This window comes from Entelurus aequoreus, linkage group LG02 (assembly GCF_033978785.1).
Source record: "Entelurus aequoreus isolate RoL-2023_Sb linkage group LG02, RoL_Eaeq_v1.1, whole genome shotgun sequence".
NCBI classification, from domain to species: domain Eukaryota; kingdom Metazoa; phylum Chordata; class Actinopteri; order Syngnathiformes; family Syngnathidae; genus Entelurus; species Entelurus aequoreus.
The window spans coordinates 61,811,190-62,099,547 of record NC_084732.1 but is presented as its reverse complement, the minus strand read 5'-3'; the positions used below and the strand labels follow the sequence as shown (position 1 = coordinate 62,099,547).

Sequence of the window (288,358 nt, the reverse complement as noted above, 5' to 3'; positions counted from 1 at the left end):
CAGGTCAGCTGATCAGTTGATCCTGGAGGTACCCAAATCCAAGCGTAAGCTCAGGGGGGACAGAGCCTTCTCTGTTGCGGGCCCCAAACTCTGGAATGATCTTCCACTCCATGTGAGACAGGCCCCTTCTTTGGCTATTTTTAAGACCCTTCTTAAAACCCATTTTTATTCACTGGCTTTTAACCCAGCATAAGACTTTAAACTGTTTTTAACTTTTAACTTTTTTAACTGCTTTTTATCTAACAAAATTGTTCTTAGGGTAATTTTGTATTTGCTTTTTTAATGTGTATTTTAGTTCTGTTTTAAATTTTATTTTTTAGTCTGTCCTTTGCCTTTATTTCTTTGTGGTGTACAGCCCTTTGTTTTTCAACTGTGGTTGTTTTTAAAGGGCTTTATAAATAAAGTTGGTATGGTATGGTATGGTGTCCTCAAACCGCCGCATTGGTAAAATCCGCATACTGCCACAACACATTCATTTATTAAAGATTAAAGATTAAAGTACCAATGATTGTCACACACACACTAGATGTGGTGAAATTTGTCCTCTGCATTTGACCCATCCCCTTGGGGAGCAGTGGGCAGCATCATTCAAATATCACAATTACAATATAAACAAAGTAATTATCAAAATGACCATAGCCGAAATTAAGGTAACATAACTACAAACTTAACCAATGTGAACATGGTAGATTTAAGCATGAAATAAAATAAAACAAATACAACAAATGAAGAAACACACATTTTTACAATGGAGTTTAGGATGCGCATCGTGTATTACACCAATTGCAAGCGCTTCATGGAACTCTTAACTCAAAAGATGGTCAAATTGACTTCGGTCTTTGCATCTTACCATTTTGTTATTTTACCCGTTGAGTGGATAATTTACAATTAAAAAAGGTATTGTGCGTCGATACTGCCACCATCTGCCGCCAGCCACAACAGGAGCAGCAGATTGTTTGCACCTCTGCTGATTGGAGTAGTGATCCAATGATGATGTTTAAATACGTGTTCTTTAAACAATGTCATGTGTGACGTGGGTTACACTTGAATAGCTATTGCGACATCCGGTGGACACATTGAGAACAGCAGTTACTTTTGTTTAAAAAATGTAGCTCATTTTTATATTGAGCAAACTGATCTTGCGGGCTGCAGGCCGGATTAAACCTGTTCACAGACACATGAGGACTCTGAGGGTAAAAAACAAATAATTTCAATGAGTAAAAAATAGTAGCTTGAGCCTTTGTTTAGTTATTAAGTACTATTGACTTGGTTTTGCTGGAAATCAGAGGCATAAAACCCTCCTCGGAACATAACTCTATGTTTAACACATAATGTTTTTTATAAGACATTTTCAAAACTAAAGTGAATATTTTGTGGAATTGTAATCCTGTGGAAAGAAAGGATTGATATTTGAAGTGTTCTGGCGCAAAAACAGTAATCTCCATTTTCCTTGTTTTGAGTAAATCAATGTTTTTTTTCTGTGGAACTTTTTATGAAACAGCCATCCTTCTGATTTGGGTTGCAATTAAATGGTTTCCAAAATGATGGTCTCAATTTAAAAAATGCACATTTATTACAAAAATGCAATTTGTTAATTTTGTATTAATTTTGTTGCAAAAACAGTATAACTCCAAACAACGTTTCTTTGCAAAAACAGACTAATCCTGTATGGGGCCAGCCTGAGTAAAAACAGATCATTTTCTTTCAGAGGAACGCTTATTCCATCGCTTTAATGAATGCATTTTATCCAAACAAACACCTTTTTTGGGAGATACCGGGACAGCGTTTACAGTGCATCATGACATCATTACATTGATGGCTGCATCACAAGACAACAACAGAGTAAACACAAGGTTCAGGTCGTCATTCGAGAAAGTAGTGACTACACACGTATCCTGTACATTATGTAAACAGGCAATAAACAGCATTTTCCCCACCGCACTGTCAACCTTTCTTGCTCACGTATCGCTCAGTTGGCGAGGGCATCCCACACTCACTGATTTCATCAAAGTTACTTATTATTGATACTTTATTTATTTACAATCATGATAAAACAGACACGAAGCAAGCAAGCGATGTTGGATGACGTCACCAAATTTTGACGTACTGATTGGTCCTGATGGATTTGTCTGTTCGTGCTGCAAAGATAGCAGGGTGCTTGTTGCTTCCTGAAGTAAAACGAAATATTCAACAGTGAAATGCCAAAGGGCAGCGCGGTGCTAAAAAAGGGTTAGTGGTCGTGCCCCACAATAACAAGGGTTCTGGGTTCGATTCCCGTGCTCGGGGTCTGTCTGTGTGGAGTTTGCATGTTCTCCTCCCACCTCCAAAGACATGCACCTGTTGATTGGCAACACTACACTGGCCAAGTGTGTGAATGTGAGTGTGAATGTTGTCTATCTGTGTTGGCCCTGCGATGAAGTGGTGACTTGTCCAGGGTGTACCTCGCCTTTCGCCTGAGCGCAGCTGGGTCAGGCTCAAGCACCCCCCGAGATCCCGAGAGGGACCAGCAGTAGAAAAAGGATGGATGAATTGAAATGCCAAAGATAAGTCGCTTTTGCGGGATATTTGATTTTACCTCCTGTGGAGAATGAAACATTTTGTGGTACTCGCAGCTCAAAATATTGTGTATTGCTTTTTGCACCTAAACCCTTCATCAGTGTTGGGTTAGTTACTGAAAACTAGTAACTAGTTACAGTTACTAGTTACTTTATTTCAAAAGTAACTAAGTTACTTACACCAAAAAGTAATGCGCTACTGTGAAAAGTAACTATTTAGTTACTTTTCTTTTTCTTTTCTATATTTTAAAAGCTCCCATTAATGCCCTTTTAGCCTTCATTTCAGTACTGTTATTGCACTGGAGAATAATACAATGTGTTGATCAACTTGACCTGCATTTGCATCACTGAACTCTGCTAAGCCATGTGGTCTACATACAACACACAAAGAAAAAAGATATGTTTCAAAGGGCCAATTTATTTCAGGCCAGAACAAATTGACAAAACTGTTTTAAATAGCTGCAACATAAAATACATAAGTAACAAACAGCATAATAACAACATAGCTGTAAACCTGGTTTCACCTAAGGAAACACAAAGCCTAACCAGGCAGATTTGAATTGTTGTTTTGGGCAGTAGACGGGATCTTTGATCCAAGACACAACTTACTTTTAACTAAAATGTTCTTTTTTTTGTGCTCGACAAAAGAAAAGAAGTGAGAATATCTCATACTTGCCAACCCTCCCGAATTTCAGTGCCTCTCCCCGGGACAACCATTCTCCCGAATTTCTCCCGAATTTCTCCCGATTTCCAGCCGGACTTAAGGCACCGTGCGGAGCTGAGTGAGGACAGCCTGTCTTCACGTCCGCTTGGCCAACCAAAAAGTAACCACAGAACATTAGTGTTCTGTGGTTACTTTTTGGTTGACCAACGGTTTACGTTGTATTGCGCTGCCCCCCTCCCCTCCTATCTCCCTCCCCTCCCCACACCCACACCCACAGCCAGACACACACAGAGCGCGCCTCCGGCTTGTGACACAAGAGATTCTGTTACGGCGCACAAGCGTTCCGTGCTTCCCTCTTCTGCAGCAGCGCTCAGAAGCTCCGCTGAGAGCACCAGACACGCCCCCGCGCTCATCACGCGGACCGCGCCCACACTACGCTGCAGCCGGCGGCAATCTACACCCAACGCACCTGGATTTGATGAGGGACGACAGTATAAGAACCTTCGACGCTGACTCATCATCGTCGGAACGTCGCTCTGCTCGCAGTAAGCCTTACGTATCTGACATCCCTCCAGCTCTTGCTCGTTTGCCTTTTTTCCTTGTGCCTCAGTTCCTGATCCCAGTGTTGTCTTTCGTTCTTCCCCACAGTTCCCGTGTCCCAGCCTCGCTGTATACCTCCACTGCTATATTTCAACAAACAACAACAAACCTTACGGTATCTATATGGTGAAATTCACACACATAGTTTCTCATGCAAACACATAGTAGCATACACACCCCATTCACTCATCAAGCACACAATAAACCCTATTGAGCTTGATTTCCTGTTGTCGTGCCGTCTCCTTCCCCAGTACTACGTAACAGTAGGTTCCGACCACAATGGAACCAGACGGCACTCCTAAGTCTTCGCACGGACCTCTGGCTAGGACTTCCCCCAGTGCAGACTTGTCCTCACTCCAGTCTGCCATCCAACAACACCAGATCCGTTTTCCCACCCTGGAGGACAAATTGGACGTTGCTTTCGCCAGCCTGTTGTCCAAGATCGACAACCTCAGCACTGGTCAGGTGACACCCCCCACACCTGTCATTAGCCCACCCAATACACTCGCCACCGGGGGAGCTACACCCCTCCGGGAACCTAAGATAGCTAGCCCAAAAAATTTTGAGGGTAGTTTTGAAGACTGTCGCGGCTTCTTGGCTCAATGCGAGTTCATTTTTCTACACCAACCTTCACGTTATGCTAATGACGGGGCTAAGATTGCCTTTGTATTTTCCCTACTATCAGGACCAGCGCTGAAGTGGGCCACGTCTGCTCTCAGTACAAATTTAGGAATAAACACCAATTTTGCGGCTTTTCGCAAATAATTTTTGGCAGTATTCGACCATCCTGCTAATGGCGGAGACACCGCTTCCAGACTACATTCCATGCGACAGGGCCCCCGATCGGTGGCAACTTATACCTTGGAGTTTAGAACCCTGGCGGCAGAGAGTGGATGGGACGACAAGGCACTGCAAAGCGCTTATTGTAGAGGACTTAATGAGTCTATTAAGGACGTTTTTTTGCGAGACAGACCTGCTAACTGTCAGGATCTCATTGAGTTAGCCCTTCTATTCGACCAAAGACTTATGGAACGTGAGGCAGAGAGGGAGAGCAGTTTTGGCAACACTGCTTCTGCTAGAGCCTATGGGTCTACTAACCGTTCCTTCACCCGAAGTCCTGTCCCCATAAGACCGGTTCTTACCTCACCTCAAGAACCCATGCAGATTGGCAGGTCTCAACTATCCTTTGAGGAACGAGAACGGAGGTTCCAACTCCGACTCTGTCTTTACTGTGGTCGGGCAGATCATATGATACGTGACTGCCCTCTTCGGCCAAAAGGATCGGCCTCACCAGTCAAGGGGATCCTGGTGAGCCAAACTACAATTCCCTTGACTCCCTCTAGGAGGAACCCCAGTATTTTGTTCCCCGCAAGCTTGACCTGGGAAGCTAGGACGGTATTTATGGACGCATACCTGGACTCCGGAGCCGATGAAAGTTTCATGGACTTAAGGTACGCCAAAGAAAAGTTTATTCCATTAGTACCTTTAGAAATTTTTGTCTCTGCCCAGGCTCTTGATGGTCACCCTTTGGGCCCTATCAAATACCGCACTAGACCCTTGTCCCTTACTCTTTCTGGCAACCACACAGAGACCATCAGCTTCTGGGTTTTGGACGCTCCAGTAGCCCCCCTCGTCCTAGGCCGATCTTGGCTAGTTCAACATGATCCTCACATCTCCTGGTCTACTGGCTTGGAGTAATCACTGCCATGCTCATTGTCTCAAATCTGCAGTAGTTCATTCCGAAAGCCCTAGACCAGCGTCACCACCGGTGGACCTCTCCCGAGTCCCCAAAGTTTACCACGATTTAGCCACTGTATTCAGTACGGAACAAGCCTTGTCTCTTCCACCTCACAGACCTTACGACTGCACTATCGACCTCATCCCTAATGCAGCCCTCCCTAGCAGTCGTTTGTATAACTTGTCCCTCCCTGAAAAACAAGCTATGAAGGATTACATCTCTGAGTCCCTTGCTTCTGGAATCATCAGACCATCTAAGTCACCTGTCGCTGCTGGATTTTTCTTTGTGAGCAAGAAGGATGGGTCACTTCGTCCTTGCATCGACTACCGTCAACTTAACGGTATCACCATTAAGAACAAGTATCCTCCACCCCTGCTTAATTCATCCTTTGAACCTCTCACCCCTGCCACCATCTTCTCCAAGTTAGATCTTCGCAATGCGTATCATCTTGTCCGCATCAGGGAGGGAGACGAGTGGAAGACAGCATTTAATACTCACCTGGGTCATTTTGAATATAAGGTTATGCCTTTTGGACTGACCAATGCTCCCGCTGTTTTTCAGGCCCTTGTCAATGACATTCTTAGAGATATGATTGATCGATTTGTTGTGGTCTACCTGGATGACGTACTAATTTTTTCCAAGAACCCTCAGGAACACCAGCACCACGTCCGTCTCGTCGTTCAACGATTACTGGAGAACCGCCTATTTGTCAAGGCTGAAAAATGTGAGTTTCATTCCTCGTCAGTTGATTTTCTCGGCTTTGTCATTGAAAAGGGACACATCAAGGCTGACCCAAAAAAAGTGACTGCGGTGGTGGAATGGCCTCAACCCTCTACTCGTACCAAATTACGTCGTTTTCTGGGATTCGCTGGATTTTACAGACGATTTATCAAGGATTTCAGTAAGTTGGCCGCACCCCTTCATGCACTTACATCAACCAACAGACCTTTTCAGTGGAACCGTGAAGCGGGTATGGCATTCTGGTGCCTGAAGAGGAGCTTCGTCTCTGCACCCATCCTTGTGTATCCGGATCAAGACTGCCCCTTCATTGTTGAGGTTGATGCATCTGAGTCAGGAGTTGGGGCAGTTCTTTCACAACGCTCCAAACTGGACAGTATGATCCACCCTTGTGCATTTTTTTCTAGACGTTTATCCCCTGCTGAGCGTAATTATGATGCTGGTAACCGGGAGTTACTTGCGGTCTACGAGGCATTAAAGGAGTGGAGACATTGGTTGGAAGGTGCTAAACATCAATTTCAAGTTCTCACTGATCACCGAAACCTTCATGTCCAATCAGCCAAGAGACTTAATGATCGGCAGGCCCGGTGGTCTCAATTTTTTGGTCGCTTCAATTATGTTCTCTCTTTCAGACCAGGATCCTGTAATACCAAAGCTGACGCACTCTCTCACCAGTTCTCGGAAGAAATCACCGACAAGACCCCAGAAGAAACCATCCTTCCACCCTCCAGGATTATCGGCATGGTCATTTGGAAAGTGGAGGGTCTTGTCAAAGACTCCTTGAAAGAGAGACCGGGACCAGGTGGCGGACCTCCCAACAAATTATTTGTTCATCGGGAACTTCGTCCTCAAGTTTTGGAGTGGGGGCATTCCAGTGTCTTCTCATGTCATCCGGGATTTCAACGCACTCTTTCCTTCATCCGCCGGCGGCTTTGGTGGCCATCCATGGCAAAGGATACCCGTGAGTTTATCGCCGCATGCAGTACTTGTGCACGTAATAAACCATCTCACAGACTGCCGGCAGGACTGCTGTGTCCTCTCCCCGTCCCCAGTCGCCCATGGTCTCACATTTCTATGGATTTCATTACTGGTTTTCCCCTATCCCAAGGTAATACCACCATACTCACCTTCATTGACCGATTTTCTAAAGCCGCACATTTTGTTCCCCTTCCTAAACTCCCATCTTCCTCTGAAACTGCTGACCTGCTTACCACTCATATTGTTAAACAACATGGCATCCCGATGGACATTGTCTCGGACCGTGGTCCCCAGTTCACATCCAGAGTGTGGCAGGCCTTCTGCAAGGGAATTGGGGCCACGGTCAGTCTCACTTCTGGTTATCATCCACAGAGTAATGGTCAGGCTGAAAGAGCTAACCAGAGTGTGGAGATCATGTTGCGCTGCATTTCCGCCCGACAACCATCCTCCTGGAGCAAGTTTCTACCATGGGTCGAATTTGCTTATAACTCCATGAAGAGTTCAGCTACGGGATTATCACCATTTGAGTGCTCCCTTGGTTACCAACCCCCTATGTTTCCCCAACAGGAGATGGAAGCATCTGTGTCTTCATCTCGCAAACATATCAAGAAATGCCATCAGGTATGGAAGGCAGCCCGTGCTTCGCTACTGAAATCTTCGGAGAGAATGTGCAACAGTGCCAACCGGCGACGCATTCCGGCCCACATTTACTCTCCTGGCCAACAAGTACTGCTACGTTCCAAAGACCTTCACCTTCAGGTACCTTCCCGTAAACTCGCACCACGTTTTGTAGGCCCTTTCACTATTGAGAAGATCATCAACCCTGTTGCAGTCAGGTTAGCTATGCCATCTTCAGTTAAAAGACACCCTGTAGTCCATATTTCCCAGATAAAACCGGTTGCTAGTTCCCCTCTCTTTCCCCCCGACCCCATCCCTTCCCCTCCTAGAATTTTGGACACTGGTGATCCTGTTTGGACAGTCAAAGAGATCCTTGGGGTCCGTCGACAGGGGAGGGGGTTGGTTTATTTGGTAGATTGGGAGGGTTATGGACCTGAGGACAGGTCTTGGGTTCCTGCTTCATACCTTGCTGACCCCGAACTTCTTAAAGAATTCTATCAGGCCAACCCTGGAGCTCTTCGGCGCTCGTCGGGGGCCTCGCATAAGGGAGGGGGCACTGTTACGGCGCACAAGCGTTCCGTGCTTCCCTCTTCTGCAGCAGCGCTCAGAAGCTCCGCTGAGAGCACCAGACACGCCCCCGCGCTCATCACGCGGACCGCGCCCACACTACGCCGCAGCCGGCGGCAATCTACACCCAACGCACCTGGATTTGATGAGGAACGACAGTATAAGAACCTTCGACGCTGACTCATCATCGTCGGAATGTCGCTCTGCTCGCAGTAAGCCTTACGTATCTGACTTCCCTCCAGCTCTCGCTCGTTTGCCTTTTTTCCTTGTGCCTCATTTCCTGATCCCAGTGTTGTCTTTCGTTCTTCCCCACAGTTCCTGTGTCCCAGCCTCGCTGTATACCTCCACTGCCATATTTCCCTCCTGGACACTGCTTGCTCTCCCCGATCCTTGACTCGTTTTGGACTTCCGGATTTCGCTCTCCTGCCACGACCCCGCTTGGACCTTGGACCCCCCTCTTGGATCATCCCCTTTGGATTTGGACCTTTTGCATTCAACACACACCCCAACAAACCTTACGGTATCTATATGGTGAAATTCACACACATAGTTTCTCATGCAAACACATAGTAGCATACACACCCCATTCACTCATCAAGCACACAATAAACCCTATTGAGCTTGATTTCCTGTTGTCGTGCCGTCTCCTTCCCCAGTACTACGTAACAGATTCAGAAGGACGACACTGCAGCGCTCCAATAAAACACACTCAGATCTTCTGTTTCTAGCCAATACTACATAAAAAATAACGTAAAATAACGCAGTAACGCATCATGTAGTAACGGTAACTGAGTTACTGAATATAAAAAAAGAAAACGTTAGAAACTAACGGCGTTACAAAGTAACGCGTCAGTCCCAACACTGCCCTTCATTTACACACCGGTTGAAAACAACCCTTTGAGAAGTGTATAGTGCATTTTGACCCTGCTTCTTGAAAAAATGAAGCAGGGTTGGGAAGCTGAATCAAAACGAGGAACCGGAATCGTAACCGCAATAGTTCAAATTTAAACAATGCCCAACCCTGAAACTGAAATAGGCTAAATTTAAATTGGTAGAATGACTGCGAAACGTCTGCGTTCTTAAATGTGCTGCACTGTTTGTGTTTGTGTGTGAGCGTGTGTGTGTGTGTGAGTACTTGTTGTGTTATTTCTAAATGGCTGTTCTGCCAAGTGCTGTCCAGTGCTCATATATTGTTCATTCCAATTCAAGATTCATTGTCACTTTTACATTTGGATGCAGGTCCGTAGTGTAATGGGTTTTGTTCCCTTGGTCAGTTTGGATTTCATTCTGTAGTCGTCGTTAATGTCACACGCTGCTGTTTCTCTGTCAGTATATTCCTGTCTTTAAGCCGTTTTGTTATATTTACCAGAGGTGTGGACTCGAGTCACATGACTTGGACTCGAGTCAAACTCGAGTCATGAATTTGATGACTTTAGACTCGACTTGACAAAATGTAAAGAGACTTGCAACTCGACTTAGACTTTAACATCAATGACTTGTGACTTCACTTGGACTTGAGCCTTTTGACTTGACATGACTTGCTACTTTCCCCAAAACCCAAAGCTTAAAAAGTTATTTGGGAGCGCTCCGTATTTTTCATTTTCTTCGTCTGTGTCTATCAGCGTGTTGTTCCTGTCAGCGTGTGTGCTCTCAGTACAACAGCCAATCAGATTAGATCTACGTTGTTTTCATCACACAGCATTCATCCAATCAAATTGCAGGACAACCAATGAAGAAGAGTTGTCAAACAACGCAGCAGTGAGAAACAATTATGCCAAAGTTGGTTTTCCTTCGGGTATAAAAACTACGACTTGGTCAACAAAAAACGAATTGCCGTATGCAAATCACGCAGGTGGAATATTACAGACGGAGATGCAACAACTTCCAACTTCGTTCGACATTTGAAGTTGCACAAAGAAGGGTACGTTTTGATTGTAAGATAACGTTTATTGGCTAAGTAACGTGACTTTTATTTTCTGTGTAGTTAAATCAGTGAGGCTGTAAACTCACTGCTAACGTTATAACCATAGACATCTTATAAGTAGACGCAGCATCGAGGGCTACTGCCTACTGGCGCAGACGAGACGCGGGGCCGCCATCTTGGAGTGGTGATCCGCTCCACTCAGTGCAATTCATTTGGCAGGAGCAATGAACTGTCAGCGCATTTAATTCATTTTACCTCACTGAATACCACTGATTTTCACATGCTTTTTTGTCATACGTGTAGCTATGATAACGGACACATGTTTTGGCGTGTTTTATTATTCATAGTTTGCTTAACATTAATAGAATATTCTTATATGCTATAAGTGACCAGACGTCCGAGATCAAAACTGGGAATATAATCCCAGAGAAGGGGAAAAAAACGGTCAGCTATTTTTAAGTTGAAGAAACAATATGATTAGGTTATATATACATGCTACATAAACAATGTATGAATACATTAGATATCTATATATCTTATAGACCGTATCTCTGTTGCTGCAGCAGCAGATAGTTTATTCTGTCTTGACACTTTGTATTGATATTTTGTATTACATTCTTCCCTTAAATTATCATGTTTACAGTGATTGTTATATATGTATTTTTTATGTATGTCGCTTTGGATAAAAGCGTCTGCCAAATACTTAAACATAGACATACCGGTATATAAACACCTGAAAGTCTTTATATCAGCTAAAACCACCAATCTGTTTAATTGGATTCAGAATAAAACCAAATTCTGTTTCACCCAGCAATGTTAGTCTTTGAATATTGTTACTTGAAGACTTATTCCTGGTTACAATTATACTGTTAAGAAAGTATTGTCTTATATTTTGCCTAAAATGAGAATGCATCATCATCAGTGGCGGCTGGTGAATTTAGTTTTAGGTGGGGCTGAAAGTTTGTAAACCAAACCCCTGTAGGGGGTCATCCTCCCCCAGAAGATTTCTTTGTGATTTTCACATACAAATATTGAAGATCTTTGCTCCTTCTCAACTCTGTGGTAATATTCTTTTCATAAAATACAACCAATAGTATGTTAATGTTAAATCTTACTTGTGAAAAGTAATCCCCCGATTCCTATTTTCAACAGTCCGCTCATTTGAGTAGAAAAATGCTGAACACCAGCTCGGCATCTTTGTTTCCTACCTGTCAACTGTTAGTTTAGGCTGCTCGCCGGCTCCTCATCACCACTTCAAGATGGCAGACGAATTTCTCGCATCACAGCAGCCAATGCTGCGTCTACTTATAAGATGTCTGTGGTTATAACGTCATTGCAAACACGGCAATCTGTTGCGTCCACTGCAGTTTGCTACCTTATTCATACTTTTTGTCAAGTGATTTGTTTTAAGCAGGGTTGCATGAGGTACCTATTCATAACGTTACGTTAGTCAATGTATCACACACAGTAACTTAACGTTAGACAGCGGTCAGCAGCACCGCGTATTTTAGCCACCTACCAAAAGACAAACATAGTCAAATAAAGGTCAGTTAAAATGTATACTATATTAAGAATATGTGTACATAATGCATATGGCCCTGACATCTAAAAAGTACAACTCTGTTCATTGTTTTGTTCATGTATTTGTTATGTTTTTCATGTGTACGCACACAATATGTGTAAATATATTGGTCTGTGGTTAAAAGGACTTGAAAGGACTCGAAACTCAAAATGCAGGACTTGGGACTTGACTTGAGACTTTCCGGTCTTGACTTTGGACTTGACTCGGGACTTGCCTGTCTTGACTCGGGACTTGACTCGAGACTTGAGGGCAAAGACTTGAGACTTACTTGTGACTTGCAAAGCAATGACTTGGTCCCACCTCTGATATTTACTGCCTTGTTTAGTGTCTTCTAGTTTCCTGCACGGAAATTGAGCGGCGTAGCGAGACGTGCTTCAGGTGTCTCCATTTAGTTCCCTACTTAGCTTCCTTTGCTGCAGCTGAAGGGCACTTGGTAATTGTTCAGGCTGGAGCTTCGACACCACTCTTTGGTTTGTTCAAGGGAAACTGCACTTTTTTTTTAAAATTTTGCCTATAATCCACAATCCTTATGTGAGACAAACACACATACATGTTTTTCTTTTATTACTGCATTCTAACTCGTAAATGACCGCTGGTAATAGTCTGTTAACAATGGAGCCAATGAGATTTGCTCCATTCCGCCTTTCAAACGCTCTAAAACAGTGGTCCCCAACCTTTTTGTAGCTGCGGACCGGTCAACGCTTGAAGATTTGTCCCACGGACCGGGGGTGGGGGGTGGGGGGTGGGGGGGTTATGGTATTTTTTTTTTTTTTTTTTTTGGTTATAAAGAAATACAATCATGTGTGCTTACGCGGACTGTATCCCTGCAGACTGTATTGATCTATATCGATATATAATGTATATATTGTGTTTTTTATGTGATTTAATAAAAAAATAAAAAAAATAAAAAAGTATTATTATTATTATTTTTTTACATTTCTTGTGCACGGACCGGTACCGGGCCGCGGCCCGGTGGTTGGGGACCACAGCTCTAAAAAACCTTAATCAACGTTTTATATACACGTTGAAAATATATATGTAATGTAATAACATGTAATATTTACATATTTTGGTCATTTTAGGCATACGGCGGTGCATTAATTTAACAGACGCATCACAACATTTGCTATTTCCTTCAACAACAACAACAACTACTACTAATCATGGCAGACATCATGAGAGACAACAACTTATTTGGGACAAATGATGATGCAGAACCTTATCTTTTCTGGGAGGAATAGTGTACTTCCATTAGCTGCATTGTTAACCACCCCGTACTTGCCGTATATTACAAATTACAGTGCGTAAAAAAATGAAAAACAAAGTGTTTTTCTGCTTTGGAAACCACCGTTCTAACAGCTGTCCGATCAGTGAATATTGGTCTTAGGGCCATCAGGCTATAAAGATAATTGGTATATTTTACCAAAACAATTAAAAATCAAAATTACATATAAACTTGCCAGTTGTTATTTGAAGAGCAGGCTGCCTCTGGGAGCCATGGCAACAAGATATGTATTGTCAAGTGTGTCTGCTTAAAGCATCTACTTACGCGGTCTATGTGTGCATGTACTGTATATGCAATTTGCCTGTTATTCTTGTGTAAACAAAATATACCTCGGCATATACAGAATTAATCTTTTGATTGATCTAAATGTTGAGTCTGTCTGTCAGCCACATTTCATTCACTCTTGCCAAGTCCGTATGTGTATTTTAATTTTCACACTAAATGCAACACCTCTTGAGCTGACTGAACCTGGCAATGAAGAGGAGAAGCTTGTGGAAATGTGGTTTTAAAAAATAAAACACTCGTCATCTCAGATTGATTGAGTGATCATCAGTGATGGGTTAAAGACTGGTTCGGAAGAATCAGTGACGGGCTAAAGACTGGTTCGGAAGCCACCCAGACCCACTGGAGCAAGCAACGTAAGGATCTGGTGCTGTGTGGTTTGTGTCTCAAATTGAGAGACTGGGTGCAACGTGAGACGGACTGACTGGCTTCCAACGGGCGCACACCAGTGAGGCCATGTGTCCCACCGTGTCTTCTGCATGTGACTTATCTGCAGATAACGTGATATTGTGTTGTCCTGCTGTAAACTGTTTTAGACCGGGCAACCCCACAAAACCAACTGAACCCTGAACAAGGTTATAGGAAATGTTCTGTAATTCCTAATCCTTGAGGTATTTTGACCAAGACCTGGACAATTTGTGTAATGTTTCATAATAATACCCTATATTTAGTACATGTGTACGTGTTTTACTGTTTCTAATACTTTACATCAGGGGTGCTCATTACGTTGATCGCGTTCTACCGGTCGATCACGGAGGGTGTGTGAGACGATCCCCAGCCAGGCATTAAAAAAATAGTCCTAAAAATGAGCGATCATAAATCTTCACTATGACGTCACTTTCGTCACTTGATTGACATTCACGGCACCCGAGGGTCTTCTGAGATGACGCTGGCTGCTGCCAGCTCATTATTAAGAAAAAAATACCGACACGATGAAGGCGAGAAACACTTTTTATTTCAACAGACTCTGGCGCCGTACCTGTCGTCAAAACTCCAAAGACCGACTGCACAGTTCCTGCCTTCACAATAAAAGCTCTGCTTCATCCTGCCTGCGCTAAGAGTCTCAGAAAGCTGGCGTGCACAAGCTAGCAAGTTACGGAGTTTGCCGCCAATGTATTTCTTGTAAAGTGTGCACTGTATACAAAGGAGTACGGAAGCTGGACAAATAAGATGCCAAAAACCAACCACTTTCATGTGGTATTGGACAGAAAGGATGACTTTTTTTCTCCTCCATTTGAAAATGCGGACGTTATTAGAACTACTGTCTGATTCCTATCAAAGCAAGTCATCAGAATCAGGTAATACACCAACTTATATTCTTGTTTTCATGAAAGAAAGGAATCTATATGTGTTAAACATGCTTGCATTATCTTTAAACACCTTTAACTTGTTAACAATATTAACTATATGTGTTAACCATGCTTGCATTATCTTTAAACACCTTTAATTTATTACAATTATTAACTATATGTGTTAAACATGCTTGCATTATCATTAAACACCTTTGACTTGTTAACAAAAACATATATTTCATAAATAAGTAAATATAAATTATATATATATGAATGAGGTAGATCCCCGCGACTTGATCAATTGAAAAGTAGCTCGCCTGCAGAAAAAGTGTGAGCACCCCTGCTTTACATTGTCCACACCTTCCTGTAGGGTGTTTCCCAATTAAAAACAATTTATCATTTAAATAGCTATGCCCAATCCTAATTCTGCTTGTTATTACTTGGTGTTTCCTTACAGTCCCTCTCCATCTTGGAACTCGGACCTGGTTCTGAACAGAAAATAAACGCCTTCCTTTTTCATCAGTTTCCCCAAATTATTTTCCACTGCTGACTAGCACTCTGTCCAATTATACTTTTGCCTTCCCTCTTAAATAACTTAATGTTGACACCAATCTCATCTTTCTTGGTTGCTGTTTTTGTGAGCCTCTCTGCTCTTTCATTTCCCAGTATTCCCACATGAGCATGCAGGTACCCATACAAATACAACTTCTATTCCTTCGCTCATCATTCTGGAGTGGATAAATACGATCTCATACAATATTCCCTAATGACACTTACCATTTCCTGAGTCAATAGTTGTAAGAGTTGAAACAGAATCACTAGCTATTAATACATTCCTGCATCCACTTTCTTCAGCCCATTCTAATGCCATTAATATCGAAAACATTTAAGATGCATACACACTAATATAATCTGATGTTCTCTTGCAACACCCAAATTGGTTATCCGGTACCAATATTGCTGACCCGGTCTTATTCTCTGAGTCCTTGGATCCATGATTATATTTGGTTTCAACCAGGTTATAAATCTCACCAACCATATCTGCATTCCTCTTTCTTTGTTTAACTGTCAGTAATTCAAGGTCCACTATTCATTTTCCAAATAGCCATAGAGGATGAGTTGGCCACAGTACAGTCTCCTCAAACTCTATATCCAACGCAGCCATACTCTGAGCTATCTGATTTCCTTTCCGGCCAAAACAGTTTATTTCAACACTTTGCCTTTCCCAGCAACTTTTCCCGGATGAGACTCCCATGTCCTTTCAAATGAATCCAATAAGGAGCTAAAAGTCGGTCTCTTCTCACTTGTAAAGGCATGTTTGTCCTGCTTCTACTTGGAAAGCAAACACCGGTGATGTTCTCACTGCACACAAGCATATTCTTAAAGCCTGAGATTGAATCACATCAAGTTTTGAGAGGCTAGATATAGCAGCAGATCTGTAAACCATGCATCCATAGTCAATTCGGGATCTTATCAAAGCTATAGAAATACATTTCAATGACTTAAAATCAGCACCACACCTTGTGCCTGTAAAGCATCTCATCAAATTAAGAACAGCTTTACATATATTAATCATACATTTAATATGTACTCGCCAGGTCAATCTTTGGTCAAAATTCACTCAAAACAAAATGCTTCCACAGTTTCAAGACTAGTACCATATAGCTTTAGATCCAAATTCCTAATTTTCTTTCAAGTAAAATACATAACTTTAGACTTTTCAATAGAAAACCTAAAACCCCATTTCCTTCCCCACTCTTAAGGCAAATACGTTCTTGCATTTTTTTGGTTAATATACTCAACAGTGCGTCCCCTTTTCCATAAGGCTGCGTCATCTGCAAACAATGATTTTCCGACTCCAGTTGGAATATTCACAAATATGTCATTGATCATGACAGAGAACAAAGTCGGGCTCACAACACTTCCTTGAGGTGTTCCATTTTCTACAGCATAACATTTAGACACTTTAGCTCCAACCAAAACTTGAATGGATCGATCTTTAAAAAAATCTCTGACCCAATTAAAAATGTTCCCCCCCAATACCCATAGCATGTAACTTAATCATCAGACTGTCTCTCCAAAGCATATCATATGCTTTCTCCACATCACAGAATACTGCACATACTGATTCTTTACTCACCCGAGCTCTTCTAACATCATCTTCTAGACCAGGGGTCACCAACCTTTTTGTTTATTAATAATTAATTATATTTATCTTCGTGGAAACACTGATCATCTTAATAATTTCTCACAATAAATATATATAGAAACAGATAAATATCAATATGCAACACTTTATTTTTATATTTTCTCTAAGTGCACCTTTTTCAAATTGAACATTTTCAAATGATCACTTCTAAGACAGTCTTGTGAAATCACAATATCCCATTTTAACTAGCTAGCCACTAACATTGTTTTAACAAATCATGAATTACTTTGCAACATGTTTGTACAAATAATAGCTCATGTAAAATACAAAAGTCAACTCTCAAATTTTTAAATAAATCATGTCACACTTTGAACTGGACACCAAATCTGTTATCTGTTTCTTTGTCAGTTAGTGGGAAGCCTGGCATTGCATGCTGTTAACTTTGATTGATTGAGACTTTTATTAGTAGGTTGCACAGTGAAGTACATATTCCGTACAATTGACCACTAAATGGTAACACCCGAATAAGTTTTTCAACTTGTTTAAGTCGGGGTCCACTTAAATTGATTCATGATACAGATATATATTATCAGATATATACTATCATCATTATACAGTCATCACACAAGATAATCACATTTAATTATTTACATTATTTACAATCAGGGGTGTGGAGGGGGTTGGGGGGGAGGATATGGACAGCAAGTAGTGGACATAAAGAGAGAGAGAGAGAGAGAGAGAGAGAGAGAGAGAGAGAGAGAGAGAGAGAGAGAGAGAGAGAGAGAGAGAGAGAGATCAGAAGGCATAAGAAAAAGTATCTGCATTTGATTGCTTACATTTAATTATTAGCAATCCGGGGAGGGTGTTAGTTTAGGGTTGTAGCTGCCTGGAGGTGAACTTTTATTGCGGTTTTGAAGGAGGATAGAGATGCCCTTTCTTTTATACCTGTTGGGAGCACATTCCACATTGATGTGGCATAGAAAGAGAATGAGTTAAGACCTTTGTTAGTTCGGAATCTGGGTTTAACGTGGTTAGTGGAGCTCCCCCTGGTGTTGTGGTTATGGCGGTCATTTACCTTAAGGAAGTAGTTTGACATGTACTTCGGTATCAGAGAGGTGTAGTGGATTTTATAGACTAGGCTCAGTGCAAGTTGTTTTACTCTGTCCTCCACCTTGAGCCAGCCCACTTTGGAGAAGTGGGTAGGAGTGAGGTGGGATCTGGGGTGGAGGTCTAGAAGTAACCTGACTAGCTTGTTCTGGGATGTTTGGAGTTTAGATTTGAGGGTTTTGGAGGTGCTAGGGTACCGGGAGGTGCATGCGTAATCGAAAAAGGGTTGAACGAGAGTTCCCGCCAGAATCCTCATGGTGCTTTTGTTGACCGGAGAGGAGATTCTGCAGAGAAATCTCGTTCATTGGTTAACCTTTTTGATTACCTTGGTTGCCATTTTATCACAGGAAAGGTTAGCCTCTAGAATGGAACCTAGGTAGGTGACCTCATCTTTCCTGGTGATAACAATGTCACCCACTTTTATAGTGAAGTCATTGACTTTCTTAAGGTTGATGTGGGACCCAAAAAGGATGGATTCCGTTTTACCCAAGTGTATGGATAGCTTGTTGTCAGCAAGCCAGGTGCAAGTTCTACAGAGCTCAGCACTGAGGATTTTCTCCACCTGTGACTTGTCCTTGCCGGATACCAGCAGGGCAGAGTCATCCGCAAACAAAAACAATTCACAGTCGCATGCCGATGACAAGTCGTTTATGTATATTAGGAACAGTAAAGGTCCCAATATACTGCCTTGGGGGACTCCACAACTCACCGAGAGAGGGGGGCGGGGGGGGGGGGGGGGGGGTGGGGGGGCGACGACACGGTGACGTTTACCTCTACCACCTGCTCCCTCCCCTCCAAGTAAGATTACATCCAGCTCCATGAGGTTTTGTTAAATCCGATTGCTCTAGTTTATCCAACAGTATAGTGTGGTTAACGGTGTCAAAGGCCTTCTGAAGGTCCAGCATGACCATGCCGCAGTATTTGCCCGCGTCCACCTCAAGTTTGATGTGGTCGCTCAGATAGAGAAGGCATGTGTCAGTGGAGTGGTTAGTTCTGAAGCCGGATTGGAATTTGTACATGAGTTTATTAGTGGCAAGGTAACTATCGACCTGTTCATAAACTATTTTCTCCATTACTTCCGAAATGGAACTGAGAATAGAAACAGGTCGGTAGTTGCCAGGTTCCAATTTGCTTCCTTTTTTAAAGAGGGGAGTTACTCTTGCTATCTTAAAATCTTTTGGTACTTGGCCTTGTGTAATTGATAGGTTTATTATGTGCGTGATGAACGGGGCAATGATGGAGGCAGAGTCCCTGAGGAATCTGGAGGGAATATTATCAAGGCCGGTAGCCTTGTTTGGGTGGAGCGTGCTCAATTTTTTAAACACCTCATCAGCTGTGACCATTTCTAATTTGAAATCATCGTTGGATACTCCTAGCTTTCTGTAGAAGGCTTTAATGTGTTCTACACCAAAGCGACCAGAGTGGTGGGACAGCTTGTTGACAAGAGTTGCGGCTATGCTGGTGAAAAAGGTGTTAAGTCTGCTAGCTACCTCCATTTTGTCTGTAATGAGGGAGTCACCCTCCTTGATGCTGATGTTGGTGACTAGTGTGTTGTACTCTGGTGTGTAACTTGACACTGCAACTCTGAGTGAGTCTTGCAGATGTGCATCAGTGAGGCGTGTTCTGTGTTTGTTCTTGATTAAGTTCATGTCAGAAGAGGCTGATTCACAAAGATAAGTTGAACCAAACAGGCTTGCAACCTTCATAGCTGCTGCGCATACACCACTGTACTTTTCTGTGTCAATAAGGCACCAAAAGTTTGGTGCAGCCTGGTGGGCTTTGAGGTGGACGTCATTTTGCAGTGTTACAATTTCAATCTCCACCTGTTCAGCATCCAGACTGAATGTTGCACTTAACTGTCCAAGTTCATGAAAGGATTAGAAATGAACGACATACATGGCTCAAGCTGATCCAGGTCACAAAACCTGTTCTCAAACTCTTGCCCAACTCTGTTTATGACCTGAGAGTACTTTTCTGCAACTTTGGCAAAAGCCTCATATTCTACAGATTTTCTAGATTTGCCAGAATAATTTTTTTGAATTTTAATCATAATAAGTTTGAAGAAATATTTCACAAATATTCTTTGTCGAAAAAACAGAAGCTAAAATGAAGAATTCAGGCAGCATAGCTCGGTTGGTAGAGGGGCCGTGCCAGCAACTTGAGGGTTCCAGGTTCGATTCCCGCTCCCGCCATCCTAGTTACTGCCGTTGTGTCCTTGGGCAAGACACTTTACCCACCTGCTCCCAGTGCCACCCACACTGGTTTAAATGTAACTTAAATATTGGGTTTCACTATATAAAGCGCTTTGAGTCACTAGAGAAAAGCGCTATATAAATATAACTCACTTCACAATTCAATTAAATTGTATTTATTATCCTTTACAATAAAAAAAAAAAATTACTTGAACATTGATTGAAATTGTCAGGAAAGAAGAGGAAGGAATTTAAAAGGTAAAAAGGTATATGTGTTTAAAAATCCTAAAATCATTTTTAAGGTTGTATTTTTTCTCTAAAATTGTCTTTCTGAAAGTTATAAGAAGCAAAGTAAAAAAATAAATGAATTTATTCAAACAAGTGAAGACCAAGTCTTTAAAATATTTTCTTGGATTTTCAAATTCTATTTGAGTTTTGTCTCTCTTAGAATTAAAAATGTCGAGCAAAGCGAGACCAGCTTGCTAGTTGTGGCGTGGACGAGCGAGCGGCAAGGTGGGGCGAGCTGGGAGCGACGCCGCAATCAGCATAAGGTGCGTGGAGCGCGCAGCTGTGGACAGTGCAATCACCCTCTCGGGCCGTATAAAAGGGCGAGAGACGTGAACATCAAGGGAGGAGGCGGAGAAAGACGGCGGACAGGAGGAAACCATCCCCTGCTACCACGCAAACGACGGCGACCTGCTGCTGAAAAGCAGACGGCGGACAGAGAGAAACCATTCACGTGCTCACGTGAGAAAAATTAATCAATTAATGTCTGATTGAAATAATAAAGAAGTCTAAACCGTCTCACGACAATGTCTTCCCTGGATGGTCCTGAGAACCCTGCACGACAGTTAGGACTGTCACACTAGTAAATAAATAAAATTTAAAAAATAGAGGCAGCTCACTGATAAGTGCTGCTATTTTTAGAACAGGCCAGTGGGCGACTCATCTGGTCCTTACGGGCGACCTGGTGCCCGCGGGCACCGCGTTGGTGACTCCTGTTCTAGACACACAGTTGGATGCATTGTTTGTCTGCCTTTTCAAAACCCGCTTTGATAAGGAGCAAACATACCCCTTTTTCTAATTTGTACAGAAGTCTCTTATCAACCATACACTCCATAATCTTACAAATGTTTGAGGTCAGGGCTATGGGTCTATAACTGCCTGGTTTACTGGCATCTTTTCCTGGTTTATATATAGGAACTATGAGTACTTCTTTCCTACTCCTGGGCAAAGATCCTATATCCCATACCTTATTAGTAAGATACAAAAGCTTTTTGAGGCACGCATTGTTCAGATGTTTCATCATGCTATATGTTACTTAATTCCTGGGGCAGTTTGTTTGGTCTTGTTCAGGGAATATTTCAATTCCTCTAGTGTAAAAGAAACATTCTCGGTTCCATCAAAATCAGATTTCACACCAAATGCTTCGCTATTTCCCAATTTAGTTTTCCATTGGCCTTGTTTTTCTTGCTCAATCAAATTCTCAGAACTGTGAACCTTAACAAAAGTCTCAGTCAATAATTCAGCCTTCTCTTTATCATTCACTGCAGTCACTCTTCCATCACTGAGAACAGGGAGGGTCAAACTTCTTCTATTCCCACCCATCTTTCTAACCACACCCCATACTTGTGTAATACTCATTTTGCTCCCAGTAGAATCACAAAATCCTTTCCAATATTCCCTATTGGTCCTCCTTTCTTCTTCTACGGTGTTTCACAATACAGTAAAACTGCTTCCGGATAAACTTGTTATAAACTACACCCAAAGGCACCCACCCCTCATACTAAACCAGGGGTCGGCAACCTTTACCACTCAAAGAGCCATTTTGGCAAGTTTCACAAATTAAAGAAAGTAATGGGAGCCACAAAAAAAAATTTTAAATTTAAAATGAAAAACACTGCATACAAAGCTTAAATGCTTTGTGCTATGTTAACCAGGGGTCTCCGACACACGCACCGGCACACACTTTAATGTGGAAATTTGATGTTAGTGCAGCCCGCGAGTTTTGAATGAATGGCGCTTGATAGCGTCATGCTTGCCAACCCTCTCATTTTTCCCGGGAGACTCCCGAATATCAGAGCGTGATGACACTGCATTTGGCGCCCTCTACAGTCTGCCCTAACAGTGTACCTGCTCAACCACACGTAAAATGCAATTTCAGCTTGCTCACGTAAGTGACAGCAAGGCGTATTAACTCAGCAGCCACACATCTTACACTGACGGTACCAATACCCAGAATCCCATGCAGCCCTAACTCTTCCGCTCAACCAACGCACGGAGAGGGGGGGGGGGGTTGATGTGTGGGGGGATTTGGTGGTAGCGGGGTGTATAATGTAGACCGGAAGAGTTAGGGCTGCATGGGATTCTGGGTAATGGTTGTGTTGTGTTTATGTTGTGTTACGGTGGGATGTTCTCCAGAAATGTGTTTTTCATTCTTTTTTGGTGTGGGTTCACAGTGTGGCGCATATTTGTAACGTAACAATGTTAAAGTTGTTTGATACGGCTACAGTCAGTGTAAGCTGTGTGGCTGATGAGTAAGTATGCTTTGCTGTCTCCTGTGTGTGCAAGTAATAACAACATGCAACATGTGGCTGGACTGGCACGCTGTATGTAAATGCTATAGAGGGCAATTACTGCAGTGCAATTACGGCACGCCCTTTATTTTGTAATTAGAGTGTAAATAGGATTATTCTTTCCCTGGGCGTAATCTATGAGAGACACTGAGATCCATAAATCTCCTGGGAAAATCGGGGGGGTCGGCATGTATGTAGCTGAGCCGCATCAGAGTGGTCAAGGAGCCGCATGCGGCTCCGGAGCCGCGGGTTGCCGACCCCTGTACTAAACCAATGCCTTTAGTTTGAAACCGTAAAAAAAAGAAGCGAAACAAAAAAAACAAAAAAACATCCATCCATCCATTTCTGCCACTTGTCCCGTTCGGGGTCCAAACCGTAAAAAAGAGAAGCGATCATAAAAACCTTTGAAACACAAAAACAGTAAGTGTACAAAAATATGAATATTGGCATCGAAGACATCCACCAAAAACATTGTATTTTTTCAATGCTTGTATTTATTTGTGTCAGGCTTGGTCAAAAGGATAGGACTCAGATGCAGAGTAGGGAATATATCAGCAGGCTTTTATTTTGAAAGCTTCCTTTCACCTCCAGAGTCAGGGCAATTCAAATTCTACAATAACTTAACTAGTCGGCGAAAAAGGTTCCAAAAAAAAGGAACAACCGAAAATCACTCCGACAGGAGGAAAAACACAAAAAACAATGATGAACTATAATTGGCGACGTATATTCTATGAAAATTATATAAACACAAAACGCTCCAACAGGAGGAAGAAACAATGGCTATGAAAATTCTACACTTTCTCTAATCCAATAAATGTTAACAAAAAATGCCACTCCAAAATTTGAAGAAAGAAAGAACTATAATAAAAACTGAAATCTAACCACTTCGGCTGTAAAACTAAATAACACAAAATCATAGCATAGCAACAAAGGAATTCAAGATCAAGGTATACAAACGTGAGACGAGGCAAGGTATGGACAGGACATGGACGCTATAGAAGCACGAATACTCGAGACAATCTGGCACAGAACAAAGGGAGGCGTGGGCTTATAAGACACATGAGGGTATTAGGGAACAGGTGGTCACAATCAGGGAACAGGGATGACATCAGACTGATGACACAAAAGGAAGGGCAAGTTACCTGAAACGAGAGGAGAGTTATTTTTCAAACTTAAACATGCAAATCACAAGACAGAAAAAATCAAGACAAGACATCTCTCACCGGGGTGTGACAATTTGTTGTCAAAACTTGTTTTGATGCCAATACAAATTTTTTTGCGATGTTAATTTTTTTTTTGATGCCAAAATCAATAATACATAATGTTGGATATGGAGAACATACAAACCCCTTTATTTATTAAATCACAAATATTGAAATTCAACGATTTGGTGCATTTGCAAACAGCTACAATTATGTACAAAGTAAACTATAACTTGCTACCCAAGAATGTACAACAATTCTTCTCAACAAAAGAGGAGAAATATAACCTTATAGGATAATCAAATTTAAAATATTTGTATATCTTTAGCATATCCGTATGTGGAATTAAATTATGGAATAGATTAACCAAAACAATCAAATAAAGCATCAATATGATTCAGTTTAAGAGACTGTTCAAACTACAAGTGTTCACAAAGTACACAGAACAAGAATTATGATGAACATCTTGAACGTTTTCTTTTTTTTTATTGAGACAAAGATTATTTATGTATTTAATATTTGTTTGCTTACTATGGTATATTATTTATTTATTATTTATTTGTTCACTGTTCTGTTACAGAGAAAAAGAAAATTGGATAAAATTGCTATGTATGAAAAGGGGTAGGATTAAATAAGCTCTGCTTCTTCCTACTCCTTTTTGGACGTGCTGTAATGAAACAACTGGAAATATGTGATGCATTACATTGTATCGTATACATGTTCGAACTGAACTGAACTGAACTGAAATCTTACTGGCAGTGTTCTGGCTCCATAATGTAGCAGCAGAGTGCATCAAATACGACCGCAAAATTATAGTTTCACGAAATGAAAGCATGTTTTATTGTAAGTTTATGAGCTGGAGTATGTTCGAGAACTACATATAGACGTATTATTTTGGTTTATCCCGTCAGAAAAACTACCGTCAAAACAACAGCAATTGCATGCCTCTGGCCACATGTTTAGTTGACCATACTTTCTTTACTCAACTCTGCACCAACACACACACTCGTGGCACTTAGCCACTGATGCGTTTATGGCCACAAAAAAAGTCGGACAACTCCAACACCACACAAAGTGTAAATGCCAGGTCGTTTTACTATGACTCTCCAACCAGATGTGTGCTTGTTCTACTGTCATTTCTCAAGCATGTTAATTTATGGATATTAATCATGAAATGTTTTTACTAGATTAAATATATGCTTATAAAAAGATATGTTTTACAGACAGAAAATTACAGAAATGTACACGTTGTCCTATGCTTACATCTCATTGTGCAACATGAGAATGTTTTAAGGGGAACTAAATATAATCTCTGAAAAGGGTACAAATGATTTCCAAAGTAGGACCCCAACCCAGACATACAATAGTAGTACATAGCTCATGAAAAACTTTTGTTGTTGTTGTAAGTAGAACAAATCACTTATATTAAAAATTATCTCATGAAAATGACTGCTAAACAATATAAATTGTTTAACTTAGAACAAAACAAAACAAAATATCAAAATCAGATTACAGTTTCATGTGAAAATTATGTGATAGTTGGTTTGTCCATTCCATTCATTTTCTACTGTTTTTCGAGGTCACGGGGGGTGCTGCAGCCTATCTCAGCTGCATTCGGGCAGTAGGCAGGGTACACCCTGGACAAGTCGCCACCTCATCACAGGGCCAACACAGATAGACAGACAACATTTACACTCACATTCATACACTGGGGCCAATTTAGTGTTGCCAATCAACCTATCCCCAGCTTAGTCACAGATGACCATGCTTATTTACGCTCCTGTGTCAGACACTTATTTCGATTTGATGTTTAATTTTTTTATTTAATTTATTTTAAAAATATTTAATAATTTAAATCGTTTTGTCATCCTAATTTAGTCAATTATTAGTAATATCTTTTCAGTTTTAATGAGTGTTGTAATTATACAATGCACATATTTAATTATAATTTTCACATTTTAACTTGATGTTTTGTTCATGTTTGTTGACAACGCCTAGCATGGCTGTACAAGCCAATTCTTGAGTGACAGTCCTTGTTGCACTTAGTGCAAACATGTGTAGAGACTTCATCCCGCTCCTGCTGTGCGATGGTATTTGCAGTACGTTTCCTCCTATCTCTCTTCTCCTCTGCGAGCTGGCCTCTCCTCAAATCAGCCTCTGCAAAACCCCGTCTAACCGCTTGACGCCAGACATTTCGGTTCTCCGCCTGTATCTCCCAGCTGTCTAAGGGAATATTACACGCCTTCAGATCTCTCTTGCATGCGTCCTTGAACCGGAGGGAGGGACGACCAACAAGTCTGGAACCAGCAGCCAGTTGTCCATACATAATGTCCTTGGGAAGCCGTCCGTCCTCCATCCGCCGAACATGTCCCAGCCATCGAAGACGGCGCTGGCTAAGAGAGTTCATGCTATGGATATTAGCCCGCTGAAGAATGACACTGTGTGGAATATAGTCCTGCCAACTAATACCAAGGATACGTTTGATGCACCGCATGTGGAAAGCAGTAAGTCGACGCTCTTGTCTCATGTAAGTAGTCCAGGTCTCGCTTCCGTAGAGTAAAGTGCTGAGAATGCAGGCCTGATAAACTCTGATCTTTGTATGTTGAGTAAGAGCGTTGTTTTCCCGTACTTGCTTTGCTAGTTTAGCCATGATGGTATTTGCCTTTCCAAGCCTCCTGTCAAGTTCAACATCAAGCGAGAGTTTATTGCTGATTGTCGAGCCTAGGTATATAAAATTATCTACTACTTCTAAAGTGACACCATTCATCTTGATAGCAGGATTTGCAGCACCTTGAACACTGACATTGGTTTTCTGCAGGCTAACTGTAAGTCGCAAAACAGTCACTTAGACGTTGTAAGGCTTCTTTGGTGTTGGTAACAAGAGCAGCATCGTCTGCAAAAAGCATCTCTCGGATTAACACTGACCTCCTTTTGGTTTTCGCACGTAATCTTGCCAGATTGAACAATTTGCCGTCAGACCGTGTGTGTAGATAGACACCCTCAATGGATGTGTCAAAAGCGTAGGACAGGAGTATAGAGAAGAATATTCCAAAAAGAGTTGGTGCTAAGACACAGCCCTGTTTAACACCACTGTTGATAGAGAAGGAGTCAGAACAAGATCCATCATACAAGATTGTTCCCTTCATGTTGGAATGGAAAGAGATCAACATGCTGAGTAGTTTTGGAGGACATCCAATCTTATGTAGTAGCTTGAATAGGCCCTTCCTGCTGACAAGATCGAAAGCCTTAGTTAGATCTATGAACATCATGTAAAGAGGTTGACCTTGTTCTCTACTCTTCTCTTGAATCTGCCTGACTGAAAATATCATGTCGGTCGTTGATCTTCCAGCCCTGAAACCACATTGGGATTCAGGATAGATACGATCTGCAAGTATCTGTAGCCTGTTTAGGATTATGCGTGCATAAACCTTTCCAACGATGTTCAAGAGAGAAATTCCTCTATAGCTATTGCAGTCACTGCGGTCCCCTTTGTTCTTATAAAGTGACCCAATAGTGGCATCACGCATGTCCTGAGGTACTCCTTCTTCCTCCCAGCAAAGACACAGTAATTCGTACAGTGGTTTAAGTAGGGCAGGCTTCCCTTGCTTGATAGCGTCAGGTGGAATGTTATCGTTACCTGGTGCTTTGTCAGATGGAAGTGAATCAATAGCTTTTTCAAGCTCTACCATTGTAGGCACTTCGTCGAGTTCACTCATGATTGGTAGCTCCTTCGTATAATTTAGAGCAGCATCAGAGACCGTTGTTTCACGGCTGTATAGTTCTGAGTAGTGCTCCACCCATCTGACCATCTGTTCTTCTCGATTGGTAATCTTCTCCCCTATCCGAGATTTAATTGGAGTAGTCCGTTTTACAGCAGGTCCCACTGCTTTCTTTATACCGTTGTACATGCCACGGATGTTACCAGATTCAGCACTCATCTGGATATCTTCGCAGAGCTGCTGCCAATAGTTGTTTGCACACTGTCTGGCAATGCGCTGTGTGGAACAACGAGTACTCTTGAGTGTTGCAAGTGACTGAGCGTTTGGACATCTCTTGTATGCCAAAAATGCTTTGCGTTTGGCCTCAATTGCTGGTTCCATGATTGGTAGATAGGCATTAAACCAGTCGTGACTAGTTCTTTCCCTCTTCCCAAAAGTAGAAATAGCTGTATTGTAAATTGCTTCTTTCATGGCGTTCCATTTTGCTGTAGCATTATGCTCCGGCAGGTTTTGAAGAGCTTGGTCCAGGGTTGATACATAATCATCCACCTTGCATGAAATTGACATCTTTGATGTGTCAATGCGGGCACGACTCTTTGCTTTGGAGCGATGAATTTTACGGGGCTGAAGGCGCACTTTGGCGCTCACAAGGGCATGGTCCGTATTGCAATCTGCACTATGATAGCTTCTAGTAATAAGAATGTTATTTAGTGACGACCGCCAAGTGATTATCAGATCAAGCTGATGCCATCGATGAGACCTGGGATGTTTCCATGATACTTTGTGCGATGGTTTGCTCTTAAAAAAGGTGTTTGTAATGCAGAGGTTGTGATAGGCGCATAGCTCCAGCAGCCTCTGGCCATTTATGTTCATCTTTCCGATGTCATGGTGCCCCAAGCAAGATGGCCATGATGCATGGTCTGCGCCTACTCTGGCATTAAAATCGCCAAGGACGATTAAGCACTTATCTTTAGGAAAACCCTTGAACTGCTCATCAAGTTGCTCATAGAATCTATCCTTAATCTCCTCAGTTGAAGAAAGAGTAGGAGCATAGACACTGAGAATGTTCACTGGACCTGTAGCAGTGCTGAGACGGATAGACAGCAATCGCTCAGTACCTCCTGATGGAGGTTCCACTGATGCCAAAAGTGTGTTTCTGACTGCAAAACCAACTCCTTGCTGACGAGGCTCCTCAGGTTCTCTACCTTTCCAAAAGAATGTATAGTTAGCCTCTCTGAGAGACCCACTGGAGGCCAGCCTAGTTTCTTGAAGAGCAGCTATGCTGACATCAAGCCTGGCAAGCTCCTTATCTATGATGGTCGTCTTTCTGGCGTCGTCCACTTCACGAATGTCATCAGAGATTCCTGTACACATTGTTCGCACATTCCAGCTTGCTAATCGAAGAGCTGGAGTCTTCTTTCTTTTCTTGTTTTGTTTGTCTGGTACATAAAATTAACCGTCTGCTTTTCATGCCTTTGCAGTACACTAAGCTCCAGGCACCCACTGAAGCAGGCAAACGTTGGCGGGACGACACCTTTTTGACCAGGAGCTGCCTGGCTTAAGGCAGACGGTAGTCGACCGATGAGACACGATGATCCCTTCCACCGTCGAAACTGACCCGTGGCGCTCCTTTCCTACGCCAATTGGATGGGGGCTTATAACCCGTAACTGTCAAAATCCGTGTTGTTTCCACACTTGGTTAAAGTGAAGCTGGAGTGTCCTCTCCAGAGCGTAAGCCTGGGCATTACATACGGAGATCCTGGGTTGCCCAGTCGTCAGGATCCCCCTCTCGGCCTTGCTGATAAAATCCAAAGGAATACTGATCATGACGTTTGGCATCAGGTTGGCTGCAGGAGCTGCCGAAACAGTGTTTGCAAGGCACCAATCCGCCTTCGGGGCTCCACTCCTGATTTTGGAAGGTTTACTCCTTTACACATGGTCGTTGAGTCTATATATATGTATAGACCTCCTCCGCCCTGGCCGTTTGCTGGTTTGTTCAGCTCATCCGCCCAACGGTGCAGTGTAAACACCAAGTCTACGGGTATTACATACCCAGGTTTGTAGTCAGAGTTGTCCTTCTCCTAGGAAGACGTCCGGCCAAGGATGTTGAGCTCTTCCTACCCTGCTAGATGGCCGGTGGGCGAGTGCCCTTTGGCCTTTGGCGAATCTTGTTTTTGCTTCCACCAGGGTGTCTAGCCACCCACCTCAACAGCCCCAGTTGGGCACTGATGGGAGTGCCAGTTGAGTCGCCGGCAGCCCGACCCTGAAACAGGTTGTACTGGATTACAGGTTACCAGTAGCAGATCCAACCGACCTGACCTGACATAAATCTATGTACACTGTTAAATATAGTATATCTTTAGACAAACATCACAGCTTTTTTTTTTTCAGTCACGGCCGAAAATGAACTTCATGAGCAATATAATGTATAGATTCCAGCACAGGTCACTACACCAATTTTCAGCTTCATTTAAAAAAAGATGTGCCAGGACAGCACGACTCACAAGGATTAGTGACCTTCCGCGGTCCGATGGCTTATATACAAATGACATACCCAAAACTACTTGTAATCGCAGAAAAAGTTTCCAAACTTTATGGCAGCGGTGGATACAATGAAGCGGTAAGTCCAATACTCGTAGCTGTGTGACAAATTGTGATGACACGTTAGCATGTAGCATCCTCCTGACCAATATGATATTAGCAAGTAGCAAGTAGGACACTGGCACATGTAAAGAGTTAGGGTTTAACCTACATTGTTTCTTAGCGTTTTGTATTACACTTAAACAGTCTTTTTGTCAACGCTGTGCTATATAGCTATTATTAGATAATTTAATTGAAAAATGTAATGATACGTTGGCAATGTAACATTAGCATAACTGGTCTACATGTAGATGAGATATAAACAGGCTATTTATAAAGCTCTATTCTTGCATAGATGTACATACTCGTTTAAGATCGGGAGATAGAAATTATTATTATATATCTTATATTATATATTAACACTGTATCATTACTTATAACTTAGCACTGAAATACGTTGAAAAACAAAGCTAATAAAAGTTGCAAGCCGCATTGAAAGGGCCTTCGCCACACCCGTTGCACCGTGCACAAGTCGGCAGGCATGCATTACACATGCAGTCACGTCCTGCCCAGTGCCGAACCCACCTTTGGAAAGTTAAGAAAGACTGGAGCATATGGAAGGAAGTTATGACTGTTATAATTTGCTACCACAAGGGGGCGATATTGGTGTGGCTATCAATGTGTAGTCATGATCAGATCCCAACCTAAAAGCCTCATATTAGTTTGGGAGGAGATCTGATCATCACAGTGCAGTAATGACAGCTTGATGATTGATTGAGCAGTTTTCGCCGCCAGGCTCCGCCCACAATGGATGGGTACAAATAGGAACTGATAGATGCAGCACTTCAGAGTGTCATCATCATCATTTGTACCAATTATTTTGGTATAAATTATTTTCATATGCGTCCTGTCATGATAGACTTTTCCAGCGATACATGAATCTGGTTGCAAGTAGAGATGTCGGATAATGGCTTTTTTGCCCATATCCGATATTCCGATGTTGTCCAACTCTTAATTACCGATTCCGATATCAACCGATACCGATATACAAACGCCGTTTCCATATGAGTTGGGAAATTGTGTTAGATGTAAATATAAACGGAATACAATGATTTGCAAATCATTTTCAACCCATATTCAGTTGAATATGCTACGAAGACAACATATTTGATGTTCAAACTGATAAACTTTTTTTTTTTGCAAATAATCATTAACTTTCGAATTTGATGCCAGCAACACGTGACAAAGAAGTTGGGACAGGTGGCAATAAATACTGATAAAGTTGAGGAATGCTCATCAAACACTTATTTGGAACATCTCACAGGTGAACAGGCAAATTGGGAACAGGTGGGTGCCATGGTTGGGTATAAAAGTAGATTCCATGAAATGCTCAGTCATTCACAAACAAGGATGGGGCGAGGGTCACCACTTTGTCAACAAATGCGTGAGAAAATTGTTGAACAGTTTAAGAAAAACATTTCTCAACCAGCTATTGCAAGGAATTTAGGGATTTCACCATCTACGCACTGTAATATCATCAAAGGGTTCAGAGAATCTGGAGAAATCACTGCACGTAAGCAGCTAAGCCCGTGACCTTCGATCCCTCAGGCTGTACTGCATCAACAAGCGACATCAGTGTGCAAAGGATATCACCACATGGGCTCAGGAACACTTCAGAAACCCACTGTCAGTAACTACAGTTGGTCGCTACATCTGTAAGTGCAAGTTAAAACTCTCCTATGCAAGGCGAAAACTGTTTATCAACAACACCCAGAAACGCCGTCGGCTTTGCTGGGCCTGAGCTCATCTAAGATGGACTGATACAAAGTGGAAAAGTGTTCTGTGGTCTGACGAGTCCACATTTCAAATTGTTTTTGGAAACTGTGGACGTCGTGTCCTCCAGACCAAAGAGGAAAAGAACCATCCGGATTGTTTTCGGCGCAAAGTTGAAAAGCCAGCATCTGTGATGGTATGGGGGGTGTATTAGTGCCCAAGACATGGGTAACTTACACATCTGTGAAGGCGCCATTAATGCTGAAAGGTACATACAGGTTTTGGAGCAACATATGTTGCCATCCAAGCAACGTTACCATGGACGCCCCTGCTTATTTCAGCAAGACAATGCCAAGCCACGTGTTACATCAACGTGGCTTCATAGTAAAAGAGTGCGGGTACTAGACTGGCCTGCCTGTAGTCCAGACCTGTCTCCCATTGAAAATGTGTGGCGCATTATGAAGCCTAAAATACCACAACGGAGACCCCCGGACTGTTGAACAACTTAAGCTGTACATCAAGCAAGAATGGGAAAGAATTCCACCTGAGAAGCTTAAAAATGTGTCTCCTCAGTTCCCAAACGTTTACTGAGTGTTGTTAAAAGGAAAGGCCATGTAACACAGTGGTGAACATGCCCTTTCCCAACTACTTTGGCACGTGTTAAAGCCATGAAACTCTAAGTTAATTATTATTTGCAAAAAAAAAAAAAAAAGTTTATGAGTTTGAACATTAAATATCTTGTCTTTGTAGTGCATTCCATTGAATATGGGTTGAAAAGGATTTGCAAATCATTGTATTTCGTTTATATTTACATCTAACACAATTTCCCAACGTTTCCCAATGGAAACGGGGTTTGTATACAGTCGTGGAATTAACACATTATTATGCCTAATTTTGTTGTGATGCCCCGCTGGATGCATTAAAAAGTGTAACAAGGTTTTTCGAAATAAGAGAACAACTTCAACTCAAGTTATGGAAAAAAGTCCCAACATGGCACTGCCATATTTATTATTGAAGTCACAAAGTGCATTATTTTTTTTAACATGCCTCAAAACAACAGCTTGGAATTTGGGACATGCTCTCCCTGAGATAATCCTGATACCCACTACAACTATAGGAAATACTCTACTTTGACTTTCACAAAGCGCATTGTAGAGGTCGTTCCCTACCCGTTCCCCTGATATCACGTCAGGAGTCAGTTGTGCCGTTTCACCAAGCCTTTAATCACCATGTGATTCAATGTATATTTTACAGTACAATCTTTTCAGATCTGTCTCTCCCCTTTCTCCTCCGCTGGCCGCTCACTGTTAAAGACAACAGATGATCAGATTAACACGTACCACCTGCGAAATCTAATCACCTGCCAGCTGCGTCTCGCCGTCCCGCACATGTCTAGTCGATGGCGCTCCGCCCTCAACACCATCGACTGAGGCGGTGACCTTTTGCTCCTGCAGTACGCTAATCACAACCTCCCCCCACATACCTCCACCGCCAGACTTAGGCCGGGACATCGTCCGGCCGGGCCAACTCCCACCCCACCCCCGCCTGAGAGCGGGAGAGGAAGTCTGCCACGGCCATCTGCGCCCCTGGCCTATGGATCACTCTGAAATTGTAGGGTTGTAAAGCGAGATACCACCGGGTGATCCGCGCGTTGGCATCCTTCATGCGCTGGAACCACTGGAGGGGCCTGTGGTCCGAGCAGAGGCTGAACGGGCGTCCCAGCAGATAGTACCGGAGGGCACCGACCGCCCACCGGATGGCGAGGCACTCCCTTTCCACAGTGCTGTATCTGGCCTCCCTTTCCGATAACTTTCTGCTGATGTACAGGACCGGGTGGTCGGTGCCCCCCCACTGCTGGGATAAAACGGCTCCCAGTCCTCTGCCCGACGCGTCTGCCTGCAAACAAAATGGGAAAGAAAAATCGGGCATGCAAAGCACCGGCTCCTCGCAAAGTGCTTTCCTCACCTTCTCGAATGCCTGCTGGCACTGCCCCGTCCACTGGACCAGATCTGGAGCACCTTTTCGGGTGAGGTCAGTTAGTGGGCTGGTCAGGTCCGCAAACCGGGGAATGAACCGCCGGTAGTAGCCCACCAACCCTAAAAACTGCCTCACCTCCTTTTTCGTCTTCGTGGTCGGGCAGGCCGCAACTGCTGCGGTTTTATCTACCTGAGGCCGCACCTGACCTTCCCCCAAGTGGTACCCCAGATACTGTATCTCCCTCCGGCCAACCGCGCACTTCGCCGGGTTGGCGGTGAGCCCCGCCCGCCTCAGGGACTCGAGCACCGCCCCCACCCTGTGCACATGCTCCGCCCAGCTGTTCCCCTGGATGATGACATCATCCAGATAGGCGGCAGCATATGCAGCGTGGGGCCGCAGCACTCGGTCCATGAGTCTCTGAAATGTGGCGGGCGCACCGAACAAGCCGAACGGAAGGGTCACGAATTGGTATAAACCTTCCGGAGTGGAGAATGCCGTTTTTTCCTTAAACTCTGGAGACAAGGGAATCTGCCAGTAGCCCTTAGTCAAATCCAGTGTCGTAAAAAACCGAGCAGTGCCCAACCGGTCCAGGAGCTCGTCGACCCGGGGCATTGGATAGACATCAAAACGTGACACATCATTTACCTTGCGGTAGTCCACACAGAACCGCACAGACCCATCTTTCTTCCCCACCAGAACTATGGGGCTGCACCACGCACTGTGTGACTCTTCTATCACTCCCAATTCCAGCATGGCTTTTAATTCTTCCCGAACTACTTTGCGCTTGTGTTCGGGCAGCCTATAGGGCAAAGACCTCACCGTCACGCCTGGGCTGGTCTCTATGTGATGCTGAGTGAGAGTCGTGCAGCCTGGCAGGGGGGAGAACACGTCAGCAAAATGCTGCTGCAATTTGGCCACGTCTGCTTTCTGTGATGGCGTCAGATGAATATCACAGCGGAGAGGAAAGGGCCGGGGGGAGGGGGGAACCTCCGGCCCTAGCTCCTTGCCCTCCGCTATCGCCATCACCATGGAGATAGGCGCCGCTTCCCTCCAACCTTTTAGTAGGTTGAGGTGGTATATTTGTGTTGCCCCACCCCGGTCAGACCGCCTGACCTCGTAATCCACGTCACCTACTCGTTGTGTGACCACAAAGGGTCCCTGCCACTTGGCGAGTAATTTGGAGCTGGATGTTGGGAGTAATACAAGTACTTTCTCTCCCGGTGAAAATTGTCTGAGTTTCGTCCCCTTGTTATACAGTCGCTGCTGACGTTCTTGGGCTTGGAGCAAATTCTCACGTGACAAGTGCCCCAAAGTGTGGAGTTTTGCTCTCAAGTCCATGACGCACTGAATTTCATTTTTACTGGGGCTTGGACCTTCCTCCCAGCTTTCTTTAACTAGGTCCAGTACCCTGCGCGGCTTCCTGCCGAACAACAGTTCAAATGGAGAAAATCCTGTTGAGGCCTGAGGAACATCCCGCACTGCAAATAACAGGGGATCCAACCATTTATGCCAATTTGGTTTGTCCTCGTGTACGAACTTCCGGATCATGGATTTCAAGGTTCTATTCATCCGCTCTACCAGCCCATCCGTCTGCGGGTGGTAAACGCTGGTCCGAATAGATTTGATCCCCAATAATCCGCCCAGCTCCTTTAACGTGCGTGACATAAAGGACGTGCCCTGGTCAGTTAGAATCTCTTTCGGGATTCCAACTCGGGAGATAACTTGAAACAGAGCCTGCGCGACACTCTTTGCAGAGATGGAGCGCAGCGGTACTGCTTTGGGATAGCGCGTTGCATAATCCACCAGGACTAGTGCAAAGCGATATCCCTGGGTGCTCGGGTGAAATGGTCCGACGAGGTCCATGCAAATTCGCTCAAACGGGACCTCTATGAGTGGTAATGGCCGCAAAGGTGCTCTAGGGGTGGCCGCGGGGTTGACTAGTTGACAGTCCGGGCTGGCCGCGCACCAGCGGCGCACGTCTGCCCGAATGCCTGGCCAATAGAACCGGACCATTATCCGATTGAGTGTTTTATCATAACCCATGTGACCGGCCATCGGGTTAAAATGCGCCGCCTGGAAAATCATTTCCCGACGGCTTTTTGGCACCAACAATTGGGTGATTTCCTCCCCTGTCTGAGTGTCACGGCTCACTCTGTATAATCTGTCCCTAATCAATGCAAAGTGAGGGAAATCCCGCGCTATCCCCGTATCCACGTATTTGTATGAGTAACACAAATGTGCTGCAAGCTAGTGGTAACACTGGTGAGTGCTTGAAGTGACCTACCAGTCAGTCAGAGCTTCTGAAATGCTGCGTTGAGACAGGGCAGCTCCGCTCACTGCAAGCTGCAAAGTGTGCACCATGCAGGGCAGACTATCCACACCAAACTCCACCACAGCTTTTGCCATATTGCGTGGGCTTTCGCCTTGGGGTGGTTTTTGTTGTATTTTAGTTTTTTCTCTGCAGTCTTTATGTGACAACTGTGTGGTACTACTTTTTTTCGCTGTTTGCTTTTCTTCCATCTTCCGCTTGTATTCATCGTGTATCTCCTTATGATTCTTGAAGAGGTGGGAGATCAAATTGCTCGTATTAAAGGAAGACGTCTTGGTTCCTCCTCGCATAACCAACTTTTTGCAGTCATTGCGAATTGCCAGTTTTTTATCTGTCAGACACACTTTAAAATAATCCCAAACCATAGACATGGTGTCATTAGTCAGTCACCGAGCGAGCTCGCTTCTTAGCCACGGCTACAGCACCGGCAACAACACACTCTTGTTGTTGTTATGCTGTGCTCGCAGCGGTTTAATGAGGTCATCAAGCGTCGCCAGTAAACCTCTCATGCTGCAGTCGTCAACTCCTGTGTTGTGTGTGGGAGAGGGGAAAGGGGAGAGGAGAGAGGGGAGAGGGGAGAGGGGAGAGGGGAGAGGGGAGAGGGGAGAGGGGAGAGGGGAGGGGCTGCTGACTGAGAGACGCAACTGCTCTGTACCTCTCCCTATGGCTGTGCTCTGTACCTCTCCCTACGTCCGTGATTTACCGGATATGTACCGCTCTGTACAGCGGCATTTTAAAGTCATTAATTTTACTTTTTGAAACCGATACCGATAATTTCCGATATTACATTTTAAAGCATTTATCGACATCTCTAGTTGCAAGGGCTAATTTTTTTTATTTTTAAGGGGGCGCTGGTGAGACAATTCTCAAAGTTTCGTATTCGGTAGCCACAAAATATAACATTTCTTGCTGGATCGGACGCGCTTGCAAAAATTGGTGAGTTTTCGTGGATGTTAGTAGCGTCAAAAATGCAATTGAAGTGGTAGAAAAATAATGCACACAGCAATTACAATAGGGTTCTCGCAGCCTTTGCTGCTCGGACCTTAATAAACAAACCTTTCCCCTCGGTTTTGAAGTTTGCCCTTCTTTGCTTTCCTTTCGCTGCGGGACAGACTCATAAATGTACAGTTAGATGCAAAAATCCTCACCTGTTGCAATTTATAATAAAAAGTAGCGCACAACTCAAACTTACAGTATATTACTTGGCGGTACGGAAGCATACCGATAAAACTACAGAAATGGGTAAAGGGGGCGGAAACGCATTTGCACCCAGATGGAGGTGGTGACGTGTGGAAGTCTTTTACATGTAAATAAGAGCGCCCACAAAACAGCCCGTCTGTAAGAAGAAGGTCTATAAAGCAAAATGTATACAAAATATATGCAAAAAATGTGACCAAAGCACCACCATTACAGGTTAAGTGGACCATGAAGAAGTGTTTTTAATGTAGATTAAAGCAAATAATATAGATTCTTTAAAACTTGGGGGACTGTTTTGCACTTTCTGCCACTGTTGCAAGTTTTTGCTAAAAGCTGGCATTATTGTTAAAAATGAAAACAAAAAGAACCATCTTCCATGAATCCATCAACTATGACTTTAGTCATTTGTCCTCTTCTTGAAGAGGAGAGACCCCAATTCCACCCCAGTGCGTCTCCCTGCCTGTCTGTCACATACTGTAATCACAGCTCCAATGATTGGGTTTACCGCCAAACCTGTGAAAATTAAACGTTTGGGTTCAGGCGACTGAAACCTATCCAGAAAATGTAAGAGACCCGTCAATCCATCTCAAAACACCCACAGAGAGACACGCTTAGTGGACCAGCAGGTTTAATTTGCCAACAGCAAATGCTGATCAGTGTCAGTTGTGCTGTAATTGTAGCATATCATATTGCAATACTTTTTCCTTTTATGGTTACTTCCTTTTTCTCTGGGACATTTGGTGGTGGCTAATTGGACCCCACACACAGTTGCCACAACGGTAAGTTAATCATATCGGTTAGGAGCACGTAGGGAGTTTTAAGAGTAAAAATGTCGCCATCAAAAAGCAGTGCAAGAAGCAGCTGATAAAAAGAGTGACTCTCTCGTTGACTGTACATATAGAATATTCATGCAGAGCAATGCAGAAGAAACTACAGTGGTATCTCGGGAAAGGAGTTTCCCTGCTTACATCCAGGTCATTGTAATCTAAGGGCATTCAATCGATCGCAACTGGACTTAGACCAATCTAAGTCTATGAGCATGAACTGATGAAGCCTACTGAGGTATTGGCACCAGCTGCTAGACTAGATCTGACCAATCTAAATAATTAACTTTGGGTCACAGTCATAACAGCCAAAGATCAAGAAATGCTGGAAGTTCTACAAGACCGAGCAAAATTGTGTGGCAATAAGGATAGACTGAGGTTGCTAATCAAAGCTTGCTTGAGGTATTCATGAGAAGGGCAGAGAATGAGAGAGACCAGACTTCTTCTTGCTGACTAACTGATTGGTTTGTTTGATGAGATTGTCTTCATCCCGGGATGTACTATCTTCTTCTTCAGTCACATAGTAAAATAAATTTTAGGCCGTGAATCTGAAAATTTACTTAGTGAGTTTTATTAGAGACTAAACGAACAGATGTAGGATACAAAGTTCTCCTCCCTTCAGAGTCTCCTCACTGCTAGTTACCGTAGCTAATTTCACAGTGAACTCTTTAAGATTCGGCCTAAACATTCGCTCTTACAGGGGTCCCCAAACGGATCCGGCCCGCCAGCATCCAAAATCCGGCCCACGGGAATTCCCAAATTTAAAATTATTATTTTTTTTTTAATCTGTCCTTTCTAATCCATTTTCTACCGCTTGTTACTCTCGGTGTCTCCTAGCCCCGAGTCAAAAAGTTTGGGGAACCCTGCTATAGAACTAGCTTATAGCTAGAGAAATACATAACTTTTTTTTTTCCAAATATGGGTAGAAAAAGTTGAGGAAAGGAGAGTGCAGAGGAGACGAAGAAGATAATATTCATTGAATTAAAAAATAAATAATCAAAAAACATAACTTAGTGAAGCAGCTAGAGCAGTGATCGGCAACCTTTACCACTCAAAGAGCCATTTTGACCCGTTTCACAAATTCAAGAAAACAATGGGAGCCACAAAACTCTTTTGAAATTTAAAATTAAATAACACTGCATACAAAGTTTTTTTTTTGCTTTGTGCCATGTATAAACCAGACACGCGGGCCGCGAGACGTTATTTTGCGACCTGCACCTTAATATGAAAATGTAATGTTAGTGCGGCCCGCAAGTTTTATATGAATGTCACTCTATCTGTTTTCTCTGTAATCTTGTACCCCGGGACATTAATTAGAACGAAAGGTGTTGTGGGTTTTAACCATGTCTCTGATAGACAAGGTATCCCAGATTAGAGTCTGACAGTAACTGCTGGATTTGTTCAGTATGTTTCCTGTTGTAGAAAGTTTAATGATGCGGACACTTCTGTCTCTCTGCGACTTTGTGTATGTAATAAACAACTATAAATATTTGATATGCTTACATTTGTTATTTTAGCTCAGCTGTTGTGTAGCTGCTAGCTCCTTGTAGCCTATAGCAGGAGTGTCCAAATTGCAGCCCATAGGTATGTTTTTACCAGACAACCGAAATAATTGAAAATGTGGTATTTGCGTATCGTTCCAATCAGCGGCAGCTACGCCCTGTTTTAATCATTCGACCTAAATCTTTGGTTTCGTAGGCAGGACAGAGGACAAGGGAACAATGTGGGACAGCAATTGTCCATCTTATACCATGCGAATTGTTGTAAGGATAGTTCACATGAGCGGCCATACCTTGAGTCCCACCATATATAAGAGTCAAAGGGCTCCTATTATGAGTCGTCTAATTGGTGATCATACACTTTGGCGGTTTGGGTGGCAGGGCACACGGACGCACCTCAGTCAGCCAGTGCTAGGACAGTTGGAGCAGTCCCCGTCCTCCATTCGTTCCTGGGAGGCGTCCCCAGTAGTTGTCAGCTGATGTCGTGCTGTCAGGCAACATCAGGAAGTTCCTTCTGTGCGGTATTGGATTGTCATGGCTCAGTTCGTAAAGCAGGTCTTTACAAGGTGTGTGCAGGTTGACCACAAAGGAATGCTTGTACCATTGTCAATCATGAACTGATAACATTGTCCGTTGACACTTATGTCCAGCAGGGGTCTGTTTGTATCTCCTGCTGTTCGTCCTGCTGTGGGCGTCCTCTGTCACACCTGTATGATGTTCTGGCTGCAATTTTGGAGCTTGTCTTGTTTAGAGAAGTTGGCAGTCCCCCGGCTGCATAACAGTTTCCACCCTAGTTTGACCTAGGACAACCGCGACTACCACCCAAGTCCGTCTGTCTGGTTTTACGTTTTGTTGAGGTTTCTTCCCTCCAGAATTTGGAACTCAAAACCTGTACACCCATTGTTTTCATCTCCTCTCGGTTAGTTCAATTTTGCATATCACGTTTTAAAATCACAGTCTTAACTATCCCATTAAATGTTAATCAATAACCCTAATTCAAAGATTATACGTACTACTTCATGTGTATTTAAGTACCCTTTTAATTCACTTAAAGATTATCTATAAGTTAATTTAAACTATCATTTGTCTATCAGTAGGTTCGAGCAAGCTGTCATGCTTGCACTCTGACCTCCCGGTGTGCGTGATATTCTCCAAAACAAAATAATGTTTTTATTCTCGTTTCTCCTTAGCTTTGAGCTAAATCTTTTAATCTTTTACCTTATTAACGTCCGCACTGTTTTTATTTTTATTGTCTGCATTTTAATTTTGCTTTTATTTTCTTTCACTTCACTTTGTTGTCTGTGAAGCACTTTGAGTCTGCCTTGTGTATGAAAAGCGCTATACAAATAAAGTTGCCTTGCCTTGCCTTGCCTTTCTCCGTCTGGTTATCCAACCTAGTCACAACAAACACACAAGGCCATGCTCTAAGCGCCAGGCCGAATCACACTTGTCCTCTTTTTAACACTTTACATATCGGCTCTTATTCTAATTATTAATGTAGGCTGTTATTTGTAATTATTATTCAACACTATTCACAGCAAACGGTTGTAAAGTTATAGTTATTCGCATTATACTCCAAAATCTATAGCTAACTGAAAGCTGTTGAGATTTGGTGTGCCTCCTTCATTTATTCTATGTTATGCCATTATCCTCTTTTAGCTCACCATCCAGAAGTATGGTGTACTGCAATGTCTAAATACAAATAAAATACTCCAACCTAAAATTGTCAGACTACACTTTAAAGTAAACCGCCTTAAAACTTACTTCTTATTATATTCATTTCCAAAAACTCACCTCCACCACAGCAGACATCTTCCTCAATCCTATCCCAATACTCCCATAAATTAGAAAGGTGTTTCACAATAGTGGTTAAGTAGTTATTTTAAGTAATAGAACTCAATATGTGGAAATTAATAAGACTAAATTGGCCCTAGTGTGTGAATGTTGTCTGTTTATCTATCTGTGTTGGCCCTGTGATGAGGTGACGACCTGTCCAGGGTGCACCCCAGATGGGACCTAAACTATTTATACTTAATCTAAATGATATTTGTTCAGTATCTTAATAAATTAAATGTATCACGTTTGCAGATAATACAAATGTATATTGTTCCGGAGAAGACTTGAAGAAAGTGTTGAGGAAAATCGAGGTCGCGTTGATTCACCTAAAAAATTATTTAATATAAATAAGTAATCATTGAATGATAACAAAACTAAATTTGTGGTGTTCAGTGATGCAAAGTCAAATTGTTAAACAAAAATTTAAGTTGAATCAAGTGGAAATTGACAGAGTATATGAACTACATTCTTGAGAATAATAATTGATCATTAATATGTTGGAAGCCGCATATTGAACATATTAAAGAAAAATATCCAAATCCATTGCTATTCTGTATAAAGTAAAACACATGCTAAATAAGAAATGTCTACATATTTTATATTATTCCTTTATTTTTCCATATGTAACATTGTTTTGAAGTTCAGATAATTTATTTTTAAAACAATGGCAATTATGTTTTTGAGTAAAGAACAACAGTCTCCCTGCTTGTATTCTCAGCTTATTTACATTATAAAGAGAAAACTATAATTTATGGGGGATATTGATTTTTGAAATAGGTCAAGTAAGATAAAAAAAAATACAAATGTATATCAGTTTTAGGAGTTACATGGTGGACCATCCTCAGTGATGAGCTGAACACATGTAGTTTTTTGTTATGGTTTAAGAGACCCTTGAAAAGTGAAGTTTTTTTAACATTATAAAATATAGCAACAATTACTTTCATCTTTTAACGTTGATGTTCCAGGTAATCTAATGTATAGGATAGGCAAATATAAGCTTTGGCTTGCAGTCTATTCTTTTTACGGTCATTCTTTTATTTTCTTTCTGTGTGTAAATGTGTATTATTGTTAATATGTTTAATCTCTACTGTTAAACTGCTCACACAAACTGGTTGATGGTTGATTATATGACCAAAATAAACCTATTTCATCTATTCATTCATTATCTATCGCACTCATAGCTTTATTCCATTTTGCATCTAATTATTCCTATTGATTTCTTCCCATTTCACTCAAACAACTAAACAAACAAATAAACAAACTTGCATCTAACCACAACCAACAGCATACCATTTACGAGTACCTTCATTTGTCACTTTCTCATCTTTTCTTCACTTTCGTTTTCCTTTACAAACAACATCCTGTATCCATCTCTTCCTTACACTTCACGCAATGTTTCTATTTTCTGTTCTCCTAGAAACCATTCCCGTAACGTAAGGTTATAAACATCATTTTCCCATATTTTCTCAAACCATTCCCTTCACCCTCAATCTTCCTTCACCTGCTCTCTCTTCACCTCTCTCTCTCTCTCTCTCTCCCAATACAAACACAATAGTCCAAAATAATCAGTCTTATAAAATACAACAGGGTCAGCAGCAATCTAAAACCATGTCATGCATCATTATTTATCTCTTAACAATTTTTCCTCCTTCATAACCTGCATTTTATAATTTTAGCTTTAGATATGATTTAGGGCAGTGGTTTTCAACCTTTTTTCCCAGTAAAATAAAGAAATAAAATACAGCATAATGTCATCAATTTCTGATTTATTAAATTGTATAACAGTGCAACATATTGCTCATTTGTTGTGGTCTTACTTGAACTATTTGGACACAAAAAAATATAAAAATAACTAAAACGTTTTAAAAATTAAACAACTTATTAAATTATACTAAAGATTTCTATACATATAATCAATCATCAACCTTCTTTGGATATTGTAATAGTGATCCATCTGGACTCGGGAACTTAATTCTAAATATTTATTTTGTTGAAGTGTTATTCTATAATTATATTTATAAAGGATTTTTGAATTGTTGCTATTTTTAGAATATTAAAAAATCTCACGTACCCCTTGGCATACCTTCAAGTACCCCCCCCCCCCCCCCCTTTTTGTCCGGGCGGAAACACCATACCCTCCTTTGAGAACTACTGATTTAGACTATAAAAAATCCTTTGTCCCACACGCCATTAAACTGTACAACTCCTCTCTGGGGGCTAGAATGACAGGGGATGCAAAACATTATCAGCGCAATACTTTTTTATAACATTGTCGCTAATGACTAGTTTCTCTTGTTATATTCTTATTTTACTGTTATATTTTTATTCTCATTGTAATATTTTTCTATTTTGTTTCCATTTATACCCCTATTAGTTACTTTTTACTTCTTAAATTCGATCTCACTTTTGTACACTGCTGCTGGTATTTTGATTTTCCTGAGGGAGCTCACCGGACGGAAACACCAGAGGGGGGGCTCTCCTGAAGGAATCAAATAACGTGCTATCTATCTATCTATCTATTGTTAATCCGAGCACAATTCATGACGTCTCGTCCTCGTAACACTGGACATATTTCTTATCTTGCAGACATTTATTTCCATTTAGTTTTATTCTCTACATGTAATTCTACATGCACCTTCATTCATCACTTTGAAATTTGCTTTCTTTTGTTATTTATTTCAATTATTGTTTATGCTGATAACTTACGTTCTCATTCTTTGTCTGTCTTCTGATTAGAATTTGTTTAACGCTTCTCCACGTTTTGTTTTGACTATGGCGCTGAGTGTTGGCGACTATTATCTGTACTTCTCCCTCGCCTGCGATTTAGACTCCATGACTCACACAGGTTGACAATATATATTTAATACCAGTTGCACAGATAAAAGTAAAAAATGTTTTAGAATATAAATTTAAATTTTATTTTATTGTGTGTTTATTCTTAAAAAAATTAAAATGTCAATGTATTTAAATAATCAATTTATCTTTATCAAATTTAAATTCAATATTATTAATTTATTTGTTGTATAACTATTAATTCAAAGTTACAATGTGTCCTACTCTATGATGTGTGTGCGTGGGTGTGTTTGTCTCAACTTCCACACAGGAACTGGATGGATCAGATAATGCAACAAGGCTGTTCAATACAGTATATTACACACATAATTAATGACTAATGAATTTAACAATGCTTCAATGTCCCAGTCCAAATGTATGTATTGATATTTAAATCTTTATTTATTCATATACAGTATATTTTATTTTTCCTATTATCAAAACCAACCTGTCAGCCCTCTCTTCAGATTGAGTACAGCTGTCCACTATATATATATTTATATATATATATATATATATATTTTTTTTTTTTAAACTAGCTCAATGCTAATCTAATCCAATGCTACCCTAGCTCAATGCTATGCTAACTCAATGCTAACCTAGCTCAATGCTATGCTAACAGTGTCACACCTCTTCGGCCCACTTCTCACGTGCAGCTGTCACTCACACAGCCTCGTCACACGCTCACATCCCTTATCTTAAAATGTCTCCCAGCAGGGCCTCCTTTTTTATTTTCTTACTGAGTCACACGCGCACACACACACAGCAATTTCACCAGAGAGCGAGAGCCTTTTTCTGTACTCAAAATCTCAGTGCCTTCTTACAAACTATAATATCGCACAGTCACAATCACCAGCACAGTTAAAAACAAATTCAAATGACTGGAATTCGCTCGCAGCACCAAAGGGGGGAGTTCTGGACTTCCCTGCTTAGGCTGGTGCCTCCGCGATCCAACTTCTTGATAAGCGGAAGAAGATAATTATATGGATGGATCATTCACTCATATGTTTTCTGTACATAACTTTGTCTATTTTCTCACAAGCACACACATTTTGGACAATTTCCCAGCTTTTGCAGATTTAGCGGGGGTGCGAGAAAAAAAAAAACGTGAAGGGAGGGGGGAGTATGCTTGCCTTTCAGAGGAGGGAAATAAAACAGATTAGACCTGCAGTTGCTACACAATGTTATTAAAATACACGCATACTTCTCAAAATTCATTATATATATATACACACATTTATAACCACAAACCCCAAAAACCCTGGTCCGGACCAATATACCAATATAAACAACTTTTCACGCGTGCTTGTGGAACGGCCGTCTCATTAACACAAAACCAGGTTCCATCATTGCTCATACAACGGCGATTAACCCGTTCAGCGGAGCAGCACCTGCGTTACCAAACTGACCAACACGGATCACTGGTCTAAGGCGCCATAGAATCACTAGGAATCACCCAACCATCCTACAGACATCGTGTCTGGTCAGTCCCATACAGTTACACCAAGTTTCACCAAAGTTCTACCATATGGAGCCCGAAACGCCACCTGTCTATTCTGCAGCCATTAAACAGAACGTCGTGACAACTATCAGCTCAGTTAATCTCCTTTACCGGAGTTGCTGAACGGTCACCTAATATGAGGCTTTTTTACACGCTAAGTCACAAGGACTTGGGACCGCTGCAGTTTCCACATAGACAGGTGTATCGGACCTTCACAAACGTATCAATTTTATATGGGCCAAATGTACCACCAGTTAGCAACGTTGCCTTAAATTTAGTTGTATCCAACTCTGGCTAATTCTGATGTACTTGCAGAAGAAGACTCCTGTGCCGACAACGACAGAGGAGTAAGAGGTTAAAAAGTATTTTTGTCTCGTATCGTTTGTGCTTTCAACACTCCAAACCACCAAAATTCTATTAAAAATCCCCTTATGTTAAAAACAAGAAATCTCAAGTTTTCAACAAACACACAGACAAATAATCACATATAAAACAACTCAATCCAACCATAATCTACCCCATTACATGTTGTTTTTGGAGAACCTGACTAAACCTATCTTCTATCAAAAACAGGTCCAGCAATTAGTCTTATCGATCCCGTTCTCTCCAGGCAGAAAATGTTTACACTTTAAGCAAACTGCTTACCTTGTGATGCGCGCATGCAACACATTGTCTGCCTGACAGAGAGAGCGGGAGCGGCTGTCGACCTGTAGTTTCTGGGCCATCCTGTTCGTGACGCCAATTTGTGTAGTGGATTGTCCGAAGCTTAAACAGGCAACAAAAGTAGTTTAGTACAACAAATTTATTTACCCATTATCAAAAGTGCAGGTTGAATTAAGTTGTCCGTGCAGACAGACAACATGTACTCCGGAGCACACAAGACACACACAAGCCAAAATCTCTCTCAGTCCTGGTCTCCTCTCCATCTTTATCTGGGTCTTCGTGCGTCACAGATTTGTTTGTTTTGGCTTGTCTGTTCCAAAACAACCTTGTATCTCTTAGTCATATTTGGACAATCTAAACATTCTGTAGATAGGTTGGCACGACTTAATATTCACTTTTGTCCCACACCCGGGGACGCAGAATAGAATAGAAATTAAATGAGCATACATTCTTGACAGACACGAAATATAGTTCAAAAGGTCAGAAATTCCACAACAGTATTAAAACAAGTGAGAGTGAGTGTAGAGTTTCAGCAGAAAATGCCGTATTGCTGTTCTGTTCTTAGCTGTTCCAGTCGTTCAAATAGAGAGATAGGAAGAGCCCCGAAAGAAGTGGGTTATAAAAGTAATAAAGTCAGGGAAAAAAAACAAAGTGCGTCAAGGAAATGGCTTTTAAAAATATCACTTTCATCATCTTGTAGAATATAATCGGACCAAGCTTGTGTCTGCAGCGATCACTTTGTAAGATGTTTGAACATTTGATTTGTTTGAGAAACTTTCTGTGTGTCAAGACTGGGTCTTTGGCGTGGTTTGCTCTCCCGTGGTGCAAAAGAATTGGAACGGACGTGGCGTGCAGGTAAAGACATAGTTTAATTATTACTATAAACTCAAACAAAAGGTACAAACAAAAGGCGCTCACAGCGGAGGTAACAAACTTGGCTATGACAAAACAAAAAGCGCGCACAAAGGCGGAAGTAGAAAACTAGACTATGAAACAAAAGACATGCACGTGGGCACAAAACTATGAACAATAAACAAAACTTACTTGGCATGAGATGAAACAAGAAACTGTGAACATGGCATAAATGTGTGATGTCGCCAGCACGAACAACAGAAACAGAAAAGCCTATATAGTGACATGATAAGTGAAAACAGGTGCGTGACTAACTGTGAACAGGTGCGTGACATGACAATGTGAAAACGTGAGACAGGTGTGTGGGAGTCCAAACGTGGAACAGGTGAAACTAATGAGTAACCATGGAAACAAAACAAAACCAGGAAGTGAAACCAGGAACTAAAAAGTGTCCAAAAACCAAGCAAAACAAAAACAAGATCAACACAGACATGACAGAGCCCCCCCCTTACGGACAGATCCCAGATGTCCAAAAAACAAAACACAAAACAGGATCAAGAGTCATGGGAGGGCGGGAGGGGAACATGGCGGTGGGTCGCCAGGCCAAGTGGCCCCGAATCCACCGAGGCAGGATCAGGTGGCGGCGACGCGTAGACCGCCGCTGTACCTGACGAGGTGGGCGACCCGGGAATGGCCATATCCATGGCCGATGAGGAGGTGGGCGCACTTGGCGTGGCGGACGACCAGGCAGTGGCCACCTTCGTGGCAGACGAGGAGGCAGGCGTGTCGTCATCATGGCAGGCGGCGAAGCTTGGCGTGGCGCGTCAGGCGGCAAAGCTTGGCGTGGCGGGTCTTTGTCTTGGCATGGGTGGTCTTGGCCTTGGCGGTCTTGGTCTTGGCAGCGTGGGTCATGGTCTTGGTCTTGGCGTGGTTGGTCTTGGCGTGGTTGGTCTTGGCGTGGCGGTGCTTGGTCTTGGTCTTGGTCACTTGGCGGGTCTTGGTCTTGGTCACTTGGCGGGTCTTGGTCTTGGTCCCTTGGCGGGTCTTGGTCTTGGTCCCTTGGCGGGTCTTGGTCTTGGTCACTTGGCGGTTCTTGGTCACTTGGCGGTTCTTGGTCACTTGGCGGTTCTTGGTCTTGGTCACTTGGTGGGTCTTGGTCACTTGGCGGTTCTTGGTCTTGGTCACTTGGCGGTTCTTGGTCTTGGTCACTTGGCGGTTCTTGGTCTTGGTCACTTGGCGGGTCTTGGTCTTGGCGTGGGGCAGCCACGGGCGGCACTTGGTGTCGTGAAGCTGCGACTGGCGGCACTTGGCGTCGTGAAGCTGCGACTGGCGGCACTTGGCGTCGTGAAGCTGCGACTGGCGGCACTTGGCGTCGTGAAGCTGCGACTGGCGGCACTTGGCGTCGTGAAGCTGCGACTGGCGGCACTTGGCGTCGTGAAGCTGCGACTGGCGGCACTTGGCGTCGTGAAGCTGCGACTGGCGGCGCTTGGCGTCGTGAAGCTGCGACTGGCGGCGCTTGGCGTCGTGGAGCAGGTACTGGCGGCGCTTGGCGTGGAGCTGGGCGTGGAGCAGGTGGATCTTGGCATGGTCGAAAAACTGGTGGTGGCGGCCGTGCTGGTGGCTGTGGCTTGGCAGGTCGAAAGACAGGTGGTGGGGGTCGTGCTGGAGGCTGTGTCTTGGCGTGACGAAAGACTGGTGGTGGGGGTCGTGCTGGTGGCTGTGGCTTGGCAGGTCGAAAGACAGGTGGTTGTGGTCGTGCTGGAGGCTGTGGCTTGGCGTGACGATGCTGAGCCACCCCACCTGAACAATTCCCAGCCCTAGCCCCCCCCTCAAGGAGCGGATACCAGACGCGCTCCCCGCGGTCTGGAACCGTCTTTTGGGGTGGGCGGAGGGGGTTCAGGAGGAGGGCAGAATCCTCCCCTCTAAATTGTCCAAAATGTCTTTCTTTCCCCCCCACCTGGGCTTTTGTGGGTGAAAAAAAAATTTCTGACTTGGGCGTGGCATGAGTCCTGGGGGGCGGGGCATGGAATTTGGGTGGCTTGGATTGAACCGGTAAAGAATTTGGGAAAACAATCTCCAGGTCTGTGGAGTGCTCCTTGAGCTGCCAGGCTGGCTGATTTCCATTTCCGCCCGGAGGGGGAGGAGCCTGCAGGAGCGCAGCGTGCTGTCCGCTCACCTTCCCTGACATCCTCGGTCTGGAGCGCCGCTTCCGGGACAGGGATGACGTGCCAACGTCCCCGGGCCAAAGGGAGCTGATCGGCACCAGTTTGCCGGTCGGACCCCACATGAGATCCCTGCGCTCCATGGGGGAATGGCGGAGTGTCTCTTCCTCCATCGCGCGGAGGACCTCCCACGTTGCCTCGTCAAAATTGTCCAAATTTTTTGCGGGAGAGCTCTTATGCTGGCGACATCTGTCACGACTGGGTCTTTGGCGTGGTTTGCTCTCCCGTGGTGCAAAAGAATTGGAACGGACGTGGCGTGCAGGTAAAGACATAGTTTAATTATTACTATAAACTCAAACAAAAGGTACAAACAAAAGGCGCTCACAGCGGAGGTAAAAAAACTTGACTAGGAAAACAAAAGGCGCGCACAATGGCGGAGAACTATGAACATTAAACAAACAAAAACTTACGTGACAAGGAACTGTGAACATAGCATGAATGTGTGATGTCGCCAGCACGAACAACAGAAACAGAAAAGCCTATATAGTGACATGATAAGTGAAAACAGGTGCGTGACTAACTGTGAACAGGTGCGTGACATGACAATGTGAAAACGTGAGACAGGTGTGTGGGAGTCCAAACGTGGAACAGGTGAAACTAATGAGTAACCATGGAAACAAAACAAAACCAGGAAGTGAAACCAGGAACTAAAAAGTGTCCAAAAACCAAGCAAAACAAAAACAAGATCAACACAGACATGACACTGTGATGCAATCGAGTTTGTTCTTTACTATATAGTTAGTGTTTGAGGGCAGAACTAAATGTAAAGAAAGGACAAGAGATCAAATTAGTTTGTGTTCTTTTGTGGTTGCTATGCCTAAGTATAATTATAAAGACCTGGTTGTGCAAATAAACTAACGTCATGTTAAGTCCTAGTAATAAATATTGTAATGGTTGGTCCAATCCACCCTATTTCCTTTCTTGGTTTTTTATACCAGAAACCAAAAGCTTAGTTTTTGTTGTGCAGGAAAGCCAAGTGCTTTATTCCACGCGGATGACCACATAATATCTTTGATAATATTTGTTAGCATCAAGAAAATATCCTTAATAGTATTCATAAACTAGATTAATATATCTCTCGTAGGCTCAACAGCATAAACTATATCTTGATATCGCTAGCAACTATTATGCAGGGACATATACAGCTTAATAATGAGACAAAATATGAACTTTACACCATTTAAAAATAACTGCTGACAGGAATTGTGCATAAGACTAATAATTGTAGTAGGAAATCAACTTCAAACAAATGTATCCTTTTTCTCATTAGCGTCACAACACTTGTTCCATCCATCCATCCATCCACCCTTTTGGGGTCGCGGGGGGGTCGCCGGAGCCTATCTCAGCTGCATTCGGGCGGTAGGCGGGGTACACCCTGGATAAGTCGCCACCTCATCGCAGGGCCAACACAGATAGACAGACAACATTCACATTCACACACTAGGGCCAATTTAGTTTTACCAATCAGCCTAACCCCCGGTGCATGTCTTTGGAGGTGGGAGGAAGCCGGAGTACCCGGAGTGAACCCATGCAGTCACGGGGAGAACATGCAAACTCCACACAGAAAGATCCTGAGCGCAGGATCGAACCCAGGTCCTTCGTATTGTGAGGCAGACACACGTGCTGCCCACAACACTTGCTATCCATCCATTTATCCATCCATTTTCTACCGCTTGTCCCTTTTGGGGTTGCGGGGAGTGCTGGAGCCTATTTCAGCTGCATTCAGGCGGAAGGCGGGGTACACCCTGGACAAGTCGCCACCTCATCACAGGGCCAACACAGATAGACAGACAGCATTCACACTCACATTCATACACTAGGGCCAGTTTAGTGTTGCCAATCAACCTATCCCCAGGTGCATGTCTTTGGAGGTGGGAGAAAGCCGGAGTACCCGGAGGGAACCCAGACAGTCACGGGGAGAACATGCAAACTCCACACAGAAAGATCCCGAGCACGAGATTTGAACCTCAGGACCTTCGTATTGTGAGGATCATGCACTAACCCCTGTGTCACCATGCTGCTTTTTATGTCAATCAAATACGTGACTTATTGATGCACGAACAAGTCCAACTTTGTTTTTCACAGATTAATGCTTAATTTGTGGACCCCTCAGATGTAAATACATGATGTGCCTCCAATCTTTGATTCTGTAAATACCGTAAGTGTCAAGTGAAGTGAGGTAACAGTAACCTGTTGGTGATGATAAATGGTTTAAATAGTTTCAAAATATATTTTTCTTAAGACTGTAAAAATCCACTCCATTCCATTTAAAATATTTTTAGATTGCTTTTATATTTGCCTCTAAACCTATCAAAAAAGGGCCTAAATCTGCACTGATTCAGGTAAATAAACAGTAGCCTAATGGGGCTTAGACCATCGCCTGAAACCCGGATGTGCCTCTTGGTAACGTGATTGCTACCCACCTATTGTCTGCTCTAAATTGTCTTTTTTAAGATCATGTCCACGTGGCAATATTTGTGGGTGATAATGTATTTATTTTCCTGTGTCCACACACGTGTCGGATCAACAATAGTCACGTCCAGAAAAGGACGAAAGGACGTACATACACTAAATTGCCAAAAGTATTTGGCCACCTGCCTTGACTCACATAAGAACTTTAAGTGCCATCCCATTCCTATCCTGGAGCATTCAAAGTTCCTTTCACTGGAAGTAAAGGGCCAAGCCAATCTACTGAAAAACAACCCCACACCATAATGCCTCCTCCACCAAATTTCACACTCGGCACAATGCAGTCCAAAATGTACCGTTCTCCTGGCAACCTCCAAACCCAGACTTGTCCATCAGATTACCAGATGGAAAAGCGTGATTCATCACTCCAGAGAGTCCAGTGGCGACGTGCTTTACACCACTGCATCCAACGCTTTGCATTGGACTTGGTGATGTATGGCTTAGATGCAGCTGCTTGGCCATGGAAACCATTTCATGAAGCTCTCTGCGTACTGTACGTGGGCTAATTGGAAGGTCACATGAAGTTTGGAGCTCTGTAGCAACTGCCTGCGCAGAAAGCCGGTGACCTCTTTGCACTATGCGTTCAGCATCCGCTGACCCCTCTCTGTCAATTTACATGGCCTACCACTTCGTGGCTGAGTTGCTGTTGTTCCCAAACTCTTCCATTTTCTTATAATAAAGCCAACAGTTGACTTTGGAATATTTAGGGGCGAGGAAATTTCACGACTGGATTTGTTGCACAGGTGGCATCCTATGACAGTTCCACACTGGAAATCACTGAGCTCCTGAGAGCGGCGCATTCTTTCACAAATGTTGGTAGAAACAGTCTCCATGTCTAAGTGCTTGATTTTATACACCTGCCAAGTGATTAGGACACCTGATTCTGATCATTTGAATGGGTGGCCAAATACTTTTGGCAATTTAGTGTACATACTGTATGGCAAACCACATGTGGCGCTGTTGACAGACACATGGAGCCGTCAGAAGGACTTCCCTCACAACCCCAGTGACATCAGTAAAACCCAAACACAGGAAAACTGAAAGAGGTCAGGAACAAACACAGGTAGAAATGTGAAACTTTTCTTCAATCTTTACATGCAGGATTTGTGATTGAAAATGACATGCACAGGAATGCAGGTTTTGCTGTCAGACAATGCAAAGGAATTAACCTTTCCACTGTGAATGATCGTGAAATAAAAACACCTTCAGGTGTTTTTGCAGGTGGCTTTAGAATATTTAATGATCTCTCTCTTGGTCTACAGTCTGACAAGTTTTAATGATGAGGAAAGATGAAAAGACTGCTTCTTCTCCCCATGCCACAGCCTCTGATCTTGGTTATAATTGTGGTATTAGTTTATTTTAAACATGCACACATTTACAATATGGTACATCACATATTTTTAGTTTGTCATTACAGATTGTCCGAAAAGGAGTATGAAGAAGCAGAGCTTATGTAATCCTACCCCTTAACATTTCCTAGCAATTTCAAACACATAGCGCACATTTGTAACACAAACAGTGAATACATAAATAAATAATTACATGAGTAAGTAATAAATAATACAAAAGGTTTTCATAAATAAATAGTTAAGCTTATTGATCTCCTTGCTTCATATTATTTATCTCATTTTGTCTGAAGTTGAAAATGTTAACCAAGATTCTTCTTTCTTGTGTTTTATAAACATTTTCAGCTTGAACAGTTTCTTTCTTAAACTGGATCATATTGGTGCTTTATTTAACTTATTTTCTTAATCCATTCCATAATTGTATTCCACATACTGATATACTAAAGGCCTTAAGTGTTGTACATGCATACACATGTTTTAAATTCAATTTTTCCCCAAGGTTATTATATTGCTCCTCTTTTGGTGAAAATAATTGTTGTACATTTTTGGGTAGCAGTTTTAGCTGTTCACAAATTCACCAAACTTTTGAATTGAAATAGTTTTGAATCAATAAATAAAGGGTTTGAACGTTCCCGATGGCCAACATTATGTATTATTCTAACTGACCTATTTTGTAACAATGTTAGTGAATGAAGCCTATTTTTGAAGTTATTCCCCATATTTATACAAAATTACTCAGATATGGTAACACTAGCGCGCAGTAGACAAACTGATTTTTGGACCAGTAGCTTTATTCATTATTGAAATATTTCTTGCCACCTTATGTTATGTAATTATTATATATTATATTTTTTGTACCCTGTCAATGTCCATCCATCCATTTTCTACCGCTTATTCCCTTTGGGGTAGCGGGGGGCGCTGGAGCCTATCTCAGCTACAATCGGGCGGAAGGCGGGGTACACCCTGGACAAGTCGCCACCTCATCGCAGGGCCAACACAGATAGACAGACAACATTCACACTCACATTCACACACTAAGGCCAATTTAGTGTTGCCAATCAACCTATCCCCAGGTCAATGTCTACTCCGTCAATTTGTATTTGTGTTTAACTTTCTATTCTACTGTTACCGAATAGCATTATTTTAGATAGTCTATTTTTTCAAACCATCTACAGTATTTTTTGGACTATAAGTCGCAGTTTTTTTCATAGTTTGGCCGGGGGTGTGACTTATACTCAGGAGCGACTTATGTGTGAAATTATTAACACATTACCGTAAAATATCAAATAATATTATTTAGCTCATTCACGTAAGAGACTAGACGTATAAGATTTCATCGGATTTAGCGATTAGGAGTGGCAGATTGTTTGGTAAATGTATACCATGTTCTATATTTTATAGTTATTTGAATGACTCTTACCATAATATGTTACGTTAACATACCAGGCACGTTCTCAGTTGGTTATTTGTGCGTCATATAACGTACACTTATTCAGCCTGGTGTTCACTATTCTTTATTTATTTTAAATTGCCTTTCAAATGTCTACTCTTGGTGTTGGATTTTATCAAATAAATTTCCCCAAAAAATGTGACTTATACTCCAGTGCGACTTAAATATGTTTTTTCCTTCTTTATTATGCATTTTCGGCAGGTGCGACTTATACTCCGAAAAATACGGTATTTAACTTTTTCATTTCTTTTGTTATTGTATAAGCGCTTTGAGTACCTTGAAGGTAGAAAAGCGCTATACAAGTATAACCCATTTATTATTAGTATTAATGTCTGTGTGTTCTCTCCTGAACAAAATGCAGTCGTGTCGTCTGCAAATAGTACTAACTTTACATCCTTTGTAACTTTACAAATTGTGTTTGTATATACAGTAGATTGAACAATTTGGGTCTCAGTATTGATCCCTGGGGTGCACCGCAAGATATAGCGCTGTAGACGTGTGTTCGCCTAGCTTCACGTATTGTTTGCTCCCTGTTGGTTTAGTAGCTTCTTACCCAGTTCAAGACCAAACCCTCTGATGCCATACCGTTCTAATTTGTTTATTAAGATATTATGATTAATTGTATCAAATGCTTGTGTTTAGTCCATAAACACTGTAACTGCACACTGTTTACCATCTTTTGCGTTGGGAATCTCTTCAGTTATTTTGATTAATGCCATCAAAGTTGAAATGTTAGCTCTCTATCCATATTGGCTGTTTACGACTGGGGAGGAATCAAATTCTACGTGAAACCTGTCATGTCTGTGTGATCATGTTTTGTTTTGGTTATGTTCGGTTTGGTTTTTGGACCCTTTGTGCACTCTTGTTTGTTTTGTTTCCATGACAACCCATTAGTTTTTACCTGTCCTCATGTCACGCACCTGTCTCACGTTTTGCACTCGCGCACCTGTCACTAATCATGTCACTGTTATTTAAGCCTGTCTTTTTCTGTTGATCGTCCTGGTGACATTATCCTTACTACCCCTGTTACTCCATTGATCACGTGTTCCATGCCATAGATTCCTGCTCTACCAAGTAAGTTTTTGTTATTAATGCCACAGTTAGTGACTATAGTTTCATGTTCATAGTTTTTGCCTTTGTGCTAGATTTGTTTTCATTAGCCAAGTTTGTACTTCCGCCCTTGTGCACGCTTTTTTTTAATTCCTTTTGTTAGTGTTAAAATAAAGATGTCCTTACCCTAACGCCATGTCCAGTCCAAGTTCTCTTGCATCTCGGGAAAACGAATATCCCATAGTCCATGTATTGACAAAACTAGAACTGGTTCCGTGAGAAAAGATCTGTAATTGACATGCTTTTTTACGTTGCCCAGTGGTGGAATAATGCTCTTGACACAAAACAAGAAATTTGAGTTCTTGCATTAAATTTTAAGAAATCCTTTGATCGTTTATTGCATAGTGGTCTCCTGTCAAAACTGACCTCATTTGGCATCCAAGGAGATGGTTGTTACAGGATGGAAGTGTGCTCAGCCCACTCCTCTTCTTGATGTACAGTATATTGATGACCTTTTACCTCATTTAGAGAATTATTTCCACCCTTTTTGCAAATAACTCAACTCTTCAGCCATCCATCCATCCATCCATTTTCAACCGTTTGTCCCTTTCGGGGTCGCGGGGGGTGCTGGAGCCTATATCCCAGCTGCATTCGGGCGGTAGGCGGGGTATTTCGTCAATAAAAACCCAAGCCTCAGAGGCATCTGTGCAGAAAGCCTACAGGAAGATGTAAAAAAGTATGTGTAACTAAAATGTAAACTGCAGACTGCTACATCATATTTAATACCAGCAAAACGGAAAAGATGATCAATAGCAGGAAGCGTATACAGAACCATCCTCCTCTCTACTTATGAACGAAGATCTTAATCCACCCAAGTCATCCATGATATTCACCAACACACGGACATGGACTTAATGCATCACAAGCCTTGCAAAAAAACTGCAAGGAGATTAATTCTCCAAACAACAATTACTGTTTACAAACCATACATAAGACCTAATATGTAGTATGCTTATCCAATATGAAGTGGAGCAGGCACAACATCATTCAAGCTCATGCAGGCTGCAGAAGAAGGCTTTGCGATTGCTGAAAACCTATGATTGACTCAAGGCAGGAATTTTCCCTGTGGAGCACAGAAGGAAAGTTTCTTCCTTCTGCACCTTCTATCATCAGTACTTCTTGAAACCATCTATTGAACTGTCCCATATCAGACTCAATCTTCTAAAAGTAGCCCTTCCTTTGCTGTCAATATACCCCAACACCCAGCTCCATCTTTATCTTATAGTCCAAGAACAGCCAGACAGTGGAAATACAGACTTTTTCATGTCGGCATTAAATACTCATTTACTGTCCTTGATAGAATTTAGCTCTGATATTATCTGTAAAATTTGACTTTCAAGAAATGTCTATTTTGCTTATTTTTTTATGTCACGCCTTAAGGGTCGCTTTTCATCTATTAGTTTGGCAACATCAGACACGGAATTTGCTAACAAAAAAAAGTAGCACACATTTTCCTAACAGGTGTCGTAAATAACAGCACTAATTACAAAATGGGAGTTTTTTGGTATTTATTGCATGTTTAGCAGTAGCAAGAGAGGTGTAAGCGAAACTGTTGGTCTAGTTCAGTCACAAAGCACACATTTTGGTATCTAGTAGGCCTATATTTAACTAGGGGGCGGTGGCCCATTGTTGGGCAGGGAGTGCCCCCTACAGGGCCGCCAAAAATGTATGTTCCTCAGCTGTGGTCCGTATGGGCTACTCAGTTGTATCACACATTTTCAGTACTTGTAGCAGTAATGACAATGTCAAACAGACAGAAGAAGCTTAGGTAATAGAGAGGTGTCTTAAGCGCAAGAATTATAACTAAAGTGGTGAAGCTGTATTTTCATTTGTACTTTAATTTTATTGAGTTTAGTTAAGATACATATTTATTTTCAGCCTGACCTAAGCCTAAGGTTTATGTGTTAAATAAATAATAATAGGTGTGATTAACACATGGTTTCACGTAATTTGACTAAGTAGTAAACTGTAAGTAAATCAGATATAATTATTGAATATACTTAAAATCTAGAGTAAAATTAATAATTTGGTGTTATAGGGGAACTGCACTTTTTTTATCAATCCCAATCCTTATGTGAGACAAGCACAGGTTTTTCTTTTTTTAATGCATTCTATCTCGTAAAAAAACACTATTAAAAGTCAGCTAACTAGTGATGGGTCCGGCAACACCGATGCATCGGCGCACGTGTCGAGCTCATAGAGCAAAACCCTGCGCGTACCGCTTTTAGAAAGTCACGTGACCGATCATGAGCTGTTTCGGTCTAGTGACCGATACGCGAACTGGGTCGCACTGACGCCTCCTCTGTGCGCTGTGAGCGGGTCTTTTCTACAGCTGGAGAAATAATAACTAAGAAGAGAAATGTCTAAAATTTAATACATTGGAAAAACTGTTTTTTTTTAACAAAAATGTGTAAAAAAAAAAAAAAAAAAATCCCAGTCCACAAGCATCCTCATTCACAACACGTTGTCTTAGATTTCCATGTTATGATACATGTTCACATTATTTATTGACTGCATCTAAAAAAGATAAAAATATATTTTTATTTAAATGAAGATATGAAATAATCCTAAATGAAATACAATGACTTGGTTTATATTATTGTATATACTAGGTCATAAAATCAGTGTCAGTTGAGTCGGTCCATAGGTTGCCTGTAGGGATTTTTAATGTCCAGCAGATGTCAGTATTTAGTGACACAGTATCGACACAGTATTAATACAGTTTTGCAATGTGTCGAAACGCTTCATGACGCCTCATCAACCCATCACTACAGCTAACCATCGAGCCAATGGGAGTCACTCTATCCCAGCAGGCACAAGACATTAAAACAACATTGAGAACTTGTTTAATTAGGTCCTGACATTGAGGAACTCAAACCTAATGTTGGACCAACATGCTTTTTGACAAAGTTTAATCAATGTTGGGTTCTGACGTTAATTTGACCATTGAACTTTGGTCATTTTAAAAGCAATATTTTACAACACAAATACAACGTTTAAACAACATGCTTTTTGAAAACATTTATTCAATGTCAGGTTGTGACGTTGATTTGACCATTGAAATTTGGTCATTTCCCAACCAACAACGTTGATCCAAGGTTAGACACCAACGTTGTCTGAATTTACAAATACAACTATTTTGCAACATTGTTTCAAAGTCAGTTTTAAAGGACCATCCATCCATCCATTTTCTACCGCTTATTCCCTTCGGAGTCGCGGGGGGCGCTGGAGCCTATCTCAGCTACAATCGGGCGGAAGGCGGGGTACACCCTGGACAAGTCGCCACCTCATCGCAGGGCCAACACAGATAGTTTTAAAGGACATGCATGTATAATCAACATTGTATCACTGTATTGTGCCTGCTGGGATTCCACCTATAAAGCGCTCTAAAAACATACAAACGCCTCCATCAACGTTTTATATGCACACTATAAGTATTTATGTACAGTAGTAACAGGCTCGTACATAATAACATGTAATATTTATTAGGGGTGTGGGAAAAAATCAATTCGAATTCGAATCACGTTTCTCACGTTGTGCGATTCAGAATCGATTCTCATTTGTAAAAAATCGATTTTTTTTTTTATTTTTTTTTTTAAATTAATCAATCCAACAAAACAATACACAGCAATACCATAACAATGCAATCCAATTCCAAAACCAAACCCGACCCAGCAACACTCAGAACTGCAATAAACAGAGCAATTGAGAGGAGACACAAACACGACACAGAACAAACCAAAAGTAGTGAAACAAAAATGAATATTATCAACAACAGTATCAATATTAGTTACAATTTCAACATAGCAGTGATTAAAAATCCCTCATTGACATTATCATTAGACATTTATAAAAAAAAATTAAAAAAGAACAATAGTGTCACAGTGGCTTACACTTGCATCGCATCTCATAAGCTTGACAACACACTGTGTCCAATATTTTCACAAAGATAAAATAAGTCATATTTTTGGTTCATTTAATAGTTAAAACAAATTTACATTATTGCAATCAGTTGATAAAACATTGTCCTTTACAATCATAAAAGCTTTTTACAAAAATCTACTACTCTGCTTGCATGTCAGCAGACTGGGGTCGATCCTGCTGAAATCTATGTATTGAATGAATAGAGAATCCTTTTGAATCTTGGCAAAAATCTTAGCCACACGATTATCAAATGTAATAGAAAAATTAATTCATACTGACCAAACTGGCTTCATGGAAGGTCGACAATCTTCAGACAATACAAGGAAATTGTTTAATGTTATTTACTATGCTAGAAGTCTCCCTTATCCCACAGCAGTATGTACCGTTGATGCGGAGAAGGCATTCGACCGCATAAACTGGTCATTTATGTTTTGCACGTTACGTAAATTTGGATTTGGAGATAATTTTATACAATGGATTAAGATGCTTTATACAAGGCCCATGGCATCAGTCAAAACCAATAATCATATTTCAGAACCTTTTTCGTTAAAAAGAGGAGTAAAACAGGGATGTCCTGCATCTGGATTATTATTTAATTTGGTTATTGAACCCTTAGCTGCAAAAATAAGAAGTGAAAATAATATTCATGTTATAAATATATAAATATTAATAATAAATATTATAATAAGCTATCAATGTATTGTGACGACATAATTCTCTACCTGTCACATGTTAACTCCTCTCTACACTATATCAATAATGTCATCACTGAATATGGCTGTTTATCAGGGTATAAAGTCAATTGGGACAAATGTGAAATATTACCACTTAACACTGCAAGAAATCACAAGTTCAGAACTCCAAAATTGGGTTTGGTTTTGAAATTGTATTGCATTATTATGGTATTGTAGTGTATTTTTTTCATTTAAAAAAAATACAAAATAATTGTTTTTGAATCGAGAATCGTATTGAATTGAAAAAAAAATCGATTTTGAATCGAATCGTGGGACACCCAAAGATTCCCAGCCCTAGTATAAAGTCAATTGGGACAAATGTGAAATATTACCACAATAGTTTTACATGTCCTTCATTTTTCTGTTTGACATTTTCATATTATTGCCATTGTTTTACTTAGCTCTGTGTGATCTAATCGTAATCTTCTCAACACGACCTCTTCCCTTCTATTCTTCCTCCTAATCTCCTGTGTTTTAATATATTTCTATATGTTATAATATGTTCTACCTCTGCAATCTTTATCCCACCTCTGTTGCCATTTCTTCATCATTTGTTTTTTTTGTTTTTAAACTGCTTTCACTTCTCCTTTCCTGAATGTCACATTCAAAAATGTATGTCCTAATAATTGCTTTTTTGGCTATTCTGTCTGCTCTCTCGTTCTCTCTAGTCCAACATGTGCTGGTACCCAGCAGAACCTTATTTCTATTTTTAGCTTTCTCAGTTGATATAAGCTTTGTTGAATTTCCAGCATTAAGTCTTCAAAGTTTGATCTCATATTTTTAATACTATGTAGTGCTGCCAACGAGTCTATACAACATATTACCCTGTCTGGTTTAACTTCTTCTACCCACTGTAATTGTCACAGTCCCTGCAGTGTCTTGTGTGTCTGTCTTGTCTGTCTGGGTGTGGTCATGTGTGGGCGGAGTTTGGGTTCCTGGCTTCCCAGTCTGGCACACCTGGCGCTGATCAGCTAACTCACCTGCCTGCCATCAGCTAATCACCTCCACTCCACAAAAGCCCTGGTCTCCTCACACGGCGGTGCCAGATCGTTTCACAGCTCTCCACCCAGGTAACACCTAACGTTAACGTAACGTTCCCTTATGGTTCTCTTTTGGTTATGGGAGAACGTTCTAAGAACGTTCTAAGAACGTTCTTAGAACATATAAAAAAATAAAGTTTTTGATATGTTCTAAGAACGTTCTAAGAACGGTCTTAGAACATATTAAAAAATGTTTTTTTTTTATATGTTCTAAGAACGTTCTTAGAACGTTCTCATCTATGTACCAAATAGCAACTGTTAGGCTTTTATAAGTGTTTTTTTCGCAAATTTACTTTTTATTAGTGATGGGTTGATGAGGCCTCATGAAGCGTTTCGACACATTGCAAAACTGTATTGATACTGTGTCGATACTGTGTCACTAAATACTGACATCTGCTGGACATTAAAAATCCCTACAGGCAACCTATGGACCGACTCAACTGACACTGATATTATGACCTAGTATATACAATAATATAAACCAAGTCATTGTATTTCATTTAGGATTATTTCATAGCTTCATTTAAATAAAAATATATTTTTTAGATACAGTCAAATAATGTGAACATGTATCATGACTAGGATGGTAGAAGGTGGGGATTGAACCCCAGTAACCAATTGCTGGCACAGCCACGCTACCAACTTCGCCACGCCGTCATTCCTGTACCTTCTCTAGTAACAGTACTGATGGGTCCACACAGATGCATCGGCGCATGCGTCGAGCTCATAGAGCGAAACCCTGTGTCGGTGCGCGTACCGCTTTTAGAAAGTCACGTGACCGATCATGAGCTGCTTTGGTCACGTGACCGATACGCGAACTGTATCGCACTGACGCCTCCTCTGTGCCCTGTGAGCAACCTTCCCTCTAAGGTGCGCGCCTGCGCAATTGCGCAGTGCTCAAGCGTCCTCCGTGCGCCGCACAGCCAATATATGCCGTGCACCAAATCAAACCCATCTGAATTCTAAACAAAATAAACACATTTATTCTGTGTAATTTTCAAATGCAACTTTGAGTGACAGTGACAACAAGCGGCCCTAATGGTGTTCGTCAACAACACGCATTGCGCCGCTTCCTAATAAACACAGTTTGGCGCGCAGGCGTCAGTGCGATACAGTTCATGAGCGGTTACGTGACCAGAACAGTTCATGAGCGGTCACGTGACCAGAACAGCTCATGAGCGGTCACGTGACCAAAACAGCTCGTGTTCGGTCACGTGACTTTCTAAAAGCGATACGCGCACCGACACAGGGTATCGCTCTATGAGCTCGACGCATGCGCCGATGCATCGGTGTTGCCGGACCCATCACTACTTTTTATACAGTATGTTGTAACGTTTCCCTAGCTTTCTGCGAAAGTGTTGTGTTTTGTGACCAATCTGACGCCGGCTGAGTCAAGGCTGCACGCACAGTAGGTGGCGGTAATGCACACACAAGCTTGCCAACCGCCATAAAAATCAGAAGAAGAAGAAGACTGCACGCATGCACAATTGAAGCTGCTCCGTGAGACAAAGGACGAAGGCTAACTACTTCCAGAATCCCGATTTTAAAGCAATTTGGTGCGCCATCCATTTATCACAAATAAGTATAGAAAGAGTGAAATACAAAGCATGTTTTTGTATAACAATTTCCAACTTACATGATTAATTTCAGACCATTTTACGGTTTTAGCGTTGTGTATAAATGCGTGCCATGCGCCGGCGCTAACTAGCATACATTTCTTGTGCAGGTTGGCTGTTATAAAGTTTACAAACTGACCAAAGACCAACGAATGACTTCTGAAGGGTGGATTCATTTGTAGTTTAGTTGAACAATAATTTGCCATAGCATATTCATGGGGATACTGCATGAATTTTGAACAGATCAATAACCAGTAGTAAGTATAGAAGGTCTGCTTGGAGCATGTCTAACCAGAAGAGTGTGTGCAGACTAAGAATAACTGACTAACTGTATCAGGATTCATAAATAACCCTTTGATGCAGTATTGAAATGGTAATATTATCTGATTGTTTTCCAGATGGCTCCTTTTGTGGTCGTTGAGTTCCTTGGTGAACATTCAGTCGCTGTTGTCCCAACCAAATGGACAGAAGATGATGGAAAGGTTATTACTTTTTCTGAAAAGTACTGTGCATAGGCATAATATTGTAGCTTAATATTATTGTCATTCATCATGATTATTTTATCTTCAGAATACCTTCTGCTGTTGGCCAAGGCCAAATCCTACCCACTCCAGAATCCGGAAAGCTGAGATTCCTGACAAACAATTCTGGGAGAGGCTGCTAATTCGGGTTTTCAGGAAAACATTGACTGGTAAGGGAATATTGTCTAAGTCATATCATGTATTTTTTAAACAACATAAGTTAAATTCATCTTGAGTCATCGGCATACTCTGAAATTTTGCAGAAGACTTTGACAAGGCCCTTCAATACGAAAAACAAGCTGAAATGTTTTCGAGCCCAGAAGAAGTGTTAACCAAACGGAGCCACATCACCCCTGAACGTTATAGAAACGATGAGGAAGATGTGTTTGATGCTGACTGTATAGTCACTTTTCAAAGACTGTTTACTTACAATACTCAAATACTACTTAGTGGTGCATACATTTTTTTGTCTTCGTTGGTTTAGATGAAGAGGAAATTCGGCCAAAAAAGAAGTGCAGAAAAGAGAAAACACAGATCTTCGTCCAGGCACCCCCACTGCCAGAGCTCCCAACCTTTAACTTTCCAATCTTCAGCGAGTACCAGACCACTTCAGCCAGTACCAGCCAATACCAGACCACTCTAAGGCATCCAGGCCGACCTCACAGCCCAGCGAGAAGCAGCACTTCCAGGCTCAGTCCAGACAGGAATGCATCCAGCTCAAGCCAGTACCAGACCACTGCAGCCAGTACGAGTCAGTACCAGACCGCTCCAAGAAGCAGCAGGAATGCCCTTGACAGTGAACGTTAGTTGGCTATTTAACTATTGATAGGTGGTGTTAAACAGGCTGTTACAACGGGCAGTAATACGAATTACCTCTTTGACTTTTGTTGTCTTTGCAGTTTTCCAGTTCAACATGAAAGTTCAAAATATACTTGAGAACCAGGGAGAAATTATGCGCATGCTGAGAGGGCTGGCAGCACAGTCTGTGGATGTTCAAGATCTCATTGATCAGCCTTTCGAGACTCTTGAGCAGCTGAAGGCCTTCTGTGAACGGCTCGACACTGATCTTCTGCTCAGAAAGCAGCTGGTAATTAGTTTTAATTCCCCACTGCAAAAATATCTTGCTCAGTTATCAAAAAACAATTTCTAATCAAGTACAATATTGTTGTTTATTTATTTGTATAGGTGAAAGCTCTTACTGCTCTTGGTGGGCAGAATTTGGCAGACACGGTGAGGACAATGCTGAGGGAAATTGCCACAAAGTCCTGGAGCAGCTTGGCCTCTGTGGAAAGTCAGGAAAAGTGGCGTTTGAGGACTTGCCCCTTTACAGAATAATAAATAGTAAGTGTTAATAATAGGTTTGCATCTTTGAGCATACTGTATGTTGCTTGTATGCTCACAAGGTCGATCTAGCTGTTATTATTACAGTATTTATTCTAAAGGGAATTCTAAATTGTGCTGGTGATTGCAGGGGTGTTTACAAGCAGACGACCACAGCTGAAGTGGATTGTGAGCTTGGAGAGGTCCTGAAACTGGCCACTTTTTGAAAGGGAGGTTCAAAATTTGAGGTACGGAGAAGAGAAGATATTCCATTTTATTGAAGTTCCACTGCATGTCTTTTGAATGTGCAATTATAACTACTTGCAGGAGAAGAGGAGGAATTAAGAGGGAGGACAAAAAAGGAAAAAGAAACAAGCAAAAGAACAGAGTGAGATGAGAGGTAAATGATGAAGTAATTATGCCAATGTTTTAATTCAATTCAATTAATCTACATTCAAGTGCTGTCTTTGTTGTATTTGTGATAATTTACTTCCAGGATTTGGGTTTCCCTGCTTGGGCTGCTGCCCCCGCGACCCGACCTCGGATAAGCGGAAGAAGATGGATGGATGGATGATTTACTTCCAGGAAGAGAACCAAGAAGGGGCAGGATACACTGACGCGCACAACCAAGACCACTGCATTCCATTCCATTTATAAATGATAAATGGGTTATGTCAAAGCGCTTTGAGTACCTTGAAGGTACTCAAAGCGCTATACAAGTATATACTTGTATAGCGCTTTTCTACCTTCAAGGTACTCAAAGCGCAATTGACAGTATTTCCACATTCACCCATTCACACACATTCACACACTGATGGAGGGAGCTGCCATGCAAGGCACTACCAGCACCCATCAGGAGCAAGGGTGAAGTGTCTTGCCCAAGGACACAACGGATGTGCCTAGGATGGAAGAAGGTGGGGATTGAACCCCAGTAACCATCAACCCTCCGATTGCTGGCACGGCCACTCTACCAACTTCGCCACGCCGTCCCCATGTTTGTATTATATCACTAATGAATTATTTCTGTTAAAATCACTATCACAAATAAAGAATTCTGTTGAAATTTCTGTTTGAGTGTTATTCCTGACAATATAGCATAAAAACAGACGTAAATAGCATGTTCCTAAACAGTTCCCCAAACGTTCTAGCCAAACGTTCTTGGCTAACGTTCTGCTAACCAAGCAAGAACTCCACAACCAAACGTTCTTTGAACGTTATAAACTAACGTTCCCAGAACGATGCCACAACGTTCTAACGTTCCCTTGTTACCTGGGCAAGTGGTAACGCTTCTCGCCAGTTCTCGTATTTTGATGATCTTGTTCTTTCGTTTGTGCCTTTTGCGCCTGGTATCTTGTTCCTCGACTCACCATTGTTTTCCTCTGCCTCCAGTGCCTACCTCCTCTAAGCCTACCTGCCTGCCAGACACCTCCACTCCAGCCGACGACGCTTTTCCCTCATCACTCGTTTGCCTAAATTAAACCCTTTGGACTTTGAATCTGCCTCTCTTGTCTGCTTTTGGGTCCGCCAGCTTGTTAAATCGTAACAGTAATGCGATTATAATAGCGACCATCTCTGCTGTGTAGATGGACACTTGATCCGATATTCTTCTTGCTATATAATTCATTTCTGGTAATTCTACCTTCCCTTCATTTTTATCTGTCTGTATATACATCTAAATAACTATTATATATAGTTTTAATATATTTATTTTTCTGATACCCTATCGTACTCTGAACATTCATTCTTTAATTCTATTTTAAAGTCTGTCTGTTTCTGGAAATGACCAAATAGGAATAACACTGATAGGGGTAGGCTCGTTAACAATATTTCTTTTATATTCCTCTGTATCTTTAACTATCCACCCCAAACTATTGCCTTTGTGTGATTTTTATTCCCAACATTCCTGAATGACACTTTTAGCAAGGTTTTCATTAATTTATTCATTTTAATTATTTCATTAAAGCATTAATTTATCCCTCCAAGTTTTTTCATTGCTCCTGTACAGTTCCTAAATGCTTTGTCTATGTTCCTCTCTATTTTCATTAAATGGGTTTTTGCTGCCGTCACATGAATGAAACTTCCATAATCAATAGCTGCTCTCATCATGGCTCTAAATATATACATTAATAATGGTTGGTCTGCTCCCCAATCTTTCACAGCGATAGCTCTCATTAAGTTTATCTTTTTACATTTAGCTTCCACTTTTTCAATATACGATCTTCCACATACATTTTTGGTTTAACAACATACCAAGATATTTAAAATGGTCTACTTTTTCCACATTTTACCCATATAGTTTAATGTTATAAACCAGTGGCGGGCCGTGCGTTTCCCACCTAGGCCTTCAGTGGTCTCCGACTTCAACGATTACCTCTCAAAATACCATAATTGATGTCACCACATGATCATTGCTGGAGAAATACTATACAGAAACACATTTACACCCTACCGTGCATTGGATCATATCAACCGTATACAAAACGGGTTATTTTCTGGCACATTTAAAAATCAATTAAAACGCATCAGCAATTAAAACATACCGTAAATTTCTCTGCTTGGCTTATGCAACTTCCGGTCAATAAAGTTTGATTCAAAGTACACACTTCTCAAAGATATATTAACTGCCAGAGGTGGGACCAAGTCATTGCTTTGCAAGTCACAAGTAAGTCTCAAGTCTTTGCCCTCAAGTCTCGAGTCAAGTCCCGAGTCAAGACAGGCAAGTCCCGAGTCAAGTCCAAAGTCAAGACTGGAAAGTCTCAAGTCAAGTCCCAAGTCCTGCATTTTGAGTTTCGAGTCCTTTCAAGTCCTTTTAACCACAGACCAATATATTTACACATATTGTGTATGCTTTTAAAACGCTGTATTTATTTATTAAAACAAGTGCATTTGAAATTGCAGGAAAAAAATAGTGCTGACATTGCACTTCATAATAGCACTATTAACCAGTCATTTTAAACATTTAACTCATTCCTTTACAGAATAAACACATTTGAAAAAACAAGTGCAACTGTACTTATTTGTACAAAAGTGTTAACATTGTATTTCCATGGCATATTGTATTGTAACTAGTTCCACAGCAGTTTCTATCCTGTTTTTACCTTATCTCATTGATCTCATCTCATACTGTATGTGTGTTTATGTGTGCGTACACATGAAAAACATAACAAATACATGAACAAAACAATGAACAGAGTTGTACTTTTTAGATGTCAGGGCCATATGCATTATGTACACATATTCTTAATATAGTATACATTTTAACTGACCTTTATTTGACTATGTTTGTCTTTTGGTAGGTGGCTAAAATACGCGGTGCTGCTGACCGCTGTCTAACGTGAAGTTACTGTGTGTGATACATTGACTAACGTAACGTTATGAATAGGTACCTCATGCAACCCTGCTTAAAACAAATCACTTGACAAAAAGTATGAATAAGGTAGCAAACTGCAGTGGACGCAACAGATTGCCGTGTTTGCAATGACGTTATAACCACAGACATCTTATAAGTAGACGCAGCATTGGCTGCTGTGATGCGAGAAATTCGTCTGCCATCTTGAAGTGGTGATGAGGAGCCGGCGAGCAGCCTAAACTAACAGTTGACAGGTAGGAAACAAAGATGCCGAGCTGGTGTTCAGCGTTTTTCTACTCAAATGAGCGGACTGTTGAAAATAGGAATCGGGGGATTACTTTTCACAAGTAAGATTTAACATTAACGTACTATTGGTTGTATTTTATGAAAAGAATATTACCACAGAGTTGAGAAGGAGCAAAGATCTTCAATATTTGTATGTGAAAATCACAAAGAAATCTTCTGGGGGAGGATGACCCCCTACAGGGGTTTGGTTTACAAACTTTCAGCCCCACCTAAAACTAAATTCACCAGCCGCCACTGATGATGATGCATTCTCATTTTAGGCAAAATATAAGACAATACTTTCTTAACAGTATAATTGTAACCAGGAATAAGTCTTCAAGTAACAATATTCAAAGACTAACATTGCTGGGTAAAACAGAATTTGGTTTTATTCTGAATCCAATGAAACAGATTGGTGGTTTTAGCTGATATAAAGACTTTCAGGTGTTTATATACCGGTATGTCTATGTTTAAGTATTTGGCAGACGCTTTTATCCAAAGCGACATACATAAAAAATACATATATAACAATCACTGTAAACATGATAATTTAAGGGAAGAATGTAATACAAAATATCAATACAAAGTGTCAAGACAGAATAAACTCTCTGCTGCTGCAGCAACAGAGATACGGTCTATAAGATATCTAGATATCTAATGTATTCATACATTGTTTATGTAGCATGTATATATAACCTAATCATATTGTTTCTTCAACTTAAAAATAGCTGACCGTTTTTTTCCCCTTCTCTGGGATTATATTCCCAGTTTTGATCTCGGACGTCTGGTCACTTATAAAAACTATGAATAATAAAACACGCCAAAACATGTGTCCGTTATCATAGCTACACGTATGACAAAAAAGCATGTGAAAATCAGTGGTATTCAGTGAGGTAAAATGAATTAAATGCGCTGACAGTTCATTGCTCCTGCCAAATGAATTGCACTGAGTGGAGCGGATCACCACTCCAAGATGGCGGCCCCGCGTCTCGTCTGCGCCAGTAGGCAGTAGCCCTCGATGCTGCGTCTACTTATAAGATGTCTATGGTTATAACGTTAGCAGTGAGTTTACAGCCTCACTGATTTAACTACACAGCAAATAAAAGTCACGTTACTTAGCCAATAAACGTTATCTTACAATCAAAACTTACCCTTCTTTGTGCAACTTCAAATGTCGAACGAAGTTGGAAGTTGTTGCATCTCCGTCTGTAATATTCCACCTGCGTGATTTGCATACGGCAATTCGTTTTTTGTTGACCAAGTCGTAGTTTTTATACCCGAAAGAAAACCAACTTTAGCATAATTGTTTCTCACTGCTGCGTTGTTTGACAACTCTTCTTCATTGGTTGTTCTGCAATTTGATTGGATGAATGCTGTGTGATGAAAACAACGTAGATCTAATCTGATTGGCTGTTGTACTGAGAGCACACACGCTGACAGGAACAACACGCTGATAGACACAGACGAAGAAAATGAAAAATACGGAGCGCTCCCAAATAACTTTTTAAGCTTTGGGTTTTGGGGAAAGTAGCAAGTCATGTCAAGTCAAAAGGCTCAAGTCCAAGTGAAGTCACAAGTCATTGATGTTAAAGTCTAAGTCGGGTTGCAAGTCTCTTTACATTTTGTCAAGTCGAGTCTAAAGTCATCAAATTCATGACTCGAGTCTGACTCGAGTCCAAGTCATGTGACTCGAGTCCACACCTCTGTTAACTGCCCTGACCACATGATGGCGACAAATACACATGTAACAATGTTAATTAAATGACAAGCATGACACACTTTAACAACAAGAGTTTACAACTTTTAGTTGTTAGACAACATCTACTGGCAACAACTTGTGATCTGATTGGCTATCACAACTGTCTCGCAACTGTATGCATTCTCAAATTCATCCGCTAACGGTCTCGATGAGTATCCAATCACAGGACGCGTAAATGTCACGTTCAACGGGAGGCCAGCTAGAAGGCCTTACTGACAACAACTCGTGATCTGATTGGCTATCGCAACTGTCTATCAACTGTATGTCCCCATTCGCTTACAATGCACGGACGCCCGCATTGTTGTTTTTGAAGGCCCCGTGCAGATTTGGTACGGCATGGCAACATAAACTAGCTAAATTCTGATTGGATACAAACTAAAACTAAAAACAACAGCACTAGAAGGAGCATAATATGACTTAAAGAGAATATGAATAATTTTAGATATTTATGGAAAGTAAATGAAAAAATAATTTGATCTTTAATTATGATCATGATTTCTGGTTATGTTAGGCCAGCAGAGAAGGCCTTGCTGGCCCTGACGGCACACCACTGTAATAATAAACATCTACTCCTTTCTTCCTTTCATCATACAGTAGGACTTACTATAGGAGAGTTTGGATCCACTGTGGACTGGACTTTCACAATGTTATGTCAGACCCACTCGGGGGGGGGGGGGGGGGGGGGGGGGGGGGTTACCCACATATGCGGTCGTCCGCTGGGGTGAGTTTTTCCTTGCCCGTATGTGGGCTCTGTACCGAGGATGTCGTTGTGGCTTGTACAGCCCTTTGAGACACTTGTGATTTAGGGCTATATAAATAAACATTGATTGATTGATTGAGTTTAAATCCCCAGTGTATTTTACCCATTGCTTATGTTTGTCACATTTACAGGATCTCGCCTAGTAACCCAAATAGTTCCATCATCAGCATAAAGAGTAGACCCAACCATTCTGTCCATATTCATAAACATATCGTTAATCATAACATTAAACAGAACTGGACAAATGACCCTTCCCTGTGGTGTACGATTTACAACCTCATATTCATCAGACACCTCTGATCCTACCTTAACTTTGAACTTCCTATCGGATATAAAATCAAGAACCCAATCATAAAGCTTACATCTAATTCCCAACTTGTTCAAGCTAATTAATAAACATTGCTGCCAAATCGAGTCATAAGCCTTTTCTATGGCATAAAACACAGCAATCATTATTTCCTTTATTCTGAGAGTCTTCTCTATCTGGTTACTCACTTTCCTAAAACCACACTAATATGTTGTCAGTAGTCCCCAACTTTCGAGTATATAATTCCGTCTCCGGACAACAACTTTTCCCATCCACTTACATAAATGTGATGTTAGGGCAATAGGTCTTTAGTTCTCAGCATATGCTTTCATGTAGTTTCTAAAACATGACAGAACATAATTCTCCTGTAGCAGAAGGTTTGATTCCATTTATTATTAGTATTAGTTCCTTCATGTTACTTTCTGCATCCATAACACTTTCCTCATTTTCTTTTTTAACCAGCACATTTTTATTTTCATTTATAATCTTCTCTTTCATTTTTTTATGCACATTATCTTGGTGATCTCCACTATGCAGACTTGCAAACTTTTTCCCCAATGTATTTGTTTTTTTCCTTGTCCATCCATCCATCTATTGTCATTAATTGCTGTTCTTTCATTTCCTTCTATTACATGCATTTTATTAAATACTTTTTAACCACCCATCTTCTGATTTCACTTCGCTTCCAATATTTGAGCAATACTTCCTCCATGGATTTTGTTTACTATTCTTGTTAAAACTTCCAGCCTGAACTTTTTTCTTTTGATAATTTCTTAGATTTTCATGGTTTCAATTGTTTCTTAGTCTTTTTTAATCCACTGACCTGAAAGGAAAACTTTTTTTCTGCTGCGTTTAATATTTGCTTAGGTATATTTATTGCACATGTCTCAATATCTCCCTCTGAGATTATCTGATCTGATGTTCTACATTCTTCCCTGAATTTTTCCCAATCAGCTTTTTCAAAGCACCACTTTTTGTGTCGGCCTTCCTTGCACAGTTATGTCCACATTTATGGAGCACTTTATTGGGAAGTTATCACTTCCAATACTTGTTTTTCTGATAACATTCCACTCACAGGAGCTAGCCAATTTGTTTGATGCTAGTGTTAGGTTAATACATGACATTTTATGAGAACATACAGTATATCCATTATTGTACCATTACCATTATTTAAGCACACTAGCTGTCTGACATGCAGACGTTTTCCACAACTTCTCCATTATTATCAGTTTGCTTACTTCTCTACAAGCTGTTATGTGCATTAAAATCACCACACCAGACCTCTCTATCACATTGTTTCCTTATTTTCCATATGCATATTATTTTACAGGGATTATATTACAGTAACATTCCCAATTGGTTGATGTATTTCAATGACCACACATTTTATTTCGGTTTCATTTATTTTCCTATATGTTATTCCTTCCCTCACAAATGTTGCACATTCTCCACCTTGACTTTCCTTTCTGTCACATCTCACTGACTCATATCCATACAACACAAACTCTAGGTGCGGGCGGAGCCAAGTTTCTTGTATACATATTATTTCAGGTCTGACTTTATTTTCACTAATGGATCTTTTGAGTTATTGACCATTTGCTTCTAGCATTTCATTGTAAGATGTGAAGCACTATTATGATTTGAACTATTCCGGTCAAGTTCTTAATCTTGGTTCACAGTCAACATGCTATGTAGTTCTTCTGCTTTACTGTTTTTAATTCCTAAATATTGCTCTGCTGCTTCTATAACTGTCTTGATTCTGTCACTTTTTCTTTCTTGTCTTGCAGTCGTATTAATATCCTTACATATAAATGCAACAAGCTTTTCTTTTTTACCATCATGTTTTTTTTTCTTTGTTGCATTTGTGATTGCAGGATCAAACTATTCTGGCTGAGATCTTCTTGGGTTTGTTCTCTGGGAATGGCCAATATATTTTATTAAATTCCTCTGGTTTACTTGAATCTCTGTTGGTCTGCTTTCTGTTTTTTTCATATCCCCCAATGTCCTTTACAATACTTTATTCACTGTCTTGTATCTTTGCACTTCTTTTGCATGTTTTGAATTGCACATCCCGCATATGCTGCACTACACTCCCCACCACAGCTACAACACTTTAGCTCTTGAGCAAATGTTTACCTTCACACTTTGCACAACTTTGCTTCCACTGGCATTGTTGTATCGTGTGCCACATTCTTTGGCATTTAAAGCCCCGTAGCAGTTGCGGTATATATTCTCTTTCTTTATAGTTTATACATCCAATTTGTAGCTCAACAGGCATTTTTTTTTAATCAAACACCAATAAGACAGAAAGACTGTCACTTGTCACGCCTCCTCGATTTGTCTGAAGCCTTTTAGCATCTATTATTTTCCCCCTCAACACTTTTTTTTCACCTCGTCCATCGACATGTCCCACGTTACATTCAAAATGACTTCTCTTAATGCTGCTGATGATCCTGGGTTATGTAGACTATATTGCCAAAAGTATTTGGCCACCCATCCAAATGATCAGAATCAGGTGTCCTAATCACTTGGCCTGGCCACAAATCAAGCACTTAGGCATGGAGACTGTTTCTACAAACATTTGTGAAAGAATGGGCCGCTGTGGAACTGTCATAGGATGCCACCTGTGCAACAAATCCAGTCGTGAAATTTCCTGGCTCTTAAATATTCTAAAGTCAACAGTCAGCTTTATTATAAGAAAATGGAAGAGTTGGGGAACAACAGCAACTCAGCCACAAAGTGGTAGGCCACGTAAACTGACAGAGAGGGGTCAGCGGATGCTGAAGCGCATAGTGCAAAGACTTTCTGCACAGTCAGTTGTACAGAGCTCCAAACTTCATGTGACCTTCCAATTAGCCCACATACAGTACGCAGAGAGCTTCATGGAATGGGTTTCCATGGCCGACAGCTGCATCTAAACCATACATCACCAAGTCCAATGCAAAGCGTGGGATGCAGTGGTGTAAAGCACAACGCCACTGGACTCTAGAGCAGTGGAGATGCGTTCTCTGGAGTGATGAATCACGCTTTTCCATCTGGCAATCTGATGGACGAGTCTGGGTTTGGAGGTTGCCAGGAGAACAGTACATTTCGGACACCATTGTTCCGAGTGTGAAATTTGGTGGAGGAGGAATTATGGTGTTGTTTTTTTTTCAGGAGTTGGGCTTGGCCCCTTAGTTTCAGTGAAAGGAACTTTGAATGCTCCAGGATACCAAAACATGTTGGACAATTCCATGCTCCCAACCTTGTGGGAAGAGTTTGGAGCGGGCCCCTTCCTCTTCCAACATGACTGTGCACAAGTGCACAAAACAAGGTCCATAAAGACATGGATGACAGAGTCTGGCATGGATGAACTTGACTGGTCTGCACAGAGCCCTGACCTGAACCCGATAGAACACCTTTGGGATGAAATAGAACAGAGACTGGGATCCAGGCCTTCTCGACCAACATCAGTGTGTGACCTCACCAATGCACTTCTGGAAGAATGGTCAAAAGTTTCTATAAACACACTCCGCAAACTTGTGGACAGCCTTCCCAGAAGAGTTGAAGCTGTAATAGTTGCAAAAGGTGTACCGACATCATATTGAACCCTATGGGTTAGGAATGGGATGGCACTTCAAGTTCATATGTGAGTCAAGGCAGGTGGCCAAATACTTTTGGCAATATAGTGTACTTTAATCTTTCGAGATAGCTCATTTCAGTATATTGCATTGCTGTTTCCCATTAGCTGCAAATATAAGTATTCTTCTATTGTTTAACATTTTAGCATATTTGACTTGACTTCTTTTTCTATTGCTTTGGTCAGATGTACAGGGTGAAAATGGCCTTTATCACTGCTACGTGTAACTATCACTTTCCATTCTTCTTCTTCGTGGCTGTTCGGTTTAGCTTTAATCCTCTTCTTAAAATGGCTATTATTTCTCAAACTGCTTTCCTCTTTTTCCTTGCCATTTTGGTATGGCCATACTCCATTTCCCCTCCACTACCATCTGAGCTAGAGCCCATGCTACACTAACGGTACAGCTGCATGGCTGTAAGAACACACTTTTTTTTTTAGGATTCTAAAGATGATAGAAAATGCTTGCAAGATGTGTCTAATGGGAGTCACTATTGTAGCCTTCAAAGCCCTGTAAAAGAACTTCAAAACCATCAACATTTTATATACAGACTGCAGGTACAGTATATATATATATATATATATATATATATATATATATATATATATATATATATATATATATATACATACAGGTATATATAATGCAGATAACACTTTAGTATGGGGAACATATTCACCATTAATTAGTTGCTTATTAACATGCAAATTAGTAACATATTGATTAAGATTAAAGATTAAAGATACCAATGATTGTCACACACACACTAGATGTGGTGAAATTTGTCCTCTGCAATTGACCCATCCCCTTGGGGAGCAGTGGGCACCAGCGGCGCCGCGCCCGGGAATCATTTTGGTGACTTAACCCCCAACTCCAACCCGTGTTGCTGAGTGCCAAGCAGGGAGGTTATGGGTCCCATTTTTATAGTCTTTGGTATGACTCGGCTGGGATTTGAACTCCAACCTACCGATCTCAGGGCGGACACTCTAACCACTAGGCCACTGAGCGGTTGACTCTTAATTAGTCATTATTAAGTACTTATTAATGCCTTACTCTGCATGGCCTTATTATACAACCAGTAAGCCGGTAAAACTTTAGTATGGGGAACATATACACCATTACTACTCCTAACCCTAACCCTAACCCGCTAACCCTAACCCTAACCAATAGAATATGTTCCTCATACTAAAGTGTTACCATAATGCCGTAACAGACACGTTCATAAAAATATGCAATATGTTTAATATTGACCGTATTTTGGTAATTTTAGGCAATTCCGGAACTTCTTTTCTCAGCGCATTTATTTTCGTTTCCATAGCAACACACTTCCAGCTTCCGGCAACAATTGTCTGTTCCTACTTCCAGAAACAAACGCGAGTGTGTTGTAAAAATGGCAGACTTGGTAACAGACAACGAAGATGACTGTTTTTGGACAAACGAGGATTAACAACCTCATCTTTTCGAACCTGAATATACGGACAATGAACTGCTGGTTATGTAAGCGAGCACGAACAGAGGGTGAAACGTTGGAACAGACGGAAGCCAAAAGCGTGAACGTGACTTCCCGGTTTGAATGTGGAAGTTGGACCAAAGCTAATTCGACATATATGGCATGCTTACCTAAAACCAACTGGAAAAAAACGTTCCCGGTCAGCTGGACCAAACAAACAACTGTCCATCGTGTGAGTCACTATAATATTGATCATGATACATGCAGCACAACATCCTTGTTATTACAACTACATACAAACTACATACATGAAATGTGGGTTAATAATTTACAGATACTATAATATGGTTGTTAATGTTATTCGGTCAGTACAGATTGGTGTCCTGTCACATTGTGTTGTGCATTACGAACTCAAAAGCCATTCAGCTGCTGACGCAAAAGCTAGCTTACTTCTTGCCGTAGCTAGCTTACGGCTAATGCCGTAGCTAGCTTACGGCTAATGCCGTAGCATGCCGTCGCATAACGATGTGTTACTATGCTAAATAAACAGTTCGCTCTTGCAATAACAATGTCACTACAGCTTGGTTATTATACAGGTAACGGTGTAACGATCGGGTCGCATGGTGATGCGGAAGTCGTTCTCCCAAGATGCAGACGGAACACTCCGGACGAAGTGTGCATGTAGGAAATTATTTATTGGTATAAATCATGCAGGAACAAACAAAAGTGTGCCAATAGCACGGGAGGCAAAGCTAAGGAGGCTAGCGCGGGAGCTAACATACTAAGAAGAATCCAAATTATAGCCGTCGTTAGCTGTTGCTTGTAGCAAACTAGGAAGCCAGACAGTGTGTGGCGAGCAACGTGAATACATAGTTCTCTGATTAGTGCCTGGCAGCAGGTGAGCATCCCGGACACTAATCCGAGGCAGCCGAAACCAATCAGCACCCATGGTAACTGAAACACAAACCCAGTAGTGTAAAAAACAGAACTGAGGTAGTCAAAACTAACAGATGAAAACATGATCCGGGCAACGGATCATAACAAACGGAACATAAATGAAGTATTAATGGCCGTTTTTGGATGCATTTTTAAAGTGATTAAGAGGTAGAATTGATTGCTCCAATTAGCAGCATTGCCAGCCACCAAGAACCAGACAATTTTTACAAATTAGCATGAAAAAAAACAAAAAAAACCAAAACTTTTGTCTTCTTGTCTCTCATTAGGATTGTGAACGATAGTCAAAATTCCACAAAAAGTGCAGTTCCCCTTTAAAGCAACAGTTCTAAAATCCTTGAGGTGTTTAGCATGTGTCTTTATAGGAACTGGAATGATATTTGATTCCTTCCAGTAGTAAAGTACGCATCCAGAGTCCAGTAGCCGCTGGAAGAGCTTGTGATAGGCCCAGCTCTTTCAGAAACTTTTCAGCACCCTTCCTCTTAGCTTGTCAGGGCCAGAGGCTTAATGTGTGTTTACTCTGTCATGGATGGAGGTCGCTCGTTTCTCATCTTTGGTGGGGACCTGATGAGGTGAGCTCAGTTCTGGGGTGTAACCGCTGAGAGATGTGCTAAACCTGCTGAAGAAAAAATTAAGTTGCTCAGCAAATGTGGTGGCGTCTTGGCAGTTGATCACGGCAGGTTTGGGGGCTCTCCCTGTCATCATGTTCAACCCCTGCCATGCCTCCTTTGCAATTCCAGATATTCATTTTGGTTTTACTTTGTCTTTAAAGTTGATATTGGCCTTCCCTCTCTAGCTAGTTGCTTTTTTGACAAGCTAAATACAGCAACAAAGTCACTAAGATGGCAACACTGCATGAATGGACCTAAAGCTGACCTTACTCCTGTCTCCATCCCCAATTAAACGATGGGGACACATTAGCTCTATCAATAGTGTGTTTCTGCCCTCTGGTGGAGTCTATGTGCACACAAACAAAGGGATTGTGCAGTTTCATGCTCCAACGACAGTGGGTATTGCATGTATGTCCTGGAAAAAATCTATTTATTTCAATATTTAATATAGCTTAGGGCAATAATAGTCAGACAATGTGTTCATTCCAATTAGTGTATTATATATAAAGTTCATATACAGTACAGGCCAAAAGTTTGGACGCACCTTCTCACTTCAATGCGTTTTATATATTTTGATGACTATTTACATTGTACAAGTTTGTAGATTGTCACTGAAGGCATCCAAACTATGACACCTGTGAAGTGAAAACCCTTTCAGGTGACTACATCTTCAAGCTCATCGAGAGAATGCCAAGAGTGTGCAAAGCAGTAATCAGAGCATGTTATGTTTTGTTTTTTCCTCTGTTTGTTTTTATTTCCTGTCAGCGCTCTTATTTTGGTTCAGTTTCCTGCTTGTCTCCCTGAGCGCTGTTTCCCCTCAGCTGCGGCTGATATTTAGACCTGCTTTGCCCTCCAGTCAGTGCTGGAGTATTGTCATTGGCATTGTCGCTGTTTGCGGTAAGCTGTTCTGTTTGCTGGTTCTTGATAGCTTTTTGCAGTTTGCTGTCTCTAAGCTTCTTGTTTTCCTATTAGCTATATCCTGTGAGCCATTAGCTGTTTCCAGTTTTTCTGTGTGCTGGTTCCTGTTTCCAGTTTGGCTGTTCCTGGTTTCTGGTTTGTGTTTTTTTTCTTATGTTGGACATTAAATCAAGTTTCCTGCACCAAGTCTGCCGTCTCTGCATCTTGGGGTTCGTCACCAACACTTTGTGACAGAATACTCCAGCCTAATACGAACCCCGCAGAGATTTCGATGGCGGAGAGGCTTGACGGGATTCTGGCATTGATGGCCAAGTTGAGGAAAAGTTCAGCCTCATTTCAAGCCCCCTCCCACCCATCCCTGTCGTCTCTGGGCCTATCTGGTGACGTCTGGGATCCGTCCCTTGAGGCGGGGCTATGAGTAGCTGTGCAGCTCTGGAGGCACAGCTACTTCTCACCCCAGTGGGTCTCCAGCAGACGGCGCCATCCTCTCCGGTAGGCCAGCAGACGGCGCCATCCTCTCCGGTGGGCCAGCAGACGGCGCCACCATCCACTCCGGTGGGCCTGCAGATGCCGCCATCCACTCCGGTGGGCCTGCAGACGACACATCCACTCCGGCAGACGAGCCGCCTGCTCCTTTGACTCCGCCCACACCGACGACATCGTCTTCCTCGTCTCTGGCTCCGCCCACGCTGACAACATCGTCTTCCTCGTCTCTGGCTCCGCCCACGCCGACGACGTCGTCTTCAGCATCGTCGCCTACACGACCTGCAGCTGGTCTGACGCACTGGCGGCCAGTAGGCACCAGCATGCGGACCTCTCGTCGGCCACGGATGTGGTCTATTCCATGTTCGACCGCCTCGCCAATTGCGGCGGCGTTCAACTCGCCGTTGCCACCTGACTCTTCCCCGCTGGTTGCGGGGACACTTGGCCTGGCGGCCCATCACCTTGTCCTCCCTCCACCCTCCCGTGACTATGGACTGTTTTTTTGGGTGGGGGGGTTTCTAGAACGTCTGGTGTCCGTTATCGGAAGGGGGGCTACTTTCAGGTTTGTCACTGACAGTTTAGTTATGTTTTGGTTTTTCCTCTGTTTGTTTTTATTTCCTGTCAGCGCTCTTATTTTGGTTCAGTTTCTTGCTTGTCTCCCTGAGCGCTGTTTCCCCTCAGCTGCGGCTGATTGGCACCTGGCCACACCTGGTGTCAATCAGCCGGCTGCTATTTAAACTAGACTGCTTTTCCCTCCAGTCAGTGCTGGAGTATTGTCAGTGTCATTGTCGTTGTTTGCGGTAAGCTGTCCCTGTTTGCTGGTTCCTGATAGCTTTTTGCAGTTTGCGGTCTCCTAGCTCCTTGTTTCTTGTTTTCCTGTTAGCTATATCCTGTGTTTTCTTATTTTGGACAATAAATCATGTTTTCCTGCACCAAGCCTGCCGTCTCTGCATCTTGGGGTTCGTCACCAACACTTTGTGACAGAGCAAAGGGTGGCTATTTTGAAGAAACTGGAGTATAAAACATGTTTTCAGTTATTTCACCTTTTTTTGTTAAGTACACAACTCCACATGTGTTCATTCATAGTTTTGATGCCTTCAGTGACAATCGACAATATAAATAGTCATGAAAATAAAGAAAACGCATTGAATGAGGTGTGTCCAAACTTTTGGCCTGTACTGTAGATCAGCAGTCACCAACCTTTTGGCTGCTGAGGGCTACTTTATGGGTACTGAGTAACGCAAAGGACTCCCAATTTGATACACAATTCAGAATTAACAAATTTGTTCAGTTTACTGTTAAAACTTTATTACCAATGATTAATCTTGTGCAGACAGCCAACAATAATAATTTCTCAAAATAACTATCATCAATTATTTAACAAGGTAAGAAACTACTCATATGACCTGATGACAGTCATCCTGCAGTGGACATGGAGGGTATGGCATCAAAACAGGGCCAATATTTTTCCACATAAAAAACACAATCTGCGCATGCACAGACTATTATTTTTACTGTTTTGCTCACACGCGGACTTTGTTAATAAAGATAAAGTTAAAGTACCAATGATTGTCACACACACACTAGGTGTGGTGAATATTGTCCTCTGCATTTGACCCATCCCCTTGTTCACCCCCTGGGAGGTGAGCGAAGCAGTGAGCAGTAGCGGTGGCCGTGCCCAGGAACCATTTTGGTGATTTAACCCCCAATTCCAACCCTTAATGCTGAGTGCCAAGCAGGGAGGTAATGAATCCCATTTCTATAGTCTTTGGTATGACTCGGCCAGGGTTTGAACTCACGACCTACCGATCTCAGGGCAGACACTCTAACCACTAAATGCTCTTAACAACTCTCCTTCTTTCTGATTGGTCAATTTTAAACGCTTACTGTCTCCAAGTTGGTGCCAATCTTAGTAATGCAGGTCATCTTGGTTGGAGGATTTGTGTGAAAACTAGGGATCCTCATCATCCACTGAGGTAAGTTGAGAAATAGACGTCAGACAACATTTAAAAACTCAACTCACCTCTTTTTCCTCTGTCATGTGGATCCTCACACAAATCCTGCCATGATGACCTCACCCCCCTTTCCCATGCCTCGGATTGGAGGGGAGTTGCTGGGACGTCAGTGGCAAAAGGTTGGAACGCTACGCACATAGAGAAAAAGAAAGACGCATTGCAAGTGCAAGAAGACGCCGCACGCTCAAAAGAGGCCTAATGCAAAATGAGTCTGTGTGTTGTTTACAAGCCATGCATTTTGGCACTGTTCTGACACCATGCTGGGCAAGATAATTATACAGCCTGTGTGTGTGCTGTGTCTGTTGCAGTTTAATCAGTGTCCAGCTGCAAAGGGGGAATTGGGTGAGCAGTTGATTCCGAAGACATGAGAATTCCGACACAGAAATACCTTCATGTTTTCAAAACCAAACACTGATATATTGTGTCATAGTCCTGAGTCTCAGGAAAGCAGACTTTCCTTCAAATTCCGCTTCTTTGGGGTTTCAGGGATGGAAATGTTGTCTCCAACATTCACTGAGTATGTGTGAAATAATTTTCTCTTTTTGCTCTGAAATCCTCTTCTCAACTTCTCCTTTTGGATGTTGACTCGGACCTGCACATACAAAAATATGTACAGTATGTAATAGAGTGTTTGACTAGATATGTGTGGTATAAATATTATGTATCTTGTGACCCATAAGAAATGCTTCATTAGTCGCACCTCCGTAAGAATTAAGAGGTTCTTGTGATTGTTTTCTAAAAAGGAACTGACCTTCTCGCTCAATGCAGCGGTTTCGCTAACAACGTTGTCGATGTCCTCTTCCGGATCGCCTACCACAACATCATCTCTCAGGGGACACGCGTTCACAACCTCAAGTAAATTAGGGTGCCGGTGAAACATCAGGAAATAAGGGGCATGTTTCGTAGATGCCTGGATAAAAAATGTGTATTTATTCTATGCGTTAATAAATGATTAGGAAAAACAAGAAGACTCACCTTCAAAGATGTATTAATACTGTAAACAGCTGCAGGAAGTTGTCGATCCCAATTACCTTCTGCCTCGTTGAAGCACTTTCTCAACATGTGATTTACATTATGAGTTGTTTTTTCCCCCTTAACAAAACAACAGAGTTCAGAAACACACTTACAGTCAAATATTTACATACGCTCAATATGGGCATGGTTAAAAAAATTTTTAACCATATGGATATACAATGCAGAGATAGATACACAATACAGTACATATGTGTTTATAATGTATTCACTTAAAGATTTTAACAAGTGGCATCACATGGACTAAGATAAGACCTTCTGGAGGAAAGTTCTGTGGTCAGATGAAACACAAATTTTGCTGTTTGGCCACGATACCCAGCAATATATTTGGAGGAGAAAAGGTGAGGCCTTTAATCCCAGGAACACTATGCATACCGTCAAGCATGGTGGTGGTAGTATTATGCTCTGGGCCTGTTTTGCTGCCAATGGAACTGGTGCTTTACAGAGAGTAAATGGGACAATGAAAAAAGAGGATTACCTCCAAATTCTTCAGGACAACCTAAAATCATCAGCCCGGAGGTTGGTTCTTGGGCACAGTTGGGTGTTCCAACAGGACAATGACCCCTAACACATGTCAAAAGTGGTAAAGGAATGGCTAAATCAGGCTAGAATGAAGGTTTTAAAATGGCCTTCCCAAAGTCCGGACCTGACTTAAACGTGTGGACAATGCTGAAGAAACAAGTCCATGTCAGAAAACCAACAAATTTAGCTGAACTGCACCAATTGTGTCAAGAGGAGTGGTCAAAAATTCAACCAGAAGCTTGTGGATGGCTACCAAAAGTGCCTTATTGCAGTGAAACTTGCCAAGGGACATGTAACCAAATATTAAAATTGCTGTATGTATACTTTTGACCCAGCAGATTTGGTCACATTTTCAGTAGACCCAAATTAAATTAATAAAAGAACCAAACTTCATGAATGTTTTTTGTGACAAACAAGTATGTGCTCCAATCACTCTATCACAAAAAAATAAGACTTGTAGAAATTATTGGAAACTCAAGACAGCCATGACATTATGTTCTTTACAAGTCTATGTAAACTTTTGATCGCGACTGTAATCATGGCAGACTTTAATGAAAGCCAACAGCGATTACTTTTGAACAAATGATGATCCAGAACCCTATATTTTTTAACTAAAATATATGGAAGATGAGCTAAAACTTTTAGAAGCTGTGTGCTAAACAAATCCAGCTTTAGTTAAACACTAAGCATGATGTAGCACAATTGCTAATTGCTAAACAAGAAATGCAAACTACGAACATAATAAACAGGGGTGTCAAACTCAGTTAAGCTCAGGGGCCGCATGGAGGAAAATCTCATCCCACGTGGCCCTGGACGGGTAAAATCATGGCATAATGACTTAAAAATACAACTACGACAGCTTCAGATTGTTTTTCTTGTTGTACTTTGGCTTAAAATAGAACAAGCACATTCTGAAAATGTACATATCACAAATAATCCTCTTGACAAAACACTTCAAGTTAGTTGAACATTCTGAGGAAACAATTGGTGCAGTTTCAAAAACACCATGAAGAACGCAATGAACTTTGACTTAATCTCTGTGTATCTAAAAAGCAAGTAAACTTTAAGTCACAGCCCATCTAGGATTGACAAAAACTAAATGAAGCATAAATAAAAAGGCTTCTATGTATCAACAACCTCATTTGTCATTTATCTTGTTCACTTTCTTTAAATTTGTACATAAGACAATAATTTCCACAGAACTTTATGAATGTGCAGTGTCTCATGCTGCATCTTAAGTGGGGTTACCAATTGTTTATTTTACTCCTGCTTGTTTTACGTTGGGTCGAGGGGGAGGAGTCACAGCCCCGCTTTACTGTGTACCCCTTGCTTGCTATACTTGCTCGCCCCGGTATAAACTAATTGCTTGCCTAACAGAATTGCTATTGCAACATCCAATGGACACATTTAGAACAGCAATTTCTTTCATTGAAAAATGCAGCTCAATTTTACACTAAGCACACATCTTGCGGGCCGACTTAAACCTATTCGCGGGCGTGATACGGCCCGCGGGCCGCATGTTTAACACCACTGTAAACAATCACTTAGTGTACAATGTCTGCTCTCACTGGAATGCCGACTGATGGAATGTTTATCTTCCCATTTGGGTGAAAAACTATTCATACCGTAATCCTCAGGAGAGTTTTTTCCGTGTCTTTCTCGCCATCTCCGGATCTAAGTTAAATGTCAAAGTTAACCAGCTTCTTGGTTTACGGCCACACATCCTTCTACTATCTAGATGAGTGATTTATAATCTCTAATTAACTTTCACCAACTCACTGGCAATGCAGCAGCTCATCGGCTCAATACACTGCGCTAGTTTGCGCTCTGTGATCAAGGTACAGCTAAAAATAGTTTGCCTGCGTTAATATAGCTAACACTTGGTTAATATCCAGGTCACAAGATGTAAATAGAGTATTGTTGGCATTTTTGTAATGCTTTTTTAAAAAGCTTTATGGGAGAAATTGTCCTCCCATTAGCTGCATTGTAAACCACCTTGTACAAGCCATATTTTACGACCTAGACTGCGGTAAAAAAAAGGAACACATGCGCATTTTTGTCTTAAATAGGGATTGTGAATGATAGGCAACATTTTAAATGTTTTTCCACCCTTCCAAACTTGTCACCCACAATAAATCAAAGAAAATGTACCGTCTCATTTGTCTTGTCTGAAGATGCACTGGAGATTGCCTGTTTTAATTTGAGCTTATTAAAGATTTCCTCATTCAGCTGGGGACAACACAGGTTACAAAAAAATATCAATAATGAACTCTGCTTTACAAACTAAAATAGTGCTCAAGGTAAAGATAATGCAGAACAACAAATAACACCTCACCTCATTCACAATTTCCATCCTTAGGTTGGTAATGATTTTTCTCACGATGCCAAACGTGTACAAGATGCTCACAATGGCTGTAGAAACTTGGTTTGCATTCTTACAACTTAGGCACTCAGCAGCCACCCATTTACTGTAGAGGTCCGTCATGGTGACAACATACTTGTTTCCTCTGGATGTTTCTTGCAGTGGGCCGATCAGATCCAAATAAACGACCTCCCAAGGCTGTTTCACCTGAGAAATTCATATTACTTTCAATTTGCAAACTATCTTTTATTGTTCTCATTCACAGAATGATTTTTTTTAAAGCAGCTACCTTCATGGATTGCAAAATTGGAGTTTTGGTCTTGATGGGGACGCTCAAATGGCAATGCTGACATCGGGTCACCTAGGAGAAAGGTTATAAGGTGATAACTTTTACTGCACAATATTATTTCAATGTTTTCTTTTATTTTTATTTCAGTGGGAAACATGTATTTCAGCGCCACTAGAACTGGTTGACAGAGCGGTTGTCAACATAAGCGAAACTGGCCATTACTTGCACATTTATTGGTTACTCTGTCTAGAGACATAAGGAGAATTTGCTTAAAATTTTGTTGACATGATTTTGCATTATTTGTGCATTGTTTTGTTTTATACAATACATAAAACTCATCTTAAAAAAATAAAATTATAATAAAAAAATAAAAATAATATTTCTAATGCTGGCTGAAGATCTAAAAAATGTATACATAAATGGGTGAATTGTTTTAGTTGTTGTGGTAGAATCCATAACAATTCAATAAGGGAATTATGTGGTTGCAGTGCAAAAACAAAAAATCCACAAAAATAAGGTAAAAAACACATGAACACAAAAGGGAAACATCAACACAAAGGAAATAAAAGAAAATAAAAGAGCACCGAGCTGATACAACCAGATGGCACTTTAGTGAAAAATGAGCAATAAATAATACATAAGATAAAGCGCAATACGATTGCACTACTTATTGACACACAAAACAAAAACACAATTTCAACACCCACATACAGAATACAATACAATAGAAAGTCTTTAGTGTCATTATCCACAGTATAATGAGATTTGAAGAGCAGCTCTGTAAGTGCACACATAATTAGCACAATAAAGTATAAATACAACGTATAAAACAGTGTAACAGTACAAAAACACAAACAGGTAAACAGAGAAGTGGCAGTTTGTGCCTGAAGGATCAGTGCAACAATACAGCTTCCATTAATGCAAATGTGCATTGAGTACAGCGATAGCTTTGGGGAAGAAGCTGTCCCTGAGTCTCTTTGTTTTGGCTCGTATGGACGTGAAGCGCCTGGCAGAGGGCAACAGGTTAAAAAAGATGGGAGCCAGAGTGAGTTGTGTCGCTTAACGCTAGCTCCGAACCCTCAGTCTCTTCATCCGCACTGCCTTCTGTCTCTTCAAGCGGACTCCGGTGTGGCAGAGAGCCAGTCAGTAGCTGGTTTCCGGTGCCAACATGGCCACGACCAAAACTCCCCCGAATTGGATCCAAGAGTTCACAAAAAGCATTAAAAAGCACCGCAGAAGTTACGAAACTGCCACCTCATGTAGCGCAGTCCGAGGCAAGGTGATGTGTAAGGGGGGGTGCTGAAATCTCTCTCAGTCTCAGTCTCAAGTCATATAGATTATTGTAACGGCCTGCTTTCTGGTCTTCCTAAGAAGGTTATTGTTATTGCACCATTCCAACTACTCCAAAATTCAACGGCATGTGTCCCGACGAAGACCAGAAGGCGGGCTCACATTACACCAGTTTTAAAATCTCTGTATTGGCTCCCCGTTTGTTTCAGGATACATTTTAAGGTTATTTTTATGGTTTATTCATGTTTTTCTTATCTTTCAGATTTGCTTTTACCCTACTAAACTTCTCGGGCCCTGAGATCCTCCGGCACTCATCTCATAATTATTCTAAAAGTCAGGACACAAAGTCACAGGATGGCATCTTCCCACTATATGGCCTCGGTCTATGGAACAGCTGGCCGGAGGACCTCAGGGCTGCAGAGAATGCTCATGTTTTTAAGGGCAGGCTTAAGACCCACCTTTTTTATTTGGCTTTTACCTAATATGTATTAATGTTATTGAAGTCATTTGTACTTCACTTTTTATCTTATTAGTTATGCAAGATTTTAATTAGTTCTATTTATTTATTATGTTTACTGTATATTTATTTTTTATATTTTTTTTATCTTCACATGTTTTACCTTTGTTTCTAGTCATTGTTCTTACTATTTTACAGGTTTTATTATTTTTACTTTTCAGCGTTCCTCAGCCATTTGCATCAGGGGTTATCGGTCGTGCTATGGGGGCGCTTTGTGTCAGTGTCCTAGTGGCCATGGTCTGATGACCTCCTGGTGCAGATGGCTCCTCTGATAGTGTTTACTCACATGTCTCCTCTGTACTCAACCATGCATTAATTTGTTCATATATGTGCATATGTGTGTATGTGTGTGTGTTTGTGTTTGGCATTTGTGTGCGTGCATGCGTGTGTGAGTTTACGATAATGGGGAATCTGGGTCATCCGGGTATTGTTTTTAAGAATAGAATAGAATAGAATAGAATATATCTTTATTGTCATTGTACATTGTACAACGAAATTGCAATCGTTTAAGTCTGAAAAGCACCTTGCGTTGCATTTCTTTTATTGATTTGAGAGTCAAGGGATTGTAGTATTACCATTTTTACACAAGCCTCCTGTCAGGTGGCAGCACTGCTCGACTTAATCAACAGGCTCAACCAGGAAATATGACCATGTATATTGGTTCCCTCTATTAGTTGTGGTAAAACATGTTGGCATACATGAAATGCAGATATATTTTTAAGTTTTAGAATCATAAGACCAGTACATCTTATATAGTGGGGCGGGCAACTCATAGAGTGGTTTGTAGAGATAAACCAGGGGTCGGCAACCCAAATGTTGAAAGTGCCATTTTAGACCAAAAATACAAGAAAAAATTCTGTCTGAAGCCACAACAATTATAAGTTATTATGAAGGCAATACATGATGTAAGTGTCTATATTAGCCTACATTCAAAATGACTACGTGTCGCAGGCTGACGCAAATCTTCGTTAACGACAGGCTGTCTTTTTCTAATGGATTTATTACAATCTTTGCAAGCTGGGTAACGTTTGCAGTGGTCTATACACAAAACAATTATCAGAAATGCAGCCAATATTACATACAGATAATGTGTCATGAGACATACAAATATAAATTGAGTAAAGGAAATGAAATGAGCTCAAATATACCTACAAACGGGGCATAATGATGCAATATGTACATACATCTAGCCTATATAGCATGTTAGCATCGATTAGCTTGCATCATGCACTGACCAAATATGCCTGATTAGCACTATAACAAGTCAATAACATCAACAAAGCTCACCTTTGTGCATTCATTTACAGCATAAAAAGTTTGATGGACAAAATGAGGCCAAGAAGGAGTGGCATAAAACACGTCTTTCTGTGGCACTGTCAGAGAAAGTTGTGCATGTAAACAAACAACAGGTCCGCCGAAAATAGCAAGACAAAACGGTGCTCGCCAATTACTCTCATCAGTGAAGCATGTTTAATATAAACAGTGGGATTTCTAACAATTTTCAAGGTTTGTGTCATGTTTGTCCTTCTACATAAACCATATTAAAACAAAAAATATATTTTTTCCAACATCTTTTTACATGTTCATACATTTTTGAAAAAGCTCCAGGGAGCCACTAGGGCGGCACTAAAGAGCAGCATGCGGCTCTAGAGCCACGTCGGGTTGCCGACCCCCGAGGTAAACATATAAAAAAAATATAATCAAGTTCTCAATTGTAATTCAATGCAGAGGAGGCACATGGCGTATGACCAATAGTCACATTTGAGATTGTGCATGGATACTTGGACTTCACCTACAAAAACGAACTATTTGAGAAATCAGACTTACTTATTAATGCATGGAAACGTAGTGACACCCTGTCTCGGTAGGGGATACAGAATATTTCAGGGATACAGATACAGTATTTCGCACGACACGCACTGCCAACAACCCCAATGTGGAATAAAGACAAGACATCCTCTTCTATAGATAGCTAGGACTATTACAAAGATCATAGACATGACAAAAAAAACACAAATTAGAAAAGTAACTTACCCACTGGATGACGTCATTGTTTATAGTGGCCCAGTAGTAACCAGCAATGACTCTGTTGCGAGTACCTCTTATCCCACAGTGGTTGCCTGCATTATTATGACACTCTTCCAGTACACGTTGTTTCTCATCCTCGCTCAGTACCACAAGACGCATGTATTGTTTGCTCGGTCCTGTGTAGAATAAACGCTCATCTGAAGCACACAAAAAGAACATAACTCGTAAACTATATCCTTACCCCGGAATACTTTGTCAAACTTTATCCAGCTCCTACCTTTAATTAAAAACCTTGAGCTGGCACGGCGTATCCCGGCACGATCTGTTCTTTGCACGTTTGCAGGAAAAACACCTGTCAAAATGTATCCATGCATACTTTTATAGAACTCAAAGTGTTTCATGTTGAAAGTACTAGAAGTATCGCAGTACTGCAGCACATCAGGAAGGGAAGGCGATCTGGTAACAATGGCGGATTACTAACTGAGGTATGGGTGGGCGGATCGATCCAAATATCGACTGCATAATATCAAAGGGAGTATCTATGGAAGCATTATTGTAGTATTAATATGTACTATGGAGTCAATATAGCGTAATCAGACCGACCATTTCCGATTCTCTTTTCATACGTATCTGCATTTTTGTTAAGTTTGGTTATATAGAAACTTCGTTATTAAAAAAATAAAAAAGCTAGATGACCTTGAATATTTTCAAGTAGAAAATACTGCAGGTCATGCATGTAACTACTGCTCTGTAATTTAGGTAATTTTATTTTCAGATTTTTCCTACAATTTTTGTACTTTGTTTTGCTGTGATTATATTAATCATACATAAATTAAAGACAAACTATTTCAATAAAAAAATGTCTAGTTAAAAAAAGTATTGGTTTCAATATATGCTATTGCCCACCCCTGAACTGTGGATTAAGGCGGAAGTTACGTCATACACATTGCAAAAAAAAAAGACACAATGTTGCGTTTGCTGGCCTGGGAAAATACTGGAGCGTATTTAAATGGTCTTTTTCATTTCGTTACGTGACATTTTAAGGATATTTACTGTCCAATGAATACATTTACATGTTGCTTATTGTCATTACATACGGCTCAATGTCCAAATGAATACATTTGCCTACAATATGACAACACATTTTTTGTTTAACACCTGCAAGAACTATAGCTGTTTTCTAAGACTTAGTTTAAACGTTTTCTATTCTCAATGCATTTTCTTCCCGATTTGTTGTAGCGAAATAAACGTACTGTGTGGATGATTTAAATGCTTTAAAATGTTGAGAAATTGCTGTTCCGACGCTAAAGTATAAATTGAATGCAACATTGCACTCACATGACTTAGTCAGCTGACAAAAGTCGTTTCCTTCCCACCTAAGCGTCGATTTGCTCAGTCATTGTTGTGTTCCTGATTTGTAACTTTACGGACTCTACAATGAGGAGTGTTTACTTGTTTCTTTTCTCGGCGTTAGCCCTGACGAACGACGCCATTGTAAGGTAAGAAACACGTTGTTAGGCACCGCCACTTAATGAAAATAATTCAAATTTATGCTAGCTATTTCCTTTTTAAAAAAAGACCAAACCGCTGACTTTTTGTGTGTGCCTAAATTATATGGCCGAATTGTTCAAATATATTTCCCCGTTCTAATACTAACACTCAACACAATTTCCAGCAAACGTTGTACTTGGAATATACTTTAGACATCCGTCATATACTTTAGATATGCTTAACAAAATTCAATAAGAGCGTACGAGTTGGATAAAAAGTAGTAGGTAGACCACATCTTATATAATTCTACCCCGTTTAACCTGTATTTTACTGATAAAACAGTCACATCATAACTTTTACATAGTCACTTTCACAATATTTGCAAAATTTGCATTTTTCTTAAATTTTGTCATTTCAATGTCGTTCACCTCCTGTGTGAAAAAAAATAAAACATAAGCAAATTGAAGTATGAAAAAAATGCCAGATGGTATTAGGAAAAGTGAGGATTGAAAATATAAAGGCTAAATACAGTATAAAGGTAATTTGAAAAGCTAATGTTTATAAATAGATCATTAATAATTAGAGGTGTTAAATAAAGACAAAGTCAATCAAAAACATTGAGGATAAATGTTAAAATACTGGAGTAAACATTTTGAAAATCACACAATTAAAGTATTGTATATGAATGTATGTAATGTAATGTAATGTGTATTAATTAAGCAATAAATAATTGGTGATGAAAAAGGAATGAGATGTATTTGACATCAATGTAACTTTGTTGTTACTGTCGATTTTAGATTGGCAAGCTGTATTGCATCTTTATGTCAAGTTGTGTGTTTTAGTCAAAATATTGTCAGTCATTTTTATTGTCAAATTTTCAACAAGTGCTGGACATACATGACGATTTGGAGAAAAAAAATGTTTATCTTAACCACGGTGTGAGTTAACTGGGAAAAATTAAAATAGTAATCAAAATACACATTTTTTATTTCCAAAAATCACAGGATAATATGTACAAAAGTGTGCAATTTGCAAAAAGATTTGCATTTTGATAAAAGAAAAGCAACCACAAATTACTATTTGTCCATGTCCTTGATGTACCATTGTTGGTATATTCATTATTCCTACATTGTTGATACAAATTATTGTTACAGTGTAATAATTATTGTTACCTGTGGTAATGCCACTATGATACAACATTTGTATTATAATCCTTGAACAAAGTAAGAGTGAAACTCATGTGAACAATCACTGAATGGAGAACTGGGGGTGGGATTAAATAAATTATCTTCTTCCCACTCCCTTTCAGGCAAAACTGGACAATCATGCATTACATACATTACCTTTTGCACTATATTAATTTATATTATTATGTGTTGTCAACTTTGTACTTTTTTATGTCATTGCCTGAAATAAATGGAAAAAAAAAAAAGTATTTGATAAACAAGTATTTTGGTTTCCTCCTGGTCTCCATTTAACATAATGGAGATTTTGCAGTTGACACTCCAAGTGCCTTAAATTTTTCTCTGCTTCTTCAAGAAGGTGCGCTTTCATGGCGATGTCCGAGTTGATTTTAAATGAGTCGCAATTCTTACTTGTAAATATTCCAATTCGATTCAAAAGATAAAAAATCGTTTTCATCTGTCCTGTCCAGACACTCAAGCAAATCATACTGTTGATCTAAACGTCCATATCTGTTGTACAGATTTACTTTAGAAAAGAGAAGTGTGGGATACTTCTCTTGTTGCCTTATTTGTATTTGACATTAAATGTTTGGTTAGAATTTTATCAAACAAAACCAGTTTTCTTTTAAGTAATATATACATTTATCAGAGCTGTTATCTATTTTATGGAGGAATGAAGTTAATCATAGAACTTGCACCCAATATTATTAAAAAAGTATTGATTTTTAATCGAGAATAGATTGTGAATCGAATCATTACCCCTAAGAATCGAATCGTGTGGTGCCCAAAGATTCACAGCGCTACTATCCACCAAGCGACTTTAGACGACCAAGCTCCAGCGCATACCTTTTTCGAAAAAAAAGGGTAAAAAATAAGGATTTGTATATAATGCGATCTCGGGAATAACGTGATCGGTATTTTATGGACCCCACTGACCGCGATATATGGAACTTTAAGTATAGTCACATGTTTATGGATGTAAAGTAAGCATTTGTTCCTTTCAGCAGCACCACCGTTCTTTTTTATTAAGCTGTCTGGTGGAATTTTTTTTTTTTTGCTAGATGTTTGAATACATTTATTCATGCTGTTTACATCGCCATCCCCGCCCCTTTTAATTGCAGAAAGTTAGCTACCCTGTCTGTTTTCAGTTCCCCATATAGGGCATGTGTGTAATGTGCAGCATAGTCACACTCTTATTCTTCATGCCAATGTACTGTTCAAATAATCAATTTAATCTTGACGGTCATGCAGAGCTAGAGCTGAGTTCTGCACGTGATCTTTGCATGGCCACTGCGGTCATCTTTCAAGCTACATTTTTAGGAGCTCTACTATTGTGTTACAAGCTTTTATTAGATGCACCACAAAACGTGACACTGGTTGGCAGGTGTTTTTCAACTATCACTTATTTACTTGCAGTCAAATTAATAAATTGGTATTGAGAATGTTGCATGATTTAATAATTTGCAACATCTCTGCGTTGAATTTGCATGCTCTCCTCGTGTTAGGTTAATTAAATAATCTAAATTGCTCACCGTTGTGCGTGTGAATGGTTGTTTGTCTATACCCCTCTTGGACTGGCTGACTGGCGTCGGCATAACCAAAACCATATAATAGCCACCGCTTAAACGTTAACTAGTGACTTTGAGACAAATGGAGAATAGGTGATAATAAAATATTTTTAACCTTTTGGCAAGTTGTTGGCATGGTTTTCTTCCATTTGTGCATATTTGTATTTTTTTGTCTGAAATACCAAATTGAGAGTTGTTCCTTGTTTGGAGTTGAGCTGCTGCATCAACAAGCCCTTAAGTTGCAACATGTGATAAAGGATGTTATATGTGAGATAAGTGTTGTAGGTCAGTAGGTCAAAACTTAACCAATTTGTTTATACTACTGGACTGAAAAAAAACACTTGTTTTTCTTCTGATGCAGGATTTCATTAAAAAAGTTCCGCTCCATCAGGCGTGAGTTGACAGACTCGGGTAAAAGTGCAGAGGAGCTCCAGGTCAACAGGCACTCGCTTAAGTACAACTTTGGCTTCCCCTCCAGCAATGCACCCACTCCAGAGACCCTAAAGAACTACCTTGATGTGGGTATCTACTTATGTTCTCCTTATGCAGCTAAAAATAACTTTAAAGATGCTGATATCAGTCCAATTTAGCTTAATAGATGCTAAGCTATCTGAACTCAGCATCTTGGCGTTTTGTTATTCATTGGTGTTAGCAAATAAGTGTAGTATCAAATAATATACCTTTTATTAATAATGAGTCATATTTGTATACACAATAAGTGGTGAGCTGAAAATGACGCTGCGCTGTACTTTCGGCACCCCTGCGCTTAGGAAATGTGTACTTCCTTGTTTGTGCCCGTAAAGAAAACATAGTTTTTAAACATGTGTGTTCTGGTTTTAAAAGTTATTTGGGATCGGTTGATTCTCAAGCAAAACATGAGCCAACTATGGACAGAGTCAACATTTTATATGAAATCAATAGAAACACTCCAAAATAATCCACAAAGTCAAACCCCATGAATAAAAGCGTGTCATGTTATAAATGCAATTGCTCTGCCATGCGATACATAGAGTAAAGGACAATTACATTCTTTTAGATTAGATAGAGCAAAGGACAATTACGGTACATTCTTTTAGTTTCGTTGTTTTGTTTAAGATAAAAATCTGATGTCATCAAGCACTAATCTAATCCATGTGATTAGCTGCATAATAAATCCACATGCACCAACAAATCGGAAATAAAATCACGTGAACATGTGACTTATTTCCTAAATACCGTATTTTTTGGACTATAAGGCGCACTTAAATTCCTTTTTAATTTTCTCAAAAAACGACTCTGCGCCTTATGTATTAATTCTGGTTGTGCTTACCGACCTCAAAGCTTTTTTATTTGGTACATGGTGTAATGATAAGTGTGACCAGTCACACATAAGACATACGTGAAGACTGCAATATCACGCCAGTAAACAACACCAAAACTTTAAATGTTCCATTGAGAATATAGAACATTATACATGGCGCTCAAAAATCTGTCAAAATGTTTTAGTACGACTTTGGTAAGCTATGAAGCCTCACCGCTTGATGGATTGTCGGCACATTACGGCAATCGTAGTCAGACGTACTGTGCTTCAACATTCGAGTATCATTATGGTGTGTGCATAAGGACCGCAAAATGGCACCCATTAGCAGACATATTATCTGGCGTTTTGTTTCGCAATATTATGCAAAACCAACTTTTCTTACTTTCTGGTACCTGCAGACGTGTATTTGGGATCTTCATAAATCCTGAAAATGTGCGCACGTCCGCCATTGTAGTCCGACATCGTAGTTGATAAGCTTCTTTTTTTTCTCTACCTTCTTGTTATGAGGCATTCATCCTCCGCTTTTGCCATTTCTAATATAAATTAGCGTACAGTTCTAACTTATATCTGTCAGTAGACTCGCTATGAAAGCGCTAAAAACCACTGGTGTAGTGGGTTTACATAATTCAAACACGGAGATTTAGGATTAGATCTTCTGGTTCGACAGTTTTTCACGGGACACATTTCCGGTGGTGTTGTTGCACTAGTCACTAGCCATGGATGAGGAGATGCTGCTTCATTATTGATTTAAGTAAAGTCTGAATGTCATTAAAACAATCTTTTGACACTTCTTCCACTCCCGTTCTTGCACGCTACACCGGTACAACAAAGATGATTGGGAGAAGACACTGTCGAAGTAGAGCCACGTAAATACGACCGCCCTCAAAACGGCGCATCCTGATGCGACTGTCAGAAAGCAATTTGAAGATGGTCTGTAAAACATAATCTATGCAACTTTTTGACCAAAAAACACCATTAAATGGTATATAGACCACAAGGAAGTGTTATAAAGTGAGAAAAAAATCATAATATGACCACTTTAGTGCGCCTTTTGTATGAAAATAGACCTGATTAGACCCGTTCATCAGCAGTGCGCCTTATAATCCTATGCGCCCTATGGTCCGGAAAATACGGTAGTTACAATTTTGTAAAAATATTTTACTTCGTTGCATCACAAACACAAAGACTCACACTGCATTGTAACATGTCCTTCCGGGACCTTCCATTAGGCCATTAGACGTCTCTTTTTAAAGAAGAACAAGACAACGAAAATTATAACACAAGTGATTAATCACAAAAAAATATCACATTAATCATGTATAAATGCAGATTTATCAGGCAATTTATTTTGACCGTACATGCTCCTTTACCTTAACCGCGGACGGTTGCCTGAAAGGCAGTGCAGCTGTTATAAAGTCAGTGATCAGGTCAGTATAAAGATGAGTGGGGACACTGACTTGCGGAACCAAAAGCAAGTTTAAAATGCCATCTTAAAAGGGGAACTGCACTGTTTTAGGAATATTTCCCATCATTCACAATCCCAATGTAAGACAAGCACACATGTTTTTTTTTTAATGCATTCAAACTGGTGAATAAACGCTAGCAAAAGTCAGCTAACAATTAAGCAAACGGGAGTTGCTCTATTTCACATATTAAGGGCTCTTAAAACATATACAAAAGCCTCCATCAATGTTTTATATATGCTGTAAGTATATATGTAATATAGTAGCAAGCACATTCATAATAACATGTAATATTTCCGTATTTTTCTCATTTTAGGTATATACATTTTTAGAGACGCATCACAACGTTCGCGTTTTCCCTCAACAACACTACGAATCATGAGAGACAACAAAAACTACTTTGGGGCAAACAATGATCCAGAGCCTTACATTTTTTAGCCTGAATATAAGGAGGATGAGTTTGGGGGGCCCTTATTTATAATCTAGAATTAACTTTCACCAGCGCAGAGGCGATGCAGCAGCTCACCGGCTCAATATGTCAATGTAGCAGCATAAGCTCGTTAGCTCTCTGTGATCACGGCGCTGCTAAAAATAATTTGTCTGTGTTACCGCTTACAACAGTATCGCTAATACTTGGTCAATATTCAGGTCACAACAAGTAAATTTAATACTGTTGGTGGTTTTTAGAGGGCGTTATTGGCGGAATAGTGTACTCCAATTAGCTCCATTAGCCACCACTAACTTGCCATATTTTACGACTTAAAATGCAAAAACAAATACAAATATGTGATATTGTCTTACATAAGGATTGTGAATGATAGGCAAAATAAATAAAAGTGTTGTTCCCCTAAAGCAAAACAGGTGTTTGAGGCAAGAATACTATGAGCACATCTACAAACTGGACGATACTCGCGACAATGTTGTCAACAAAAGTACGGAGAGGTTAAGCAACGCTTTTGTTACAACTGCGATTAATCGTAATTATTCCAATTTCCAAATTCAAAAGTGTGATTATTCAGATTTTGAATAAATAATTTATGACAGCACTAAATATTACTATTAAAAGTAATGAAATGTCCCAGATTATGGCGCTCTTGTCTCCAAATAAGAAAAAAATGTGGTTGAGGTTTTTTGCACAAATTCTTGTGATTTCAGTTCCTCAGTACAGGCGTTTAAGATGTTTCTATAAAATTCCTTTTGTTGTCAATTTCTCCAGGCTCAGTATTATGGTGACATCAGCCTGGGTACCCCCCCTCAGCCCTTCACTGTGGTTTTTGACACTGGTTCCTCCAACCTGTGGGTTCCTTCTGTCCACTGTTCCTTGCTTGACATTGCCTGCTGTAAGTCCTTTAATCACAAACACATTCTAAAGAAGGATTTCTTTCAAGACCGTAACATATAATTTTCTTTTTTTTTTTTTTTTTTTTAGTGCTGCACCACAAATATAATTCTGCCAAGTCCAGCACGTATGTGAAGAATGGCACTTCCTTTGCTATCCAGTACGGAAGTGGCAGTTTGTCGGGCTACCTCAGTCAGGACACGTGCGCCGTAAGCACCGCAAAAGCTGCACGTCACAGAAAATGATTTTGAATCAAACTCTTTAGCATGTGTGCTCTCTTTCATAGATTGGAGACATATCTGTGCAGAACCAACTCTTTGGGGAAGCAATCAAGCAACCTGGGGTGGCATTTATTGCTGCCAAGTTTGATGGGATCCTCGGTATGGCTTACCCACGCATCTCTGTTGATGGCGTGGCGCCCGTCTTTGACAACATCATGCGCCAGAAAAAGGTTGAGAAGAATGAGTTCTCTTTCTATCTGAACAGGTGGGAAACATTTTCTAAAGTAATGGATGAGTTTTTCCTGTATAGTGATGTTTTGTATGACCACACTTAGGCTGTGTTAAGTATACTAAGTACACACTGCATACTTACTGGAAATGACCATCGCAATATTTATCTGTTTTCTCTTCCTCTCTCGTTTTTAGTTGTGAATTGCAACCACTCGTGTTAGTCTCTCCCCTTCTGCTGTGTAGCCAACAACATTTGCTATAATTACAGCAAAGGTGTCCAAATCTTAACCATTGAAGGCTGCATACTGAAAATTGAAGGATGCGGTCCCACTTTTGTGCTCTTTTACCTTTTTTAAGTTATTTAAAAGTACTAAAATCAATCCAAAGTAGGCCAATACATCCAGTGTTTCCCACACGATTGCAATCTAGTGATGGGTAAATCACTAGATTGCCTGTATTGACAATGGACTGATACTGTGTTGGTGTTTCATAATTGCACCTGCTGCTAGATTAAAAAAGTCACTATATTAGACCTGCAAATAAGATTAATAGTTAGTTATCATATTGTTTTAATTTTTTCAATGAATAGCTGTGCAAAAAGGAATACGAAACGTGTAACTCTGGTCAATGCGCCAAATAGTATACAGGTAAATAAATGTACATTATTTGGCACTAAAACATCAGAATCCCATACTTCCGAAGTGTTCCTTTTCCCCAGTTTAATTAAAAGTGATGATGGCGATGAAAGTGCGTTACGCCACTCTTTCGACTACTTATAGCATGAGCTGTCACTCGTGAGCCAAAAGTAGCACAGTTTGGGAAATTCAGTCAAATGACACACCATCTGTATGGGTCACATTTGTTTTCTTAAAGTAACACACATCGAGTTGTCGAGCGACACAATGCATATATGTTTTTGTATCGTTTGACCCATTACTACTGCAATCTATTTGTGGTGGTTTGGGAGGTAATGGCATAATCGTCCTATTATACTTGGCTATGATGCATTTGTATATAAAAAGAGTCAAACCAGGAAATGCAAAATAACATGTCAACTTTTGTGTTGTTGAACGGTGTAAGTCAGAAGGTTAAAACATGTTGTATCACGTAAGAAGCACAGTTATAAAGAAAGGAACAGTAGTGGCTGTGTTGTACATGTAACAACAATCTCCTGTAATGCGCTCATGTCTGGGCCATGAAGATGCCTTTAAAGCCGTGCTGCCACAAGCCCAATAATACCAGTTTTGTTAACCGCTTCAGCCGCTTTCTTGCTTGTGAAGAAAAGGCCAAAACACACAGAAAAGCAAGTTTTTCAGAAAGGCAGCGGTTATGTTGCTGTACATCAGATATCTCCACATAAATACTAATCTCTCACAAACAAGTACCGGTAAACTATTGCTGTCCAATACATGTTTTTTTGTGCTTTTTTATGTCAAGCAAGACAGAGATGCCTGTGAGTGTTGTAAAGAGTGGTTTGTGCTTTCAGAGAAGACAAGAGGTTGTTTTTTTTTTATTAAAAAAAATAATAATTTAGAGGTCTGAATATTCGCTAAACATAGCAACAAAGTGTGTTGGTAACACTTTGATCCCTGATCTCTTCTGCTATGTCGTCTTATTCTTTGGCAGACCTGGGGTCTCTATAAAACTGCATGGAATTATGACTAAAAGTCTACGTAAGCCAGAAACCCCAAATCTACATACATACAAAAAAATCCAGACTTAAAAAACTTTAAGCAGGCACGCTTCCATGAAATCTTGTATTCACCATAAAATTTCAAATGCAAAGTAACTTATGAATACAGTGTGCATATTTAAAGGCCCTCCAAAACATGCATTAAGTTACGCCACACATGAATTGCTGTATTTCCAGACTAATAACTCACAAACATTGACACTATGATGACATTACCACCATGGCGATATTATTATTATTATTATTATTATTATTATTATTATTATTATCACAGGATTTCCGCGGGTCATTAAAAAGCATTAAGTCATTAAATAGATTGTACGTAAATAAAGGCCTTAAATGGCATTAAAAAGCAATAAGTTCAATGTCCAGAGGCACTGGCCAATAAGTCAATTCATGGAATATAAATGTACTTCATAACTTTGCCGTCATCGATAAGCTGTATGCCCGTGTGTTTCTTTTTATGTCCCCGGATTTCAAACTAGATACAGAAGTCCCACTCTGCATCGCTCTCAGCACTTGAGTGTGTTTATTAGACAGTAGAATTACATTAACAGAGTGAGCCTTTGTCAGTCATTCACAATCTATGTTTCGGTACGAGTAGGTGGGACAAACTTACAATTCTCTTACTCCTGTTTTCCTGTGTGTAGCAGTGGAAGCAACACTCACTTTAATAATGGAGCCAAGACTAATCATTTTAATAAAAAGGTCACTTTTTATTAAGTGACCTTTTTGCTTCAAAACCATGGGAGAAGAGTTTTTGTGAAGGTGGGCTGTGCGAACCAATCACAGCTCTTTTTCTAACTTTTATTTCAACAACCATATGACACACACAAATCAAACAATCAAAACATACAATTAAACATGTATCTCTACATGTTTTCAAAAAATATTTTTTCTCTATAGTTTTCAAGCGGTAATTAAAACATTTAAACAACTACCACGAGGAAAAGATAAACAAAAGAAACATGAAGTATGTGCAAGAGATAACAAAAGACAATAGAACAAAAAAAAACAAAAGCATCATATTACATTGTTTTTATTTAGTCTTTGAAGGACATGGTCTTTATCTTTTTGGATGTTGGAAGTTTCCATGACGTGTTTGTTTTCTTCGTCATCATTAGTGAGCACTGTTTAGAGCATGTCAATGGTAAACCCAGAGAAGCGTTCTGCAATGTCTGCAAAAAAAAAACTACAAACTTTGCTCAATGAGGATCAATGTGGTGGAATCACACATGCTATTAACTAATAACAAGTGTGTCATTAAAGGCAGGCAGCAGTTAAAAATATTACATATATTTGGTGTCACCAACAAAGCAACTTCTGCTGTATAAAATAAATGAAAATAGAACTCAATTGTCACATTAAACGTCTTGTGAGCTAATTCTAATTCACTATAAAGTAACAGTTAATGTAAACTTTTCAACTTTAACTATTATCATTGACAAATGTTTACAATTTTTTTCTATACAGAAAATTGTAATAAGCTCTTGACTATATTTAATAAATATCTGCAGTACAACATGAACATTACATTTATTTTAAGTGGCATTAAAAAGGCATTACAACTTAAATGAGACTTGCTGATACCTGCAGAAACCCTATATTTGTATTATTAGGACATTTTTAGATTTATAGGTTTGTGAATTACAACAAAACAAACAAGAAACATAGTGGAGCAACAGAACAATGACAACCTACTTATTGGCTCTGCGTCATATTTTGTAAATGTGCACTGCTACCACAGTGATCAATTTATTTATGCTCACCACTAATGTTGACAAACATATTTAATTTTACATTTAACATATGATATGGTAGTGGAAATGTTGTGTGGAAATGTTGTGTATGTGATGGAATGACATTATGAATGGAAAATGTAGAGTTTGTTGTGTTGGAAAACACAACGGTATAGCTCGGTTGGTAGAGTGGCCGTGCCAGCAACTTGAGGGCTGCAGGTTCGATCCCCGCTTCCGCCATCCTAGTCACTGCCATTGTGTCCTTGGGCAAGACACTTTACCCACCTGCTCCCAGTGCCACCCACACTGGTTTAAATGTAAGTTAGATATTGGGTTTCACAATGTAAAGCGCTTTGAGTCACTTGAGAAAAAGCGCTATATAAATGTAATTCACTTCAATTCACTTCACTTCACAACAATTTGTGCTCATATGTCACTTGTAGGAACCCAGACACTCAGCCTGGCGGCGAGCTGCTGCTCGGTGGAACGGACCCCAAGTACTACAGTGGCGAATTTAGCTACGTCAACGTAACCCGGCAGGCCTACTGGCAGATCCACATGGACGCGTGAGTGCATGAATCGGAATCCACACTAAAAGTGGCCCTAACCCTTATTTAAGTGTCCAAGTGTGAAAGTTTGAGGCCTCACTGCAGTAACTGTTCAGGTTGCAGGTGGGCAGCCAGTTGACTTTGTGTAAAGGCGGCTGTGAAGCCATCGTGGACAGTGGCACGTCTCTGATCACCGGCCCGGCTGCAGAGGTCAAGGCTCTGCAGAAGGCCATCGGGGCCATTCCGCTCATCCAGGGAGAGGTAAGACAATGGAAACATCAGGCATCAGATATATTTTGTTTATTAAATATAATGCAAGGAATATACAGTGGGACCCCGATTTATGAACTCAATTGGTTCTTGAACATTGTTCGTAAGTAGAAAAGTTTGAGGCAAATTTTTCCATTTAAAAAAAAAAAGTACATTGTTTTAAAAGAAAAATGAGCGTTGCTTTGCTTCTGAACCAAGTGGTATGTGTCATACACTGTATGTTCATATGTACGTATGATTATGCGTACGTGTTTGTACAACCACCGCTCATATGTGCGTATGATTATATGTCCACATGTCTGTACAACCAATGCTCAATACAAAAAACAATGTAAACATGAATAATGGGTACCAGCTTGACAAAAGTCTATATTTTAGTAATGGTTTATACACTTTCAACATAATATAAAGCGCTATACAGTACTGTATATCAAACAAACACAACAAAGTGGTGATGGATCAGCTTTCTATTTAATAACAAAGCCAAAGCAACAACTAGCTGAACTCCTCCTGTGTAGCCCTGCTGACACGCACACACTGTCACTAGCCCTGTGGTGCACTAAGTTTCAAATCACCAAACTCCTTAACTTTACCAACTTTGCCCGTTGGTGAATCTTCTTTGCAGGCAGCAGAAGGGGGCTTGGGGGGAGCAGCATCGACAATGCTGTGAATTCTTCCTGAATGTTTCAAACCACACATCGCTTGTCCATTGCTTTCTTTAGACTCAGCTAAAAAAATGTAGTAAAAAGGCTCAAAATCACACAAAGTGACTTGGCACAGTAGCAACCGACAGCACTGCTCTGACTGAATGAGCATGTAGATTGATCAGCCCGCTCACAATGGATGTGCTGCCGGGCACAAATAGCTGCACAATGAAACAAGATTCCTTTGTATTACAAATGTAAAGTCCAACTCAGCAATGTGGTTTGTTTGTTCCTGTGCATTTTATTTGGAAATTCACTTTAGCTTCTTAGATAAGAGAGCTTGTGTTTTGTAAATGTAAACTAATACTATTTTTGTTTTCAGTACATGGTGAACTGTGATAAGATCCCTTCTCTGCCTGTGATCACCTTCAATGTGGGCGGCCAGTCCTACAAACTCACTGGAGACCAGTATGTCCTGAAGGTGAGATGACATGGTTGGTCTTGTCCAGTAGGGGGCAGCAGAGGTTGTGTGCAGTTATAACAATACAACACTGTGAAGGAGAGTTCACCAGAAACAGTCTAGCCTTGTTTTATTCGGCCAAGTCATGAGCAGTCTGCTTTGTTATTCTGAGGGCTTACACAAATTGCACTTGTTTGTTCCTCAAGCTCTTTAGCAAGATTTATTACACACATTATTTAATACCAAAATAGCAACACTCAATGATTTCCTGTCTTTTGAAAATCCAGGAGAGCCAAGCTGGAAAGACCATTTGTCTGAGTGGTTTCATGGGTCTGGACATTCCTCCCCCAGCAGGGCCCCTGTGGATTCTGGGAGACGTTTTCATCGGCCAGTATTACACCGTCTTTGATCGAGAGAACAACAGGGTGGGCTTTGCCAAGTCCGTATGAGATGAATGTATGAATTACAGTACATGTTGCAGTGTGAAACTAAATCTGTACATTGGGCATTTGCTGTTGCTTTGCAATCAAACTATTTAGCAATAGAGTATGCACTCCATTGAAGAGGTTGGAGATTTCTTACTGAGTGAGAAACTAATGAGAGTTTATGTTGTGTAAGCTTAGCAGGCAAATTGTTCTTTTTTTTCTCCCTCTTTTGTGATCTTGTTTTCCTTTAAATCAGGGACTTGGATTTTAATTAGCATTTTAGGGTAAATTGACCCTCTACTACTGACTGGGATGTGTTTTAATGTAATTGGCCTAAATAAATACTATTCAAATAATCATGTGTGTACTCTTCTTTGCAAATATAATTAACAGGTGTTTGTTTCTAAGGCTAGCACACTTCTTTTGAGTTCACAAGTACATTCACACTGAGAATGAATATGGCATGCAGTGCTCTGTAAGCAGTGTTGGGACTAACGGCGTTATTTTCGGCGGTAACTACTAGTCTAACGCGTTATTTTTTATATTCAGTAACTCAGTTACCGTTACTACATGATGCGTTACTGTGTTATTTTACGTTATTTTTTATGTAGTATCGGCTAGAAAGTGAGAAGATCTGAGTGTGTTTTATTGGAGAGTTGCAGTGTTGTCAATCTGATTCTTCCTGTCTCACAAGCGGGAGAAGAGAGAGGCGAGCTGTGTGTGGGGGGGGGAGGGGGGGGGGATGTCTGTGTTTACTAACAAGACATCAAGGCGGAGCAGAAGTCGAGTTTCTTAACTTGGAGATATTCTCACTACTTTTGTCGAGCACAAAGGAAATAACATTTTAGTTAAATGTAAGTTGTGTCTTGGATCAAAGATCCTATCTACTGCCCAAAACAGCAAATCAAATCTGCTGAAACAGCTACAAAAGCAACATGCTTCGACAAAGTTAGTAAAGAGAAGACACACAGCGCCTGGATTTTAACGGAGGGACTGCTAGCCAGGACAACATTGATAGAGACATTGCAGCGTATGTGCTAGAAGACATGCAGGCTATTTCTACAGTGGAGTCAACCGATTTCAGGCAGCTGGACACAGTGGACAGTGAGTACATAAAAAAGGAAAGCAAGCTAAAGAAGACACTCCAAACGCTGCCTCTGCTCATCATTCAGCACTGAAGGTACACATACTTGTCAATTCTCTTATATACTCTTTCATTCTAGACTTCTAGAGTGTTTGATAATCACATCACTCTAAATGTATAGACTTTAAAGTTCACAAACATAAAGAGGGATTCTAGTGGGCCAGGCCAATTGTTCCTTATCTCTAAACTAAAACTGGGGAAATGTGTAGAGTGTTTTAGGCTTCAGTACAGTGTTGATCTCCTGAAAACATGATTTTATTTCACAATTCCTTGAGAGAAAAAAACGCCTGGTTAGGGACTGTAACTGGATATAGACCTGGTTACTGTATGTAACTGTATGTGTGCTGTATATAGTGACATGACATATAATCATGTCATGTGTGCCTTCCTCGGGTGAAGGCAAGTTTACAGCTGTGTTGTGTCATGTTGTTATTATGCGGTTTGTTATTTATGTATGTTATGTTGCAGCTATTTAAAATAGTTTTGTCAATTTGTTCTGGCCCAAAATAAATTGGCCCTTTGAAACATATCTTTGTCTTTGTGTGTTGTACGTAGACCACATTGCTTAGCAGAGTTCAGTGATGCAAATGCATGTCAAGTTGATCAACAGATTTTATTATTCTCCAGTGCAGGCTAAAAGGGCATTAATGGGAGCCTTAAAAAAATAAAAAATAAAGTAACTAAATAGTTACTTTTCACAGTAACACATTACTTTTTGGTGTAAGTAACTGAGTTACTTTTGAAATAAAGTAACTAGTAACTAACTATTTACTGGTTTTCAGTAACTAACCCAACACTGTCTGTAAGTACCCGGGTGCTGTTCTCATTAAGGCCAAAAATGGTGAGTGTGCAGTGATGGACACTTGCTAACTATACCTGCCAACGTTAATAGTCACCATCTTGGCTATGCAGAGGTGAAGCATAAACATATGTTTTACTTTTCTCTGTGTAAAGAAGTGTATAATACAGACTCCATGAGGCATGATGCAGTTGACCCCGATTTTTGTACACAAATTAAATGTATTATCATAATGTCATCCAGGAACGTTTTTTTAAGTTTTAGTTGTTTTACTTGCATGTAACACATTTGCCCAAAACTTGGTTACAGTTTTATCTAAAGTTGTTTCATGCTGTATTTTGATTTACAGGTGCAGACAATTGCACTACTTGGAGGCCAAAGGCTCTTTTGTGTCTTTTTACCCAAGTTTGCATTTTGAGTACCGTAATGGGTTTTGTACTTTCAATATTTATTATTATTTAATATATTTTTTAAATAATAAACGTTATCAGGTGCGTGGGTCGCCCAGCTGGGCACAATCAATTAATCTCCTTGAACTGTGTAAAACGGCGGCAGCCGTAAACGTGGGGGAGAACGTGGCGGAGAGAGTTGGAGAGCGAGTCGGAGAGAAGAGAGTTGGAGAGCGAGAAGCGGATGCTGAGCGCGAGAGGCAGAGAGCCCCAGGAAAACGACGACGTGTGAAGCTGAAAAGCAAGCGGAAGAGCGAGCAGGCACGCGGAAAAGCTGAAAAGCGACCCGACGAGAGACTCAGCTTTATTGAAAAATAAAGAAGTCAAAACCTGCTCGCAGAGATGTCTGTCCTTGATGGTCCTTGGAACCCGCACGACGGCTTGAGTCCTTCACAATCATTAACTTAGAATTTAATGGCAGCAACACATTGCAAAAAAGTTGGCACAGGGGCATTTTTACCACTGTGTTACATGGCCTTTCCTTTTAACAACACTCAGTAAACGTTTGGGGAACTGAGGATACCAATTTTTAAAGCTTTTCAGGTGGAATTCTTTCCCATTCTTGCTCGATGTACAGCTTTAGTTGTTCAACAGTCCGGGTCTCTGTTGTGGTATTTTAGGCTTCATAATGCGCCACACATTTTCAATGGGAGACAGGTCTGGACTACAGGCAGGCCAGTCTAGTACCCGCACTCTTTTACCACAAAGCCACGCTGTTGTAACACGTGGCTTGGCATTGTCTTGCTGAAATAAGCAGGGGCGTCCATGATAACATTGCTTGGATGGCAACATATGTTGTTCCAAAACCTGTAGTGAAGTGAAGTGAATTATATTTATATAGCGCTTTTCTCTAGTGACTCAAAGCGCTTTACATAGTGAAACCAATATCTAAGTTACATTTAAACCAGTGTGGGTGGCACTGGGAGCAGGTGGGTAAAGTGTCCAAAGACACAACGGCAGTGACTAGGATGGCGGAAGCGGGAATTGAACCTGGAACCCTCAAGTTGCTAGCACGGCCCGAGATATACCGCCTGTATGTACCTTTCAGCATTAATGGTGCCTTCACAGATGTGTAAGTTACCCATGCTTTGGGCACTAATACACCCCCATACCATCACAGATGCTGGCTTTCGAACTTGGCGCCTATAACAATACGGATTGTTCTTTTCCACTTTGTTACGGAGGACACGACGTCCACAGTTTCCAAAAACAATTTGAAATGTGGACTCGTCAGACCACAGAACACTTTTCCACTTTGCATCAGTCCGAAGCCGGCGGCGTTTCTGGGTGTTGTTGATAGATGGCTTTCGCTTTGCATAGTAGAGTTTTAACTTACACTTACAGATGTAGCGACAAACTGATGTCGGTTTTTGATGCAGTACCGCCTGAGGGATCAAAGATCACAGGCTTAGCTGCTTGCTTACGTGCAGTGATTTCTCCAGATTATCTGAACCTTTTGATGATATTACGGACCGCAGATGGTGAACTTCCTAAATTCCTTGCAATGGCTCGTTGAGAAATGTTGTTCTTAAACAATTTGCTCACACATTTGTTCACAAAGTGGTGACCCTCACCCCATCCTTGTTTGTGAATGACTGAGCATTTCATGGAGGCTGCTTTGATACCCAATTATGGCAGCCACCTGTTCCCAATTTGCCTGTTCACCTGTGGGATGTTCCAAATAAGTGTTTGATGAGCATTCCTCAACTTTCTCAGTCTTTTTTGCCACTTGTGCCAGCTTTTTTGAAACATGTTGCAGGCATCAAATTCCAAATGAGCTAATATTTGCAAAAAATAACAAAGTTTTCCAGTTCGAACATTAAATATCTTGTCTTTGCAGTCTATTCAATTGAATATAGGTTGAAAAGGATTTACAGATCATTGTATTCTGTTTTTATTTACCATTTACACAACGTGCCAACTTCACTGGTTTTGGGTTTTGTATATAGACTTGCAGTGTGTATATAAAACGTTGATGGGGAGTTTTAAAGTTGTTAGAGGGCTTTGAAGGCTCCAATATTGACTCCCATTAGCCACATCTTATAAATGTTTTTATAATTTTTAAAATCCTAAAAGAAAAGACGTGTGTTGCTGACCCATGGGCACGCAGCGGTTGAAGTAGAGGAATTTATTAGAGTTGTTTTTGCACTGTCACCATCTATCTATGTCAGTATGAGAAATAATTGAGCCTCGATGGAGAAATGTTCATCATCAGCTTTATGAAAGTGGATCAGAGGGTCAAGAGCCGTCAGCGAGTGTGGGGGTCAGTCATGGGGGGCTGACGTGATGCAGCCGGAAATGCTGAGTTGCTTGGTGTTTTTTGATGACTTTATACTGGAAATGAGGATGTGTTACTAAACAAACCACTTCTCATGATGTCACTGATTCTTATGATTTGTTCCTTCTTCTTTGAAGACTTTCAGTCTGACATAATAGTCAGCAAGTTGAGCATGAGAAAGCAAACCGTTTCAAAGGAGCAGATTAAAAAACATCCTTGATGTAGTGGATGGGGGTCAGGAAATGTTTGATTTATATGACTTTTATTTTTTATATAGTATTATAGATTTTTTATATTCCCCCCTGCAGATTTTTCCAAAAATGGAAAAATAAATAAATAGAATAAACATTAACATTGATCCAACACAGTGTACTGGAGTTTAGAAATAGCAGTGGCATGGCCAGCTATACTCACCCTACCTTGCAGGTTTAAAATTCATATATAATTAAATGTACAAATGATAATCACATGTACTTTTACCTGAAATAAATTAATGACATTTATTAAAACATTCATATATTTAATTCCAATTATAATTATCCATCCATCTTCAACCGCTTATACGGAATCGGGTAACGGAGACAACAGCTCCAGCAGAGACCCCCAGACTTCCCTCTCCAGAGCAACATTAGCAACTTCCTTCTGGGGGATCCCGAAGCGTTCCCAGGCCAGAGAGGAGATGTAATCCCCCCATTTGGTCCCTGGCCTGCCCCGGGGTCTCTCCCCAGTGGGACGTGCAACGAGGACCTCCCGAGGGAGACGCTCGCGAGGCATCCCCACGAGATGCCCGAACCACCTAAGCTGGCTCCTTTCCAAGCGAAGGAGCAGCGGCTCTACTCCGAGTCTCTCTCGGGTGACTGAACTTCTCATCCTATCTCTAAGGGAGATGCCAGCCACCCTTCTGAGGAAACTCATTTCGGCTGCTCGTACCCGCGATCTTAATCTTTCGGTCATTACCCACACTTCATGACCATAGGTGAGAGTAGGAATGTAGATAGCTCGGTATGTATGTAGAGAGCTTTGCCTTTTGGCTCAGCTCTCGTTTCGTCACAACAGTGCGGCAGAGAGACTGCAATACTGTCCCAGCTGCTCCGATTCTCCGGCTGATTTCCTTATCCATCTTTCCCTCACTCGTGAACAAGACCCCGAGATACTTAAACTCCTCCACCTGGGACAGAGTCTCGCTCTCTACCTGGATTGTACAAACCATCGGTTTCCTGCTGAGAACCATGGCCTCAGATTGAACACTTGGCTGCGAACCGATCCAGTGAGAGCTGAAGGTCATGAACCGATGGTGCCATCAGGGCCACATCATCTGCAAACAGCAGTGACGCAACCTTTAGCCCCCCGAGACGTACACCATCGCCGCCTTGGTCTCGTCTGCCTAGAAATCCTGTCCATGAAAATCACAAACAGGATAGGTGACAGAGCGCAGCCCTGGCGGAGACCAACCCCCACTGGAAACGGTTCCGACCTACATCCAAGCACCCGGACACAACTTTTGCTTTGGTTGTACGGAGATTGGAAGGCCCTCAGCAGGGTCCCCTTCACCCCGTACTCCCTCAGCACTTCCCACAGGATCTCCCGGGGGACCCGGTCATACGCCTTCTCCAAATCCACAAAGCACATGTAGACTGGATAGGCATACTCCCAGGTCTTCTCCAGGATTCCCGCAAGAGTAAAGAGCTGGTCAGTTGTTCCCCGACCAGGACGGAATCCACATTGCTTCTCTTGAATCTGAGGTTGGACTATCAGCCGGACCCTCCTTTCCAGTACCTTGGCGTAAACTTTCCCAGGGAGGCTGAGTATAGTGTGATACCCCTGTAATTAGCACACACCCTCTGGTCCCCCTTTTTGAATAGGGGAACCACCACCCCAGTCTGTCACTCCCTCGGCACTAAATTATAATTTAATTATTAACTAAATTATAACCCAATTATAATTAACTAATGACAAATTCAAGTAAATTTAATTGTGTCCCATTTGACCTGCAATACTGCTCAGGTTCATAAAATAATTAACTTGTGAAATAGTTATTTAAATCATTAATTAACTATAACATAAAATATTCATTAAATCAATGAATTAAACAATTTAATGATAAATTAGAGTAAATATTGAAATAAATAAATGATTAATTATTCAGATGTACTTTTACATTAAAAATTACATTAAATAACACATGTGTATTTAATTCCAATTATGAATAATTATTGACACATTTTAAGTAATTATTTTTCTATTTATTTTTTTGGATTTTGTCTGATTTGACCCTTCATACCACACATGTGAAATAATGAATTAAATCATTGTCAGAAAAATTGTATTTAAATTATCAAAAAACTTTCCATTGTGAGTTTCCATTGAACAGACAAGAAGCTGTCTTTGTGGCACCAAGCCAAACGCTCGGAAGATTCCGCTGTGTACGATGGAATCAGACGGGAGGGGTCATCCATTGTCCTCCAAAAACCTGCCAAAGCTGAATCTACGACAAGCCCAAGCCCGAGGGATCTTCTTCTTTTGTCTTCTATTGTGACCGAAAACAAGGACTGTTTACATACTACCCAATCCTGTTGAGAAATGTGTTGTTGCGTAAACATTGAACATCTAAATAAAAGAGAGGACGAAAAGCTTCTTCGTCAGAGCGTGGTGCAGGACTGTATAGAAAGTACAGTGGCCATGTCTCTCCTCAATATTGAGTCCAAATTTAAGTCTGTCTCTGTTTGATTCCTTGTCTCTTGTCTGTTTAATAGATGTCAGCAGTGTTTGAACCTAACAATCATGACATAATTAATGAATACACGAAACTAAACCATTAAATTATTAATTAAAACATGAAATTAAATATTTAAATCAGTAATTAAATCATGAAATAATGAATAAAATTAGTTGAGTATATGATTTAACATTAGATTAATTAATGACACATCTAAATTATTGAGTTACTATTTTACATAAAGTGCATTTACACATTTATTAGCACACTTATATATTTAATTCCAATTGTACTTCATGACACATTTAAGTATTTATTTATTTAATTCTGTCTCATGCATATTTGACATGTCCATTTGGGACAACACTACACTGTCAAAATTGGCAGTTAGGTAAGTGATTCTGGAGACGTTTATACTTACTGGTTATTGGACATAACAAATGTTATGTTGTTTGGACAAAAATGTAATATTCGACAGTTTCTGGACAAGAGAGAGAGGTTTTGTGTGTGTAAAAGAAGTCTGCATATTTTATTCTTTCAAACACTCATTAAGTGACAAATAATTAACCAACGTGTCAATATAATGCATAGGCTCAAAAATATACAACCCGTTGATGAGAATGTATTATTTACTACAAGTAATGCACCGATATTATTACAAAACCCTTTTAAATTAGGAAATTAAAAAAATAGATAGTTGGCTTCCTTAGCTCCTGAACACACCTTTAATAAATAAATTGTTTTTAAGTGTAATATTAATAATTAGATGCAATCATGGCTGTGTCCTCTGTGCCATAGACATTCTGTTTGTCTGCTTGTTGTGCTTGTTAACAAAAGTGTTTGTATTTTCTAAAGTTTACAAACAGTTACACTTTACAACTTTACAGGAAGCAGACATGGGCACAAAGTTACAGAAAATGCAGAATATTCCTAAATTTTTTCTCAAAATACAATTATTTTATGCAATATTCTCTCTCTATCTATATATAGTATATCAGTATACATATCATTTTAGTGTCCTGTTAAATGTTTGTGAGCACACATTTACCAATTCTTTGTTAATATCAAGCATTCTGTCTAATTATGACAACCCATTTCCTAAAAAAAAAATTATACAGCAACAGTACCTACTCTAAAAAGTTGACTCTGGCATATCAGGTCTGTGTTACGAATCTGTTTGAAAACCTGACATTTTATTTTTGCTTAAAAGTCGTCTGATTGTCTCTTCCATTTTTTTTCTTTTGTTCCCATTACTTGACATTTTATCTTGTTCAGTCAGCAGAAATAACCACCATTACATAGACTAAGAAGAAAATGTTTAAGAAAAAAAATAAAAAAATATATATATATATAATGTAAAATATGTATGTATTTATTATAAAACATTTATTTCTCTAAAATATTAATTTAATATACAGTATGCCGTATAATACAAGGTGTCCCTAAAGTCTGGGTATGGGCAAAAATGTATACTGTATATTCTACAAAAAAAATTCCATTGATTAGATGTATTAATTGTAGTATACATTTTAAGTGTGTATTATATTTTTAATAAATGATCATTCAAAAAAAAACAACTTATTTTTAAGTACTGCCTTTTTATCATGTTTTTATTCAACTTTTTTGTATGATGTGAAAATACTTTAGGAATAATTTGTGTAGGACATAGCAGGCCCAGATAGCATTTGTTTTTGAAGTTATCTTCCTCTATCAGAATGCTAGTAAGACTTGGAACAAAATAACGAAAGTCTGTATTATGAATAAAGATGGAAAAAAATTAAACACTGAGATATCAATGGAGGCTGGCTTGCTAATACACTATATACTAAGCTGGTAAATATATTTCATTTAATACTTACTTCCTATTTTTACTGTGATATATTGTCCAAACATTTAATATTTCAACTATTTCTCTTTTAAATGTGCCTCTCAATAATGTTTCAAATGTAATTGTATGTACAGAATATTCAAAAATCAATCAGGCCCGTGAGCCACACTCTGGACACCCCAAGCATAAACAGTTCCAATATAATCTATCTTTGTCTTCCACTATTCATTTATAACTAAGACATCAGAGGTATATGACGTCACGCTGAAAAGGGTTTGTTATTACTTCAGTATTCTAAGAGACTCACAGTAGCAAATACATTTTTTTAAGGTTTCTGCAACGATCCCACTTTTGACTCTTTGTCCCGGATTGTTCAAACCTGGGCTTTTGGTTGCAGAATCCAAATTAGAGAAACAAGAAAAATATTCTGTCAGCCATCCTGATCATTGCCATCCTTCTCTTTTTCCACAGTAGTACCACCTTGGTCCTGGTCAGGTCCAGGTTCCAGGTTGGAGCTCTGTTGGCCTTCCTCAGACCGTGCGCATGGAGCAGCAGGGTCTCTGACCACTCCCTCCATCACCAACTCCTCCTCCAGCTCCTCCTGCGTCTCCTCCTCCACTCGGCCCACAGTGTCCGGGATGATCTCCACCTCGATGTCGGAGGAGTCCTCGCTCTCCTTGAACCACACCGTCTTCTGTCCCTCCCTCCTCCTCTGCTTGGCCAGCATGGACCTCGAGCTGGAGTCATCCCCGTCCCCCCGACCCCTCCTGGAGGGTCTTAACGAGGGGCTCCCTTTGGGGACGTGGTTTGCAAAAACGCCACAGGAGGAGCAGTGGCGGTTGCGTCTCCCCTGGGGGACGACTCGGCCCCCGGCCAGGGGGAAGCTGCTGCCTCTGGTACGGGCGTTCTTCTGGCGTCCGCGGCTTGCGTCGGCCTCGTTCTGGAAGCCGTCATTGGTGTACTGTAGGGAGTCTCTGTGGCCGCCATGCTGCTGCTTAGACTTCAGACAGTCCAAGCACTGCAAGACGAAAGTCCAGTTTAGCACAGGAAAGTCTGAAACATTACAATAGTTATAAAATGACAAGAAAATGTGTTTTGCTGTGTTTCTGACAGACTTGGACTACTGTGTCAAACTAGTACCCAGAATCCCACTTCTTCCATCCCCCACTCTTCCCCAAATGGATGCTTCACTGACCAGGATGCTGTCCCTCATGACGATGAATGGGTTAAGTGCAGAGACAAATTTTACTGTAATTTAAAAAAGTTAAATTCTTCTTCTATCCTGCTATATTTACTGATTTCAGTTACTGCCTTGCTGAATACCCAAGTACCGCATGAATTCTGTTTTATTTCCAATGACGTATCCTCATTGTCAACGATGTGCACTTACAATATCAGAGCGCACTTACATAGAAGAGAATGTTTGTTTTTAGCCCCTGTGCGTGTCATAAAGTGCACGTATGCGCGTCTGAGACCAACACTTACAAGTAAATAACTACATGTTCTGTCATTAAAGAAGTTATAAAACATGACTGACATGTTTTGTTATATATTGTATATATTATATAAAAATATATCATGATATAATATATCGGTATATATTGGTACAAAGGCTAGATATTGGGTATCTATCCGTCTTCTACCGCGTGTCCCTTACGGGGTCACGGGTGGAGCTGGAGCCTATCCCAGCTGCACACGTTCGGTAGGCGGGGTACACCCTGGACAAGTCACCACCTCATCGCAGGGCCAACACAGATAGACAACATTCACACTCACATTCACACACTAGGGCCAATTTAATGTTGCCAATCAACCTATCCCCAGGTGCATGTCTTTGGAGGTGGGAGGAAGCCGGAGTACCCGGAGGGAACCCACGCAGTCACAGGGAGAACATGCAAACTCCACACAGAAAGATCCCGAGCCCAGGATCAAACCCAGGACCTTCATATTGTGAGGCACACATATTAACCCCTGTTCCACCGTGCTGCCACAGATTCGATATAAGATGTTTATATTTTACAATAATAACAATAATCATTATTAGTTATACAAACCCCGTTTCCATATGAGTTGGGAAATTGTGTTAGATGTAAATATAAACGAAATACAATGATTTGCAAATCATTTTTAACCCATGTTCAGTTGAATATGCTACAAAGACAACATATTTGATGTTCAAACTGATAAACTTTTTTTTTTTTTGCAAATAATCATTAACTTTAGAATTTGATGCCAGCAACACGTGACAAATAAGTTGGGAAAGGTGGCAATAAATACTGATAAAGTTGAGGAATGCTCATCAAACACTTATTTGGAACATCCCACAGGTGAACAGGCAAATTGGGAACAGGTGGGTGCCATGATTGGGTATAAAAGTAGATTCCATGCAATGTTTAGTCATTCACAAACAAGGATGGGGCGAGGCTCACCACTTAGTCAACAAATGCATGAGCAAATTGTTGAACAGTTTAAGAAAAACCTTTCTCAACCAGCTATTGCAAGGAATTTAGGGATTTCACCATCTACGGTCCGTAATATCATCAAAGGGTTCAGAGAATCTGGAGAAATCACTGCACGTAAGCAGCTAAGCCCGTGACCTTCGATCCCTCAGGCTGTACTGCATCAACAAGCGACATCAGTGTGTAAAGGATATCACCACATAGGCTCAGGAACACTTCAGAAACCCACTGTCAGTAACTACAGTTGGTCGCTACATCTGTAAGTGCAAGTTAAAACTCTCCTATGCAAGGCGAAAACCGTTTATCAACAACACCCAGAAACGCCGTCGGCTTCGCTGGGCCTGAGCTCATCTAAGATGGACTGATACAAAGTGGAAAAGTGTTCTGTGGTCTGACGAGTCCACATTTCAAATTGTTTTTGGAAACTGTGGACGTCGTGTCCTCCAGACCAAAGAGGAAAAGAACCATCCGGATTGTTATAGGCGCAAAGTTAAAAAGCCAGCATCTGTGATGGTATGGGGGTGTATTAGTGCCCAAGACATGGGTAACTTACGAATCTGTGAAGGCGCCATTAATGCTGAAAGGTACATACAGGTTTTGGAGCAACATATGTTGCCATCCAAGCAGCGTTACCATGGACGCCCCTGCTTATTTCAGCAAGACAATGCCAAGCCACGTGTTACATCAACGTGGCTTCATAGTAAAAGAGTGCGGGTACTAGACTGGCCTGCCTGTAGTCCAGACCTGTCTCCCATTGAAAATGTGTGGCGCATTATGAAGCCTAAAATACCACAACGGAGACCCCCGGACTGTTGAACAACTTAAGCTGTACATCAAGCAAGAATGGGAAAGAATTCTACCTGAGAAGCTTAAAAAATATGTCTCCTCAGTTCCCAAACGTTTACTGAGTGTTGTTAAAAGGAAAGGCCATGTAACACAGTGGTGAACATGCCCTTTCCAACTACTTTGGCACGTGTTGCAGCCATGAAATTTAAAGTTAATTATTATTTGCAAAAAAAAAAATTAAGTTTATGAGTTTGAACATCAAATATCTTGTCTTTGTAGTGCATTCAATTGAATATGGGTTGTAAAGGATTTGCAAATCATTGTATTCCGTTTATATTTACATGTACACAATTTCCCAACTCATATGGAAACGGGGTTTGTACATCCTATGGAAAAAATTGCCCTCAACGATGGATGGAAACACAAGCATCTCCCTCTTCTTGCCTTCTTTTTCCTTGGACTGGCCCCCACCCTCGACAATACTCATTGACACGTTGGACCTATCGGCTCTTTGTCTGCAAAGAGAATGAAGAATTCTTCATCGGGGCTCACTTTTGCAGAAGGTTGCTTGTGGAGGCACCCGCTCATTATGTGTGCATACGCAATCTAAAGTTAAAGTCCCAACGATAGTCACACACAAGGTGTGGTGAAATTATTCTCTGCATTTGGCCCATCCCCGTGTTCACCCCTGTGAGGTGAGGGGAGCAGTGAGCAGCATCAGTGGCCGCGCCCGGGAATTATTTTGGTGATTTAACCCCCAATTCCAACCCTTGATGCTGAGTGCCAAGCAGGGAGGTAATGGGTCCCATTTATATAGTCTTTGGTATGACTCGGCCAGGGTTTGAACTCACAACCTTCCAGTCTCAGGATGGACACTCTAACCACAAGGCCACTGAGCAGGTCAAATCTACAATGCATTTGTGGGAGTGAGACCAACGCTGTAACATTTACCTGTGACTTGTTTTATATAAATACTTGGGAAATCTTCCAGAAGACCATGCCGCCGACTGCTCAACAAAAGAACGCAAGTCGAGTCTAACAGGATCTATGATGAATTTCCCCTTTTCAGACTTATAAATGTTGGGACGGCCTGGCTTGGTTGGTAGAGCGGTTCTGCCAGCAACTTGAGGGTTCCTGGTTCGATCCCAGCTTCTGCCATCCTAGTCCTTGAGCAAGACCCTTGATCCTGATGGGTCGAGATTAGGGCCTTGCATGGCAGCTCTCGCAATCGGTGTGTGAATGTGGAAATAGTGTCAAAGCGCTTTGAGTACCTTGAAGGTAGAAAAGCGCATAACCCATTTACAAAGTTTGACATTCACGTTAAATTGATGCCAAAGCGTCAAATAATAAGGTTCATGCATTTTGGGCGCAGTTTTGGATGCCTCTGGCCGCGGCGTTTTGCAGTCTGGCTACGTTGTGACGTCAATGCGAGGTGGACATACTTATTTAGACATTAAGGTAAGCTGTCAGCCGAGTTTGAGGAAGCACAATAGAAGGTAGGATAAAGTATTATTTTCATATAATCTTGGCATCCACACAATAACCCTGACATGCAGCGTGCACTGACGTAAATTCCGGTTGAAAGGAGCTTGGTATTTAAAAAAAAAAAAAAATTGTCATAAAAAAATACAATCATGCGTGCTTACGGACTGTATCCCTGCAGACTGTATTGATATATATTGATATATAATGTAGGAACCAGAAATATTAATAACAGAAAGAAACAACCCTTTTGTGCGAATGAGTGTGAATGAGTGTAAATGGGGGAGGGAGGTTTTTGGGGTTGGTGCACTAATTGTAAGTGTATCTTGTGTTTTTTTATGTTGATTTAATACAAAAAAATATATATATATATATTTTTTATTTTTATTTTTTATTTCTTGTGTGGCCGGTTGGGCACCACTGATCTAGACCACAAGGAAGTGTTTTAAATGTAGATTAAAATCATCTTAGCTTTTAAACCCGTGAGACTCATTTGTGCTAAAAGGTGCTGTTTATCACTGGCTCCAAATTACATTTTTTGAACCAAAAAAATCTAAAAACACCACCGACAGCTAGCATATGCCACCCAGAGTGGGACAAGAGAACAGATTTAACAAATCTTCGGCAAAATTAGTGGCCTCAATAAAATTGACGCTCGTGGCTCTCAATCATGGATGCCCTGTGCTGATGTGCGCGCACTTACACCAAAGCAGTCCCAAACTAGAAAAACACTGGGAGAGTTTAGAAGCTCGCCTGGCCCAAACGCTCAATAATAAAAACAATTTTAATAGTCCTAAATCCAGACAGTGATCCAGATTCTGCCCAAAATGTAATCACTTGTTCCTTGTACCGTTTCTGACATTTCCTGAAAGTAACAAAGTGAACCCTCTTGTCAGTCATCCACTCTTTGTCTTTGTGAGCGGAGTCATGACCGCTGGCATACACACACAGAAGTTGAGGCTTGTATTGTAAGTAGAAATGATCGGGATGTAAAGTTGTACGGTATACCGGTACTAATAACGTATTGCGGTACTAATCAATAGAAATCGGTACTATACCACCTTTGAAAAATACCAGTACCATTATTTCATCTGAATGTCGCTGTGCGGTGATGACTACAGAGCCGAGGCGCATGATGGTGAGTGTGTCAAAACGCACACACAAAAAACGACAATTCTACTGGTTAATAAAGAGGGTGCGTGCAGCGCAATATGGAGGTATTTGGGCTTCAAAACTAACAATAAAGGTGACGCTTTAAACAGGCAGGCGCCTGAATAGACACCTTTCCTGCTTGTCGGCTCCAGTACAGACCGTGGACAAGGAGCGCAAGGCAGACGTTCCCTCCAAGGCCCATGTTTTGTCGAAGTTAACACCGGCAATGGGTCCGTAAAGCTCCGCTCTTTGGTCGGAATGACGAGGTCGTCGATTAGTTACAACTTGGTCACTTTATTTATAATTTCCACAGGGCACAACCGGACATCCACCATGCTATTAACACTCCTGCACATGCTACCTCTCCTTATTTGCTCACTCACTCACGTCACTCACCCCACATACTGCCATTCTTAAAGGAGCATGAAGTGAATTAATTAACTCATATTATGTTCTGCATATGCTGAATGTTTATATGTTTATATATATATATATATATATATATATATATATATATGTTTAAGTAAATAATGGTTGAGCCCATAATAAATTAAGGAGCCTTAGTTGGACATTCGCATGTGGACTGGAATTAGCTCTCCCACGAGAAGAAGCAATAAAACCAGGCTCCAGAATGCAAAAGTTGTAGCTCTATCCTAGAGGAGAGATTCCATGCTTATCTTAACGTTAACCTACAAGTGATGGTATACATCTGTTGTCTTCCCAGTCACTTACACACGAGCATCTCCTTTCATGGTCAGGTTGTACTCTCCTGAATTAACACACACCCAGACAGAGAAAGAAGGAATAGAAAACTGATGGTTTGGCTTCTCCAACTTAGGAGTGCCTCATTTTCTTGACCTGACCTCCTCCAGGAACTGCAGTCCTGTATAATGAGGCTCGCTTGTAATAAAGCATCTTTTGGTTCAGTAAAGCAACTCCGACGTCTCTTTTGATCCGGCCGCATTGCAGTGTCACCCTTCTGTCCGGACGAGGATGACAAGACCAGAAATACACATCAAGCACACACACACACACACACACACACACACACACACACACACACACACACACACACACACACACACACACACACACACACACACACACACACACACACACACACACACACACACACACACACACACACACACACACACACACACACACACACAAAGGTGGGTAGAGTAGCCAGAAATTGTACTCAAGTAAGAGTACTGTTACTTAAGTGATTTATTACTCAAGCAAAAGTATGGAGTAGTCACCCAAATATTTACTTGATTAAAAGTAAAAAGTATGTTGTGAAAAAACTACTCAAGTACTGAGTAACTGATGAGTAACCTGTTCGTTTAATGATGACGGCAACAAATAATGCACAAAAACATAAAAATAGCAATGAGCAAATTCAGAGCCAGGAATATCTCTTAAGCAACTAAAACAATAATATATATTAAATAATAATACATTAACATAAAAAAAAAATAAGGAAAATTGAGCCACAATAACTTAACAGCACCATAGGCTCAATAGGCAGAGATTACAAAGGAAAATGACAAGTAAGCCTTTACGCAAACAATAAACTGATAGGTGTGGTCTGCACCTGGGAACACACTGTGCACTTCTGATTGGTGTTTGTATGCATGTGTGAGTGTGTGTGCGACTGCGCGTGTGTGTTTGTGTGTGTCTCTGTCTGTCTGTCTGTGAGGCTGCAGTGCGTTAATAAATGTCCCCACACGACGTACATTTGACAGTGATTCATAGCAGGGAAGCTAACATCAGCCTACGGTGACAGCCAATATATCTACTAACGTTACTTACCGCAATGTGCTTCCTCAAATTTGGCGTTGAGTTCATGTAAGGTTAAGTTTGTTGTTGTTTGCCGCTGAAACTTTATGTGCAGTTAATCATGTGACCGCCTGGCTCTGTTTGATTGGTGAAACTGAGTTATACGTCACCAGTGACTGCATTTGATTGGTGAAACGGAGTCAAACGTCACCAGTGACTGCATTTGATTGGTGAAACGGAGTCAAACGTCACCAGTGACTGCATTTTATTGGTGAAACGCAGGCATGTGATAGATCCTACTTCAAAGGTCTGTCTGACAAACCAAAACAAACAAAGCGTGCATTAACAGATCGATAAAAATCAGTAGCGAGTAGCGAGCTGAATGTAGATAAATGGAGAGGAGTAAAAGTGGCGTTTCTTCTCTATAAATATACTCAAGTAAAAGTAAAAGTATGTTGCATTAAAACTACTCTTAGAAGTACAATTTATCCCAAAAGTTACTAAAGTAGATGTAACGGAGTAAATGTAGCGCGTTACTACCCACCTCTGCACACACGCTACTGTCACAACAGCTGCTTTAAGACACGCCTCACCAAATGTGGCGATTAGTATTACCACCTTTGCTTCAAACTTAGGTAAACATTTAAATAATAAGCATTTGGATCTGCACAAGGAGTTTAAATAGTGACAGGTAATAATGGTTTTGTTACACCTGTCCTGCTGCTCTCTTTGTACTCGCCCGCTCACTCACTGACGTCACTCAGCCAACACGTTGTCATTCTCACAAACACACATATGCTACTCTCATAAATTAACTAGCTCCCCCGTTGTGCACATGTAGATACATAACATGTAGATACATAACATGAAGATACGTAGACGAGCACACAGCTGCTTGGCTTGATGCCAAATATCAGCGCAGTTAAAACTGCCCAATTAGCAGTCAACTAATGCAAGTGAAATTACTAAATTTTGTAACAAATTCCTACAATTTTTGTTTTGTCTTTAATAAATGTGTCTTACCTGCTACATGGCTTATGTGTGTACATGTATCCATAGTTTTGATTTTAGTAAATAATTCATAATTGTATTTTTCTTAAAGCCCAGACCAGGAGTGCCAACCATAAATCATGAATAATTTAAACCTTTCTGTTCTATTGAAGTGAATTAATTAACTCATATTATGTTTTGCATATGGTGAATGTTTATATTCATCTTGGAGAAAGCAAATCACCAAGTAGTGGTATTTCAGTTTGAGCACAGAATAATAAGGCCTCTTAGTTTGATATTCGCAGGTGGATTGGATCACTTCTCGTAGGAAAGAGGCCATTTAGGACTTTGGATTGAAAAACTTATAGCACTATCCTTGAGAAGAGATTACATGTTCAGCCCAATGTCAACATTTAAGTTATGACTCAGAGCAGTTGTTTTCCAGACACTTACACAAACTTCTCCTTTTATGGTCAGGATGCGCTCTCCTGACTTAGAACACCCACACACAGAGACAGGAAGGAGGAATATAAAAACTGATGGTTTGGCTTCTCCAAGTTAGGAGTGCTTCATTTTGTTGACCTGACCTCCTCTAGGAACTGCAGTCCTGTGTAAATGAGGCTCGCTTGTAATAAAGCAACTTTTGGTTCAGTAAAGCGTCTCCGACGTCTCTTTTGATCTAGCCGCACTGCCGTGTCAAGGGTGACAAGACCAGAAATACACATCACTATTCTAACCTAATCCTTGATTATGGCAGAGTATATGTAATATGGAACATTGTAAATTGTTCTTTGAGTTTAATGCCTTTAAATTTATATTTGAACCTTGTAAAATTGAGTTTGAGTTTGAGTTTGAGTTTGAGTTTGAGTTTGAGTTTGAGTTTATTTCGAACATGGAAGCATAGAACATGATTCATCATAATTTCCAGTTTCTCTTTTCAACATGTTCGAAAAGGAGTAGGAAGAAGCAGAGCTTATTTAATCCTACCCCTTTTCTTTTACATAACATTGCTAAAACTTTTGTTCACTTCCTGTTCTCAATGTATTCACAATATACTCCATAAGTAATCACAATAAAAATAAATACATAAATAAGTTATATTTCATATGATGAGATAAGTAAGATTATTTTGAGAATGAAAGAATGGATGGATGAAATATATTCAGAATGTTTATGATGGTTCTTCTTTGTACTTTGTAAACACTTTAAGTTTGAAGAGTTTATTGAAGTGGATCATATTAGTGCATTGTTTGATTGCTTTGCTTAATCCATTCCATAATTTAATTCCACATACTGATATACTGAAGGTCTTAAGTGTTGTACGTGCGTACAAATGTTTTAAATTACATTTTTCTCTAAGATTATATTTCTCCTCTTTTTCTGAGAAGAATTGTTGTATATTCTTGGGTAGCAGGTTATAGTTTGCATTGTGTATAATTTTAGCTGTTTGCAAATTCACTATGTCGTGGAATTTCAGTATCTTTGATTCAATAAATAAAGGATTTGTATGTTCTCTATATCCAACATTATGTATTATTCTAACTGATCTTTTTTGTAACACCGTTAGTGAATGAAGTGTACTTTTGTAATTATTTCCCCATATTTCTACACAGCAACTCAGATATGTAACACTAGTGAGCAGTAGAGAATATGAAGTGATTTTTGGTCTAGAACATATTTTGCTTTATTCATTATTGACGTGTTTCTTGCTACTTTATGTTGTATATTTTTTACGTGAGATTTCCAGTTCAATTTATCATCAATCATTACACCTAGAAATTTGGTTTCATTTACTCTTTCAATTTCTATTCCATCTATTTGTATTTGTGTTTGACTTTCTCTTCTACTGTTACCAAATAGCATTATTTTAGTTTTACTGAGATTCAAAGATAGTCTGTTTTTGTCAAACCATCTTTTTAATTTGTTCATTTCTTCTGTTATTATTTGTATTATCTTCTGTGTGTTCTCTCCTGAACAAAACGCTGTTGTATCATCCGCAAATAATACTAACTTTAAATCTTTTGTAACTTTACAAATGGCATTTATATAGAGATTGAATAATTTAGGTCCTAGTATTGATCCCTGAGGTACACCACAGGATATATTTAGCGTTATAGATGTGTGTTCGCCTAGCTTCACGTATTGTTTCCTGTTCGTTAGACAACTTCTTATTTAGTTTAAGACTAACCCTGCGATGCAATATCGTTGTAGTTTTTTGATTAAAATATTGTGATTAATTGTGTGAAATGGTCTAGTTACATCCATAAAAACCGCTGCCGCACATTTTTTACTATCTGTTGCATTGGTAATTTATTCTGTAATTTCAATTAAAGCCATTGAAGATGAAACATTAGCTCTGTATCCATATTGGTTCTCTTTGAGTATTCTGTTTTTATTTGTGAAACTCTCTAATCTGTTATTGAACAGTTTTTCAATGATTTTAGAAAATTGTGGAAGTAAAGAAACAGGTCTATAATTTGTAAATTGATGTTTGTCTCCAGTCTTATAAATTGGTGCAACTTTAGCTTTTTTCATTTTGTTTGGAAATGTACCTGTTTGAAATGATAGGTTACTAATATACATTAATGGTCCTGAGATCTCTTCAATAACCTTTTTTATCGTTTCCATATCAACTCCGTTATAATCAGTTGAAGTCTTAGATTTACATTTTTTCACGATTATAACTATTTCCTCCTGTGTCACATTACTGAGGAACATAGAGTTGGGATTTCGCTCTATGGTATCATTATAGTCCTCAATTGTAACTTGGTCTGGAATCCTTTCTTCCAATTTTGGTCCAATATTTACAAAGTAATTATTGAAGCTTTCAACTACTTCCTTTATGTTGTCATTATTTTTATTTCCGTCTAAGAAGTATTGGGGGTAATCCCTCTTAGTGACATTTTTAATAATGCTATTGAGGATGCCCCATGTTGCTCTCATATTATTTTTGTTCCTGTCCCAATAATTCCCTGTAATATTATTTTCTACATGATCGTAGTATGTTTGTTAACTTGTTTTTATACTTTTTGTACTTAATATCTGCCTCTGTAGTTCTCTGTGCTATAAATGTTCTATATAGTGTATTCTTCTTACAAGCATTTTTTTTATCCTTTTGTCATCCATGGTTGATTATTCTTTCTCTGCTTATTACTGAGTTGTATCCATGGACAATGTTTGTCATAAAGTATTATGAACTTGTTTAAGAAATGTTCATATGCTTCATCAACCTCTTTTTCATTGTACACATTGTCCCAATCTTGCTTTTGTAGCTAAATTTTGAAAGCAATCATCCTCTTCTCTGTGCACAGTCTTCGAAATGTCCTTTTGTTCCATGTTCTTTTTGTAGTTGCCATCATATATTGTAAAAACTGGCAGATGATCACTAACGTCGGTTATAAGTAGACCACTTGTAGTGTTATTATCAAAATCATTGGTAAAAATAGTATCAATAAGCGTGGCACAGTGTCCTGTGATTCTGCTTGGCTTTGTGATTTTAGGATATAAACTGATGCTGTACATTGTATCAATGAAGTCATCAATAGACTTTTGCTTGTTAGGGTTCAATAAGTCAATATTAAAGTCACCGCATAAGAAAACATTTTTTTTACCATTGTCCATGTAAGTTGCCTTGATCCATTCTTCAAATGTTTTTATACTTGACTTAGGTGATCTATATATACAACTGATGAATATGTTTTTGCTTTTTTCCTGACATATTTCAATGGTTATACATTCTAAGATATTATCTATAGCAAATTACATGTTTTTTACCACTTTGTAGTTCAGGTTCTTCATCACGTACACAGCTACTCCCCCTCCGTTCTTGTTGGTTCTGTTGATGTAGTTTAGTTCATATCCTTCCAGATCAAAATCTATTCCTTTTTTATCATCAACCCATGTTTCTGTGACAGCGATCACTTTGAAGGGTTCGTTGATGTGTTCCAAAAAGTTCTTAATGTTGTTGTAGTTTGCATACAAGCTTCTGCTATTAAAATGAATAATTGACAATGTGTTATCACATTTAATGCTGCTATTATATTGCTCATCTGTATAATGAAAACAATTACTACTGATTATATCATTTTCCAAATCCTGGTTTTTGTGATCTTTGTTGCAGAAGTTTTTTAGTTCCATATTTTCTCATTCAACAATCTTTGATGTTGTTTCAATAATCTCTATAAGTGTAGGTGGAGGCAATCCTGAATCTAGGTCTTCTTGTTTAGTCGTCCCTTGGAACATAGCATTGGCGTTGTTAGGCCTATTGTACCTAAAATGTTCTTAAGCCCCCCTAAATAATTTGGTGTTAAAAAAAAAAAATCAATTTTTAATTTTTTTTAATTTTTTTTAATTAATTTATTTATTTATTTTATTTTATTATTTTTTTTTACAAATACATGCCGATATATTCATTATAAAGTGGCCCGAATATGAGTTTAAATAAATAATCATATAACCTGTCATTTTTCACTCAGTTTCCCCTCACTTCATTGCGTAAGGTAGAGAGCCCACAGTATGTGGGCTCTGTACCGAGGATGTCGTTGTGGCTTGTGCAGCCCTTTGAGACACTTGTGATTTAGAGCTATATAAATAAACATTGATTGATTGATTGATATCCAATCCATTCCACTTGTTCATATAGAAAATGCCCACATCACTCAAAATCCAGTCCGCATTTTCTCTGCGACCTTGATTGCGGTCTTTGGACTTGTTCATATAGAAAATGCCCACATCACTCAAAATCCAGTCCGCATTTTCTCTGCGACCTTGCTTGCGGTCCTGCAGGTGTACGAAGCACATTAGCACACAGCACTGCAGAACAAGAACCTTGTGTCTGCAATTGTAAATAATTTAGTTTTTAAGTTTTGTGTTTCTTGTAGAATCTATATAAAGTAATATACATTAGCCTATTGTTAAAATAATGAAAAAAACATCATTCAATATATTTGTTTTATTGTATTGTTACATTAATAGCTGTTGTATTATTATATGATAGCTTGTTAAATATTTCATAGGATTTTCAGAGGGTGGAAAAACCAAGACATTTAATATAAAATGTAAAATGAATAAATACATAAAAAGAAAAAGAAAAAAATGGTTAAAAGCCATCGTCCCGGGGAGCATTTAATTTCGTCCCGTGCATTTTTTTTACCGTCCCCGGGACGACGGAACTACCTTGATCTCAAGCCCTGGAAGTTACATTTTATTGTTTGCATTATTTGTTTCTGCATTGCACTTTGAAGATGGTCCCTCAGCTCTTTGACAGCTTTGGCTCTTTTTCAGATCAGCAGTCTTTCTTATTTACAGTATATATAAAAGTTTCTCATTTCTATTCAGACTTCCATATATATTTAATTTCCTTAACGGCTTGCCATAATATATATATATATATATATATATATATATATATATATATATATATATATATATATATATATATATATATATATATATATATATATATATATATATATATATATATATATATATATATATATATATATATATATATATATATTATATACAAGCCAAATTATCCCGATCCAGATATTACTTTAATTCAAGTAATTAAGTAATATTTCCAGGGCTTGAATTTACAACCATTTTAGTCACATATGTGCCCAAAATGTAATCTGCGCAACTTCAAAATATTTGGGAACAAACAATTATTGTATTGTGAGCTAAAGTCGTGTCATTAGCCTCTATGTTGTGAATGAATAACATAGAGGCTAATGCCATAACTTTCATTGTGTTTCAGTGTATCTTGAAGGATCATGCAAGTAATTGTTTCTTGTTGATGCTGTAAACAAAATGTCACTGTGCAAACCCATGTTTGTTGTTGTACTGAACACAGATTGAAAATAAACCCACTGAAATAATAATAATAACAATGAATAATTTTTAAGTCTTTGTTAGCTGTTTGTGAAGTTTTGTGCTCTTGCGCTACGTTCGCTCGCATCCTGTGCATCTCCTGGGGGCTAAGCCCCCCCTGTCCTTAAAAGCTAGTGACGCCCCTGGAACATAGTAGTGTTGATGCTGAATTTAGGTGCTTGTTTTCTGTCAGAGTCCATTATCATCGCTGTTGTGAAAGCCGTGTAAACTTTAAAAATTGTCCAGGTCCTTGATGTCATTGACAACAAGTACTCTTGCTTCTGGACCTCCATTCAGCTTGATGTAGATTCTACAGTTGGCGCTCCAAGTTCCCTGGATTTTTCCCTGCTTTATCAAGTCGCGTGCTTTCTTGGCGATTCCAGCATTACGTTTTGTGAGATGCTCATTCATGTACACATTTGTTCCCTTCAGCTTCTTTCCCTGTCTCAGCAATGCCATTTTAGATTTTCTGTTTACGAGTTTCATGAGCACGACTGGAGTGGCGTTGTTGTTTCTTCTGTTCAGTGGGATGCATGTTTCGATGGTATTAATGTCGATTTCAATTTCCTTTGATTGCAGAAAGTTGACCACTTGCTGTTCTGCTGAGACAATATCCATTTCATCTGGTTCACCTTCATTATTCACAGCTTTCACATAGGATCTTGGTTTATTTCGGTGCCCTGTCACGATGATATCATTCATTCGTTTATCCTGATCCATTTCATCTATGATATTCCACAGCATGTAGTTGTCTTCTTGAAGGGTCTTCATTTGTTGGCGCATATCTTCTTGAAGGGTCTTCATTTGTTGGCACATATCAGAGGCTTCATTTTTTCTGGTGGTGTTCTGAGTTTGCAGAATTTCTATATTTTGCTGCAGACTTTTCACATTTTGTTTGTGTTCTGTTGTTGCTTTTCTCAGATCTTTTTTAATTTCTTTAATTTCTTCTTTCATTTTTTTTCTCCATTCTTTCAATTCTTCTTTCATTTCTTTAAATTCATGTAATAGGTTTTGTAGTAGTATATCTTCTCTCCATTCTTTCAATTCTTCTTTCATTTCTTTAAATTCATGTAATAGGTTTTGTAGTATCCCTTCCTGATTCCCATCATGTCCTGTGTCCAGCCTCAAATCTTGTTCCCACTTGTGTTCTGTGTCAGCTGACACCGAACGTTTCGGGATTTCAGTTTTTCCTTTAGCTTTTGGCATCGCGGCAGTCGCTGACGTCAGTGCCTCTTATGTCTTAAACGGCAGTTGCTTCTTTAGCGACTTGCGGCACTTTTAACTTGTTTTTTTCAACAATTTCGTACCTTGCGCCGTTCAGAGAACAATTTGAGGTGTCAGCCTGTCAACTTATATCACTCTGCGACGTCGGAAGCACTTTAAAACAGCTATAAACTCGCCGTAGCTTTTGGTTGCTAGGCGGTAAGGCGCCGTTGGCTTGAGGCTAACGGCTCTTCCAACTCGCCTTATTTCAGCGTATCAGTGCCTCTCAACTGACCAAAATCAGGTCGAAAATGCCAGGTGACTCTCCTGTGGCTGTGATCCCAAATCAGTGGTCAAAATCTTCAGACTTAACAAAAACTCCAGTAGCAGAAGCGCAGCCTTTTTCTTTGAGTCCTTTCTCATTGACAGGAAGTGACGTGTTCTATGACTGTGAGTGTTTAATGTACAGTATTGTAAGATTTTTGGTTAGAAAAAAAACAATATTGACATTTTTCGTAGTTCCCTTTATTTGGAAAAGTATCGAAACGTATTGACATACATTTTGGTACTGGGAGTAAATTATTGGTATCGGGATCATGCCTAAAATCGAATCCTATCTAAATCTAAATCCTGGAGGAGGTAATAAATGATACACATGGAAATGAACTGAAACACAGCTGTCTGTTGGAGTGGAATTATTATGATTTGCTGTTTGACCTGACAAATACATGTAGTGCTGTGCGTTTCCAAATAATGTCAGTACTTGGCACACAACAACTGACCTCACATATGTTGTCCTTCCACAAGCGGGAGATCAAGAAGCCAATCACAATGAGGCAGAGGACCAGCAGAGCTGCCATGACCAGCCCGAGGAGCGCCATGTCACCCGCGCGGTAGCCAACATTTGAAGGGGACGGTATGGCGTCAGCTGCAGAGAGGATCAAGCCAGGAGTAAACATTACATGAACAGAAAGTCTTTAAAAGTACTGTAAAAAAACTTTGTTTTTTCAATAAAGACAGCCGAACGCATTACTAAAAGCGCCCGCTTCCGTCGACATCGACATACTTGGTCGGCAGATTTTGTCGGCATATTGTGTTTTACTATTAAATTCATCATTTTCTCTAAACAGTGTGAGTGGGTAGGTCGACAACTACTTATGATATTTCCTGTACTGTATTTTACACCAGTGCAGTGTTATTGCTATTACTATGAAGAAAATAAAACAACAGTATTCCTACCAGGTATGACTTGAACAGAGAGTGCTGTTGTGCCAACCTCTCCCGTTGTGGAGTCCACCGCTCTGAGCTGACAACAATATTGCATTTACAGCTGAGAAACATCAATGTTTGCTGTTCCCGTGAGCCGAGCGTGCTGCTCACCTGCAATGCAAAGGACTCGGTCTTCACAACCCTCTTTAGGATCACAAAACCATCTGAGGTCACGTTGACGTAGCTGCTGTACTGCACCTCATATTTTACATCCGGATTCACACCCTGGAACACAGAACTACATCAAATAAGAGTCACAGAAATGATCACACAGCAAAATATAGTCAATGGAATCAAATGCCCACTCAAAGAATTATACGCTGGTGACTCAATCTCTGTGCTTTTTTATTGAGTACGACTGCAAGATAAGCCACCATGGGGCCAAAAGAGTAGCTATTGCCATTTTTCTAGAAGGAAATCGTAGAAAAGTGCAAATGTGGCATCTGTGTGGCTCTCCCGTTTCCTTCTCTACTCTCTCTACGCCCGTGGTTCTCAAACTTTTTTCACCAAGTGCCACCTCAGAAAAATCTTGGCTCTTCCAAGTGCCACTATAATAACCAACATTTAAACACGGTATCGTAGTAGGTCTAAGTAATCTTTAAAAACAAGGCTGAGGCTTTATTTCTCAAGTATATTTAATATTTGTGGCCACTGTAACATTACAGAGTTTGAACTGTAACACTGTTTGAATGTTTGAATAAAACACTGCACTTAAGTGATTTGGCGTACCACTAGATGAAGCCCACGTACTACAGTTTGAAAATCACTGCTCTCGACTCATCACTATCTTCGCCAACAAGAGTCTTCACTAGTAAGTGATTATACATTAAATTCATCATTTACATGTACTTCACATGATTTTCTGCATGTACAACTACAATTATTCTTTTTGAAAAGTGTTTTGTGCTCATATTTTTGGGTGTCCTTGACGGATTAATTGAATTTAAATGAGTTCTTATGGAAAAGTTTGCTTCGGTTTTCATAAGGTTCAGTCTTCATCGGACCTTTAAAAAGGATTTACTAATGACAGCGGAGATACCGCTGTACTGGGAAACATGGTCACTGCACCGACAGAGGTGTCACCTAATTAGCGTCTTCTGCAGGGGACATTTGTTTTTGGTTGGTTTACTTCTTTTGTCAGAGTTACAAATTTCAGAAAAAAAAACTAGTACAAATGTCCACTGCAGTGGACGCTGGTTCATAGAAGAATATCCCCAAAAAAATACTATATGTAAAAAAACAAACGAGAGCAAAAGAAGAGAAAAAAAAGGCAAAAATGTTTGGGCTAATAACACGACTAATAATATGCTTCCTCAGCTGTAACGCAAACTGACATGCATACGTTTTTTTTTCTTCCAATATATGCCACGATTGAGCAAACATACAGTACAGGCCAAATTTTGAACACACCTTCTCATTCAATGCGTTTTCTTTATTTACATGACTATTTATTTACATTGTAGATTGTCACTGAAGGCATCAAAACTATGAATGAACACATGTGGAGTTATGTACTTAACAAAATAAAGGTGAAATAACTGCAAACATGTTTTATATTCTAGTTTCGTCAAAATAGCCACCCTTTGCTCTGATTACTGCTTTGCACACTCTTGGCATTCTCTCGATGAGCTTTAAGAGATAGTCACCTGAAATGGTTTTCACTTCACAGGTGTCATAGTTTGGATGCCTTCAGTGACAATCTACAATAGTCATACAATACAATACAATACAATAGTCATGAAAATTAAAAAAACATATTGACCTGTACTGTATATGGGCGGCATTTGTTTACAAAATAAAAAAATATCAAATCGGCACCTGCATCCTTTGTATCTACTCTTTTTTTAAAGTCTTTCTATGCTTGGACTGATCAGATAAAAAAAACGCAAACATCCAAATCAGGGTTTATACTCCAAATGAATGAGAACAAGGAAAGTAACGCCCAAAAGAACTCACACCAACAAAGTCCTCATCCCGGGCTCGAACCCTGAAGGGCCGATATGTGCTGCGGTCCCTGAGGATCATGCTTTCAGGCACAGAGTTGCTGTAGATAAATCCCTCGTAACGCTCCTTCTCAAAGCGAGGAGGGTTCCTGCTCTTCTTCATCACCTCAAAGGTCACCTGAGTCACAGCAAACTGGTCTCTGTTGGTCACCTGTGATGCCTAAGTCAAAGCAAGCACTTGATTCATCTGCTTGTTTAGAAATACAATATTGAGTGCAATATGCTGTTGTGTTACCAGAACAGTGAGTGTTATGGGGCCCACAATATCAGCAGCTTTTGACATGCTGATGTTTCCTGTGTCCTCATCTATCTGGAATATGTTCCCTTCATTCCCTAAAAAAACAAAAGATAAATACAGTTTTCATGGTTAGGGCTGGGTACCATGGACAACCTCTCTCGATTTTGAGAGAGAGTCCAAGGGGCGGCGCGGCTTGGTTGGTAGAGCGTTCGTGCCAACAACCTGAGAGTCACTAGAGAAAAGTGCTATATAATTCACCTCACAAATCGATTAATCTCGATTTGATTAGATTAAATACAATTTGATTCAATCTACACTTAAATACTGAAAATGTTTAAAATCTATTATGAAATAAAAATATACTTTCTTTTCTTATTCATAATAAAAACACTTTGAACAGCTTCAACTTCTTTCAAAGTCTCAAAAGTGCAATTTTGAAAAAAGAAAAGGAATTACAATTGTAAGTGTACTTGTATTGCAACTTTCCACCACTGCAAATTTCTTCAACAGTAATTATGCACGCCATGTTTGTTAGCGCAGTCAGACAAGATGTAATACACAGCAATTTTATTGTGAAGGCCAGAAGTGTAGCCTTGGTTTTTATGGCGCACTTGATACTGCTCTGTGTGGGAGAATAATTCAGTATTTGTTAACAAAGCCACCTGGCTAGTACGCCTGCTGTCCTCTCTTTAGCGGTGATCTTACAAGACTCTCAGTTACAAATATAATTAATAATAAAAATAACAGTTTTAGTCAGAAACTACGTTATGATTATGCATTGCAAACAACGCTGCATGATCATAATGTAGTGTGGCAGTACAGCTGCCGCAAAAGCCAAAGCCTTGTGAATAGATATTGCAAAACATTTTTAAAACTGGTTAAAAAGGTAAAAAAATTTAAAAACCCATAATTGATCAAATGTATTATCTTACCTAGCCCTGCTCATGGTAAACGTGAAGAAAGGATTAAATGTTACTGGAAAAAAATGTCAACAAGCGTAAACATTGTTAAGGTATAACAACTAATATGCGTGCATTTTGTGAATAGAAAAGGACAGTGACATTTGTTAGAGTTGACACTACTAAGACTGTCTGACCCACGTCAACATTAGCAGTTGTCGACATAACCGAAACAAGCCTTGTGACTTTGGCTAACCATAAAGAAAATGATAACTATAAAGGATTTTTAAACCTATGGCAGTTTGTTGACATGATTTTACAACCATTTGTACATATTTTTATTTTTATATGTTCTCCTCTTTCATGCTTTTAGTTGTGGCGGTCCACCACAAATATATTTGGACTGCAACAAATAGATTTGGTGCCCCTTGTTAGATGGCCATATGCATCATAACTCCACTTTTTAACACAGCTTGGTCTGACAGACAATAAGAAGATGTAGCAGGAGGGACGTTATAGAGATTTGATATAGAGGCGTGCCAAATTTCAATGTGGTACGCATTAAAATTTGGAGCCAAGAAGTGGCTTCAAAAAGGATGTGTCATGCATTTACTATATGCCAAGCACCTGCACAAGCAGAAATAAAATTAACCAAAAAATAAAGCAAGTTAGTAGGAAGTGAGCAAAGAAGCTTTTGAAACAGCAGGGAGTTATGTGTACTCAAAAGAAAAAATAAATCACCACGAGGCCACCAATATTGCTTAACCTCACCTCTTAATATTCTGTAGCTGATCTGTTCGCTTCTGTTCTTGTCTCCGTCTTTAGCAAACACTGGACCTGGTTCCAGCGTCAGTGGGCCCTCCTGTGGATCCAAATCATGAAGTCATTCTGCAGCATGTGCGGTATACTTGAAAAACTTTCAAAGGTGTTTTGCAAATCCAAAAAACCAACATTGCATTCAAATGAACTTAAACTAATACCATTTTCAATTCCTCCGTCTTAAGTAATACAGACTTTAGGACTTTATTGCACTTCCCTGCTGGTTGGGTTGTGAAAACCCAGAACTACTTCTGTTTTGAGGAAAAATATGTTTATGTTTAGGGTTAATGGAGCATTATCTGACCAAATCTGCTCTTCCACAGCTTCCCCACTGAGTTGTGTTTTGTCACCTAAGGATGTTGATATTGGTAATGATGATGATGACGAAGTGCTATTTATGCATTTTATGCAATGCACTTTGAGGGTAGCCACTTAACACATTAAATACACTTTATGAGGCAGCATTGAATGATGATGGGGATGATGAAAATTTGTGCAGCTATTTTAGAGTTGTTTTTTTATTATACTGTTTTGTATGATTGTCTTTCACTGCAAGCCAAATTTACCTGTGGGTGCAAATAAAGACATCTAATCTAATCTAATCTAATGCTTAGTAATACAATTGTACCTTGAATTAAACCAAATAATTTAGAGTAAGGGCAGCACGGTGGAACAGGGGTTAGTGCATGTGCCTCACAATACGTAGGTCCTGAGTAGTCCTGAGTTCAATCCCGGGCTCGGGATCTTTCTGTGTGGAGTTTGCATGTTCTCCCCGTGACTGCATGGGTTCCCTCCAGGTACTCTGGCTTCCTCCCACCTCCAAAGACATGCACCTGGGGATAGGTTGATTGGCAACACTAAATTGGCCCTAGTGTGTGAATGTGAGTGTGAATGTTGTTTGTCTATCTGTGTTGGCCCTGCGATGAGGTGGCGACTTGTCTAGGGTGCTGGTTTACACTTCCGGGAAGAAATCACGTGTCGAAAAACCAGCTATAAAAACCAAATACGAAAACCAGGACAACATTTTGGTCCAAAAACTGAGGTACCACTGGTACATCCTCCTGCTGTGACAAGTCAAGGAACATTAAGTTGACGCATTTTGGAGACAACAATGCAGGTTTACTAGTAGATCACCATCATGTACACCCACCTCCTTCTCAGTCAGATTGACTTTGCCTCTGTAGCCCGTGCTCAAACACAGCTTAGCGAGCCCCAAGTTAGTCCTCAAACATGGCTGAAACCATGGGGGACGGTTGTCCACGTCTTTCACGTGCACTGTAATGGTGGCCACAGATGTGAAGAATGGCTTATTGGAGGCTGAACCATTAAGTGTGTCCTGGAGGGATTCACACACAAAAAGAGTTCACAAAAAAAGATTCAACCAAAATCAGCAAAGGATTTATTTTGAATAATGTTGTCGTACTGTACCTGTACATGTAACACCAGAGAGATCTTTTGCACAACATCGTAGTCCATTACACTTTTAACCAGTAATTTTGGAGTGTTGATGTTCTCCAAGTGGAAATATTTATCCTAATTTAACAGAGAAAAACAACAATTGATCACATAACAAGAGGGCACTGTGAACATCTTAGCCCCCATTGCCAATGGTCCACAATGGTATTCAATAAATTCAGTAATGACACTTTTGTATGAATGAATGGATGCATTGTACTATTATGGTGAATCCAGAGGCAACACAGTCTACCAACACTAATACTTCTGACAGTACACTTTAAAAACTATGTACAGTGGGCCCGATCTACTGTACTAAAGATTTGCACGTATCAAAACTGGTGCTTGATAGCGCAAGCAAAGCTGATCTACTAATCTACTACTAAAGATTGCGTCTCTTAAATGAGCAAAATAGCGAGCGCAATCTATTTGGCATGTCTGTCTTCATGTACATACAGAATACATGCTGACTATTAGATCGCCCACAATAGTAGTAGGTGGAGATGCAAATGTAATCATTTAGCGCTTGCAATTTGATTTATCTAGCATAAAACCTTTTCGCAACTGCTGTTTTGCGTCTATATTTAGCATGATATAAATGTGCATGTTGCAAACTGGCAGGTTGCGTTAGATGGCTTAGGTCGGGGTGTGGAAACACAGACTGTGGCGATCTCCGAATTGAATCGCAAACTGGAGAGGCTTTCTAAAATGTAAAGATTGATCAACCAGAATGGAATGGATTGTGTTTGCTCGCCTGGAAAACAACAATCCTTATCTACAATTCGACTCTATGAAATGGCCTTTGCGAGGCCGTGCTGTAAAAACATCCCAGTGAGGACATTACAATGATAGCCGCTCTAAATTCCTCCCCCCTTCAACAACACCTAGGGAGTTGAACATTGTTGGCCGTGCCTACAGAGCGACTCCACGCCAATAGACATAACGCACACACCATGGACCATGGACTGCACATATACCTGCGTTCATCTTTTCCGGGGTGCCGTGAGTGGCGACCCATCAGTGTTCCTGTTCTGTCATCCTGTACAATGTATGTCTGCTCTTCAACGGGGTCTGTGCTGAACATTTTAATTTATTTTACAATTACAATAATGTATCCTTCCATCCTTCCAAAACGGCTATGCTGCAGTCAGAATGAGGCAATATGTGCAAACAATGGAGAGAGAGAATATTCTGTGCTGGTGTCATCAATCAACATATTTCTGTCCTAATAGTCAATATATGATAATATTAGACGTATCCAGTCATTCTACCTTTGAGCTGATGATTGACTTAAGGGCTGATTTGTAAACAGCAGACACATCGTTTTTATAAATGCCGTTCGTTTTTTTAAAAATATCTTATCAACATATCTCTTATGTATATGAAAACAACTTTTGCTATATGCATTATATTGCGTCTGTATCATTCCAGCCCATTCTCGCAGTTAGTGCCAGCATCTCCCACAGTGCATCTTTGGCGCGCTAAGAAGTGGGTTCCATTGTACTTTGTAGATTGCATTGCAGGAGGGCATCTAAACTGCTCAGAAAAAGGGGCACATATTAAATTTGTCTGCTGCATGTTTCAAAACATAGCAAAACAACACAGCTAGGAGCATTATAACATCAATGCGGAGGGAGTGGAGGGAAATGAGTGTCTGTATAGGGTCAGCCGCATAGTATACGCAAAAATCTCATTTATTGTAAATATGGCTGCCTGCAACACTTTTGCACTCGTTACCAATCGTACACACAGTCTTAGTACATCACTCGCAACACTCCCAGTAATACAACACACAATTACACTTTGCACCCGCTGTTTATCATGTGTTATTTGGATATTAAGTGTGTAATTTGTTCCTAAATGCGCACATTTTGAAAGTGGAGTGCTGTCCTAAATCAATTACTGTTGTTATGCACTTACCGGAAATGATGATCACAACATTTACCCTCTTCTTTTCTACTTTAATGGTGAATTGCAACCACTCAAGTACTGTAAGTCTTCTTTGGCTACATCAAGATGGCGGTTATTGCGGGTTAAGTTCCATCACTGAGCATTCCCCATTTTGGCCGTTTTTAGTGCAACATTATGTACTGACAGTGCACTGCATTTTCCTCACTTCTCAGTGAATGAATGTACTTATGCATTTTAAAGACTAGGTGTAAGTATGGAAGTGCACAAAATGAGACAAAGCCTCACACTCAGCAAAGTCAAGAGTACAATCACCAGGATGTTTTGAGTAAATATGTATTTTTTTTTTTTTATGTAACACTGCTGTGTTTACCAGATGCCATTCTAATTATTAAAATAGTCCGAATCCGGTCTTATGGTGAAGCAGCTACAGGTAAATGGATCAACAGTGAACTGTATCTGATGACTGAATTAAATTAATCCAAATACAATGACATTAGTAAATAAGTACAGTGGTTAAAAAACACAGAACAGCAGTAAGAAAAAGAACAAGACTGTGAAGATTCTATTGATTATATTGCTGTTCTGTATTGCCTTACTTACCATGGCAGACTCTAAGCGATAATACAGTGGTTCAGAATCAACATCAGTAGCTTCTATTAGTCCAACGCTGGAGTTGACTGTAGTCAGCTGAAAGACACAGAACACATATACATAAATATATATATATATATATATATATATATATATATATATATATATATATATATATATATATATATATATATATATATATATATATATATATATATATATATATATATATATACAACATATATGTTTCATGCACAGCTCACCTCATTCACTTCCAGTATATAGTGGTTCTGAGCAAAGTTTGGGGGGTTGTCATTTATATTTTCCACGACCACTTCAACAGACTCGTTCAGCTTAAAGAGAAGAAAATGGCGACGTTTTGGACTGATGGTTCATGTTCTGTATTTGTTGGATGTTCTACTCACAGATTTGGAACCGGGTCTGTTGCATTGCACCCACACCACTAGAGTTGCTGTATTCTGTACAGCCTACAAGACATACATTACATACATACATTAGTGCAAAACAAAGGGCAGTCTGTTCAGCATTATGGTATTTATTCCTATGACCAGTGCATGATAACAAAATATTAAGTAATAATAATGTATTTATATGATGGCTGTCAAACGTATCACGTAACACATTCGATTAATAATATAAAGTATCGCATCAGTCAAGTATATATGCAGATTAATTACGCAATTTACTTTGAGCACACATGCTTCTTTACTTTAAACACAGATGGTTACCTGAAAGGTGATGGTGGTTCTTACAGTATAAAGTCAGTACTGTACGGGTGTGAGAGGGACCATTAATTGTCAGCTTATTGTTGATACAATATCAAAGTGCCAGTATTCTGTACATCCGTAACTTTAAGCTGCAGGAGTCAACCATCATTCATGACTAAAAGTGAAAGACCAGAAGTGTCCAAAGTGTAACCCATGTGCCATTTGTGATCAGCAGGTGTTTTTTTTTGTGGCTCTCGGCACATTCTACAAATACAATTAAATAAGAAAACTAAGAAAAACAATGCAATGTAAAAAAAGGGCAAAAAAGCATAGTGTCAAGAGTAGAAGTGGACGGATCAATCCAAATATGGATACTTTTTGTACTGTTTAGTTTCTTGCAGTAAAGACTTTATTTTGCTCAAACAATTTTATGTAATAAAATGTCTTTTTTCTCTTATATTGTTGCATTAAATATTGTTGCATTTTTATTAAGTTTGTTGATACAAAAATATAATTAGTTTGACCTGCTTTTGAAAAATATCAAAATAAAAAGAAAAGTATCAGTATCACCAATATTGGCAATATATACCTTTTTAAGATATACAAAACCCAAAACCAGTGAAGTTGGCACGTTGTGTAAATGGAAAATACAAACAGAATACAATGATTTGCAAATCCTTTTCAAATTATATTCAATTGAATAGACTGCAAAGACAAGATACTTAACGTTCGAATTGGTAAACAAATATTAGCTCATTTGGAATTTGAGGCCTGCAACATGTTTCATAAAAGCTGGCACAAGTGGCAAAAAAGTGAGAAAGTTGAGGAATGCTCATCAAACACTTATTTGGAACACCCCACAGGTGAACAGGCTAATTGGGAACAGGTGGGTGCCATGATTGGGTATAAAAGCAGCTTCCATGAAATGCTCAGTCATTCACAAACAAGGATGGGGCGAGGGTAACCACTTTGTAAACAAATGCGTTTAAGAACAACATTTCTCAACGAGCTATTGCAAGGAATTTAGGGATTTCACCATCTAGGGTCCGTAATATCATCAAAAGTTTCAGAGAATCTGGAGAAATCACTGCACGTAAGCAGCAAGGCTGAAAACCAACATTGAATGCCTGTGACCTTCGATTCAGGCGGTACTGCATATAAAACCGACATCAGTGTGTAAAGAATATCACCATATGGACTCACGAACACTTCAGAAAACCACTGTCAGTAATTACAGTTGGTCGCTACATCTGTAAATGCAAGTTAAAACTCTACTATGCAAAGCGAAAGCCATTTATCAACAACACCCAGAAAAGCCGCCGGCTTTGGTCTAACCCACCCCAAAAAAAAAATCTCAACAATCGCCTTCCACCCTCAACACCTCACCTCCCACTACCCCGAAAACACAGTTTGAAAAAAAATAATCAGGATTTTCTCAAAACAGCAACAATGCAAAAATATCATCCATTTTAAAAATAATTTGGTCATCGTCTTCGCCACGAGTGTAACAGAAGCCAATCAACTTCAAGAACAGTGCTTGGGATTTCAGAGATTGCCTGCACTTTTAGCTCAGTAGTCCGCACGCTGGCCTCTCACACCGTCAACCTGGGTTTGCGCCCCACTCGAGGCTGTAGGGAAAAAACAACGCAGCCAAGAGAGAGAGTACACATTTGCTTCACGAAGCTGAGCTGTCTATGATTGACAGCTATGAACACCAATCATTGCATTCCGCCACATTAACGCCCTGTTTACACACCCCAGCAAAATACAAAAGTGTGTTTCTGTGTACTGATTACCTCATAGTCCAGTTCTTTTTTCACCATCAGGGCTTTGCCTTTTAGATAAAACATTTCTTGGGGGTTGGCCACGACCATTAGAGTGACATCACTGCCAGAGCTTATTTTAACCACCTGGATGTCAGCAGTGTTGTTCTCAGGGACGACGACAGGCCCAGGAGGCACTGTGCAAACTGAGAAAGGTGTGAAAGTTCAGTTTGTACAGAAGGACAACAAGTCTTGCATCAGCATGTGAAAGCAGTGGGAATTGCAGAAGTATTTAATTTTTTTGATTATTGTAACCTTTCTACTCCAATATGACTGACATATGTCTCTCATTGGACAGATACCCCTAGTTGATAACAACTGATAGTGCACATCATAAATAACAAATCTTTGTTTAACTCATTTGCAGGACAGGAAAGCAGAGAAAAATAACCTTTTAAATGGATTACATTTCAAGATAGTTAAAATAAACCTTCCATCCATCCATCTTCTTCCGCTTATCCGAGGACGGGTCACGGGGGCAGCAGCCTAATCAGGGAAGCCCAGACTTCCCTCTCCCCAGCCACTTCGTCCAGCTCCTCCCAGGGGATCCCAAGGCGTTCCCAGGCCAGCCGGGAGACATGGTCTCCCCAATGTGTCCTGGGTCTTCCCCGTGGCCTCCTACCGGTCGGACGTGCCCTAAACACCTCTCTAGGGAGGCGTTCGGGTGGCATCCTGACCAGATGCCCGAACCACCTTATCTGGCTCCTCTCGATGTGGAGGAGCAGCGGCTATACTTTGAGCTCCTCCCGGACGACAGAGCTTCTCACCCTATCTCTAAGGGAGAGCCCCGCCACCCGGCGGAGGAAACTCATTTCCGCCGCTTGTACCCGTGATCTTGTCCTTTCGTACATAACCCAAAGCTCATTACAATAAGTCAGGATGGGAACGTAGATTGACCAGTAAATTTAGAGCTTTGCCTTTCGGCTCAGCTCCTTCCTCACCACAACGATCGATACAGCGTCCCCATTACTGAAGATGCTGCACCGATCCGCCTGTCGATCTCATGATCCACTCTTCCCTCACTCATGAAAAAGACTCCGAGGTACTTGAACTCCTCCACGTGGGCAACTCCACCCTTTTCCGGGCGAGAACCATTCACACTCGGCTGCGAACTGATCCAGTGAGAGCTGAAGATCCTGGCCAGATGAAGCCATCAGGACCATATCATCTGCAAAAAGCAGAGACCTAATCCTGCAGCCACCAAACCAGATGTCCTCAACGCTCTGACTGCGCCATAGAAATTCTGTTCATACAAGTTATGAACAGAATCTGTGACAAAGGGCAGCCTTGGTGGAGTCCAACCCTCACTGGAAACGGGTCCGACTTACTGCCTGCAATGCATTGACTCTGATCCTACAGGGATCGGACCGCCACAATCAGACAGTCCGATACCCCATACTCTCTGAGCACTCCCCACGGTCGAATGCCTTCTCCAAGTCCACAAAGCACATGTAGACTGGTTAGGCAAACTCCCATGCACCCTCAAGGATCCTGCCAAAAGTATAGAGCTGGTCCACAGTTCCACAACCAGGACGAAAACCACACTGTTCCTCCATTATAATTTAAATAAATACATTGTAATGCACATGTGAAGGAAAATTACCACTTTTGGTAATTTATAGTACTGATTTCCAACCCGTTTGCTGTGGCACATCAGGTTTCTGTATGATGATTGATGAGCTGTCTGAGGCCAAATTCCTTTTGATTGAAAGCAAAATGAGAAAATCAGTGATCTTTGAATATACAGGTAAATTGCCACCGGACCATTTTTTGAGTTAACATTTTGCTGTTTTGAGTTGATCTGGAAACTTTTCCAATCCTTTTTAGTGACTTTTTCATTGTAAAAAAACAACTAGCGACAACTCCAACATCTTTTTCCGGCGTTATTGGGGACTGGACTCGTTTTTGGACACTGACTTCTGTCATTCTGCAGTTACTGTCCCCAACGAGCAACGAGTGTTGCTGTTGGGCAGGGTCACAGTTCATTATGTTGAAAAGGAACGGAGGGTGGAATTCACCTGTAAATAAACGGACAAGTTTTGGTTAGGAGTCTCTGCTAAGCGCTGCCGGTGTGGAGGAGTACCGTAGATATTAGAACATCCTTCTCATATTACGTCTGTGGCTTCTCTCTGACTGATCTTGTGTATGTGCACAGTCTAAAGGCATATATACGTGTGTACGAGGCAGCCTTGAGTGACAGCGATAAACGGCATCCATCTTATTTTGGGTCGAAGTACAATTTATATTTTATTAAATTTGTAACTATAACACGCTGGTGGTGTGATCTTTTTTTGAGCCAGTGACATACACTACCTCTAAGTATATGCATAAAGTCACACCTCGACTAGACCGAATATGTGATATGAATATTGTCCAACAAAAGTAAAGCATCCAAAAAAACATGACGTCTTGTGAGTTGATTACGACTTTTTCTATGGTAGCATTTCTTTCCAGCTAAAAGGGGTCCCGGATTTGAGATTCAAGATTCTTTATTATCATATGCAAACATAATAAACTTTTCAGTGAGGCCCTCAATAAAAGGACATGTGTAAATACTGGCAAAAAAAAAGAAGCAACGACAGAAAAAAAAAAAGGCACTCTCCAAAAATAGATCATTTAAAACTGTAATGAGCAACACTTGTTTTGAATAAAGCAAAGTATGTTTAAGTACTCAGGCTGGGGATTGATACAAATAGTAGTACTGTAGTATTAATTGTATTTGGTTGTATTCATATACTGTTAAATTGTTCCCAAATTAAAGCAAATCTCATTCAGTAATCTTGACATTTTTAAAGTAACATGCCCTGTATTTATTTGGGGGCTTAACGATACCAACATTTACGGTATTGCCCACTGCACTGATTAATGCATTCACGCTTCTGGGCTTATATTCAACTATTATTTTTTGTGGGGTGATTTTTACTGAGCTTTCTGCTGGGTTTTGCTAACCATCGCCTGGTTCCGCTTGTATAATACGACATCATATCCGTCCGTTGATGTGTTGATGTAGTCAAGGGGTATGGAAGCATTATTGTAGCAAAATTATTTCAAAACGTCAGTGGCAGGCCGTGCGTTTCCCACCTCGGCCTTCATTGATGTCCGACTTCAAAGATTACCTCTCAAAATATCATAATTGATGTCAGCACATGACCATTGCTGGGGAAATACTATACAGAAACACAATTACGCACTACTGCGCATTGAATCACATCAACAGTATACAAAACGGGTTATTTTCTGGTGCATTTAAAAATCTATTAAAACGCATCAGCAATTAAAACATATCTTATGTGCTACTGTCAAAATTAAAATTGATAAAAACATATTCAAAGTGAAAAAATAAAAATATTTGAACTCACAATTAGTAAGACCTATTCGACGCCGTATAAGCCAGTGGTACCCCTCGTCGTCGGCTTATTCGAGTGGAAATGGCGAGCATTTTATCTCCAGAACAGCTGAGCTAACTTCCGGGGTTGGCGAACATCATCTCACAAGATGTAGTTTCTCTTTAAATATCCTTCTTGAAAATGGCTTTTCAAATATATATCTGTTTTGTTCTCCTTCTCTGCTATCTCGGTCTGGCTACGGCGCAACACTTCCTGCTTCCTGCTAAATTGAAACTTGTGAAAGGATACTCACTTTGGAGTGACAAGTGAGTATCCAACCACAGTCTCGTTAACCTCAGGCTACTTGGATAGGCTACTGTCAACAACTTGTGATCTGATTGGCTATCGCAACTGTCTGTCAACTCTGTGTTCTCAAATTCATCCGCTAACGGTCCCGGTGAGTATCCAATCACAGGACGTGTAAATGTCACGTTCAACGTGAGGCCAGCTCGAAGGCCTTACTGACAATAACTTGTGATCTGACTGGCAACTGTCTATCACTCCATGTCCCCGTTCACTTACAGTGCACGGACGCCCGCATTGTTGATTCTGAAGGCCCTGGGCAGATTTGGTACAGCATGGCAACATAAGCTAGCTGAATTCTGATTGTGTACAAACTAAAACTAAAAACAACAGCGCTGGAACGAGCATAATATGACATGAAGATTATATAAATACCTTTAGATATTTAGGGAAAGTAAATAAAACAAATATTTTATCTTTAATTATGATCAGGATTTCTGGTTATGTTAGGCCAGCAGAGAAGGCTCTTCTTCTCTGCTGGCCCTGACGGCACACCACTGCAAAACGTGTATCTCAATCTGTGCGTGTGTAATCTAATTTGTGTGCGTGTGTACTAATTTGTGTGTCTGTATATCAATCCGAGTGTGTGTATTCAGATCCGTGTACAAGTGCTTTAGATCCGTGTACATGCGTTTTAAGTTGTCTGTCTGTCCCTAATCAAAAAGAATCCTCGATCAGCTGTCTACTTACACATGACTTTTGCAACACTTCTGTGGTGTAAGATTTGAGCACGTGCATCCAGATTTGTGAGCCTGTAATACAACTTCTGCGCCTGCATTCAGAAGTGCAAGCGTGTAATACAATTTTCGCATGCGCCATCTGCAAGAAGCAGCAACCCTCTATTGGCTGTCTTTTTTTACACATGACTTTTGCGACACTTCTGCCATGTACTATTTGAGTGAGCGCATCCTGATTTGTGAGCGTGTAATACAATTTGTGTGTGCGTCGCTGAGGTGTGTCTACATTTAACCAACCACGAAAGACACCACCGAATTTAAACCAATCAGAAACAATGTACAGCTGAGCGGTGTGAAAGAGAAACGCCAAGACTTGCCTTATGTTGTTTTTGATTGCGTAGTGTCTTCCGTGGTTGGTTAAATGTAGGCACAGTGGATTTTGATCGATCAATCAGAGTTACACAAACTACGGCTAGCTGCGAAAACAAAAGTTTATTATTACGGAAAAATATAGAGTAATGAATGGGGAATATAAGCGTGAGAAATGTCAAGTGTGAAAGGGTTAAACTGCATAACTATCACGTTCAAAGCATGAAGCTTGGCAGCTCTGAGCAAGTTTTTGAGCGTGGTTCATTGTTGTTGACTTCAAGGCAGAATAACATGATCAGTGGCTGCAAGGCCCCGACTAGTGGTGAGTATAAGGAAAGGCAGGGAGGAGTTACAGACAAACAACTTTTTTTACACGTTAAAATCGCTGTACATACAGATCAAAATAACCAATCCCGGACCAAGCCATCAATCAACTGTTGCTACTTTTAACCAACAATAGAAGACACTACGCAATTTAAACCAATCAGAAAATAATTTATGTGTTGTTAATACAGTATTTACTTCAATTCCTGCTTCTTTGCTATCACTTTTCGTATTATATTTCTACAAATAGTATTTGCTGATGCTGTTCTGTTGTTGTTGTTGTAGTTATTGTTATTGTCTCTCTGTATTATCCCCCGCTAGTCCCAGCAATTTCCCTCTCTGTTTTCGTTTTTTTCTTCTTTCTATCCATTTAAGTCAAATACAAATAAGGCAACAAGAAAAGTATCCCACACTTCTCTTTTGTAAAGTAAATCTCTACTGCAGATACAGTCGTGGTCAAAAGTTTACATGCACTTGTAAAGAACATAATGTCATGGCTGCCTTGAGTTTCCAATAATTTCTACAGCTCTTATTTTTTTGTGATAGAGTGATTGGAGCACATACTTGTTTGTCACAAAAAACATTCATGAAGTTTGGTTCTTTTACGAATTTTATTATGGGTCTACTGAAAATGTGACCAAATCTGCTGGGTCAAAAGTATACATACAGCCAGAGGTGGGACCAAGTCATTGTTTTGCAAGTCACAAGTAAGTCTCAAGTCAAGTCCCGAGTCAAGACAGGCAAGTCCCGAGTCAAGTCAAAGTCAAGACTGGAAAGTCTCAAGTCAAGTCCCAAGTCTTGCATTTTGAGTTTCGAGTCCTTTCAAGTCCTTTTAACCACAGACTAATATATTTACAAAGATTGTGTATGCTTTTAAAACGCTGTATTTATTTATTAAAACAAGTGCATTTCAAATTGCAGGAAAAAAAATAGTGCTGACATTGCACTTCATAATAGCACTATTAACCAGTCATTTTAAACATTTAAGTCATTCCTTTACAGAATAAACACATTTGAAAAAACAAGTGCAACTGTACTTATTTGCACAAAAGTGTTAACATTGTATTTCCATGGCATATTGCATTGTAACTAGTTCCACAGCAGTTTCTATCCTGTTTTTACCTTATCTCATTGATCTCATCTCATACTGTATGTGTGTTTATGTGTGCGTACACAAGGAAAACATAACAAATACATGAACATAACAATGAACAGAGTTGTACTTTTTACATGTCAGGGCCCTATGCAATATGTACACATATTCATACATTGTTTATGTAGGATATACGCATGTATATATAACCTAATCATATTGTTTCTTGAATTTAAAAAGAGCTGACCGTTTTTTTCCCCCTTCTCTGGGATTATATTCCCAGTTTTGATCTTGGGCGTCTGGTCACTTATAGCCATACTTGCCAACCCTCCCGAATTTTCCGGGAGACTCCCGAATTTCAGTGCCTCTCCCAAAAATCTCCCGGGACAACCATTCTCCCGAATTTCTCCCGATTTCCAGCCAGACAACAAGGCACGCCCCCTCCAGGTCAATGCGGATGAGTGAGGACAACCTTTCGTCGCGTCCGCTTTTTCTCCATATAAACAGCGTGTCGGCCCACTCACGTTATAACATCTACGGCTTTTGGAGAGTGCACAACTGCACACACAACAAGAAGGAGACAAAGCAGAAGAACGAAGAAGAGACAATCATGGCGAAGACGAGTAAGAAGAAGAAGTACGCTTGCAAGTCATCAGAGAGGGTGTTGAGCATGGTTAGAAAGATAGTGACAGAGAATAGAACGAGGATGGACAATTCAACCCTAAACTCACTCCTTTCCTGCAAATTAAATTTCACAGATGCTGCCCATACCTATGCTCCTTCAAAGGCTGTGCTACTGGCTGCAAAGCATTGCACTTTCAAATACAACAATGAGTAGAGGAGTGTTATGTGTGTATATGTGTAAATAAATGAACACTGAATTTCAAGTATTTATTTTATATACAGTATATACAAACCCGTTTCCATATGAGTTGGGAAATTGTGCTAGATGTAAATATAAACGGAATACAACGATTTGCAAATCCTTTTCAACCCATATTCAATTGAATGCACTACAAAGACAAGATATTTGATGTTCAAACTCAGAAACTTTATTTTTTTTTTGCAAATAATAATTAACTTAAAATTTCATGGCTGCAACACGTGCCAAAGTAGTTGGGAAAGGGCATGGTCACCACTGTGTTACATGGCCTTTCCTTTTAACAACACTCAGTAAACGTTTGGGAACTGAGGAGACACATTTTTTAAGCTTCTCAGGTGGAATTATTTCCCATTCTTGCTTGATGTACAGCTTAAGTTGTTCAACAATCCGGGGGTCCCTGTTGTGGTATTTTAGGCTTCATAATGCGCCACACATTTTCAATGGGAGACAGGTCTGGACTACAGGCAGAACAGTCTAGTACCCGCACTCTTTTACTATAAAGCCACGTTGATGTAACACGTGGCTTGGCATTGTCTTGCTGAAATAAGCAGGGGCGTCCATGGTAACGTTGCTTGGATGGCAACATATGTTGCTCCAAAACCTGTATGTACCTTTCAGCATTAATGGCGCCTTCACAGATGTGTAAGTTACCCATGTCTTGGGCACTAATACACCCCCATACCATCACAGATGCTGGCTTTTCAACTTTGCGCCTATAACAATCCGGATGGTTCTTTTCCTCTTTGGTCCGGAGGACACGACGTCCACAGTTTCCAAAAACAGGTTGAAATGTGGACTCGTCAGACCACAGAACACTTTTCCACTTTGTATCAGTCCATCTTAAATGAGCTCAGGCCCAGTGAAGCCGACGGCGTTTCTGGGTGTTGTTGATAAACGGTTTTTGCCTTGCATAGGAGAGTTTTAACTTGCACTTACAGATGTAGCGACCAACTGTAGTTACTGACAGTGGGTTTCTGAAGTGTTTCTGAGCTCATGTGGTGATATCCTTTACACACTGATGTCGCTTGTTGATGCAGTACAGCCTGAGGGATCGAAGGTCACGGGCTTAGCTGCTTACGTGCAGTGATTTCTCCAGATTCTCTAAACCCTTTGATGATATTACGGACCGTAGATGGGGATTTCACCATCTACGGTCCGTAATATTTAGGGATTTCCCTAAATTCCTTGGAATAGCTGGTTGAGAAAGGTTTTTCTTAAACTGTTCAACAATTTGCTCACGCATTTGTTGACAAAGTGGTGACCCTCGCCCCATCCTTGTTTGTGAATGACTGAGCATTTCATGGAATCTACTTTTATACCCAATCATGGCACCCACCTGTTCCCAATTTGCCTGCACACCTGTGGGATGTTCCAAATAAGTGTTTGATGAGCATTCCTCAACTTTATCAGTTTTTATTGCCACCTTTCCCAACTTCTTTGTCACGTGTTGCTGGCATCAAATTCTAAAGTTAATGATTATTTGCAAAAAAAAAAAATTGTTTATCAGTTTGAACATCAAATATGTTGTCTTTGTAGCATATTCAACTAAACATGGGTTGAAAATTATTTGCAAATCATTGTATTTCGTTTATATTTACATCTAACACAATTTCCCAACTCATATGGAAACGGGGTTTGTATATATATATATATATATATATATATATATATATATATATATATATATATATATATATATATATATATATATATATATATGAAATACTTGAATTTCAGTGAATTCTAGCTATAAATATACTCCTCCCCCCACCCCAATCTCCCGAATTCGGAGGTCTCATGGTTGGCAAGTATGCTTATAGCATATAAGAAAATTCTATTACTGTTAAGCAAACTATGAATAAAAAAACACACCAAAACATGTGTCCTTTATCATAGCTACACGTATCACAAAAAAGCGGGTGACAAATGCGCTGACAGTTCATTGCTCCTGCCAAATGAATTGCACTGAGTGGAGCGGATCACCACTCCAAGATGGCGGCCCCGCGTCTTGTCAGCGCCAGTAGGAAGTAGCGCTCGATGCTGCGTCTACTTATAAGATGTCTATGGTTATAGCGTTAGCAGTGAGTTTACAGCCTCACTGATTTAACTACACAGCAAATAAAAGTCACTTTACTTAGCCAATAAACGTAAGATTACATTCAAAACTTACCCTTCTTTGTGCAACTTCAAATGTCGAACGAAGTTGGAAGTTGTTGCGTCTCCGTCTGTAATATTCGAACTGCATGTTTTGCATACTACAATTTGTTTTTTAAACCCAAACGAAACCAACTTTGGCATAATTTTTTCTCACTGGCACGTTGTTTGACAACTCTCTTTGTTGGTTTTCCTGCAATTTGATTGGATGAATGCTGTGGGATGAAAACAACGTAGATCTAATTTGATTGGCTATTTTACTGAGAGCACACACGCTGACAGGCAGCACACACGCTGACAGACACACACGTACAAAATGAAAGATACGGAGCACTCCTGAATAACTTTTTAATCTTTGGGTTTTGGGGAAAGTAGCAAGTCTTGTCAAGTCAAAAGGCTCAAGTCCAAGTGAAGTCACAAGTCATTGATGTTAAAGTCTAAGTCGAGTTGCAAGTCTCTTTACATTTTGTCAAGTCGAGTCTAAAGTCATCAAATTCATGACTCGAGTCTGACTCGAGTCCAAGTCATGTGACTCGAGTCCACACCTCTGTAAACAGCAAAGTTAATATTTGGTTACATGTACCTTGGCAAGTTTCACTGCAATAAGGCGCTTTTGGTAGCCACTCACACGCTTCTGGCAAGCTTCTGGTTGAATTTTTGACCACTTTTCTTGACACAATTGGTGCAGATAAGCTAAAATTGTTGGTTTTCTGACATGGACTTGTTTCTTCAGCATTGTCCACACGTTTAGGTCAGGACTTTGGGAAGACCAATCTAAAACCTTAATTCTAGCCTGATTTAGCCATTCCTTTACCACTTTTGACGTGCGTTTGGGGTCATTGTCCTGTTGGAACCCCCAACTGCACCCAGGACCCAACCTCCGGGCTGATGATTTTAGGTTGTCCTGAAGAATTTGGAGGTAATCCTCCTTTTTCATTGTCCCATTTACTCTCTGTAAAGCACCAGTACAATTGGCAGCAAAACAGGCCCACAGCATAATACTACCACCACCATGTTTGACGGTAGACATGGTGTTTCTGGGATTAAAGGCCTCACCTTTTCTCCTCCAAACATATTGCTGGGTATAGTGGCCAAACAGCAATTTTTTTGTTTCACATGACCACAGAACTTTCCTCCAGAAGGTCTTATCTTTGTCCATGTAATGTCAGATGAAACAAAAATTGAGCTGTTTGTCAAGAGGAGTGGTGAAAAATTCAACCAGAAGCTTGCCAGAAGCTTGTGGATGGCTACCAAAAGCGCCTTATTGCAGTGAAACTTGCCAAGGGACATGTAACCAAATATTAACATTGCTGTATGTATACTTTTGACCCAGCAAATTTGGTCACATTTTCAGTAGACCCATAATAAATTCATAAAAGAACCAAACTTCATGAATGTTTTTTGTGACCAACAAGTAGGTGCTCCAATCACTCTATCACAAAAAAATAAGAGTTGTAGAAATTATTGGAAACTCAAGACAGCCATGACATTATGTTCTTTACAACTGTATGTAAACTTTTGACCACGACTGTATGGTCATCCACATCAACAATATGATTTACCTGAATAGCTGAATAGGACAAAAAATTTAATAAAATAAATAGACCAAACAAAAACAACGTAAGAGGGCTCATGACGTCTCTCTTTCACACACCTCAGCTGTACGTTGTTTCTGATTGGTTTAAATTGGGTGGTGTCTTCTGTAGTTGGTTAAATGTAGGAACATCTCAGATACACACACGCAGATTGTATTACACACACGCACTTCTGAATGCGCACGCACACATTGTATTACAGGCTCACGAATCTGGATGCACACGCTCAAATCTTACACGGCCAAAGTGTCGCAAAAGTCAAGTGTAAGTAGAGAGCCCATCGAGGGTTCTTTCTGATTAAGGACAGACAGACATCTTAAAACACGTACGCGGACTTAAAACACACGTACGCAGATCTGAATACACACTCGGATTGATATACAGACACACACATTAGTACACATGCACAGAAATTGGATTACACATGCAAAGACTGAGATACATGTTTGCAAATAATACTTCCATGTAGGGGCCTCATGTATGAAGAATTGTGGGGATTTCCTACTAAAAATGGTATACCCTCAAATCCAGAGAACATCGTACGTACAGACAGTTTTTAGATGTATTGAAGTTTGTGCACAAATTAATCCAAGCGCATTTCTTTTTTACATTCTAATCAATGTGGAATTGAGCGCTCATGTTGAATCGCAGCCGACCACTCTCTGTCCATGCCCCCATTTAAATGTGCAAATTTTATTTAAATTAGCCAAGCGCCTGAGATCCCAAATTCTGCACAATAAAAAAAACACAAAGATAATCAGCAAGACGGCAAAAATAAAGGAATTCACAGACAAGGAGTAGGTGCTTCTGGCTAAATTGAAGGCGTGCCAAAATACGCTTTTTGGCTGTTCTCTGGTGTTTCCAGCGAATTAAAGAGGATTGAGTGGGATCAAGTGTGCAAGGCTGTCAATGCTGTGGAGTCAGAGAACTGCACACAGGAACAAATAAGACACAAATTGGTACTACATCAGGAAGAAGGTGAAGTAGATGGATGTGGCCAAAACAGGCAAGGGGACCGGAGGTAAAGCAGTCCTCAACGCATTTGAAAAGATAGTTGCTGCAATGATATGTAACGCTTTATTTAGAAGAGTTGGGGGCACATGTGGGTGACTCTTATTACCCACAAAATTAATATAATGTGTGTAATTTACAACACATTATGTTCATACATTATTTGGACCTGTTTTACTAAAGGTTTGCATGTTCTAAAACACATGCAATCTTGATAGCACACGCAAAGTTGATCTACTAAACGTGTGCAAAGTGGATTGCGTCTGTTAAGTGAGCAAAATAAGGCATGCAATTGATTTAGCTATATTTCATTAATATGTGCAATATATGCTTGTCATCAAATCTTCCACAATACTGGGAGGAGAAGATGCAAATATTATATACGCAATGTGATTTAGCAACACTCATCACCGTTTTGCAAGCACTAATTAGTATGTGAAAAGTATGTGCAAACTGACATGAAAATTGGAGAATCCAGCTTCGAATTGTGTTTTGTTGACAAACTAGCTGAGGAGCAGAAGAGAGTAGCTGCAAGGTGGCTCCTTAAAAAACAAACTGCCTTACTCTGGCACAAATATACAATTTTACATCAGAAAAAAACACTCCATGATTGCCTTTTTAAGACAAATTGACAATCGGTACTGAGCAGTGGTCACAGATTACCGCTGGTCAACCATCACATTGTCATACATGTGCAATGGAGGCCAGCAGGTGTGGCTGTGCAAGTGTATTGGAAAACCTCACTTCATGACAATGTAATAATTTGCACTAGACATCAAGTTGACAGCTCAGGCTTTTTGCACGATGCCTGGCACTCTCGCATTTTTATTCCGGGGACCCAGGTTTCTAAAGTTGCGGCGGAGAAATTCAAACTTTCTCCTGAAAGCTTGAAGTTCAGACAGTGTTTTGAGATAAGAGATGTCTCTCAGCCAATTGTTATGCTTTAGGTTTCAAGCAAAAATTGGAGTTACAAGCATCCCCGTCATTAGTTGGCGTAGCAAATGCCACCGTAAAATCTGCTGAAAAATCGTTCTTACTCTCTAGCAATAGCTTAGCTAGATATTTACATAATTTGCCATGTGTTTTCCAACCATTGCAACAAAGAAAGTGAGTTTGAAGCAACGTTATTTTAGATACAAGTGTTTGAGTCAAGAGCTGTCAGAACCAGTTAAGCTTGTAAGTTTAGGTATTACTCTAACTTAAAGACACATCAACCTCATGATGAGAAAAGCCCCAACATGAATAATATTCACAATTTAATCATATACATAAGTCTGAAAAGTTGTAAGTGCACACCACATGTCTGAAAGCCAGTAGGACAATGTCAATTATCCCAGTCAATCAAACACAACACAGCAGCTTGGGTACATGTTAAGATCGGGGTGTCCAAAGATTTGAAATAATACAGTATTTTCCAATCCACAGGGCTAAAATATATCAAATTAATCAAGTGATTTTGTTTGTTGTCTTTCATTCTTATGAGTAAATTACAGGAGATACACTCTGAATAGCTACAAAGAAGCATTTCATGAGAGTTCCCCTTTTTGTAATGTTTGACTAATTGATTTTCAAATCCCTGCAAGTCAAAGAAGATGGGCACTATTGCAACAGTGGAAAACACTGAATCTCTGTCCTAGCAGCCTGATCAACATCCTACTGACATCACTTGCAACAGATGATTACTTCGCCAGAGATAGGAGCTCTACTCACGTCTTTGAGCTGAACAAAGCGTACAAAAGCAGACGGCGACGATGCATCTGAAGACCACAATCCCAAGTTTCAATTTTTGTTCCATGTCCTGGTTTCTGAAGCACCGACCGAAGTCCTGAGGAGGATGAGGAGCCCGTGGTACCAGCTGGTACTCGTCCACATAATGCCCTGTCTGTGCTGCCCGGCGAGTGGGAGTCAACTACAGTTGCGATGTTTGTGACTTCATCTTACGGGTACATATTGCATTGAGCGCCTGCAGGCGGAGGCCTTACAGCCTCCCACATAAATACCTACTCCAGTTGCAATTGTTGCCCTTTTGCATTCTAAGAAGACATTTTTTCTTGTGTCTTCAAGATGGACAGACCTGTACAAAAGGGTCAAATAATTGAAATCCGCGTGAGTCTCTCAATAAATAAAGAACTTCTGCAGATGACTGCGTTACTGTCAGTCCTAATACATTTATAAAGTCAGACATGTTTCACTTAGCTGAGAAGAGGACTTGGCTGTCTGGTACAAACATCAAAACTGCACTCTCCTCTCTAGCCAGTAGGGGGAGGCGCCATATTTGCTACCAAAGATGTGTGCATGCAATTGCTGTTATTTTGATGTTTGTTTTTCTGTCCAAATTAACCAAAATAATTTGTCTATATATATTTCTAAGCATACTCCAGTTCAAAAATGTACAATAAAATGTGCCTTTATTTCGTAAAAGTGTAATTTTGCGGCCGTATTTGACGCACTCTGTTGCTACATTCCTGCAGTGTTTGGTGGCCAGCAGGCACTCTAACACGCACCCGACAGCGCGATAAATTTATGAAAATACACAGAACGACCCAAAAAATAATTATTACCCTCATTTTGCTAAAATCTTCATTAGCTTTGGACCAACAATCACAAATAAATTGTGACTCTATCCTCCTTCAAAACCGCAATAAAAGTTCACCTCCAGGCAGCTACAACCCTAAACTAACACCCTCCCCGGATTGCTAATAATCAAATGTAAACAATCAAATGCAGATACGTTTTCTTTTTCTTATGCCTTCTGATCTCTCTCTCTCTCTCTCTCTCTTTCTCTCTCTCTCTCTATGTCCACTACTTGATGTCCATTTGTTCAATTTAAGTGGACCCCGACTTAAACAAGTTGAAAAACTTATTCGGGTGTTACCATTTAGTGGTCAATTGTACGGAATATGTACTTCACTGTGCAACCTACTAATAAAAGTCTCAATCACTTTTGTGTGAAGTATGTCAACTGTGGTGGCTGCCTCCAATGTATTTGTAATCACTGTATGTATCACTTATTATGTATTATTAGACTTAGACTTTGTTGATCCAGAAGGGAGACTTGTTCCACACAGTAGCTCAGTTTCAAAGGATGGAAAGGATAATGCAGATATTAAAGGCCTACTGAAATGAATTTTTTTTATTTAAACGGGCATAGCAGATCCATTCTATGTGTCATACTTGATCATTTCACGATATTGCCATATTTTTGATGAAAGGATTTAGTAAAGAACAACGACGATAAAGTTCGCAACTTTTGGTCGCTGATAAAAAAAAACACCTTGCCCCTACTGGAAGTAGTGTGATGTCACAAGCTGGAGGGCTGCTTACATTTCCCCATTGTTTACAATGCAGCGAGAGAGATTCGGACCGAGAAAGCGACGATTACTCCATTAATTTGAGCGAGGATGAAAGATTCGTGGATGAGGGACGTGAGAGTGAATGACTATAGCGTGCAGTGCAGGACGTATCTTTTTTCGCTCTGACCGTAACTTAGGTACAAGGGCTCATTGGAGTCCACACTTTCTCCTTTTTCTATTGTGGATCACGGATTTGTATTTTAAACCACCTCGGATACTATATCCTATTGAAAATGAGAGTCAAGAACGCGAAATGGACATTCACAGTGACTTTTATCTCCACGACAATACATCCGCGAAACACTTTAGCTACGGAGCTAACGTGATAGCATCGGGCTCAAATGCAGATAGAAACAAAATAAATAAACCCCTGACTGGAAGGATAGACAGAAAATCAACAATACTATTAAACCCTGGACATGTAAATACACGGTTAATGCTTTCCAACTTGGCGAAGCTTAAAAATGCTGTTGCTAACGACGCCATTGAAGCTAACTTAGCAACGGGACCTCACAGAGCTATGATAGAAACATTAGCGCTCCACCTACGCCAGCCAGCCCTCATCTGCTCATCAACACCCGTGCTCACCTGCGTTCCAGCGATCGACGGAAGGACGAAGGACTTCACCCGATCATCCGTGCGGTCGGCGGCTAGCGTCGGCTAGCGTCGGCTAGCGCGTCTGCTATCCAAGTCAAAGTCCTCCTGGTTGTGTTGCTACAGCCAGCCACTAATACACCGATCCCACCTACAACTTTCTTCTTTGCAGTCTTCATTGTTCATTAAACAAATTGCAAAAGATTCACCAACACAGATGTCCAGAATACTGTGGAATTTTGAGATGAAAACAGAGGTATTTTGTATTGGATTCAATGGTGTACTAATACTTCCGTTTAGCTAGTGACGTCACACGCTTACGTCATCATACATAGACATTTTCAACCGGAAGTTTAGCGGGAAATTTAAAATTGCACTTTATAAGTTAATCCGGCCGTATTGGCATGTGTTGCAATGTTAAGATTTCATCATTGATATATAAACTATCAGACTGCGTGGTCGGTAGTAGTGGGTTTCAGTAGGCCTTTAAGTAGACTAAAAATGTACCATAGTAGCAATATAAAATATAACATATATGTAATATTTACATATTACATATACAGTATATAATATATACTGATATAATATAATAATAATATAATACTCTAACTAATCTTTCTTTTTTGTTAAATGCCAAGTGAATAAGTGTACTTGTGTAGTTACTTCCCCATACTTGTCTTCTTTTCGGGTTGTGGGAAAGATGATGTAAAATATTTCCACCATATTTGTTGGAGGAAGCGCCGCAAACACATTGCATCACATCAAAGTTAGTAGCAGTCCTGGCGCCCCGTAGTCACGTGAGTACCTTTTGACCAATCATTGAGATCGCCTGAAAATGAGTTGGCCATACTCTCTTTATACATGACTCTGTGCAGTTTAAAAAAGGTTTAACATGATTTTTAGAGAGGTGATGAAACATTTTAATCCGAATAATTACATGGTGGCTGTGGATTAAATTAATCACAATTAAAAGCATTGATTTTTACTTTTATTTTGTATGATCAGAGCCTTAAGAAATAAGGGAATATATATTCACTTAATTTGTTTATTATTTATGCTTTAAAAAAAATGTTTTTTTTAACAAACATTCATCGATATAAATGTGGGCTCATTATTCTTTGTGTGTATTAAAGTGGTATTTTAAGTTGTAAGTACCTTATTAAAAAGAAAAATCCTTTTCTGCAGAGTGTGCATAAAAAATATAAATTGGTCGACTGTCCATCGTGTTTTTTTTGTACTCAAATTTCCCATGGAGAGGACAAAAGTGCTGTTTAGCATCTTCCTTATTGACTTTTTTCAATTGTGACAAAACTGTTTTGAAAGACAAGATAAAGAGAGGCCATGGAGTTTTGTGAAAACTCTGAGCTAATGTGACAAAACGGCACAGTTTTGGAACACCTAATCCTATCTTTAAAAGAAACCTGTGAATATTACTCTTTTTGTAGTACAGTATTATTGTCAAATTTTAAATTGGATTAAAGGGGACCTATAATGCAAAACTAACTTTTCTTACCTATTGGTACCTGTCTTTATGTATTTGGGATCTGGAAGTCCCGAAAATTTGAGTTAAAATGAGCTGTTTGGAATTTGCACAACTTGTGACATTTTTCCAACATGTAACATCAGTGGATATTATGGTGGAGGTTTACTCAAAGATTTTTGCGCAAGTCCAACATTAGAGTCCGACATTATTGTCAATAAGTTCCTTCTATTTCTCTATATTCTGGGGGAGACTGGCTCGTACATTCACATAAATCCTCCGCCGTTGCCATTTTTTAATACAAAGTAGCGGATAGTTCGAACATATATCTGTCAGTAGACTCGACATGTAAGCACTAAAAACTACAACATGGTTGATAGGGAAAATATGCAGTGAAAGTGGAGGGACGAGAAAACTTCACTTTCTGTAGAAACAGTCTGAAAGCGGTTTAAAGATGGTCTGCAAAACAATCTATCCAAAATTATTACCAAATAATAATAGATTTTATTTGTATTGTACTTAACGTTTGAATAACAAATCTCAAAGTGCTACAAGGCGAAAACATCAAAGAAACATAATTACGTCTTATGTAGACCACAAAGTGTTTTAAATGTAGAAAACAAATCCTAATATGACCCCTTTAAGTTGTGACACAGGCCATGGCTCCATTGTGATTCCCAGTCCATACCATCATTTTGAAGGTACATTTATGGTGCGCTTTCAGTGTCAGTGTCAAAACAGCCAAAAGCCATTACTGTACTACAAAGTGTTCAAAGCCAGCTTTTCATTTACTTTGTGTATGACTTTTTAAAGCATTTTAGCCAAAATATTATTTTAGCTGTATTAATTATTATTGGAAACAGGCGCATTTAATTTTGAAAATCTTTATCTTACCTCACCTCTGACTTTGCCAAGCATATCGTTGTAGATGGCACACAAAGGAACATAAAACTCTTCCATGTTTTCTTCTGCTTGTCCCTCTTGGGGTAATAGGGGTGCTGGAGCCTATCCCAGCTGCACTCGGGCCAAAGGCGGGGTACACCCTGGACAAGTTGCCACCTCATCACAGGGCCAACACAGATAGATAAACAACATTCACACTCACATTCACACACCAAGGCCAATTTAGTGTTGCCAATCAACCTATCCTCTTTCTTTAATTAACTTAATTTTAAAACTGTTTAAAAGAAAAAATTGCATTTTGCACATAGACATATTATACACATACCATTCGGCTATTTTATAAATTGCAAATTGATAGTATACACTGTCAACAACAATAAATGAACTATGTGTATGTGTATTTTGACGTCCTTGTTGTTCCCCAAGATGATCAAAAGCACTGATTAATGTGTGAGAACCTATGTAAATTACTATTTTTATCTCATTAATAGTGTGTACCCTGCCTTCTGCCCGAATGCAGCTGGGATATGCTCCAGCCACCTCCGCAACACCGAGAGGGACAAGTGGTAGAAAATGGATGGATGAATAATTGGTCTTGTCTCTTTTTGCTTTTTTTGTGCTTCTTAGTATAGGCATTATACATTTAACCTGTGAGCCAGTATATCACACTATGGAAAAGACACCCTCAAGACATTTTCCAGGTGACGTGTATATATAATATACTTTTTTTTTTTTTTTAAATATATATATACACTACCGTTCAAAAGTTTGGGGTCACCCAAGCAATTTTTTGGAATAGCCTTTATTTCTAAGAACAAGAATAGACTGTCGAGTTTCAGATGAAAGTTCTCTTTTTCTGGCCATTTTGAGCGTTTAATTGACCCCACAAATGTGATGCTCCAGAAACTCAATCTGCTCAAAGGAAGGTCAGTTTTGTAGCTTCTGTAACGAGCTAAACTGTTTTCAGATGTGTGAACATGATTGCACAAGGGTTTTCTAATCATCAATTAGCCTTCTGAGCCAATGAGCAAACACATTGTACCATTAGAACACTGGAGTGATAGTTGCTGGAAATGGGCCTCTATACACCTATGTAGATATTGCACCAAAAACCAGACATTTGCAGCTAGAATAGTCATTTACCACATTAGCAATGTATAGAGTGTATTTGTTTAGAGTTAAGACTAGTTTATAGTTATTTTCATTGAAAAGTACAGTGCTTTTCCTTCAAAAATAAGGATATTTCAATGTGACCCCAAACTTTTGAACGGTAGTGTATATATATATATATATATATATATATGTATATATATATATATATATATATATATATATATATATATATATATATATATATATATATATATATATATATATACATATATATATATATATATGTGTGTATACTATATATACATAAGCACATATACAGTATATGTATGTATATATATACACACTATATACTGTACATAAATGTTGTGTAAAAAGAGCAAATTACTGATCCCAAATAAGCAAACCACATGTTCAAAACAAAAAAACAAAACCTGCCTAAAAGCCCAAAGTTTTTTTTAATAAGCAGACTTGGCAACACTGGCTAAAATGATTACAATTTCCCTCTAGTGTAATGAGGCACACAGTGCATGCCTAACAGTCCATGTAGAGAGTGCACGATAACAGGGACACGTTTCTTGTGTATGTCAAATGAGATCATTACACTGTTCATTCCAGCAATTAATTAAACAAACTCAGCTTGAATATACAGGTAAGTAGTGTGTAAAATGGATGTAATTGCTGACAATTTATTTACAGTTCATGTAATCCATGAAATGAATGTAAAAGTGGTCCACCTTTCACAAATTATTTCAACATGTCATCCTATGTAGAACATCAGTGTGCCAGTTTTGATAAAGCGCCTATTCTTCATTCGTCTTTGATGCAGTCTGTAAATAAAAAATACACATTAGTGCAAAAAAAGAGACTATTTTGCATTGAGTAAAGGTCTCCAACAACACTAATCTCTCCACACTGGGAATTGATGGGTCCTCAATTATGTTTTTATTCTACCCCTTCTCAATGTCCTTTAATAATAATTCATTCAGGCTATAACTTTTACATGTTGAAACTGCGTTTATGTGTAAAAGAAAGGAAGTTCTTAGAAAAAAATTGAAATATATCAGATTAAGCAAACAAAAAGCAAGCGCAATGAGACTTGTTAAAACCATAGAATTGTTAGAATATCTGATACAAGTTGCATATGTTAATTGTGTTGTGTTTATAGTCTTAGAATTTTTCAGTGCACTTGTAATTTTCGTGTCAGTAATGCTTTTGTCTCTAGCCTGAAAATACATATCAATACAGTTACATTTGCTTTATGTTTGACCAATGAAACATCCCACTAGTTTAAAAAGAAAAAAAATCTAATTCAATATATAATTATTTATATTGTACTGATAAATGTTCTAATTAAGGCATAAATTGTGATGTTTTGTATCACATATTGCACCAAATTGCTACATTTTCTTAATAAAAAGTACAGCTTTTGCAACATGTAACAAGTTATTACAGAATGTGATCAACAATTTTATTACAATACTATTTACTACTTTTTACATATAACACATTATACTAATTACATACTGAGGACAAAATGTATAACACTGTTAAAACTTCATTATTATATAATGTAGTGTTACAGCGCTACCTCTTAGGTGGAGGTATGTATAGTAACTCTGCTTCTTAACACAGCTCACTGGTATGCCAGAGGATAAGAAGACAGCAGGAAGGATCAAACCTAGAAACAATGTTGCAGTATTTACCTTTAGACTCAGGGACGGCTCCTGACATAAACATTGTATGTGGTTGATTATGGCTACAACCACATGATCAAGCAGTCTCTGACCACATTCATGTTTATATTTTCAATATTTAATGACATTTAAAGCCTTGGAGAGATCAGTTTCATTAGTAACCAAAAATGGGCTACAAACAAGATCTTGTTTAGGGCAACAACTGTCCAGACCCTTCTAAATATGAGGGATGTAACAGTAATTGTATTCTCGTTCCGTTTGTAGGTTACATAGCTTTCATTTTGGTACAGAAGCGGGCTAAATATGTGAACAAAATCTATAACTTATTAACTCTGTATAATTTTATTTAAAAAAATTGCTTGTAGTAGAAATCATTGGTACAGTAACTCACTTTCACAGCAGCATTGGCCATCAGAGCATCCAGCTCCTGAGTCCAACCAAGAGCATCGACCAAACTTTGGACGCCACTTACTACATCGCTCAGTAGCACGACATCACCAAGTCGACGATTTCTCAATGCAAATGGACCAACTAGGTCCTTGTTGATGAGGAGTCGAGGGACAGATCCTCGCACTGCCCCAGCAAGACTAGCAAAGGGCTCTACCTTCAAGGAGAAGAATAAACAACAGGAAGTAATTCGCTGGACACTTTTTTACTTACACATGTATTATATAAAATATTAGATCTGTCATTATACGTTACAATTAGGGGTGTAACGGTACGTGTATTTGTATTGAACGTTCGGGTTGAACCCCCGTACCGGTTCGGAGGTGTACCGAACGAGTTTCCACACGGACATATTAAGTAGTGTAACGCACGTTGTGTAAACAATGCACACCGAGGCACAACACACGGCATACTAGCAGCTAACGGGCTACGATAGACTGACCATACGTCCTCTTTTCACCGGACATGTCCTCTTTTGTGGAGCTGTCAGGGCGGTGTTTCTTAAATGCCTCAAATGTCCGGCATTTTGAGTTAGGGTTGCATGTATTTCCAATGTACGTTCAGGGTTAAGAAGGGGTTAAAAACAAAAACAAATTGTGCGCGCAGCAGCATTCGAGAGGGAGGGGCGGAGACAGAGAGAGCGAGAGAGTTATGATAAACGCGCATGCGTCACCAGGCTCTGCTTTTTATCCATAGATTTATCAGATTAAATGTTTTATTATCTATAGCAGGGGTGTCAAACGTGTGCCCCGGAGGCCATTTGCGGCCCACAGCTAATGTTTTAAGGCCCACGGCAAATTCTAAAAATACTATTAAAATAAACAAAAACATAACAAAAGTGAAATAAAAAAGCTTAAAGGTTAAATGTAATTTAGAAAAAGTTGCAATGTTGACTAATAAAACAAAGCTGGTTTTTTTTCTTTCAAACTGTCATTGCTCAAAACATAATATTGAATCAAAATCAATGTTATTATGAATTATTGACCTATCCAAGGTTCCGATTACTTCACATCAAATATTCCACTAAGAAAAATATTTTTGGTGGAAGATTTTGCAAATTTGATAAATAGATAACCCCAAAATGTATTTTTTGTTGGTTTCTTACTGTACCGAAAATGAACCGAACCGTGACCTCTAAACCGAGGTACGTACCGAACTGAAATTTTAATGTTAATTCTAACTGCATTTAAGAAAAAATACAAAAGGGATGTGTACAAAAGTATCTTTAGACTGTGTCTTAAATAAAACATCCATCAGTACACTTTAATAAGTATACTGTGTACATTGTGTACTTACCGCAGTTCAATTCTGAGGGTGCAAATGTTTTCAGTGCTGTGCTGCGCCATCACTTTACTGAGGATGGGCGATCGATTCAAAATCAATAGTATTGATACGAAGGGTAGTATTAGTATCGGCTGGATACTAGCATTATGAGAGGAATATTGTTTAGTTCTCTTCTATGTTTATTTTCACAAACATCTCTGGTTACATTTACAATAAATATTGTTAAATTGTCTTATTGTTGTATTTATTTTAGGGTTGTCAAATCTAACGCTTTAACGCATGTGATTAATCCCAAAAAAAAATCCTATTAATCATGTATAAAACGCAGATTAATCACACAATTCATTTTGACCGTGCATGCTCCTTTACTTTAACAGCGGATCATCAGCGATGGGTTGCTATACGGTTAGTGATCTGTTCAATGCATAAGTTCCTTTCCAGATGCCAATCTTTTTTTTTGTATTATATTAGAACCATAACCTAACCAGATTTTGACATAACCAAAAATCTGCTTTTGTAAAAATGTGCAAGCAAAAACTACAAAAGTTGACAATACCACAACATCTGTTGACATAAGCGGTTTTAGATTATCAAATGTCAACGGTGGATCATTAATGGCAACATTGACTTATGCGCTCACTTTTTAAGAAAAAGAAGAATGTGGTGGATGAGGACTTGATGAGTTGGTTGATTTAGACGTGTTGTCGATATAAACTGGGTTGTAGACGTGAATATTATGTCTATTCTTTATATTCCCCTGAGTTTTTAAAACAATTTGTATTCAATCCTTAGATTAGAACTGACGGGGTGTATTTTGTCCACAAGACATTATTAAAGCTAAATGGTTAGTTTTATGTTGATGCTTGAAAACAGCTCACCTCTAGTGATGTGCCCATGATGATGAGGAGATCTGCGAGTGGAAAGTCTGTGAGGTACTTGAAGAAGTGAACTGGTAGCTCTTCCCCAAAGAAAACAATGTCTGGCTTTATAATGCCCTTACAGGTTGGACATTTGGGAATCACTCCGCTCATCAAGTCTGGCTAGTGAAAAGCAACACCATTTAGGTTTATGTCTAGCAAAGGAAAATGTAATAAAATATTGTGACTTGAGCAAAACAACGTTATTTACAACTCACTCGTAGGTCTTCTTCCTCGTATTTGCGTCTGCAAACAGTGCAGGTGGCGGTAGCAAATGTCCCGTGGGCCTCCACGAGAAAATCAGGAGGAATCCCTGCTACTGTTTGAAAATGCAGCTACATGTCATCATCATTGTTATGTTATGTTATGTTATTTTCATTTATTATGCGCCCCCCAACCAACTGTTACATCAGCCCGGGGCGCAGCCCGAATGGAGAAACAAAAAAAACAGAAACAGAGACTGAGACACACAAAGGAATCTAAACTAAACATTTAAGACTCACAATGAAAACATAAATTAAAAGTCATCTGCGGTAAAAAGGTGAGTTTTAAGCCGTGCTCTAAAAGAGTCCAGAGTGGTGGCGGACTTAATACTCAGGGGGAGCTTATTCCACAACCTAGGTGCCATCACTGAGAAAGCACGGTCTCCCCTTGTCACTAGGTTTGACCGTGGGACCTTCAGGGTCATCTGGTTGTCAGATCTAAGGCAACGACCCAGTCTGGAGCTGGTGAGTTGGTCCAGGAGATCTTTAATATAAGCTGGGGCGAGACCATTGAGCGCTTTGAAGACGAACATAACGATCTTAAATTTCACTCTACGCTTCACTGGGAGCCAGTGAAGGGAGGAGAGGATGGGAGAAATATGTTCCCTCATTTTTGCGCCTGTCACCAGCCTGGCAGCCGCATTTTGTACTAGCTGCATGCTATGGATGGTCTTGTCGGTGACCCCAGCATAAAGGGCATTGCAATAGTCCAGTCTAGAAAAAATAAGCATCAACACGACCCTCCGTAGGTCACTGGGGGAGAGGAAAGACTTGATCTTGGCTATGGTGCGTGGTTGGAAAAAACAGGATTTCACCACAGATTTCACTTGTTTGTCAAACTTGAGGTCTGGGTCGAATATGACCCCAAGGTTTTTGACATGGGGTTTTTCAAGAGTGGCCAAACTTCCCAAATTCTTTCTGATCTGACTGACCGAGGTGGAGTTGCCAAACAGAAGAATTTCACTCTTGGTGTCATTGAGCTGCAGGAAGCTTTGTGACATCCACTCCTTTATGTCCCGCAAGCAGTCTTTCAAAAGGTCCAGCCCAGAGGGATCGTCTGTCTTGAGTGGAAGATAGATTTGAGTATCGTCAGCGTAGCAGTGAAAGGAAATTTTATGGCGATGAATGACTTGGCTGAGGGGGAGCATGTAGATGGAGAACAGGATGGGACCCAGTATTGAGCCCTGGGGGACCCCACAGGTGAGGTTGACACAGCGGGAGGAATGGTTTGCTACGTTCACAGAGAAGGTTCTGTTGTTGAGGTATGACGTAAACCAGGACAGGGCTGGGTTAGTGATGCCGACCCCATGTTGGAGGCGGTCCAGGAGATCAGTATGGTCTACAGTATCGAACGCTGCACTGAGGTCCAGGAGAACCAGTGCAGCACATTTCCCAGAGTCAGTGATGAGGAGAAGGTCGTTTAATACCTTCAAGAGGGCGGACTCGGTGCTGTGGCCGGCCCTAAATCCGGACTGAAATTTTTCCAGTATGTTGTTGTGTTGGAGATAAGGCTGCAGCTGACTGAAGACGGCCTTTTCTAACAGTTTAGACAGAAATGGTAATTTTGAGATGGGTCTGTAGTTGCTGGGGTGAGTGGGATCTAGGTTGGCTTTCTTAAGAAGGGGTTGGACTACTGCTTCTTTTAGGCATGATGGGACTATACCTGTGGCCAGGGAACAGTTGATGATGGACAGGATGTGGGGACCTACTACATCAAAAACCTCCTTAAGGAGGAGGGCGGGGACGGGGTCCTGAGGGGATGTGGCTGGTCTCAAGGCGCCGGCCATCTTAGAGAGGGATGAAAGGGAGATGGGGCTGAACATGGAGAAAGTGGATGAGCAACTCAGAGTAAGAGCTAAGTCCCGGGTGGGAGGTGGGATGTTACTTCTGATGGTGTTTACTTTATCTGAGAAAAACAACAGAAACTCTTCACACTTTGTAGGGGATGCATCCTGGATAACAGTGGTGGGGGGGGGGGGAAACCACAGAATTGATGGTTCTGAATAGAATTCTGGAGTTTGGAGCATTTGCAATGAGACTGGCAAAGAACTTGTCTCTCTCAGCTTTAACCACCCGGTGGTAGCTCTTCTGTCTGTCCCTCAGTATCTCAAGAGAGACCTGCAGACCATCTTTCTTCCACCTCCGCTCCGCCTGTCTCCATGCTCTCCTCTCTGCTCTGGTGGTCTCATTGAGCCAAGCCGTGGTCTTGGGTTTGGGCTTTTTCAGCTTGAGAGGGGCAATAGAGTCCAGAACAGAAAGGCAGGTGGAGTTGAACACGGACGTAAACTCCTCTGGGTCTGATGACAGCATCTCACCTGCCCTGGTGTTTTGGGCGGCAGCAAAAGCAGAGGAAAACTTAGCAGGTGTCTGGGCGTTGATAAATCGTGAGAGGCGTGCAGGACATTGGGTGTTAGTGGAGGGAGGAGACAGGGAGGTTTGAAACACCACAGCATAATGGTCACAGTCTGTGTGGGCTGGCATTGTTTCCATATTGCTGACAGGGAGATTGACAGAGAGGACAAGATCTAGGGTGTGACCTTTTTTATGGGTTGGGACGGAAACGTGTTGGGTGAGACCAAAAGAGTCTATCAGGTCCATAAATTCACATTCAAAGCCCCGTGTGGGATTATCAACGTGGATGTTGAAATCTCCCAAGATCAGCACTCTATCATGGCTGGGGATTATTTTACTGAGGAGGTCTGAGAATTGAGTTATAGAATTCTTGCTCTCCTTGAAAAACTTGCTGTCCGTTGGGCGGTAGATGGTCAGAACCAGGAAGGTGTCAGACAAGCCCACTTTCACCAGTAGAGCTTCAAAACTGGAGTGTGTGAGGCAGTTTAACACAGAGCAGCTGTAGTTGTCCTTGTACATGAAGGCCACGTCCCCTCCCGTGATCGCGAAGAATTCCAGTTGTTGTTTGGAAATAAACTCACACAGGACGGATTTTTTCATTGAGCAGACCGACTTTCACGGCGACTTCACTCGCCGCCGAGGTAGGTGTTATTGCTGGTAAACAGTGAGCTCGGGGCTGGGTGGGAGACACGAGATGGGTCGCTATTTGAGAAAGTTTGTTTTTCACCGCTCTGCCCGCGCGATGTCCTCGGCGTCTACCTCCGCCTCTCCGGTGAGTCCGTCGGTTTATAAAATTGACGTTACTCCAAGGTCCGAAGGGAATAACGAAGTCGTTTGGCAATAGTTTTTTCGGTGGTGTTTGTTGCTGCTCGCAGCAAACAAAGTTTTCCTCCATTGAGGCACGAATGTCAAAAAGCGCTCTCCGATCATATCTGTAAATGATCCGGTTTGATCGCAAGATACTTTGGTACAACAATACAAATAGATAAACAAGAAACGCCATGAATTGGGGTGAGTGGCTGGCTGCAATCGGGCGTAGCGCCGCCATCTTGTTTTATGCTTTATTCCTTCAAAAGACAAATACAGTGGTACCTCGCTTTTCCTACGCCATACATTACAAATAATTTAGTTTGTGACTAAAGTTTTCGACAAATCATTGCCCCGTTTTTCGTAAACGGTCTCGGTTATCACACAGCCATACATTAAGCGTAACAAAGTAGTAACTTTTTTAACGGAGTGACCCAACAAAGAATCTCACACGTTGGTGACTCAATCTCTGCGGCTTTTTGTTGAAATAAGACGCTACGGAGCCAAAGAAAATTGCACATGCAAGGTGAGAAACTATACATTTCAAGAAAGAAGTCGCAGCAAAGTACTAAGGTGGCTCTCCGCTCATCGACGTCTTCGCTAACAAGAGTTTTGAATAAAGGTCAAAGTGTCATGATAGTTAAGTGTGAGTGAATTATAATTATATAGCGCTTTTTCTTTAGTGACTCAAAGCGCTTTACATAGTTAAACCCAATATCTAAGTTACATAAAAACCAGTGTGGGTGGCACTGGGAGCAGGTGGGTAAAGCGTCTTGCCCAAGGACACAACGGCAGTGACTAGGGTGGCGGAAGCGGGGATCGAACCTGGAACCCTCAAGTTGCTGGCACGGCCACTCTACTAACCGAGCTATACCGTTTAAACTCTGTTTGTTATTTTCCTGTGTTTGGTATTATTTCCTGTCCTGGTGCTTCTGCTTTCTAGTTTAAGTGTTGTAGTTTAATGTAGTTAGGCCTACTTAAATTCCTCCTGGTTGGCCTGTCAGAAGCTGGACATGTATGGCATGGTGTCATTGTTTGCTTTTGTGCACTCACTATGTGTTTGCTCGTTAAACTTTACTTCCTGTACTGTCCTTAATTAAAATGACTTGTTACTTTGCATCCTGGGGTCACGCTGCCTGCAACCGTGCAAGCACATGACAAAAACGTAAATGTTAATTCATCCATTCCTTAATCATTTATATGTATTTCACATTATTTTCTACATGTAAAACTATTATTTGTTTTCATAAAATGTGTTAATATTTTTGGGTGTCTACAACAGATTAATTAGATTTACATTATTTCTTATAGAAAAAATTGCTTCAGCTTCCATACCATACCGTTTTCTTCCTGTTTTAACATATTTCTAACAAAACCGAGATGACACTGTACTTCAAATGCCGCAAAAGACAAAAAATGCAAATACATACATCTTTCCAAACCGTCGATATTCTGTGTGTACATCCGGAGAAGCAGATGCTTTTCAAGAAGCAGTCGCACAAAATAGTGTGTAGAATTAGGCTGGTAATTTCCTGGATACAACTCTTTGGCAAGAGCAAAGAATGGAATAGGATTGTGATGAAAATAGTTAATTTCAAAAATAGCCTCTGCATATGGCAGATTATACTGCTGCAAGTTGTCGTAGAGGCCGCTACCAGGGGACCTGCAGGAAAAAGACCACTCATCAAAGACCCAGGAATAAACCTGAAACTTTCAATGAGTAAAAACACTAAAACCAGCACAGAGAAGACTTTACCTGAAATCTGGGATGCCACTGGGTGTGCTAATCCCAGCCCCAGCCATCACAACCACTCTCTTATACTTCTGATCTCGGATCTTCTTGGCAATGCTATCCAGCGTCTGCTGCTCCACGACTGCGCCACCACCATGGGAGAAAAATCTTCTGGCAGCATCCCACCAGAGATACCTTGATTGTCAAGAAAAATGGGGAAAAAAAGAGCAACTTTTAAATTTGAAGAATTGGACCAAAGTTTTCACAAGTTTTGCTGTGTGTATTTCTTTTTATTTGGTGTTTTGTGGCTTTGTGCAGCACCTATTCAAATAGGATGAGCCTCAACAGGGGATGGTCTGAGAGGAACGCGAGGATATTGATAGTGGGTAATGCTAGGACACTTGATACAAATAAGGAACCAGACTACAATATGGGGGAGTTATCATACAATTCATATCGCGCTGGGATCATTCCTGCATTTACATTGATAATGACATCACATAGATATTAAACAAAGATACATTGGAAGAACGACATGGAAAGACATGGCAGCAAAGACATCGCTGTCTGTTCCTAGCATCCTTAAATACTGGATTCACAGTGAGAACAGGTGGTTGTCAGACTTGACTGATGTGTACCTACTGTATCTTGGAACGTTTGACCATATATGCATCGCAGAGTATTTATGGTACAGTCTTCTTGGCTTTGAGTGGCGTATGTTACTTGGCTATGTGTTTGTCATATGTGCAGCTTCAGCTATTTGCACTATTCTTGGTAAACATAGTTAGATAGTCAGATATACTGTACACAAGAAGTTACATGAAGTAAGCAGACTTCAAAGCCACAATACTTCAGTGTTCCCCAATGTCTGCCATGCTCTAATGTCCCATTTCATCATCTGGTTAATCCCATAAAAGAATGGAGTGATTGCCAAAGGAAATTGATGATGTATCTAACCAGCAATACTGAAATGCTACTGAAGTAGATATAATTTGTATGATATGAGGATTAATATTTACATTTCCTCTGGTAGTAATTGTTCTGAAATACATATGATTCAGAAGTCAACCTGCATCCTAGAATAGATGTTGTTGAACTTAAAATATTACAGGAAGCAATTGTTTCTATACAGCAGAGATTTTCAAAAATGTTGGGCTTCACTCCAAGAACCAAACAGTTACACTCATGTATGCACATAAGTAGGCATAAACAAATGCACATTGATATTAAAATTAGGGACGGCGTGGCGAAGTTGGTAGAGTGGCTGTGCCAGCAATCGGAGTGTTGCTGGTTACTGGGGTTCAATTCCCGCCTTCTACCTTCCTAGTCACGTCCGTTGTGTCCTTGGGCAAGACACTTCACCCTTTGCCTCTGATGGCTGCTGGTTAGCGCCTTGCATGGCAGCTCCCGCCATCAGTGTGTGAATGTGTGTGTGAATGGGTAAATGTGGAAATACTGTCAAAGCGCTTTGAGTACCTTGAAGGTAGAAAAGCGCTATACAAGTATAACCCATTTATCATTTATTTATTTAAAATTAGGGATGGGTGCCTTTCACATTTGAACCGATACAGTACCAATTCCTGGTACCTGGAAATTGATTGACCAGTAGTCAACGGTACAAATATTCTGTACTTTTGTATGTTTTCATATGGTAATAAATGTTAATTTGTTTAATAGAAAAATCCAATTTTTTATATTTAAAATGTAACACTGAGCCGATAATGATAACTGTGCTGTCCTGCTGTTTGTACAGTGTTTTCTTACACGCAGTATGCATTCATTAACATTTCTGTTTGTTCTATGTCTGTTGCTGTATTCAGGAAGTAGAAAATTGGCATTAAGTTGAATGTGCCAGTCTTGTCTTTTGTTGAATCTTACAATGTGTTCGCCTAAAAGTACTTATTACACACAAGCTCTTAGATAGTAACATGCACCTTAATTGTAGTTTTCCAACTTTGGAGGTTTGAAATTGTCATGTAAAATCGTTATAGCTAATCAGTAGCATGTATATGGCATATCCAATGTAAATTAAAGCTGCGAGCAGCGTTGAACGGGCCCTTACCCCCCTTGCACCGCAGGATTCACACAAGTCGGCAGGCATGCATGGCGCATGCGGTCACGTCTATCCTGATGCCTTGACCACCACCAAAAATGTTATCATACAAACTAAATACAATCAATGTCGGACCTTGTGGAGTTGAGTTGTTCAAGTTTTGTGTGATTTGCAAGTCTCAAAAGCTCCCCTCACATCGTGTCATTGGATTTAATATGAACATGTAGCCATGATCAAACACCGACATTTAAACTTTCATGCAAATTATGAAAGATAGCCAATCCTCTAAAGTGAAGTTTGGACAGTTTGATGGCTGATGGCATGGAACAGTTTTAACCATCAGGCTCCGCCAACTGTGACTTGGTACAATCATCCGACATTTCAAGGTGTCATTTTTGTCATACACACTAAATACAATCAATGTCTGACCTTGTGCGGCCGAGTTATTTAAGTTTTGTGTTGTTTGGCGAGTCCCAAAAGCTCCACCTACATGGCGCCGTTGGATTTGATGTCAATATGTAGCCATGATCAAACATTGACATTTAACCTTTATGTAATTTAAGAAAGATAGCCGATCATCTAAAGTGAAGTACTGACAGTTTGATGGCTGATGGCGTTGAACAGTTTTAACCACCAAGCTTCGCCCACTATGAATTGGTACGATCTATATCATACACACTAAATAAAATCAATGTCTTACCTTGAACATGTATCCATGATCAAACATCAACGTTTAACCTTCATGTATGTTGAGAGGGATATCCAATCATTTGAAGTAAAGAATGGACAGTTTGATGGCTGATGGCGTGGAACAGTTTTCATTGCCAGGCTCCGCCCACCACGAATAGGTATGAACAGGTAGTGACCCATCGGGCACTTCATCATCATCATTTCTATTAGTCAGGATCAAGATCTGCGTTATTGGAGCAGAGTTTTTAATGTTTTGTGTAAAATGGCTAAAAAACTAAAATGCCCAGTTTGGCGCCATCTTGTGGCATTGGCAAAATTTGTTTTGCAATTTATTATCACCTCCCTGTGTAGTATCTGTAATTGTAACCGCAACTCATTTAGTCAAAGTCCCTGGGAGGAGTTCGTTAAAGCAGTAACAATAGGGCCATCACAGGCTTTTTGCCTGCTCAGGCCCTAATTGGCATTGAGCAAGCGCATTTTGAAAAGTGGAGCCTTATTTTTAAGCGTTTTCTATCAGGCAAGCTTGCTTTGTTGGCATCTAAAATTGCAAAAATATGCCTATATTCCCGCCAAATGATTGAGCCGGTGCCGAATAGAAGCTCAGTGGCTTTCAAAGTCTTACTGTGACTGTCATCTACTGGTCTTTGTCGCTATCTGGTGGGTTTAAGTTGTAACTAAATTTTTCTGCTTGCCAATGCCAATCCATTTTGTCTGAGACAGTCATGTTTTTCAACCAATATTGATCATGTTTCACAAACATACATACTTGCCAACCCTCCCGAATTTTCTGGGAGACTCCCGAATTTCAGTGCCTCTCCCGAAAATCTCCCGGGACAACCATTCTCCCGAATTTCTCCCGATTTCCAACCGGACTTAAGGCACGGGGCCTCCAGGTCCGTGCGGACCTGTCGTCACGTCCGCTTTTCTTTCATATAAATAGCGTGCCGGCCCAGTCACGTTATAACATCTACGGCTTTTGGCGAGTGCACAACTGCACACACAACAAGAAGGAGACGAAGAACGAAGAAGAGACAGTCATGGCGACGACAATTGACGGAATAGAACGAGGATGGACAATTCAACCCTAAACTCACTCCTTTCCTGCAAATGAAATTTCACAGATGCTGCCTGTAATAGAGTGATCTAAGTTGTTTGTTGCCATCTCCTGGTGAATGTTGGGTATAGTGTTCTGTGGCTACTTTCTGGTTGGCCAACGGTTTACGTTGTATTGCGCACCCTTACGGCAAGTGTGGGAGTCGGTTCTGAAGTATGAAGTAAAGAGACGCAACTTCATCACCTCGCCTGGTTATTGACTCCAACCCAGAATATTACACTGCCCATACCTATGCTCCTTCGAAGGCTGTGCTACTGGCTACAAAGCATTGCACTTTCAAATACAACAATGAACAGAGGAGTGTTATGTGTGTGTATATGTGTAAATAAATGAACACTGAAATTCAAGTATTTATTTTATTTATATGTATATATATATATATATATAATAAAATACATATATATATATATATATATATATATATATATATATATAGCTAGAATTCACTGAAAGTCAAGTATTTATTTTATTTATATATATATATGAAATACTTGAATTTCAGTGAATTCTAGCTATAAATATACTCCTCCCCCCCTTAACCCCGCTCCCCGGCCCTGCCCACCCCGACCCCGCCCACCTCAAACACCCCCCCAATCTCCCGAATTTGGAGGTCTCAGGGTTGGCAAGCATGCAAACATATCACTAGGTGAAAAAACGTGTGTAAATGCATATATACCGTATTTTTCGGACTATAAGTCGCAGTTTTTTTCATAGCTCCAGTGTGACTTATATGTTTTTTTCCTTCTTTATTATGCATTTTCGGCAGGTGCGACTTATACTCCGGTGTGACTTATACTCCGAAAAATACGGTATGTGGTGATCTGGCAAAGCACCCTAAAATTATCGGGCCCTATTCTTCCGTTTGTGCTTAAGTGTTTTTTATGCGCTTGAAGTTACGCACGTTTCTCTGATTTGTATTCTCCCATCCACCCTGCGGACTGGACAACCCTGCGCGCTGTAAGTGAGGCAATAGTGCTTAAGTCTAGAATGAAGGCTGACTCATTACAAATGAGGCAAACTTTTTTTGGGGGGGGCTGTGTGAAATTGTGGAGTTCTGTGTGAAATTGTGGAGTTTTAGTGTAACACCTATTAATGAAAACCCATGAAAAAAATAACACTTTAATTTCAGAAAAGCCATATCAAACCAGTCAGTTATTGTCATGTTTACATGTTGTTGTGGTAATGTAGTGTGTGTATGCACACTACAACAGCATCTTCTTCCTGGCTGGATGTAGATTAAACTGTTTTTACTTGTTATTACAACCTCCCTGATGATATTTGTGATATTAAGAGTTATATTTACAACACATATTTGTGAAGCCGTGACGCGTCAGAGGGGCTTATAGACAGCTGTTTGTGTGTGTGTGTGTGTGTGTGTGTGTGTGTGTGTGTGTGTGTGTGTGTGTGTGTGTGTGTGTGTGTGTGTGTGTGTGTGTGTGTGCCTGCATGGGGGAGTGTGACAGTTTGATATTATCTGTCAAAAAAATCGAATTAATAAGTTGATAAAGGCTACATGATTTATTTATTTTCTATAAGATAGTCAATTAGTAAATTGTCACGGTCCAGATGAAATTGTTGCATTGAACACTAGTACCAGGGTGTTCAAACACACCCGAAATACGCACGGCCCACTTCCGCTGTGGTCGCACTCACAAGACAAAGACTTGCAAAATGTGCATTATGATTTTTGATAGTTAATGGAGAGTGGTATTATGGTCCTTTTAGCCTTATCTCAGTGGATGTTTGCAGGTATCTCAATTGAAGCGATCAGAATAGATTTGATAGCTTTCTGGAAGTTTATTTTATCATTTTATTAAAACTTTAAGTGCAATATGTATTCCAGCTTCAGAGGCAAGGTGTAAAAACAAAAGTACATCAATTGATTGGAGAATATGCGTAAAACCAGATTAGACTGGGAACGCCCACATTTAAGGCTTGCTCCATCCAAAGTGTGATCTGGGAGGTAGGCGTCCAATGGCAGACTTAAGAGGAGTGGAAAAAAGCGCACAGCTACAATCCACGCAGTTATACACCTTTTTTCACTGAAGCATTTGGGAGAAGAGGCCTATAGTGTGTTTTGTGCAGCACTTTGAGCTGTGCAAGAAATTTCAAGTCAGTCCAATTCATGGGGTAAAATTTGGGGATAACAGCAAATATAACACTGTAGCTGTGCATGTTTTGCAACATTTTCATCCATATATATGCAGTGCTTCAGGAGCAGAACAGTTACCTTACACCAGGTGTGTCAAAACTTTTTTCCCACGTACAGTATAATTTAAGGATGCGGTCACTTCTAACTTACATTCGTCACCTTTTACCTGTTTATTAAATATTTTAAAACCAATCCAAAGTAGTTTAGAGATGAAACAGCATTCAGTTGACTACAATCATGAAGCCTATTTGTATGTTTCATCTCTATTGTAGGTCAAGATATGCTAAGGCGTTAAATATTTAGAAGGGATAAAATGCATGCCTGATTTTACTTGTACGTTTCTTTTTTTGATGCGCTGCCACAGAAGAGTGCCTTATAGAGAAATAATGAAGGGCAAAAAGTAAACGAAAAAGATGTTACAGCACACGCGCATTCTGCTTCTTCCTCCACGGCGGGAGCACCTAAAGGCTCCGCGGTGAGCACCGCAGGACACGCCCCCGCATGTGCCGCGCAGACCGCAGCCACGCGCCTCCACAGCCGGAGGCAATCTGCAATCAGCGCACCTGGACTTGATGAGGAACAGCAGCATAAAGGCTCACTCCGCAGACTACTCTACGCCGGAATGTAGCCCTGACTCAGTAAGCTTCACGTCTCTGGCTCCTCTCCTGTGTCTCTCTCTCTCTTTCGCTCGCTTTGTCTCCCTTGTGCCTAGTCCTTACCTGTCCTTGTCATCTCCTGTTCCCACAATACCTCCATGTCTCAGCAGTAGTGATGGGTTGATGAGGCCTCATGAAGCGTTTCGACACATTGCAAAACTGTATTGATACTGTGTCGATACTGTGTCACTAAATACTGACATCTGCTGGACATTAAAAATCCCTACAGGCAACCTATGGACCGACTCAACTGACACTGATTTTATGACGTAGTATATACAATAATATAAACCAAGTCATTGTATTTCATTTAGGATTATTTCATATCTTCATTTAAATAAAAATATATTTTTATCTTTTTTAGATACAGTCAAATAATGTGAACATGTATCGTGACTAGGATGGTAGAAGGTGGGGATTGAACCCCAGTAACCAGCAACCCTCCGATTGCTGGCACGGCCACTCTACCAACTTCGCCACGCCGTCATTCCTATACCTTCTCTAGTAACATGATGGGTCCACACAGATGCATCGGCGCATGCGTCGAGCTCATAGAGCGAAACCCTGTGTCGGTGCGCGTACCGCTTTTAGAAAGTCACGTGACCGATCATGAGCTGCTTTGGTCACGTGACCGATACGCGAACTGTATCGCACTGACGCCTCCTCTGTGCCCTGTGAGCAACGTTCCCTCTAAGGTGCGCGCCTGCGCAATTGCGCAGTGCTCAAGCGTCCTCCGCGCACACCGTGCGCCGCACAGCCAATATATGCCGCGCACCAAATCAAACCCATCTGAATTCTAAACAAAATAAACACATTTATTCTGTGTAATTTTGAAATGCAACTTTGAGTGACAGTGACAACAAGCGGCCCTAACGGTGTTCGTCAACAACACGCATTGCGCCGCTTCCTAATAAACACAGTTTGGCACGCAGGCGTCAGTGCGATACAGTTCATGAGCGTTCACGTGACCAGAACAGCTCATGAGCGGTCACGTGACCAAAACAGCTCGTGTTCGGTCACGTGACTTTCTAAAAGCGATACGCGCACAGACACAGGGTATCGCTCTATGAGCTCGACGCATGCGCCGATGCATCGGTGTTGTCGGACCCATCACTACTCAGCAGTGAGACGTGCGCCTCACCTGCTGATCTCCCTCTGGACTCTGACTGCCTTCCTCGATTCTCGATCCTCGACACCCGCGTTCGGACCTGGACTTCTGGACGCCTCTCTCTTGCCCCACAGACCTCGCTCGGATCACAGACCTCTTTTGCTTCGCCCCTCTGGACTTGTTTGCTGCCACAACCAACACACACTTACAACAACCTCCGGTAATTCATATTTGGTTAAATTCCACACATAGCCTTGCATCCATACACATAGTAGCATAAACACCCTACGTATTCATCAAAGCTCAAATAAAACCTGTTGAGCTAGACCTCCTGCTGTCGTGCCGTCTCCTTCCCCCTTGTCGTACGTAACAAAAGAACAGACATTGTCCTTCGTTATTGTAGTGACTACACAGCTTTCGCCTATGTATTCTTTCACCGCGCACATGTACTGTAACTGTTCACTTTTTCAATGTGTACAGTAATAACAATTTTTAGGGGTGTGTTGCAACCACAAAACGTTGTAACACAAATTGTCCTTACACATGACAGTCATAACACGAAGTTTGACACCACTGTCTTCCAAAAACAAATACATAGTCATGTAACTGCAGTATATACAGTACATCATGTTAATCTCAAATGGCTTAGAAATCAATCAATCAATCAATCAATCAAAGTTTACTTATATAGGCCTAAATCACGAGTGTCTCAAAGGGCTGCACAAGCCACAACGACATCCTCGGCTCAGATCCCACATCAGGGCATTTGGCTTAGAAATCAATAAAAACATTTTTACCTAATATCAACATTTATACAAAATGTACCGATACATAATGTGTTTAGCCGACATACAGTTAGAATATTAAAGTTTTTGGATAACAATGTGGGCCATACTTCTGTTCTTACGCATGTTGAATCCAAATAAATATATGCTTAACAGTGCACTGTATATTGTTTACTTACATACCTAGGCAAGTGTGTTTCACCTTGACACGGACACAAACTCCTTCGAAAAAGGCCTGCAAAACACATAATTAATTAAATAACAAGTGTACACTTTGTCTGTCTCATAACATTAGCTGTGTCTGTTTACTGACCGCTTGCAGGGACTGTCCTACTTATTCTTGAAAATAAACCGCGACAGAAGAATATGTTGGTGCTACTAAAAGCCGCCATGAAAACACGTTGACGGCAGACCAAGCTTAAACTATTCTTAAATAATAATTACTGTGTGACAGACACCGACTGGTAAAGCTAAGTCCTATACGGACGGTTACCCTGTTTGTCAGTGATTTTTAACCAAAAATCTGAATTTAGAAACCAAATATAAAAATCAAGAAAAAAATCACTGTAATATTTTGAAGTAATTATATACTTAAGGACAAATAAGTAAGTTTAAAGTTTAAAATAATGATAAACGAAATCGGTAAACGAGACAAGCCGGATGTGTCGTCTAATGCCGGAAATTGTCACTTTCCCATGTGACTTCCTAAAATTACCGTCCTTGAAAGAGTACGGTGAGAGTAATATTTATAATAAACTATATTAACATGTATGCACCAAATCGTTAATTACACAATTTAAATATGTATCTATATAAAAGCAGGTCCTTAATACTATGAGGACAGCAGTGGGTCATCAATTTTATGTAACCGACAAGCGAAACTGGCTGCGCTTTTATATCCCACAGTTCATTGCGGCAACCACAGGAGCCCAACAACACCACAAGCTAGTGACGTTAGCTGTAAAAATATCCAACACGTACGGTCAGCAGGAGTTGAATTTATTTGTATTTTGTCGCCATTATGAAAGATGTCGGCGTGTTCCTCAAACAACAGCAGAGTAACAGCTCCACTCCGGAGATGGCGACTGAGTGGCACACTATGGAGGATTTGTACAACAAAAGGTAAAAATCTTGCCAACTAAATTAGCTACATTCTCGCTAGCCCATTGAACTGAAATGCTCGCTGAGTCATGGGCAGAACTAGCAATAGCCACATTCTACGAGCTCTTTGTGCTCGTAATATAAACGAAAACGTTTCCCCTCTGCATTAAATACGCTTATTGTGTGTTTTAGTTTGAGTTCTCAGCAGGAAAATTGGATACGCAGAGGAAGTGTACTAGTTTACAACAAGTTTGAAGGCTAACGGTTATTGCAATGAAAGAGTAGTGATGCAGTTTTCCCAAGGTATAATCTGTCTACACATTACCCGTTTACATTGTTTAGCCAAACGCACTGCCCATTGACTCTGTCCTGGCCATCTTTTGCCTCTTATCTATGTGACTGACGGCAATTCATTTCATTTGACAGGCTGTGGCATCAGCTAACACTGAAATTGACAGACTTCGTTAAAGAGCCCTGCTTTAAAACCGGAGATGGCCTTATACAGGTAAACACACTATATACAATCGTTGTTGACACACTGTATATCTTGTTAAGGGATCATACTTGCGAAAATAAGAATAGGCTGTACTTTAGAGTAGCCAGTGTATAGCTTGTATAGCAGTATACATTTACTATCCACAGAAAATGACACAACACTCGTCATTATTGTCTAAATAACTTGCAAACAAGTTGGTAGCAAGTTAATTGTCTTCAGTCAAGCATGGTAGTGGTACTAGTAGCATAATGGTCTGACTGGCGTGGGGTTGCGCCAGTGCTGATTGTGGAGCTGTAGTTTGAAGGCGTGGGGTTGCGCCAGTGCTGATTGTGGAGTTGTAGTTTGAAGGGAAATAGAAACTATAACTTAATTTTGATATCCTAAAGCGGTGCCTAAATCAAGAAACAAGGCTGTATTCCAACATAACGATGCCAGGGTATCCACTGGGTCTTAAAGGCCTACTGAAACCCACTACTACCGACCATGCAGTCTGATAGTTTATATATCAATGATGAAATCTTAACATTGAAACACATGCCAATACGGATATACGGGTTAACTTATAAAGTGCAATTTTAGATTTCCCGCGAAACTTCCGGTTGAAAACGTCTTTGTATGATGAGGTATGCGCGTGACCTCAATGGTTGAAACGGAAGTATTCGGACCCCATTGGATCCAATACAAAAAGCTCTTGATTTCATCGCAAAATTCCACAGTATTCTGGACATCTGTGTTGGTGAATCTTTTGCAATTTGTTTAATGAACAATGAAGACTGCAAAGAAGAAAGCTGTAGGTGGGATCGGTGTATTAGCGGCGGACTACAGCAACACAACCAGAAGGACTTTGAGATGGATAGCAGACACGCTATCCGATGCTAGCCGCCGACCGCATCTATGATCAGGTGAAGTCCTTCGTCGCTCCGTCGATCGCTGGAACGCAGGTGAGCACGGGTGTTGATGAGCAGATGAGGGCTGGCGTAGGTGGAGCGCTAATGTTTTTATCATAGCTCTGACGAGGTCCCGTAGCTAAGTTAGCTTCAATGGCGTCGTTAGCAACAGCATTGTTAAGCTTCGCCAGGCTGGAAAGCACTAACCGTGTAGTTACATGTCCATGGTTTAATAGTATTGTTGATTTTCTGTCTATCCTTCCAGTCAGGGGTTTATTTCTTTTGTTTCTATCTGCATTTAAGCCCGATGCTATCACGTTAGCTCCGTGAGGTCCCGTAGCTAAGTTAGCTTCAATGGCGTCGTTAGCAACAGCATTGTTAAGCTTCGCCAGGCTGGAAAGCATTAACCGTGTAGTTACATGTCCATGGTTTAATAGTATTGTTGATTTTCTGTCTATCCTTCCAGTCAGGGGTTTATTTCTTTTGTTTCTATCTGCATTTAAGCCCGATGCTATCACGTTAGCTCCGTAGCTAAAGAGCTCCGCCGATGTATTGTCGTGGAGATAAAAGTCACTGTGAATGTCCATTTCGCGTTCTCGACTCTCATTTTCAAGAGGATATAGTATCCGAGGTGGTTTAAAATACAAATCCGTGATCCACAATAGAAAAAGGAGAAAGTGTGGAATCCAATGAACCCTTGTACTAAGGCTGAAACGACGCGTCGACATAGTCGACGTCATCGGTTACGTAAATACGTCGACGCCGTTTTTGTGCGTCGACGCGTCGCATAATGACGTCACACTACCGTCATGGCGAAGCGCAAAGCAGACGATCAAAGAAGACGATGCGAGCGGTGCGAGCGAGGGGGGAAAAGCATGCCAAAAGTGGTCAAAAGTGTGGGAGTATTTCAATAAACGGCCTGATAATGTTGTTGTATGCACACTGTGTCGAGCGGAAATGGCCTATCATAGCAGCACAACGGCTATGAACGAACATTTGAAAAGAAAACCATCAACTAGTCAATCGTCCGCGCAAGCATACGTTGTCATCATTACACAAAAACATGAATGTGTCATTTGTATCTGCTAGGGGTGTAACGGTACGTGTTTTGTATTGAACCGTTTCGGTACGGGGCTTTCGGTTCGGTACGGGGGTGTACCGAACGAGTTTCTAAGCTAAAGCTAAAGTCTTAACAAGCTGGTTTGCTCCGTCTGCCTCTGTCTCAGCCCGCAGCATTGTCCCACCCACACAACCATCTGATTGGTACACACGCAGCATTGTCCCACCCACACAACCATCTGATTGGTACACACGAAGCATTATCAGCCAATCAGCAGTGCATATTCAGAGCGCATGTAGTCAGCGCTTCAGGGTGGAGCAGATAGGTGTTTAGCAGGTGAGCATCAGGCAGCGGACTCTCCCCAAATGATAATAAACACCTCCCAGTCAACTACTAGTAATATCACTATGAGCCCGTTGACCTTCTAGAAACTTAAACTGCAGCTCAGCTCACTCGCAATCCTGGCTTGAGGTGAAGGCTAATTAGCTCTCAGTTCCAGCCACATCGACCCCTTCTGAGCGCCTATTTTCAGCTGCTGGGAATATTGTAAACAAAAAAAGAAGCAAAGCATGTAGACATGCTAACCTTTCTTCATTACAACTGTTAGACACTCACTGGAATGAGTAGAATTGGTTATTGTGTACTGTGTTGGACTGGATGTTTATTTTGCACATTTTAAAAGCAATACTTAATGTTTACAGTGCTCCAGAATATTTAGATTGGCACTTTTTTGTATTGGATGTTTATCTTTATTTTTGCACATTTTAGCAAATAAGCAATACTTTCACTTTTGTTGAAATGTTTACACTGTTGTTACAGAATATTTCGTTTTGCACTTTTTTGTATTGGATGTTTATCTTTATTTTTGCACATTTTAAAGCAAAATAAGCAATACTTTTACTTTTGAAATGCTTATACTATTGCAGAATATTAAGATTTGCACTGGATGTTGACTTTTATATTTGCACATTAAAAAGCAAATAAGCTACTTTTAATTTTGTTAAATGTTAAAAGTTTTAAATGTTTACATTGTTACTGAATATTTAGTCATGTTGTTGTCAATGTTGACTGAGTGGCCATACTTCTTTTTTTGTGTAAATAAAAGCCATGCCTTTTGAAAAAACGGGCCTACATTTATTTTCTCATCTTCATTTTGAATGAAAAAATAATCGGTAAAAGGAAAAATAATCTATAGATTAATCGAAAAAATAATCTATAGATTAATCGACAGAAAAATAATCGTTAGCTGCAGCCTTACCTTGTACCTAAGTTACGGTCAGAGCGAAAAAAGATACATCCTGCACTGCACTCTAGTCCTTCACTCTCACGTACCTCATCCACGAATCTTTCATCCTCTCTCAAATTAATGGGGTAATCGTCGCTTTCTCGGTCCGAATCGCTCTCGCTGCATTGTAAACAATGGGGAAATGTGAGGAGCCCTTCAACCTGTGATGTCACACTACTTCCGGTACAGGCAAGGCTTTTTTATCAGCGACCAAAACTTTATCGTCGATGTTCTCTACTGAATCCTTTCAGCAAAAATATGGCAATATCGCGAAATGATCAAGTATGACAAATAGAATGGATCTGCTATCCCCGTTTAAATAAAAAAAATTCATTTGAGTAGGCCTTTAAAAAAGCTTAAATCCAACGATTTGAATTTAAGGCCTTACAATGTCTAAAATTATCCTAAAATCTCATAAAATATCTTTAATACAACTTCTATTAATGTTGCTTTTATTTAAAACGTGCATGAACTTCAGTCTTGCTTTTAAATGTTTCGATTTTTGAAGACGCTGTAACGTAACTACAAAACAGAACCAACCTGTGCTGCCCTGGTCGGAATTAATCCTGCACCATCAGTTAGTGTGCTGTGTGCACGCAGCAGTGTGTTGCCTCTTCGCATAGCAGCAGACAAAACTAAACGAAAGCCCACAGCAAAGCCGAATCACTTGGATAAAATGGATAATTGCAGGTTCAACGATTTGTGGCTCCAGAACGATCAATTTAATGCAATTTTGAAGCCGGTGAATGGAAACGTATAAGGACTCTGATGTGGAGCCATCGAGCAGGGAAGTGTTTGTAAACATTGCCGTGAAAGTGAATGGAATGATAAAAAGTCAAAAATCCAGGATAAGTCTCTGTCGAAAGCTGCTGAAACGCCACAAACACTTGCACAACTATACAAAGATCAACTTAAACCCCCCAAAGGAGTGTTATGTGAGTTAAGTGGCACCAATCAATATGAGATGTTTACTAGTGAAATCGTACTATTACTAACAGTAAGCACGCTAATTTCTCTGTAGTAATAGTAGTGTACTCACAGTAGTAAAACTATTTAAAAAAAATACATATAATTCTCATATTATTTCCGGTATTTATACCAATATTTTCAGCTCAAGCTTCTCATGCCTAATCATTTGTCCAAGTTCATGCAGAAACTGATATAAAAAGCTACGAAGGTTGTCTGTTTAGTGTTTACACTCAGTTTATGGTGAGGTGAGAAGCAAGAAAGATTTGCTAATGTCATCTTCCATCGAACCACTTTCTACCACTTATTCCCTTTGGGATCACGGGGGGCGCTGGAGCCTATCTCAGCTTGTCATGCTTAAATATAAACTATTCCTTTTTTATTAGTGAAGTGAATATGTTGATGTTTATCAGCAATATGGGGGGCTGGAGCCTATCCCAACTGCATTCGGGCAGAAGGTGGGGTACACCTTGGACAAGTCGCCACCTCATCACGGAGCCAACACCGATAAACATTCACGCTCACATTCACACAATAGGGTCAATTTAATGTTGCCAATCAACCTATCCCCAGGTGCATGTGCAGAAAAATGAGGGCTATTCATTACAATATGTTGCTGAGTAGCAATATAAAAAAATATATATATATTTTTTGTCCCAAATACTAGTGGAGGATATGGTATAATTGTATTTTAATTAAAATGAACGGTACACATATTAACTGTCTATTTTTTGTTTTACAGCTTTATGAGAACTTCCTCAATGACTTTGAACACAGGTGCACAAGCCAAATAACAAACCCACCATCTAGCTATATCACACTTGCACTTTTCCCCCTTGTCTTTCTCCTTGTTTTTAACGTGTTGTTCTTTCTCCCTTTTGTAGAATCAACCCTTTGTCCCTCATGGAGATCATTCTCTTTGTTGCCAGACAAATGTCAGGTAAGTCCAGAATTGAAGTGATTTATTTTGTATGATTGATTTAAGGGGTTAAGAAAATGTTTGTTTCCAGATCCCAAAGATGCCATCACTTTTCTAGAAAAAACCCAGGAAAAAGTAGGTTCAGCAATACAAATTTCATCTGCAATTGTGATACAAATGACTCAATATGCACAAACTGGGTGTGTCTCGGTTTGGTCCAGGTGAAAAGCAGCAATGAAGCTCTCATTCTCTGCAAGACATCCATTGGCAGTCTCAAGCTTGAGATCAATGATCTTCCAGCAACTAAGGTAAAAATGAAGAACTGTTTTATTTGGTATGAAAAAAACATCACATTAACACATTGCAGTACATTGCTCCCTCGACTAACAAATTTCACAATTAAAGAGTTATCTGGGATGTAAGCTGTATTTTTTATTTTTTTTTGCTTTGAGTTGCGAGCTAAAATAAGGATTATGATTCAGCTTCAGATACCCCACCACTAAAAATACTTGATATAACCAGTTTATTGTAGTAATTTTTGTTATATTGTTTTTTACCACAATATTTATTTAAAAGTGAACTTAACATTTTTTGAGTGGCTCGCAGTGCATGTGAATTAATTTTATTGATTTAAGATACAAGTAATTTCTGTTCAAAATTCAACTCATAAATAAAGGGGTTTTACGTGCTATACATACCCCTCTTTTACTCATAATATTACAGATTGTAATTTTTATGTTTAAAAAGATGACCATGATGATTTAAGATAGATGTGTCATATTGAATGCTGTTTTATTCATCCCCCTGTTAAAAATGTCCACATTTCATTGCCTCTTGGTTTTTTGTTTTTTTCCCTCCCCTAGAAACTTGTTGAAGAAGTTGAGGAAATGTTGAATAATTTGCCTGGTGTTACATCAGTGCACGGCAGGTTTTATGACCTCTCCAGCAAATACTATCGCATTGTTGGGAACCACGCTTCTTATTACAAGGATGCTTTGAGATACCTTGGATGTGTAGACATCAAAGACCTTCCAGGTTAGATCATGATGCATGAAGATAGTGAAATTGAAGCTAAATAAGTTTATCTTGTAAAAATAACCATTGCTGTTGACTTCACAGAGACAGAAAAGCAGGAAAGAGCCTTCACGTTAGGCCTAGCTGGTCTTTTGGGGGAAGGCGTCTACAACTTTGGCGAACTGGTGCGGTGCTCTTTTGAATCTGTCTTCACTATGTGTTATTTTATCAATACACGTGGCATTGACCATGTGTGCTGCTTGTCGTTGCAGCTGATGCACCCTGTGCTGGAGTCCCTAAGGAACACAGACAAACAGTGGCTCATTGATACACTCTATGCTTTCAATGGAGGCAACGTGGAAAAATTCCAGGGCTTCAAGTCTGCATGGGGCCAACAGGCTAGTCAAATTTATGTCATGGATCCCACATTTGTATATAAAATACTGTAACATTTACTGCCTGGGTGTTGAAAAGATGGCAAAGAGGTGGTCGATAAACAATCTCTTTATTTAAACAAACATGTTATTGTGGGCTGCAACCATGCCAAAATATCACCTACAAATGTCTTCTTAACATGCACCCGTCTGCTTTATCATCACAAAGCTTGTTCATCCAATCACTATTCAAGACATTCACTACCTCACAAACAGTCTGAAATGATTGAACTCTGAAACTTCCAGGTTGCTACATGTAGCTGTCAAATCTCTTATTTTCCTAAACAAAACTGCCGTATTTTCCTTTCTCTGTTTTTAAATAGTTTCCCATAAATATTGCATATTTTTAAATTACCGGTACTGGTAGTGTTGTCAAACGATACATTTTTTAATAACATTATTCACACTTTTGAATTTGGATTAAGCGCAGGTTATAACTCGCTTCCATAATTTAAATCAACTTAAAAAAGACACAGATGCAATTTTATTGTCAGAATGTTCAAGAGGACATAGTATCCGAGGTGGTTTAAAATACAAATCCGTGATCCACAATAGAAAAAGGAGAAAGTGTGGAATCCAATGAGCCCTTGTACCTAAGTTACTGTCAGAGTTAAAAAAGATACGTCCTGCACTGCACGCTAGTCCTTCACTCTCACGTTCCTAATCCACAAATCTTTCATCCTCGCTCAAATTAATGGGGTAATCATCGCTTTCTCAGTCCGAATCTCTCTCGCTGCATTGTAAACAATAGGAAAATGTGAGCAGCCCTTCCTCCTGTGATGTCACGCTACTTCTGGTATAGGCAAGGCTTTTTTTTATCAGCGACCAAAAGTTGTGAACTTTATCGTCGTTGTTCTCTACTAAATCCTTTCAGCAAAAATATGGCAATATCGCGAAATGATCAAGTATGACACATAGAATGGATCTGCTATCCCCGTTTAAATAAATAAAAATCATTTCAGTAGGCCTTTAACTTACAGGTTGCGCTTGTTTTCCCTCTCTTCTACCCACCATTTTACTCCCCACTCTGCTTTTTTACTTACAGAAAATTATTTTTATACTTTTTAATCATTCTTTTACTCTCAGAAAATTGTTTTTCAATTGCAAATATTTTTTTTTAATTGAAGAAAAAAAAATTTTTACTTGCGAATTGTTGGGCGTGAGTAAAAACATGTTTGTGGAGTTTTAGCAGTAATTTCACTCCATATAGAACAACCCGTGTCGCCTTTCAGGTAACCATCTGCGTTAAAGGTAAAGCAGCATGTATGGTCAAAATAAATTGAGTTATTAATCTGTGTATATACATGATTACTTCGATAAGTTTTTTGTGAATAATCACATTAGTTAACTCATTTATTTCTGACAGCCCTAATTGTAACATTTTTGTTTATTTAAAAAAAAAAAAAAACTTACGTTTGCAAACATTGGGTGTTGGCAGCTCTGCATCCAGTCAGACATTATAGCAAGGGTGTTCAAAGTAGACACATTTGGCCCACCAAGTCGTTTTGTTTGACCCACCAAAGGATGGCTTCCCAAATTTAATACATATTCATACTGACCTCTATCGAGCGCTCAGTATCATTGATGGCATGTCCACAAGGCTAACTTGGTTGCCAAGTTTGATTTCCACTATCTTATATATGACTGTATGAGACTAAACTCCTCACTCATAGTGCTGCTGTACGCTTAAAGGGGAATTACACTTTTTATCATTCAGTCATTATGAAAGACATAACGACGGATGTATTTTTTTTTTTGTATGCATTCTAACTCGTAAATAAGTCCGCTTACAGCGCAGCCAATGGCAGGTCCTCTATTCCGCCCATATAACTCAATAAAAAAACATCCAAAAAGCGCCAACAATACTCCATTTTCATTTCATGACTTGAATAATAACCAAGTATTAGTGATATTGTTATTATAAGCGCTAACGCAGACAAACTATTTATAGCGGCGCCATGATCACAACCTTGTGTGCCAATGTTGACATGATCGACTGATCAGCTGCGTCCTCGTTTTCTTGTTTGCCAAACTTTATTGTAAATCATAAATCATGCCTCTCACCTGGATAGTAGAGGAATGAGGACATATTTCGACAAGTTGGTACACTTTGACAGCCAATTTAGACCCGGGAATGGCAAGATTGACACGAAAAGACCCTTGGTTCCACCCCCCTTCTTTTGCAAGAATTATGAGTCATTCTTCATCTAAATGGGAATATATGAACATCCTAGCAGTCGGCATCCTAATGACAGCAGACCTTGTACCGTAATTGATATTTTATTATGTTTGTTTCCTCTCATAAACTCTGTAGTGAGCACTAATCAGTGATGTTGGGGGAAAAAAGGCAAATGTGATGCATTTTTAAAATAATGTGCCACGCATGCCTAAAATGAGCAAAATAAGTAAATATTAAATGTTATTTTAAATGTGCCTGTTACTGTATTACATATATACTTACAGTGTGTATGCAAAACCTTTTATGGAGATGTTTATTTAAAGGCTTTATAGGCAGAATAGAGCGACTCTGATAGACTCCATTGCAAGCAGACTTTTGATCGCATTTATTTAATATTTAGAATGCATAAAAAATGCATCTCTCATCATGTCTTTCATAATGATTGTGAACGATATGTAAAATTCCAAAGAAAGTTCAGTTCCGCTTTAAAATCTGTGTTTAGTCCACAGGCTATTGGCACATTTTCACTTTGAGTCCTTGGAGGCAAAACGTTTGGGCACCTTTGCATTAGAGGTTCAAAGAACTTTGAGATAAGCAAAGTGCTTTTCAAGAGGGAATGTATAGTAAAGTTGATGTATTTAATATTTAATTCATTTAACGTATTTAGGTAGATGATAGCTTGCAAAGGTTTTGTTAAACTCCCATTTTTATAATTCTTCCTTGAGGTTATTAAACTTAAAGGAACTCCCCCTCTCCCTATTTTTTGATTGTAGCCTGACCTTGCAGCACACGAAGCCAAACTGATGCAGAAGATTCAACTCCTCTGTGTGATGGAGGTAAGACTGTAAGGTTCCATTCTAGAAGTGGATGTTGACATGTTTTTGGGCAGATTCTACTGTCAGAAGGTATATGGATATGTCACGACTCACTACTTTGACAAGGTCTAGAAAAAATGTTGGAATTACACATTATTTTTTTCTACGGGTACTTAAGCTTCCTCCCATGGTTTAAAAGCATTCATGTGAGGCTACTGACTGGCATAGAGTTCAGGGGGGAGGAGTATTAAGAATACTGTACCAACTGTCAGACACGGTGGTGGGACACATCAGAATTGGTTTTGTAATTGCTAAAAGTAGGTCCGTGCCAGGTTTAAATTGATTCTACCAGTTCTGCAAAGTGGAGTCACCAAATATACAGTCATAATTATACCAAGTGTTTGTTGATGGTTACAAAATGTGTTTTGTCTGCGTGAAATATTCCATCAACCAATTACTGTTTTTTAAAAATGAAGATGTCTGTTGTTTTCCAGCCTCCAAAAAGAACCATTGGAATAGATATTTAAAATACCCTAATTAATGATATTCATGCCTCTAACAAGTGTATGTAAACTTCTGAATAGATCAAAATGAAATGTTTTGCCGTAACAAACAAGCGCTTCTTCTTTGTACTCGCAGATGACTTTCACACGTCCTGCAAACCATCGACAGCTGACCTTCACCGAAATAGCTCAGAGTGCCAAAATTCCTGTAAACGAGGTAGGACAATATATGATAATATTCTAGCAATGCCTCAAGAATGTCTGTAAAACCATTTAAAACATCAACCGTAATGATCGTCTAGGAGTTGAAGAATGAACAAACATGCTGATCTACACATTTGTTTAAAGGTTTTGCTTGGTCTAATATAATACTACATTGTATGTGTTGTGTGCGATTTATGTGCAGGTGGAGCTTCTTGTGATGAAGGCTCTCTCAGTTGGCCTAATTAAAGGTAACATTGATGAGGTAGACCAGAAGGTGCAGATGACCTGGGTGCAGCCTCGAGTGCTAGATCTGAAGCAGGTAACATGTGACTTTATTCCCCAAACAGAGGGTACTTTTATGGAAGGACTCACTCTTGCCCTTCATATACTGTATGCATTTGCCAATCTTTAATTTCACCTGGAAAAGCTCTAATAAGTGTATTGTAGAAGTAGATCCTTCAATCATCTTGCTTTTGGATCTTCTCTATTTTATGCATCCTCAAATACATAGTCACCTAAATATTTTACTTGGTGAAGAAGGATAATTGTATCTGTCATTATACAGTGGAACCTTAATTTACTAACTTAATTGGTTCTTGAAGATGGTCCATTAACTAAAACGTTTGTATAGTGAAGTAGAGTTCCCCATAAGATTCTAAGTAAACATGCACAATCGGTTTTAACTTCAACTAAAGTCCCTATTTTACTAAAAAAACGGCATACATTGAAGACACGTGTGTGCGTGTGCGTGCGCGTGTGTGCGCGTGCGCCAGGCAAACCAACATAACAAGGGGGGGTCATAGCTCAACGATCTTTTTTTTTTATCCAAGCAACATAACAGCAAGCATAAATGCCAACACATACACAAAAGTCTTGTAGTGCGCTCCAAAATGTTAACCACTATGTTGCTACAAAAAACTAAAAATAATTTTACCTTGTGTTTGCTAAAATTTTTGGCATTGTGATTGTTGAACACTGGGAGTTTCGGAGTGATAAACGATCAGTGGCTTTACATAGTCACTGCTAGGGTTGTTAGCAACGTGAGGCGATCCTTCTTCGCCTTGTGTCCTGGTAGTGCCTTCTCTTTGGCTGTAATAAAAGTCTGCTGTGTAAAAATTGGAATTGATTCGATTTTGCCGGTTCCAATTCCACTTTTGACTGTGCTTAAGGATTCTGTTCCTTATCGGTTCTCTTATCGATTCCTATTTGGAGGAAAAAAAGAGAACAAAAAGGTGGATTACCATAACTTTTGTTTAGTTTGCAGGTAATACGACCTTACAAACGGCCTATTTGACAGGCGGCCCGCGCGCCAATTCCGGCCCACCAAAGCTTTTCATTTGTCCTGCCGAACATCACCCAAATAGGCTTGATCATGTATACAGTACTCCCGCCACTCCGCAGGAGGCAACAGCGAGGCATATGTGTTACAATGAAGCAGCAGTAAGGTAGAAGAAGTGTAGCAGAAGTAGTAGAAGACTAATTCAATCCTGGGAAAAAAAATCTATATAAATTGCAAAAATCAGACTTCGTAACAACGGCTGGACAACAAAGTATACACGTTCTGCCCCGAGCAAGTACAAGGGTCGTTTTTTTCTGGCGGACCTTTGAAGCACACTGATCCAGACAAACAGCAACAAAAGTAGAAATCCCAGCGTGTAAACTTCATCACGAAACTTGGCCAAACATTTGTAAGTAGATATTGTGTATAAAGATATTTAGTTTTTGTATTGAAATTGCTGTCTTCGTGATGTATTTTGTACTCGTGGACGTGGTCGTGTTATTTTTTTGTTGGAGAGTAAGTCTGTCAAGCAAACCACTTTTAATACATGTAGCGCTAAATTTGACCAGTGGAAGGTGACAACGCTAATTGTGATAAGTCACATACAGTGTGTCCAATGTTTGGTGTGTAAATATTGTGTAATTTCTATGTGTGTAAACATTTGTAGTTTATTGTGTGAATACATTAAGACTAAACCTTCTATTTTATTTATATGAAATACACAATGGACATTATTTATGTAAAATATACAATGGACGTTATACTTTTTTTATGTTTATTACAAACTTAAATGAAGGAAGAAGTGTAAAGAAATAAAAATAAGGAAGGGAAATAATTTAAAAGAAGGAACATTAATCCTCAACAAAACTGGAGTTTCTTTTTCTTTATGATTTTAACTAGCTAACAAACTAAATATCTTTATGCACAAATTATATCTACTCACAAATGTTTGGCCAAGTTTCGTGATGTAGCTTTCACGCTGATATTTCTACCATTGTTGCTGCTTGTCTGGCTCAATGTGTCCGTCGTTTAAAAGGTCTGCCAGGAAGCAATGACTGCAGCACTTGCTTGGGGTAGAACATTCATACTTTGTTGTCCAGTCGTTGTTAAGTCAGATTTTAGCAATTTATTTAGATTTTTTTTCTAGGTTTTAATGAGTAGTCTTCTACTCACCCCACCTGCTTGGCACTCAGCATCAAGGGTTGAAATTGGGGGTTAAATCACCATCAATGATTCCCGGGCGCGGCCACCGCTGCTGCCCACTGCTCCCCTCACCTCCCAGGGGGTGATCAAGGGTGATGGGTCAAATGCAGAGAATAATTTCGCCACACCTAGTGTGTGTGTGACAATCATTGGTACTTTAAACTGCTGCTTCATTGTATGCAGTACTCCCAAATCGCCTGCGGGATGACGGGAGTACTGCATACATGATCAACCCAAGTTTTATCGTTTTCATCAAGCCTATTTGGGTGATGTTCGGCATGCCAAATGGAAAACTTTGGCGGGCTGGATGTGGCCTGTGGGCCACAATTTAAATAGACCTGGGGCCGTACTTATCAAGCTTCTTAGAGTGCCATTTTACACTTAAGTCCTGAGAATTTGCGAAATTTAGTCCTACTCTCAAACTTAAGAATAAAAGCTTTTTATCAATGTTCTTAAGTCTAAGAATCACTCTTACTCTCCACGATATTTAAGAGACCTTCAGAGGTGTCTTAAGTGGTTAGGAGTTGCCAGCAGGGGATGGCACTGAGGCGAGAGAGACGTGCGCGAACATTCAGGGAGCGGAACGATGTTCTGGATTTGTTTGATGACGAGCAGCTGATCAAACGGTATCGTTTAGACAGAGCGGGTATTATTTTTGTCACAGATTTAATACTTTTCGATTCCATGTTGATTTCTGCATGTGGCTGCAGTGGGCTAGTATATATAGAGCCACCCACACCAGTTTCAAATTTGTTGCCTAATTAATGAATTGGAAAGAAAATGTTATGACAGTAGCGTATGTGTGTGGCCGTGAGGTGAGTGACGTCAGTGAGTGTGTGGGCGACAGAAGAGAGGGAGCGGTAGCGTGAGTGCCGGCGGGGACTAGTTTGTTTTGTATTATTTTGTTGTTTATTGTCAAAATAAACAACATATAAAATATCTTGGAAATAAATATATTTCCAAGATATTTATTTCCAAATATCTTGGAAATAAAGAAATATTTCCAAGATATTTCTTTATTCTTAGACAACGGATTCCCTTTCGTGATTGGTCATTTCTATGGACACAGAAATGACGTCACCTAAAATTCCATTTACGGCACATAGTAATGTCGTAATTCAGCTCTGAGTGTGACACTTAAAGGCCTACTGAAAGCCACTACTACCGACCACGCAGTCTGATAGTTTATATATCAATGATGAAATCTTAACATTGCAACACATGCCAATACGGCCGGGTTAACTTATAAAATGACATTTTAAAATTCCCGGGAAATATCCGGCTGAAACATCGCGGTATGATGACGTATGCGCGTGACGAAGTCCGAGTAACGGAAGTTATGGTACCCCGTAGAATCCTATACAAAAAGCTCTGTTTTCATTTCATAATTCCACAGTATTCTGGACATCTTTTGCAATTTTTTTAATGAACAATGAAGGCTGCAAAGAAGACAGTTGTAGGTGGGATCAGTGTATTAGCAGCGGACTACAGCAACACAACCAGGAGGACTTTGTTGGAGCGCTAGCCGCGCTAGCCGCGCTAGCCGCCGACTTCACCTTGACTTCCTACGTCTCCGGGCCGCCAAACGCATCGGGTGAAGTCCTTCGTCCTTCTGCCGATCGCTGGAACGCAGGTGAGCACGGGTGTTGATGAGCAAATGAGGGCTGGCTGGCGTAGGTGGAGAGCTAATGTTTTTAGCATAGCTCTGTGCAATCCGGTTGCTAAGTTAGCTTCAATGGCGTCCTTAGCACAGCATTGTTAACCTTCGCCAGCCTGGAAAGCATTAACCGTGTATTTACATGTCCACGGTTTAATAGTATTGTTGATTTTCTATCTATACTTCCAGTCAGGGGTTTATTTCTTTTGTTTCTATATGCAGTTAAAGCAAGATGCTATCACGTTAGCTCGTAGCTAAAGCATTTCGCCGATGTAAAAGGCACTGAATGTCCATTTCGCGTTCTCATCTCTCATTTTCAAGAGGATATAGTATCCGAGGTGGTTTAAAATACAAATCTGTGATCTACAATAGAAAAAGGAGTGTGTGGAATCCAATGAGCCAGCTTGTACCTAAGTTACGGTCAGAGCGAAAAAAGATACGTCCATCGCTGCCTCTCAAGTCATTCACTGTAACGTTCCTCATCTACGAATCTTTCATCCTCGCTCAAATTAATGGGGTAATCATCACTTTCTCGGTCCGAATCTCTCTCGCTCCATTGTAAACAATGGGGAATTGTGAGGAATCCTAGCTCCTGTGACGTCACGCTACTTCCGGTACAGGCAAGGCTTTTTTTTTTATCAGCGAGCAAAAGTTGCGAACTTTATCGTCGATTTTCTCTACTAAATCCTTTCAGCAAAAATATGGCAATATCGCGAAATGATCAAGTATGACACATATAATGGATCTGCTATTCCCGTTTAAATAAAAAAATAATCATTTCAGTAGGCCTTTAAGATTCAGTCCTACACTTCGCTGAAAGTGTGAGTAAGACGCTTGATAACTAACTTTTAAGTGCAGCTTTCAGCGAAGAATTTATTTACTCTTAAGTCAACTCTTAGCAGACTTCTTAGGAGTAATTCTGAGAAGCTTGATAAGTACGGCCCCTGGTTTACAGCTTTTAAAAACCTTGAATTGAAAATCTCTGAAAGTTTGGGGTTTTAAAACATATGATCGTCAAAATTATTATAAAGACATTACATATCTCAGTTTGTATGTAATGAGTTGATTTCACATTTTAGTTTCACATTTGAAGTTGAATTGCTGACATGATTTAAATTTTACACCATATTCTAATTGTTTGAGTTTTACCTGTATAATGGAAATATTTGTAAAAATGTGTTCGGAGGAAAATATGCAACTTTTCTCTGACTACAATTGAACATTCACCTACCGAAAAAACAGTGCCTACTGTGACAAATGGTTGCAAGCTTTTGACCACAAGCTAGTTCACTGCTTGGTGACATTCGTCTCGCTGCAGAAATGTACTGGATCTACTACTGCCTGACTCAGAGCAAGTCAGAATTTGTCTTGTGTCATTCTTATCGAAATGAAAATGCATTTGTTTCAAATTAACAACTAGTAACACTAACATTAAAAGCAGTGTTAGTACCTTTTGTATTTACGCCAGGTGACTGCTGTTGGGATGACATTAAAGCGGTTCAAAAAGGCGACATTCATTTATAGTTATTGCATGCTGTGTGTTCAAATGTTTCAGCATATTGCTTTTATGTTCTCAACGTGATGAAGTAGTAGCTTTGCAATTATTACAAGAAGCGCTGTTGCAATCTTTCTTTGTAAAAAGACTTTGGTGCGTTTCTGCCGCCCACCTCTTCAAAATGGCTGTGCTTGCGTGTACAGGAAGGGATGTCCTCAAAATGGCAGCCCCCGATAGCTTCAAGCTGCATGCAAAATGAATGAATAAATGCAGTGTTTGTACGTGAGACATGGTTCGCACCCAGAGGCATGTTTGGCGTAATGTAAACGTTTATGAACCAAAAACATCACAAATAGAGGTGTTTTGTAAATCAAGGTTCCACAGTACTAAACATGGGGGAAATATATATATATTTTTTTACCTTTCCATGTTACTCCCCATTTCATTTCAGATCAAAGGTATGAAGGAGCGTTTAGATTTCTGGTGTGGAGACGTTAAGAACATGGCCATGCTGGTGGAGCAGCAAGCCCATGACATCCTCACCTAAACCACCTGCCCTCTTCAATCCATGCCACCTCTCTCTCTGACCAGTAATAACTTCTACTCTTTTTCTTTATGTTGGTCTTCAATCCTGATGTTACTGGCACTTCTCATTACCAACTTGTAAATTACACTGTGGTGTTTTACAAATAAATGCTTGTTTGTAACATGATCACAAGCTGGGTTCATATCTGTGCTTTCTCTAGTTCAACAGCGGTACTCGTTTAAGTTGACTCCTTGAAAGATCGACAGCTGTGCCATGTTCTTTATACTAAAAAAGTGCCCGCTTAAACTGTTGTCAACCAAAAATCTGACACCTCAAGGAGTAATTTCTTTGAAAAATGGGTACATTTGTGTTATGTTGTATGGTTAACTTCGTTATCACTCATTTTTGTAACAAGCAGATTTATGTTTGGCAGAATCAATATAAACAAAGAAGGGTGGGAGGCGCAGGAGGAATGACATACACAGAATAAATCAAGTACAGCGGCACAGCTTTCTAACCCAAATGCATAATCTTGGTCATTCTTGATCAAATAAAAGCTCAGAGAATATAATTCTGGAATCTGGTGTCTGCAACACTGGCATTTTTTTTTATTAATTGGAGGGAAAAAAATGCTATAATATTTGTTCTCTACCTAAGGAAATTAGAAAGCCTCCTGTACATGTTCCATAGGTGAGTAGTGTCAGCAACATAGGAAACTGACACTAAAGACGAGTTACTCCTTAAGCCTGTTGGATGGAGACAAAGACTAGGTGATGATGGAGGTTTTAAGGCACTACTGCCCTGTTGACTGCTTGTGGATACAAGTACTGTACTGTATGTCAATAGGGTGTAACTGATGACTGCAATTTAAGCCCATCTGCCCTTCCTCCTTTTGTTTTAAGGATATTTTTTTAATTAAGAACAATTACAAAACTCTCACGCTCCTATGCTTCTCATTTACCGTCTTTAAATATCTTTATCTGTCTGGTCAATAGATTGAAACTTTCCAAGATAATAGCATCAGCTAGGACACCACTATTTAATTGTAACTCGACATACTTGATTTATGAATTATATAATCAATAACATATTTAAGGGTTTACAATAAAAATAGCTTACACAATATTTGCGGTGAAAGGTGTTCTGATAAATGAGCTGATGATAATTTTTCAAAAACACCTTGCTTCCTGTTAAAAACCTATGTGTTTTATTTTGAAACCAGTTTTACAGGAAGTGAATGTGTATGTTTTTATCGGGCTTTGATAAGTTCAACACCAAGTCAAACTCTCTCCTACTCCGTAAATTTCAGCTGTTTTTTTTTTTTTTGAAAGAATAAGTGCTAATAATTGAATCGTCCACCTGGTCATAAGCCGTCCATCCATCCACCCATTTCTACCGCTTGTCCCTTTCGGGGGTGCTGGAGCCTATCTCAGCTGCACTGGTTCTCAATTATTTTTTGTATCTCCCCTCCCTGGGGGGGACATAATTTTTTCACTCCCCTGTGAAGTGAATCTTTATTTAGCCCTATGTGTCAAGATAGTCATATGACGCCATAGGTTTTTAAAAAAAAATTTAAACATTTGTCATCAAATATTGTATAATATAATATGTTGTGTTGCTATTGCTTTCTGGGATACATGATCTGATCACATTGTTTGGTCTGTAAAAGAAACGCTGATTTCTGAGATGATTTAAATAGAATGTTACCCTTTTTGGAATGTAGTTACACTTTTTTGATGCGTTTAAAGGTTTGAGAAAATATTATCTGTGAATGTTTTAAGAAATATGTCTTAGCAATTGAGGAAATACAAAAGCGCCATGCCACTTTACTGAATTAACCACAGCACCACCTAGTGGTTACTAGTCCACTGTCCATCCATCCTTCAATTTTCTACCGCTTGTCCCTCTCGGGGTCGTGCGGGTGCTGAAGTATATTAAAAATGGTTGCTTACAGGCCAAAAATTACTTTTGTCCATGCATCCTCATGAGCGACAATCCGTCCAGGGAGACTGAAGTGACCACTACATGCGCGTTTAGTTCCATGACGCTCGTCCATCGCAACACTCAACGCCAGCTCCGCAGCCCCGTCTCTTCGTCCTCGTCGGCCCAGGCCTCTCTATGTGGACTAGTGTAGCAGAGAGCCAGCAGCTGGTCTCCGGTGCAAACATTGCCATGGCCCAAAGGTTTCCCCAGACAGATCCATAAGTTCACAAAAGTGCCACCCCTTGTTGCGCAGTCCCAAAAGGGCTCGAACCAAAAGGCAAAAAAAGACATGGAAACATCAAGAAAAATGGACAGACAAGAACGCAGAGCTCCTGCAACCAGCAGCCATGTCTCTATTAGAAAGGCATAAACTATTTTAGATGTTTGTCTTCGTTTTATTGAGCATTTATTTCATCAGGTAATACGATTTTGCTCTTTATTCGGCGGTCCTTGAAGCACCACAGTTATGTGTATGAGCAGTGATGGGCAGTAACAAGCTACATGTAGCTAAACTATGCAGCTTAACTACATTTTCCTGTAGCATGGCGGTAGCTTAGCTAATTTTTTAACAAGTAGCTTTTCCTGTAGCTTAGCTATGTTTAGACTCATCTAGCTAGGTACCTTACATCAAAGCTACAAAGAAAGAAAATGGACTGTGATTCCAGTCCAAAAAAATACAGAGAAAATACAATGACATGGATGAATGAGAACATCCATGATGATTAGTTAGTGTTCGTATGATGAGTCACAATTGGCTAAGGTTGGGGTGAAACATTACGGACTGGCCAATCAGAGGCAAGATAAGGCGGGTCATCGAAACTAGTAAACAACATTATAACAGTCACACACTTATGTCATGATGACGATGAAGAAGTCGGTCTTCAAGCTGAAGACCCCCCCCCCCAAAAAAAAACATACTTTTGAAAATTACAGAGAGATTCTCTCCTGTAGTTTAGATTTTTCTTTTAGTGACAAAGATGACATGCGGGAAACCCACAATAATGCGTGTTCTTGGCCATACTTAGACAAATGTTTACGTTTAGAGAAAACAATGCCCACAACCTTAGTTTTTAGTCGTTTACTCCGTAAACCAAAATCATAACTGCTCCCTTCATCTAAGACGTCCAACACAAATTTAGTAACACACATTAAAGTGAGTTGACTTCATGAAAAGTTTTACTGCACATAATCATTACCAACTGTTCCCAAACAACATTTTTTTGTTTGTTAAGATATAGATAGATGCTGTTTTTTTCACTGTAGGTAGAGAAAATGAATAACATTATAGGGGTGGGCCAAAGAAAAGGCAAACTAAATAAATACATACAGTGGGGTGGTGCGGCCCTAGAGGTAGCTTTAGGGTGTCCCCAGCTAAATGACAAATGGACCCGTAGGTACAGTCTCATTTGCAGTGGTGTGGACTCGAGTCACATGACTTGGACTCGAGTCAGACTCGAGTCATGAATTTGATGACTTTAGACTCGACTTGACAAAATGTAAAGAGACTTGCAACTCGACTTAGACTTTAACATCAATGACTTGTGACTTCACTTGGACTTGAGCCTTTTGACTTGACATGACTTGCTACTTTCCCCAAAACCCAAAGCTTAAAAAGTTATTTGGGAGCGCTCCGTATCTTTCATTTTCTACGTCTGTGTCTATAAGCGTGTGTGCTGCTTGTCAGCTGGTGTGCTGTCAGTACAATAGCCAATCAAATTAGATCTACGTTGTTTTCATCACACAGCTCTCATCAAATCAAATTGCAGGACAACCACCGAACATGAGTTGTCAAACAACGCGGCAGTGAGAAACAATTATGCCAAAGTTGGTTTCGTTTGGGTATAAAAACTACGACTTGGTCAACAAAAAACGAATTGCCGTATGCAAATCACGCAGTTCGAATATTACAGACGGAGACGCAACAACTTCCAACTTCGTTCGACATTTGAAGTTGCACAAAGAAGGGTAAGTTTTGAATGTAAGATAACGTTTATTGGCTAAGTAACATGACTTTTATTTGCTGTGTAGTTAAATCAGTGAGGCTGTAAACTCACTGCTAACGTTATAACCATAGACATCTTATAAGGGTACGCAGCATTGAGCGCTACTGCCTATTGGCACAGACGAGACGCGGCGCCGCCATCTTGGAGTGGTGATCCGCTCCACTCAGTGCAATTCATTTGGCAGGAGCAATGAACTGTCAGCGAATTTAATTCATTTTACCTCACTGAATACCACTGATTTTCACGCGGTTTTTTTTTGTCAAACGTGTAGCTATGATAACGGACACATGCTTTGGCGTTTTTATTATTCATAGTTTACTTAACAGTAATATAATATTCGTATACGCTATAAATGACCAGACGTCCGAGATCAAAACTGGGAATATAATCCCATAGAAGGGGGAAAAAACGGTCAGCTATTTTTAAGTTGAAGAAACAATATGATTAGGTTATATATACATGCATATATCCTACATAAACAATGTATGAATACATTAGATATCTATATATCTTAGGGACCTATAGACTGCAGCAGCAGAGAGTTTATTCTGTCTTGACACTTTGTATTGATATTTTCTATTACATTCTTCCCTTAAATGATAATGTTTACAGTGATTGTTTTATATGTATTTTTTATGTATGTCGCTTTGGATAAAAGCGTCTGCCAAATACTTCAACATATATAAACACCTGAAAGTCTTTATATCAGCTAAAACCATACCAATCTGTTATACTGGATTCAGAATAAAACCAAATGCTGTCTTACCCAACAATGTTAGTATTTGAATATTGTTACTTGAAGACTTATTCCTGGTTACAATTATACTGTTAAGAAAGTATTGTGTTATATTTTGCCTAAAATGAGAATGCATCATAATCAGTGGCGGCTGGTGAATTTTGTTTTAGGTGGGGCTGAAAGTTTGTAAACCAAACCCCTGTAGGGGGGTCATCTCCCCCGGAAGATTTCTTTGTGATTTTCACATACAAATATTGAAGATCTTTGCTCCTTCTCAACTCTGTGGTTATATTATTTTCATAAAATACAACCAATAGTATGTTAATGTTTGTTTTTGTAAATGTGTTTATTCTGTAAAGGAATGAGTTAAATGTTTAAAATTGTTAAGTTAAAGTTAAAGTACCAATGATTGTCACACACACACTAGGTGTGGTGAAATTTGTCCTCTGCATTTGACCCATCCCCTTGGGGAGCAGTGGGCAGCAGCGGCGCCGCGCCCGGGAATCATTTTGGTGATTTAACCCCCAATTCCAACCCTTGATGCTGAGTGCCAAGCAGGGAGGTAATAGGTCCCATTTTTATAGTCTTTGGTATGACTCGGCTGGGATTTGAACTCCAACCTACCGATCTCAGGGCGGACACTCTAACCACTTTAAACTATTAAAATGACTGGTTAATAGTGCTATTATGAATTGCAATGTCAGCACTATTTTTTTCCCTGCAATTTCAAATGCACTTGTTTTAATAAATAAATACAGCGTTTTAAAAGCATACACAATCTGTGTAAAAATATTAGTCTGTGGTTAAAAGGACTTGAAAGGACTCGAAACTCAAAATGCAGGACTTGGGACTTGACTTGAGACTTTCTAGTCTTGACTTTGGACTTGACTCGGGACTTGCCTGTCTTGACTCGGGACTTGACTCGAGACTTGAGGGCAAAGACTTGAGACTTACTTGTGACTTGCAAAGCAATGACTTGGTCCCACCTCTGCTCATTTGCAACCACATTGATATTATACATGTGGGCCATAGATAGAAATGCTGTTAAATGTAGCTTTGATGTAGCAAGCTACTTTTGTCCTGGAGCTTGCTACAATTCTCTGGGGATAGCTTCTCCTGTAGCGTAGCTACATTTAATCAAAAGAAACTTGTAGCTTAGCTTACTACATTTCCCAAAATAGCTTGCCCATCACTGGTTATGAGATGCAAAAGTGAAAGCTAGACATAACTTTTTCCAAATGCTACCACAAAGTGCCGTGTTTTTCTAATGTGAACACACAGTTATACCTTTGCCATTTGATTGATTGATTGAGATTTGCATTAGTAGATTGCACAGTACATATTCCGTACAATTGACCACTAAATGGTAACACCCGAATAAGTTTTTCAACTTGTGTTAAGTCAGTCGGGGTCCACATTAATCAATTCATGGTACAAATATATACTATCAGCATAATACAGTCATCACACAAGTTAATCATCAGTGTATATACATTGAATTATTTACAATCCGGGGGGAGGGGTTGGGGCGGGGGGTTAGGTTTGGTTGATATCAGCACTTCAGTCATCAACAATAATATCATCTGAGAAATGGATATTTTAACAGTGTAGGTCTGACTTTGTAGGGTATGTACAGCGAGCAGTGAACACTAAAGTAGCCCTCTCACCTTTTTAAGAGTCTCTCCAATTTAGTCTGTCAAAGTCTTTCTTTCCAGATTTGATGCTAGTCGCTTTAAAAAAAACTAAAAATAAAAAAGTATTAAGTATCAGACTACTCGGTAAATATAGTGACAATGTCGCTAAATTGGCAACACGGATCCCTCCTGCTACATATTTGTATTCTCTGGCAGACCAGGGCCCATCTACAGTATATTGCTTGTGTACGCACAGGGCCGAAAATGTGTGCTGTGTGTTTTTTACGCAAAGTATGTGATCTATAAAAAGTAGGGCTGTCAAAGTAACACAATATCAAGTTAACTCAAAGTTATTTTAAATGGCAGAGTTTTTTTTATGTGCGCACGTCCTGTGTGACCAGTTGATGTTGCACTTGTGAGAAAAAATAGCTAGTAGAAAATGTCAAAGATGTTTGGTAATCTGTTATATATTGCCTAAATCCATGCTAGTACATCAATTGAGGATTAAAGAGGTGGGACATATTTTCTGGCAAGCCGCAATATTAATGTGTATTTTCTCTTACAACATGTTCTAGTTGATAATGCTCAATACAGCAGACTAATTGCAAAGCAACATCTTTGGCAATCAGGAATGATCGTAACAACCTTTATTTTGTGTTATTAATGTGCTAAATTTGTATCCAACACATAAGTGTAGGTGATACAAATATACGGTTGGGAATACTAAATCAAGCATGACAGCATCGCACAACAGATCTATTTTCTTATTGTCCGTAAAGAGTGTTTTTGTCCATTTTGTGTTGAATTGTTTAACGCAGTGGTTCTCAACCTTTTTTCAGTGATGTACCCCCTGTGAAATGTTTTTTAATTCAAGTACCCCCTAATCAGAGCAAAGCATTTTTGGTTGAAAAAAAGAGATAAAGAAGTAAAATACAGCACTATGTCACCAGTTTCTTATTTATTAAATTGTATAACACTGCAAAATATTGCTCATTTGTTGTGGTCTTTCTTGAACTATTTGGAAAAAAGATATAAAAATAACTAAAAATTTGTTGAAAAATAAACAAGTGATTCAATTATAAATAAAGATTTCTACACATAGAAGTAATCATCAACTTAAAGTGCCCTCTTTGGGGATTGTAATAGAGATCCATCTGGATTCATGAACTTAATTCTAAACATTTCTTCACAAAAAAAGAAATCTTTAACATCAATATTTATGGAACATGTCCACAAAAAATCTAGCTGTCAACACTGAATATTACGGAGCCCCTAAAGGGACATGGGAATTTTTTTTTTTTAGACATGTATCTCGTGCGCACGAGAAACTTTTTATTTAAAAAAATAAAAAAATATTATTATTATTATTAATTTTTTTTTTTTTGATAAAAAGTTTCGAGAAAGTTTCTCGTGGCCACGAGAAACTTTCTAGTGGCCACGAGAAACTTTCTCGTGGCCACGAGAAAGCATTGGATGCGTGCTGATGGTTTGGTGTGTGTTAAAATGGCAGTTTAGGAGTTAATATGGCTGTATTTCCAATTAGGACTTTCCCCCATGTGTGTTGTGGCAAAATGTGAATGCTTGATTATTAGGTGTGAGACAAACACTTTATCTTCCTGGTTATTGTAACGCTACGTGTTTGACATTATTTAAGACTTTATCATGCCCGGGAAAGGACAGTTTTCCTCTTCTGTGGCTGTGGGGGGTGGGCGTGGCTTGCGGACCTGCAGCGAAGCGGAGTGTGTCAGTTAGTCCCATGTTGATGTGATCAAACTTCTTTCTTGCTTGGAAGATACACACACAATTGTAACTGTTATTTCTTCCTGCACATAATAAATATGTACAACGTGTTTGGATGTATTCATTTATGTAAAATTGTCGGTAAATGTAATATTGCCTGACAAAAAGTGATTCGACGTAATATTTTGATATTTACACATCGCATATTTACACACGCGCATCTGACTAGAATACCCTTATGTGCATTACATATATCAACATCAACTACCTACTGTACTGTTTACTTGTTGAAATACCCTTTTTAGAGCAAATATCTACCCATATAATATGTGTATATATAATATATATACATATGTATATATATATATGGGATAAGCGGTAGAAAATGGATGGATGGATGGATATATATATATATATATATATATATATATATATATATATATATATATATATATATATATATATATATATATACATATTTTGTATAAGCATGTATATATATACTCTACCGTTCAAAAGTTTGGGGTCACATTGAAATGTCCTTATTTTTGAAGGAAAAGCACTGTACTTTTCAATGAAGATAACTTTAAACTAGTCTTAACTTTAACGAAATACACTCTATACATTGCTAATGTGGGAAATGACTATTCTAGCTGCAAATGTCTGGTTTTTGGTGCAATATCTACATAGGTCTATAGAGGCCCATTTCCAGCAACTATCACTCCAGTGTTCTAATGGTACAATGTGTTTGCTCATTGGCTCAGAAGGCTAATTGATGATTAGAAAACCCTTGTGCAATCATGTTCACACATCTGAAAACAGTTTAGCTTGTTACAGAAGCTACAAAACTGACCTTCCTTTGAGCAGATTGAGTTTCTGGAGCATCACATTTGTGGGGTCAATTAAACGCTCAAAATGGCCAGAAAAAGAGAACTTTCATCTGAAACTCGACAGTCTATTCTTGTTCTTAGAAATGAAGGCTATTCCACAAAATTGTTTGGGTGACCCCAAACTTTTGAACGGTAGTGTATATATATATATTATATATTACTGTAACTTGTTCTTAAAAAAAAGTAGTTATTTTGTATGTCAAATTTAGTGTTTGTGTGTATATATGTATACTGTATATATGTATGTGTGTTTTTTCCTATACAGTATACATGTATATGTGTGTGTGTGTGTGCGTGTATATACTGTGTATATATGTATGTATGTATGTATATATATATATATATATATATATATATATATATATATATATATATATATATATATATATATATATATATATATATATATATATATACACATATAAATTATATGGGTAGATATTTGCTCTAAAAAGGGTATTTCAACAAGTAAACAGTACAGTAGGTAGTTGATGTTGACGTATGTAATGCACATAAGGGTATTCTAGTCAGATGAGCGTGTGTAAATATGCGATGTGTAAATATCAAAATATTACGTCGAATCACTTTTTGTCAGGCAATATTACATTTAATGACAATTTTACATAAATGAATACATCCAAACATGTTGTACATATTTATTATGTGCAGGAAGAAATAACAGTTACAATTGTGTGTGTATCTTCCAAACAAGAAAGAAGTTTGATCACATCAACATCGGACTAACTGGCACACTCCGCTTCGCTGCAGGTCCGTGGCCACGAGATACTTTCTCGTGCGCACGAGATACATGTCTAAAAAAAAAAAAAATCCCATGTCCCTTTAGGGCTCCGTAGAATATTGTATTGTTGCATTTCTTTTCACAGTTCTTTTTGACAGAAATTAAAAAAAAATCTCACGTACTCCTTGGCATACCTTCAAGTACCCCCAGGGGTACGCGTACTCCCATTTGAGAACCACTGGTTTAATGAAATAACCAACTTTACTCAAAATACCTTGACTGATTTCATGTTTATTAAACATTATGCTTTTTGAATCGCTCTTGTATGTTGATACTTGATATTATATCATGGTTTATTATATCCACGTATAATGCATAGCACCATTAATCGGAGTGCTACTTGTCAATCATATATCTTTACAAATTCTTGAGAATAAATATTTTCTTCATCTGCTTCTAATTTTATAAAAGATACAGATTTGACAATAATTAATGTGAACATATATTTTATATGTATGTATTTTTAATTCTACATACGTACAATTATTTACTGATTTACCAATAGTTTCCCATATTTAAAAACATATTCTTCTGATATACATATTTACTCAACAAGACACTGTGGTGACTTATCAAATCACCTCAAACACAGAGGACGAGGACCCTTTCTTTGGAACAAACTACCACCAGCTATTCAATCCACAACTGCTTTTGATTCTTTAAAAAAAATATTGTAGAAAATATTGATTTAGAGTGAAATATGATAAATGTGTTTGTTGTGTATGATATCTTTTGCAGTTGACTTGTCTATTCTTGCTGCTGTGATGTCTTGGGGAGGGGCCTTTACAAGACCTTAGGGTCTTCTTAACCTTTCCTGCAAATGTGTTTTTCTTTTCATTGTATAGTCATTGCTATTTTGTGTGTGCGTGTGTGTGTGTGTGTGTGTGTGTGCGGACAAAAAAATACATACAAAAACATTTGCATACAACCAAGTGTCTAATCCCACGTTGATAGTATCAACAACTACAAAAATATCTGACAATAGTCTGTAGTAATCTTGATTAATCATGAGTTAACTCTGGAAATTAGATTAATCATGATGACATTTTGGAATTGTTACACAGCCCAGTTAATCACAATTAATTGGGAGTTAACCGCGGATAAAATAAATAATGATAAATTAAATAAAATTCATGATAGAATATTTTAATCTTTTCACAAACGATTGGGGAATGGTTTGGGGAGATTTTGACATGGTTGCAGGGCTGGTTATGAATAATGATATGGTAAAACCCATAAAAAAACAAAATGTAATTATTTAGAAAACTGTAAGTGGACGAACAAAATGTTTTGCAGCACAAACGTAGCACATACTATTGGAACGCATTTGGGGATATTTAGACATGGTAGGGGGGCCACAAAAAGTTTAAAACTTAAAAATTATAATCGTTAGACCAAATATTTTTGCAGCACAGACGTATGGTTGGGTGATTTTAATAACACGTTATTAACATGAAAAAAAAACGTTAATAACTTGAGAACTGTAACAGCTCAAAAGAAAATGTAGTGGTTATGAATATTGAAACGTTAATAACTTAAAAACTATAATAATTTAGACCAAATATTCTTGCAGCACCAACGTAACACACACGATTGGGAAGATTTGGACAAGGAACTTCACAAAGGTTGAGCATTGTCCAAACGATTAACTGAACATCAGCAAAAGCATTTTACAGCCTACTACAACTGACTCGTCATCCTCCGATTGTGCATCCTGGTGCATGTCCTCCTCGAGCAAACAAACCACACACCCACCTGAAAAAATGATGTAAGAAATATCATGACTCATCATAACATGCCTTCCTCGCTTTCACTTCTATCAAGTGTCCATTTTAGGTGTATTATGGGGTCTTGCACAATGGTCAGTATGAGCATAATATTCTCATTCTTTTATTTGTAGCCAATAATGTGAATGTAACTTTTAAATGTTCATTTTAACCTTGGATTATTATTTATTATGCTCAATGCATCATCTAGATCAGAGGTGTCAGATGTGGATTCACTCACACATGAGTGGGTCAGTTACAACAGTTAAAGATCTTTCAACACCTCGCCATATTACACAACTGCGCCTGCATTTAATTAGTAAAGTATTATTATTATTAAAATCATAGTATTGTTTCCAACAATATGATGACAACTATTGTGTATTTTAAAATGATAAGTCATGGAATTGGAATTGGGGGTTAAATCACCAAAATGATTCCCGGGCCCGGCGCCGCTGCTGCCCACTGCTCCCCAAGGGAGCAGTGGGCAAGGGAATCATTGGTACTTTAACTTAAAAGCAGATACTAGATACAAGTGTATACAACTGTGTGGAGGGGGGCGTGGCCTGCGGACCTGAAGCGAAGCCGTGTGTGCCAGGACCGGCTTCGAGATCAGCGACAGGCAGAGGTGTGGACTCGAGTCACATGACTTGGACTCTAGTCAGACTCGAGTCATGAATTTGATGACTTTAGACTCGACTTGACAAAATGTAAAGAGACTTGCAACTCAACTTAGACTTTAACGTCAATGACTTGTGACTTCACTTGGACTTGAGCCTTTTGACTTGACAAGACTTGCAACTTTCCCCAAAACCCAAAGATTAAAAAGTTATTCAGGATCGCTCCATATCTTTCATTTTGTACTTGTGTGTCTATTGCCAACCCTCCCGTTTTTAGCGGGAGAATCCCGGTATTCAGCGCCTCTCCCGACAACCTCCCGGCAGAGATTTTCTCCCGACAAACTCCCGGTATTCAGCCGGAGCTGGAGGCCACGCCCCCTCCAGCTCAATGCGGACCTGAGACTGAGTGGGGACAGCCTGTTCTCACGTCCGCTTTCCCACAATATAAACAGCTTGCCTGCCCAATTATTTCATAACATCTAGGGCTTCTATCTATCAGCGTGTGTGCTGCGTGTGTGCTGCCAGTCCAATAGTCAATCAAATTAGATCTACATTGTTTTCATCCCACATCATTCACCCAATCAAATTGCAGGAAAACCAACAAAGAAGAGTTGTCAAACAACGCGGCAGTGAGAAAAAATGATGCCAAAGTCGGTTTCGTTCGGGTATAAAAACTACGACTTGGTCAACAGAAAACGAATTGCCGTAAGCAAAACATGCAGTTCAAAGATTACAGACGGAGACGCAACAACTTCCAACTTCGTTCGACATTTGAAGATGCACAAAGAAGGGTAAGTTTTGAATGTAAGCTAACGTTTAATGGCTAAGTAACGTGACTTTTATTTGCTGTGTAGTTAAATGAGTGAGGCTGTAAACTCACTGCTAACGTTATAACCATAGACATCTTATAAGGGTACGCAGCATCGAGCGCTACTGCCTACTGGCACAGATGAGATGCGGGGCTGCCATCTTGGAGAGGTGATCCGCTCCACTCAGTGCAATTCATTTGGCAGGCGCAATGAACTGTCAACGCATTTAATTCATCTTACCTCACTGAATACCACTGATTTTCACACGTTTTTTTGTCATACGTGTAGCTATGATAAAGGACACATGTTTTGGCGTGTTTTATTATTCATAGTTTGCTTAACAGTAATAGAATATTCTTATATGCTATAAGTGACCAGACGTCCGAGATCAAAACTGGGAATATACTATAATCCCAGAGAAGGGGGAAAAAAACGGTCAGCTATTTTTAAATTGAAGAAACAATATGATTAGCTTATATATACATGTGTATATCCTACATAAATAATGTATGAATACATTAGATATCTATACATCTTACAGACCTATAAACTGTATCTCTGTTGCTGCAGCATCAGAGAGTTTATTCTGTCTTGACACTTTGTATTGATACTTTGTGTTACATTCTTCCCTTAAATGATAATGTTTACAGTGATTGTTTTATATGTATTTTTTATGTATGTCGTTTTGGATAAAAGCGTCTGCCAAATACTTAAACATAAACATATATAAACACCTGAAAGTCTTTATATCAACTAAATCCACCAACCTGTTTCACTGGATTCAGAATAAAACCTAATTCTATTTTACCCAACAATGTTAGTATTTGAATATTGTTACTTGAAGACTTATTTCTGGTTACAATTAAACTGTTAAGAAAGTATTGTCTTATATTTTGCCTAAAATGAGAATGCATCATATCAGCGGCGGCTGGTGAATTTTGTTTAAGGTGGGGCAGAAAGTTTGTAAACCAAACCCCTGTAGGAGGGTCATCCTCCCCCAGAAGATTTCTTTGTGATTTTTACATACAAATATTGAAGATCTTTGCTCCTTCTCAACTCTGTGGTAATATTATTTTCACAAAATACAACCAATAGTACGTTAATGTTAAATCTTACTTGTGAAAAGTAATCCCCCGATTCCTATTTTCAACAGTCCGCTCATTTGAGCAGGAAAACGCTGAACACCATCATCTTTGTTTTCTACCTGTCAACTGTCAGTTCAGGCTGCTCGCCGGCTCCTCATCACCACTTCAAGATGGCGGCCAAATTGCTTGCGTCACAGCAGCTAATGCTCTGTCTACTTATAAGATGTCTATGGTTATAACGTCATTGCAAACACGGCAATCTGTTGCGTCCACTGCAGTTCGCTACCTTATTCATACTTTTTGTCAAGTGATTTTTTTTAAGCAGGGTTGCGTGAGGTACCTAGACATAACGTTACGTTAGTCAATGTATCACACACAGTAACGTAACGTTAGACGGCGGTCAGCAGCACCGCGTATTTTAGCCACCTACAAAAAGACAAACATAGTCAAAAAAAGGTCAGTTAAAATGTATACTATATTAAGAAAATGTGTACATATTCATTGGGCCCTGACATCTAAAAAGAACAACTCTGTTCATTGTTATGTTCATGTATTTGTGGCCACTAGAAAGTGTCTCGTGGCCACGAGAAACTTTCTCGAAACTTTTTATTTAAAAAAAAATAAAAAAATATTAATAATAATATTGTAGTGGATTGTCCGAAGCTTAAGCAGGCAACACAAGTTTCACCAAAGCTCTACCATATGGAGCCCTTAACTCTATCCATCTATACTGCAGCAAATTTCCAAATTCGTGACAACTTGGTTCAGTTGATCTCCTTTACCGGAGTCACTGAACGATCACCTTATATCAGGCTTTTTACCCGGCTGCAGTTTCCACATAGACAGATACGTAGGACCTTCATAGACGTCATAAATTTGTGTGGGCCAAATGTCACACCAGTTAGCCAACCTTGCCTTAAATTTCGCTGTGTCCAACTCCGGCTAACCTAATGTACTTGCAGAAAAAAGCATCCTCTGCCAACAACAACAGAGGATGAAGAGGTTAAAAGAAATTTTTCGTCTCACATCGTCTATGCTTCTACACTCCAAACCACCAAAATTCTATCAACAATCCCCTTATGTTAAAAAAAAGAAATCACAAGTTTTCAACAAACACACCGACAAATGATCACATATAAAACAACTCAATCCAACCATAATTTACCCCATTCCAGGTTGTTTTTGGAGAACCTGACTAAACCTATCTTTTATCAAAAATAGATTCAGCAATTAGTCTTGTCGATCCGGCTCTCTCCAGGCAGAAAATGTTTACACTTTAAGCAAAACGCTTACCTTGTTATGCGCGCGTGCAGCACACTGTGTGCCTGACAGAGAGCGCGGGAGCGGCTGTCTACCTGTAGCTTCTAAACCATCCTGTTCGTGACGCCAATTTGTGTAGTGGATTGTCCGAAGCTTAAGCAGGCAACAAAAGTAGTTTAGTACAACAAATTTATTTACCCATTATCAGAAGTGCAGGTTGAATTAAGTTGGCCGTGCAGACAGACCACATGTTACTCCGGAGTAAACAAGACACACACAAGCCAAAATCACTGTCGAGTTCCGGTCTTCTGCCATTTTTTATATGTCTCTTGTGCGTCATTGTTTGTTATCTAATGCGTCAATGTCTTTTTGTTTTCCCTACCTGTTCCATAACAACTCGAATCCTTTAGACAGTCAACACATTCTGTAGACAGGTTGGCACGACTTAATATTCACTTTTGTCCCACTGGCACAGAATAGAAGAGAAATTAAATGAGCGTACATTCTTATTAGTCATGCAATATAGGTCAAAGGTCAGAAATTCTACTACAATATTTTTTTATTTTTTTTTATAAAAAGTTTCTCGTGCGCACGAGATACATGTCTAAAAAAAAAAAATTCCCATGTCCCTTTAGGGGCTCCGTAATATTCAGTGTTGACAGCTAGATTTTTTGTGGACATGTTCCATAAATATTGATGTTAAAGATTTCTTTTTTTGTGAAGAAATGTTTAGAATTAAGTTCATGAATCCAGATGGATCTCTATTACAATCCCCAAAGAGGGCACTTTAAGTTGATGATTACTTCTATGTGTAGAAATCTTTATTTATAATTGAATCACTTTTTTATTTTTCAACAAATTTTTTGTTATTTTTATATCTTTTTTCCAAATAGTTCAAGAAAGACCACAACAAATGAGCAATATTTTGCAGTGTTATACAATTCAATAAATCAGAAACTGATGACATAGTGCTGTATTTTACTTCTTTATCTGTTTTTTTCAACCAAAAATGCTTTGTTCTGATTAGGGGGTACTTGAATTAAAAAACATACATTATGAGATGAGATCAATGAGATAAGGTAAGAACAGGATAGAAACTGCTGTGGAACTAGTTACAATGCAATATGCCATGGAAATACAATGTTAACACTTTTGTGCAAATAAGTACAGTTGCACTTGTTTTTTCAAATGTGTTTATTCTGTAAAGGAATGAGTTAAATGTTTAAAATGACTGGTTAATAGTGCTATTATGAAGTGCAATGTCAGCACAATTTTTTTCCTGCAATTTCAAATGCACTTGTTTTAATAAATAAATACAGCGTTTTAAAAGCATACACAATCTGTGTAAATATATTAGTCTGTGGTTAAGAAGACTTGAAAGGACTCGAAACTCAAAATGCAGGACTTGGGACTTGACTTGAGACTTTCCAGTCTTGACATTGGACTTGACTCGGGACTTGCCTTTCTTGACTCGGGACTTGACTCGAGACTTGAGGGCAAAGACTTGAGACTTACTTGTGACTTGCAAAACTATGACTTGGTCCCACCTCTGGCGACAGGTGCGTAGATGGCCCACCTGGGCGTGTTTATCTAATCACCTGTCGCTCTGTTAAAGGCAGCAGCCGGGAAGGAGAGGGGGTTGTTAATGGTCGAGCACGAGCACGAGCGAGAGTGAGAGCGAGACTGGCGAAAAGACAATTGCTGAAAAGCACAAAGACAATTTATTGCAGAAATAAAACATTGTTGTAAACCTGGAAGAGCCTGGCATGTCAGTGATTGGTGGTCCGAAGAACCCGGAAGCGCAAGTCTTCCACAAACTGATTTATATTTTACTTGAAAAAAACAATTTTTAAATGTGTTTGTTGCATAAAATATGTACTCTGTGGAATAAGGAAAGAAATAATAAAATTATTGTATAAAAACAACTGTTTAATGTGAATTTAAAAAAGTTGATCCATTTTGTGCAATAAACATGTTGATATACTAAGGTATCTAAACAATAAAACATACCCATTTTAGCTTTATGTTAGATGTGACAAAGCAAATTAGGGTCTGATCTGTTACATAAAACTGTAATAAAATTAGAAATTCTTAGATGGGACGAGGATGATTCTGAGTCGATGCACAAACGTCAAACTATCGGCTAAACTATTGGCAAAAAACAACCTCATTTAAATAGGGCAGTCTGCACCACTTTAGCAATCAATTGTAAAAGTTGCACGTGCACTGACAGTAGCAGTACATGTCATTTCATATTTTTCACACGCAATTTAGTATGTATTATTTGGGATCATAGTAAATCAGTGCCTTAATGTAATATCTAATAATATATTTAATTAATAATGAATGTATTTCCAATATGCCAATGGCCAATAAAGACGAGCTGCTGGCCGAAAATCGTCCCAAGGCCTTACTTTGGACACCCCTGAATTGAGCACTCCCCGCTCTCTCACTCCCTCTTTCATCGCTCCTTTCTAATAATCGCCACACAAACAAAAACCGAGGAAGAATCCAAATTTTGGTGAAGCATTTAAAACACATTTTTCGCCGGTATGTTGTCACCAGTGTTGGGAGAAAGAAGTTGAAGATTGGAAGGCCCAGAATCACTTTTCTCTGCATTTTCCTTCATGTCTAATAAAGCTGTCAGTTTCAGATTCAACGTCCCCAATTGGCCTGGGTTACCATGGCAACGCGTCCTGTTCAGAAAGTCCTCTGAATGTAGTGTTTTTTTCTGCTTGTAACTACCGTTTCCTTCCCCCAGACATTGTTGATCATTCGAGCTCTGAGTTATTTATTATTAAAATAGATAATATTTGTATCCCACATGTCCAATCTGATAGTTAGCATGCAAAAACATGGTGGGAAAAAATCATTATCCATCATTATCAGGTGTATGCAAACATATAACTGATTAATATATTTCTTATTTCCATTAATAGATTCTAAGTACAGCATGGGTGTCAAACTCTGGCCCGCGGGCCAAATTTGGCCGTGTAATTTCACTTGGCCCTTGAGGCGATATAAAATTAACACTAGAGCTGGCCCGCGATTATATACCGCGGCGGTGCCGCGGTAGCACCGCATTCACCGCTACTTCTCATACTTGCCAACCCTCCCGGGAGACTCCCAAACTTCAGTGCCCCTCCCAAATATCGTCACGTCTGCCTTTCATTCAGTCCAACTAGTGCTGGCCCAGTCACATAATATGTGCGGCTTCTTGCGCGCACACACACGTGAATGCAACGCATACTTGATCAACAGCGATACAGGTTACACTGATGGTGTCCATATAAATAACTTTAACACTGTTAGAAATATGTGCCACACTGTGAACCCACACCAAACAAGAATGACAAACACATTTCGGGAGAACATCTGCACCGTAACACAACATAAACACAACAGAACAAATACCCAGAATCCTTTGCAGCACTAACTCTTCCGGGACGCTACAAGGTGTGTGTGTGTGTGTGGGGGGGGGGGGGTATTTTGTAGCGTCCCGGAAGAGTTAGTACTGCAAAGGGTTCTGGGTATTTGTTCTGTTGTGTTTATGTTGTGTTACGGTGCGGATGTTCTCCCAAAATGTGTTTGTTATTCTTGTTTAGTGTGGATTTACTGTGTGGCGCATATTTCTAACAGAGTTAAAGTTGTTTATACGTCACCCTCAGTTTAACCTGTATCGCTGTTGATTAAGTGTGCGTTGCATTCACGTGTGTGTGCATACAGAAGCCGCACATGTCCTGTGTCTGGGCCGGCACGTTGTCAGAATGGATGAAAAGCGGACGTTAAAGGCAATGCCTTTAAGGCACTCCCCCAAGACTGTGGTCCGGGTGGACTACAAGATATAATGACTGGTGAACACCTTCGTTCGATAATGAAGGTTGCCTCAGCTCAAAGCCTGAGCCCCGACATTAATGAACTAGCATCCAAGAAAAGATGCCAGGTATCTGGCTTGGGCACATCAGATTAGATCAGTGTGTTGCAAACTGAGCAGTTTAAAGTCCTGAATGGTTGGTTTATTCATTGTTATTTAATTTTCAAATGTTAGCCTGTGGAAAAAGTTAATGTTGATATTCACCTCAGAAGGCTGCAAATAGAAAAGAGGCATTCAATTTTTATTCAAATTGTATTTGATATGCCATTGATATTTTTTAATTATTATTATTATTATTTGAAACTCAATTTTGCATGTCACTATAAAGACTGCAGCACTGTACCATACCACACCACTCTCATTTACAGCACATCCATGATATCATGCTCCTAACTGTGGCGTTGTGTTATGTTTTTAAACAAGCAGGAGGCATCTACCACATTGACCCCACTTTTTATTTTATTATCGCTTAAGGTGCACGGGAGAGAGGCTGCACTACTATGATCAAGGTGCAAAGAATGCATACTTCTAGAAGTTTTATCATATATGAAATGTGTTAGGAATATGTATTCTCCAAAACCCAAAACCAGTGAAGTTAGCACGTTGTGTAAATCGTAAATAAAAACAGAATACAATGATTTGCAAATGCTTTTCAACTTATATTCAATTGAATAGACTGCAAAGACAAGATACTTAACGTTCGAATTGGTAAACAAATATTAGCTCATTTGGAATTTGACGGCTGCAACATGTATAAAAAAAGCTGGCACAAGTGGCAAAAAAGACTGAAAAAGTTGAGGAATGCTCATCAAACACGTATTTGGAACATTCCACTGGTGAACAGGTTATTTGGGAACAGGTGCGTGCCATGATTGGGTATAAAAGCAGCTTCCATGAAATGCTCAGTCATTCACAAACAAGGATGGGGCGAGGTTCACCACTTTGTGAACAAATGTGTGAGCAAATTGTCCAACAGTTTAAGAACAACATTTCTCAACAAGCTATTGCAAGGAATTTAGGGATTTAACCATCTTTGGTTCGTAATATCATCAAAAGGTTCAGAGAATCTGGAGAAATCACTGCACGTAAGCGGCAAGGACGAAAACCAATATTGAATACCCGTGACCTTCGATACCTCAGGCTCAGTGATGCAGTGCATCAAAAAGCGACATCAGTGTCAAAGGATATCACCGCATGGGCTCAGGAACACTTCGGAAAACCACTGTCAGTAACTACAGTTTTTCGCTACATCTGTAAGTGCAAGTTAAAATCCTACTATGCAAAGCGAAAGCCATTTATCAACAACACCCAGAAACGCCACTGGCTTCGCTGGGCCCGAGCTCATCTAAGATGGACTGATGCAAAATGGAAAAGTGTTCTGTGTTCTGAGGAGTCCACATTTCAAATTGTTTTTGGAAACTGTGGACGTAGTGTCATCCGGAACAAAGAGGAAAATAACCATTCGGACTATTATATACAAAAGCCAGCATCTGTGATGGTATGGGGGTGTATTAGTGCCCAAGGCTTGGGTAACTTACACATCTGTGAAGGCACCATTAATGCTGAAAGGTACATACAGGTTTTGGAGCAACATATGTTGCCATCCAAGCAACGTCTTTTTCATGGACGCCCCTGCAAGACAATGCCAAGACACATTCTGCTTGTGTTACAACAGCGTGGCTTCGTAGTAAAAGAGTGCTTGTACTAGACTGGTCTTCCTGTAGTCCAGACCTGTCTCCCATTGAAAATGTGTAGCGCAATATGAAGTGTCAAATACGACAACGGAGACCCCGGACTGTTGAACAACTTAAGCTGTACATCAAGCAAGAATGGGAAATAATTCCACTTGAAAAGCTTCAAAAATTGGTCTCCTCAGTTCCCAAATGTTTACTGAGTGTTGTTAAATGGAAAGGCCATGTAACACAGTGGTAAAAATGCCTCTGTGCCAACTTTTTTGCAATGTGTTGCTGCCATAAAATTCTAAGTTAATGATTATTTGCAAAAGAAAATTACGTTTTTTAGTTCAAACGTTAAGTATCTTGTCTTTGCAGTCTATTCTGTTGGGAACTCGCATGGCTGCCGTTTTGTGACCCCAAGATGCAAGAACCAGGAGAGCGAAGAGCAGGTATGATGAGTTTTAATTACTCAAACAGAGAGGGAAGCAGTCTTGCATGTAATAGTTCCAACATAAAGTGTGATCTTCGAGCACTGAGGAGTGCTCGAGTGAAAACATAAATAGACATATGCTGATTGGCAGCAGGTGTGGACGGGCTGCCAATCAACGGCAGGTGAGGAGAAAATAGTGCTCCGTGGAACAAACAGTAAATTTAACAAAATAAGAGCACTGATGGGAGGTCAAAAACAAGGAAAACCAACAGAAATGAAGTGACCGATCGTCACAGGACCCCCCCCCCCCCTCAAGGAACAGATTTCAGATTCAGATGTTCCCTTGAAACAAGAACGGAAAAAAGTCCAAAAGTTAAGGGAGGGCGGAGGGAGGATTTGGCGGGGGGTTGCCAGGCCAAGTGGCCCCGCAGCCAGCGAGGGAGAGTCAGGTGGCGGTGACGCGTTGAACGCCGCTGCAACTGGCGAGGCGGGCGACCACGGAACGGCCACATTAGTGGCAGACGAGGAGGAGGTCGCGCAACTGGCGGCGACGATGATGACAGCGTCGTCGGTGGATCCGCTGCCGACGATGAAGATGGCGGCACCGTGCAGAGTCCCACCGGTGACGCGAAAGACCTCCGGGCCGTGCGAAGGCGCGCCAGAGAAGATGTCATTGTGGGCGGAGTCGTCAACGATGAAGGTGGTGTCATGGGCGAAGTTGACAACGATGAATGTGGTGTCATGGGCAGAGTTGTCGACGATGATGACAATGAAGATGGCGGCGCCCTGCGAAAGCCCGCCAAAGATGATGTGGTCGTGGGTGGATCCGCTGCCGACCAGTAAGATGGCGGTGTCGTGCGGAGTCCCAACGGTGACACGGAAGATGTCCGCGCAGTGCGAAGGCGCGCCAGAGAAGATGAAGGTGGCGGCGCCGTGGGAAGAGACGATGGCAGGGATGACAGCGGCGTGTGCTTGGCTGCACCGCTGCCGGTAGTAGCCCCCCCTCCACTAGGCGGGTGCCAGACGCCGCCCACCACTGGGCGAAGGAGTTCCTGTTTGCCGATGTCTCCCGGTGCGGAAACCAGGGACGGACGGAAGGGGGCCAGGAGGAGGGAAAACGACAGCAGGAGGCATGGAAGGACATCACGGTGGGCTCCACTGGAGCCTTCGCCGGACTGGCAGGACGAGCGGGTGCTGGAAGGGAGAGCAGCCGTGATGCAGCTGCTGGAAGGAACAGGAACGGGTGCTGGGCGCTCAGCCGGTGTTGGTCGTCGTGGCGCCGTGACCAGCGTAAGACGCGGGGCTGCGACCGGCGTGCGACACGTTGTGGGAACCGGTGGTCGACGCGCCGGCACAGGCGATTGCCGTGGAGCCGGGATAGGATGCACAGCAGGCGACGGGGAAGATGGCGGCGGTGGCCGCGCCGTTTGGAGATCCGGAACCAGCGGCCGAGCCGGGAGGAGCGCAGGCGGCGGTGACCTAGCCGTTCGGAGAGCCGGAACCGGCGGTCGAGGCGGAGGGAGAAGGTCCGAGCCTGCTGTGGGTTGGGACCACACAAACCTGGCTTTCAAGTCCTCCAAGAACTGTGCGGTCCAGAACGTTGGCTGTGCCTCGCCGACAGGGGTTCTCGCGAGGAAACAACAGTCTGGCTCGAAGATCCTGCTGGGAACTCGCATGGCTGCCATTTTTGTGACCCCAAGATGCAAGAACCAGGAGAGCGAAGAGCAGGTATGATGAGTTTTAATTACTCAAACAGAGAGGGAAGCAGTCTGGCATGTAATAGTTCCAACATAAAGTGTGATCTTTTCACTCGAGCACTCCTCAGTGCTCGAGTGAAAACATAAATAGACATATGCTGATTGGCAGCAGGTGTGGACCGGCTGCCAATCAACGGCAGGTGAGGAGGAAACAGTGCTCCGCAGAACAAACAGGAAATTTAACAAAATAAGAGCACTGACGGGAAGTAAATACAAAAACAAGGAAAACCAACAGAATTCAATTGAATATAAGTTGAAAAGGATTTGCGAATCAATCTATTCTGTTTTTATTTACGAATTACACAACATGCCAACTTCACTGGTTTTGGGTTTTGTATGTGAAAAAAACAAACGTCATAAAAAATAAAAAAAATGACACCACAGCGTTTCCGTGGAACATAAAAATAATTTAGAGTCACTAAAGGGATTTTGATAAAATTAAGGCCTAAAATGGCATTAAAAAGCAGGACTTGGCTGATAGTCAATTCATCAATCAATCGAATGAATGAAAATTAACTTAAAAACATTGTGGTCATCAATAAATTGCTACGTCTGTCTGTGTGTTTTTTTTCTTTGTGTCTGGATTCAAAACTGGATACAAGAGATATTTTAAGGTCCGAAAAAGAGAAAAGGACTGACTTCACAGGGGACACTCCGCTGGAAGGCAAAATAAAACGGCTCTGGGGGCCCAATTTTTGCCATTCTTTGGTCACTATAGGCGTGTAGTCCTTAACTGTGACACCATGTCATGTTCATGAGGAAGCCGAGCTTGTTTCATCCACAACTCTTTTATTTCAGTCGTCTCCACTTCAACACACATGAGTGGCTAACATTAGCAGCTCTTGTGACACAGGCACCTCACGTGACCTACGGTGGCCTAGTATGGTCAAACAAGGCAATACTCTCAACAACTATTATTTTCTGACATTCCCACAGTAAATTAATAAGAGTTCCATCAGCTGCCTGACACTTTATACATAACTTGCTATCTACTGTACCCATTTTAAACAACTGAGAGGGTGTATACACCCTCTCAGTTGTCAGATTATATTATAATATAATCTGACTCAGTTTATCTTTAATGCATCTAAAGTGCTTATTGGCATTTTTCCAAATATAATTCCATGACATGTCTTTTTCTACAATGTTTAAATCAATCATCCATTTCCAAACACAGGGGGTTAAATCACCAAAAAATTATTCTCGGGCGTGGCCACCGCTGCTGCTCACTGCTCCCCTCAACTCCCAGGGGGTGAGGGTGATGGGTCAAATGCAGAGGATAATCTCACCACACCTAGTGTGTGTGTGACAATCATTGGTACTTTAAATTCAACTTTAACATGCATCAGTTGCATTCCTAGCATGATGTTCATTTGTTATTCCTTAAAACCTTTTAACTATTTTAAAAAAAATTGTATCATGATTAAAAAACGTATCCTCCTGTTTGTGGCTATTATAAGGCATATTTTCATAGAATATGCATTTTTACAGCATGTTTTAAAGAGATGAAATTTTAAAAATTACTTCTGGTTATATTATATTGATCAACTAATTTAGAATTGGATGTTTGTTTACAGGGCTTAAGTGCAGTTTCCCTTTAATGATAGTGATTGAAGGTACAGTGTGATGATTGACAGACTGAACCTTTTAATTGGCTATTGTCTACGGCTGGCTCACAAAATCAGAACACCAGATGCTACTACAGAAAAATGAATAAATACAAATAAATTCTCAGATGAAACAGTCTTCTGAGCCAGTTCTAATTTAATGTAAACTTTTCAACTATTCAACATTATTATTGTCAAATACATACAATTATGTGTGTGAACAGAAAATTCTAAGCTTTTGACAACATATAATAAGTATCATATGGGCATTGTTTTCTCTAAATGCATACATGTGTCTAAATATGGCCAAGGACACGCATTATTGTGGGTTTCCTTCATGTCATCTTCATCACTAAAGGAATAATCTAACCTGCAGGAGAGAATCCCTCTGCCATTTTCAACTTTTTCTTTTTTTGGAGTCTTCAGCTTGAAGCTTCCCTCTGTTTATGACTCCCTCGTCGTCGTCATGTGACATGAATGCGTGTCTGTTAGGATTTTGCTTACTATTTTCGTTGAGCCGCCTTATCTTAACTTATACTAACCTTAGCCAATTGTGACTCATCATACAAACACCAACCAATAATCATGGATGTTCCCCTCCATATATATGGATGTTCTCTTTCATCCATGTCATTGTATTTTCTCTGTATTTTTTAGACTGGATTCACAGTTCATTTTCTCTCTTTGTAGCTTTGATGTACCTAGCTACATGGGTCTAAAAGTAGCTAAGCTACAGGAAAAGCTATTCATTAAAAAAAATAGCTAAGCTACCGCCAAGCTACTGGAAAATGTAGTTAAGCTACATAGTTTAGCTACATGTAGCTTGTTACTGCCCATCACTGCTCATTGTCATTCTTCAGTGGACTCCTGGGTAGGGATGATGTTTGATAAGAAATTATCGAGTTCGAGCCTATTATCGAATCCTCTTATCGAACCGATTCCTTATCGATTCTTGTATCGAGTCCAGATAGGGTGTTGTATATTGAAAAAAACACACACTATTTGGTTTGACAAAAGCTCACTTTTATTATATAAGAAAACAATTTAATCTAATAAATAAATAAATATTGACTGTTACCCCCCTAAAAAATAAAATAAAATAAATAAATATTGACTGTTGTTACCCAAAGTATATTAAGTGGGATTTTTCAGAAAAACAAATATATACAGTAACACAAAAACAACCTGTCTCTGTAATCACTATAGGTGTATAAATAATTTTGAAAAAATAAAAATAAAATAAATAAATATTGACTGTTGTTACCCAAAGTATATTAAGTGGGATTTTTCAGAAAAACAAATATATACAGTAACACAAAAACAACCTGTCTCTGTAATCACTACAGGTGTATAAATAATAATAGTGTTAAATAAAATCAGTCCCTTGGGCACAAAACTGAAAATAATACAGCTCTCCAAAAAGTGCAATTCTGCTGCTATTTGACATAACTGTTTGTTATGATGCTTTGACATTTTTGCACTTTATTTCTTTATTGAAAGAAAATTCTATGAAGAGAAAAGTTATTTGCAAATGTGGTTACAATGCTAAAAAAAATGAAAAGTTAAAGCTAAAAAAAGAAATACACTTTATTGAGTTAACATTATTTCTGTATAGGGGGAAAGATGTTATGAGCTAGGGCAGGGGTCACCAACGCGGTGCCCGCGGGCACCAGGTCGCCCGTAAAGACCAGATGAGTCGCCCGCGGGCCTGTTCTAAATAAAAAAAATTAAAAAATAATGTTTTTTTTTTTTTTTTTTTTTTTTTTTTTTAAATTAAATCTAAATAGAAAAAACACAAGATACACTTTCAATCAGTGCATCAACCCAAACAACCTCCCCCATGCACACTCATCCACACCCACTCACACAAAAGGGGTTAATTCTTTCTGCTACCAATATTCTGGTTCCCACAACATAGACAACACATCTGCAAGGGACACAGTCCCTGAAGCACACATGATTGTATAGGCTGCTGGTCCACTAACATTTTCATTAATTACTATTTTTTATCTAATTATTTTTATATTGTTTTACTTTCTTTTTTATCCAAGAAAATGTTTTTTATTTATTTATCTTATTTTATTTTATTTTTTAAAAAAGGGCCTTATCTTCAACAGACCAGGTTGTCAATGAAATTAGATTTGTTTAAAGGGTTTTTTAAACCAGGCCCAGTCCAGATAATGTCCAAGTCGGACTCAGCAACACACCTTCATTCATGTACACGGAAAAAAATTAGGGAACACAACAGATTGCATATAATTTATAAACAAAATTACATTTTCAAAATAAGCATTTATGTACAGTCCAGATTATGTCCAGGTCACTCAAATTAGGGAACACAACAACAGATATCATATCATCTATAAACATAATTATACTTTCAAAATAAGCCTTTGAGGACTTCTCATCTTTTTTTTAATGTTTTTTGGCATCATTATCGTTTTCAACCATGTAACTTTCTAAAGTTAGAAAATACTGAATAAATGTTTTTTAAAAAAAGTAATACTAAGTGAATATCTGTTTTTGGCCTTAAAAATAAACCTTTTACCGAGTACTATAATTAAATTGACTAAATCATGATTGTCAATGAAATCTCCTAAAATAACACAAACCACATTAAGCTTCATAAACAAACCAATCCTTAAACACATTTTTTCAACTTCCACCCAAAACAAAGACACAATATGACAATACCAAAACAAATGCAGGGTGGATTCAGGCTCCTCACAACAAAATCGGCAATCATCTGACTCTGTCATATTCCATAATTTTAACATTTTCCCCGTGGGTAAGAAGTTATAAATAATTTTAATTTGAAAATAACGATTTTGCACATCGATAGTGGTTTTATAGATTAGTTTGAATATGGCATCCCATGGCAACGGGCAGTCAAAAAAGTCCTCCCATTTTCCATTTGTGTTGTATGAGGCAGCCTTCAAAGATTTCTTTATTAAATAAAAATTATATATTTTTCTATTTATTTTAGTTCCTTTTTTCCAACTAGAATTTCTTATTAGAGGTTTACAAACTAATAATTTAGTAGTTCCATAATTAATTATTTGTTTCCATCTTTTCCCAATTACTCCAGTTAGTTGATAAAATGAAAAGCTTGAGCAAGCATCACCATACATAGCTCTAAATTCATCATACTTCATAATTTTACAATTCTCATTGATAATATCATTGACAAAAATGATTCCTCTTTCAAACATATTTTTCCAAAAGAAAGGCTTTCCATCTATTACAATATTAGAGTTCATCCATATTAACTGCTGCAAAATATCGTCTCTTTTTTCTGGCACATAAAATTGAAAACGCTTATGTTATGAGCACGCTGTGGAAGTAAACGTCAAGAACTCAGCCAACACGCCTCGTCTGCATTATTTAGAATTAGATAGACAACACATATACAGTGTGATTTTGTTTTGTTTACAAGGAAAGAAAAACAAAAGTTAAAAAAGGGAAATGTCATATATGTATGTGCTGCGGTTGCTTTAAGAACGTTGCGAAAGCTGCCGTAAAGGAGGTGCGTTGCTAGCCTGGTTGCTATGTTTCCGGTTGGTCGTAAAAGTGTTCGTCATGTGTTTGTACCCTGCTCAAATCTCTCAGTAAAGTTATTCATTGGATTATACCTTTTGTTTTGAACTTTATTACACCTTGGAGCGCTTTTTCCCGTCCATTTTTTTCCTGCTTTCGCTATCTGCGCCTAATGACTGAGCTACGTGACGCCATTTCTTGTGATGTCACACGGGGCATTTTTGGTCGGGACGGGATTCGTTCCGAGGGATTCGAATAAAGAACCAACTCTTTTTCTTTACTATAGTGGTCTGGATAACGGGTACCGGTTCTCAAAAAGGGATTCGAGTCCGAGGACTCGGTTCTTTTCTTATCGAACAACCGGGAAAACCGGTTTCGAGTATCATCTCTACTCCTGGGTCATATTCAGACAGCCGGGAAAAAAAGATGAGCATCTGCTTTGTGCATCGTATCATAAACACAGTCCTCTTTAGTTACAAGCATGAACTACTTGGTGAAGGTCATTACTTATACTATAATATTTTATCAAATGTTTTACTATAGTAATTAATAGGGGTGCACCAAAAAATCGATCCACGTCCGAATCTCGATTCTAATCAACCCTGATTGTAAATTGTTTGACCATTTTCAAAAATAAAAAAAAAACAAAAAACATATTTTTAAATGTATTATGTTTTTTTCAAATCAATTTGTCAGGCTCACGCATTGCTGCGGTAGTCGTGACCCCAAAGATGCAGGAGACATGACGGCCATGTGCAGGTAAGACAAGTATTTAATCAGCAACACATGTAACATTGTCATAAACCAAGACATCAACAATCTTCCAGCCCTGACTGCAGGGCAGGCTGGCTTATAAGGAAGCCTGATTGGCAACCATGAACAGGTGTGCTCAGGTTGCCAAGTGAGGAAAACAGCACTCAGGCCAGAGTGGTGTAGCCAGACTGGAAGTGAACAAAAATAAGAGCTTTGAGCAGGAAACAAATACAGAAAATAAGGAAAGACAAGAACGTGTCAGACCTGACACAACAGGTTGTGAAACAATTTTAAAAAGTATGTTTTCAAGCCATTTCCATGCATACAGAAGGAGCTTTTCTAACCTGTTACTTGTGTTGAAAAAGTTTCATTATAATTATTATAGCAAACAATACAGAGCGAGAATCGGTTTGAATCAAGACTTGTGTTAAACGGGTAATCGTGTTGAATAGAGAATCAATTCTGAATCAAATTGTCACACCAGGAATCGGAATTGGATCGAATCGTTAGCTGGCCAAAGGTTCACACCCCTATTACTATTTTTAAATCCCTGCAGCAAGACAAAACTTATTAAAATGTGCACACGATGACTTCCTGTACAGTGTAAAGTAAACTTCAAAATAAAAGCATGGCTGTATTAACCTGGAGTTTCCCATATCAACTAACAAAAAGCACCTATTTACAGAATTTATTTATTTTTCCTTAGGTTATTAGGAAAGATATGTGCATGTACGAAAAACTTAATCGTCATTGTAGTCAAATTATAACATTACTGCAGCACCTCTGTTTGGTAAATGTATAACATTTATGGAAACAGAAGAATCTAAAAAAAAATATGCACAAATGGAGGAAAACTATGTCAACAAACTGCGGTAGCCTCTAAAATCATTGTATTGCCAATTCTTATGACACTGGACAAAGTCATAAGTAAAAGTGTAAGCAAAGGCTCATTTTGATTATGTGTATTGTAAACGTAAGCGTGTATTTGATGTGGTTACGGGTCCTTTTAGCTGCTTATCTCTTTTTTTGGAAATATATGCTTGTGTATTTGCTACTTTTATACAAGACCAAAAAAAGTTCCACCTGCCAGAATCATAGTTTTTTTTTCAACTCAATGTCTTGTTCAGAGTTACATGTGTGATGCTTTTGAGCACAGTCCCCAGTTTCTCTGTCAATAGCTCATTATTGAGTACAGGTGGGGTTTTGTGTTGGGCATTGTGTTGTACATCTTCACCTTTGACCTTGTCGGCACATTTCAGCTTGCGCTCAGGTGTTGAGCAGCAACCAACAGCCAATCGTCTGCTTTTCAATTTAGTAAACACACAGAGAATTGTGTAAAACGAAAGACAAAATGCATGTCAAATGTGACAGAATTGGTTGATAATAGATGGTTGATCAGTGTTCCAGGGTGCACCTCTCTGTGATGATGATATTAAAATGTTCTAGATGGCTGAAACTTAAATGCATGAGGAGTAGGAGTGGGAAAAATGATCTGTTCGTAGATGCATAACGATTTGGACGTGGACAATTCTGAATCGATGGCCAAACATCTAAATATCAATTATTTAAGTATGTTGAATAAAGTGATACAGGCGGTTCTAAAGTGTTGAAGTAGCGCGGCCACAAGGAGCAGAAACACAGCAGGAGGAGAGGTGAAGCTATGCTAGTTAATAAGCTAGCTTGTATGTGAAATAGTGAAACGAATTATGGTCTGCTCTTCGAACATCCAAATACCCGTGCTAAACAGCATGTGCAAACTATAAAATTGCCTGTACTATTAGTGGGCGTATATATATATATATATACGTTTGTATATATACTGTATATATATATATATATATATATATATATATATATATATATATATATATATATATATATATATATATATATATATATATATATATATATATATATATATATATATACATATATATGCACACACACATATATACAGTATATATATATATATATATATATATATATATATATATATATATATATATATATATATATATATATATATATATATATATATATATATATATATATATATATATATATATATATATATATATATATATATATATATATATACATATATATACAGTTGTGCTCATAAGTTTCCATACCCTGGGAGAATTTATGATTTCTTAGCCATTCTTCAGAGAATATGAATGATAACACAAAAACCTTTCTTCTATATATATATATACAGTGTATATATATATATATATATATATATATATATATATATATATATATATATATATATATATATATATATATATATATATATATATATATATATATATATATATATATATATATATATATCACTGATGATGTGTCCAGGTTGCACCATGAGGTGTATTATAGTACTAATCCAGTATGGCATCGCCATTGACTTCCAGGAAGAGGCTGGATGACAACCCCGAAAGTGTGGTGACAACTGGAGAGACAGTTGACAGCCCGGAAAGACGGCCACCAAGGCAGGGAGGGGTAGCATCCCAAGCTGCAGCTCTCGTAAGGGAGCACCATACAACGCTACGAAAAACCCTAAAGAGATATACTCCCAGGGGCGCCCGAGAGGGGGGGAGAATGAGCGCCCCGAACGGACAGATTTTATGGTAACGACCCCTGCGAATGGACAATTGACTACGAGTGCAGTCTGCAAATGTGGCAATGTCTGCAAAAACCCGACTGGTCTAAAGATACACCAGACCAAGATGGGCTGCCTAAGGAAACCCGTGGCGCAACGCACAGTGCCAGTACCCTGTACGGCACCTGATGAGACGGAGGAGGATCCAGGCCCGGACACTCCCCACAGTGCCCAGAACCTCCAAGCACCACCGGCGCAACCCCAAAGCAGACCGTCAGAGCATCGTCGGATATTGTGGCCCGCTGCCAACAAGGAGTCAGAGTGGAAACAGTTTGATGAAGATGTTAATACAGCCCTGGAAGCAACAGCCAAGTAAATGTGGACCAGAGGCTCAAGACAATGAGCACATTCATAATTAGCATTGCATCAGACAGGTTTGGCATAAAGGAACAACACGCCACCAAGACTACAACTGCAGCACCAATTCCAAACCGGCGAGAAACCAAGATTTCCCAACTCAGACAAGAACTGAGAGTACTCAGGAGCCAGTACAGGAAGGCAAGCGAGAATGAGAAGGCAGCCTTGGCAGAACTGAGGGGTGTGGTAAGGGATAGGCTACTCACCCTGCGACGTGCCGAGTGGCACAGGAAGAGAGGCAAGGAAAGGGCCAGCAAGCGCAGTGCCTTCATTGCGAATCCATTTGGATTCACAAAGAAGCTGCTGGGAGAGAAACGCAGTGGTCAACTCTCATGTCCCGAGGAGGGAATCAACCTCCACATCAAGAACACCTACAGCGACGGCATGAGAGAGCAAGACCTCGGCCACTGTGCAGCTCTCATATGCCCACCAGAACCCTGCACCCTGTTCGACATCAGTGAACCCACCCTGAAGGAAGTTAAAGAGGCAATCAAATCTGCCAGAACAGCATCAGCACCAGGCCCAAGTGGAGTTCCGTACAAGGTCTTCAAACAATGTCCCCGCCTGTTGGAGCGTCTTTGGAAGATCTTCCGGGTGATCTGGAAAAGAGGGAAAGTACCTCAGCAGTAAACGTATGCAGAGGGAGTATGGATTCCCAAGAAGGAAAACGCAAGGAACATCGAGCAGTTCAGGACAATCTCCCTCCTCAGTGTTGAGTGCAAGACCTTCTTCAAAATCGTTTCCAATCGCCTCATGGGATTTCTCCTGAAGAACACCTATATTGACACCTCGGTGCAGATGGGAGGGGTCCCAGGAGTTCCAGGGTGCATCGAACACACTGGTGTGGTAACACAGCTGATCCGTGAGGCGCAAGAGAACAGAGGCGATTTGACAGTACTGTGGCTTGACCTCGCCAATGCTTATGGATCAATTCCACACAAGTTGGTGGAGTTGTCTCTGAGCAGATACCACATTCCAGAGAAGATTTGCAATCTCATCCTCGACTATTACAACAACTTTAGTCTGAGGGTGTCCTCTGGCACTTCAACATTAGATTGGCATCGTCTAGAGAGGCATCATCACAGGCTGTACAATCTCTGTGTCCCTGTTTGCACTGGCCATGAATATGCTTGTGAAGTCTGCGGAAGTAGAGTGCAGAGGCCCTTTGTCCAAATCCGGCACCCGGCAACCTCCGATTAGAGCATTCATGGATGATCTCACGGTAACCACAACATCATTGTCTGGATGCAGATGGCTCCTTCAAGGCCTTGATTGACTCATTAGTTGGGCAAGAATGAGTTTCAAGCCCTCTAAGTCCAGGTCCTTGGTCTTGAGGAAAGGAAAGGTAACCAACCACTTTCGCTTCAGTCTGGCAGACACCCAAATTCCATCTGTGTCAGAAAAGCCAGTGAAGAGCCTGGGCAAGCTCTTCACTGGTGATCTGAAGGATACCGCTGCACGTCAAGCTACCAGCGATAACCTCAACATGTGGCTCTCAGCTGTGGACAAGTCAGGACTTCCTGGGAAGTTCAAGAACCTGGATATATCAGCATGGCATCCTGCCTCGCCTCCTCTGGCCGCTGCTGATGTACGAATTCCCAATGACCATCATGGAGGGATTTGAGAGGAAGATCAGCTCGTCCCTGCGCAGGTGGCTGGGTCTGCCACGGAGCCTAAGCAGCTTTGCTTTGTTTGGGCACAACACCAAGCTGCAGCTTCCTTTCAGTAGTCTGGCAGAGGAGTTCAAGATTTCCTGGGCCAGAGAAGTCCTGCTCTACAGAGATTCTGCTGATGGGAAAGTATCTTCAGCAGGTGTGGAGGTCAGAACAGGAAGGAAGTGGCGTGCTCAGGATGCAGTGGAGCGGGCAGAGGCGAGGCTGCGGCACAGCACCCTGGTGGGAACCGTAGCTACTGGTCGGGCTGGGCTGGGTAGCAACACCAAACCAAACTACAGCAGAGCCAGAGGAAAGGAAAGACGAAAGCTTGTCCAAGAGGAGGTTCGCGCCGAGGTGGAGGAGGCTCGCTTCAGCAGAGTGGTGAGAATGAGCAAGCAGGGGGCCTGGACCAAGTGGGAGCACATAGCTGGTCGCAAGATCACCTGGACCGAACTCTGGAAAGTGGAGCCACACCAGTTTAAGTTCTTGGTCCAGTCAGTTTATGATGTCCTCCCAAGCCCTGCTAACCTGTTCACCTGGGGCCTGATAGACGCACCTGTGTGCCAGCTCTGTCAGAAAAGAGGATCATTAGAACACATCCTCAGCTGTTGCTCAAAGGCATTGGGAGATGGCAGGTATCGGTGGCGCCACGACCAGGTCCTGCGGGCAATAGCAGACACCATCTGCACGGGCATCAACACCAGTAAGCGGCAACACCCAACCAAGAGCACAATTGCCTTTGTCCGAGCAGGAGAGAAACCTCAACCCTCCAAGAAGACCCAGGGGGCCTGCTAACAACAGCAAGGTACTGGCAGCTCTTGGTTGACCTGGGAAGGCAGTTGCGATTCCCAGACATCGCAACTACGACACTCTGGCCAGACATGGTCTTGATGTCTGGAACCAGCAAGCAGGTGGTACTCCTTGAGCTGACTGTCCCCTGGGAGGACAGAATGGAAGAAGCTCAGGAAAGGAAGAGGGCGAAGTACGCAGATCTTGTGGCTGACTGCCGGAGGAACGGGTGGAAGGCCCGCTGCGAGCCTATTGAGGTGGGCTGCAGGGGTTTTGCAGGCAAGTCCTTTTATATATATATATATATATATATATATATATATATATATATATATATATATATATATATATATATATATATATATATATATATATATATATATATATATATATATATATATATATATATATATATATATATATGTATATTAGGGCTGCAACTAACATTTACTTTAATAGTGGACGAGTCAGCAATTTGTTTTTTAATTAGTCAAACGATTATTGCTTAAGATCTGCTGTACAAATTTGAGTTTAAGGTTGAGTCTGCGACTTTTTAATCCATTTTAAAACCTATTATAGTAAATTTAATGGTTATAAAATAAACATAAATTACTGAACAACGAATGGTTTTACTTTATCACACAAAGTACATAACCACAGTGAAAAATACATCAACAACTTAAAAAGCATGTTGTCCTGGGAACATGACATTCAGTGCAAAATGTATTTTTATCCAGTACTGCTAGCTAGCTTTTATTTACCTAAAAGATATACAAGTGTAAACATGTCTGGCAGTCTATCAATTAAAAGTTTATTAAGCAACTCATCAACAACAGCAAATCTTTGTCAATCATTTTTTGTAATCGAAGTTGTCAATTACAGTAAGTGCGCAACACCGGAGAACTTCAAATCATGCAATACGGTACTGCACACTTGAACAGCCAAAGAAGGGGCCTTAGATACCTAGACTTAGACATAGACTAAGACTTAGACCAACTTTATTGAGCCACAAGGGAAATTGTTTCACACAGTAGCTCAGTTAGAAAGGATGGAAAGGATAATGCAGGTATAAAGTAGACTAAAAATGTACCATAGTAACAATATAAAATGTAACATAAATGTAATATTTACATATTATATATACAGTATGTAATATATACTGATATATTACGTATATTATTATATTATATTATAATTTTATATAATATGTACAATATATAACAAATCCCAATTACCATGTACAATATTACATGTAACAGCTGCAGCAAAAAAAAGGGCAGCATAAAATAGAGAGTAGATCCAGCAGAAAATATACTTTATTAACAAAGAGAGGTAGCTAACATAGAAGCGGTCAGGTAATAGACAGATATCATCTATTGCTGTATGGCGAGTGATTATACAGCTGGATGGAGTGTGGAATGAAGGAGTTCTTGAATCGCACAGTGTGGGAACGAAACTAAAGGAGCCTGTTGGAGTATGAGCTCTGCTGTCCGTCAGTTGTCAGGTGGAGTGGGTGGGCAGGATTGTCCATGATGGCGAGCAGTTTGTCCAGTTTCCTCCTGTCCCTCACTGACACAGACGCCTCCAACTGCGTGCCAATAGATTGGCCGGCTTTCCGGATCAGTTTGTCATTCCGATTTAAGTCCCTTTTGCTGGTGCTGCTCCACCAACAAACCACTGTAAAGTACAGGGCACTGGCCATAACAGACGGATAAAAGATCTCCAACAGCTTGCTGCACATATTAAAGGACCTAAGCTTCCTCAGGAAAAAGAGTCTGCTCATGCCCTTCTTGTATACAGCTTTGCTGTTGTCCTTCCAGTCCAGTCTGCTGTTCAAGTGGACTCCCAGGTACTTGTACTGCCCCACTACTGCCACCTCCCGGCCCTGAATTTTGACGGGTTCCACAGGGGTCATTTTCCTCTTGAAGTCGATGACCAGCTCCTTGGTCTTGTCCACATTAAGGAGCAGATAGTTCGCCTGAGACCACTCCACAAAGTCAGCGATCAGTATCCTGTTCTCCAATTCCTGTCTCTCTCCGATACACCCGACCACAGCAGAGTCATCAGAGTATTTCTAACCTATTATTAGATTATTAATTGAATATAATAATACATTTTTGATAGATAAAAATAATAATGATATACCATCCATTCATCCATTTTCTAGATCACTTATCCTCATTTGAGTTGCGGGTTAGCGGGCGTCCTATCCTAGCTGACTATAGGCGAGAGGCGGGGACGCCCTAGACTAGTCACCAGCCAATCGCAGAAAACAATAGGGGTGCTCAAAAAAATGAATTCACATCCAAATCACAATTTTTATGTATTTTGATTTTAAATTAATTCCAAATTTTTTGAGAATCAAATAATCCTTTTTTTAGTACTGTATTTGTATGTCTTTGTAAATTTTCTATCCTAAGTATTGTAAAGCTGCGATTTGTTTGGTCTTGGGGTTCCTCTATTTTCGTTTGTTAGACTATTTGAAATTATGTGAGTTTTGTAAATAAAATTTAAAAATACATTTTTGAAAACATGATTTTAGGTCAACACTGTGCGTATAAGTCATACGTTAGCAGCTAAGAGGACAAACCCTGTTTCAAAAAGTTTTTGTTATACATTATATACCGAATATTCAGAGCCAGGACTCTTTTAAGATAGACCTGATAGCCTTTTTATTCAGAAATGGATATGATTGCAAATTACTAAAATTATTTTTAACCTTGTCTTTTTGTTTTTAGTGAGTATGTTTTGTCTTCTCCACTATGTTTTTAATATTGTAGCACTTTGAGATCTTGTTTGATGAAAAGTGCTTTAGACTGGATGTGTCAAACTCATTTTAGCTCAGGGGCCGCAGGGCGGAAAATCTACTCCCACGTCGGCTGGACAGGTAAAATCATGGCATAAAAACTTAAAAATACAACTGTGACAACTTCAGATTGTTTTCTTTGTTTTACTTTGGCCCAAAATAGAACAAGCATATTCTGAAAATCACAACTAATCCTCTTGACAAAACACTTTAAATTAGTTGAAAATTCTGAGGACTAAATTTGTGCAGTTTCAAAAACACCAGGAAGAACACAATCAATTTAGACTTAATCTCAGTGTACCTACAAAGTAATTAAACTTTAAGTCCCAGCCCATCTAGGATTGAAAAAAATATAAAAAGCATAAATAAAAGCTCTTATATTTATCAACTACCTCATTTGTCATTTCCACATATTAATCCTATGCTAACTCAACAAACCATACAAACTGAGGTAGAAACTATTTAAGAGGGTTGAGTTACTCCCTGCCTTCTAGGCACAACTGTGTATTGATAGAAAAATAAAAGCTGTGCACTGTGTGAACAATTTTAACAAACCAAAAGTAAAAACTTAAAAGACTGACATTATTGCAGTAAATCACACACTGTTCATCCATCCATCCATCCATTTTCTACCGCTTATTCCCTTCGGGGTCGCGGGGGGCGCTGTAGCCTATCTCAGCTACAATCGGGCGGAAGGCGGGGTACACCCTGGACAAGTCGCCACCTCATCGCAGGGCCAACACAGATAGACAGACAACATTCACACTCACATTCACACACTAGGGCCAATTTAGTGTTGCCAATCAGCCTATCCCCAGGTGCATGTTTTTGGAGGTGGGAGGAAGCCGGAGTACCCGGAGGGAACCCATGCAGTCACGGAGAGAACATGCAAACTCCACACAGAAAGATCCCGAGGCCGGGATTGAACCTCACGACTACTCAGGACCTTCGTATTGTGAGGCAGACGCACTAACCCCTCTTCCACCGTGCTGCCCCACACTGTTCACTTTCTTTAAATTTGCACAGCAAACAATAATTTTCACAGAACTATATCAATGTGCAGTGTCTCATGTGTCATGGCCAGGGCGCATTCCAATGCGCCCTCATCTGTGCGCTCTGCTGGTTGCGCCTCCAAGAGCGCACCTTGGGACACGCCCACGACCGCTCACCTCGTGCACGCATCACTCCGGCTGCGGCAAGCAGCTGCAAGCAATCAGCAATCTACGCACCTGTCGTTGATGAGCTCTCCTGCCTTCAAAAGCCTGCTCAACCTGCTATCCGGCGCCAGAACGTAATCTTCTGTTGGTGTATAGTAAGCCGTCTTCTTGTTTGATGCAATCTTGCTCTCTCTGTGTTTTCCCCTCCGTGTTTCATTGTTGCGTTGTCCTGTGTCCTGTCGTTCCTGCAGCAAATCCCCGTTCCCGCTTGGCGAGCTGGGCGTCTCGTCATTCTTTGTTACTCTCTGGTTCCCTGGCTGCCCCCTTGGATCTCGACCTCTTGCCTGGACACGGACCTCCTATGCCCCGCTTAGCCCCCAATACGGACATACGAGCCTGCCCAGACCCTTTTGGACTTGCCTCTCACTCAACACTACCGGTAACACTCAGCAGCTAATCCTACACATATTCTCACACACATACGCTCTTTTGGCTCCGTCACACTCCATTTCCTTAGTTTAAGTATTGTTGTTTTGTTAATATATATGTTTATATATATAATAAATCATAGAGGAACTACGCCCTATTGTGGTCTGTGCTGTCTACACTCCCCCGTAAACTGTAACATCATGCAGCATTTTATGTGTGATTACCAATTGTTTATTTTACTCGTGTTTGTTTTACATTAGGTCAAGGGGGAGGAGTCGCAGCCCCGCATTACCGTGCACCTCTTGCTTGGTATACTTGCTCAAACTATTTGCTTGCCTAACAGATTTGCTATTGCGACATCCAGTGGACACATTTACAACAGCAGTTTCTTTCATTTAAAAATACAGCTCAATTTTACACTTAGCTAACTCATCTCGCGGGCCGGATTGAACCTGATCCAGCTAACGGGCCACATGTTTTACATCTTTGCTTTAGAAATTAAATGTATTATTTTTATTATTATTATTACTATTATTTGATAATATATTAGGAGATTTGTGTTGAATCAAGAATCGATTCTGAATCGAATTGTCATCTCAAGAATACGAATTAAATTAAGGTACTCAAAGATTCTCACCTCTAATAATTATTAATAATGTAATAATTAAAGATGCATGAATAATCGATTTGTAATCAAATCGTAGCCTCTGAATCGTAATCTAATTGTTGGACCGAGTGGAACAGGATCACTGACCTCACCAAGCAGTTTGCTGACTATCCGGATTTGAGCCTGAGAGGAGGAGAGTAAAAGGAGGTTGGATAATTAGGAAAAGCAGGCTGTATCCCCAAAGGGAGAGCGCACTGAGCTTCATCCATGCTGCTGCTGGCACCATCCTTCCGTGTGTATCGCTTTAAGAGCCAAGGAGCGTGTGTGCGTGTGTGTGGGGGAGGGGTATCGGCAGGGGTGGAACAGTCCTGTAATGAGTAGATTTTAGAGAGACAAGCGATTGGAGAAATAGCGAGAGGCCAAAAACAGAAAAGTGCAGATGATGGAATTGATACGACAACGATCCTGGTATAGGAGGACGCTCGGATAGAAGGCAAAGAAGAGGAAGGGTTTTTTCTGCTTCTCTTGGCACCTTGAGAGAGCCTCCTCTTTGGATCACAGAAGAGTGGAGAGAGGGGAAGGAAATCGGAGATCATCTCACTTTGCTTTTGGCCTCGGAGGTCTGTGTGCTAACAACTCGGATCACAGCAGATGTCTTATTTCCGGACCATGTTTTAGGGAAATCTTTTCAACTTCTCTGCTCTTTTTTTTTCCAATGACGCACCAGTGTGGCAGCATCCTTGCACCGTGTGCAGGTGCAGCAAGGATGCTTGGATGCTGTAATAGCTAACCGAGCTCCATTTCTGCTGCTGCTCCGCCACAACTCTGTGGGCCTACGGGACTGCCGAAAAAGCCTAGCCATCTCTTGTCGGGACTGAGACGACGGCAAGCTCCCCGACTGCCCCCAGGGTGGAGGAGGAACTGGCGGAGGATGAGGGGCACTGTTAGCCTGCATGCGCATGGGATGCAACCCATACAAGAGCTGTATTCATCACTCCAGACACATTGCTGAGGCTTCCATTCCTTTTAGATGATGCTAGTCAGACCTTCCATAGCTATTCCACACGAGAAACTCTTTCAGAATTAGAGGCGAGGAAGTCAGCGGCCTGTGCTTCCCCTGATACCGGGTTCAAGCAAGGCCTCCACCCTTCTTGCTACTTCTGAGTAAACTAGGCCTCTGTTGCTCTTTTTCTTGACATTCTAAGGATTTGCCAAAACCTGTTTCATGCATGTCCACTGGAGGCAGGTTTGACTTTGATGATGGGGGGTCGTACTGCGGGGGGTGGGAGCAGGGAAAAGCTCACGGTCGAGGGGTCTGCACGGGGCCACAGGGTCAGGGCGAGTACGCAGGAGCGTGGAGTCACGGCTTTGAGGTCCTGGGTGTGTACACATGGCCCAGTGGGAACAGCTACCAGGGCACCTGGGCGCAGGGTAAACGGCACGGTATCGGAGTGGAGAGCAAGGGCCGTTGGGAGTATAGAGGGGAATGGACACAAGGCTTTAAAGGCCGCTATGGGCAGCTGGAGAGCACGGCCAGCGGCGCCCGCTATGAGGGGACGTGGAGCAACAGTCTGCAGGATGGATACGGCACTGAAACCTACTCTGATGGAGGTAAAGATGATTTCCTCTCACAGGAATGTATTTCTCCTAATGTTACCATACACTTTTTCTTCTTCTTGCTTCACATTGAGTCGTTGCTTGGCCTTGTTCTAATGCACAATAACATAGTATAAATGTGTATCAGGAGGGTTGTGTCTGTATTATTCATTAAAAAAAAGCTAATACAGGAAGTGAGACACCATTACAAGATCACAACACTTCTCGCATCCACTCAGAATCACACCCTCTGTGCTGTAGAGTCCCCATGGTAACGTGGAGACAGCAGGTCAGCGTGTCACGAGAGACCCGAGCATGGCTTCTCTGAAATCTGATTGGCTGTCCATCCCCAGTCAGTCTCTTCCCTGCTTGCCTCTAATTTAGGCCGCTTAAAGACGGATTCAGTCCGAAGTTGTTGGAGTTCAAAAGCGATGCAAGTGGAGACAAAACACGGTTTTGTAGTCTTGTTTGCAAAGCTCCGACAAGAAAAAACATGGAAAATATAACCCCGACGCTGTGCACGGGTGGGGAAAAACACACTGCGTCACGCGACACGTCTGCCCCATTCTTCTGGTCCCAGGGAGGATTGCTGACGGAGAAATATAGCTTGCTGTTGCTCTCCAAGCACACAACACAGCAGAGGCAACATTGGACATGATTTGTTAGTCTTCAGAACCACAGACAGCTCCTGAACACATAGTGGCCCTTTAAAAACTCCCTATTGGAGTAGTTTGCACTAGCGGTGGGTTTATACTACAAGTTTTGTATTGATCCAATACCATGTAATTAGGACCATTATTACCGATATTTTATACATTCCTTTTTTTTTTCAAGATCCTCAAAGGGTTTTGTGATTTTGTGCTGTCAAACTAATATTTTTTAAATCAGATTAATCACACTTTTGAATTTGGATTAATTATTATTAATCACAGGTTATTAATTGCTTGTATAACTCAAGTTAACCTAAGAAAATAGTCCAATATTTGGACACGATTGCAATTTTATTGTCAGAATGTCATCCGGGAACATTTTTTTTGTTTGTTTTACTTGAATGCTTGTCATTTATTTGGTCAAAACTTGATGAAAGATTTATTTAAAGTCCCACCAAAGTGTAATTTGAGATCTAATTTGCCATCTGCAGTTACAGTAAAGGAGCATGTACGACAGGGCTATTCAACTACGGCAGGGGTGCTCATTACGTCGATCGCGATCTACCGGTCAATCACGGAGGGTGTGTCAGTCGATCCCCAGCCAGGCATTAAGAAAATAGTCCTAAAAATGAGCAATCATAAATCTTCACTATGACGTCACTTTCGTCACTTGATTGACATTCACGGCACCCGAGGGTCTTCTGAGATGACGCTGGCTGCTGCCAGCTCATTATTAAGAAAAAATTACTGACAGGAAGGCGAGAAACACTTTTTATTTCAACAGACTCTGGCGCCGTACCTGTCGTCAAAACTCCAAAGACCGACTGCACAGTTGCACAATAAAAGCGCTGCTTCATCCTGCCTGCGCTCACAAAATAAGAGTCTCAGAAAGCTGGCGTGCACAAGCTAGCAAGCTACGGAGTTTGCCGCCAATGTATTTCTTGTAAAGTACAAAGGAGTATGGAAGCTGGACAAATAAGATGCCAAAAACCAACCACTTTCATGTGGTATTGGACAGAAAGGAGGACTTTTTTTCTCCTCCATTTGAAAATGCGGACATTATCAGCACTACTGTCTGATACCAATCAATGCAAGTCATCAGAATCAGCAATACACCAACTTATATTCTTGTCTTCATGAAAGAAAGGAATCTATATGTGTTAAACATGCTTGTATTATCATTAAACACCTTTAAAGGCCTACTGAACCCCACTACTACCGACCACGCAGTCTGATAGTTTATATATCAATGATGAAATCTTAATATTGCAACACATGCCAATACGGCCGGGTTAACTTATAAAGTGCAATTTTAAATTTCCCGCTAAACTTCCGGTTGAAAACGTCTATGTATGATGACGTATGCGCGTGACGTCAATCGTTGAAACGGAAGTATTCGGACACCATTGAATCCAATACAAAAAGCTCTGTTTTCATCTCAAAATTCCACAGTATTCTGGACATCTGTGTTGGTGAATCTTTTGCAATTTGTTTAATGAACAATGAAGACTACAAAGAAGAAAGTTTTAGGTGGGATCGGTGTATTAGCAGCTGGCTGCAGCAACACAAGCAGGAGGACTTTGACTTGGATAGCAGACGCGCTATCCGACGCTAGCCGCCGACCGCACGGATGATCGGGTGAAGTCCTTCGTCGCTCCGTTGATCGCTGGAACGCAGGTGAGCACGGATGTTGATGAGCAGATGAGGGCTGGCTGGCGTAGGTGGATAGCTAATGTTTTTAGCATAGCTCTGTGAGGTCCAGTTGCTAAGTTACCTTCAATGGCGTCGTTAGCAACAGCATTGTTAACCTTCGCCAGGCTGGAAAGCATTAACCGTGTAGTTACAGGTCCATGGTTTAATAGTATTGTTGATTTTCTGTCTATCCTTCCAGTCAGGGGCTTATTTCTTTTGTTTCTATATGCAGTTAAGCCCGATGCTATCACGTTACCTCCGTAGCTAAAGTGTTTCGCTGATGTATTGTTGTGGAAATAAAAGTCACTGTGAATGTCCATTTCACATTCTCGACTCTCATTTTCAAGAGGATATAGTATCCGAGGTGGTTTAAAATACAAATCCGTGATCCACAATAGAAAAAGGAGAGAGTGTGGAATCCAATGAGCCCTTGTACTCAAGTTACGGTCAGAGCGAAAAAAGATACATCCTGCACTGCACTCTAATCCTTCACTCTCACGTTCCTCATCCACAAATCTTTCATCCTGGCTCAAATTAATGGGGTAATCGTCGCTTTCTCGGTCCGAATCGCTCTCGCTGCTGGTGTAAACCATAGGGAAATGTGAGGAGCCTTTCAACCTGTGACGTCACGCTACTTCCGGTACAGCCAAGGCTTTTTTTTATCAGCGACCAAAAGTTGCGAACTTTATCGTCGATGTTCTCTACTAAATCCTTTCAGCAAAAATATGGCAATATCGCGAAATGATCAAGTATGACACATAGAATGGATCTGTTATCCCCGTTTAAATTAAAAAAAATAATCTCAGTAGGCCTTTAACTTGTTAACAATATTAACTATATGTGTTGAACATGCTTGTATTATCTTTAAACACCTTTAACTTGTTAACAATATTAACTCTATGTGTTAAACATGCTTGTATTATCATCAAACACCTTTAACTTGTTAACAATATTAACTATATGTATTAAACATTCTTGTATTATGATTAAACACCTTTAATTTATTAACAATATTAACTATATGTGTTAAACATGCTTGCATTATCATTAAACACCTTTAACTTATTAACAAAAACATATATTTCATAAATAAGTAAATATAAAATATATACATGAATGAGGTAGATCCCCGTGAATTGATTAATTGAAAAGTAGCTCGCCTGCAGAAAAAGTGTGAGCACCCCTGAACTACATAATGAAGAGGGCGGCAATTTAAAGAGCCTGGGCTCAAAGGCCGGACATTGAAATGTGGATGTTTTGTCAAAAAATGCCTCTGCAGGTTATATTTCTTTGAGACTGCGTTTACTTAACTGCAAAGTAAACATATCGGCTTTCACACTGCACTGTCAATAAATCCAATATTCTGCCCTCACTACGAGTTTCCAGCATGTGCAGCTAGTTAAAAGCATGAAGAAAAAGAAGCTCCAGTTTTTGTTGAGGATTGATGTTCCTTCTTTTGAATTATTGTCCTTCCTTAGTTTCATTTCTTTACACTTCTTCCTTCATTTAGGTTTGTAAGACTGAAAATATAAACATAAAATAAACATAACAAAAGTATCACTTCCATTGTGTATTTTACATAATGTCCATTGTGTATTTTACATAAACAAAACAGACGGTTTAGTGTTAATATATTCACACAATAAACTACAAATGTTTACATATTATAGAAATTATACAACATTCACACACTAAACATTGCACACACTGTATGTGACTTGTCACAAGTAGCATTGTCGCCCTCTACTGGTCAAATTTAGCGCTACAAGTATTAAACTAGGTTTGATCGTTACTCTCAGACTAAAAACAACAGGACCACGAATACAAAAGACATGACGAAGTCAGCAATTGCAAAACACACTAAATATATTTATACACAATATCTACTTGGAAATATTTGACCAAGTTTCGTGATGAAGCTTACAAACTCGGATTTCTACCATTATTGCTGCTTGTCTGGAACAACGTGTCCGTCATTTAAAAAGTCTGCCAGGAAACGATGACTCCAGCACTTGGTCAAGGCAGAACATTCATATTTTGTTGTCCAGTCGTTGTTAAAATTCATTTTTTTAAAATTTATTTAGATTTTCTTTTTTTAAGGTTGAATGAGTAGTCTTTTTCTACTCACCCTACTGCTGCTTCACTTTAACACATGTTGCCCCCTCGGGGTGGCAGGAGTGCTGCATACATGATCAACTCTAGTTTTAATGGTTTCATCAAGCCTATTTGGGCGATGTCCAGTTGATTAGGCCTCATGTACGGGGAAAATAAATTGCCTGATTAATCTGCGTATATACATGATTAGTGTGAAAATGTTTTTATGATTAATTAAGAGTTAACTTGTTATCTTTGACAGCCCTAATATGTACATATGATACAGGGGTCTAAAACTCAATTTACTTGGAGTTAAGGGTTAGGGTTAGGGGTCATTGGAGTCAGAGTATGGGTGAGAACGGGCCGCATAAAGTATTTACTTCAAAATCACATTTTAACTACTTCTACCAAGATCTATAATGACCCTGAGGTGTGGTAGTCTTTATAAATATGAAATTGAATGTAACAACTGTATATTTTCACATTGTTGAGTTTCTCAGGAATAAATTTAGCTTGCCTAAAGGAAGTTGCCCTTTATGATGCCCAAAGTGTGTTTGTTGTACCGTAATTCTTGTGTTTGCTCAGTTATTGTAGTTTATATCTAGTGGGATTCAACATAATTAATATTATATGAATATTATAATAAGTATTATAATTAAATATCAACTGCCCAGGGTGCGCGGGTAAGAGTATGTGAAAGTTCAACTCCTACCTTGTTTACTTCCGTGACAACCTCTTTAAAGCTTTGTAATCAATCAGAAATAACAAGCAGCTAAAAGTCAAACATGGAAATGTGTGGAGAGAGTGTTTTGCATTTTTCCCCTCATGCCTTGCAATGGATTTAAATTAATAATTAGTCATTTAGATTTTTTTATGGTGATAGGATGTTTTTTTAATAATATTTACAAAGTTCAGTGAGCAAGTTGGGTTATGTGTAATTATGTGTTGACTTTTTGTGCTTGTTTTCTGCACCATGACTAGGAAAGGTTGTTTGGATTGGGACATATAGAATAATGCTCTGCTTGAGTTGTCAGGAAAGTACACATCATGGTCACTGATCTAAGTATCTCACATTACCCACAAGATGGCAACAAATTGTCACTCGTCAGACCCCTGAGCATTTGAATTTAAATACCGGGAAGTCGGGTTGCTTGAAATTGGCATACAATTGTTCCGCATTTGGTCTGCAGGCCACTGTTTGGACACCTCAAATTTGAGACTTGTGCTATAGGGCAATGTAACAACAATAATATGAAAGCAAAAACTAACATTGTCTAGCATTTAAATCATTTTGCTTTTTTCCCCACAACCCTCCATTGTCTAAAAACGTATTCCCTAAATTTGCAACTATTATAACTCTATATAAATTATGGCTGTCAGGGTTAATGCATGCGATTAATCACAAAAAAATATTACATTATTTATGTATGAACACAGATTAATCAAACAATTTATTTCGGTTGCTATACAGTCAGTCATCAAGTCAATGCATACGTAAAGATGAGTGAAGAGACGCCAGCCAGTGTGATCACTAGCAAATTTGTCTTCAAAATACACCCTTCCGGAAATTTAGATAAATCTGTCAGCAAGTTTTGAACAAGAAAATAACGTGCATTTAAGTAAAACATTTAAACATTTTTTTGTGTACAGTATGCATTCTGACAATCAATTTGCATTTGTGTCAGAAAATTGTTTTTGTTTTTTAAAGTCAATTTAAATTATGCACGCAAGTAATTAGCTGTGATCCAATGTGATTAATCACAATCAAAAAGTTAGAGTAATCTGATTTTTAAAATTAATCATCTGACAGCATTAATATGACTATAATATTATGAAAAAAATCAACAAACCATAAAACACAGAAATAAACAGATTAGAACTGAAAAATATCGATCTGATGCCACCAGTATCAATCTGAGACTGCAATAGTTTGACGGTAAGGATAAAAGTATTGGATTGACTGCAATATTGGGGAACTGTACCAAACAACTTTATGCATGAGCTTGCGACAATCCAGCAAACAGTGGGAGAGACAAAGATGCACACAAATTATATACACAAACAACAGAACAGAGCTACTGTACAGATGTCAAACTCTACGCCCAGAGGCCAGATGTGTCCCGCCACTTCATTTTATGTGGCCTATTCATGTCTATTTTCTATTTTCATACACATGCATCATGTGAATTGGAAGGCGCATTAAAGGGGTCATATCATATTTTTTTTCTACATTTAAAACACTTTTTTGTGGTCTACATAACATGCAACGGTGGTTCTTTGGTCAAAATGTTGCATAGATTATGTTTTACTAACCGTTTTTAAGCCGCTTTCTGACCGTCTCTTTGTATGCAGATCCCAAATTCACAACAGCAGGTACCAAAAGGAAAGAAAAGTTGGTTTTGCATAATAAGACGAAACAAAACGGCAGATAATATGTCTCCTATTAGGTGCCATTTTGTGGTTCTTATACACACACCATAACAATACCGGTATGTTGAAGCACAGGGCAGCGCGGTGGTACGGGGGTTAGTGCGTGAGCCTCACATAAGAAGGTCCTGGATTCGATCGGGGTCTTTGTGTGTGGAGTTTGCATGTCCTCCCCATGACTGCATGGGTTCCCTCCGGGTAGTCCGGCTTCCTTCCACTTCCAAAGACATGCACCTGGAATTTGGATGGATGGATGGACGTTGAAGCACAGTACGTCTGACTACAGTAGCAGTAGCACTCTGTGTTCCATCAACCTCTTGACAAAGTTGTACTAAAACAATGTTACAGATTTTTGAGCGCTGCATGTAATCGTCTATATTCTCAAGTGTTGGTGTTGCTTGCTTATGGGTTACCTGCTAGCAGTGTTGGTCATCTTCCCTTCAAAAAGTAATTAGTTACAGTTATATATTACCTTTCCCAAAAAGTAATTGAGTTAGTAACTCAGTTATCTCATTTTAAGAGTAACTAGTTACTCAGCAAAGTAACCGTGACGTTATTTTTCATTTTGTTATTTCAAACGTTATTATGTTCGATAACATTTTGGACGTCAAAGATATTTATATTAACTGATTGAAGAATAAAAACATCATATACAGTATTTTAGAACATTCAGCATTTATCTCAGTAGATTGCAGTGTGCCGTATAATAAATAGAAATAAAAACGTATACAAAATAAATATTTTGTAATGTAACAACATTAAATATGAAAGTACAAAACCCAATACAGTGCCAAAAATTTAAACTTAGCAAAAAGGACACAAATAAATATTTGGCCTTTAAGTAGTGCAATTCTCGGCCCCTGTATACCAAAATACTGCCTGAAATAACTTTAGATAGAACTGTGACCAAGTTTTGGGCAAATAAATGACATGCGTTCAAGTAAACCGTTCCTGGATGACACTCTGACAATTAAATTGCATTTGTGTACAAATATTGGTGTCTTTTCTTGAGCTGATTTAAATTTTGCAATCGAGTAATCACCTGCGGGTGATCATGATTAATCCAAATTCCTATGAGTAATGAATCTGATTAAAGAAATTGGCAGCATTTGGACTTGGGGTTGGATTAGCAGCAGCAAAAAGTGTCATGTTGTCCCACCCATCTACAAGATGAAATTAGATATGATTGGATTTTGTTTCTGTTAACATTTTTGTCTCGTTTTCATTCGTCGACACTGGGTTACTGAGGGCTGAAGGCAGGGGTGTGTGTGTCCACGTATGACAGCCGAGGGGCAGAGATGAGGGAAGATGATACTAGTGTAATGTGTCCCTTTTTCAGACTATTTCTCCGCTACTGCCGATAATTGTGTCTACTTGTAATATATTATTTTTGTGGGTGTAATAAAATGTACTTTCTGAACTTTAAAAATGTTGATTTGAGTGGGCAAGACATTTACGATATTTTCCGGACCATAGGGCGCACCGGATTATAAGGCGCACTGCCGATGAATGGTCTATTTTCGATTTTTTTTTCATATATAAGGCGCATTAAAGGAGTCATATTATTATTATTTTTTTCTAAATCGAAAACACTTCCTTGTGGTCTAAATAACATATAATGGTGGTTCTTTGATCAAAATGTTGAAGCCGCTTTCTGACAGTCGCTTCAGGATGCGCTGTTTTGTGTGCGGCCTTATTTATGTAGCTCACCTTTGGCAGCGTCTTCTCCCCGTCATCTTTGTTGTAGCGGTGTAGCGTGCAAGGACGGGCGTGGAAGAAGTGTCAAAAGATGGAGCTACCGGTAACTGTTTCAATGACACTCAGACTTTACTTAAATCAATAACGGAGCAGCATTTCCTCATCCGGACAAAACAACAACACCAGAAATGGTGTCACGTGAAAAAACGTCTGACTGGAACTCTCTAATAACTAAAGTTCCTTGGATGAATAATGTAAACTCACTACACCGGTATGTTTTAGCACTTTCATGGCGAGTCTACAGAGAGATATAAGTAAGAACTTTACACTACTTTATATTAGAAATGGCAACAGCGGAGGATGAATGTCACATAACAAGAAGATAGAGAAAAAGAAGAAGCTTATTGACTACGGTGTCGGCACGGACTACAAAGGCGCATGCGTGCAATTTTTCAGGACTTATGCAGATCCCAAATACAGATCAGCAGGTACCAGAAGGTAAGAAAAGTTGCTTTTGCATAATATTGTGAAACAAAACACCAGATAATATGTCTTACCTTATACACACACCATAATAACACTCTTATGTTGAAGCACAGTACAATCCATCAAGCGGTGTGGCTTCATAGCTTACCAAAGTCGTACTAAAACATTTTGATAGATTTTTGAGCGCCGTGTGTAATGTTCTATATTCTCAATGGAACATATAACATTTTGGTGTTGTTTACTTGAGTCATATTGCCATCATATTGCAGTCTACATGTATCTCTTATGTTTGACTACCATCTACTGGTCACACCATTACACCATGTACCAAATAAAATTGCTTTGAGGTCGGTTAGCAAAACCAGAATTATTCCATACATTAGGTTATAAGGTGCACTGTCGAGTTTTGAAGGGAAAAAAATATTTTAAGTGCGCCTTATAGTCTGGAAAATACGGTAATTAGGGGGGCTCTGCCCCTCTTGCTCCTACATAAAACCATCTACTGATCACACTTATCATTACACCATGTACCATATACAATTGTTTCGAGGTAAGTAAGCACAACTAAAATTATTACATACACAAGGCTATAAGGCACACTGTCGATTATTGAGAAAATGTAAAGATTTTAAGTGTGCCTTACAGTCCGAAAAATACGGTAGCAACACTGTTAGCAGGCTCCAGCTGGATTCACCAAAAAGCACTTTCTGTGAGAGGCGGTGTACACCCTGCACAGGTCATCAGTCAATCACAGGTACACAATACTGTATATACAAACAACCATTCACATATGAGAACATTCTGCTTATTATTGGACTGTGGGTGCAAACCTGGATTATACCCACGCAAGCATGTGCTGACCACATAAAACCTAAAGAATGAGACAACGATCTGGAAAAGAATAATTGGGGCGGTATAGCTCGGTTGGTAGAGCAGCCGTGCCAGCAACTTGAGGGTTTGCAGGTTCGATCCCCGCTTCCGCCATCCTAGTCACTGCCGTTGTGTCCTTGGGCAAGACACTTTACCCACCTGCTCCCAGTGCCACCCACACTGGTTTAAATGCAACTTAGATATTGGGTTTCACAATGTAAAGTGCTTTGAGTCACTTGAGAAAAAGCGCTATATAAATGTAATTCACAATAACATGTATGGTATTGTTGTATGTACTGTATTTGTGATGGTTGGTTTCGACATACAAAATATCTCATACAGTGAAACCATTTATGTTGACGCCCTTTGGACTGGCTAACTGACGTTGACATAAGCAGTTGTCGACATAATTGCTTGCACATTCCCTTGTGACTTTGGCTAGAGACATCTGGAAAATGGGCAATAAAGGACTGTTGAGCATATGGCAGCTTGATGACATGGTTTTTGTCCATGTGGGCTTACAAAGGTACTTTAGGTGTACAAGTTAAATTGGCTCTGTGACGCAGCTCGTACCTCATAAAAGTTGTATTGCAAAGGAGCGATGGCCATGTAACATGCTTTTTTAAAAGAAAAACAATTCAATACAATGTAATAAAAACAACTACAGTAGTTTTTTTAATTAATATAATATTAATCCACAGCATTTATCTAAGAAAGCAGACTTCTACGGTGTCTCGTTCGAGCTGCTTCTCTGTCAAACACGCCATATCTTCACTATATTTTCATGGATAAATGTCTGCTTTTATATTATACATATCTTTATATATTAGACATTATTTTAACGTTCTTGGCTTACATTATGGACTCACTCTGCTTCTATGCAGTCTAGCAGTGCTAATCTTGAAACCGCTTCACAAGTCAACTACACACACGGTCATGTTTTTTGATTATTTATTTATTTCATTTAATGTATATCATCAACTTCTTCTTCTCAGCATTGTTCATTACTTTCTTCGTTACCCTGGTCGGAAAGACAGAGTTACTCTGCAGTGGGGAGGCTAACCCAATTTGTTATTGTATGTCTTGAGTATGATCACAGTAAATCTTTCCTACATGTCTTGCTTCTAATAGATGAATGGTATTCTGTGTTTTAGTTTAAAAAAAAATTGTCCGCGGCCAATATACAGTGCATCCAGAAAGTATTCACAACGCTTCACTTTTTCCACGTTTTATTATTTTACAGTCTTATTCCAAAATGGAATTACTTCATTTTTGTTGTTAAAATTCTACAGACAATACCCCATAATGACAATATGAAAAGTTATATTTTTATTTAGCAAATGTATTCAAAATAAAAAATATCACATGTACATAAGTATTTATAGCTTTTGCTCAATACTTTGTTGATGAACAACCTTTGGCAGCAATTACAGTCTCATGTCTTTTTGAATACGATGCCACAAACTTGGCACACGTATCTTTGGGCAGTTTTGCACATTGCTCTTTGCAGCACCTCTCAAACTCCATCATGTTGAATGAGAAGTGTTGGTTTTCATCAAGGATGTCTCTGTACATTGCTGCATTCATCTTTCCCTCTATCGTGACCAGTCTCCCAGTTCCTGCCACTGTGAAACATCTCCACAGCATGATGCTGCCACCACCATGCTTCAGTGTAGGGATGGTATTGGCCTGGTGATGAACAGTGCCTGGTTTCCCCCAAACATGACGCCTGGCATTCACACCAAATAGTTCAATCTTTGTCTCTTTAGACCAGAGAATGTTGGTTCTCATGGTCTGAGGGTCTTTCAGGTGCATGTTGGCAAACTTTTTACTGAGAAATGGCTTCCGTCTGGCTACCATACCATACGGGCCGGATTAGTGGTTTGCTGCAGAGATGGTTGTTCTTCTAAAAGGTTCTCCACAGAGGAATGCTGACAAAGTGACCATCGGGTTCTTGGTCACATCCCTGACTAGACTAAGCTGAATGCAGCAATGTACAATCCAATCCAATCCAATCCACTTTATTTATATAACACATTTAAACAACAAAATGTTTCCAAAGTGCTGCACAACAATAAATACATATAAAACCAATGTAAAAACAATATAAAATAAATATGATTAAAAACAATTACAGAGACATCCTTGATGAAAATCAACACTTCCCATCAAACCTGATGGAGCTTGAGAGGTGCTGCAAAGAGGAATGGGCGAAACTGCCCAAAGATAGGTGTGCCAAGCTTGTGGCATCGTATTCAAAAAGATTTGAAGGTGTGACTGCTGACAAAGTTGCATCAACAGAGTACTGAGCAAAAGCTTTGAATACTTATGCACATGTTTTTCTTTATCTTTTAAAATTTTTAATACGTTTGCAAAATAAAATAAAAAACGTTTCATATTGTTATTGTGGGGTATTGTCTGTAGAATTTTGAGGACAGAAATTAATTTATTCCATTTTGGAATAAGGCGGTAACATAACAATATGTGGAAAAAGTGAAGCTCTGTGAACACTTTCTGGATGCACTGTATGTATGTATTATTTTCATACAGTGATTAGAAACAAATGTAACATACATTTAAAGTCCCAGGAACCTACAGTAATGACAGCAAAAATATGTTTTAACCCCTACAGTATTGTAAAGTTAATATTTTTGTCCTGCCAAAATAATGTTTGCAGTGCTTTTTATTGGTTCATAGTTTTGCATTATTCCTGTTTGTGTGGCCTATTTGAAAAGGAATACACAATATACTGTAATTGGGACACAGAAAGTGTCCCAATTACATACTACATACTAATTATACACAGATCCAACCCAGCAGTGATCCTCTGGGAAAACGAGATACGGACCCTCCTTGTTCTTCCATCTCTGCATGTGCAATCAATGCAACATGTTGCCTTTTAGTGCCTGTTAACTGTCGCACATAAGCAGCAATAGCTTCATGATATTTAGCCTGCAGCCACAGAAAACAGCAGCAGTCCTCTCCTAATAGTATATCCTTTTTAATCCTTACAAGCCAGCCAGATTCATTTGGCTGTGTCGTGTTGTGTTATGCAACGATATCAACTTGCCTGAACCTGGGAAACGTGTGCACTGTGGAACTGGCACAAGGGCTTTGACCAAAAAATAAATAAAAAGTGTTGCAAAGACTTCTTTCAGAGTTAATGGTTTGGGATCACACGAGCAAACTCTGAAAGGTAATAATGCATAAACAATGTGTTTAAAGTGGATTCATGCCACTTTAAAGCAGTGCAGTAATGCCAGGCGAGTACAACGTGACCTAGATCAGAATTTCATATTTGGCTGATTTTACATCTTTGGGTTAACATCTTTCGTCTATTAGGTCAGAGGCATGCATTATTAATGGAGATTCATAAGTCACCTCTTAGGCTAAGCGCTCCTGTAGATTAATTTCATGAGACGTAAAGCAGAATAGATACTTCATAAGTAGACATACACCCTGCAGTGTAAACATGGCCATATTTGGCATTCGAGTGGCAACCAATCCACCAAGTGCGTTTAATGTTTATGTGTTTCTGCCCATGTCTGAATTTGGCTTGATTGTAAAAGCTAATTTACATAAGTCCGCCCCACAGTTTCCCCACTCACAACTGAAAGCTTCCTAGGCGAAGACATTGTCTTGTCATTGTCTTCACCTGCGATCAACTACACAAAACCACTCTAATTTCAAAGCCCAACGCTAAACACCCTTCAGTGTTGTTAAAGTTAAAAAGTTAAAGTACCAATGATTGTCACACACACACTAGGTGTTGTGAGATTATCCTCTGCATTTGACCCATCACCCTCACCCCCTGGGAGGTGAGGGGAGCAGTGAGCAGCAGCAGTGTCTGCGCCCGGGAATCATTTTTGGTGATTTAACCCCCAATTCCAACCCTTGATGCTGAGTGCCAAGCAGGGAGGTAATGGGTCCCAACCACTAGGCCACTGTTTTTCAATCACTGTGCCGCGACACACTAAAGTACCGTGAGATACAGTGTGGTGTGCCGTGGGAGATGATGACATTTCACCTAATTGTGTTAAAAAAAATTTTTGCAAACCAAAAATTATAATCCGCAAATAATGTGCCGTTGTTAAGTGTCTGTGCTGTCTAGAGCGCGGCAGAGTAACAATGTAATACTCTTCCATATCAGTAGGTGGCAGCAGGTAGCTAATTGCTTTGTAGATGTCCGGAACATGGTTTGTCGTGATCACAATATGCGGGAGGCATTTTTTTTTTTTTATCCATCCATCTTCTTCCGCTTATCCGAGGTCGAGCCGCGGGGGCAGCAGCATAAGCAGGGAAGCCCAGACTTCCCTCTGCCCAGCCACTTCATCCAGCTCTTCCCGGGGGATCCCGAGGTGTTCCCAGGCCAGCCGGGAGACATAGTCTTCCCAATGTGTCCTGGGTCTTCCCCGTGGCCTCCTACCGGTCGGACGTGCCCTAAACACTTCCCTAGGGAGGCGTTCGGGTGCCATCCTGAGTAGATGCCCGAACCACCTCATCTGGCTCCTCTCGATGTGGAGGAGCAGCGGCTTTACTTTGAGCTCCCCCCGGATGACAGAGCTTCTCACCCTAATCTCTAAGGGAGAGCCCCGCCACCCGGCGGAGGAAACTAATTTCGGCCGCTTGTACCCATGATCTTGTCCTTTCGGTCATAACCCAAAGCTCATGACCATAGGTGAGGATGTGAACGTAGATCGACCGGTAAATTGAGAGCTTTGCGGGAGGCAGTGTGTAGGTAAAAAGGTATCTAACGCCTAAACCTAAAATAAACAAAAGGCGAGTGCCGCTAAGAAAAGGCATTGAAGCTTAGGGATGGCTAAGCAAAACGAAACTAAAACTGAACTGGCTGCAAAGTAAACAAAAACAAAATGCTGGACAACAGCAAAGTCTTACAGCGTGTGGAGCAGCAGACGGCGTCCACAAAGTACATCCGTACAGGACATGACAATCAACAACAAAATAGGAGCGAAAGACAAGAACTAAAACACGACACACAGGATAACACCAAAAAACTAAAAATAAGTCACGGTGTGATGTGACAGGTGGTGACAGTACACCTACTTTGAAACCAGAGCTATAGTGATGCATGCTTGGTTATGGTTTGAATTTATATCCAACAATTGCGAGAACGACTTTTTACCGTCAATACAGAGTTTACTTTTTTTATGTTTTCTGCTGGGATTTTTTCAATGAAAAAAATGTGCCTTGGCTCAAAAAAGGTTGAAAAACACTGCACTAGGCCACTGAGCAGGTACATGTAAATATTAATAATATATCTTATTAATAATATAATATGTTGGATGCAACGTTCCCTCTAAGGTGTGCGCCTGTGCAATTGCACACTGCTCAAGCGTCCTCTGCGCACGGCAAATCTATGCCACGCACAAAATCAAATAAAAAAATAACCGCATAACAATTTTCGACACACGGACACGACGGAGAAAACAGTTTTCGTCATCATTGTTCAAATATTGTAACGTCTGTCGAGACGCTTTGAGGACATGAATTCAATCCATCACTTTACTGAGCAAAACTCTTTATTGTCGGCCATAAACACATCACCAAAACATTAGTAAAAAAAAATATATCTAGCAAAACTGGTCATTTTCTGCAGTACAAACCAGACCAAAAGCAACTTTGTTACAAACCTCGTTTCCATATGAGTTGGGAAATTGTGTTAGATGTAAATATAAACGAAATACAATGATTTGAAAATCATTTTAAACCCATATTCAGTTGAATATGCTACAAAGACAACATATTTGATGTTCAAACTGATAAACATTTTTTTGTTGTTGCAAATAATCATTAACTTTAGAATTTGATGCCAGCAACACGTGACAAAGAAGTTGGGAAAGGTGGCAATAAAAACTGATAAAGTTGAGGAATGCTCATCAAACACTTATTTGGAACATCCCACAGGTGTGCAGGCAAATTGGGAACAGGTGGGTGCCATGATTGGGTATAAAAGTAGATTCCATGAAATGCTCAGTCATTCACAAACAAGGATGGGGCGAGGGTCACCACTTTGTCAACAAATGCGTGAGCAAATTGTTGAACAGTTTAAGAAAAACCTTTCTCAACCAGCTATTGCAAGGAATTTAGGGATTTCACCATCTACGGTCCGTAATATCATCAAAAAGTTCAGAGAATCTGGAGAAATCACTGCACGTAAGCAGCTAAGCCGTGACCTTCGATCCCTCAGGCTGTACTGCATCAACAAGCGACATCAGTGTGTAAAGGATATCACCACATGGGCTCAGGAACACTTCAGAAACCCACTGTCAGTAACTACAGTTGGTCGCTACATCTGTAAGTGCAAGTTAAAACTCTCCTATGCAAGGCAAAAACCGTTTATCAACAACCCCCAGAAACGCCGTCGGCTTCGCTGGGCCTGAGCTCATCTAAGATGGACTGATACAAAGTGGAAAAGTGTTCTGTGGTCTGACGAGTCCACATTTCAAATTGTTTTTGGAAACTGTGGACGTCGTGTCCTCCGGACCAAATAGGAAAAGAACCATCCGGATTGTTATAGGCGCAAAGTTGAAAAGCCAGCATCTGTGATGGTATGGGGGTGTATTAGTGCCCAAGACATGGGTAACTTACACATCTTTGAAGGCGCCATTAATGCTGAAAGGTACATACAGGTTTTGGAGCAACATATGTTGCCATCCAAGCAACGTTACCATGGACGCCCCTGCTTATTTCAGCAAGACAATGCCAAGCCACGTGTTACATCAACGTGGCTTCATAGTAAAAGAGTGCGGGTACTAGTCTGGCCTGCCTGTAGTCCAGACCTGTCTCCCATTGAAAATGTGTGGCGCATTATGAAGCCTAAAATACCACAACGGAGACCCCCGGACTGTTGAACAACTTAAGCTGTACATCAAGCAAGAATGGGAAAGAATTCCACCTGAGAAGCTTCAAAAATGTGTCTCCTCAGTTCCCAAACGTTTACTGAGTGTTGTTAAAAGGAAAGGCCATGTAACACAGTGGTGAACATGCCCTTTCCCAACAACTTTGGCATGTGTTGCAGCCATGAAATTCTAAGTTAATTATTATTTGCAAAAAAAAAAAAAGTTTATGAGTTTGAACATCTAATATCTTGTCTTTGTAGTGCATTCAATTGAATATGGGTTGAAAAGGATTTGCAAGTCATTGTATTCCGTTTATATTTACATCTAACACAATTTCCCAACTCATATCTTCAGAAACACAAAAACTTCCAAAATATATTACAGCTGTGTTGCTGCTCGGGACGGTTTTGGCCAAAAGACTCATTCTCAAAGACGAGATGTAATGACTCTTGAAAAAATAAGATTTATAAACTGTGCAAGTATGAATAAATGGAACTAACCTGGAAACCTTTACTGACATATATTGAATCATAACTTAGACATTTAAGGAAAAAAGAAAAAAACAAGAAAAAACAAAACTGGCATCTTTTTTTGTAGTTGTATTCCTTTTTTATTATCTTTATTATTTTCTGTATTGATCATACACTATTATTGTTTTTTTTGTTTTTTTGTTACTTCTCATATGGTTTTGCCACGGTTTACTTGCTTAATTTTTTTTTTTTTTTTTTGTGACTTTTTATTTTGTATTGTTTGCGTCTGATCAATTTCTGTGACTTTCCTTTTCTTTTTTAAGTGTGAACGGTGGAGAGGTCATCGGGAGGTGATCGTGGTATCACTTCCTGAGGATCCTTGATGTCGAGGAATGTTCATCCATCTTGCTATGGTCTGGATAGCCTGCTGATCCTGAGCCAGAGCGGGATGGATGGATATACTGTATATATACAATATCTGGGTATTTTTTCTAATAATGTTTATACTGAAAACCTTGAGTTGTTAAAGTTTAAGTGCACCTCTCTCCTCAAGTGTGCATGTGAGTGTGTATGAGTGGATATGTGACTGAATGAAGGCTTTGCATGAGCAAAGTATGACTGTTAAATGTGAAAAAAAAAAAAAAAAAATTTAAAATATATATCCATCCATTTTCTACCGCTTATTCCCTTCGGGGTCGCGGGGGGCGCTGGAGCCTATCTCAGCTACAATTGGGCGGAAGGCGGTGTACACCCTGGACATGTATATATATATATATATATATATATATATATATACATATATATATATATATATATATATATATATATATATATATATATATATATATATATATATATATATATATATATATATATATATATATATATATATCTTGTCTTTGTAGTGAATTCAATTGCATATGGGTTGAAAAGGATTTGCAAATCATTGTATTCCGTTTATATTTACATCTAACACAATTTCCCAACTCATATGGAAACGGGGTTTGTATATCAACAGCAGCCGCTCGCTCTTTCTCACTTGCGCCAACACATGCACATATGGCACTTAGCCAGTGATGCGTTTACAGCCACACAAAAAGTCGGACAACTCCAACACCACACATAAAGTGTCATTCCAGGTTGTTACACTATGATTTACCAATCAAATGTGTGCTTATTCTAGTGTCATTTATTAGGAATCTTCATTTATAAATATTAATCATGAAATGCTGTTAGTATATTAAATAAATACTAATAAAAATATATTTTTTACAAACAGGAAGTTGCAGGAATGTACACATGATCCCCTGCTTACATCTCATTGTGCTACATGTGAATGTTTTAATGGGAACTAAATGCAATGTCAGAAAGGGGTACAAATTATTTCCAAAGCAGGACCTTCACCCAGACAAACAATACAAGTACACAGTTAATGAAAAACAATATTTGTTGTTATTGTCATTGTAAGTGGGCCTAAACACTTATATTAGAAAATCATCTCATGGAAATGACTGCTGTCATTTGATTATAATAATAAGAGAATGTAGTCAGTCTATCTGTGTTGGCCCTGCGATGAGGTGGGGACTTGTCCAGGGTGTACCCCGCCTTCCGCCCGAATGCAGCAGAGATAGGCTCCAGCACCCCCCGCGACCCCGAAAGGGACAAGCGGTAGAAAATGGATGGATGTATGGAGATTGAACTTGTTATTTAGTCAGGTTTGGGACAGGTGTGCTGCTGGTGTAGCCACAGTGTGCACGTCTGATGTTGCTCAAATGGGCTCCACTGAATGCTCAGGGAGTTTTTGCGTTTGCTCACACACATGAAGAATTAGAGGGAACATTGGTTGGATGCATAAGTGCAAAATGGCTGCATTGTATTATAATGATCTAATTGTTAACAGTGCCCCTGCTGCCTGAGGTCTGTAACATCATGAGTACAGGGCTCATCCCCTTTCTTCTTTTTTTTTTTTAGAGATTCTGGGGGTTGTTGTTTTTGGGTGAAATGTTTATTTCATCTTGCAACATGCCCAAGCTGCTCACACTCCCTCGCTCACGCTACCCTTTGCTTGCCCTTAAAGGGCCCACACATCTGACACACTTTAGACCAGGGGTGTCCAAAACTCTTCCACTGAGGGCCGCACACTGAAAATCAAAGCATGCGGAGCCCATTTTGGCACGTACACCCGACTCACTATACCTTGCAGTTTTAAAATAAAAAACATAAAACAAATATATTATTGTATTCATGTTAGCATTTAAGATAGCTAGAGATTAGCACTGTAGCACTGTACTTGACTGCAAACAATTAGCGCGGAACTTGCCAGCTAGCAATTAGCTCTGTACTTGACAGCTAATGATTTGCGGACTAGTTGCAAGCACGCAATTTACGCTCCAGTTGCCAGCTAGCAATTTGCGGATGAGTTGCCAGCTACAGCTAGTGATTAAAACTCTAGTTGCCAGCTAGCGATTATCGTTGTACTTGCCATCAAGCAATTAGCGCTGTACTTGCCATTAAGCGATTTGTGGACAAGTTGCCAGCTAGCGATTAGTACTCTAGTTGTCAGCTAGCAATTTGCGAAGGAGTTGCCAGCTAGCCATTAACACCTTAGTTGCCAGCATGCAATTTGCGGAGGAGTTGCCAGCTAGCGGTTGGTGTTCTAGTTGCCAGCTAGCAATTAGTGTGCTAGTTATCAGCTAGTGATTAACGTGCCAGTAGCCACTTAGTGATTTGAAGACCAGTTGCCGCTAGCGATGCCGTACTAGTTTCCAGCTACCAATTAGCGTTCTAATTGCCAGCTGGCGATTAGCGCTCTACTTGCCAGCTAGCGGTTAGGGCACTAGTTGCTAGCTAGCGATTAGCAATCTAGTTGCTAGCTATTGATTAGCATTCTAGTTTTCAGCTAGCGATTAGTGAGCCAGTTGCCAGTTAGTGATTAGCATATCTGCTATTATTGAAATATTTTTGCATTGCACAATAACAAGGTAGCCTACCTTTATAACCAGTTTAATATAAAACTTTTTTTTACTAGATGTATAATTGCTCTATCAGTTTGTGGGTCCATGGCCTGGACAAGGACCCATGATATAAATCGATTGAAGGGTGTGAGGGGTCACTTTAATATTCTTTAACCTTCTCAGAACTGATCAAATGCTGTGATGTATATCCATGACAGGAGGCATGGAAATAATCAAAGATAGACAGATAGGTTCCACTCTTCCCTCACTCGTGAACAAGACTCCGAGGTACTTGAACTCCTCCACTTGGGGCAAGATCTCCTCCCCAACCCGGAGATGGCACTCCACCCTTTTCCGAGTGAGGGAAGAGTGGATCGTGAGATCGACAGGCGGATCGGTGCGGCGTCTTCAGTAAGACGGACGCTGTATCGATCCGTTGTGGTGAAGAAGGAGCTGAGCCGTAAGGCAAAGCTCTCAATTTACCGGTCGATCTACGTTCCCATCCTCACCTATGGTCATGAGCTTTGGGTCATGACCGAAAGGACAAGATCACGGGTACAAGCGGCCGAAATTAGTTTCCTCCGCCGGGTGGCGGGGCTCTCCCTTAGAGATAGGGTGAGAAGCTCTGTCATCCGGGGGGAGCTCAAAGTAAAGCCGCTGCTCCTCCACATCGAGAGGAGCCAGATGAGGTGGTTCGGGCATCTGGTCAGGATGCCACCCGAACGCCTCCCTAGGGAGGTGTTTAGGGCACGTCCGACCGGTAGGACGCCACAGGGAAGACCCAGGACACGTTGGGAAGACTATGTCTCCCGGCTGGCCTGGGAACGCCTCGGGATCCCCTGGGAAGAGCTGGACGAAGTGGCTGGGGAGAGGGAAGTCTGGGCTTCCCTGCTTAGGCTGCTTCCCCCGCGACCCGACCTCGGATAAGCGGAAGAAGATGGATGGATGGATGGATGGACAGATAGGTTGTCATTTTGGTTTTAGGTGCCATTTTGTGTGGATTATGGCTATTATCACCATCAATTTTATTTATTTTCTGTGCAGACCTCTCCTTGAACATCATTTGGCATCTGTGTGATGTTTGCATGTTCTCCAGGTAGATGTAGTCCCAAAACATGCACATTAGGATCACTGAAGACTCAAAATAGTCCTTAGGAGTGATTGTGAGCATGAATAATTGTTTGTCTGTATGTGCTCTGTGATTGAAATGAATGAATGAATGAATGCATGCTTCTTGTGTTTGTTTCCTTTAGCATGATCATCATTTTTGGCCTGTTGCTACTTTTTTATTGGCCATCGACATGTTCTAAAAAAATAATCAATTCATTATTAATGAGGTATAGTAAATATAACTAACAATTATTTGCTTTGTTTCTCAACTATATGTTGGGCCACAAGCGCCACCTTGAGGGCTGCCAAAAAATATTAATTTCTCAGCTGTGGTCTGTGTGGGCTGTGTCACGCCAAATTCCTTCCCCCTACAAACCCCCCCATTTACTTCCGTGGTCATGTTTCCTCTTACGTCATTGACAGCGATCGATAGCACTTCGGCTTTGACTGCCCGTCACTGGAAGGATACTTCGTCTTTGACAGCTGCTGGAATCTGAAGAAATCGATTATTGTTTTTTTTTTGTACAGGCGCAAAACAGTTAAGGACCCCCGGCAACTTTGTGATTTTATTGGACGCAGCCCTGGAAGTAAATGGGGGGGGGGGGGAGGTTTTTGTAGGGGGAAGAAATTTGGCGTGACAGCTGCAGCGTTATTCAGTTGTATTACACGTTTCCACCACTTGTGGCAGTAAGACAATTTCAAACAAACAGAAGAAGTCTGGAGCTACTTAGAAGTTTCATAAGTGCAAAAATTATGACTAAAGGTGTGAAGCTGTATTTTCATTTGCATTTGAATTTTATTGAAGGTTTATTTAAGAAACATACCGTACATATTATTAATATACTTTTTTTTTTAGAATGCATTTAATTTGTAAATACATTTTGTTGAGGTATTTATGAGTTCCTTCTTTTGCAGAATATTTAATTAGTATTTATTTTTCTAATCAGCCTGACCTAAGCGTAAAGTTTGTGTGTTAAATGAATAATAATATTTGTGATTTACACATGCTTTCATGTCATTTGACAAGGTTGTAAACTCTAAGTAGGTTAGATATAATTATTGATTACCATTAAAGTCAAGAGTAAGATTACTAATTCCTTATGATTATTTGAATGGGCCCTGGGCCCATCTGTAGTGGAAGTGTTGGGCGCCGAGGTCAAAAAGGTTAAGAACCCCTGACCTACAGTATAACAAACAACGTTTTTCAAATACACTGAATTGGTTTAAGCATGTTTTATGTACAAAACATACCAAAGTGGCCCCCCTAATTCTTTCATTTTTCAGTATGCGACCCTCAGTGGAAAAAATGTTTAAACAATGCAATGAATGTTGTATTTATACTTTTTATGCCTATGAATTGTCAGTATACACTCCACAGCTTTGCACTCAGCAAACATAGAAAATGATGGTGTAATGAAAACAAGTCATACTTGTTCCCTTCTGAATCTCTTTGTGTCTCTGTGTATGTCAGGAACCTACCATGGCCAGTGGCTGGGTGGGATGCGTCATGGGTACGGTGTGCGACAGAGCGTGCCATACGGCATGGCAGCCGTCATCCTCTTCCCTCTGCGAACATCCATAAACTCTCTCCGTTCCGAGCACAACCACGGCCCCCCTGCTGTGTTCGAGGATGGCACTGCCTCCACGCCCACGGATGGAGTGGTGGCTGGGTTGGCTGGCAGCCCGGTGGGCCGAGGTGGCTTTGCCCTGACCGCCCCAAGTGAAGCTGAACGCCAGAGAAAGAGGAAAGGCCGCTTTCGGCAGTCTATCCTAAGTGGACTGAAACTGCGACGCTCTGAATCCAAAAGCTCACTGGCCAGTCAGCTCAGCAAGCAAAGTTCCTTCTGCAGTGAGGCTGGCATGAGTACAGTCAGCTCAGCCGCCTCCGATATCCACTCCAATGCTAGTGAGAACGAACAGAGTGCCCCCGTGGATGCAACTGTGACAGAAATGTACGCAGGCGAGTGGCGTAGCGACCACAGGGCCGGCTGGGGGGTGAGTCGCCGTTCGGATGGCCTTCAGTACACAGGCGAATGGGCGGCGAACAAAAGGCACGGGTACGGATGCACCACCTTCCCAGACGGCACCAAGGAGGAGGGGAAGTACAAGCAGAACATGTTGGTGAGCGGCAAGCGCAAGAACCTGATCCCACTGAGGGCCAGTAAAATTCGGGAGAAGGTAGACAGAGCTGTGGAGGCTGCTGAAAAGGCTGCAGAAATTGCCAAGCAGAAAGCTGAGATTGCCATGTCAAGGTATTAATTTCAATATTTAACCATGGGTGCAGGGTTGGGCATGCATGGAGTCCTGTTAGGGAGTGTACAAGGTGTACTTAGTAACAGATAGTAACGGAAAGTTTTCTTCCACATTTTGTTATGTTACAGCCTAGTGTTGTCCCCAACATTTTGGTACCGGTACCGGTACCAAAATGTATTTCCATACTTTTCGGTACTTTTCGATACATTTCTAAATGAAGGGGACCACAAAAAATTGCATTATTGGCTTTATTTTAACAAAAACTAATTGTACGGTACATTAAACATGTTTCTTATTGCAATTTTGTCCTTAAATAAAAGAGTGAACATACAAGACAACTTGTCTTTTAGTAGTAAGTAAGCAAACAAAGGCTCCTAATTTAGCTGCTGACGTATGCAGTATCATATTGTGTCATTTTCCATTCTATAATTTTGTCAAAATTATTAAGGACAAGTGGTAGAAAATGAATTATTAATCTACTTGTTCATTTACTATTAATATCTGGTTATTTTCTCTTTTAATATGTTTTATCTACACTTCTGTTAAAATGTAATAATCACTCATTCTTCTGTTGTTTGGATACTTTACATTAGTTTTGGATGATACCACAAATTTAGGCATCCATCCAATACCAAGTAGCTACAGGATCGTACATTGGTCATATTCAAAGTCCTCATGTGTCCAGGGACATATTTCCTGAGTTTATAAACATAATAGAAATTTTTTTTAAACTAAAAAAGATTTTGTGATGCTAAAAAATATCGATGTAATCATAGTAGTATCGACTAGATACGCTCCTGTACTTGGTATCATTACAGTGGATGTCATGGCCTTGGCGTTTGTTTACATTTTGACGCCGGTGAACTACGGTGTGTAGTGAAGCATGTTTAGCTATTCCTCGTCCTGCAGGGATGATACTTGTAAGAAACGTACTTTATTTGTAACCATGGAGACCAGGATTAGTGATTTAGAAGTAGCTAAAACACTGCTGACTGCGGGTGGTCTTTAGCCGCTAGCTAGCTAGCCATGTCTTAAAGCACCTCTTCCTGATGTCGTTTCAGTGTTATAACTTCACCTTTATCGTCAGTTTTTAAGCCAAAATTCGTCCGTTCTCCCTTTTCTGTCTACACACTGTGTCTGTCTGTAAGTACTCAGTGATTGTGCGCTGGCGAACATGCTCCTCTGCTCGTAAACTCAGCAATGTCATGACATGACGACGACGGAGGGGCGTGGAGGTGGGGGACCGGGACTTTTTAGAGGTGGTATAGTACCGAATATAATTCATTAGTATCGCGGTACTATACTAATACCGGTATACCGTACAACCCTATTACAGCCTTATTTCAAAATGGAATATATTCATTTGTGTCCTCAAAATTCTACAGACAATACTCTGTCATTCCAATGTGAAGAGGTTTATTTATTTTTTAAAAATGATGAGATAGAGATTGAACTCTTTGGCGTGAATGCCAGGTGTCATGTTTTCAGGAAACCAGGCACCGTTCATCATTAAGCCAAAACCATCCAGTGAGGCATGGTGATGGGATGGGATGTTTTTCCAGCGGCAGGAACCGGGAGACTAGTCAGGATAGAGGGAAAGATGAATGCAGAAATGTACAGAGACATTTTGGATGAAAACCAATGTTTCCCATCCAACCTGATGGAGCTGATGAGGTGCTGCAAAGAGGAATGGGTAAAAAGGAATGGGCAAACCACTCCAAAGCTAGGTGTGCCAAATGTGTGGCATCGTATTCAAAACGACTTAAGGCTGTAATTGCTGCTAAAAGTGCATCAAGAAAAGTTTTTAACAAAGGCTGTGAATTACTTACACATCTTTTTTATTTTTTAATACATTTGCAAAACAAAAAACTGTATTTAAATTGTACTTATGGAGTATTATCTGTAGAATTTTGAGGACAAAAATGTATTTATTCCATTTTGATATAAGGCCGTGACATAACAAAATGTGGAAAAAGTGAAGCGCTGTGAATACTTTCCGGATACACTGTAGACCACCACACTAAAATAAAATCAATCACTATCGGAGGTGTAAACTTTCATTAAAGAGGCTTTTCAAAAATGTCATTCATTGCAGTCCCTCCATTTTTAGAGGCTTTAAAAATCTGGATGGAAAAATACATTGCTGTCAATGACAGGCTGAAGTGTGGAGGCCATCAACATCACCAAGTTCTGAGTATCATCATTAGAGATTCTTTACAGGCCCTTATGGCAGCCAGTTAAGGCATTTTTGTGGATTAAGAGTGATTCCTAACCACTGTGCTGCAGGACATTATTGTTACTATTGTTCGGTCCAACATGCATGGTCAAGGATAGCAAATAGATCCACACTGATGTCCGTGTCTCCTCTACTTAACAGCCATAAAAAAGTTACAAACCTCCCAAATATATTACACTATTTACATCCATGTATACAGTGTATTACTTTAATTTACTTTCACGTAAAAAAAAAACACTCATTTTTAAAAGTGTTGCGACTTTTATATTATTTTGTAGTGGTAGCGACTTCCTTCCGGGCAACTTCCTTTGTTTTCACTTAATCGAAGTGCGCATTCAAGTGATGTTGAGGCCACATTGGGGCCACATTGGGGCTTGTGTGCGTTTACACTGTAGTGTGACAAACATCACATTTTACTTGCAGTGTAAACAGTCAGCTGGAAAAAATCTGATTTTAAAAATATTCGATTTGGGCCACTTTGAAAACGTAGTCTAGAAGAAAAAACTTACTTTTCAGTTAAACAGAATTATTTATTTTTTTTATATCTAAATATTTTTGAACTACTCTTTTTGTTTGTTATTGCTCTGATTCAACTGCTAATATATAACATGTACTAAAAAACACTGCAGCCACCTTGTGTTCAAATAATTTTAGGGTTCGTGGATGTTTGCTCCTGAAATGATCATTAGGGTTCGCATGTACCCTGTATAAAGGACTCCCACAGGGAGTCCTTTGTACAGGTACAAAGGAACCTATTGTTATTGTAATGTTTATTATTATTATTATTAAACTTGTTTTTTTGTGTGTTGGTACACTTTTTTCACTACCTCAAATTCAAACTGCACTTTAATGTAATTTTCATTAAATATTAGGGCTGGGAATCTTTGGGTGTCCCACGATTCTATTCAGAATCGATTCTTGGGGTCACGATTCGATTCAAAATCAATTTTTTTTTCAATTCAACACGATTCTCGATTCAAAAACGATTTTTTTTAATTTTTTTTTTAATGAAAACAATACACAACAATACCATAATAATGCAATACAATTTCAAAACCAAACCCAATTTTGGAGTTCTGAACTTGTGATTTCTTGCAGTGTTAAGTGGTAATATTTCACATTTGTCCCAATTGACTTTATACCCTGATAAACAGCCATATTCAGTGATGACATTATTGATATAGTGTAGAGAGAAGTTAACATGTGACAGGTAGAGAATTATGTCGTCACAATACATCGATAGCTTATTATACTGAGAGCCAATTTTTATAACATGAATATTATTTTCACTTCTTATTTTTGCAGCTAAGGGTTCAATAACCAAATTAAATAATAATCCAGATGCAGGACATCCCTGTTTTACTCCTCTTTTTAACGAAAAAGGTTCTGAAATATGATTATTGGTTTTGACTGATGCCATGGGCCTTGTATAAAGCATCTTAATCCATTGTATAAAATTATCTCCAAATCCAAATTTACATAATGTGCAAAACATAAATGAGCAGTTTATGCGGTCGAATGCCTTCTCCGCATCAACGGTACATACTGCTGTGGGATAAGGGAGACTTCTAGCATAGTAAATAACATTAAACAATTTCCTTGTATTGTCTGAAGATTGTCGACCTTCCATGAAGCCAGTTTGGTCAGTATGAATTAATTTTCCTATTACATTTGATAATCGTGTGGCTAAGATTTTTGCCAAGATTCAAAAGGATTCTCTATTCATTCAATACATAAGATTTCAGCAGGATCGACCCCAGTCTGCTGACATGCAAGCAGAGTAGTAGATTTTTGTAAAAAGTGTTTATAATTGTAAAGGACAATGTTTTATCAACTGATTGCAATAATGTAAATTAGTTTTAACTATTAAATGAACCAAAAATATGACTTATTTTATCTTTGTGAAAATATTGGACACAGTGTGTTGTCAAGCTTATGAGATGCGATGCAAGTGTAAGCCACTGTGACACTATTGTTCTTTTTAAAAAAATTTTTATAAATGTCTAATGATAATGTCAATGAGGGATTTTTAATCACTGCTATGTTGAAATTGTAATTAATATTGATACTGTTGTTGATAATATTCATTTTTGTTTCACTACTTTTGGTTTGTTCTGTGTCGTGTTTGTGTCTCCTCTCAATTGCTCTGTTTATTGCAGTTCTGAGTGTTGCTGGGTCGGGTTTGGTTTTGGAATTGGATTGCATTGTTATGGTATTGCTGTGTATTGTTTTGTTGGATTGATTAATTTAAAAAAAAAAACATTTTATAAACAAAAAAAAATAAAAAATAAATTGATATTTTACAAATGAGAATCGATTCTGAATCGCACGTGAGAATCGCGATTCGAATTCAAATCGATTTTTTCCCACACCCCTATTAAATATATATATATATATATATTAAATATAAGATAAATATAAGATATTTGAGTTTAAAAAAATGATGCAAACATTTGAAAGTGTTGTTTAAAAAAGTTTTATAATATTCATTAAGCTATTGTTACTTTGTTTACTGCAGAATGCAGTTTTTGCTGACAAGCAAAAAAAAAAAAAAACTTTGAGAAGAAAAAAAGTTAACACCCAAAAAACGTACCGATACAGAACCAAAAACCATGGCCCAAAAACCGACGTACCATTTGTTATTCATACCATTTGTTATTCATACCGTTGCACCCTTGACGTTCATACAACATAATAAGTCGGTAAATATAGTTTTTTAGTCTCTCCAGGATTTTGCAAGGGTTTTTTTGGTGATAGCTACAGCTGCTTTGATGCTTTTTGATAGCATTGCATCAGCTTGTCATTCGATCAACGTCAATCAAAGTTTATTTATGTAGCCCTTAATCACAAGTGTCTCAAAGGGCTGCACAAGCCACAAGGACATCCTCTGTTCGGATCTCACATCAGGGCAAGAAAAAACTCAACCCAATGGGAACAACGAAAAACCTTAAAAGGGACCGCAGATGACCGGTGTAATGGATGCCGAGTGCATACAGTTAAAAATGTGAGAGTCCGGTCCGTAGTGGGGCCAGCAGGGGATCGTCTTGCATGTAGACACGTCACGGCGCGGAGACGTCACCAACTGATGCAAAGAGGAGTGGTCCATCCTGGGTCCTGACTTTGAACAGCTAGCGTGTCATCCATGGAGGCTGATCCGTGGTCACCTGATAACCTCTCCACGCATGAGAGGGAGGCAGAGCAGGAAAAAGAAGAGAAGCGGCAGATCAACTGGTCCAAAAAGGGGTCTATTTAAATGCAGGAGTATACAAAGGAGTTTTAAAGGCCTACTGAAATGAATTTTTTTTATTTAAACGGGGATAGCAGATCTATTCTATGTGTCATACTTGATCATTTCGCGATATTGCCATATTTTTGCTGAAAGGATTTAGTATAGAACAACGACGATAAAGATTGCAACTTTTGGTATCTGATAAAAAAAAGGCTTGCCCCTACCGGAAGTAGCGTGACGTAGTCAGTTGAACATATACGCAAAGTTCCCTATTGTTTACAATGATGGCCGCATGAAGTGAGAGAGATTCGGACCGAGAAAGCGACAATTTCCCCATTAATTTGAGCGAGGATGAAAGATTTGTGGATGAGTAAAGTGCAAGTGAAGGACTAGTGGGGAGTTGAAGCTATTCAGATAGGGAAGATGCTGTGAGAGCCGGGGGTGACCTGATATTCAGCTGGGAATGACTACAACAGTAAATAAACACAAGACATATATATACTCTATTAGCCACAACACAACCAGGCTTATATTTAATATGCCACAAATTAATCCTGCATAAAAACACCTGCGTGTTTGTTACGCTAGCTCCTAGCTCCTCTGCTAGCTCCTAGCTCCATAGAACACGCCAATACAATTCAAACACCTGATCAACACACACAATCACTCAGCCCAAAAGACCGTTCACCTAACCCAAGGTTCATAAAGCTTATATATTTTTAAAAAGTTACGTACGTGACGCGCACATACGGTCAAGCTATCAAATGTTTAGCAGCCAAGGCTGCATACTCACGGTACCTGATATTCAGCTGGGAATGACTACAACAGTAAATAAACACAAGACATATATATACTCTATTATCCACAACACAACCAGGCTTATATTTAATATGCCACAAATTAATCCTGCATAAAAACACCTGCGTGTTTGTTACGCTAGCTCCTAGCTCCTAGCTCCTCTGCTAGCTCCTAGCGCCATAGAACACGCCAATACAATTCAAACACCAAGGCTGCATACTCACGGTACCTGATATTCAGCTGGGAATGACTACAACAGTAAATAAACACAAGACATATATATACTCTATTAGCCACAACACAACCAGTCTTATATTTAATATGCCACAAATTAATCCTGCATAAAAACACCTGCGTGTTTGTTACGCTAGCTCCTAGCTCCTCTGCTAGCTCCTAGCTCCATAGAACACGCCAATACAATTCAAACACCTGATCAACACACACAATCACTCAGCCCAAAAGACCGTTCACCTAACCCAAGGTTCATAAAGCTTATATATTTAAAACAAGTTACGTACATACGCAAAAAAAAGTTGCGCACATACGGTCAAGCGATCAAATGTTTAGAAGCCAAAGCTGCATACTCACAGTAGCACGTCTGCGTCTTTGTCATCCAAATCAAAGTAATCCTGGTAAGAGTCTGTGTTGTCCCAGTTCTCTACAGGCGTCTGTGTATCGAAGTCAAAAGTCCTCCTGGTTAGAGTCTCTGTTATCCGAGTTCTTCCATCTTGACTGCATCTTTCGGGAATGTAAACAAAGAAGCGCCGGCTGTGTACTGTTGTTGCTGACTACGTTCGAAAAATACGTCCATTTCGCACCGACAACTTTCTTCTTTGCTTGCTCAGCTTCCTTCTCCATAATGCAATGAACATGATTGCAACAGATTCACGAACACAGATGTCCAGAATACTGTGGAATTATGAAATGAAAACAGAGCTTTTTCGTATTGGCTTCAATGTGGAAGGCATACCCGTGTTCGCCGGTCTACGTCACGCGCATACGTCATCCTCAGAGGCGTTTCGAACCGGAAGTTTAGCGGGAAATTTAAAATGTCACTTTATAAGTTAACCCGGCCGTATTGGCATGTGTTATAATGTTAAGATTTCATCATTGATATATAAACTATCAGACTGCGTGGTCGGTAGTAGTGGGTTTCAGTAGGCCTTTAAGATGTGACTTAAATGCTTCTACTGAGGTAGCATCTCCAATGGCATTCCAGAGTACTTGAGCCTGAAAGGAAAACGCTCTAAAGCCTGCAGACTTTTTTGGGGCTTTGGGAATCACTAATAAGCCTGAGTTCTTTGAACACCATTTGTTCTTATTTATTATATTGTTCTTTGTTGGTTTTGAGATGATTCTTGTCAGTCTACTTTCCAAAGACAAATATAAAAAAGACAGTCAGCGACATAATACAAAGAGAGTGCAGAATGCCTTTACATTTTCTTGTTCCTAACTGTTGTGATCAGAATGAGCCACGCTCGGGGAAAGGCGGAAGCGGCTGAGGGAGTTGCACAGAAGGCCGTGGAAGAATGCCGACTGGCCAGGATAGTAGCCAAAGAGCTCTCACCCTCCTTCTTCATCTATGGCAATGGTGAGTGACTGACTTAGGGCGAGGGGCGGAGTACAACCTGGAAACAATCAAACTTATTGGGAAATGTAGAGAATTTTGTATTATTATATTGTGTTACTTTCTTTAATATAAATAGATTTTCCAATTTTAGCCAGATGTTTGCATTAACTCACTATGAGTATGAATGCCATATTCATTTTGGATGATTAATTTGAAATGTTCTTTTTTCCAGGGTGGAATGATTCTATAACATAGATGTTCAAAGTGTGTTTTATAAACAAGAGTTGGGTGCACACATTTTACTTTTTCTAATATACACTGGGTTAAAGTTATAAATACAGCCTCATGTATATACTGTACAGTGGAACCTCGATTAAGGAACCTAATTGGTTCTTGAACAGGGTTTGCGGATATACATTTCTCAATAAGAAACAATTTAAATAAAAGGGACAAGCGGTAGAAAATGGATGGACGGATGGTTCCAGCCTTGACAAAAGTCCCTATTTTAATAAAAGTATATACTCTTTGAACACAATATAAAGTGCTATGCAGTTTTCTATACAGAAGGAAGGGGGGAGAGATAGTGTCGAAAACGCTGTGGATACTGTGCTAAGTGCTACTTTGTGTGCTTTTTAAGTGTTGTTTGGCCTTTTTACAGAATGTTTCTAGTTTTGCTAGCTAAATATGAATCGAAAGAAAGCAATGGACAAGGGATGTGTGGTGAAACATTCAGGAAGTATCCACAGCATTGTTGACAGTGTCATGTCTGTTGATCATGTTTTTGTTTGGTCATGTGCTGTTTGTTTTTTGGACTCTTTTTAGTTCCTGGTTGCACTTCCTTGTTTGTTACATTGACAACCATTAGTGTCACCTGTTTCACGTCTTGGACTCACGCACCTGTCGCTAATTATGTTCTCCTGTCTCTGATTAGTGTTCGGCCACTCACCTGCTACCCGAGCACTAATCAGAGGCATTATTTAAGCCTGACTTTGCCTGTCAGTCGGCCCAGCGTCATTATTTGCTTCATGCAACCTGCTACGGAAGTTTTGTTTCATGCCAAAGTTTTTTGAGTATTACTTGTCTCAAGCCCATGCTTAGTGTTAGCTTCTTTGTTTCTTGCGCTAAGTTTTGTGCTTTAGCTCCAAGTGCGATCAGCGTGTTGTGCCTTTGCTTTGTGTTCCTTTTTTGTTTGTACCTCTTTGAGTTTTGGGTGATTAAATCATGTTTTTACCTGCACGCCTTGTCCGGAGTAGTCCATTCTGCATCCTGGGAGAACAACCCGTAGTGAGCTGTAAACTGTGAGTGTTTGTGTGTTTTTGTTTTTTTTAATAGAAAGTTAATCCATCACCACTTTAATCCATCACGTACTGTATTGTATTTTATTTTATTTTGTGTTCAAAGTGTACAAACTTTTACTGAAATTCTAATTGTCGAGGCTGGAACCCATTATTCATGTTTACATTGTTTATAATGGGAAAATTGCTTCAATATACAAACTTTTCTATTTACAAACCCTGTTCAAGAACCAATATCGTTTATAAATTGAGGGTCCATTTGTTTAAAAATTCCTGAAATTTCATCTCAAACAGAAACTTTTTGATGGCTACAACAATCTTGGTAAAAAGGCTTGATAAGAATCCTGGCTGAATATTTGACTTTTCTTCTTGGCAGAATCGGAAGACTTCATTTAAATTGGTATGGTCTCTTGCAAGGCTTTTAGCATAGTCCAATAATGTTATTTAGGGTTGAGCTCAGTCTTTGAGAAGGTCCTTCCTTAAGAACCTACCTTAAGCCATTCCTAAAACAGTTTTTATGTGTTTTGGGGATTAATGTCCTGTTTTGGGTATTCTCAATCGTTCCTGAGGCTTAGCCATTTAGTGTATCTAAGGATGTTCTCATTATTCCAGGTCATTGTTTTCTCAGGGCAGTCAGCCGATCGCAACTGGACTGTTTGGTTTGACTTAGAAGACTTTTGCCTCTCATCCAAGTAGGCTTCATCAGTTCAATCTAAATATGTCACCATGAACTGATGAGAGGATGAGAGGCTACACATCTTCTAAGACAAACCAAACAGTCCAGTCGTGATGGATTGAATGCTCTGGCCATCTAGTTGTTGATCTAAGGTCAATTTGAAGAAGTTGGAGCTTTTCCTCCTATTTCATTATTCCATCCACATTGCACAGTGCACCAGTATCAATGGCAGCAAAATAACCTCAAAGCTTGATGCTACTTGGTGTTTTCTCCAAATTCTCTACCGTTTGTTAGTGTTACCATATCTGAGTTATTGTGTAGCAATATGGCGAAATACCTACAAATCTCCGCTTCATTCATTAACCTTGTAACAAAAGAGGCCTGTTAGAATAATACATAATGTTGGCTAACGAGAACATCCAAACCCTTTATTTATTGAAACAAAAATGTTCAAATTCAATGATTTGGTGCATTTTCAAACAGCTAAAATTATGCACAAAATAAACTATGACCTGCTACCTAAGTATTTACAACAATGCTTGTAGACAAGAGGAGAAATATAACCTTAGGGGAAAAAATAAGTTAAAACATTTGTATGCATATACAACACTTAAAACATTTAGCATATCAGTATGTGAAATTAAATTATGGAATGGATTAAGCAAATACATCAAAATATGTACTGATATAATCAAGTTTAAGAAACTGTTTAAACTCAGTGTTTACAAAGTACAAAGAAGAAAAATCCTGATTGACATCTTGAACCGTATTGAAAAATGAGATAATCTTAAATCATCTTGAATCATAACTCATAATCAAATATTTATTCTTGAGAACATTATTGACTATTCATTTATTTATTCATGGAAATGGGTAGGATGAAATAAGCTGTGCTTCTTTCTGTTCCTCTTTGGACATAATGAAAAAACTGGAATTATGTGATGTACCATACGGTAACTGTATGCATATTCGAAACAAACTAATTCCATAACCATAACCATAACCTTAGGTTTGAAAGCCTCACCTTGATGTCTCAAAACATCCTTCTTCTCATTGTAGCCAAATAGCTTAATCTTTGTCTTGCCTGACCAAAACAACCTTTATCAAGAAGACATTTGACACATTTAAGTTGAGCTTGAAGGTGTCGATTTGGAAAGTAGGGGCTTCTTATTTGGTTGTAACCCTTTCAGCCCATGGCGATGTAAAACTGCCTTCACGGTGGACAGTGTCACTGACATTCTAACAGTTTACAGTTTTTGGCAGGCTTGGGCATTGATGGCTCCTGTGTTGTTCTTGAATATTTTAACTAATCTGGTTTAATCTGTGGGTGACAATTTGGATCTTCGTCCAGACCATGGCAGAGTCATGACACATTCAAATAACCAACTTACGTACTATTCTATAAGATCTGATAATGTTGGAATAAGCGATTTGGAAATGGCTCCAAAAGACTTTATTAACTTATGAGTGTTTTGGACTTTGCCATCGTTGTGAGTATTGATTGGTCTATCCAATGAATAGTGTAAAACAAATACTTGTTATGCCCGCAAGGAGAAACCATCAGCCGGTCAATCATGACCACTAAAAACAAGGAAATGGAGTTTGGTTTGGTCAAATTAAAATACATTTTAGACTTTCAGCTCTAGATTTAGGTGACTATATGTATACAGTGTAGTGGAGCTTGTGTAACCAATTCTTGTTTTAAAAATCATTAAATAAATACCTTGTAGATCCACTCTAAAAAAAAAAAAAGAATGGTCCAAATAAATAATTAAAGCACTAATTGAATATAAAATCCATGCCTATGATGAGTGTATATAAACTTAACACTTGAAACTTGGAGAGTATATAAACTAAGTTTAGAAACAGCTCTTACTGTGACCCAAAGATGTTCCAAACTACTGCATACTATATCCACGGTAATGCACACTCTTCTTGAAGACTGAACATAACTGACTGCCTTTACTTATTGTATTTTTTGTTGTTTGTCTTCTGTTACACAGCAAGCTATTAACACAACCCCATATTCACACACACACACAGACGCACACACACACACACACACACACACACACACACACACAGACGCACACACACACACACACACACACACACACACACACACACACACACACACACACACACACACACACACAGACGCACACATGCACACAGACGCACACACACACACACACACACACACACACACACACTAGCAATGTAATGAGCTCACTGTGGAATTTTGCCAGATCACTTCATTGGTATTATTGTCCAACTGTTTTCCAAGGACTCGAATGTCAGAGGCCTCAGCACCAAGACGCCAAGGACAAAGACCACGAGGTCATCTCTACAGGAACAGACAGTCCGGAGCTGTGTACTCCCGACACCACGCCGCCTGTAATAACACCCGAGCTTAGCCCCGTGCTGAATGTCTCTATATGTCCACCCCGCAGCCCACCCAAGCATGTCCATCGTTCTAGAAATGCTTGCTTTATGAGACAAAGTGCTGTGGATGATCAGGGTGGAGCAGAAATCCAGGTGCTTGTTGAAACGCGGGGGATGGACCTATTGAAGGGCGAGGCCATCAACTGGGCAGATGACATGTACCCTGATCGAGGATGCAGCAGCCGCTCCACCACACCCTCTCTACTAGAAGAACAGGAGGGACATATGAATGGCCACGATCCAGCTCCTTTGTCCAACCACAAGCTACGGGAGAAATCCATGTCCAATCACAAGGTCCGGGAGCACACTTCCTCCCACAGAGCGTGGGAGCACTCTTTGTCCAACCAAAAGTCATCCAAACATGCATCTTCCAATCACAAGTCAAGGGAGTACACGTCATCCAATCACAAAACATGGGATCATTCTTCTACCAACCATAAGGCTTGTGAACATGTCTCTTCCAACTACAGGCCTCAGGTGCACATTTTGTCCAATCACAAGGCCTTGGAACATAACATGTCCAATCACAAGACATCTGAGCATGCTTCCAACAATCACAACTCCCAAGATTACATATCTTCCAATCACAACCCCAAGGACCACGTTGCCTCTAGTTACAACCCCCGAGAGCATGCCTTCTCCAACCATCTAACGCAGCACAATTCCTCCAACCACAAGCTGAGTGAGCATGCTGTAATTGACCAAAGGCAAGATGACCTCAACGAGGGTTGGACTGCAGAAAGCACCCTCAGGTGGAGCCCCGCCCACTCACGCCTCGCAGAGCAAGATGAAGAGAGGATGAATGAATATGCCGTTGATTTGAGGCTTCAGTGTCCAGATACGCAGAAAAAAACGGCGCCCAAAAACAACCGGCTGCGATCCCGCGGTTTGAGACCAGTCAGAGAAGGATCTATGGACTCCGTCCAGATGCTGGACAATCTGAGTGTGGGGGCGGAGCTTGAGGAATGGCCACTGCATCGGGACCTCACGCTATCCCCGCCGCTTCAGTCTCAGCCCATCGTTCTGGAGCAGGAAGGAGAGCTTCTTACCCTCAAATCAAACTCAGTAAGTCTGCTTTTAAATCTCTTTATGCGACAGTAGAAGGATACAGATGATAGATTGGATAATACACACAGGAGGCAAAACAAACCACACTTTTTAATGTGAACATTTATTACCTGGCAAAGATGTAATTAGAAGATAAAGAAGCCAAATATTGTACAGTATCCGCTTAACACAAATTTATCAGTGTAAAAAACACCATTCTTGAGAAAAATATTGCCTGAATACTTTTAGGGCCAGATCATCTACGATCTCAAATAACAGGTGCTAAATAGCACGTGCAAACTAAAACATTGGACATACTATTAGTGGGCATGTTGCAAGGGATCTACTATGACTCTATGCGCGAATGAGTACAAGTGCAAAAGTGGTACAGACCGCCCTTTTGGGAGATGCCAGGCGCAAGAAAATGCATTGTTGCAAAACGTTTTAGATCAAAAATGGCATTGCTTAATAGACGATACTGTTTCTTCTGATATTTTTATTTATGACAATCCAAATGTGTGGCTTCTCTCCACACTGTCTGCCATTGCACTGAACACATCCTTCGCGCCACTACAACCTCAGCCATTTTGTGGCAGTTTGCATGTACCTTCCAAACGTGCTAAATATAGACAGCCGAGGCCACACACTTTCAGTTTTAAATAAATCACATTCTGGGCACTACATAATTACATTTGCATCACCTTTTCCTATATTGTGGGCATTTTAATAATCAGCATATTTTCTGCATATACATGAAGTCAAAAAAGCTAAGTAAATTGCGTAAGATATTTTCCGTATTTAAGATATGTAATCCTTGGCGCACAAATTTAGCAGATTCATTTTGCGTTCACTATTAAGTTTGCACGCATTTCAATACACGCAAACTTTTAGTAGATCAGGCCCTTTAGTATACAAAACATTCCTGCAATATTTTGGTGATTCAGCATTTATGTCACTATTTACTATGTTAAATGTTGATCCGAAATAGGAGGGAAACATTAACGTTAAGTTAGCAGAAGGTTTAGGAGGGAATTTTTATGGCCGTGTCAATTGCTCGTTCGTTTTCTCGCCAGAGGTTTGGAACGTACCTGCCTGTAAATAGTGGGATCTACTCTACTGTTCTCTTTTTCAAATTCTTTTTATCAATCTTTCTATTGCCATTCTTTGTTCAAAAACGTATTCTCTGAGTTTGTCAACGACAACAAAAAATATCAGTACAGTTGATAATAATGATAAATGATTAGATTTATATAGCGCTTTTCTAGATGTTTTACAGTGAAAATTGAGATGCCATGATTCATTCACGACAATCACATAATAATGATAGTAAGCTACATCTACAGCCCCTCCGACCACTACCAAACCTTCATTCACATTCATACACCAGTGTGAGTGGCACTAAGAGCAAGGTGAGTGAAGTGTTTTGCCCAAAGACACAACAGCAGTGACTAGGATGGCGAAAGCTGGATTAATTCCAAGAACCCTTCAGTTTCTGGACAGATGCTCCACCATCTGAGCCACGCCGCATCCCCGCCATTAATAGGGGTTACGTTCCAAGACCTCTCATCGATACCAAAAAACACAAGTAACTTAGATGATATGTTTTTTGTGTAGAAAAAAGTGTCTATTTGGGGGAAAAACTGAGATAATGAAAAACATTTTGAATGCAGAATTGTGAATGTGTGGAATCCCCTGTGTTGCAATATTAATGATGTAACAATATGAACACAAATATTAGTGACGAAAAGTATAAAAAAATAACTGCCGAATATTGACGTCATTAGACCAGTATCAATACGGTAGATATACAATGGTACCCTTAGTATCCCCTTATTTGGTTCCAACCACCTAATCCTGAACTTTATGCAAGCATTCCTCGTAGAACGTGTGCAATATTGACTAATTGCTTCTTCCTGTTCTCTCAGGGCTCCAGCTCCATTCTGGTGGTTATGGTCATCTTACTCAATATTGGAGTAGCAATTCTTTTCATTCATTTCTTTATTTAAGCTTATACAGGTATGATCAACAAAGACTTATTGATTACTGCAGTATATTATATTCTGACTTACCAAGATGGATGTTCTGCTTTTTTCGACTGGAGCCCACAGCCTGAATGATGGTTACAGCAGTGAAGAGGCTCATCGAGTTTCTGCGTGACCGATGCTCCTTTCACGTTTTTTTTTTTTTTGCTTACAACCATGAAAAAGGTGATTGAATAACACAGAAAGTGACGGCTTTAAACTACTGAGGCGTGTTTGGACTAATGTGCATGGGTGTCCATTGCATACTGTTACATTGACTGGCACAGGCAGTTTTGGCCAGTTTTTTTGTCAAAAATGCAAAACTCATGCTTCCTAATTATCATGAAAAACATTCTAACCAAGAGCACGAAAATCGGCCTCCTTCCTGTATTGCACATACAAACCAACCTTTTGTCTTTTCACCATTTCATATCTTGTTCACCTCATTCACCAGTTTCCTGCTGTCTGTTCTCACTATGCGATACATCCAGAACTATGCTCCAAGAGTAGATTCCTTTAAAGGGCTCGGCCATTATGTTTTTTTATTTATACAAACCTATTTGCAACTTTTGCATGAGGCTGCGTGGAGCATTAAATAAAATGCATTGTCAATCCCTTTAACATCACCATTCTGTCTGCATTCGTTTGGATTCCAGTCCGAGTGATAACTTTGTGTACTTGTGTAACCCTGCGCGGACCAGGACTCAAACCTATGACCACACGCCGACCTCTGTCTGAGAGTCAAGCATGCGAGCCAATAGGCTGAAAATGTCACGTGTTCAACTCGGGTTGCTAACTCCCTGAAAAATGAACGAGGGACAACTTGTTGGCAGCGCCAGCCAACCAGATCGTCTTCACTCCTACCAGTGGGATTTATTTTTGCATTTTTTTAAATGTTTCAAACCGTTCTTTTGGTTTGGAGTAATATGAATACAAAGGGAAACACATTAAATTTTTCAGTGCAAAATAACAACATTAATAGAGTAAATCAAAGAGCTGTCTTTTGGCGTTTTCCTGTTAAAGTCGCCACAGCGAGACAATCGCATGATTAAATAAATTTTTATTCTCGAAACTTTTGCTGACACATTTGTACTTGCGCTCTTTTCGTCTGAAGGCAGACGCTTGTCCTGTAAACTGCCAGAGATGAACACAAGTTAACAAATTCTGTTACAGTGGTACTTCGGCTTACTGATTTAATTGGTTCTGTGATGGAGTTTGTAACACAAAATGCTCTAATTTCAAATCAATGTTAATCATTGAAATTAAATGAAATTCTGTTCTGGGCCCTACTAGAACCCCACAAACATGAAGCATACATTTGATTAAGAAAAACAAACTTCTAGATAGCGAATACTGTATAAAAAACAATACAATAAACAAAAAACATTCTACAGCAGTATTGGAGCATTGGAGAGAGGACCTCTACGGTATCACCTGCAAGCTCAAACCCATCGTCATCAGCTTTTCCATATTTTTATGGATAAATATACGCCGTTTAGACATTACTTTAACACCCTTGGCTGGCGTCATTGACTCATTGTGCTTCAGTATGGTGCAGAGACTCAGTGCTATGCCAAGCTGACTAAACTCACACGGCACACCTCAATCATGATTGTTCAATGGATATCATCCGCTTTTTCTTCTCAGCAGGGTCCTTCAATGCTTGCTAACTATTAGCAATTACATTTTGGTAGGATTTTACGGGGTTCACTGTGACATTCGTTACGTCAACTAGCAGTGGGGAGGCTCCAAACCAAAATTTTGCTCGAAAACCTAAAGCATAACAATTAGCCAAGAGACAGCTTGTATAGCAAAACCTTGTGAGCTGGGGCACTCGTAAGCCAAAGTCCAACTCCATTTTATTCTCTCATTGGCGACAGAGCAGGGAATACGTTTTCCTCAAAATTTCATATTAAGTGCCCTCATCCATCCATCCATCCATTTCTACCGCTTATTCCCTTCGGGGTCGCGGGGGGCGCTGGAGCCCATCTCAGCTACAATCGGGCGGAAGGCGGGGTACACCCTGGACAAGTCGCCACCTCATCGCAGGGCCTGTATTAAGTGCCCTGTCATTCATTAATTCCATTGATATTTTAGACTCCTTTTGATTCTCACGGTAATATGCAACAAAATGTGTCCCTTTTACATGTACTATTTTTTTCTAAATACGTGACAGTTCCGTTTTTCTAGGCACGATTGACAACCCTACTTACGACCCACCGACTAGCCCGGTTCTCACGGCTAACATAGCCGGCATCTGTAACACTTGTTTGACATCCAACATTACATCAACCACATTTTTGGATCTGGCAAACCTAGCATCCTGTTTGATTCATGAACATTTTGTAAGTCAACATGTTTCAAGATTTATACTCAAGGAAATTCCTGAATTCAAAAGACAATTTTATGTCAGCACTCCTTGCACATGGACACACATTCGCATGGCGACTCAACATATGACACATGTATCTGCTGACATGCTGAGGGGAATTCAGAATGTCACTTTGTATAGCCTCTAGACTGTTATGTTATATGACCACTAATTATACTATAATACATGTATGTGTCATTATTATTATTCCAGTTTGACACTTTTTTGAGTGAGTCAGAGAGAATTCAGAGTATTTGTTACTAATTCACTAAATTTACCAAAATTGGCAGGCTAAGACCTCCACTCCTCTTCACACACTCCCTCCTCAACAAGGAATGGCATGCACTGTTTTGACTCTCTGTCCAAGTCGTCCAAAAAGGGAGAGTGGGGTTAATTACCACCGCGTCATTACCAGATAGGCCAGAGGAGATTTGTCCGCATGGTTGTTCCGCTCAATCTGGTGTCGGTTTGTTCTCTTTTGTCTGTTTTGTTCAGTAACACAAGTCTACGCGAGACATGGAGAGCAGTGATAAAATAAACGCTCGCTTGTAACTCTCAGAGATTAAATGAATTTATGAATAATATGAAAAGAAACTCTCTACTATTGTATGTTTTATACTTCGCACCCAGTGGCATCATCATGTTGTGACATCATTGCATGCCCGAGCATGCTCTTTCTTACGCTTTGGTTTATGAGGTTGTTTTCAAGTTACTGTGGAGAAAATAATAAAATTGTTTGAAATATTAAGCATGTGTGATTATTGCTTATTTAAACTTAACAATCATGCTGCAAAGTTTCTGCATTTGACCAGAACCATACCATTGTTGTGTGTAAGTTAGGTTTTTTTGGCCTGTTTTACCGATACAGACACTGATATGAATGACTTCGATTCGTAATTTGTTGATCAAGATTATATTCACAATAAAACAAAGGTAAAAGATTTTATGCAAAAATAATAATAAATAAGAAATAACAGTACTGTATACATACAATGCCGTGTAAATAAATCAACAAAGTCATTAAAGTATTTTTTTATTTATTTATTATAGTTGTCCCTCATTTATGGGCTTTAATTGGCACCGGACATGACCGCAAATAACTCATTTCCACAAAGTAGAATTATTATCAATCAATCGTATATTTTAGTGAGAGCATAAAATATCTGTTTACGAGCTCCTAAATACATTTTTATAAACATTATTGGAGCCTTTTAAACATGAAATAGGTTGTATTTACCTGACAACACGTCTAGCTCATTAAATATGCGGGACTCAAGGTGGTGGTCAAGTGAGTGTCTGTTGTCACGGAAAGCTCGAGGCCTTTCTCGAAGAAAAATCCCCAATGCATGCATTGTTTTAGGCTGTTGGAACCGTTCAAATCGCGAAAAGGATACAAGTTTCTTCAGAGTTCCTCAAGACGTAATCAAGAAGGGCAAAAGAGCATAGGACGACGAGAAACACACACATTTGTAGTGATCACTTTGTTAAAGGTTTATTTGATATACCGTTAACGTTTAGCATTTCCCATTTAAGTATTATCTTGATATTATTTCTGCTTTATCTTGTTGCAGAGTTCCAAAAACGCATTTTTGCAACGAATGTTCTGTAAACCACCAACTCGGCTAGTCTAAATATAAGAAAGCAAATATGAGCAAAACCTAAAATATTTAAGGTTTTACCAAAGGCAGCAATCATAAATGAAGCTTACAGCACATACTGTACATATTGTTGAGATATTAGGTATATTTTGAAAAAGAAAAAAAATGGGAAAACCACACGTACTTGGAACAACGCATGCATCAACAACAACAAGGGAGCATTGCCGAAACTTGCAGTTACAGTGAGCTGTAATGATTTATCCATCTTCTTTTACAACCAGCCTGGTCTTCAGTGGTCTCTATGATTATTTTTATAAATGGTTGACATAATGACAAACTGAAAAACAGAGAATCAAGGCTATCAAGTGCTACTCGCAGTTTTGTGTACAAGGACGCGTCTTTACAAGACACAAAGTTAAACAATGAAATGCAACCATACCCGAGTAAAAACGATCCACAACTTTTCTCAAAGAGTTTTGATAGCAATTTCCTTGACCCAGCCATGCACAAATAAGTTGTAGACCTCCATGCTTTTCCAAGTTTTCATCTGTTTTGTTGTGTAGAATGACATCTGGAGCACCAGTTAGTTCGACATGTCTGGGAACGCGACGGATAATCCTTGAGATCACTCAACAAATCCTTTTTTGATAAAGTATACATATACATTATATTAATATATATTTTATTATATTGTAGAGTTAGATTTTTTGTTCGTATCTGCTCTTAATGGTAAGATCTAGGCCCCTTACGTATCCAAATAGTTCACACTCTCTTTGCTACACAGTAGCCATGCTGGTTTAGTGGCTACTAAAAATCCCCGAAAAAGTCACGTGAAGAAATACAACCTAATACACCCAAATATTTTCTATTTTACATGTCTATTTTTATTAAAGTCACAGGCGTACACTGGAGCCTATTCCAGTTGACTTCAGGCAAGAGGCTGGGTACTCCCTATGTGGTCACCAGCACATCGCAAACAAACAATTAATATACTCACATTCATACCAATAGACAATTTTTAGATTATGTTTTCTTTCTACTGACATGCACATTTTTGGAAAGTGGGAGGAAGCCGGAGAACCCGGAGAAAACCCATGCAGAGAACATGCAAATAATACAGAGATGTTCAAACGGAGATTAGTACTCAGAGATCCCTGATCTTCTGAATACATAAAAACCGCTACGCCACTGTGCGGCCTACCTCTACACTCGTTTCACCCAATATTAGCCTTGAGTTTGTTCTACTGTAAATTATAATATTCAACGGTTGCTCTGAGGATCCTCTTCGCGCCATTGCACTAAAACACAACCACGGGAAATACTTTGTCACATCCTGGGTAATACCTCTAAGGTAGACCTGGGCTTTCATGTGCTTAAAGCACGGTTCTGCAAAAACTTGATCAACAGTTGCAACTACAATCAATAGCTGTGATTGTAGCATTCCGTGTTGTTAGCAAAGCGTGTCCTGCATTGTCATTTTACATAGCTCACACCAAACATGTGTTAATGAAGCCGAAGATGAAGTGCATCTTGATTGACTCAATACAGTTAATCACCTCTTTACTTGGACAGCTGTTGATAGCTGATAGCAGTCTCAGTTAGCCTGAAATGTCGCGCTGAATGTTTGCGGTTGTTTTTGACATCGCTGATGTAAAAGTCTCACCAATGTGGAGACGTGTTATTGATTAGGCAGATGTTAAAGATGAAGTCCATCAAAAACTTGCTATACCAAAAGTTGGTCAACTTGAGATTGTCAGAGTGACAATCAACAGAGCTGCCTAAATCTTTACCCATCACCACAATATAATAATAACAAATAACACAAATTTAAATAATAAAAACAAGAATAATAATACAATAAAACTTAATTCAACACTTGATTTAGGCCAAAAACGTGTCGAATATGCTTTAAAAAAATGTTTTTTCACAGTTTAAAAAAAAAGTCGCAGGGTAGGGAAGCCACTAGGCTACCTAAAACTCCAATAGTTGACATAGCGAGGGACACAGTAGATACAATTTTTTAAGGAAAAGAAAGTCAATGATGCAAAATAACTTAGCAAAAGCAAAATGAATACTGGCTCTCAGTCAAGTTAAGTTTTTGTTTGCCAGCAATATAAAACACAAATATGACAAAATTAATAATGTAGCAATATAAATGGCAAAATATACAGCTATTTGTTGAAATAAACTAAATTCTCATTTATTTCTGCCTATAATGCCCTTTAAAAAATATCCAACAACGCTCCTTTTACATGTCGTGACCAGCATACAGTATTAACCAAGCTATAGCAACATTGTTATTGTGCCGTCAAGACACAGCGCCTTGCTCCTTACTCACCATACGACATGATAGGGCACCAATCTGTACTGACTGAAAAACAACAACAACCATGTGACCTACAGTTGTACGACTAGATGATCAAATATTCTGTGAAGTATTAGCCCATGTTTCATGTTTGAATATCCCACTTTCCTGTTCTGTCCAAAATCCTAAAGAAAGTAGTAGCCAATCAGTCACATGATGTTCTACAAAAGTCAAGACTTGCAGTCATGGGTTTAAAATACGTCATAGTAGGGGAGAACAGGGTTAGTTATCAAATGTATGGGTTGTCACGCTTATTATACTGTATCACGCCACCAGAGGTCATTGTCTCGCAAATTGAGGTATGGAACTTTACGGGATCAGAGTTTAGCTACATAGTCTTGTCTGAAGTAAGACAGTTAAACTTAGGGTAGGAGGACTTTTTGTGTTTTTCATGTCAAACTGTAAATATAAAATGCATACATTTTATAAATAATCATTTTATATTTATATATATATATATATATATATATATATATATATATATATATATATATATATATATATATATATATATATATATATATATATATATATATATATATATATATTTGGAGCAAAACAGGCCCAGAGCATAATACTACCACCACCACGCTTGATGGTAGGGATGGTGTTCCTGGGATTAAAGGCCTCACCTTTTCTCATCCAGACATATTGCTGGGTATTGTGACCAAAACGGCTCAATTTTTGTTTCATCTGACCACAGAACTTTCCTCCACAAGGTCTTATCTATGTCCATGTGATGTCATATGAAACAAAAATTTTGCTGTTTGGCCACAATACCAAGCAATATGTTTGAAAGAGAAAAGGTGAGGCCTTTAATCCCAGGATCACCATGCCTACTGTCAAGCATGGTCGTGGTAGTATTATGCTCTGGGGCTGTTTTGCTGCCAATGGAACTGGTGCTTTACAGAGAGTAAATGGGACAATGAAAAAGGAGGATTACCTCCAAATTCTTCAGGACAACCTAAAATCATCAGCCCGGAGGTTGGGTCTTGGGCGCAGTTGGGTGTTCCAACAGGACAATGACCCCAAACACACGTCAAAAGTGGTAGAGGAATGGCTAAATCAGGCTAGAATTAAGGTTTTATAATGGCCTTTCCAAAGTACTGACTTAAACATGTGGACAATGCTGAAGAAACAAGTCCATGTCAGAAAACCAACAAATTTAGCTGAACTGCACCAATTTTGTCAAGAGGAGTGGTCAAAAATTCAACCAGAAGCTTGCCAGAAGCTTGTGGATGGCTACCGAAAGCGCCTTATTGCAGTGAAACTCGCCAAGGGACAATATTACCATTGCTGTATGTATACTTTCTGTGACAACCAGGACGCATCCCGATGCGGGGTTTGTTCTCCCAGTAATGCAGACGGGCTTCGGACACAGCGTGCAGGTAGGAAAAGATTTATTTAAGAAACAAATCATACGGTAACAAACAAAAACGTGCTCATAGCACAAAAAGCGAAAACCAAAGGGGCTAGCGTGGGAGCTAGCAAGAAAAATAGCCTAGCGTGTAAACTAGCAGGAATCAAAAATAGTCGTCGTCTGTTGCATAATGCAAATTAGGAAGCCAGACCGAGTGAGGCCAGGGCATAGACTAAATAGCCCTCTGATTAGTGCTCGGACCACAGGTGAGCGCCTCAAACACTAACCAGAGGCAGGTGTGTGCAATCTGCCGTCATGGCAACTGAAACAAACAAAATCAAGAGGTGCTGAAAACACAAGTGACTAAACAGCGTAAACAGACTATGATCCGGGCAGATTCCAGATGTCCCTTGAAAAAACTAAAACCCAAAAAATTAAGAGACCGTTCAAGAGTCAAGGGAGGGCGGAGGGAGGACTTGGTGGTGGGTCGCCAGGCCACGTGTCCCCGAATCCACCGGGGACGAGTCAGGTGGTGGCGGCGAATGGAACGCTGCTGCCGCAGGCGAGACGGGCGACCACGGAAAGGTGTGGCCGCCGAGAAGGTGGGCGTGAGTGGCGCCAGAACTTCAGCAGCCGTAGAGTTCTAAGCCTACATCATAGGCGTCGCTGCTTCTTGCGCCACTGGCGTCCATTGACTGACCTCTGAGAGAGCCGCATGCGGGCCCCTGATTGCTGCTTGCGCAGCCGGACAGCTCGAGGTCACAGAGACGATGATGCCGTAGAGGAGGAAGGTGGCGGCGCCGGGGGAAGGTCCGCCGGAGACGAGGCAGGAGACTCCGTCGCCGTGGAAGCGGGAGCAGGAGACGTCGTCGCCGTGGAAGCAGGAGCAGGAGACGTCGTCGTCGTGGAAGCAGGAGCAGGAGACGTCGTCACCGTGGAAGCAGGAAGAGACGTTGTCACCGTGGAAGCAGGAGGAGACGTCGTCGTCGCCGTGGAAGCAGGAGACGTCGACGTCGTCGCCGTGGAAGCAGGAGACGTCGTCGTCGCCGTGGTGCAGGTTCTGGTGCTAGCCTTGAAGCAGGAACTGGTGCTAGCCTTGGAGCAGGAACAGGAGCTGGTCGTGAAGCCGGTGCTGGTGTGGAAACCAGTCTTGGAGCCGGTGCTGGTGTGGAAACCAGCCGAGGTGCCGGTGCTGGTCGTGACTTTGGCGGAGGTGGCCTGGCTGGAGTTTGCGGCTTAGCATGCCGAAGGACTGGTGGTGGTGGCCGGGCCGGGGGTTGCGGCTTAGCATGCCGAAGGACTGGTGGTGGTGGCCGGGCCGGGTGTTGCGGCTTAGCATGCCGAAGGACTGGTGGTGGTGGCCGGGCGGGGGGTTGCGGTTTAGCATGCCGAAGGACTGGTGGTGGTGGCCGGGCCGGGGGTTGCGGCTTAGCATGCCGAAGGACTGGCGGTGGTGGCCAGGCCGGGTTGCGGCTTGCCTGGGCGCAGCTGTGCCACCCCACTAGCACAGCTCCCAGCACAAGCCCCCCCCCCCCCCCCCCCCCCAAGAAGCTGATACCAGACGTGCTCCTTGCGGTTTGGAACCGTCTTCAGGGGTGGGTGGAGGGAGGTCAAGAGGGGGGTATACTCCTCCCCTTTAAATTGTCCAAAATGTCTATTCACACCTCCCACTTGAGACTGGGTGGGAGCACAGGGGAAAAAAGTATGTGCTGTGGGCGGAGCAATAGTCACTGGGGGCGGAACCAAAGTCACTGGAGGTGGACCTTGAGTCCTGGAGGACAATGACAAACATGGTGAGCGGGTCTGTAAAAAAATGTCTTGGTAATGTTTTATTTTGGAATTAAGGAACTTAGAAGGCGGCTGACAAAAAGAAGCAGAAGATATAAAAAAAAATATCTTGGTCTATGACATCATCAAAAGTGGGCGGAGTTACGTCATCAGGGGGCGCCAATGGAATGACGTCATTGTTGCCGCTGTCCAGGTGACTGACAGCCCAGTCGGAGAAATGTTTGGCGAAGTAGTCGATTGGGTTACCAAACATCTGAGGAGGGGAAGCTTGGGCTGCATGTAGCTTGCGGTGTCCCGGAGGCAAAAATTGTGGAATTGGCGCATCTCTGTCGCGAGCCGAAGCCTTCTTCGATGACTTCCGCCTTCGCTGACGCATCTGAGCCATATAGAGTCGATCGAGACCAAAACACCTCCAGGTACCCACATCATATCTTCCTCTGGAGAACAGCGGATCGTCTCTGCCTCCATAGCTCGGAGCACCATCCACACACCTTCATCCACTTCCTCCACGCCCGTTGCGAGAGAACTGTTATCTGCTGGCTTCCTTCTGTGACGACCAGGACGCATCGTGATGCGGGGTTTGTTCTCCCAGGAATGCAGACAGGGTTCAGACACAGCGTGCAGGTAGGAAATTATTTATTTAAGAAACAAATCATACGGGAACAAACAAAAATGTGCTCATAGCACAAAAAGCGAAAACCAAAGGGGCTAGCGTGGGAGCTAGCGAGCAAAATAGCCTAGCGTGGAAACTAGCAGGAATCAAAAATAGTCAATGTCTGTTGCATAAAGCAAATTAGGAAGACAGACCGAGTGAGGCCAGGGCATTGACTAAATAGCTCTCTGATTAGTGCCCGGACCACAGGTGAGCGCCTCGAACACTAATCAGAGGCAGGTGTGTGCAATCTGCCGTCATGGCAACTGAAACAAACAAAATCAAGAGGTGCTGAAAACACAAGTGACTAAACAACGTAAACAGACTATGATCTGGGCAGCGGAGCATAACACTTTCGACCCAGCAGATTTGGTCACATTTTCAGTAGTACTTCTACTCTCAGGAGACAATGAACCAAACCCTGGACCTGTAACCACACGGTTAATGTTGTCCTGCCTGGCGAAGCCTAGCAATGCTGCTGCTAACGACGCCATTGAAGTTAACTTAGCTACGGGACCTCGACAGAGCTATGCTAAAAACATTAGCTCTCCACCTACACCTATTTGCTCATCTCAACCTGAGCTCACCTGTGCTCCAGCGGTCGGCGGCTTGACAGAGGACTTCACGCCGTTCATCGACACGGTCGGCGGCCCGGCGGCGAGGGAGGACGACCCAGACACCGATGAAGACAGCGGTCTGGCGGCGAACAGCGTGGGGACGGACATCGAGCTGACTGTCGACAACAACACCCCGGTCTGCAGTAGAGACGGCGTAGCGGGGGTCCTCGCGGCCTCTCCCCGGTCCCTGACGGTCGAGGACGCGGCGACTGGACCCACGGCCTACACAGGATTTAGGGGCTTCTTCATCCTACCCTGGTCTTTGTTCTCAACCGGACCAAAGCCCGCGAAAACGAAATCAACAACCCCCTGGCCGCCCCCTCTCCAACTCCGCCCCTCACCAAAGCCCGCAAAAAAAAATCCCACCGCCACCCCGCCCCCCCGACCTGGCCTCCCCTCTCCAACTCCGCCTCTCCCCCATCACCTGGATGAAGATCAATATGCCTCTCTCCCGCTCCTCTCCCTGCTGCTCTCCCAAGCCTTTCCATCCAAACAGTGAACTGGACTGCCCTTCAACTTCAACTTAAATTACAACCAACATGGCCATCCCTCCTTTTTCTGGACATTACCACTATACAGCGGACTCTGATGCTCTTTTTGGTTCCAGTGGACTACACATCATCCACCTTGATGTGAACAGCCTCTCTGGAACCAAACTCGACCAAATCAGAGAAATGTTCCTCAACAAGAAGGTAAAAATACTGTGTTTCTCTGAAACCAAATTAGATCAAAGTGTTTCTGACTCAGAGATAGAGATAGAAAACTTTTCGGTTATCAGAAAGGACAGGAATAAACATGGTGGGGGTGTTTGTACGTATATTCACCAGGATGTTAAATGCATAACTCGCACTGATCTCAACCACAATGCCCTTGAATCTGTGTGGGCGGAAATCAAATTTAAAAACGCGAAGCCGGTACTGACAGGGACTGTATATAGACCCCCTAATCAGAATGATTTCTCTGGGGCTCTCGGGGAGTGCTTGGCTGAGGTAGACAACGTGGAGAAAATTATAACTGGGGATCTGAACACAGATATTCAACGCACCTGTCTTCAGATCCTACAGCAAGCTTTGTAATCTACACGGTCTTTCCCAGCTAATAACACTACCTACAAGGGTGTGTGATTCCACCTATTCAACCATAGATCTCATTCTCACTTCAGACCGGCCTAAAATAAAAAATAGTGGGGTCATGATCTGTGGTCTTAGCGAC

General features: G+C 40.2%; 5 protein-coding genes and 1 long non-coding RNA gene across 11 annotated transcripts; 4 read left to right on the top strand and 2 right to left on the bottom strand.

Annotated features, from left to right (window-relative positions):
• Positions 1 to 65,531: 65,531 nt before the first annotated feature.
• On the top strand, positions 65,532 to 66,014 carry LOC133663901 (uncharacterized). The gene is made up of 3 exons (XR_009828430.1): positions 65,532 to 65,631; positions 65,711 to 65,783; positions 65,880 to 66,014. It is a non-coding gene; the product is annotated as an uncharacterized LOC133663901 (long non-coding RNA).
• A 25,260-nt stretch (positions 66,015 to 91,274) lies between these two features.
• Positions 91,275 to 104,863, top strand: ctsd (cathepsin D). The gene is made up of 9 exons (XM_062030459.1): positions 91,275 to 91,430; positions 94,536 to 94,692; positions 98,154 to 98,277; positions 98,367 to 98,485; positions 98,563 to 98,762; positions 102,604 to 102,726; positions 102,825 to 102,969; positions 104,005 to 104,103; positions 104,370 to 104,863. The coding sequence occupies exons 1-9, from the start codon at positions 91,369 to 91,371 to the stop codon at positions 104,529 to 104,531; spliced, it is 1,191 nt and encodes a 396-aa protein (XP_061886443.1). The 5' UTR covers positions 91,275 to 91,368; the 3' UTR covers positions 104,532 to 104,863.
• Positions 104,864 to 112,351: 7,488 nt separating this feature from the next.
• cdhr5a (cadherin-related family member 5a) lies at positions 112,352 to 154,808 on the bottom strand. The gene is made up of 14 exons (XM_062068620.1): positions 154,688 to 154,808; positions 141,156 to 141,328; positions 139,057 to 139,119; positions 138,895 to 138,984; positions 138,641 to 138,727; positions 136,103 to 136,207; positions 135,825 to 136,010; positions 134,627 to 134,717; positions 132,954 to 133,051; positions 132,672 to 132,878; positions 130,827 to 130,940; positions 130,686 to 130,752; positions 130,229 to 130,374; positions 112,352 to 114,739 (listed from the first exon to the last, which is right to left on the bottom strand). Exons 1-14 carry the CDS (start codon positions 154,770 to 154,772, stop codon positions 114,152 to 114,154), a joined length of 2,100 nt encoding a protein of 699 aa, XP_061924604.1. The 5' UTR covers positions 154,773 to 154,808; the 3' UTR covers positions 112,352 to 114,151.
• A 6,284-nt stretch (positions 154,809 to 161,092) lies between these two features.
• Positions 161,093 to 179,337, bottom strand: sirt3 (sirtuin 3). 6 transcript variants are annotated; one of them, XR_009822840.1, is made up of 9 exons: positions 178,788 to 179,330; positions 178,658 to 178,709; positions 169,941 to 170,111; positions 169,615 to 169,847; positions 164,974 to 165,081; positions 164,724 to 164,881; positions 162,506 to 162,718; positions 162,009 to 162,098; positions 161,093 to 161,247 (listed from the first exon to the last, which is right to left on the bottom strand). XR_009822840.1 is itself a non-coding variant. In XM_062030457.1 (9 exons), the coding sequence occupies exons 4-9, from the start codon at positions 169,985 to 169,987 to the stop codon at positions 161,221 to 161,223; spliced, it is 786 nt and encodes a 261-aa protein (XP_061886441.1). In that variant the 5' UTR covers positions 169,988 to 170,111; positions 177,723 to 177,874; positions 178,658 to 178,709; positions 178,788 to 178,864; the 3' UTR covers positions 161,093 to 161,220. The 6 variants fall into 6 exon arrangements, 5 of the variants coding, with proteins under 5 accessions (XP_061886441.1, XP_061886438.1, XP_061886439.1 ...); XM_062030457.1 differs by lacking the exon at positions 162,009 to 162,098 and adding an exon at positions 177,723 to 177,874 and having other exon boundaries at positions 178,788 to 178,864; XM_062030454.1 differs by lacking the exon at positions 162,009 to 162,098 and having other exon boundaries at positions 178,788 to 179,309.
• On the top strand, positions 179,184 to 196,689 carry psmd13 (proteasome 26S subunit, non-ATPase 13). Its single transcript, XM_062030453.1, has 13 exons — positions 179,184 to 179,596; positions 180,002 to 180,080; positions 185,012 to 185,046; positions 185,154 to 185,209; positions 185,280 to 185,323; positions 185,410 to 185,496; positions 186,052 to 186,223; positions 186,308 to 186,387; positions 186,475 to 186,600; positions 189,589 to 189,651; positions 190,270 to 190,350; positions 190,540 to 190,656; positions 196,423 to 196,689. Exons 1-13 carry the CDS (start codon positions 179,496 to 179,498, stop codon positions 196,516 to 196,518), a joined length of 1,137 nt encoding a protein of 378 aa, XP_061886437.1. The 5' UTR covers positions 179,184 to 179,495; the 3' UTR covers positions 196,519 to 196,689.
• A 40,287-nt stretch (positions 196,690 to 236,976) lies between these two features.
• Positions 236,977 to 279,514, top strand: jph3a (junctophilin 3a). Its single transcript, XM_062030448.1, has 5 exons — positions 236,977 to 237,529; positions 260,297 to 261,077; positions 268,808 to 268,932; positions 273,170 to 274,392; positions 276,300 to 279,514. The coding sequence occupies exons 1-5, from the start codon at positions 237,148 to 237,150 to the stop codon at positions 276,378 to 276,380; spliced, it is 2,592 nt and encodes an 863-aa protein (XP_061886432.1). The 5' UTR covers positions 236,977 to 237,147; the 3' UTR covers positions 276,381 to 279,514.
• Positions 279,515 to 288,358: the final 8,844 nt, after the last annotated feature.

Excerpts from the sequence above, each read along its gene's own strand:
- sirt3 (XM_062030454.1), bottom strand. The coding sequence starts at position 178,866 with ATGGCGGCTTTTAGTAGCACCAACATATTCTTCTGTCGCGGTTTATTT. Across the intron at positions 178,710-178,787 it reads TAGGACAGTCCCTGCAAGCG|GCCTTTTTCGAAGGAGTTTG; the intron begins GTCAGTAAACAG and ends TGTGTTTTGCAG. Across the intron at positions 170,112-178,657 it reads GGTGAAACACACTTGCCTAG|GTATCTCTGGTGGGATGCTG; the intron begins GTATGTAAGTAA and ends TTGACAATCAAG.
- psmd13 (XM_062030453.1), top strand. The coding sequence starts at position 179,496 with ATGAAAGATGTCGGCGTGTTCCTCAAACAACAGCAGAGTAACAGCTCC. Across the intron at positions 186,601-189,588 it reads AGTCTGCATGGGGCCAACAG|CCTGACCTTGCAGCACACGA; the intron begins GCTAGTCAAATT and ends TTTTGATTGTAG. Across the intron at positions 189,652-190,269 it reads AACTCCTCTGTGTGATGGAG|ATGACTTTCACACGTCCTGC; the intron begins GTAAGACTGTAA and ends TTGTACTCGCAG.
- cdhr5a (XM_062068620.1), bottom strand. The coding sequence starts at position 154,772 with ATGGAACAAAAATTGAAACTTGGGATTGTGGTCTTCAGATGCATCGTC. Across the intron at positions 136,011-136,102 it reads CTCTGGTGTTACATGTACAG|GACACACTTAATGGTTCAGC; the intron begins GTACAGTACGAC and ends GAATCCCTCCAG. Across the intron at positions 114,740-130,228 it reads GGAAGGACAACATATGTGAG|TGCTTGGACTGTCTGAAGTC; the intron begins GTCAGTTGTTGT and ends TTCGTCTTGCAG.
- jph3a (XM_062030448.1), top strand. The coding sequence starts at position 237,148 with ATGTCCACTGGAGGCAGGTTTGACTTTGATGATGGGGGGTCGTACTGC. Across the intron at positions 261,078-268,807 it reads GCTGAGATTGCCATGTCAAG|AATGAGCCACGCTCGGGGAA; the intron begins GTATTAATTTCA and ends TGTTGTGATCAG. Across the intron at positions 268,933-273,169 it reads CTTCTTCATCTATGGCAATG|GACTCGAATGTCAGAGGCCT; the intron begins GTGAGTGACTGA and ends CTGTTTTCCAAG.
- ctsd (XM_062030459.1), top strand. The coding sequence starts at position 91,369 with ATGAGGAGTGTTTACTTGTTTCTTTTCTCGGCGTTAGCCCTGACGAAC. Across the intron at positions 94,693-98,153 it reads CCCTAAAGAACTACCTTGAT|GCTCAGTATTATGGTGACAT; the intron begins GTGGGTATCTAC and ends CAATTTCTCCAG. Across the intron at positions 98,278-98,366 it reads CTTGCTTGACATTGCCTGCT|TGCTGCACCACAAATATAAT; the intron begins GTAAGTCCTTTA and ends TTTTTTTTTTAG.